Source organism: Tiliqua scincoides, chromosome 8 (genome assembly GCF_035046505.1).
Source record: "Tiliqua scincoides isolate rTilSci1 chromosome 8, rTilSci1.hap2, whole genome shotgun sequence".
In the NCBI taxonomy this organism is placed as follows: domain Eukaryota; kingdom Metazoa; phylum Chordata; class Lepidosauria; order Squamata; family Scincidae; genus Tiliqua; species Tiliqua scincoides.
In genome coordinates, this window is record NC_089828.1 from 58894538 (window position 1) to 59174264 (window position 279727).

The following is a 279727-nucleotide window of genomic DNA, read 5'->3' on the forward strand; positions in this document are numbered from 1 at the left end:
TCACAAACCACGTAGGGGCCGGAATGATAGTGCTCCAGCTCAGTGCTCCAACTCAGCTACATGGAGATGTCATTAGAAGCAAGGGAGGGAGTGGAGATCGAGGGCGAGTGAGGGCAATGCAGTGGAATAAGGAAGAGTCCTTGCAAGGAGTGCCAAAAAACAATGATAAAGGGAACTGTTTTGGCTGTGCTCTGGAATAGATTTGATGTGTTGGCCAGTACAAACTCAGATTGTTAATACTCATTTATTAGGTCACCCAGCACACTCACGCATTCCATACATTTGAGATGTTGTGTCCATTTCGTACGCAAGGAGGAGGACAGGAATCCTAAACTTCCTAAGGACGTTGAAAATTTTGCGGTAATCTGTGCTAAGCAGCTTTCTCACACGTGCATCCTGCTACAGCAGTGCAAGACTGCATAAGTGCTCACCGCCACATGGAGCAGGCCCATTGCAAACCATCATTACCATACACTTGGCACACCTGGGCATGTTTGGGGTGCTGGGGAGGCGCGCAGGACCTGCTTGAGGCCAGGCCTTTAAGCGTGTCGCCAGCACTGTGGGGATGAGCGCCTGGGGTGAAAGGTTCCCTGCATTGCTACATTCACATCTAAAAGGCATCTCAGACATGTCGTACACTTGGTCTCACACTCCCAGGGTGAGTGTGGGGTGCTCAGAGTTGTTGGTTCTGAACCCTAGAGCCCTCAAAGATCCCTGTTCGGTAGTACTGCCACCACCCTGTAAGAGCCAGTGCCTCGGTCCAGGGACACCGAGACCCTCTAGGCTTAACTATATCCCTTGTAGGCACTGAGCACTTCCTTTACTTAAAGTCTCAGTCCTCAAGTTACTAGTCCACAATGAGGATTTTTGGTAGCTTGCTGAATGGCTAGGCAGGATTCTGAACCTTTGTCCCCAACAGACAATGAACCAACATGGTAAAAGGATTTTTACTTTATTAAGTACATAGAGTTACAAAAAGTTACAAAAGGCAGAAAATGCTAGAGGCATAAAAACTTCTAGGAAACATATCAGAATAAAATAATAAAGCTAACTGGCTAGCTCTATTATTTCCTAACTCTCACCTGGGTCAGCTTCTTTTGTAGATCCTCAGGTCAGTTACCTAAGAGGCCACATGCTCCTGGCGGGGCAGGATGTGCACCCACCACCTATCTCACCTAGAGACAAAGACCAAAGACCCTGTCCTCTGGAAGTGGGGCTGGAAGCTCACCTCTCAGCTCTTCCCTCCCCCCTGGAGATCTACAGCTGCATTCCATCCTTGATGGGCATCTTTCTGGCTGCCTAGGTGCTACATAATCATCTTCCATTGAGTTGTAAATTCTTAGCAGCTAGGACTGCATGCCACTTCTGTGTTACTGTTTTAGCTTGGTACAGGCTTTACATGTTACTAGGCCTAAACTGTACATCTTCATGGCAAGACAGATGCCACCTCCACACTGGAAGCCCTCACTCCACGCCCTCTGGCCTCTCCCAATGACTTATCCAAGTCATCCAGTGGTGGGAAACACAGCAGCGCTGGCACAGACCCAGCCCTTCCTGCAGACGCTGCTGAGTTGCACACTGTCAGAGTGCCCGTTGCAACCGGTGCTGACTGCTTTACCCAACATTGGACCCAACATTGTGCAGATCACGGCAGTAAGTATAAGATGGGGCTGGAAGAGCTGAACACACGAATTACGCAGAGTAGGTTCATGAATGGAAAAGGCCTTTTTGCAGGTCAACGAGCTGACATAAAAGTGTCAATGTTAAACAAAGCAGAGTTACCCTGCCTCACGTTGGAGAAAGGAACAGAGGTGCATCTTTCCCTCTCCTGTACATCCATAATTCATATAAATGCCTCTTCCTTTTTTTTATTCCTTCCATTGTGTTTTTTCACAGTTTTTTCACATGGTCTTTTTCACAGTTGCTGAAAAATTTGGCATTAAAGAAAGATTGCACCCTAATCATCTCTTCTGGGTATCATTTTTTTTCCTTTTCAGGCTCGGCACAAGAAAATGTGCATCAGATATACTTGGACGTTTTTCCTCACATTTTAATAGATTGGATTTTTGAAACGGCAAAAACCCAGAACAAAACAAGCTTGCTCACCCTCCATGATAAATGCTCTCCACTGGGAGGTCTGCGGTGCATCTGCTGAGGATCCTTTTGTCTTCTCTGGAGCTGTTTAGAAGCTTAAGAAATTAGTTGTGGCCGTCAATAGGACTGAACAATGCGAAGAAGTTGGAAAGAAATTGACATTTTAGTGTGGGTATTAAAATTTCTGGTTGTGATCCAGAAAAACAAGAAGTAAAGAATAATGAGGGGGGGTGTTATTGTTTTAAATCAGATTTATCCTAGCGGGACATAGATTGACATGGAGAGACTGTGTTTCTGCACCCTCTCCAACATTCCCTTGTGTGGTGAAATATTATTCTGTCCTGCAAAGATATACCCAGGAGATGGAAAGTATCACGCAGAGATCAGGCAAAGAAGCATATTTCTGAAGGGAATGTGCTTGCTTAAAATACAGGAGAGACTTGTCTGCCTTGGGGCATTTTTTGCTGGCTCACTTTTGAACATGAGCCAGAGAAGAATCCAACCAGATTCTAAACTGCCACCCACTCACCTGGCTATTACTAGCAGGAGGTCAAAAGTGGAGGAATTTGCACAAGCGCTTGAAGAATCTCCTCCAGGCCTGGCCGCCGCAAACGCATCCAACAGATGGGAACATTTCAAGAATGCCGTTTACAACAACGCCTTGTCCATATTTGGCAAGAAGACCAACAAGACGGCAGACTGGTTTGAAGCCCACTCTGAGGAGTTGACACCAGTCATTGAGGAAAAGAGGAGAGCTCAAGCAGCATACAAGGCCTGTCCCAGTGAGCGCAACCTGCAGGTCCTCCGAGCTGCTCGCAGCAAAGTCCAGCAGACTGCCAGGAGATGTGCTAACGACTACTGGCTCCAGCTCTGCTCCCAGATACAAATAGCAGATGACACGGGCAACATCAAGGGGATGTATGATGGTATCAAGCAGGCCCTAGGTCCAACACAGAGGAAAATTGCCCCTCTGAAGTCTGCCACAGGCGAGGTCATCCAGAATCGGGCGCAGCAGATGGAACGCTGGGTGCAGCACTACTCTGAGCTATATTCCAGAGAAAATGTAGTCACCGAAGAGGCGCTGAACAACATTGAGTGCCTGACTGTGATGGAGGAGCTTGACAGTGAACCAATCCTAGAAGAACTTCACGTGGCCCTGGACTCCCTTGCCTTTGGCAAGGCACCTGGAAAAGACAGCATCCCTGCTGAAGTCCTAAAGTGCTGCAAAGAGATCATCGTCACTGAGCTGCATGAAATCCTCTGTCTCTGCTGGAGAGAAGGTGGAGTACCTCAAGACATGAGGGATGCAAACATCATCACGCTGTACAAGAACAAAGACGATGGGTGACTGCAACAACTACCATGGCATCTCTCTCCTTAGCGTTGTAGGAAAGTTGTTTGCCCAAGTTGCACTAAAGAGGCTCCAGTTACTTGCAGAGAGCTTTTATCCAGAATCACAGTGCAGATTCCGAGCCAACAGGTCTTCCACTGATATGGTATTCTCCCTTAGGCAACTGCAGGAGAAATGCAGGGAACAACGACAGCCACTCTTTATAGCCTTCATAGATCTCACGAAGGCTTTCGACCTGGCCTCTTCAAGATCCTCCCCAAAGTCGGATGTCCACCCAGGCTCCTCAGCATCATCAGATCCTTCCACAAGGACATGAAGGACACTGTTGTCTTCGATGGCTCCACATCAGACCCCTTTGACATCCGAAGCGGAGTGAAGCAGGGCTGTGTTCTTGCACCAACCTTGTTTGGGATTTTCTTCACTGTCCTGCTGAAGCATGCCTTTGGAACTGCAACAGAAGGCATCTATCTCCGGACCAGATCAGACGGAAAGCTCTTCAACCTCTCCAGACTGAGAGCAAAATCCAAAGTCCAGCTGAAATGTCTGCGTGACTTCCTCTTTGCCGACGATGCAGCTGTCACTACCCACTCTGCCAAAGATCTCCAGCAGCTCATGGATTGTTTTAGCAAGGCCTGCCAAGATTCTGGACTGATGATCAGCCTGAAGAAAACACAGGTCATGGTTCAGGATGTGGACTCACCTCCCTGCATTACAATCTCTGTGCATGAACTGGAGGTTGTCCATGACGTTGTGTACCTTGGCTCAACGATCTCCGACACTCTCTTGATACTGAGCTAAACAAACGCATCGGTAAAGCAGCTACCATGTTTTCCAGACTCACAAAGAGTCTGGTCCAACAAGAAGCTGATGGAACATACCAAGATTCAGGTCTACAGAGCTTGCGTCCTGAGTACACTTCTGTACTGCAGCAAGTCATGGACTCACCTGGTGGGCCCCTGTGAGATGCAGGAAGTTGGACTAAATGGGCCCCTTTTGGCCTGATCCAGCGGGGCTCTTCTGATGTTCTGATGTTCACATGCCTTGCATGCAGAGGATCCCAGATGCAATCTCAGGCAGCTCAAAGGAGCAGGGCTGGGGGAGCCCTCTCTTCACCTGGAGCCCTGGAGATCTATTCCCAATCAGTGGGGCTGACCCTGACTGACAAGGGCCAGTGGTCTGACTCAGGGTCGAGCAGTTCCAGGGATTCCCTCCCCTGTGCTCTGCTCAGCCCCTGAGGGCCAGGTTTGTGTGCTCCAGTTGATGGAAGAGCAGATGGTGGCCACAAGAGAAAGGACTTTCCCAGGGAAGGAGCTGCTGCTCTTGAATATTGTTCCTAAGGAGGCCTGCCTGGTCCCTTCCAAAGAGATACTTCGCCTGGGAGCTCCCTGCAGTGGGCAGCTGCTGCTACTTTGGTTTCCAAACTGGTCTTGATGCTGCTTGAAACCCATGGCTGGTGCTCCCTTTGCTGCTGCCAAGGAGTGAGGAATGGTGCGCTTTGTTGCTGCTGGTAATTCCTGCTTCTGTTATTGCAGTTTGTGCATCAATACTGACATGTTCTGCTCACAGCTTTGAGCTTCCTTTGAAGGAGAACCAAACAGAAGAAAAGGATGAGCCTTCTGTTTTTTCCCCACTTTCCCTTTTCTTCCCCTGAGCCCCCAAACTCTCAGGACCAGTGGTGGCAACCCATGTGCCAGCAGGAGATGAAAGTGGGCACTGGGGGGCCCAGTGCAGGATTTGGCCCTAAGACTCCAGCAACCTACAAGGCATGGGTTAGTCACATGCATGCATCACAAGGGTGCTCTCCTCTCTTTTGATGCTCTTGTCCGTGTCTTGAACATTGCATCAATGGCAGCACCCATTTTTTATTTTATTTTTTTGCTGCATTCAGCTTTCTGAAACAGCCCACTCATCTTTGCAGAGATTGACCAGACTGGGCACCACCAGTGGAGGGTTTGTGCCCACTAGAAGACCGCTGGCCCACTCTTGAATCCTCCAGTGCTAGTAGAAGCAGTGATGCAAGTTAGCCAAGAAACGCGCTCCCCCACTGCACCCAGATCCCACCCCCCCCCCACTAGTCCTTGCACCATTGTGGTCTCTAGAAGATGCTCTCTGGAGTGAGTGACTGTGCTCCATGATTGGAGACAGCATGGGGGCCAAACACACTAAGGGGGCCCATGCAGGGAATGCGGTAGGCCCTCCAGCAACTGCGCACCAACCCAGTGTGCAATGACTCATTCCCTCCTTGCTTCCTGAAAAACTGCTCATCTCCAAATGGACTGCAAATTACATAAGAATGAACCACTTGCCTCCTGGTGGGAAGGTCTCATGTACCATTTGAATGGCTAATAGCCACAGCTCTGGGCAGGGGCTGGGTACCAGATGCCTTTGTTAACTGCTGCAGAGCAGGTAATGGGTTTTTTGTCCTACTGAGAAGAGGAGTGTGGAGGTGAGGGTGGAAGATGAGGGCAGGTTTCTGTTTTCCATATTCAGATTGGTAATAAAAGCTGGTGTGATTACCCGGGGAAGTCGCCAATTAGTATTCTGAGGGCTGACTTCTGTTCATTACCACAAGGAGCGAGGGAACCGTTTCTCTAATGCATTTTCACTGCTGAAACTGCCCACACTTATTATAAAAATAAATATGTAGGAGGAAAAAAGATGCACAGGTTTTTGAAACAAATCCAAGGCTACAATGTCGTGGTCAAGTCCAACAAGTGAGCTGCGGGCGGCTTTTTGCTTCCCAGATCTCTCCGTTCCTCAGCATCTTGCTTGCAACTGGGCCCATTATCTAGTAAGCGGGTGACTAATGGGCAGCGCACATTCTCTGTTCTGGTCTCCAAGTTACGCAACCAGTTGCTGTTGAAGAGCACCACGTTCAGGGGCTGGGTGCCCTTTGAAAAGCACGAAGCCTTATCTTTTCAGACAGGCCATTTTGGGTATGCAATGTGCTTCTGTCATTTCTGAATGATCAGACCCCTCAAAATCCCATCATACTTTTGCAGATATTCACTTCTGAGCCCAGACACACATCTTTGCTGCTGCTTTGAAGGCATTTTTTGCGCTGGTTCACTCCTCAAGCGATCCCAGAAAATCAGGGATCACATACTCCATGTGATGATGTTGTGATGCTATGCAATCAGTCAGACCTTCTGATGTCAATAAAGGCAAATTAAATCCACTGAGTGTAAGGAAACGCAATGTGATCCAGCCCATTTAGGGATGACAATTAGGGAAAATCTGCACAGGCCTTTACAATACTCCCGGAAAACTCACTCACTTAACAAGGGGGTCTCTTAATTCTGATGAAGATTTCCATGAAATGGTGTTATTTTTACAATCCAATTCTAGTAAATAACACAAATATTCAATAACTTCAACACAATAATATCCAAAAATGCCTGAGCCCAGTCAATGCAACATGGGCTGCCAGAGAATTCAGGGCCTAATCAGAAGAAACCTTTAGCACAGATGTTTAGTTCCAACCTTAGTAATAACTCATGCCACTGCTCTCGCAATTCTCCTGTGTGAGCAGTGCATGTAACACATGCACACCAGAGCATGCATACAACCTATAATAAGAACAGCCCCACTGGATCAGGCCATAGGCCCATCTAGTCCAGCTTCCTGTATCTCACAGTGGCCCCACCAAATGCCCCAGGGAGCACATCTGATAACAAGAGACCTCATCCTGGTGCCCTCCTTTGCATCTGGCATTCTGACATAGCCCATTTCTAAAAACAGGTGGTTGCACATACACGTCATTGCTTGCAACCCATAATGGATTTTTCCTCCAGAAATTTGTCCAATCCCCTTTTAAAGGCATCCAGGCCAGACACATCACCACATCCTGTGGCAAGGAGTTCCACAGACCAGCCACACGCTGAGTAAAGAAATATTTTCTTTTGTCTGTTCTAACTCTCCCAACACTCAATTTTAGTGGATGTCCCCTGGTTCTGGTGTTATGTGAGAGCATACAGCGCATCTCTCTATCCACTCTGTCCATCCCCTGCATAATTTTGTATGTCTCAATCATGTCCCCCCTCAGGCATCTCTTTTCTAGGCTGACGAGGCCCAAATGCCGTAGCCTTTCCTCATAAGGAAGGTGCCCCAGCCCTGTAATCATCCTAGTTGCTCTCTTTTGCTCCTTTTCCATTTCCATGTTCAAATCTCAAAAAGTCCTTAGTATTTGCCTTGAACCCATATGAATATGGGTTCATATGGAGATTACATTTCACTCCCGTTGCTCACAGCCATCAATATACCTATCCTTCAAAAATCTGTCAAATTCATGTTAAAGTTGCCTAAGCTAAAGGTCTCCACCACATCATGTGGCAGTGAATTCCACTGGCTCGTTCTTCATTATGCAAAGTCCTTCCTTTTATCTGTCTTGAATCATTTTGACCAGTACCCGAAATTCACACAAAGTGATTAGCGCCAAAATTTCACGCAGACTGAAATTCAAGGTGAACTTTATCCCAAGGCAAAACATTTTAGCTCCGTTAAAAGCTAAACCAATTTCTAAAAACCATGTGAAATTTCTCTGGGAATTTCTGCATATCTCTAAAACTAATGAGGAAGGGATAAAAATGAACATCTTACCCACTTTCTCCCTACTGTTCATAAGTTTATGAAGTATTCATATATTTTTAAGTCTCCGTCTTGTCCCTCTCGAGTCAACATTTTTTCTCAACTAAAAAGACCAAAATGTTTTTGCATTTCTGGTTGAAGATGCTCGGTCCCCTTGATCATAAGTTGGGGTGGTGGGGGCTGGGAGGAGAGGGATGATTGAAAATGGCAACACTACCCTCCTGGGGCTTTTTTTACATGCCCCCCTCCCTAAACAAGCCAGCATGGCTTCTCTCCAAGGCACTTGAAGCAGCAGGCATTACTCTTTGAAAAGTTAACATCATTGCCTCTCTGTGTGTGTGTTGCAAATACAACCCTCCCCATCCCCAATTATTAATTATTTACTCTCCAGGAATTAATGACGCCTGCATAGAGCAGAGCAACCCAAAAACAGCCAGCCTTCAAAGGCACCTCCTGACAAGCCGGAAAGACTGACGACCGCCTCCCATGTGGTCCATCATCTTCAGCGCGATTGCCACATGGCGCAAGCCTGTGAGTCACTGTGTTGAGGCTGGTGTGGGTATGAAAAACTACAGTGGAACCACGAAAAAGCAGCGTAATTTGAGACAGCTTGCAGAATGCAGCAGCCTGGACTCTCAGCTTATGCTCAAAACGTGCCTTGTTTGACATTTGTGGCAGCAAAGCCTAACACCAACACCGTCTGAGGTCATGTGAGTGAACAGCAACACCTTGCAGTTTCATCTGGTTAGTGACCAGGCATAGTGTCCATAGCGGGAGGATGCCCCTCCCCAGGGTAGCAAGCGAGTGTGAGGGGCTTACCCGGTCCTTGAACGACGGTTGGCAGCGGATTAACGGATGGGTGGCAGGTATAGTTGCTGGACACAGGCGGTTTAATAGCATCAGCCGTTTTACATTCATTTGGACTGTTAAGTCACAGACCTACAGATATCATGCTGACTTGTGTTGCCGTCTTTGTCTGGCGGATTCTGGACCTGACCCTACCTGTTCCTGGGTGTTGTCAGCAACAGCCCTCCTTTCCCAATCCCTTGGCCCGGGGTCAAGGCTTTTGGATGTTGCCACCCTGGCAGTCGGGGTCAGGCTATCTGGCCTTAGGAGGGCCCCTGTTATCTCCGGTCTAGCTTCCCATCCAGCTGGCTCCCCTGGGGTATAGTTGGCTCCACTCCCCTGTCTCCATGACCCAGTCTCTCTAGGGGTCACCCTCTGGGTCCAGGCAGGTCTAGGGTCAAGGAAGTCCCCCCCCTCTCCACTCTCCAGGGTGGCCATCCTTTTCCTCCCTCTGGAGGCCTCTCCCTTAGGCAGGGATGCTCCTTTCCCTCTGGCTTTCCTTGAGCCTTACTCCCCTCTGGAGAGGAGCAACCTCCCTCTTCCCTCTCCAGGCTCCTTATGAGGCCTCTTCCCTCTTGGGCCAGCCCCACCCCTTCCAACCACTGCCTGCTGGGTGTTCCCAGCTGGTCCTTGTTCCTCCTCCCAGGTAGGTGCTCTGTAAGGGACCCCAGTCCTGTGAGTACTTGGGTATTACTCCCAAGGAGGCCTCTATCCTGGAGGAGGCCCCTGCTCCTAGGGAGCTCCTGGCCACCTGGGCTGGGCCCAGGTGACACCAGGGCATGGGTGAAAGCCAATGATCGATGCATGTCAAAGCAGAGCCTGAGCCTGCAAATGCATGTGAAACCTGAATAAAGAGAAACAGGGAAATGAACATAAAAGCATTGACAAGTGTCACGGAAGCCTGGATGAAATCGGACCAAAGAGGAAAACAGGTGGATGAAATATGAAATGCTGTTACAATTGAAAGCAGTTGAAAGAGCAAAGCGATGAAGGTCAAGTGGGTGAAAATTAAGGTATGCCTGTATAGAATACTCATAAATATTCTAACTTCCCGGGGAAGAGAGTGATCAACAACCAAGGAAACCTTGACTCCTTTAAATGGCTTTGATTCAGGTCTCCTCTCATGAATCTTCCCACCAGTGGCATAGCTGGCAGGGGTGCAAAGCACTAAGTTTTGCAGGGAGCCTCACTGCCACATGCAAGCAGACCCTCCCATTTGGAGCCATTCCAGGTTGGGGGAGCAAAAGAGAGACATATGCCTAACTTTTTGCTCCCCCTGCCCAGAACGTCTCCCTGCCAAACTTAGTGCTTTGCACCCCCGCCAGCTATGCCACTGTTTCCCACACACTTAGCTCAACAGCTGTGCCCCTGTTCTGTGTTTCTCCTCCTTCTGAGACCATCTAAGGAGGGGGACACATGACAAAAGCATTTCAATTGCAGCCCCCAGGTTGTGGAACTCACTCTCCTTTGAGACCTGTTGGTCCCTTCATTGTTCATTTCCCCTCATTTGGTTGAAATGCTTTTGTGCAGAGAAGCGCTTCACTGAGCATCAGACACTGAGCATCAGAGCAAATCAGAGTTGATTTGATTACTCCTGTGCTCTCCATCACTCAATTATTTTCATTGTCTGTTGATTATTTGGTCTTTGTTTTATTGTTGTTTTAAATGTATTGCATGAATATCATTGAATTATTTTGCTTTTAGTTATGAAAGCAACTTTTAGATGTCATGAGCTGTTTTGAAGGTCCCTTTGGGAATGGAAAGCTAGTGTTAAAAGAAAATAAGACATTAACAGCAAGTTTCTACAAGAAAGGACAATGATCACTTTGGCTGGGATTAAGGTTTCCCCAAGTCCTGAAGAAGATAAAATGGATGAGGAAGAGGTCTCAGAAACAAGGGAACCTTCAGAGCAGGGTGGTTGAGGTGGACATAGATTGCCATGAACTCTGTGACATCAGTGCATGGCCAATTCTGATTGCCTTCCTATCATCTTGACATCACCTTGCTCAGTGATCCTTTATTGGCTGGGATTGCCCATGTGACTAACCCAGGAAGACTCCAATTCAAAAAAATCGAGTTTAAATCTTATTTTTAAAATGGGGAAACAATAATAGGAACCAGGTCTGAAGCAGGTCAACACTCTTGGCATGGTGGAGGACTTTATTTGGCCTTCCAAGAGCACTAATTTTATACACACACACCCCATTGGGACAGGTAGACATTCGGTGGTGCTCTAGTCTTGATTGCAGAGCTGAGACCCCAACAAAGCAATATGTGGGTGTTAGAAGGAGCACCCAGGAGCTGAAAACATACGCACAGGTAGCAAATACTAGATTATTCTGTGATCCAGAAAAAGAACAAAGGAATAATTAAAAGGAAGAATGTAAGGGCATGGGTTTGTTGCAGCATAAAGAAAAAAGCACACATGGAGTATAAATTTAACCTTGTTTTGGTAAAAAGAGCATTTCACTAAGCTAATATTAGGATCAAATAGATAGAGCACCCCACCCACCCTCAATGAAGTCATTTAGAAAAACAAAACAATGAGATATTTTTAAGGAGACCAATTTAATGCAAAATACTCACATGGGGTGTATGTGTGCATTATGGCCTAATCCTATCAGGGACTTGCACTGCGGGATTGAGTGTTCTGGTGGCATAAGGTCCTGTATGGCTGTCACAAAACACAACATACCATTCAGCCTGGCCTGGCTGCTGCAGTAAGAGCCACACGAACCTGGTTGGAGGACACCTTCTGGCACCTGTAGGTCAGCTCAGAGGTGGAGGGGGGGTGGGAAGATGATGAGGTAGGAAGGAGGGTGGATTGAGGCTGGGGTCAGTATCTGTGGCGCCACCAATATTCTATCCCTCTTCCTGGCCTTGATGACCCAACCTCCATGCAGACTTACACCAGTAAAATTGCTGGCACAGACCCAAATAGACTCAGTGGGCCTGTATGGGTTTGCTCCATTGCAAGGGAACACCAGTTTCCTTACCCCAAGGAGGGCTCCAGGGCCTGACCTCCCTCCCCAGTGGAATACACTGAGCACCCATCATCATCCCCTGCATATGCCCGATCTCGTCTGATCTCGGAAGCTAAGCAGGGTCAGGCCTGGTTAGTACCTGGATGGGAGACCGCCTGGGAATACCGGGTGCTGTAGGCTTCTACCAGAGTCTTTCGAGACTGAAGGTTGCCAACCAACCATCATCATCACCACCACATGTAGAACTGGGCTGCCTGGCTGTGAGCATGACTTGGCTAAACCTTGAGGGAGTCAGGAGATAGGACTGTGGAGATAAATGGATCCCTGTCGCTGTTTTTCCCTGGTTGCCCCTGTTGGCTGGAACTCCTTCCCAGATCTACTGTAGGATGCCACCAGTCACACTTCCTGAAACTACTTCCTCCAAACCCTCTTTCCCCTGAAGCCTTTGGTATCCCCCCTCGTCCTCTTCCTTGCCTTCTTATAACGCCGTGTCAGTTCCTGCGCATGCCATTACCACAGAACCTTCCCTGCCTTCTCTAGCACGGGTCCTTTCCCTTTCTCTCCTTGGTGCACTTCTAGACTGTGAGCCCTTTGGAGCTCTTTGGAACAGGGTCTTGTCCTCTCTGCTCTTATACAACACCACGCGCCCTGATGACACCATAGTAATAATAATGATGATTCCACCACCCTCCCCCATAACTGGAGCACCCCTTCATCAGGAACAGAGAGGTGGAAGCCTTGGTCCCTTCGAGTTGCAATGGAGTGGCTCAGTCCAGTGGGTCAAATGATTTTGCCTGGCCCCGAACGCAGCCCGGCCCTCTTCCCCAGCACTGTGACCGCTGGCACCCAGCTGCAGCCTCCCCAAGCGACATCGGTGACAGGGGGAGAGAGGCCGCCAGGCACAGCGAGGAGGCGGCTTCCTGATAATTGTGGGCGATCAAGTCCTTTTAGCAGGGCTATTGATCAATGGCAGCTGCAGAGACAATGGGAGGCCGCATTGATTTTCCATTTGCCGGCCTCGCGGGCGGAGAGGCGCTCTGGCAGCTGCTTGTGGAGCGGAGCCGGGTACCTGACCGCTGGCGAGGGACCAGCAAGGGCTCGGGGTAGCACATCTCAACCACAACCTGACAAAAGTGATTAGCAACCGCAGCAAAGCCTTCTCTCTGAATTGCCCCAGTTGGGGAGGGCATAGCCGGAGCTCTGCCTGCGCAGAGGAATCCACTTCCTCCCGAATTCTGACCCTGCATCACTCTCACTCAGTACTGTCTACACAGACTGGCAGCAAGTCCACATGCCTCAGGGAGGGGCCTTTCTTAGGCATTTTCAAGGCCTTTCAGGGCATCTTCTGGAATGCCTCCGCTGGGAAGGCTTCCTGCACTGGCTGGGGCTCAATATTGGAAAGGGAGGGGCGTGGAGGGGGCACTCTGGGGAATGGCAATCGCAGGATGTAGGGAAGCACCACAGAGGCCAACGCTCTGGCCTCTCCTTGTAACAGGTCTCTCTGACATCTCAGGATGCCCAGCCATCCCTCACGCGTTCAGCATTAGAATCAAATGATAGTGGCGTTTGCCGACTCAAAGGACCTGTGAACAGGTGCAGTCCTGTTGGCCTTCTGAAAAGTGACTGGGGAGGGGCTGGTGGGCCACTGCTCTAGTTCCCCCAACAGTCATCCAAGGTTCCTACCAAGTCATGGACGGCGGGCTGGCCTCAGATGTTGGGGGTTGTAGGGCAGCTGCTGGGGGTCGAAGCCCTCCAACGGACTCGCTGCCAATCCCCGAGACCACAGGTGTGTCCAGAGCCTTCATGTGCTAGTGGTAGAGAGACCCTCCTGAGCTACAGCCTCTCCCCAGTTCTCCCCCCCCCCATATTAAATGTCAGATGGCAACCTCCACAAGGACACATCCAAGGATTGAATGCCTGCAAGGCTCAGCTCTGGCATCTCCAGGCAGGGCTACAAAAGGGGGGGGTCAAAGCCTGCCTGAAGCCCTGGGGAGCAGCAGCAGTGGGAATGACAATAAGGTCTGACCCCTGGAAGGACATTTCTCCCCCACCCACCCACTTTTCTGCAAATGGGTCATCAGCCATTGTCACAAGAAGGACAAGAAGTGTTTTGCACCTGAGTGGCATAAGGAAATTAGTAAATGGGGGAGATTAAATACATGCAAATTGAAGCCACTTTCCAGAGCAAGGTTTTGTTTTTTTTTTCCCCAAAAGTACTTCTAACTGGTACTTACTTCTTTGGCAATGTAACTGCCAGTGAGATCTTAATTCATTACCATTTGAAGGCCCTGTAAATTTGGAGTCCAATTAAATTTTCTCCTTTGCAAAAGAATGCTTTGACTTGCATGCATGACCTGGTTTTTACTGTTAGAAGTGCTGGGGCTTGATCCTGCAAAGGAGGGGCATCGCCTGAAGCAGCTCAGGAGGCATTTTCCTTCATTCCAGATATTCGGAGGTTGACTACAGTCCCTCACTGGTGAGGCACTGACACTCTGCACATGCTCCAAAGCGCTAACCCAAATAACTGTTGTATTCTAGTGCTGGTCAAACACTTGTCAACTCAACTCAGAATAAGCTCAGCCATTATCACTGAGTGTCTCTCAGAGAGCCCTGGGAGAAAAAGACCCTTGCTAGAGCTTGAAATTGCCTTGTAACTTCTTGCACATGTGCACTGCTTTTCTAACACTCATGTACATTCTTGCAATGCCACTTTTTGAATTGTAGTTCCTGCACATCTGAACATCAGAAGGGCCCCACTGAACGAGGGGGGAGGTTTTCCTACAGTATTCTTGGCTGGTAAGTTTGTCCTCAATGAATGCGTGTCAGACCTTTTTGACATCTGTGAGGGAATGAGCTGGCATCCCCTCCCCTCCCCTTCAGAGCCATTCCAGGTGGTGGAAGCAAAACCTTAATGCTATGACCAATTGATGGTCGGTATACATTTTGCTTCCCCCACCCAGAATGGCTCCCAAGGGGAAGGGCTGCTTGCACACTGTGGTGAGGCTCCCGGAAAAACTTAATGTTTTGCACACCTCTAGCTATGCCACTGGTCAGAGGCCTTCATTCCAAATGTGAGGAAGCCAAGCGAGTGATGGAAAAGCTTTGTGGTGACAGGGAGGGGCCTTTCTTAGGCATTTTCAAGGCATCTTCTGGAATGCCTCCGTTCTTTGAATCAATGGCTGTTTCTCCTTCAGCCTCAGGTTGGAAGTGGCTGGAGGGATTTGCAGTTGCAGCCTGGAATGGGACGTGCAGCAGAATGGAGGGGTGTGCAAGCCTCCCCTTTCAGCACCACTTGCATTGGGAGAAGAGGCATTTTCCTCTAGCAGCCTGAAACTCACATCTGCTTGCAGAATTCAAGCTGGTAATATATCTATTGCCCAAGAAATGCAATCACATAAACACGGAAACCATGGAGACTGGGGGCTAATGAAACCTTTTCCTGTCGCTCTCCCTGGGCACGCACTGTGGTGCCCCCCAAGGCACAAATGCTATTATTGGTTTCCTTGAATTCCTTGCGCAGCCTTGAAACACCACACGGGCTGGAGGTGGTCTAAATCTGGCGATTTCACGGCAGCAGAAGGCAGCAGGGGAAGGAGCGAGATGGGAGCGGGGAAGAGACCAGGGTTTCTGCCTGCCGCAGCAAAACCTCATGTCCAGGCACACTGGATAAAGAACCCGCCCAGGACCAGCAACCCCTGCCCAATACTGCTCCCTACCCTCCACCCCATGCTCAGTGATCTGCCAGCCTCTGCTGCCCCAATTCCCTAGACAGGAAAAGGAAGAGAGGAGGTGGGGTGGAAGAGGCAGTGGGGGGGAGAGGAGAGGGCTAACCACCTCTCTCTGGTTGTTTTCCTGCTGAAAGGAAAAGTTGGGGGTCCTGAGACTATTGAGCGAGTCCACCGAGGCCAGGACAACAGTCTGCTGATGGGGACAGCTGAGAGTCTTGCCTTGAGGGTTGAGTTGGGAGGAGCGGTGGACTAGTGAGGGGTGCCCACAGTCACTACCACTCCTGCCAGCCTCCTCTGGCCTGCTGCTGACAGAGCAGTCTCCATCAGCACTCCCAGCCTCCCCCTGCTTGCTGGGGGGGAGTACTGAGAAGATCAGGAAGCAGCAGCAGCCCACCTCTTCCTCTAGCATTGATGAAAGACAAAGTGGGCTGCTGCTGCCGCCGTTGCCTTATTTGCCCTGCCCACCCAGCTGCATAAGAAAGTCACCGGATGAGGTAAGAGGGTGTTTTGCCAGATACCAATGCCAAGCTTTGCCTAGAGAACCTACACCCACTTTGCGCTAATTAGCTCCCCTGTGTTCCCCAGCAATGGCCCTAGTTCTGCCCTGCAGCACTGCTGGACCCCACCACCAGGGTAGCTCACCTGGTCAACCTGCAGAGGTCTTCTCTCCTCCTCTCTCCTGCCAGCAGCTCCTCCTGTCCCTACAGCAGCACTTTGGTCTTCAGCAGTTTTTGGGCATGGCAGCCAAACACCAATCTCCAGCATCTCCAGCAGCCTCTGTTCCAGCAGTCTCCAGTCCAGTCGCCCATCAGCAGTTCCAGTATTCCATCAGCCATTAGTTCCTTAGTCCATAGGCCAGTCTCCTCCTTTCATCAGATGCTTTAATGCCTGAGGGCCCTATTGCCTTCAAGTGGCTGCAGCTGTACAGCACACCCTCTGCTGAATGCCCAGGCCTAAAAGGGGCCACCGCTGACACCACATCCTACCTCCTCGCCAGATCTTCCTGGATTTCAATACAGAGGGCAAGGAGAGGAGGAACTCAGTGATCCAGAGCCCTCCCCTCATCCTCTTACCATCCAGATTACTGCCTCCTTCCTCTGCGCCTACCCTGCTTAAAACAAGGAGGGAGAGCAGAGCATTCTGGGAGCTCTTTGTGATGTCAGCACTGGGCAACCAAAAGTGAGGACAAGAGGGGCAGCCAAAATGAACAGGGGAAGCTTTTTGCAGAGTGTGGCCAACATCATTTGAAGGGTCATTTCAGCTGAGCAGGCCCTAAGAATTATGGATTGCTTGTCAGATGCCCCTGTAATGGATCAATCAGAAGGATGAAATGCAGCCTGCCTTGGAAGGCTTCCGTTCCACCGTTTTCTCTGTTTCCTCCGCATTCCTTTCAGATTGTCTGTGGTGCTTTTAATTATCTGCCTGAGACTCCATTTCCCTACCAAGGATTGCCCACAGCACAGGAGGCTTGATTTGAAATAAAACAAAATTACCAGCTTGGCTTTCACAGTTAAAGAAATAGCTGTCCTGACCTCTGGGTAATTAAGTGTGTGGCTGGCAATCAGAAAAAGGGATTAGTCGGGAAAATGCCAATGCTGGGCTCGGGGCACAATATGCACAGAGCCTGGGTCTGCCACAGGTTGGCAACCATGATGCTCGTTCTCCTGAATGATCCCTGGAGGAAGGGAACATCTGGTCACACAATTCTCCCTTTCCTGAAAGCATTCAGAAAGAATGGCTGGAACACCCAGCTGGGGAAGGGGCACCAGCTCCATGACAAAGCACCTGCAGCAGAAGGTCCAGCTTCCACCTTTGCTACCTGCAGGGAGGGCTGGGAAGGCCTGAAGCCCTGGAGCGCCACTGCCAGTCAGCACAGACAATCTGAGCTCTTCCCTTAAAAGGCACCTACCCTATAAGGAAAGGCTACAGTGTCTGGGACTCTTCTGTCTAGAAAAAAGGTGCGGGGGGGACGACGACACATGGTTGAGATGTACAAAATTATTCAGGGCTTGGATAGTGTGGAGAGAGGGATGTTCTTTTACCTCTCACACAGCATCAGAACCAGAAACAGTCACTAAAACTGAGTGTGGGGAGAGTTAGGACAGACAAAAAATATTTCTCTACCCAGAGCGTCATTAGTCTGTGGAACTCCTTGCCACCGGATGTGGTGATGGCAACCGGCCTAGATGCTTTTAAAAGGGGATTGGACAGATTTCTAGAAGAAAAATCCATCACAGGTTACAAGCCAGGATGGGTAAATGCCACCTCCTGGTTTTCGAAGTAGGCTACCTCAAAATGGCAGTTGCAATTGAGTGGCAACAGGATGCGTGTTTCTTGTTGTCCTGGGTGCTCCGTTGAAGCATCTGGTGGGCCACTGTGGGCCAGGAAGCAGGATGGGGCCAGCAGGGCTCTTCTCATGTTCTTATGAGCTGGCTGGATCAATAGTACGACTCAGTAGGCAGCGGTTTCACGTGTTCACCTTTGTGGTGCCGTCTCTCTTTGTCCCCTCCAGCAATACGTGAGCTCCGCTTGACTTCACTCATAATTGGGTCCCAGGTTGTGAGTGTCACCATCAAGCACTTGAAAGGAAATCAGCTTTGAGCAGAGCATTCTAAATGGGCTCCTGCTTTGCCTGTGCGCCTGGCGAGCCCCAAAGTTGCACAGGGTTTGCCATTCAGGGGTGCAAGAAGGTGGCTTTTTCCCTGGATCAAGTTTTAAACTAGGAGTAGTTCAGGAGCTTGCCAGCCTCTCCGGCTCACCTCGGGCACAAGCAGGCAGGCAGGCATGAAACAAGCCAGAGTTTTCTCACTAAGCTCCACAGAAACCACAACAGCCAGAAGGGGAGAAGGTCTGGATCTGCTGCCTCCTCTCCCATCAGACATGGACAGTACATGACCTTTCCAAAACAACTGTCTGCCCAGGAGCCAAAGTCTTCTGCAAATAGATATTTCAAATTTGCAGTTTCCTTGGAGCAAAAGGAACAGGCGATGCTCTTACAGCAGCAGATCTTGTGATCCACCACTATACATCCCAGTGCAGTGCTGCAAGAGATGCACCACTGTGGTGCGCTACGGAGCCACTGGTGCAAACTGCCAGAGGTTCCCTGTGTGTGCCATTGGCTCCCGGACACTGCATCAGAGCAGGTAAGGGGGTGGGCTGGGGGTGGTTTGGGAGTGGATCAAGTCGGGGGGTGAGGGTCAAACTGAGTGCATTTCAGGGGCAGGAGTGGGAGGGTCTTAGAGGAAGTGGTGCGTGCCAAGATCCTCCTTTCCCTTCCCAGACCAAAGCTGCCCCAGGAATCTTCTTGGACTTATGCCAGCAAAAGAGCTGGAGGTCCAAGGAAACCCACAGTACACCAGGAGGCCTACAAGGAGGCAAGCAGGAAGGGTTTTCCTTCCCTCTCCCAAGCTGTCTAGTTGCACCACCCCACCAGAGCATGCATAGTACACGGCATGCTCTGGGCTGGTGGAAGACAGGACTGGGCGATAAAGTAATCAATTTTGGAACACGCACTATCCATGGTTATCACTATTGGACATCTACAACCCAATTCTATCTGGGTGCTGTGTTGACAGTGCATGGATGCAGTGGTGTAGCTGGAAGGCAGCCCGGAGCACCCAGAGGCGGGGAGGCTCAGCGGGGCAGGGCCCCTCCCTCCCGGCTGCTTGCCCGCCCTACTGAGCCTCCCCACCGGGCTGGGCACTCTGCCCCCTTCCAGCTACGCCACTGCAAGGATGCAACACCCATCCTGTCCTAAACCCATCTTGGCAATGCCACACTGATGGCACACAAACACTGGTGCGCCTTGAAGCCTAAGGATAACTCTGCACGGTTATTAATTACACCGCACACACACACACACACACACACGTACGCTATATATAAACACATATAGTGGTTGTCAGAATCTGACAAGCATTTGTGCCCTCACACCAGCGTACATATACTTTGGGAGAACCTGCCAAAATCCAGGGTGGCAACCACATCCTCACTTCTGTGTACTTATGGTTGTGTGCATGTCTGAACACCTGGTAGCTGCATATCCATGAGCAGAGTTGTTTTGGAGAGGGCAATCCAGAGCTGGGCAATCTGTGTACCCAGCATATGCCATTGATCGCTAGTGCTTCCTGCGTGACTTTTCCCTACCTCATCCCTGCTATGGTTACAGCTGGAGGAACATCTGAGAACTCAGCTACATCAACACTCCTAATTAGGCGGACTGAACGCAAGAGCAAATAAAATGAGTGTGTGTACACTGAACAGTGGGAAGCGTTCAATGCGTGTACAAACACTGTCTCCATGGCATTTCGTAAATGCTGCACCTAAACAGGGCTATGTATTCATTCACTTTCATTCTCCTTTGGCTAACTCTCTCCAACTTTCTGCTTCCAGAGCTTTCTATCCCCCATCATGGCTTACACCAGGGATTTTCAATGCTTTTCTTCTCATGGTACTCTGATCTCTAGGGTCTTCTCTAGGGTATTCTGCTCTTGTGATGCCACTTCTGGCTTCCGGGAGACTCTTCTGGGTTCTGCGGCTCTGTTGCGACAGCAATTCTCTGTAGTAACTAATTGTTACTCCAGAGGCTCTGCTGGTAGAGGAAGGGGGCAGACAATCCATTATTACAGACTGTTGCCCAGTGGCAGACTTGGCGCTGGGCAGACGGGGCAAGTGCCCTGGGCGCTGAGACAGCACGCCTCCAGGACCGCGTTGGAAGCCTCACCGAGGCTCCTGACGCAATCGGAAAGTTGGTTTTCCAGAAGTACAGTTTAAGACTGTGGGGAGGCCTTAGAATGCTTCCCCAGTTGGTCCTGGAGTTGTGTGAGGTTCCGTTTTGCTGGTAAGCATGGGGGGGTCAGCATGGCGCGGAGGGGGGGTGGCATCGCAGACCTTTGCCCCAGGGTGCCTCGAGGGCAGGTCCATTACTGCTGTTGCCCTAGAAACAGAGCCACAGAACCCAGGAGAGTTTTTCAGCAATTTTCAACCACTGTCTTCCAAACTCCCACGGCACACCTGAGGACCTTTCGTGGCACACTGGTGTGCCAAAGCACACTAGTGGAAAAATGCTGGGACTGTAAGGTATCAAGTACGTGTGGGAGGAGGCTGTCCATCAGGTTCCCAGAAACACATGCTGGTGATTCAGCACAGGGACAAAAGGACTCATTGCCACATTCTGAACCAGTTCGAAGAAACTTCCAAACTGTTTTCAAGGACAGCCCATCATAATTATCCAGGCGACAAGGCTGTGGTTCACTGTAGCCACACCTGCTTTCTTCAGGAACCAGCACAGCAGGCAAACCTGCCCAAGCAGGGCAAAAGCACTCCTGGCCAGTGCTGGACCCCTCTTCCAACTGGCAGTGGCACTCCAAGACCTCAGGCAGGGGCAATGCTTTCTGCCCTGCTACCTGAGAGCCTTGAACTGGTTGTTAAACCTGGGAACCTTCTGCCTGCAGAGCACCTGCCCACCCACTGAGCGATGGTCCCTGCCTAGTTGGCTTTTTCTCTCCCCTGTAACGCTGGGAAGCCGATGTCTCCGGATGGTCCCAAGGGCTGCCTCGAGCTGAAACCTGACGGTTCTAGATGAGTCTGTGAGGGCCATGAATGCATCTCCAGACCCCAAAGCCGAGAAGTGCCTGTTCTACTCCTCTACCGTTCGCATGGCTGAAAAGCATCATAGCAGCTCCCCAGACAAAAGGGACTGGGGCAACTCCTGTGGGCAAGAAGCACGTGTGAACACGAAATATACGCCCCGTCTTATTAGCAAAGGACATCTGAACCTCTAATTAAAATTTGCCTAATGACCCGGCTTCTTTGTCGTTTTCAGTATCGTAGACATTAATTTACACTGACAGGTACTTAGGGAAGGCAAAATTAATTTCACGTTTGGAAAAAGGAAAGAAACATTAAAGAGGCTGTACATCCATTTCACATGCAGTGCGGAAAGAGGAACATTTGCAAGGGAGTTTGGTCTGAGAAGGGCCCCTTGGCTGGTGTTCCGCCTCCTCCTACCCCCAGCCTGTTCAACGTCCATGGCTGGTGTGACTGCACAGAGGTTGCCTTGCAAGAAAGGCCATACTGGGAAAGAAGGCCCTGTCTTCCTAGTCAGGCTTCAGCCCTTCCTGGTGAAGGAGCAAGCCAGGATTTGATGGAACCGTGGAAGACTGCCGGGGGGGAGGGGGGGCTCAACCTGAGACACCCAGAAGTTGAGCTCCTCACAGGGCCACCTGTGTCTCCAGCCTTCTGCTTCCACAGCAAACCTGGAAGCTGAGCTCTGCACCTCAAGGGCCCCATCTTGGCTTCCTGAGTCAGCTAACTCAGATTCCTGCCTGCCAGGCTCAATAAAGCCCTGGACTTGTGGAGCTTGCCTCTCAGGCTCTGGGTCTCTGCTGGGGTCTCTGGGAGACGCTGGTCTCTGCCTCCGCGCTTTGAACATGGTTGCTGTCATTGATCTTGAACTCGGTCTCTGATCTTTGTTTGCTGCTCTAAAACTCTGGCCCAAGTGAACTGCGTTCCCCCTCTCCCCAAAGCCCAATGGCCTGGATTTGGACCCTTGCAGAGGCCTGAAGGAATGAAGAAAACCAGAACATGATTCTGAGCTGTGTCAGAGAGTGTGTGGCACTGATCCAATGTGGCCTAAGCGATGTGATTATAATCAGAGCCAGCAAACTCTTTATGAAGTTGTTGGCATCTTGTTGGAAGACTCTGGTATCGCGCTCTGAATGGTGGTTCTGGAACAGAGTGTCCTCTCCAGTGCGTGAAGCCTGGGGAAAGTAGATATGGAGGACAGACTGTTTCCCATGCAGCAAATCCCCCCTCTCCAAGTTGCTGGAATGGTCCAATGGAAAGGCAGAGACCAATACGGTTGGTTCCAGCGACGTAGCAGGAGTTGCCAGAACGTGACTGTGTACAGCCATGAACTGCCTCAGGGACTCCGGCTCCGGATTTGGCCTCGAGGTTGACTCCTGAAGCCTTTTTCACAACTGGATGTAGCCACAAGGCAGTGGAGGTTTGGGATCAGAGCTTTCCTTCTCTCAGATGAGCTGCCTTCCCAGGCTGACGAGTCCCATCTACCCGGTGGCTGTTTAGTCGCCTCTTACGACAAGTACAGCCAAACTGAGGGCCTGTTCTTATCCCCAGCACCCAGGGGAATTTATGAAGTATTTAGTAGAATATTGCACAAGCCTTTATTCTAAAGGTGAATTTGAGATCTGTGGCCGCCTCGAGTTTCCGCTCCCAGAAACACAATTTCTTCCTCCCCTGAATTCCAAGCTCGCTGAATGACATTTTGACCATATTTGATCACTGCGCCCTTGGAGCAGAGAAGCTGAGCTAGTGAGCTGAGACTCTCCCTGGGCTTTTGACAGTGACTTCTCGCAGTGTACATGTCACCACTTGGTAAACCAGTAATCGGTATCACCCTGCCAGGCGGTGCGAGTAATTTGACCACCCCAAAGGTCTTGTGTCAGTGGAGGAAATGAACTGCCTCCCTGCGCCTCTCTTCCCTCGCTGCCTGCTCTCGGGAGACAGGAAATTACCAGGTGGCTTTGAATCAGAACTTGTCGGAACAAAGTGAGCAGCTTGGGAACAGCAGGTGGAGGGCAGGAGGATGTGCTCAGATCAGCATGGAGGGTGCTTTGTGGAGCTGGGGGTCAGGGAGGGCCCCTGGAAGAGCTGTGAGGGGGTTCAGACAGAATGTCAGTGACACAGCCCCGTTTTCTGCTCAGCAGATGGAAGGTCACAGAACAGAGGTAAGGCTGGCACCTCCTTGGCAAGGAAGTTTGGGCAGAAGCAAAAAGTATCCCCTGTCCATGACATTATGGAAATCACGTCAAGAGATGTGTGAGAGGATGTGTGAAGCTGCCTGAGTTGACAGAGTCTTGTCTGCACTTGCGTGCCACAGCTTCTGGTTTCAGGCACAGAGGACCTTTCAGAGGACTGAATCAATCAGGGACCTTCAAACAGGGCCAAGGAGAGGTGGGAAAAGGCGGTAATTTGTACCCGGGCCCAGGGTCAAAAGGGGGGCCCAGGAGCCAAAGGAGGGGGCTCAGAAATTTCCTGGGACCTGACATTTCCCTATCTGCTGGGGACACTACCATGACTGGAGATGCTGGGGACACTACTGATGCCACATGGGTGGGTAGACCTGGGCTCCAAAGACTTTTCCAGCTGCCTCTACCCTCCCCTCACCCTGCTTTGCCCCTCCCCTCCCCAATTCCGCTTGCCCGTCACCACGCTCCCCTGCTGTTTCACCCCTCCCCCTTTGCAAAGGGGCCCAAAAGAAACTTTGGACCCCCCTGATAAAATTCCTCTCAGAGGTCCTGCCTTCAACATGTGTTACGGCCTGCCACTGTGTTACGGCCCCTCCCCAAAATGCGTTTACACATTCAAAGTGTGGGCCAGTGGCATAGCTGGAGGGGGGTGGAGCACTCAGCCGGGCAGGAAGCCTCAGCAAGGCGGGCAAGCGGCCCCTCCCTTCGGAGCCATTCCCAGCGGAGGGAGCAAAACGGAGCCGTATGGGAACGGCTCCGCTGGGGAATGGCTCTGAAGGGAGGGGCCGCTTGCCCGCCTTGCTGAAGCTCCCTGCCAGGCTGAATGTTCCTCCCCCCTCCAGCTACGCCACCGGTGTGTGCGATGCAATTTTAAGTCTTCCCACTGGTCTCAGCTGGCTTCCTTGTCCTTACTGATGTCATCAGATCAGCCGAGTGACATCATGACATCACCACTGAGATCATCTGTTACGGCCCTGCTCTGTGTCTCCACCAGTCACCAGCAAGAGCACCCCTCTGCGCTGCCCAACCCCCCTTGTCCTCACCCAGAGTGACACAGGGCACCTGGAAGTGGTTCAGTGGTGACATCATCACACACACTGCCAAACAGATTCCAGTGCAGCCATTTCTGGCCATTTGGAGCTGGGGGGGGGGCGTCTACTACCAAACACGGCATAGGCAGAGTGACCAGGTAGAAGAGGGAATTTTAGCAGGTGCAGTTTTTGAAACCCTTCCATGTTGAGCTGCACCTGCCAAAATTCCCTCCTCTATGCAATGGTTAAAGGTATAGGCACACTGTCCTCCATTGTATCTGGTCACCCTGGGCATGGGCTCCACTTGGCAGGGGCGCAGGTGGCATTCTCGTCACCCACCCAGGGTGTGACACCTGAGGAGGCCCACACCCACCCCACTTGCTATGCTACTGGTCCCCACCACTACCATGGGAAGTTCATGAGGGGTGGGAAGTACATGAGGCAAGGGCATTTCTTAGGGGTGACCATGAGACTCTAGGATGACTTGCCCAAGGCTATTCACCTGGCCCCCTCACTGCAGCCGTCATTGGTTGGTTGGCAACCTTCAGTCTCAAAAGACTATGGTATAAGCCTACGGCACCCGGTATTCCCAGGCGGTCTCCCATCCAAGTACTAACCAGGCCTGACCCTGCTTAGCTTCCGAGATCAGACGAGATCAGGCATGTGCAGGGTAACAGTTGCTGCTTTTTGAATGCAGCAAATTCCACAGATTTTTGCAGTGCAAAATCACTGCCACATGATGCGGTGATGACTTCCAGCCTAGACCTGCTTTGAACATGAGTTGGAGCAATTCCTGGAGGACGGGTCTATCACTGGTTACTGTTCATGAGGTCCTTGCGGTGGGGCAGTCCCAGACTGCTGAGGAGGCTTTGAACTGGCCTGGAAACCAACTGGAAAGCAGTACAGCAGTAACAAGGACAGATCTGCTCCACTCATGCAAAGCTTTGTCACAGACCGACTTGTATTTCTTGAGGGAGCCACTGCCTCTTGCTGGAGAAGGGGGGAAGCCCCTTCGCGGGCAGATGCGATGCACATCTCCCCAAGCCCAGAATCGCATTTTTGGTCTCATGTCCACCCAGCAACCGTGGAGTCCATCGGGAAGACGGCCAGCAGTGTTTCTGGGCACAAGGCCGAGTTGTACCTTTGAAGAAGTGATGTGTACTCTTTTTTGTGCTTATGGCTTATTATGGTAATGCCAGCCACACACTGGGTGCGTCATCCCTGAGAGCTCAGCCAAGCTGGGGCTGGCCGAAGAAAAGACGGTGCATTATTCATATTTATTTACAGAGATCTTCATGGGGCGCAGGCGGCGAGGAGCTCATAACCAACGTGGGCTCCTTCTCCTCTTGAATGAGAAAAGCAGAAAACATAAATAAGTACACACACGCACAGACCTTGCGCGCATGCACCCTCAGTTGAGATATGCACACCAGCAAATTCATTACAAACATCTAAAGAATTCTGTCCCTTCCTTGGCAGAGCAGCTGCATCTCATTTACACACGCAAGGATGAGAGTGGAAGGAGCCTGGCTGGAGGAGAAACGTCTTGGTCCGCTCCTCGGCCCTGGGCAGAGAAGAAGGCAAGATCTTGGTGGGACATCTTCAGCCCAGTCTCCTTGCTTGGCCCAGTTCAACCAAGTTGGGTGTTGAGCGTGATCTGGCAAGTGGGCTCCGTACGGGTTGCAATTCTGTAACCTCAGAGGTGGTAGAGGGGAGGCAGCAACTCCTGAAAATCTTTGCCTTTTAAAAAATGGCCATGTTGATAGTCCTCATGATTGTGTCAAAATTTCTGCCTGATTTTGATAGTTTTGGCTCATTCTCCAGAGTTGGGGTCTGCACTTCCCTAATAGCTAAGGCAAGATGTGAAGGGTTCTGAGGCAGGGTTCTACCCCAGCCCACCTATTCATTTAATTGTCACTCAATCCTTCCTCTCAAGAACTCAGGTTTGCAGGGTGGTGCAATAGAGAGAGATCTTTTCTGACCCTGTTGTCAGGCAACCTTGAACGAGAGATGCCAGGGCCTGAATTTTCCATGTGCAAAACCCTCGAGTGATGGTCCACCCACAAGGGGCATTTCCCATATGCACCACATCAGCTTCCTTTTCAGCTTGTCCTCTTGATGGCCATGAGTTTAGATGTCTTCCAAAGGAGACTAGACAAATTCATGGAGGTCAAGTCCACCACCAGCTTCCAGTCATGGTGGGATACATGCTACCTCCAGGTTCAGCAGCCCCTAAATACCACTTGCAGGGGAGAAATGGTTGAGAAGAGGGACGCCTCTTGCTTGTGAGCTTCCCAGAGGCAGCTGGCGGGCCACTATTGGAACAAGATGATAGCCTGGATGGTCCCCCCTCTGGCCTGATCCTGAGTGGATCTTCTTGTGTTTTCTTCTCTTGCATTCTGTGGCATTCACCCTTCTCACGGAGCTTTGGCTTTCCTAATTTTCTTTCTCCCTGCAGTGTCCTTCCCATTCTTCTCCCCCCTTCTCTTCCTTATTTTCCTTTGACCCTACACTGCAGTGACCTGTTCCCCAGGTGAATCGGGCTCAAATCATACAGCAGGGGGGTTTCGGTCCACGTCTCACTAAATGCAACCACTTGGGAAGCACATAAATCCAGACAAGCCATGAAAGGGGACCACAAAAGATTTATAAAGATTATGCAAAAGACATCCCAGTTCCTTTCTCCCTCCCTCGTTGGTCTGTGCAAATTACCCCATTATTCTCTTCCCTTAGGATGCCTGATTGTCCTTATTTCTTTTTTTGAGCTAAAACCATCCATGCATTAAATTAGTTCCCTTCTTCAAAATAGCTTGATTGCCTCCTCCAAGCAGCAGTTAATACAAGATTCCCAGAGAGTATCAGAAAATAAAGTTGGGGAAGGAGGTAGGGGCATGGGGCGGTGGGAAGGGAGGCAAGATAACCCCATCGAGAGGCATTTTGGGTTTCCTGGCTCAAGAGAAATTCATTCTAAAGAACAAGCCTTTTGCGTGTGGAAGCTGCTGGCACCACGGACAGCTCCAGAGGGGTGAAGACTTCCAGGGCTACCTCTGCACCACAGAGCCCAAGACAACTGAGCGGGACACAGGAAGGCACTTGCAGATGAATCTAATGCGCATGTATGGAGGAGAGAATAGATTGTTTATTCGGTTTGGCAGCTCTCCACATTCTCAGCTGGAAGAAAAGAAGAAAGAGCAGCATTTGGATGCTAGAACTGGATTTATTTCCAAATCCTAGTTGGGCTACTCACACACACATTCACAAGGAGTCCACTGATTAGAAAGCTAGCAGCATGGCCGCTTAGGCTAGTATGTGCTGACCAGTTACCAGGGGCTGCCTTGGTCCACTCAGCTCCTTCTCCACTCACTAGGCACTGCTGCTGATTGGTCTGTCCACCTGTCTTTTCTTTGTCTCTCCCCACCTGCCTGTTCCTCTGGTGCCCTTGGTCACTGGCTCTTTATTGTCCTTGATGCTTTCACTGGTATTTGCACATTACAGTCCGTTTGTGCACAGTCTGTGTGCCATGTGCACACAATGGCAGAACTACTTGCAGTTAAATATTGGCACATTTAACACAGCAGGATAGTCAGTTGCACCTTACACATTTTCTGAATGGTCCAGTTCCCCAGGTTGACTTTTAAAATGAGTGTGTATACTGTACAATGGTTCACATCAAAAAATGTATGTGAAAGATGCATGCACATAATGTGAAAAACCCTTCTTTCAGTGTAACACATGAAGCTACCTTCCACTAGGCTAGACCATTGGTCTGTGCAACACAGTCCTGCCTGCATGACTGGCAGCAGCTCTCCAGGGTTTCAGACAAGGGTTTTTTCCCAGGCCTACCAGAAGATGCTGCCAGTGATTGAAACAGAACTTCTGGGACCAAGGAAGGGTCAGCCTCTGACTGACCTCACCAAACACTGCTCTTTGAGGGTTTTCTTGCCCCATCACATCACATCGGCCTACCCCAAGCTGATGGCATCTCACCAAACCATAATATGCATGTGCAAATCCTATCTAGGGAAGTGCACAGCGACCCACTCACAGCCCCAGGCCAGGATTGGTAGTGCTCACACCTGATCTGCATGCCTGGTCTCGATTCTGCAGGAGATCCCTGCCCAAAAGTTGAACCTGAGTGGCTTTCTTGGATGTGTTTTGATGTGCTCATAGAAATAATGCACCTCTGAGCACTGGAGCACCCTTTTTATTATGACAATATGGAGTACTAGTTGCAATACATCTACAGCTGAAGGAAGGAGAAACAGACAACATTTGTTAGGAATTAGCAGCCGTTACAGAAATAAAAACCCGCTCTTGTATGTATTTATATCTTGCCTGCAGTTATTCCAGAAAGCACCCACAGAGTGCCAGGCAGCTGTCAGTCTTCCTCATCTCCAACTTGTCTTATTTGAACAATTAGGGATGGGAGGATTTCCACCATTCTGTTCCTTGTAATTGATTGTTTCCTCTGGGCAGCTCTGCCCTCCAGAACATTCCGTCTTAAGTAGGAGAATTTCTAAAGCTAATGGTGGAATTGAAACATATTCTCAGTTCCTTCCATTAATTTGCACCTCTCCCGCCTTGCCAAAGCACATCAAGACATTAAAAATGAGTGATTGTATGAACAGTTGCCTTAGGACTTTTGCGGGGCGGGGGGGGGATTACATGTGTGCATCTGCACTCTTCTGGACTGAGAAAATATCATCCCAAGCAAATCTTGATTGTCTACCTGGCTTCAAAGAACGGTGACATGAGTCTCTGCCAAGACCCTTTCCAATGGCCTGGACCAACTGATTCCCACCTGGCTTCTCCCCTGCAAGAACTCTGTATCCCTGTCATCATTTGCACCTGACTGCTGCAGGGAGAAAGGAGAGACAGCAAGATCCTCCCGCCGGCCTGGCCTCCCTTGCTCTCTACCCACCACGCTCTTCCTCTGGGATGGACTGTCTCAACCGCCAATCTGTGTTCTGGCCCAGCACTGTTTATTGGGACAGACAGGACCCACTAAGCCACAGGAGTGCCTCTCATGCTGCAGCTCCCCACATCTCTTGGTCATCAGCTTCCATTCAAGAACGGTCCCCGTCCGCTAGCAAGCCATTGACTTCAGGAAGAGGCAGCAACAGGGGTGTCATCAGACGCTGGAAGTGCAGGAGCAGGTAAGGACATCCCCTAGCCATGCCCCACGAAGATCTCCCCCAAAGATATATATTGTTCTATATTAAGAAGATTTACATGCCGCTCTTCAACAGAGTACTGTAGTTCAGTGCCATAGCTGGAGGGAGTGCAAAGCACAGAGTTTTGCAGGGAGCCTCCCTGAGGTGTGCAAGCAACCCCTCCCCTTCAGAGCCATTGTGGGGGGGTAGGAGCTGTGCCAGAGAAGACGCAGAGAAGAGGTGAATGCCTCCATTTCGCTCCGTCTGCTGAGCCATTGTGCTTGCACATTGTGGTGAGGCTCCTTACAAAACTTTGCATCCCCTCTAGCTACGCCTCTAGCTGTAGTTCACAAAGCAGTTACATAGAAATAAATCAGCCTATAGTTTCCTGTCCCCAAAAGGGCTCACATGCTAAATGCGCGCGCGCGCGCACGCACACACACAGAGAAACTATTTCTGCTTTGAAATGCATGATACTTTATGTAAGGATAGGGCTTGTTTCACTCCAAAAGTTTGAAATGGGTAGCAATAGTTTAAAAAAATGTATGCAAAAGGTGAGGGTAAAAAAATCTCAACTAAATATAAAATATAAAAGGTATATTAGCATGCAACTCTGTGCAAATTTACTCGGAAGTTAGTCCACACTGTGTTCAGTAGGGTTTACTCAAGTAAATCTGCACAGGAGTATAGTCTTACAGACAAATAATCACCCCCACCCCACCAGTGCAGCCCCACTAGCAGAGAATGTGCTGCATCCTGCAAGGGGCAGGCAGTCATGGAGGCATCTTTAAGGCATGGAAACATTTGTTCTCTTACCCTGGAGCAACCAGGGAGGCGAGTGAATGGAGAGTCCAGAAAAGGAGGGATAGAAACAAATCTCAACTTGGTGACAGTGCAATCCTATATGTGTCACCTGGGCCCGGCTCAGGTGGCCAGGAGTTCCCTGGACACAGGGGTCTCCTCAGGAGTCAAGGCCTACTCGGGAGTAAGCCCCCAGCAGGACTGGAGGCCCTGCAGGACACCTACACAGAAGTAGGGACAGGGGAGCAGGAAGACACGTGGGCCAGAAGGGTGGGGTTAGGCAGACCTGAGGTAAGCCTCATAAGGGAGCTGGAGAGGGAAGAGGGAGGTCGCTCCTCTCTAGAGGGGCGGAAGGCCAGAGGGAAGCCGGTGGGAGAAGGCAACCCAGGCCGAGGAGAGAGGCCTCCATAGGGAGGGGCCTGCAGTCAGCTCTAGAGGGAGGAGGCTGGGACAGAGACTTTCCTGACCCAGGGCCTGCCCAGATCCAGAGGGCGTACCCTGGAGAACCTTGGTGGTCGAGACGGTCGCTCGACACCAACTACAGCCCAAGAGGGAAGCTACTGCGGAGAAGGGAGCCAACACCAAGGGACCGGGGGCTCTCCCAAGGCCAACTAGCCTGACCCCAGCTGGCCAGGGCAGGGTCTTCCAGAACACAGGCACAGTGCAGAAGGCCTGGACTACAAGCTCCAAAGACCCCGAAGGACTGGGGCCGGAGCTGCACCAACGGCAACGACATCAGTCAGCCTAGACAGAAGGGGGTCGTGAAATAACGAGCCCCCATGAATGTAAAGAGGCTGACTCAAACAAACCATCTATGTAAAGCTGCCATACCTGCTTCCCGCTCGTTTGTTCACCGCCGGCCACCACGCCGAGACCGGGTAAGCCCCTCACACTCAGAATCGACCCCAGGGCAGGGGCCTCCTCCTGCCATGGACATTACAATATGCTTGTTCAAAAGTGAGTCCCACTGTCCTCAGTGGGGCTTACTCTAAGTGTTTGTGGCACTGCAGCCCTAAACCGACACATTCTTAACATCAGCAGTTGCAGCCCTGGGCTGTGGGCATCTTGAGGAGAGTTTGTGCTGGAACAAGAATTCCTATTTTTAATCGGGTGGAAGCTTGTTTGCCGACTTTGACAGACGGAGACGTGTGGGCGTGTTCCCAGTGTGGGCTTCTGCAACCTGCTCCATCTTCATGGATGCAGACTTGGGGGGTGGGGGAGTGCAGAGGCACCAGAGTGACTTGAGGACAAGCATGTGCTTGCTTTGAACGGACTGTGTGCAGTCTAGAAGATCAATGGTGGGGAAGTTCGCTTTCAGGTATTGCAGAGTTAGGAATATTTCTTTACTCAGCATGTGGTCGGTCTGTGGAACTCCTTGCCTCAGGATGTGGTGACGGCATCTGGCCTGGACGCCTTTAAAAGGGGATTGGACAAGTTTCTGGAGGAAAAATCCATTATGGGTTACAAGCCATGATGTGTATGTGCAACCTCCTGATTCTAGAAATGGGCTATGTCAGAATGCCAGATGCAAGGGAGGGCACCAGGATGCATTTGGTGGGCCGCTGTGAGGTACAGGAAGCTGGACTAGATGGGCCTATGGCCTGATCCAGTGGGGCTGTTCTTATGTTCTTAACTACAATTCCCAGAAAGCCTTGCAAGTCTCTTGTTATCTGGTGTGCTCCCTGGGGCATTTGGTGGGCCGCTGTGAGATACAGGAAGCTGGACTAGATGGGCCTATGGCCTGCTCCAGTGGGGCTGTTCTTATGTTCTTAACTACAATTCCCAGGAAGCCTTGCAGGTCTCTTGTTATCTGGTGTGCTCCCTGGGGCATTTGGTGGGCCGCTGTGAGATACAGGAAGCTGGACTAGATGGGCCTATGGCCTGACCCAGTGGGGCTGTTCTTATGTTCTTAACTACAATTCCCAGGAGGCCTTGCAGGTCTTCTTATTATCTGGTGTGCTCCCTGGGGCATTTGGTGGGCTGCTGTGAGATACAGGAAGCTGGACTAGATGGGCCTATGGGCTGATCCAGTGGGGCTGTTCTTATGTTTCTTATGAATTATCAGGTGGTTTTATGGCTGTGGTCCCTGTACCAAGCACAAAACTCAGTACATGTAAACCTTATGAAGCTCAATTTAAGATCGCGATGTGGTCCTCATTATTGTCAGAATTCCATGTGCAAGTTGATTTGGTTTGTTTACATGGAAGTAAATCCCACTGTGTTCAGCGGTACTTACCCCCCAAGAAAGAGCAAAGCGACGTTTGGATTGAACTACTGAGTATCTAGAAGGTGAGTGAAATTTCTCACAGGATTTCTGTGTGTGCCAGGGCCAATCCTTAAGCTCCTCAGCACTGGGTGTTGCAAACAGATCATAAAGCATGTCTACTGCTCCCAAGGAGAGCAGCCGCCAGCATAGCGCTGGCCAGCGGTAAGTAATTTTGGGGCAGGGAGGGAGGCAAGAAGTGAGTGAAGTGGGGCAAGGGGAGGGCAGGTGTGGGGAAAGGAACCGGGGCAGGATGTCCCCTTCCCCCAGGGAGACTCCCAGCAGCACTGCTGCTCCAGCAGGGGCCGGAAAGCTCAGAATTGGGCTGCCTGTTGGTACTAGAAGTTGGCACGAAATAAAATGTGAAGCAATTTCCGCGGTAATCCCCAATAGAAACCTGTGAGATTTTTAAAGAGATTTTTTTTAAGAGTTTCTATAAGACAAGTGCAAATTCTCCAGTGCTTTCATGTGGAAGAGGGATAAAGCTCAAACATTCTTAATATTCTCCAAATTCCAAATGCTGCCTGATTTAGTAACTAATTAAGGGGTCATTATGAATAATGTGATAACTCAGGTTCTCTGAGTCTGATTTGCATTTAATCAGGGGCTAATAAAATGTGCTGCATCACTGCAGCGTAATTTAATACACCGATACAATTTAAGAGTGCTGTACAGTACGTAAACATGGCAAGAGTTAAGAGTGTATATGAAAGTTCATCCAAAGTTCTGAAACACTTTGTCTGGCTCACTCCTTTGAATAACCAGGTACTGGAGGACCCAGAGCCCCAGGGGACTGACCCTCTCATGTCCCCTTTTGGGCTCCTTGAAGGCATCTGGTTGGCCACTGAGCGAAACAGGAAAAGGTTGGGGGGAGTGAATCTGTTCCAACAGATCCCTTTCACGTCCTTACAATGAAAGTGTCACCAGCAGGGGCTGGGACCAGAAAATTGGAACCAGCTCTGTTAAATACAGTGTACCCCCATTTTCTGCAGATCTGGCCATGGATACCAGAGGAAAGTTACTTCCAGTTTCCAATGAAGGCCTGTACAGGCCTCAGAACACCTCCAGACTCGTTCAGAAGACGCTTACGGTCATGTCTGAGGGTCATCTGTGGGCTGTCCGCAAATATCTGTGAAGCTAGTATCCATGGGGGTAGGGGGGGTAGGGCTGGGGGATAAGAATAGGCCCTCAGTTTGGCTGTACTTGTCGTAAGAGGCGACTGAACAGCCACCGGGTAGATGGGGCTCGTCAGCCTGGGAAGGCAGCTCATCTGAGAGAAGGAAAACTCTGATCCCCAACCTCCACTGCCTTGTGGCTACATCCAGTTATGGAAAAGGCTTCAGGAGTCAACCTCGAGGCAAAATCCGGAGCCGGAGTCCCCGAGGCAGTTCATGGCTGAACACAGTCACGTTCTGGCAACTCCTGCGACGCCGCTGGAACCAACCGTATTGGCTTCTGCCTTTCCAATGGACTATTTCAGTGACGTGGAGAGGGGGGATTTGCTGCATAGGTAACAGTCTCTCCTCCATACCTACTTTACCCAGGCTTCGTGCACTGGAGAGGACACTCTGTTCCAGAACCACCATTCAGAGCGCGATACCATAGTCTTCTGAGACTGAAGGATGCCAACAACGGGGGGGGAGGGTCCAGGAACAGATCCCACACAGATCCAACCTGTAGAGACGATTGGAGCACATTTGGCCCTGGCAAACCTTTGGCCATCAAGCAATCTCCTTTCTGCAAATCATGTCCCTTTTCCTCTCTTATTTTCAGTGCCTCTCCCTCTCTGGAGGCAGGGTGACCAGAACAGAGCAGGCTACTCAAGGCAGAACGAACCATCGATTTCATATAATGGCCAAATAAAATTTGCTGTATTACATTCGACCGGCAACTTAATACCTTCCCAGCGTTTTCTTTTAACATTGCTGACCAAGCTGGTGTCTGCATCAGGCTGTCCCCAGCAAAGGAAGGAGCTTTTCCCTGGGAGCTGGCAGCTAATGTTGAACCCATCAGAGTGCATTCAATTATTCCTTGAGTTACCGTGTTTCGATCAGCCCCAAGTACATGACTGCCCCCCCCCACAAGCCTTGGCATCTGTGTGAGATTTTGCTGCCATTTTTTAATGACGCCAAGGTCAATAATTTAGCATCATCCACTATTTTTGCTAGCTTGTCATTTGTCTCCATTTGCGCAAGATTAATCAAGGCCAAGGAAGGAATGTTGGGCAATTGTCAAATCGACCGCCCAGAGAGTGTCCTGATTGGAATCACGTGAAGTCTGCCTGCATGGGCCTTTGGTGATCAGCCTGCACTGTGGCCCACTTTTAATGCCAGTTTGTTTGGCAGGTACCATTCCAGAACAGGGCCTTCTCTGTAGCGGCACCACAGTTTTGGAAGGCTTTTCCTAGGGATAGTTGTTATTTTAAGAGATTTCCTCCATTGCCTTTATGGTTCAAGATGGCTGCACGACAATGTTAAATACTGTAAATGTACCATAAAAACCACAAGCCAGCAAAGTACATTTGAAAGTAACATGGGCTCAAGCAATATGTGGGTCTTCAAGGAAAGGTCTGGTCACAGGCCTCTTGTGTGCCCCACCTTCCTCCTGGGGCCTGAGAGTTGCCCGCTGGTGCTATGTCAAGCCCCCTTCCCATCAACAACCCAAGGAAGCTGTGCCAACCGGCACAAGCATTCTGAGCCGCTCCTTTCTCTTTCCCTACTTATTTACTTACTTACTTATTTATTTATTTCCCTCCTTTCCCCTCGAAGGGACCGAAGGTGACACTTTATATGATGAATCCAGCTAGCTCTAGTTTTGTCCCAATAAGGTCAGAGGCTCCTAGGTTAACCCCAAGCCTCTGAAACACCCCTTCCCCATTTTAATGTATATTAAATGTCCTGTTCCCCCCTTACTCCTGCCCTCTTCCTTTCTGCATGTTTACATGCACCCCTTCCTTCCCAGAATCTCCCTTTGTTCTTGCCCTGCCCAACCAATTCCACCCAGTACATAACAGCATGTGTGTATGGGTGTTGCATCACAAATTTCATGATTTCTCCCTTCCTTTTAATGTATGTTTATACCCCCCCCAATAAGATTGCATTGTGTTGCACCCGTATCTTTGTCACAAGTCATGGCCAGAATGTTCCGGGACGCATGTTTAAACCTCCTGCGTGTGCATTTTACAGTCATCTGAGAGCACACCCAGTAACAGGTCTACCCAGAAGCATAGGTAGAGGGAGTGCAAAGCAGTAAGTTTTGTAGGGAGCCTCACCATGCTGTGCGAGCGGCCTCTACCCTGCCCTTCGGAGCCATTCCAGGCTGCCAGAGCAAAATGAAGGGCAGAGTTGGAAGTGAGGCTCCCTGCAAAACATAGTGCTTTGCACCTCTCTAACTAGGCTACTGGATCTACCAGGTTTTAAATATTTTTGGATCTTCATTTTTGGCCCTGCACATATGCTCCACACATCATTTTTCAGATGTGCAACTGTTACTCCCACTTAGCTTCACGAAGGGCAGCACCTGTTTGGTGGTGCAGGTAAGTCATCTCGCAAGTCAAGGAAAAGCCTGTGAGATAAAAGAGGCTCTCTTTTTCTGCTCTTTCCTTTTTTTTAATTAAAAATAAAATGTCTCCACTAAAAAGTCATTAATTACTAATAACACAATTAGAAACGGTTACAAAGAGGGAGAAAACCCTCCAGGGGTTTGAAGAGAGAATCCTTTCTCCAACTCAGCATTCTTTCCCATTTATTCCCATTTACTGTGTCAAGGTGAGATTGCAGGAAGGAGGGGACATTGAGTCTCACAGGTCTGAGTTCCGATTCAGGTACAGCCCAACCTGACAGTTGCATTTTTTTTTCCCAATCTCAAAGGAAGGAAGGAAGGAAGGAAGGAAGGAAGGAAGGCCAATTCCAGATTGACTTCTGAAGCCCTTCATCTTCTCTGTCTAGGTACAACCTACAGCAGCTCTCCAGGCCTCCAGGCAGGGGACTTTCCCAGCCCTACCTGGACATTGAAACTACTGCATGCAAAGCAGGTTGTCTGCCACTGAGCTGTGGGGGCTCTCAGTGAAACTACTGCCTGCTTAGAGTCTGCCTTCCTAGCTCTGCTCTGCAAATGCTTTTTCATGACTGGGTGTTGGGCTGCGGCCTCCTGCACCCAAAGCAGATATTCTTCCACTGAGCCACAGCCCTTCCCCAAACTTCCAGAACCACCCTGGAAAAAACATACTAATGAGGGCTGAGCCTACATGAAGCCGCTCACTTTCACCACTCTGTTCCCAGGCTGCAAATTTAAGGCATTTTCCCCAAATACCCTTCCAAGTCCATCACATGTACTGGTGGTCCTGGTGTTGTCACTGATCACCCCACATAGTGCTGAGTGGGGGGGGGGGGGTGGGTCCCTGCCCCAGTTTTTCTTTTTACAGGCAAGTCTCAAGAATGATCTGACTTCATGACAGTGTGTTACTGTCCTGCTGTAGCCCATGAGATTTGGCTACCTGGCCTTTGATACTAAAGTATCGCCACAGATGGGGCACAATTCACATGAGGCCACTTTCACAAAACATGTCCCTCCATTTCAGCACCATCCTCATTTCAATGCCATTCAGGAGATTTCTCAGGGGAACGCCCCACACATCTGACTTTGGATCCCCCACGCACTGACAACAGCCAGATGTGAAAGGCCAGTGCTGCCCTGAATATGGCTTAACCCAAGGCCCAGTGAGAAGTTGGGAGTACTTCCTCCATGCACTAGAATCCTTTGATGGCTCCAGAAGCTTCTGGATTGTTCTTGAGCCGCCTTGGCCTTGCCACACTGAACCGGAATAATCTGCTGTGTTGGTGTGTGTCGATCCGGGTGGCAAACCGAGGAGCACACCGGAAGCCTCCGCCAATTGGATCTGGATTCCTTATTGACCTTCCTCTGACTTTCTTCTATGCCAGGGTTTCCTAACTGGTGGTACATGTGCCACCGGTGGTATGCAAAGTTCTGCCCCGGCAGCAAGATTGCAACACAACAGACACCACATTTGGCTCGGTAGGCAGAGTTCCAGCGCGTGGTTTTTTGTGCACTTGAAAAAGTCCTCCTACCCACCCTGAACCCCTGACCAGTGTCTGTCACACTGTAACATGGTCTCCCAACCTGAACATAACTGGCGGTATCACTGCCAATTACTTCTGGTGGTACTCCCTGTAGGTAGGCCACTGTAAGTGGTACATCAGGAGTCAAAGGTAGGGACACGCTGTTCTATGCTAAACATTCTGTGAAGTCCTTTGAAAAGGACTCCTGGAGGATTCTGGGAGAGCAGAGGGACTCCAGCAGGTGGTGAGGACCCCTTAGAGGAGGAGGTCATTACCTGAGTGGGATGCCAGTGGCAGACCATTCCCAGAAGCCCCTCCTTGGTAAGGCAGCTTCCCACTCGGGCCACTTGTGGTAATTAAGATCCTGTGTCACTGCGCGCGACCGAATCTTGGCCCAAGTCCAGCCAGCGTGATTATGCCGTCCTGCCTTCCCTCCAGCTGCTTTTTTTTATTTATGAGTTTATATTTAGCACAGTAATGAGTCTGACATACGGCACGTAATGGGAAGGACACGGAAACAAGCAAAAGATGGAAAACAAGAGGCAGGAGGTACCTTCCCTCCTGGCTTGAGGCGTCCCCCCTGAGGCTGCCTGTCTTGTGTGCCAGGAGATGGGCTCAGAATAAACGTGATTATCTTCAAGAAATTAAGGGGGGAATTGTTAATCACAAGGTCAGAGAGACACATTAATTAGTCCCCTGCAGGTTACATGAAAATGGATTTCCCCCCACACTGGAAATGCACCTGGAACAGGTTCTCCAGATCTGCAGGAGGAGCGGCAGAGTCACGTCGGACTTGTCTGCAACCAACATCAGGCCCTTGCTCTGCGTCAGGTGGGAGGGATATTCAGCCAGCGGTGGCTGTTCTAGCGGCAACCAAGCTGGTGGACAAAGGGTAAAGCTGGGCAGGATGATTCCCCTGGGCTGGGAGGAGTGGGGGGCCACTGGAGCTGGTTTTGCACTGCGGGTTAAAAAAAGAACTAAATCACCCTAAATCTCCCTGAAAGCGCTTTAAGTCGTAATTCGCCACTAAGCAGCCTTGATTGGGCTTAGGGTGAAAGATGTGGCTGCTCGCAGCTGGGAAAGAGAAGCCTCCCTGATTTCCCAGCAGGGCTCCCTGTCCAGCCCAAGCCCCTTGGCCTGCCTCCCAAGCCTGCCTTCCCTTCCTAGTCTGCTCCTCCAGCAATCCCACCCTCAGGCAGTCTCCTGCTCCCTGAAAGGGCTCCACCCTTCCTCCCTTGGGCCTGCCACAGCTGTCACCTACCCGACCGACCGTTTACTGTCCTTTGCACCCGAAACTGCCTCCCGCAAGGCCTCCATGACGCCACTTCTCCGTGTCTCTCTCTCTCTTCCTTCAAAGCTCTCCTCGAGACACATATTCTCCTTGAAGCCTCGAGCCTGAGCCCCTCACCTCCTCTAGCAAGTGAGCTTAACTCTGGGTCCCCACATCTGCGTGCCTCTTTTGCCTGCCATCCTTGTCTCGTCTTTCCTCTCCCTGCCACAATAAATTCGATCGGCTCTCAGTCTGCTGTTATTCTACAGCAGGGGTGTCCAAAGTTTTTGGCAGGAGGGCCACATCTTATCTCTGACACTGTGTCGGGGGCCGGGGAAAACAAGAATTAATTTACATTTAAAATTTGAATAAATTTACATAAGTTTACATAAATGAATATATTAAAGATAAACTTATATGAATGAATAAAGGTCTTGCAATAGCTCAAGGCCTATAAAAGGCCTTGCACAAAGCAAGGCTGGCCTTTCCTTTGCTGCCTCTGCTGCATCACAGACATGAAACTGCAAGCAATGGCAGGAGCCCTCATTCCTCTGCTTACCTCCCGCCCCCTGCACACACTTACCTGTGCTGGTGGGTGTGTGGTGTCCACAGCGCATTGCTTGTGGCAGCAGCCAAGCTGTGTGCTCCAGCATGCCACCTTTTGTGACCACTGGAAAGACTAGAGCCGCGAGAACACTTGTTCTCGCAGAACCCCTCTGAGGCACCGTGTGCTAGAAGGCCCAAGCAAAAGGGGCTGGAAGCCGCAGCTCAGTCACGGAGTGCCTGCTTTGCATGCAGAAGGTCCCATGTTTAATCCCCAGTCTCGCCACGCAGGGCAAGAAAAGTCGGTCCCTTCTCCAGATCCTTGGAGACCTGCTGCAGGTCAGGTTAGGCATCGCTAAGCAGGTGGACCAAAGGCCTGATCCAGTATGTCTTCCCCTGGTCCTCCACCACTGTGGGCTGCCTGATGAGAAGTCCTGTTGCGGGCCACTGAACAGAGAGCCGGTTTTGATTCTCTTGCAGTATTTTATTGTGTCACTTGATACTGACTTGTTTGTTTTTTAACATGGCTTTGCTGTTAACCGCTGGGAGTTTCCCTGCTTGGAACAAAAGAAATTCAAAACCAGTAAACAAAGAAAGCAAAGCATCATTGAAGGACTAGCCCAAGCCATGTGTCCCCATGCAAAATTCCTTCTTGATGTTTTCCTTTAGTCCCCAAGCCAATTCCTAAAGCAGGAGGAATGCCAAGCACAGCGATCAGCCTGGTGCAGCATTTGTTGTCCTTTCCTCTACAGTTTCTTGGCCAGGGGCATTTGGTTCACTTACCTGCAATTATGAAGTTTCAGGAACAGTTTCCTGTGGATAACAGAGTGGGATTGTTCAGGAGCTGGTCATTAACTGCTGAAAGTCAATGGCGCAGATTCCATGGCTGCCGCGGCGTCCCAAGAGAGGCTGTAAAACGCTGAAAAGGTCAGGTGTGGATGAATCTCTGGAAGGGAGAAATATCAGATGCAGTTGGCCTGAGGAGACGTGCGGCCACGATGAGTGCTTGATGGCTCTCCTAATGAGCGGAGTGATCTTTGGTTGGCTTCTGTGCGCACAGTCAATTGGCTCAGAATACAGATCCCCTGGTAGAGATGGAAGAGGACCAAGAGCCCCCATGGCTTCATCCTGTTGTGCCCTCCTCCTGTGCAGTTGTGCTTGGAGCAGAAACAATTTAAGGTCTCTCCCCCCCCACCCGCCCACCCCATATCAGTCTCCTAGGATTGCTGCCAGTTGGGTGAGCTACCAACTCATTTGGGTGGCAACACTTCAAGGTGCCAATGAAGTCGTAGATGTGTGCGCCAACATTTGCACTGGTTTGCACCTCTTGAACTGTGCCAATTCATGGGCAATGAAAAAAGGGGAGGCTGCACCCTATTTGGCACACCTATCCCCCCCCCAAGAAATCTACCTGCACAATCAAGATCACTGTGCCCAACTTGTAGTGAGAAGGTGCCCCGCAAAAGAGACACCAAGCAGAAAGTCTCAGAAACCTAAACTTTTATTGTTTAACAAGCATGTTTCTAGTCCCTGTTGCTGCACAGGTAAACTCAAAATCTGTGAGGGATCTGAAGGCCTTAGGAGTGGACCTCAATAGGTTGGAAACCCTGGCCTCTGAGCGGCCCGCTTGGAGGCAGGCTGTGCAGCATGGCCTCTTCCAGTTTGAAGAGACACTTTGCCAACAGTCTGAGGCAAAGAGGCAAAGAAGGAAGGCCTATAGCCAGGGAGACAGACCAGGGACAGACTGCACTTGCTCCCAGTGTGGAAGGGATTGTCACTCCCGAATCGGCCTTTTCAGCCACACTAGACGCTGTGCCAGAACCACCATTCAGAGCGCGATACCAGAGTCTTTCGAGACTGAAGGTTGCCAACAACAACAACTGTTTTAAAAGCATCAAGAAACCCCCATGGAAGACGTTTTGTGGCAAAAAATTATTTATAGAGATTAATGGCTAACGTGTTTGCTGCCTCCAGGAACTGGATCCCCATATGGTGGTTCTTCTCTCCAAATGCTTTTTTTCCTATGGATTTCCCCAGGTTCCCACTTCACCCCTCAGCTCCCACCACCCCAACAACTTCCTGCTTGTTATGTCTTCTGCATCTTTCCAAGATCTGCTCAGCTTCCCTTTTATACCCCTCTCGTCAAAATCTCTGGCAAAATGACAGAGCGGCTATTTCAGGTGCCGGAGAGAAGGGAGACTGAAGGGGCCAAAGGATGCTGTGGTTGTCATGGCAATTGCTGGTTCCAAGTTCTTTATGCTCACAAGAATGTGGTACTTCATCCTGTGCCACTAATACACCAAGGACACAGGTGCAGAGTCAGCGCTCAGGGTGAGGCTGTGCGTCGTGTTGGTTGTGAAGTAGAGAGCTGGTGGCTCAGAGGCCAGGCTGCAATCTAGGACGTCACGCTCATCTCTGCCAAGAAAACACTCAGTGGCCATAAGGAGGCCACTCCCTCTCAGCCTCATAGCCCAGTCCTAATGGGCTGCCCTGCCAGCAGAACATCAAGGTAAGAAATCTGGATCAGCAGTAACTATCAGTGTGAAGGCAGCTCCCATCCAGAAGGATTCCTGTAGGCTGCCACGTTTCCCATCACTTTCCAACAGCAGAATCTTCATTTATTCTGATCAGGAGCGCAAAAGACCTGACACCATGGAATGCAACAAACCAGAGTGCCCTTGAACATACACAGAGTGCCTGTCTGTGCAACCAGCCCACACACTTATTTGAGTCTACAGATAAGGACTTCCGCAGCAAAGGAAAGCCATTCTCAAGAAGCTTCTCGTTTGAAAACGAAACTCTGCCCCCAAGACTCAAGCTACCCTGAGACTCTGGAAGAGAGATGGTTTACCAGCGGGAGGTCACAAAAGCCCGGCTCCCTAGCAGGAAGTTTGAGAAAGCTGCATGGCTGGTTTTGGAGATATCAGTCACGTTTGGCGGGAACGTTTGTCAGGCCTCCACTTTCCCAGTTCCCAAACTCTCACATTTTACTAGACTGCAGAACACATATGTTTATAATCATTTTTGGTCTGGCACTTCAGGGAAGCTCCCAGCAAGGTCCCTCAAAGGTGTTTTCCTAATGGGGGAGTGGCAGAGAAACTCAGGACAGAAGTAGGAGAGAGAGAGAGAGAGAGAGAGAGAGAGAGAGAGACTCTCTTATGGGGCCATCAAGCCTAACAGTTCTTTCTTCTGAACCTGGTGTGCACTGCTGCTGCTGAGATCCACCCCGTTCTAGTCCTGAACCTTCCCTTGCCCAGCCCACTCCCTGCCCCAGTTCTCCCCCGAATCCTGAAACCTGACTCCATCGCCACTTTACCTGCTCCGATGCAGCCTTGATGGCCATTGGCACATTGACTGCAAGCAGTCCTGCAGCACTTGACAGCAACACACCTTCTGCTGCTCCAGCACTCATGGCTGCAGACCAGAAGACCCACTACCATAAGCACCCTTAAGTAGGACTGTGCTGTCAGTGGAGCTTACTCCTAGGTAACAGCGCAGAGCATTGTCTTTTTATCTGCTCCGCTTCTCTTCCTGAATCTTCCAGTTTCACTATGCATTGCTAAAATTATTTCTGGATTTGCAGCATGCCCAGTTGGCCACAAGTTTCAGTTTCTTCCATTCATTTACATCTCCCCCCCCCCAGCCTATGCTACTGATATGCACATTTGCATGGAGAAAACACTGAAAAAAGCCAGCTTGATGCGCTTGTATGTAAAATTGCATCAAGTGTCTTTTTTCTGCAGTGTTGTCCCAATACACAAATGCACAGCTGGACACCAACAGAAGTACAAAAACTCTTGAGACAGCAACATATAAGGTCATATAATGGCTGTTCTTTCTTTTTAGCAACACACACACACACACACACACACACACACACACACACGTGCCTAGAGAGGGGCAGGCTACAGGAAAAGCATGGAACCAGTAGGGTAGCTAGAGGGAGTGCAAAGCACTAACGTTTTGCAGGTGCCTGAATGCCCAGTGAAAGCAGCCCCTCCCCTTCAGAGCCACTCCAGGCGGTGTGTAGGGGGAGGGGCCACTTGCAGGGTGCATTCAGGCACCTGCCAAACAGTGCTTTGGAGCCCTCTAGCTACACCACTGCGTGGAACTTCCATTTTCAGGCGCAGTCTACCATGGAATCGGAGGTGCTGGGAGGGTGAAATAGAAGACTCTTGACCTTATGTTCTTCCTGTGAGCAATCAGAAGCATCTCACTGGAACCAAAATGCTAGACAAGGTGGACATTTGATGGGATGTTTTTCCGGGCTAATAATATACAGGTAGACCACAGCTGCGATACAAGGACATCTGCAAGAGGGATCTGAAGGCCTTGGGGATGGACCTCAACAAGTGGGAAGCCCTGGCCTCTGAGCGGCCCGCTTGGAGGCAGGCTGTGCAGCATGGCCTTTCCCAGTTTGAAGAAACACTTTGCCAACAGTCTGAGGCTAGGAGGCAGGGAAGGAAGGCCCATAGCCGGGGAGACAGACCAGGGACAGACTGCACTTGCTCCCGGTGTGGAAGGGATTGTCACTCCCGGATTGGCCTTTTCAGCCACACTAGACGCTGTGCCAGAACCACCTTTCAGAGCGCGATACCAGAGTCTTTCGAGACTGAAGGTTGCCAATACAAAATATCTGTGTTAGGCAGCCGCAGGCCTCATTCCAGCCAGGCCCCTCCATGCATTCAAAGATGGATTCAGCAAGACAGCCCAAATTCTTCACTTAGCTTTCAGTGCTCAAAAGCGGAGTGCAGGGTCATCTTTCCTGGGGACACACAAGAAATTCCAGCAGCTGGCCGGCCTTGGGTGCTACGTGGGTGGATTGATGGATTGCTTGCCACCGACCCCTGTACCTGTGTGTTCAATTTCTCTGTGTTGTCAGATTAAAGGATCTTAGCCAAGGTAACATCCTGCAGCTGCTATGTTGCTCCTGCATTATTGCATCTGTTTGCCTCTCATTTGTTTGGAAATAAGCGGATTAACCTGGAGACTTTTTGCTGAGATCTAAGAGGGTGTCCTCAGTGCCACAAATCTGACCCTACGTTTCCTCTTCATGATTAGATGAGTCAAGGGACCTGCTGACTGCCCTGGCCTTGCTCTTACATGCACCAAACTCCGGAGGGCTTCGTAATTTGCAGGAGAAAAGGGGTGGCTACAAGACCCAGTATCCTGGCTCCAATGGCCACAGCTAGCTGGATAAAGAGCACCTTATAAAACACTTCCTAGAGGGGACAAGAGGAACTGGCTCAGTCCTGGCTGGTTTTTTTCTCATGCAACTGTTTAAAAATGTATAGTGATGTTTCCTATGAAAAGTGTGGTCCTAAGAAGCCAAGGGAGCTGATTCCATCATCACAACCGCCCGAGGTTACCGCCCACGGGTTACAAGCCGTGATGTGTATGTGCAACCTCCTGATTTTAGAAATGGGCTATGTCAGAATGCCAATGCAAGGGAGGGCACCAGGATGAGGTCTCTTGTTATCTGGTGTGCTCCCTGGGGCATTTGATGGGCCGCTGTGAGATACAGGAAGCTGGACTAGATGGGCCTATGGCCTGATCCAGTGGGGCTGTTCTTAGGTTCTTATGTTCTAAGGCAGGGGTGTCCAAACATTTTGGCAGGAGGGCCACGTAATCTTTCTGACACTGTGTCGGGGGCCGGGAAGAAAAAGAATTAAATTACATTTAAAATTTGAATAAACTTACACAAATGAATATATTAGAGATGGAACTTATATGAATGAATGAAGGTTTTGCAGTAGCTCGAGGCCTATAAAAGGCCTTGCACAAAGCAAGGTCGGCCTTTCCTTTGCTGCCACTGCTGCATCACAGACGTGAAATAGCAAGTAGTCGAGGGAGCCCTCATCCCACAGCTCAGGTGAGAGGTTGAACAGTCATCCTCACACTGAGAGCAGTTGCATCGGCCAGCAAGGGCTCCAGCAAGTCTCTGGAGGGCCAGAGGCTCACTGGAGACTGGGGGCTCCCCGCGGGCTGGATTGGGAGCCCCTGAGGGCCGCAAGTGGCCCCCGGGCCGGGGTTTGGGCACCCCTGTTCTAAGGTGTCAGGCTCTCATGGGCTCCAATTTGAGAATTAATTTTTAAAATCCTTCCAGGGAAACCAGAATCCAGGAAGAACAAAATGCAAAGCGGAGCTGGAAAAAGCGCAGGAGAAGGGAGCCAAGGTGATCAGGAGAGAAAAGGCTGCTGTGCAGGGGACTTTTGGAAGAAAAAAGGGAGCAGAGAGAACCAAGATATCTCTCTCTCTCTCTCTCTCTCTCTCACACACACACACACACACACACACACACACACACACACACACACACCACTAGGCCCATGCTTGGGAATTCCCTGCCACAAGATGAGGCAACGGCCCCTCACATGGACAGAGGACTGGACAAATTCCTAGAGGAGGGGAGGCCCATGAATGGCTCTTTGTCCTGATAGCTGCGTGCTACCTGTGAGGTCATTTTCAGTTGCAGGGAAGCAGAGGTGGGAGGGAGGCTGGCTTCTTCACCTTCTTGTGGGCTTCCCCACTCGGTGGCCCACTGTAGGAAACAGGATGCTGGGCTAGATGGGTCTGTTCCAGCAGGCGTGCTCCAACAGGCACCAGATCTCTCCTGAGGAAGATCATCTGCAGTGTGACCTGTTTGTTTTCTGCTGGGTGTATATAATGGAGGAAAGTCCTTCTCTCCATGCAGGACACCTCTGGGTCAAACTGCTAGCAGCCACCGGCAGCTGGAAGGCTGGGGGAGAGGGTGGTGGAGTAGCACCCAAGATGCTCTGCTGTCCCTTTCCCCACAGCAACCGACACCTGCACCTACTCAAACACACACACAGGAACCATGTTATTTACAGTGGACCTACTGGTTGCTGCTTTCTCTTTTTTCTTTCTGTATGATTTATTAGCAGATGCGAAACTAATTATTGCTGAGAACAAGCCTGGTTCTAAACCACCTACGGAACAGGAGCGGAAAAACCAAAGGTGTCAGACAGAGAAGTCACCTAAACCGATGGCAGTCACATGGTCCAAGATGACAACCATCGAGCAGAACAAAAACAACAACCCAGCATTCAGCTTTGGAAGCAAAAACAGGGGGACTCGAACCCGGCTCCAGGAAGTACACCCCACCAAGTCCACGTTTTGCTTGCAAAAGAGAACACACACTGTTTTCTATTGAATTTTTAAAAGGCTGGTGAATTTTTAAAAGGCTTTTTGCAAACCAGGCATGGCTACGTGAGTGATTACTATCAAAACCAGTCCATTGGTTGTGGCGATCAAAGTAGTAGTAGTAGTAGTAGTAGTAGTAGTAGTAGTAGTAATAATAATAATAATAATAATAATAATAATAATAATAATAATAATAATACAGGTATTTATATACCGCCTTTCTTGGTCTTTATTCAAGACTTTATTCAAGGTGGGTTACATAGGAAGGCAAATTAAATCCCTGTAGGGATTTTTACAATTGAAAGAAGGTTCTATCTTTCAAGAAACAACAACATTCAGATGTTTCTTTCTGATCTGGTTTCACATTCTGGCCTCCACCCTCCCACGCTCACAGCAGATGGAATAGCTCGGCTTCAGCTTATCAGCTGCTTCACGGTCGCACGGTGCCGGTGGCCTAGAACTAGAGACCTTGTGGATGTTATCTTCAGGCAAATGGAGGCTCTACCCTCTAGACCAGACATCCAGTACCTGCACATCTGTGTATGTAGGTAGTTTATTGAAATATTTCAACCTTGTTCTCTGAGAAGTTCAAAGCAGTTGACAATAACAAAAAAGCCTTCACAAGAACCATAGAACAGTAACATCCCAATCCTGTCTAAATACCTTCTGCAGATGCAGGCACTACCAGAGCACATGCTGCATCCTGTGCACTGTGACTCCATAAGGTGGCTGGGTGAGACAGTCTCCCCATCCCTCTGCAGGCGGCAGGTCATAATTCACTCACAGGTTACTGCTGCAGGGGCAATCCGAAGGCCCATAAACCTAGAGGTCTTAAAGCACTTCCATTAAGGAGCCGCTCACCTTCAGCAGGATGTTGCCGGTGCCCTTCCAGATCCCTGCCATTAATCTGATGCCATCAGCCCAGCAGCTGCTGAGAACAGCCTCCCGGGGGCCTGCCTTGGCAGAGCCCAGGCAGCAGGGGAGCGACTGGGTGGCAGGAAGGGGTCCACGGCCAATCCGAGGTGGAGGAAGCTCCGCGTTCTGGGAAGCATCTTCTTTTTACATGCCATGTGATGAATGGTGATAGGAAACAGGCTGGCAGGGACTTTCCTCACACTCTCAATTATCGGTAATGCATTTTTCCCCATGCTGGTTTGCTTTCTGTAAGAGGCTTTGCCTTCCTAGGAGCAGCTGACTTTCTCAAGAGCAATCCAGTCCTCATTCTACACAACGATGGACCTGAAAGCATTACAATCCTAGGAAATCCAAACTGGATCAGATTTTCAGTGCCTGAGCGAGGCCACAGACAACTGCAACCGATCTATGTTGTGGGTGTCAAGAACATGAGAAGGACTCAACTGGATCCAACCAAAGGTTCATCTAGTCTGGGGTCCTGAGTCACACCAGCAGGTCACAAAGAGGCTGTGATCAGCCCTACCCTGCTGTGAGCACTCTGCCTCCAAACATGGAGGCTCAGTTTGGAACAAGCATGGCAAGTGACCTATAAAGCCCTACTGGCTCAGGTCAAGGATTCATATAATCTATTATAAGAACATAAGAACATAAGAACAGCCCCACTGGATCAGGCCATAGGCCCATCTAGTCCAGCTTCCTGTATCTCACAGCGGCCCACCAAATGCCCCAGGGAGCACACCAGATAACAAGAGACCTCATCCTGGTGCCCTCCCCTACATCTGGCATTCTGACTTAACCCATTTCTAAAATCAGGAGGTTGCTCATACACATCATGGCTTGTACCCCATAATGGATTTTTCCTCCAGAAACTCGTCCAATCCCCTTTTAAAGGCATCTAGGCTAGACGCCAGCACCACATCCTGTGGCAAGGAGTTCCACAGACCGACCACACGCTGAGTAAAGAAATATTTTCTTTTGTCTGTCCTAACCCGCCCAACACTCAATTTTAGTGGATGTCCCCTGGTTCTGGTATTATGTGAGAGTGTAAAGAGCATCTCCCTATCCACTCTGTCCATTCCCTGCATAATTTTGTATGTCTCAATCATGTCCCCCCTCAAGCGTCTCTTTTCTAGGCTGAAGAGGCCCAAACGCCGTAGCCTTTCCTCATAAGGAAGGTGCCCCAGCCCCGTAATCATCTTAGTCTCTCTCTTCTGCACTTTCTCCATTTCCACTATGTCTTTTTTGAGATGCGGCGACCAGAACTGGACACAATACTCCAGGTGTGGCCTTACCATCGATTTGTACAAAGGCATTATAATACTAGCCATTTTGTTCTCAATACCCTTCCTAATGATCCCAAGCATAGAATTGGCCTTCTTCACTGCCGCCGCATATCTTCCATTTTCCTGCAGGTCTCTGCCCTGAGGGTCTTACAGTCCAACATCTGACACAGGGAAGACAACAGGACAGAGGAAAGAGGTTCAATCACACATACTTTGGCTTACCCTGGCATGTGAGGACTAGGGGGCATCTCTCACTATCTCAGAAACAAGCCAAGAACACAATGCATTGTACAGCAACAATCAAATGAAAATAGCCTCAATGCAATTAAAAACCAATTCAATCAAGTATCCACATCACAGAAGAGACTGTGAGCTCATGATCAGAGAGAGCTTGGTGGAAAAACACACCTTCACTTCACACAGCTGGGGGGGGAGTAGGTCGTGTTTCACTTGCGAGTGAGAGAGCAGTGCGGTGGTGTCCACATTGCAGCTGAAAACAGCCTGTTCCCTGCTGAGGACAACCTCACTGTTGTGGCTCCTGGAGCAGAAATTTAGCAGTCGCTCTTGAGGAGATTCTGATGGGAAAAGGCAGAACTCCCAGTGGTCTCTGGGCCCAGGGTGTGGAGGGACTGGAAAGCCAAACTAGTTTGGAGTCCATCATTTCCTGCTTTGGAATATGGACCTCAGTCACGTGTGAGGCAGCTGGCCACGGAGCCCAGGGGAATGACACAGCTCTGTGAATTCTCCTCCTCTCCTGTTCTAGAAGTCTGTGGCATAACTAGAGGGGGTGCAAAGCACTAAGTTTTGCAGGTGCCTGAACACACCATGCAAGTTTCCCCTCCCTTTTGGAGCCATTCCAGGTGGTGGGAGCAAAATGGAGTTGTACGCCTGACTCTGGAGGGGCGGAGGAGGGGCCACTTGCACAACGCATTCAGGCGCCTGCAAAACTTAGTGTTTTGCACCCCCTCTAGCTATGCCACTTCCAGGAGTCACACCTCTGATTATCAGAAGAGGAGTTTGAGGACGCAGAGGATGGGGGAGAATGGGTGCAGGAACCCTTTCCTGAAAAAGCCTCAGAAGGCGCTACCTGGAGGGGGGGCTCCAGAAATTGGCACTGACACCCTACCTCTGGCTCTAGCAACAGGGACTCTGGGATGACAAATGTCCAAATGTGCGGCTTCAAGTATCTCACCCTGTCACCCGGTCTTCAGCCTCACCCCTGTGCTTAGCCCTGAATTTGTGAGCAAAATGCCAGTGTTGGTTCGGTATGGCCACATTGAGATACATATGCTGATGGTCACTACTAGGGCTGGTGACACCATGTGGCACCCTGGGAAAGTGCCAGGGCCCCACAGTCCCAAAAGGGGCCACTGAGGTTTGCACTGTACTTCCCCCCTTGATATCTTTCATTCTTTCTCAGTGCAACAGGAGGTGTTATTTAACCTCCCCCCCCCCCAAATGCTCCAGCCCAGTGGTTCTCACACATTTAGCACGGGGACCCACTTTTTAGAATGAGAATTGGTCAGGACCCACCAGAAATGATGTCATGAAACACAATTTTCAAGCAGGAAAATTTTTACCAACCCTAGGCTGCAATCCTACCCACACTTACCTAGGAGTAAGTCCCATTGAATATCATTATCAAAAGAACATACACAGTAGCTTGTTAAAAGTACAGATCTGTTACATTTCCCCAAATGCAGTCCCATACCACGGTACCATCAAGTCTAATATATTAAAAATAAAATATTGAAATGAATAGGGTCCCATCTGAAATTGGCTCGCAACCCACCTAGTGGGTCCTGACCCACAGTTTGAGAAACACTGCCCCAGCCCTCAACTCAGCATAGCTGCAGTGCATTGCTGCACTGGAGGCCAGGGCACTGTGAGGAAACTACATAGTGCTTCCAACACTATGAGAACAAAACAGCTAATATTATAATGCTGTTGTACAAATCGATGGTAAGGCCACACCTGGAGTATTGTGTTCAGTTCTGGTCGCCGCATCTCAAAAAGGACATAGTGGAGATGGAAAAGGTGCAAAAGAGAGCGACTAAGATGATTACGGGGCTGGGGCACCTTCCGTATGAGGAAAGGCTACAGCATTTGGGCCTCTTCAGCCTAGAAAATAGGCGCCTGAGGGGGGACATGATTGAGACATCCAAAATTATGCAGGGGATGGACAGAGTGGATAGGGAGATGCTCTTTACACTCTCACATAACACCAGAACCAGGGGACATCCACTAAAATTGAGTGCTGGGAGGGTTAGGACAAACAAAAGAAAATATTTCTTTACTCAGCGTGTGGTTGGTCTGTGGAACTCCTTGCCACAGGATGTGGTGATGGCATCTGGCCTGGATGCCTTTAAAAGGGGATTGGACAAGTTTCTGGAGGAAAAATCCATTATGGGGTACAAGCCATGAAGTGTATGCGCAACCTCCTGATTTTAGAAATGGGCTATGTCAGAATGCCAGATGCAATGGAGGGCACCAGGATGAGGTCTCTTGTTGTCTGGTGTGCTCCCTGGGGCATTTGGTAGGCCACTGTGAGATACAGGAAGCTGGACTAGATGGACCTATGGCCTGATCCAGTGGGGCTGTTCTTATGCTCTTAACTACAATTCCCAGGAAGCCTTGCAGGTCTCTTGCTATCTGGTGTGCTCCCTGGGGCATTTGGTGGGCCACTGTGAGATACAGGAAGCTGGACTAGATGGACCTATGGCCTGATCCAGTGGGGCTTTTCTTATGTTCTTATGTTCAACCATGGCAGTTCTGAGAGTAGAGCTACTGCCACTGAGGGGACCACCATTGTTCTTCGCTTGGGAAGCCCACCAGAGTCCACCCCAGAGAAGGGGGTCCTTGGAAGCACTTTGCCCCTAGATGACTCAGACCTGAAGCTGGCCTTGATCATCGCTTGCCTCTTTGAGGTTTTCTGTGTTTTTTTCTCATTCTGAACCTTTACATCCCAGCATCCGCAAATGCCATCTGTTTTTTTGCATTTTCCTGCAAGAAGGGATGTCTCAATATGCTTGGAAAAGAAAGAGGCGATGGGTGCTTTTCAGTGCTGTTCAGCCAAATCCAACCCACCCCCAAATGACAAGTCTGGTTCCTTATTCCAAGGCCTTCCCACCCTCCACATCCCCCTCAGCTCCTGCTGGCTCAGAGCGCCTTCCAACAGCAAATGCGGTTCCCTGTTTTTACAGAAAAACGGTGACAGAAGGGGGACTTCCTGAGCTCAGGAACCTTTTCCTGGCATTCTCTCTATTACAGCAAAATAAATTAAAAAGCAATTTGTCAACACATCATTCACAATCGTCCAACAAGGAGAAAAAACACAAGGCTTGATTTAAGATGAAATCACTCCAAAGCCAGCAGGGAAAACATTCCAGCTTCTTCCAGGCTCTTCAGTCCATGTTTTAATGCATAATGTGTTGGGTCCGTGCCTGCAGCTTCTCCTTTGGAGCAGGCAGAGTTGTTTATGCTTGTTCCGTTGTGACTCTGTGGTGGTGCTAGTTGAAAAGATGTCTCAGGCCCTTGGACAGAGAAAGAGGTTATCAAGGGTTACTCTTCCCATTGACCAACAGGAATCTGGGTTTGGGTCTCCTTAGGGGGAGAAAGGCAGGATAAAAATATGGGGAAATAAATTTTGAAATAGTGCTGAATTTCACATCGGGGTAACATTTCATGCTGGCTCTTCTTAATTTTAATTTTTCATGTTGTGAGCTGAGAGTCTGCTCTCAAGTTATTGTCAGTCAACTATTTCCCTCTCACTTGGAAACAGCGTGATTTATTCAGAACTTAATTTGGATCCTCTTACACCCCAGGAGTGTCATTGGCAGTGCGGTGGGGTCAAGTTTCTCCACCATCATGCATGAACCCACACACACACACACCCTATGTTTTCTTGCATCAACGACATTTTCCACCTCTCCTTTCAGCTAATGAATTTCCCAGCACACCTAGGAAAGGTAACTGTGTGTGCCAAAATCCAGAGATGGGAGAGACAGACCTCTGTCAACATGCCCCACCCCTGTCTGAAGCTTCCCCCAATGAGTCACTGCCCAAAACCTACTGCCCTACTTTAATTTACAGGAAGCTGGACCAAATGGGCCTATGGCCTGATCCAACTGGGCTGCTCTTATGTTCTTAATTTTACATCTCCAAGCAAAAGCATGATAGCATGATACATAGCAGTGATACACAGAGGTTAGTATAAATGTCATCCAAAGAGTTCAGTTGCTATGCTATGAGAGAGTGAAACCCCTGCTATTTTTCACCAACAGAGGTATTGCGGGTAAATGTCTTCCCAGCGACTGACCAAGTACAGACCCATTAATACTCCAAGGCAGAAATTTACAACCAGTATGCATGGCACATTGGTGTGCCATGAAAGGTCCACGGGTGCGCCATGGGGTTTTGAAGCACAGTAGTTGAAAATTGCTGAAAGACTCATTCACATTCTGTGGCTTTGTTTTGAGGACAACTGTATTTAGTAACCAATTGGTGAAGGAAGAGGGACAGACAATTTGTTGCTACAGACAGCCGCCCTAGAAACAGAGCCATAAAACCCTGAAGAGTCTCCCAGTACCTGGAAGTGACCTCACCAGAGATGAAGACCATAGAGGTCCATGTGCCAAGAGAAGACATGGAAAATTGCTGTTCCAAGGCAAAAAAGGAAGATGCTGGGCTGATGGGAGAATTGGCAACAGGGTCAGGCCTCTCTTATGTGTCATGGGGAAGACCAGAGACCAAGTCTTTCCTTGGTCCCACCCCCCAGGACTGCTATCAGCCAGATATACTGAGAACCAGAATACCAAATATCTACACTGCTGCTGCCAGGCCCCTCACGAGGAACCTGAAGCCCTCCAGACCCAAACAGGCACAACCACACAGGCTTCAGCTCTCCAGGGTTCCAGGACAGATTCTTTCTCAGCCCTAACTGGGAACTTTAACAGACAAAGCAGGTGTCCTACCACAGAGTGACACCTCCTTTCCCTCTGCCAGGAGACCTCAATTCCTAGACAGGGCTAGACAAACCAGGGACCATCGCTCAATCTTGTTCAAGCCTTTTCCAAACCGCAGGCAACCATTCTAGCTGAACTTCTGTTCTGGTGGGAAATGATCTCAAAGCATCCTGGAGAGAGTTGACCCTTGTGACTCTCCCTTTGAATGTCTGCCTTTCAATTATCCTTGAAATCTTTTCGACGGCCCCACTTTTGAAATCAAAGCTGAGTTTCTGAGCAATTTTCCACTTACATGTGGGCTGAATAGGCCTGTGGTCAGTGTTCCCAATTGCTGAAACATCACCTGCATCTCACTGGCACCACACAGGATGTGTATGTGCAACCTCCTGCCCCCCCCATCTTCTCACAGCGTTTCTCTTACACGACTTCTCGCACGATATTACATCTCTCGTTGCTGAATTCCTCACAAAGGTCCTTACTGCTAACAGTTCTAAGCAGCCCTGATTGGTGTACTTGTGGGTGCAATCTCCCTATGGTCTTTTATAATTAATTGATGTTTCGTATTGGTGTAGTTTATTTATTTATTTATTTAATTATGTATGTTGTATGTATGTTGTAGTTTTTTTTTCTTTTTTGCTATGCCATTAAAGATTGTTGAAATTGAAATTGAATTGTGCAACCTCCTGATTTTAGAAATGGGCTATGTCAGAATGCCAAATGCAAGGGAGGGCACCAGGATGAGGTCTCTTGTTATCTGGTGTGCTCCCTGGGGCATTTGGTGGGCCGCTGTGAGATACAGGAAGCTGGACCAGATGGGCCTATGGCCTGATCCAGTGGGGCTGTTCTTATGTTCTTAACTACAATTCCCAGGAAGCCTTGCAGGTCTCTTGTTGTCTGGTGTGCTCCCTGGGGCATTTGGTGGGCTCCTGTGAGATACAGGAAGCTGGACTAGATGGGCCTATGGCCTGATCCAGTGGGGCTGTTCTTATGTAAGCCAAGGGTTCCCTTCCATCTAGCTGGCCTCCACGTCCAGCTGTTCCAGGGATGGATCCTGTATCTTGACCCAATCAGCAGAAGGACAGTCGAAGTTGCCTGCTTTGAGCACGGTTCTCCCTTCGGCTGCCTACCTGGATGGAGCAGAGAGAGTGCTGACAGACTAGTTAACATCGGATATAACATTGCAAGATGAGTGACCCAAACCAGCTCTTGCAGCGCAGACATTGCCAGTCCACCTGACAATACCTTCAGAATCCTTGCAACTAGATCAAAAATTGTGCTCGTGTCGAACGTTCAATGCTTGGTTAAGGAAGAAAGAGGAGCAGCGCGGTTCTGCGCATGCACTGTTCCAACAGGTCCAAAGCCCTTCTCAGATCTCTGCAAACACACCCGAGAATTGTTCTCTGGCTCGTTCACAGCGCTCTTTCTTCCTGTTTGAGGAAAGATGAGAGCAGCAGGGCACGGCGGACAGAACCTTGAGAGTTTTGAAATCCCACCCCAAAAGGGGCCATTTCTATTCCCAGTTCCTCTAAAAAAAAGACACTGATGGGAAAGGTTAATAGTCAGTCACCCCTGCATGAGGCCACCTCCTCTGACACTCTGCCTTGGTACAGAACATCAAGAATCCTCAACAGCAAAGAGCCTACCGAATCTTTGCGGTTGTGTGTAGCAGCTGAGAGCAGTGAGTGTTCTGGATTCGAAGAACGGCGGGGCACACAGAGGCAGTCTCCCAGCTGAGCGACTGTCCTGTCCAAAATATTCCATCTCCCTTCCAATGCCCACTCTTTGGCTAATTAACACCTCCCTTTCTCCAGAAAGGGCAGCTGTGGTGTGTAAAGGAATTGCTGAACACCCTTATCAGTTTGAGCGATTAACAAAATTTATTGCTACACAAACACACCCTGCAATTCCTCTTATCCAGAGGCTTTCCCTTCTCCAAAACTTCACTTAGTAAAGTCTGCAGCAGCTTCCAAGCAAAGAATCTTCTCAGTCCAATCCAGCAGCATCTCCGCATCCTCCTCCTTGGATGGGTCTAATGCAGGTCTGTCAGACCCCTCCTCTGTGTCTCCTGAGCCTTCTAGGGTTGCTTTTCATTCCTGCAAATACTTGTTATCCTAATTAGGCTCAGGTGTGAGCAACCTCCTTAGTCCATGTCCATTTGCCTTAATTGATTCCAGCTGTGAAGCCAGCCCTGCCCTTCCCAGAGCTGTCAACCAGCCATCAAAACATGGGAATCGCTGTCAACACCACATTATCTGCCTGGTGATCTTCTGATCTTCCATTTCAGCTGCTTGAGGCAACACACAACCAGCCTTGGGACTCAACTTTGTAAGTTTCAGCTTACAGGACTCCCTGCCGCTGGCTTAGATGGCTTTCAATTCAGGATCCTGTCCCCAAAATCACTCTTCTCTATCATTGTTCCGTCAAACTGTTACTCGGCCTTCTCGAAAACATCTGCAATGTGCACATCAGGAAAACCAACTGTTTGCAGGGACTAAGAGCAGGGCCTCGTGCCACAACTCAGTGATGCAGTGCCTTGGGGCGTCATTCAGACACGCTGGCAGAGCGAGCCTGGCAGAAGCCTTTGCTGCTTCCAAGGAAGGACATAAGGTCAGACAGTCAAGGCTGCATTCCTGGGAGAAGCGTTCCTCGTGAGACAGCCCACAAGTGCTTGGGCTCACCGGGAGCTTGAGTTGTGGTTGGTGGCTGCGCTGGAGGGAAGAGTGCAGGGAGAGGAGGGAGAAAGGTCTGCAGGAAAAGAGAGCACTCCGATGGGCGACATTTGGCACAGTGGTTCTTGACGATGGTGCTTGAAGCAGCAGCAGCACTAAGTTGCTGAGCGATTCACAAACAGTGGGGACAGCAAGCAGGCAAACAACATATAGCACCCCCAAAGGGCCTGAGACCCAGGTTTGGATCAGCAGAATTCCCACAGGGTACAGGCTACCTGTGGTGTAGCCAGAGGGGGTGCAAAGCACAAAGTTTTGCAGGGAGCCTCACCGCAGCATGCAAGTGGCCCCTCCCTCTCCCCTTCTGAACCATTCCAGGTGGGGTGGAGCAAAACAGAGGCAAATGCAGGGAGGCCTCCATTTTGTTCTTCCCCCACCCAGAATGGCTCTGAAGGGGAGGGGCTGCTTGCACACTGCTCTGGGGCTCCCTGCAAAACTTTGCGCTTTGCACCCCCTCTAGCTACACCACTGCAGGCTACTGTTGGATGAGCCCTTAGGGTCCGTCCTTGGTCCCAGATGGATTCCTCCATGGTTCTGCAGCCTGCCGAAGGGGCACACAGGGCTCCTTGACTGCTCAGGAAGCCTGTGCCTTGATTATCATGCAACTCCTGTTGGAGTTTACACTGAAATTGGTGAGGGAAGCCAATGTTGAAGCCACCTCTTGTGTGTCACTAGTGACTTTGTTCACTTCAAAGTCAGGAAGCTTCTGGGATGTGGCTTGTTTACAGGTTTAAATCTGCTTTCCAAGCAAGGTGCAGAAAGTCATGGCATTTTTCCCAAAAGGTGAGGCGTTTCCTAAACCAGCCGGCTAGCTCTAGAGTCATGGTGTCTGCTCAGCTGAACCAGACTCCGACCTTTCCCCTAAGGCTGTGGAACCTGATGCTCCTTTGCCATTAGCCCAAACAAAATGCCATGAGACTGGTCTGGGCCATGCACCCAGTACCACGTTCATCTGCAGATCAACATGTCAAGCAGTAACTCAAAGTAAAAGGTGTCCACAGCACCATGCGACATCCCTCCATAAATTCCCACGCTGGCTTCCCATCCAAAATCCTAGACTTTCCTTTCAAAGCCCTCCATAGTCTTCCTCTGCCCTTATCTAGGTCTGCCTCCTTATCACACTGGATATATGATCGAGTGGTTCACAACTCTGAAATCCAGGGACAGCTTTGAAGAGTTTGGGAAGGGGACCTAATATTGTCATGTCAGATCAAGCCAGGAAGAGCACTGTGCCTGATCAGAGCATCCCTCCTTCCACCCCGTTCCCCAATTTGCCCAACCCCTTGCAGGAACAGCTGCCAGCTTCTGCCTGAGCGTCCCCCCAATTCCCTGGCATCTTTATGATGGTTCAGCACGGTGCTTCCCCCATCCTTCCTTCGCTTCGCCCGATGCAATTTCTGTGATCGCCGCCTAATTGCCTGACCCATTTCTGCGCAGTCCCTTTCTGTCAGCTTGGCTTTCAAGGCAGTGCTGAGCATCTCAGTCCATTTCGAAGTGCTGGGTGTTTCATCAGCATTGTTTGGTGAATGGCCTACATTTGGCAGCGAAGCGTCAGTCATCCCCCGGGACATCCATAGAAAATTTATCATTTCCTCTTAGCTAATTTCCATGCCTGGGCTTGACTCTTTGATGCATCTGGTTATTTCCTCTCTCTCTCTCTCTCTCTCTCTCTCTCTCTCTCTCTCTCTCTCTCTCTCTCTAGTAATCCCTCTGTCTCTTTCTTAACTCTCAAAGCCCCACTTGCTTGTGAAGTCGAGAGGTACTGGATCAGACCCAGGGCCCAGCATGAGGACTTGCCCAAGACCCTCGGGCACCTGGAGCATTATTATTATTATTATTATTATTATTATTATTATTATTATTAAATAACTGTATTTATATACCTCTTTTCAACTAAAAGTTCACAAAGCGGTTTACAGAGAAAAATCAAATAACTAAATAGCTCCCTGTCCCAAAAGGGCTCACAATCTAAAAAGATGCAAAGGAACACCAGCAGGCAGCCACTAGAACGGACACTGCTGGGGTGAGGTGGGCCAGTTACTCTCCCCCTGCTAAAAAAAGGAGCACCCACTTGAAAAAGTGCCTCTTACCCAATTAGCAGGGGGTACATGCTACATGCTAACTGTACCCCCTTCCTTGGTCTTGTACCAACTTCTGCTCCCTGGATTTAAAAAGAAGAAGATAGAGGTGGAACAGAAGAGGAGTTGCAGGGAAATTGTTGCTCTCTTTCAAGAACCAACAACATTTCAGATGGATCTTCCGGGTCTGATCTCACTTCTGGCCTCCAGTTCTCCCACACAGGCTGGCAAGCAGCTCCATCTCTCACATGGAGGGCAGCCAAGGCGCTTCTTCACTCAGAGCAGATGGAATAGCTCGGCTCAGCTTGTCAGCTGCTTCAAGGTCTCGCCGTTCAGTGAGCTGCCGGTGTTCTCGAACTGGCGACCTTCTGATGTTATCTTCGAGCTAACGGAGGCTCTACCCTCTGGACCAGACCTCCTGCCCTTTCCCCTTTCTCTCCAATCCAAGGAGCAGGAGGAGGAGGAACAGTGGAGGTGAGTGGCAAGCAGTGGTGGGTACCCCCACCGATTTGCTACGTGATTTGCAAGTACCTCCATTAGCTTCAGGGATGAGTCATCCCTGCCCAGAATGGCAACCAGATTCTTTTGGCAAATGCACAAGGACACAAGGAAGGCAAGAGCCTTGCCCTCTTGCTTGTCCCCAGATTCTGGCATTTAGGGACACACTTCCTCTGAACATGGAAGTTTCCTTCTCCATTGTGATCAACACCCACTAACAGAGTGTCTTGTGCTTGCAAGCATGTCTAATTCTTGATTTAAGCCATCTCAGCAAGCACCCTTGCCACATCTTGTCATTGTGAGCTCAGTAAGTCAATCGCACATGGTGTGAAGGAGTACAGTACTGGGTGACGAGGGGTCTTGAACTCTGGCTCTAGCTCTGGCTCTAGCCAGAATGCCCACCCCCATTTTGCCATCTGCAAATTGGCCACTTCTCTGATGAGGCACAACTTCCTTGGTGACCGTTTGGGCTCCTGTGCCAGCCCCAGACCTCAGCAGAATCACAGTTGGAATGCCCCAAGCAAGCTGGTGTGGGAACGGATGAATTTCCACCACCACACCCAGTGGAACTTCCTCGACTCCACCTCTGCTGTCAGCACCACCAACCTCCACATCACAGTGAGATGGCTACAGCCCTGGTCATTTCTGCATGTACCACTAATGGGCCCTTCCCTCTGGATGCACCATTGCAGAACTGAAAACTGACAGCCCTAACTCGATGTGACACTGCGAGCGCTGGACAAGGCGAAGAAATCTCCATGCTTAAGACAAATTGCTTTCAACAGAAAAAGGCCGCGGAGAGATTAAAGTTTCACAGCAAAATCCATCCCGTTTTCTTGCTTCTGAAAGTCTGTAATCAGTATTTTCCATTATGGGGTTTTAGGCTAAATATTTGCTCTTAGCAGGAAGAACCTGATAGTCAAAGGCTCAGCGCAGCCTCTGCTGGGGGGGGGGGGCAGAGATGTCAGTGGAAGTGTCTAGTAAAGGGATTCACATGCCCAACTAACACACAATTGGTTGATAGCTGCAAGACAAACACAGAACTGCATTTAAGGAAATGCAGCTCCACATCCCCCAAGTGAGCATAGACAAGGGGACGGCTTCCACCATTGGCAGGGGAGCCTCCAGCAAGAAAGGGCCAGTTCTCGGGGGGCTGGGGTGGATCCCTGGTCTCTTGGGAGGGTGATGCCTCTGGATTCCTACCCAAGGCAGAAAGAGGGCATACATATTATCCTGGAATCGGGAAGAGGCTGTTCCTTGGACATCATATGGTAGACAGCAACATGGACCCAAAAAGGGGCCTGTGAGCTCAGGCCAACAACCCACAGCGGCAAAACAACTCTCTGCAGCTGGCCCAGAAGCAGGAGGGCAACAGCCACACTCAGTGGCTACACCCAATGCCCCCCCCAAAGAAGATTTTTGGGTAGAAAGGGAGCGGCACAGCTGCCCCAATCCCAATGAGGACCCCTCCTCCCCTCCTGCCTCTAACATGGACAACTGGGCCTCTCCCTTCACAGTTACCCCTCCCAGCTCCTCTCCCAGCTGACACTCCTTTGACGGGGGGGGGGGGCAGTTTGACTGCAGAGTGAGAGAAGTACTGGCTGTTTCCAGGGAAGGCAAATGAGGCTTCTGTCTCTCCATGCAATCCAGGATCAACCCAAAGTGCATTCCCCTTCTCAGGAACAAGGAAGGTCCAAGCAGTTTCAGAACCACTGACTTCATGACTTCCTGCCTAACAAAAGCAAAAGCAAAACAAGCCAGCCATTCTGGCTGTGGGGGCCAAACCAGAGGGCAAAAGCAGTGCCCTCCAATCTGCCCCGACTCTGCAACAACCCAGAATAAAAGATGGGATCCTTTCCTCCCATTTTCAATCTCTGTTCGCAGCATTCATGTCTTATTTATGACTCGATTGAAGAGCAAGAAAGACGTGGAGAGAATAATGCAGACCCTGGTGTGAGAAAGAAAGAAAGAAATTGGCCAGAAGAAGTTCTGGAAAACGTTGGTGGAGACGCCAGAAAGGCCAGGAGGCGTCAGAAGAGGGCAGTATAGACTGGTCTGCCCCCCTTGGCTGGTCTTCTGGGGTGCTGTGTGATGTTCTCAGGGACTCTTCCTGCTTAGGGGAATCGGTCTGCTTTAGAATGCTGGCAAAAGCTGTCAGTTTGGTACAGTGGCATAGCTAGAGGGGGTGCAAAGCACTAAGTTTGGCAGGGAGCCTCACCTCATCATGCAACGGGCCCCTCCCGTTTGGAGCCAGGGGTTCACCTCCGATTTGCTCCCACTGCCCAGAATGGTTCCAGAGGAGGGGAGGAGGGGGCAGCTTGCACGCTGCGGTAAAGCTACCTGCAAAACTTAGTGCTTGGTGCACCCATCAGACAGGCTGCCAAAAGTTCTCCCCCCCCCCCAATTCATGCACCAAATGCAAACTTTTCTTGGACAACCAAAACATAAGGAATTGCCCCACCCACGAGGATCTTTTTGCATTAGCTCTGTCTTTGACTCTGGCCAAACAGCCTGAATCTGGCACTGGATGGATCTCCTTGAGGGACCTTCAAGTGGCAGCAGTGAAGGCTGATCTGAGCAGCATTTCTCGCACTCACATCGGGAACAGGGAGAGCTCTCTGGGGGGCGCAGCGGCTCCTGAGAGAGGCGCAGGAGGCCTTCTGCCAGGATTCCATTAGGGATTGCATTCTGGCAGCGTATGGGGAAGCCACGTCATCCATCATGCTGCCCCCCCCTTGCAACCAGGCTCACTTCATTTAGAAAGGGAAGAGAACCTTTCTGTGCTCTCTGATCAATGGGATTCTGACTCACTCCAATGCAAAAGGCACTGCTACCTAATTCAATTAAGTGGCTAATAATTTCAGAGCTGCCACCAAGGAAAGCTGTCTTGTGTGGTGATGGCTTGTCATGTAGCTGGGGTTGCAGAACGAGAAGTGTACAAGAGGGTGACGGTCTGTTGGGGGAGGAGACTGGCTTGCAGCAAGGCCTCTGCTCCGGCATTTGTTATCCATGCCAGGACCCTGTCCTCAAGCATCTGAAGTCATAAAAAGGCAAGTATCTCTGAGCATGTGCAGAGCACATTTTCACTGATAGCAAGCTGGAACAAAACTCAGAGATGCAGCTCTTACCTGTCCATCTGGTTTTGCCCTCAGCCTTCCTGCATGATGGGCTTTGTAGTGCAGGCTGCAGAAACATTCAAAAATCTCCTCTGTTTATTTCCTCTGGTTTTCCCTATGCCTGAAATTACCTCCCAGCCCAGGCATAGATGACACCTTTCTCCTCACCTACAAGAATGGGCCAAGACTCAGATGACTCTGACTCAGGTCATGAAAGTACACATACAGATTGGAGTCACACGTGTCAAGAACTTGGGCACTGACTTGGGACTTGGGGGGGTTTACCCTGAAAATGAAAAGACTTGAATAGACTCGAGCCAGGACTCACTTTTGTGTGTGCTTGCAACTCCGTTTTGTATGTATACTTTCTTGTTTGCTTTGGGGGGGGGGGGCTGACTTGCTTTTCAAAAAGACATGCTCGAGTCAAAATGATTTGAAAAACAGCTCTGCACAAGTCGTGACAGCTGCTGTTATGACTCATGAGCGACTCGTGTCAAGGGGCAGAGATTCGGGACTCGACTCAAATCTCAGCGCTGTGGTTTGGGCACATCCCTGGTGACCTGCCCCTACTCCCCCCCAATTCCTGAACTCCTGTGGTCATTTGAAGGAAAGGCACTTTTCACATACCCCATATTTGCCCTTCATTGTCTAACTATATATATCACCAGGATATACTGTAAAGAGCAGTTTTTCCTGGGCTCATGTTCATATATACATTTAGGATGAAAACATTTCTTTTCAGCAATCTAAGACATAAGAACAGCCCACTGGATCAGGCCATAGGCCCATCTAGTCCAGCTTCCTATATCTCACAGCAGCCCACCAAATGCCCCAGGGAGCACACATGACAGCGAGAGACCTGCAAGGCTTCCTGGGAATTGTAGTTAAGAACATAAGAACAGCCCCACTGGATCAGGCCATAGGCCCATCTAGTCCCGTTTCCTGTATCTCACAGCAGCCCACCAAATGCCCCAGGGAGCACACCAGATAACAAGAAGACCTGCAAGGCCTCCTGGGAATTGTAGTTTAAGAACATAAGAACAGCCCCACTGGAGCAGGCCATAGGCCCATCTAGTCCAGCTTCCTGTATCTCACAGTGGCCCACCAAATGCCCCAGGGAGCACATCAGATAACAAGAGAACTGCAAGGCTTCCTGGGAATTGTAGTTAAGAACATAAGAACAGCCCCACTGGATCAGGCCCAGGGCCCATCTAGTCCAGCTTCCTGTATGTCACAGCAGCCCACCAAATGCCCCAGGGAGCACACCAGATAACAAGAGACCTGCAAGGCTTCCTGGGAATTGTAGTTAAGAACATAAGAACAGCCCCACTGGCTCAGGCCATAGGCCCATCTAGTCCAGCTTCCTGTATCTCACAGCAGCCCACCAAATGCTCCAGGGAGCACACCAGATAACAAGAGACCTGCAAGGCTTCCTGGGAATTGTAGTTAAGAACAAAAGAACAGCCCCACTGGCTCAGGCCATAGGCCCATCTAGTCCAGCTTCCTGGATCTCACAGCTGCCCACCAAATGCCCCAGGGAGCACACCAGATAACAAGAGACCTCATCCTGGTGCCCTCCCTTGCATCTGGCATTCTGACAATCACAACACAACACAAATCATGCCTCCCCCCATTCTCTTTTCCCCCACTTTACCATTTTTTCTGGGGCTGCCCCCCTACCAGACCAAACTGGTGACCGCAATGTATTTTACTCAAAGTCCCCCACAATGGTGATACATGGTTAAGAGTGTTGCTCTGGGCGAGGCCTCTGGTCAGGGGTGGTGTCTACCTGGTTGGGCACTGGCTAAGAACCCACCCCATCAAGAGCCAAGTCAATGGGCCCAGTCAATCCCTGAACCTTCAGCACTGGTGTCGGGGAGAGTGTCCAAGGTTCCGTTGCAGCAGGCCATGTGGATGCCCAGGGCGACCCCAGCATCGAGGTGCCAGACCTGCTTCTGGCTCCTGCTGGGATGAACACAGATGTCACCTAGAGAGTTTGCTCCCACCTACATTTTGCTATCCCAAACTGAAGGGAGTTTTAGTCCACCCCCCATTTCCCAATTCCCTCCCCAACTTTGAGTCCTGGGACTGAGTAGATAATGCTAACAAGACAGGTTCCTCCCGAGTAGGTGGATCTACAAGCTGGGTCTCAGGAAGGAGTCTGAGATCCTTCTTTCAAGCAGGGGAATCTCCAGGGGAGGATTCTGAACTGCAGGATCCTCAAAGGAGGAAGCTCTTTGTGTTCTCTGTCCAGAAAAGTCAAAGGACTCCGGGCTTTGTGAAAACGGATTCTGCCGTTTCGTTGTAAAGCGACGGTGGTTGGCCACTGCCGATTTGCGCTATTAGCTCCAGCCTTTTGAACATCGTTCCATCCTTTCATTTCATCTTCAAAAATTTCTTAGAGAGAGGAAACCTTTTTAACGCCTTGCCCAGTCTCAGTAGTTTTTCCTGGGACAAAAAGAAGGCAGTTCGTGTTCTTTGGTTCCTTCTTCTTAACATAATGCCTGAAAAATCCACTCTTTCTTTCTCCACCCCCATCCCTTCCGCCTTGATAAGGTTAGTGGGAGGAGAAATACTCCCACTGATGGAGTAAGATGGAGATTGTCTCTCAAGCTAAAAAGAAAGAAGAATTTCCACTCTCTAAGTAGGTGGGTGGAACCTGGAAGGGGCAGGTTGGGCCTAAGGGCTGTTAAGGCCTTATGCTCTGGGCCTCTTTGGGGCAAGTTGCTCACTCAAAGATGCCTGAGGTTCTGCAACTCCATCTTGCCTTGCTGGGCCTCCCTGAAGTTCCTTTGTGCCTTGTAAGCTGACATTACTAATGGAAAATGAAGTCAATCCACAGAAAGGACATTTTAAAACACATTTAAAACAATCATGGAGGGGAGGGACTTGCCAGTGGGGACAGAAGTTTTCCAAGACTGTCAAAAAAAAGTTCACCGAAAAAGAACTTTTGACTCAACCTCACTTAAAAGACATGTGCTGCTGTTTGAAGTCCTGCCAAGGCTGATTAGGGGGCACTTCACTCTTTTGCCTACTGTGGTCACAGCAGAGAACGGAAAATTTCCTGGGGAGGCTCCAGATCGATCCAGGGAAGAAAAGGGTGGAATGGTTGATTGCTTGGTGCATTGCAGCTCCAGGACCCTACAATGCCTCCCCGAAACAAAAAGTGCCACCGAAAATCTAAAAGGTCATCTTGGCTCAGCGGAGATTTGCCACAATCAATGCCTGAGACTAAGAAGGCAGCCAGCCAAGACAAGCCGGCACCACTGGAAGCCGGTGGAGAAACTTTGGTCCTGCACAGCTCCTTCAGTCTGTCGCTCAGGCGCTAGCACAGTCCACAGATATAACCAGTGGCATACCAAGGTCATTTGGCATCCAAGGCCCATAAATTTTTGGCACCCCCACCCCACACCACCACCACCCAGAATGGCTCCAAAGGGGAGGGGGAGGGGCCACTTGCACGCTGCAGTGAGGCTCCCTGCAAAACTTAGTGCTTTGCACCCCCTCTAGCTATGCCACTGGCCTTGCCCATAGGCTCCCTGGAGGCATCTGGCTGGTTGCTCTTGAAAACTGAATGGACCCTTAGTCTAGCCCAGAAGAGGTCTTCTTCTGCAGGGATCAAGGACATCCTTATGCAAGCAAGGCTGACCTGATGGGCCCATTTAACCTGCTGGCGGCTGGTGTTCAGTGAGAACTGAGCTATCTTTCCAGATGGCAAGTCAACCCCCATTTCCGATGCTCCAATGGGACAGAGCCCTTTGGACTCCTTTGGATGCAAGTCAGCACTTCCTCCCACGTCTTGTCGCTGCAAATTACAGCCAGTCTCCCGTCAGTAATTTCCACACTGAAATGAGAACAAGGGCGTCTAGGCAATTGGTCACTCCTGTTCTGCATTAACTGGTTAGGATGTCTTAGGCTAAACTCAGCCATTGCTCAATGTACGCAGAGTGACAAGGCAAGGCCTTGCCCTGAGGGGCGTATAATGTTGACAGTCATGGGGGGGGGAGGCAGGGTCTGGACTGCCCCCCCCCCCAACAGCTCTGCCTGAAATCTCTCCCTGAACTGGCACTTTCCTCTGCACAGGCAGAAGCTGTGCTTGTGCACATCCCCCCTGGCTCCAAGGAGACTGGTAGGTTAGACCCGCAGGGCCCATCCAGCACTTGGCTGGCTGATCATGGGTTTGGTCTAAGGATCCCTGGAGCTGGCAGTCAGACAGGGCTGGGGGGAGGGGAGAGGCCCCTGCGTTGGACTCGGTGGCTTCTAATGGAGTTGGCATTTCCACAGTCACAGCCCAGCAGTGAGCCTGATTGAAGATGAGCTAATCAGCTATCATCATCTCTCAGCGTAATGAACAAATTAAAGGGAATGGAAGGAAGTTCAAGCCTCGGACTGGGGCGACTGTCTTGGCCTGTCACCCTGTGGAATCGATGGGAAAGCTGATCTGCAGTGGGAAGGGGGGGGGGAGAGGCACCTTCTCCAGACTGGCAGGACAAGGTTTGCCAAGTAGCCCATTCAGCCTGTCATTTCCTGGGCCGAGCAGTGGACTGGCCTGGCTGAACTGCACCGGTTTCTGGAGGAAGGTCAGAATGTTCTCCGAGAAGCCGGGGATTTCAGCAGAATCACCTGTGCTTATCCACCCTTCCTGGCTCTCAGGTGTGGGAGTCAAGCATTGGGGGGGGCCCTCAGGCAGGGCCAGTCCATCCGTGAGACCCCTTGAGGTAGTACCTCAGAGGTCGGTGGGGAAGGGGCAATCTTTCAGCTAGTCCTTCTGCCCACCCCCACTGTTCATTCTTCCTTTTCCAAGTCCCTGGATCTGAAAAGCAAGAGAGGGGCAGAGAGGGAGAGGCGGCGTGCAGAGATGGGAAGAGGAGAGTGGCAGGCTAGAGTGTCTTCCCTAGAGTGTCCACGCTCCCCCCCCCCAAATGGCTCCAAAGGAGAGGGGGAGGCTCCCTGCAAAACTTAGTGCTCCGCCCCCCTCTAGCTACACCACTGGTTCATGGCAGTGTGAGGATTTGAACCTGGGTCTCCTCAGGGTGTCTGGTACAGTCTCCTGATGCACTACTATGACTATGCCACACCAGGCCTCGCTCCAGCCTCATCTTCACAGAAGGCAGGAGTGACCAGAAGCTGCAGTAAACATTCCTAGTTTTACCCTTGGAGCCTTTCCCCTATTTTGGACCTTTCTAGGACTGTGGAGAACCTCTGATGCCTTTGAAGTCCACAGTCTGGTTTGCCCTGCTACATCATGGTTTATTTTTTTGAGCATCTTCTTCATCATCATCAAAGAACCAGAGAACAAAGGACCTGGCTTCAAACTGGGAAGCCCACCTGATTTCAACAGGTGGGCAGTTCAGGAGCTCAGGCAACTCCCTCCTGTCCCCCAGTATACAATCCCACAGGTGACACATAGTTAAAGCCCACAGGTTATTAAACATGGCGCTGTGAGAGAAGGGCTTGTGCAATGTTGAGAGTTGCACAGAGGAGGAACATTGCCAGGCACAGCTTGCAGGAGTGCCGCCCTCGCTAGTTACTAGATTCCTCTGGCTGAAAGACGATGAAGGGTCCAGCAGCCCCTTTATTCCCCGCCCAAGAGGCACGCCAGCACAGAAATGCCACACCGAATGATGTCTTTCCAGGCCCTTGCAAGAAAAGATTGTGCAGGCAGCACTGCGATCGGAGGCTCTTGGCAAACCTCTCCGCCATCCCAGCTGTGCGTGAAGGCAGGCTACAAGGATTAAGAGTCAACTTATCCTGCACAACAGATGTGGAACCCAACGCGGGGTGCAGCAACTGCGCATCTGCTTCCGAGCCCAAATCCCTCGCTAGCCAGCCACGCTCCGGTGCTCTCTGGTTGGAAATAATCCTCCTCCGGAGCAACAGCGAGGAGGCACCGAATCAGGAGCTTGCAGCCTCCCTGTCCAGAAGCAGCTCTGAGAAGTCAAAGGTTGAAACTGGGAATGAAAAATGATTTGAGCCACCTGGTAGTCCGTGCAAGACAAAGCTGTGGAGGTGTGAATTAAGAATGGAGTTCTCCCTACTGCTTCCTGAGCTGCTGTCAAAAGCGCCAGGTCAACGGTGCGCTTCCAGATTCCTCAAAGTCCAGTTTTGTGCTGGGGAAGAAAAGCATCTCAGATGTATGGCCCTCAGTCTTCAAATAGCACCATCAAAGTGCTTGGTGCTGTCCAACAGAGAGGAGGGCAGGCCCCTGACCCGAGGGCCTTGCCAGCTAGAAACAGATATTATTATTAGTTATTCTTTATTAGCTTTGTAATCCGCCTTTCTCCCCAAAGGGCACCCAAGACAGCTAACCACACTTAAAATACATACAAAATACAATAAAACAATAAAACCTGTAATAGAAACAAAAAGGCCAGCGATAAAACCAGCAGAATAGAACAATTATTAGAAAGCAGCCGTCATGAGCGCTATCAGGCATCAAAGGGTTTCTGGAATGAAAAGGTCTTGAGGTCTTGCCTGAAGATACTACTGAGGAAGGGAAGGAAGCTGGGGCCGGGGCAAATGGGGAAGACAAAGATGTGGTCCAGGCATAAGGCCAGGGGTGCATAGTCCATCAAGAGAAGGCTGAAGGTGGAAGGACGCAAGTTGCAGTCAGGCAGGGGGCAGCACTGTCTGGTTTGCTGGAAACTTCATGGATGGTATGTAGGAAGGGGAGTTGCCTTGGCAGGTCAGAGGGAGCCTCCTTGTAGACTCAGATACCTCCCCCTGTCCTAGCTTCTCTTAGACCAGGGGTCTCTAAACTTTTCGGCTGAAGGGCTGCATCAAATATCTGGCATAAAAGGGCCGGCATAAAAAAATTAAATATAAAATTTAAATAAATACATTAGAGATGGAACTTAGATGAATGAATGAATGAATGGGCTCCAATGTCCAGGATTTCTCCAAGCACCGACACAGTCCACGAAATAAAGCACACACTTAAATGGACCCCCATTCCCCCACCCCACAAGCACAACTCAGGTTGTGTTTGGTCAACTGGGCCAGAGGCTCTCAGGGGATCAGAGGCTGGCCACGGGCCAGACAGAAGCTCTCCGCAGGGTGCATCTGGCCCCCAGGCTGGGGTTTGGAGACCCCTGTCTTAGACATTCAAAGGCTGGACCTTTACTGCACATCCCTCCTCTTCTTCCTCCTTCCACTAGCGCATAACCCCTGTTTTCTCAGCCCCTGTTCTTCCTGGGGAGCCCTCCTGATTCCCCTTTGTTCTGCTCCCCCTTCTTCCTCTCCGCCTCCATTTTCACCTTCTCCTTGCACAGATTCCTCTTCTTGTTCCTTTCTACCCAGAAACCACAGGCATTTTGGGCCTAGCTGTGTGCGTGATGGTCTTGTCCATTGCACTGCATTTTATTTGTGATTCCTCTCTCCAATGCCTGTCCTCTTCCGTCTGCACTGAAAGCTCGTATTGTTGCCTCTTGAACCCAGCCTCCCTCCTCATGCTGTTCTATTGAGTTGGGCCACAAGGCCCTGCGCATGGTCCCTGCACACACAGTACATTTCCCCAATTTGCACATGCTACACCTATGTTTGAGAATGCTCAGGACAACTCCTGGTTCTTCCTGCGTTCAGAGCCGCATGGAGTTTGATGTCATCCAAAGAGATGGCGATTGCACATTGTCTGGCAGGTTGCACCATACCAGGGCATTGCACATCTGTGCAAAAGAACCTGTGCCCTCTGTGCTTCTGTTGGAAAGGGATGGAAGCATTTGCGCTCTGCCGGTGCCCAAGGAATATTGTCAGCCTGCTCAGGTTTTCTGTTGCTTCTGCCGGCAGTCGCCTTGGAATTGCTACCCTGCAATCGCATTTACAATCATTGATTTATCACGGAGTCCTCAATAAGCAATTTGGAGTGATTTAGGCTGTTATCGTGCGCCAGATCACAGCGGGACGGGGAGGGGAGGCTAATAGCGAGGACACGGCAAATCGAATGGGAACCCGCAGGAGGAAAGTGCCCCTGGGAGGAAGGCTCCAGCCAGCCACAGCACGGGCAGGACTCACAGCTGCTTTCAAAGCGGCAAAACCCCTGCAAAATGTCTGTGCACCACCTGAGCAGCTGATGTCAGCCTGCGGCTGGGCAGGCCTCGCTTTATTTTGTAATAGCTGCAGGTGACCCCTCAATTTTAGGGAACAGAGTCAAGAATTTAGCGGGGTGGGAGTGAGAATCAGGCTGGCCCTTCCAGGTGAACGCCTAAGCCAAGCTAGCAGAGAGGGCTGAGCTGCAGCGAATCTCGGCCTTATCCTCAGGCCCTCCTGGTGCCTTCCTGCCTTTCCTGCTGGGGCTCCTTCCTGAGTGGGATGGGGCTGCCATGTTTCCCAGAATGAAGTGATCCTGTGTGGTTCTGAAGGGGACTTCTGAGAAATGAAACTGGCAGTTGACCACAGCCACCCGCTGGGAGGAGTGTCATTTCACCTCCCCCTTGGAAATGGCCCCATTTCCATGCCAAAAGCCCCCTCCCAAACACAGCTTGCAAATGGGCCAGCAACATAAGAACATAAGAACATCCCCATCTAGTCCAGCTTCCTGTATCTCACAGTGGCCCACCAAATGCCCCAGGGAGCACACCAGATAACAAGAGACCTCATCCTGGTGCCCTCCCTTACACCTGGCATTCTGACATAGCCCATTTCTAAAATCAGGAGGTTGCACATGCACATCATGGCTTGTCACTCGTAATGGATTTTTCCTCCAGAAACTTGTCCAATCCCCTTTTAAAGGTGTCCAGGCTAGACGCCATCACCACATCCTGTGGCAAGGAGTTCCACAGACCGACCACACACTGAGTAAAGAAATATTTTCTTTTGTCTGTTGCACAACGTTCAGGGCAGCGTGCTTTACAAATAACAAATTATCATTTATTAAACTTGGGAGCTACTTTTCCATTTATGGCCCTCACAGAGAGTTCAAGGGAAGTGGAGAACCCAATAAATTAATTAAACAATGGGCTAATAAACAGGAAGAATAGCCTACAAAACAATAAACTCTAAAAACCCCTCAGTCAACTAATCATAACCGAAGGGTGTAAAACCCCTGGCGTGGTCCCAGGGCAATTAATTAAAATCTAGAAATCATAACTCACTAAGGACCATTATCCAGACCGCTCAGGCTCTGTGCAAAGAGGAGCGTCACCTGCTCCACTCCCAACTGTGAGGCTGCCATTTGCTGCACAGGAGCAGAGCCAGTTAAACAGGTGGCGACATCATTCACAGCAGGCATGCCTCCAATCACTAGGAGACAGAACTTCAGGAAGACTCCAGCTCTGAACACCTGGAATGAACTGAGTGGGAGATTTTAAGAACGGGCTGCATTTTGACACCAGCTCAAATGCCAGGCGCTCAGTCCCCTTTGTGCAAGGTGCGGCTTCTGCACCTTTCAGGTGTATGCAGTCCCGAGATCTTGTGCCCAAATGAGATGGGCTTGTGAACACACTGTCATCATAGCTGAACAATGTTGTGGGTGACATTTCCCTTCTGTGGGACTCAAGGAAGCCTCCATATAGCGGCAGCCTGTCTTCTGGGCCAACTTTGTTGCCCCCCTCCCTTTAAAGTGTAAAGGAGTAGCTGTGGGCCAAGGACAAGTGCTGGCTGATTCCAATATTTTGGGGTGCCTCCAGGTTAGGCTCCCTCATCAAACTCCCCTTAAAATCCAGAACAGGCAACTTTTGGCACATCCCTTACTGGCAACCTCCGGCTTTCCCGAGTGCCTGCAGGGAATGGGGGAAGTGTCTTGGTCCTCCTCCCAGATTGGCTGTAGGATGCCTTCTTCTTGCTCACTTCTTCCAAACCCCTTCTTCAAATCTACCTTTCTATGGAGACTTTCTTCCTACTTTCTTGTTCCCTTGTCCTTCTGCAACTAAGGGCACAATCCTAACCAGGTCTACTCAGAAGTAAGTCCTATTTTGTTCAATGGGGCTTACCCTCAGGACAGTGTGGTTAGGATTATGGTCTAAGTCTAGGGGCATGGAACTAAAACAAAGGCCTATTCCTGCGGACGTGCTGGAATCCCTAGTATGTATGCACTGCTGAAACAGAGACGCCTGCGTTGGCTCGGTCACGTTGTGAGAATGGATGATGACCGGATCCCAAAGGATCTCCTCTATGGAGAACTCGTGCAAGGAAAGCGCCCTACAGGTAGACCACACTGCGATACAAGGACATCTGTGAGAGGGATCTGAAGGCCTTAGGAGTGGACCTCAACAGGTGGGAAACCCTGGCCTCTGAGCGGCCCGCTTGGAGGCAGGCTGTGCAGCATGGCCTTTCCCGGTTTGAAGAGACACTTGGCCAACAGACTGAGGCAAAGAGGCAAAGAAGGAAGGCCCACAGCCAGGGAGACAGACCAGGGACAGACTGCACTTGCTCCCGGTGTGGAAGGGATTGTCACTCCCGAATTGGCCTTTTCAGCCACACTAGACGCTGTGCCAGAACCACATTTCAGAGTGCGATACCAGAGTCTTTCGAGACTGAAGGTTGCCAACAACAAAAAGAAAATTCCCGCCCCCATTTCCTCTGCTGTCCCCTTTGTTTCTCTGTTTAGATTGTGAGCCCCTTGGGGCAGGGAACTTGGTTCGCTATCAAACACCGCCAGCATGGATGGCACTGTACAAACAGGAATGCTGCTGGAGTGGTGGGCACATTTGCCAACAAATCCCCTGTCATGCCACACTCTGTAGCTGCCTGATAACATCATTCCCTTGGGAAGGGGCTGCAGCTTTGCGCAAGCAAAATGCAACACTTTCCAAATGTGAGCTCTTTTTGCCTGCAGTTCAGGATCTGGTATTTTATGGAGTCTGTGAGATCTTTGTGCTAGTACTGTATATCAAAATCTGCCAGGCCAGGACCCTTCCATGCGCACCACACAGCCCACCAGACTCCACTACCTGACACATTAAAGCTGCTGTCCTCCACACCCTCCCCCCCAGCCACCCAAACTCCCCAGGTTCCATTCCCAACCAGTCAGGCAAACTACAGATACTAGTTCAATCATAGTTTGGCTACTTGATAACTGATGGTGCAAAGGCCGCTGTGGGGCCTGAGACCTTCTCCGTTGCATTGGGGAGGCTGGGAGCCACAGGAGGTAGTGATGCACCCACGGTTACCACAAACTGCAGTGGAAGTGGATCGGTTCCCAAAGGCAATCTACGAGCCTTCAAGAGAGTGTTAACTTTTTGTTTTCTGTCATAGCTTTGGGGGGGAAAGTTCTCTCTTTATAAGGACACAATGTTCTGTTTTAACCACAGGGGTGCCAGAGGGCGAGATAAATTTGCTCTACAGGTTGAGTCAGGCTGACAGCTTGTGCTGTCGAGGCCTGTGCTGTCTTTCATTCTGTGCGGCTACATTGCACAGATGAAAACTGAGATCTGTTATGAAGATTCAGCAGTGTCCAAGCAAAGAAGCCTTACAGCTCCCCACCATACTGTCAGTGCCTGATTTTTGAGCGTCCTGAGGCAAAACCGCTGCTGACCCATCCCTGTCTGGTGCAGGCTGCCTCAGCAGTAGATTGCAAGGAGGTGGCAGATTCAGGGAGCCTCCCTCCAACCTGACGTTCTTGCAGCCCACACTGATCTGCTTCCCAAGCAAGAGGCAGACCCCCTCCTTACTGGGTTCCTCACATGCTGCTGTGAAACCCATCATGCAGGTGGCTAGCGCTGCCCCTGGAAAGGAAACCAGAAGTCCCACGCTTGCAAATTTCACTGCCAGTACTCATGTTTGCTAACCTCTGATGTCACCCCTCCCTTGAAACCATGGGAATGCTCCTCACTTGGGCATAAATTCCTATCATGAGCGTCCCTCTGAACAAGCAGAGACATTCTTGTCATCTCCAAGTCCGTTTGCCTTGCCCAAGCTCATTGATGTGTGCAGTCGGCACTCCCGGTAACACAGGATCAGGGAGGGGCCTGCACTTCATGTAGAAGAGTATCTGCTCTGCAGGCAGAAGGCTCCCAGTTCAAGTCCTGCCTGGACCCCAGGTAGGGCTAGGAAAGACCCCTCACTACATGAAATCCTGGAGAGTTGCTGCAAGAGACTGAGCAAGAGGTCAGAGAAAGGCATTCTGAGCTGAACTGATCAAAGGTTTGACTCAGTCAGTAGCAGCTCTGAACCAAAAGGAATTTCAAAAAAGTCTGAGGGGTTCTGGAAACCACCCAGCAGAGTCTTCAAGGGAAATGGTTCTTTTATGCGTTGCTGTGACCAGTGACTGGAACAAGTAAGCAGGGGACTTGATGCCTATTTTAAGATGACCGAATAGCTGTGTTTTATGCCGTGTTGCTAAACATGAAATGAGGGACTCATAAACATTCACAGAAGAAAAATCAGAGTCCATTTAAACACCAGACACTTAGCTGATGCTGAGTCATGTTTATGGCAGAAGGTTCCAAAGGCGGAGAGAAGGAAAGGTTGCAATCAACAGGATGGTTCAGTGCCTGCTGAAAACCAATACCACAGTTGCCAGGTGATAAACAAGCGGGTGAACTGCAGGCTTATGGCCTTTACTTCTGATCAGAGCCCTCATTTCTAATTGGTGACTAAACTGCTGCTTATTAGCGGTGTCAGGACTGGGCTGTGAGAAGTGGTCAGGGCTCAGCTGGGAGCTGGAGAACCAGGCAAGGAGAAGCAGGCAAGCAGGAAGTCTGACAAAGGTGCCCAGTGACCAGCCAGAGCGGACAGAGCCAGCCCAGGACCCGGGAGCCCTCCTTGTCCAGGAAGATGCTCCAGACTGGAATCCTTCTTGACTCATCGCAGTGGGCAGCCAGACCCAGATCACAGGTGTCAGATTAGTGGCGCATGACAAGAGAAGTGCCTGCAATTCTAATGCGCGGGTGCTTGGCTGTGAACACTCCTGGAGCTGCTGTCATCAGTGTTCACGTGTTGCACCTCTCCTGTGGGGCTCCAGATGGTGAGAGATGGGATAGGCTTGGATTTTCTCCCCTGTAAGTGAATGAAGGTTCCTTCCCATGCCTGTCAACTGGCCTGCTCCACCTCACATTTTGAGGGTGAATGCTTCCGTTTTGCTCACCCCACCTAGAATGGCTCCAAAGGGGCAGGGCAGGGGCTGCTTGCATGCCATGCTGAGGCTCCCTGCCAAACTTAGTGCTTTGCACCCCCTCTAGCTATGCCACCTCTCTTTCAGTAGTCTAGGAGGAAGAGAGATTATTGTTATTGTGTATTGGCTTGTTTTTGCCCCAAAATTCTCTACAAACATTCTGGAACCTGATCAACTCCAAGCAGGCTGCAGGTCTCCCTCCTCCTTGAGTTAGAACTTCACCCCTGAAGGGATACAAATGCCCTTCAATGGAGCACTCTGAGCATCTCCATTCACTGCGCCCAGCTCCCAAACGTGGACTTTTAAAAGCACTTTTAGAAGACAAAACCTAGCGCGCTCCACCAGTCCGCGAGGAACCGGTTAAAATCCAAGGCTGTTAAAATCTACATCCTCGCTTCCGAGCATCTGTGTCGCTCCCTCCGCCGTCCTGAGGCAAAATTCCCCATCAGCTTGACATTACAGCGAAGTCTACTTACCCAATTAACCGCCGTGCTCCCGTTGAGCCGGGCTTTGCCTAGCGAAGATTTACACAGATGCTGCCTTTATCTGGAAGGCTGCAGCAAGAAAGACCAGGTCAGCGGAGGGGATGTTCGTGGACGAATACAAAGGAAACCTATTAAACTGGCTCTTCTGAACAGGCTAGAGAGCTCAGGAGGCCATTTCCACCCACAGACGACTCCCTTCCAGGCCCGATTCTTACTTGCCAGACATCACTCGGTTCCCGTCCCTTTGGAGACCACTCTGCTGTAACGGAAGTTTCACTCACATCATATGGATTGCAAATGTATTATTATTATTATTATTATTATTATTATTATTATTACCTGAGTGAGAAGCTGATCAGTCCCACTCTGCTCCTTCTGCACTGCTGCTGTAAATAGCAGGGATGGGGGAGAGCCACTCTCAGTGCACTCTGCATTTACCGCCTTGTTTAATGAGTGAGGTCAGAGGGCATGTGGGTTTGGGGAGGACAGCAGCAGCAGCACAGAAGGCAGAAGTCTTGGACCTCTTCTGGCAGCCCAAGAGCTCCAGCCAGCTCTGCACGAGGATGTGGTTGTGAACCTCAGAAGGTGGCTGAAGGTGGTCTGACGCGGCCAAAGATCTCAGATCACTCCATGCTGACCAAAGCCTGCAGGCTGCCCTCCGGCTGTGGCAAACTGAGAACGGAGCACATGAGTCAGGGGGTGGCGCCAGACAGCAGAAGAAAAAGTGCCATCGACAGATTGCTCCGTCTGGCTGGGTTGAAAAAGGAAAGTGACCCTGAGCTGGTCGAGGCAGTGGCAAGGAGACGTGGCAGGATCACCGGACTGCGGAAGAAGCCTTCCAAGGAGGCCACAAGGTAGATACTGTGACCCAAGGCCAAGGCAGGACTCCGGCCTCAAAGACGGCGCTACGCTGGCATTGACCATTTCAGTTCCATGCCTGTGCAAATATGCTTGAATGGGGATAAATTAGCCAAGGAATGTCATGGATTCTCTGCCAGAAATCGGGGGGGAGGAATGTGCGCAGGATGCTGGTGCTCTGGGCCCCTGCCCCATGGCCGCTCGGCCTCCTCTCCACCCAGCTGCTTCCTGGAGCCCATCTCAGTCCAAGGAGGGCTACTGAGCGCATGGAATTTGCCTGGCCTCAGACATGACTGACAAGGGAAGATCGATCCCATCCGCGGAGGGATACAAAATCAATGGCGACGTCATTCGTGGAAGAGCTCAGCTTGCAACAGACACCGGGCGAGTGGATTAAGAAGAAGCCAGGCTCTCTGCCAGGCAGCCGTGGCTTCCTCTGTGGGGACAGAAAGAGCTGTGCGGGCAGCCTTTGGTTGGTGCTTCTGGCACTCTGGTCTCTTTTTCGGACTGGACTTCCTGAGCTCACCTGTCTCATCCCCCATTACCTTCCTTGCTGCTCTGAAAGTGGTAGAACAAGGAAGGGAGAAAGGCATTGCTTCTCTGATGCTTGCCCCACTGCAGTGTCGCGTGCCTGGAGCGCTGGGGAATTGATCTTTTTTTTTTTTTACATTTCTATACCACTTTCCACCAAGTAATACATAGTTCCCCCCCCCTTTTTATCCTCACCACAATGCTGTGAGGCAGGTGCGGCCAAGAATAGTGACTGGCCCAAGGTCACCCAGGCAGCTCCATAGCTGAGCAGGGATTTGAACCTGAATTTTCCAGGTCTACGTTCAACTCCTGAACAATGTCACACCTCCAGGTCTGCACATCCCTAATATGGGTGACCATTGCAATGTTGGAGGAAATCTTTAAAATTGGTTTCCTTTTTTGGGGGGAAGCAGAGTAGCTTCAGCAGCAGACCCCCCCCCCCTTGCTGGGAATCAACCCCAGGGAGCCTTCCACACCCTGCTGACTGCTAATTAATAAAAGACAATGGCTGGTTGAAGTTGCAAAAGAAAGTCATTTACTCACGGTTCCATAGAAGCATGCTTACAGCATCTGATTATGATCAGAGGTTTCACTAACTCGGATAACAAGGCCATAAAACTGCCTCGTCCTGCATGCCATGTGGTCAAGATGGCGGCGCCAGCAGAGCTCTGCTGAGTGCCATCCCAACGGGTCAGTGGTCAGTGTGAAAAAGAGGAAGAGAGCGGAGAAGAAGGGAAGGTTATAGTGCCTGGGCCACACCCCCCACAAAGGTCACAGAAGAGGACAGGTAATAAAGAGTCACTGGACCATGGCTTGACCCCTCTGGACAGCATCCTGCCACCTCTGGACAGCAGACGGAGTTGCTCCAAACTCCAACATGCAAGACCACTGAGGCTCACAGTTCAGAGTTTGGAAGCGCAATGTTGGAGAAGTCACTAAGATAACAAACTGCCTGGCAGGACTGGAATCCACAACCTTGAACTGTGGAGGCTTTGCTCTGAAACAGAATTTGCCTCGTTAATTCGGATAATAAGTTTGCTCCATCCAAATATTGAGAGGGACCACAGCTCAATGGTGGAGCAACCCCTGCATTGAATGAATAGGGTCTCTGGTTCAGTCCCCAAGAGCAAGTTCAGGAAGGGCTGGATTTAAGATGAGATTCTTCCAGTTGGCACAGAGCTAGAGGGGCCAAGCATCTGAGTCAGTATAGAACAGGGATGTTTTTCACTGTAATGGAGCAGGGCCATTCTCCCCTCCCCCCCAATTGATGATGACCCTTTTTACCTTCTCCCTCCAGCATCTGAGGCTGCTCCCATGGCTGTCAATATCAGGCCCCCCAGATCGTTTTGCCCATCTCTGAGTTCAATACAAAGTCAGCTCATAACTTGGCCTTCCAAGACATCAGATGAATGCTGGGCACTCCCTGGAGGCCACTGGTTCCATAAACCAATGATTGGATTACATGGATCCTCATCAGGTTGCTTTTTCACTGGTGACAGACACTGCCGCGATAGTATTCTTCATTTGCTAAGTGATCCTGGGTCAGGGCCAGCAGCAACTGGAAATACGGTCTGGTTGTCCTTACACGCGTCACTGCAGTGCAAAAAGGAGGCAGGGGAGGGAAGTCAGGTGGGTTCATGGGACCTGCCAACCTAGACAGAGGCCACCTTTGAAACCAAAAGAGGAGGCAATCCATAAGAGCTCGTATCATTTGCTTTGGATCAATCTCCCATCAACATTTGCTGGTTCAGCCGCCTCTTTCCACTGCCGAGCTCTGAACCCAGCTCTAATTGGATTCCTGGTTCTTATCCGACGACCCTCCTAAGCTGTTTATTGTTGTTTCAAGAAGGCCACAGAAAGGAACTCCGTACAGAAATCATACAGACCTGGGTCCTCCTAGCAGGAGACCTGGGTCCTCAATTGTCGGAGAAGGTTAGATCCCAGTCTCCATGGAAATCACGTCCTCTTACCTGGAAGACCCACCTCCTCATCCCAGATCCCAAGCGGCTGTCTGTACCAACTCAGGGACTATGCCCAGGAGCACTCTCAATTTCACCTACATTCAGAAGAGAGTACTTCTTTTTTACTTAGTACTTAGAGTACTTAGTACTCTAAGTACTTAGAGTACTTAGAGAGTACCACTAATCATCACCATTGATTGTGGCAGTGAGTTCCGTCAGCTAGTCATACATGGCATGAAGAAGTCCTTTCTCTCACCTCTTCTGCAATAAATGTCACTGGGTGACCTCCAGCCACCCAAGTTTTAGAGGGCAAAAGCGTTCTCCCTCTTCACCATGCATAATTTGGTAAACCTCTCCCACATCTCCCCTTAGTCATCTTTTTCCTAAACAAAAAAGCCCCAAAGGCAATTTGCCTTTCCTCATAAGGAAGATGTTTGTGTCCCTGATCATCTGGGCCGTCCTTTTCGCAGCTTTCCCAGGACCAGGATGACCTTTCTGAGCCTCAACAGCTCAGTGGCATTGCTAAGGGGGTACGGGCTGCACTGGGTGATGTGCACAGGGGGTGACACCACTACTGGCCCATCTTTTAAATCTTGGTGTTCTCAAATAATACCATCATCTTATATATCAATTGATGAGGAATTTCATGCATAATGCAATGAAACAATTCCATGCATAATGCAAAGAAATATCTCTATTCTATCAAAAGTTAGAGCCGAAAAACCAGCTGGGGTGGGGGCAATGGTATGCCACAATGCCCAGAGTGTTGTCCCACTCACTGCATGGGAGGATGCGTGTCTCCATTCCCTTGGGAGGACACCGGGGTGGCTGGACTGAAGAGCATCAAAGGTTTAAACAACTGATATTCTGCCACCCTGAGCAATGCAATATTTCAAAGTCCGTTGCTTCATAAGTGCCATCGCGTCCCCTAATGTCACACGTTCTCTTTCATTTCACTGAATTAGCAGCATAAGGAGAGAGCAGCGTGACCTGATAGTGAGCTCCTGGAGAACGGACTTCAGATGCCCCCAAATTGAGTTCCTGCAAACTGTGAAAAGCGAGGAGAAGAGTAATTGCCTGGGCCACTCATGTGGTACTTTCAGGCAGCTCGGCAAACTGGCCCTTTCATCCTGCGGACAAGAGGCAGTTCGCACTCTTCAAAATACAGTAGAACCTCCTAAGTTGACCACCTCTCTATAATGACCACCTCCTTAAGTTGACCTAATTTTCTAGAACCTTGGGTTTTTCTAGACCTTCTTTTCCATAGCCTTTTTTCCCATATGTTGACCAATTCCTCCAGTCCCTTGGGTGGTCAACTTAAAGAGGTTCTACTGTAGAGACACAGCAGAGCAGAAACTAGGATTGTGCTAAGAGCCACGGGGCGGGGGGGGGGACTTTCATGAACATTTTTGTCAGGGCAGAAAAGCACCCTCCCTTTCAGAGATATGGGGGGGAATTGTCTCTCCTGGTTATCCATTGAGATTCTGGGCAAGTCCTTCACGCAGTATGTCATTAAATTGTGGAACTCACTGCCACAAGATGTGGTGGTGGCTTGAACATTCCTGAAGGGGGAGGAGGAAGACTTCTGTCCAGGACCATCGGTCATGCTAACACCTCCATGTCCAGTGGCAAGCATAGCCCTGAAAACCAGATGCTGGGAGGTAGAAGAAAGCCTGCCTGCAGGCTTCCCAGAGACGCTTAGGTGCTGGCCAAGGTGGGTGTTTGGCCTGATCCAGCAGGGCTCTTAACACACACACACACACACACACACACACACACACACACACACACACAGCCCCTTTGGTTTGGACTACCCAGAAGCCCTGCTGTCCCACAGCTCCTTACCGCACCCCGTTCTCTGTCTTGAGTCTCCTCTGCAACGGATTGACTCCTCTGCCTCGGTCCCTTAACCCAGCCCTGTTCATAACAGTACCTTGTGAAAGCCGAAGGCCTGTCTTCCTGCACAGTGAGATACAGGCCTCCTGAGTCGTGTAGTGCCGTGTCAGAAGTCGTGTTCCGACACGGCTGGTGCCGGGACCGCCACTCCCATCAGCTCCCCTCCGCTGCCTCCGCCTAATGCACCTGGACAGCGGGAGCAGCAAAGTCAATTAGTGACACTCTCCAGTGACTTGTCTCTGGCTAATTACGCTTTTTTCCCAGCTCCCTTGATGCTGATGCAAAGTGCCACTGCCTGCAACAGAGTGCGCTGCCCGCAGGTATTTGCTCTAAATACCCATGACAGGCGGCACCTGTTCTCCGAGCCTCCCACCCACCAGGGACTGGTGCTCTGCCTGGCTGTCACGGTTGGTTCTTCTCCCAGGATGTGCTTCGCCATTCTCTAGCCCCCTCCCCGTCCTGTGATCCCTCGCCTTTCTGTGTTGGAGTTGGGAGGGGGCTTGAAACTGAGACGTGAGCCTCAGAAGACTTCCAGGTTAAGGACAAGTCCTAGAAATGGACAAGTGTCTCTGTTCCATGTAAGCTTTTCCCAGTTTCTTCCCATGTCTGTTCCAATCTCTCCTCTGGAAATATTAGAGCAACCCCTTAATTTCTGATATTATGGAAGAGGTTGAATTCTCCTGTTTCCATAAAGTAGATCCACTCCACAGATCCTTTCACGTGCCCGTTTCATCCTTGCTGCCAGTGTCATGGGCCTCAAGTTGGAGCCTTGCAGGCCAGACACAGGGTCTCTGCTACCACCACCACCAGGCAGAGATGAGAAATTCACAGAAGAGCCCAGAATCCTCTGGGCCTGGAAAATCAGATGACACTAGAGAGCCAGTGGTGTCTGGCTGAGAACGGCTCTGCTCTCTGCTGCCCACCTTCCATCTGGGCAGCTTATCATAGTCTTCTATACCAGGGGTGCCCAAACACCGGCCCTGGGGCCACATGCAGCCCTCAAGGCCCCTCAATACTGCCCTCAGGAAGCCCCCAGTCTCCAATGAGCCTCTGGCCCTCTGGAGATTTGTTGGAGCCCGCACTGGCCCGACGCAACTGCTCTCAGCGTGAGAGCGACTGTTTGACCTCTCATATGAGCTGTGGGATGAGGGCTCCCTCCACTGCTTGCTTTTTCATGTCTGTGATGCAGCAGCGGCAGCAAAGAAAAGGCCAGCCTTGCTTTGTGCAAGGCCTTTTATAGGCCTTGAGCTTTTGCAAGACCTTCATTCATTCATATAAGTTCGTCTTTAATAGATTCATTTATGTATACTTATGCAAATTTATTCAAATTTTAAATGTAAATTAATTCTTTTTTTCCCCAGCCCCCGACACAGTGTCAGAGAGATGATGTGGCCCTCCTGCCAAAAACTTGGGACACCCCTGTTCTATGCCAACAGACTCCTCTGCCTGAGTCTTTGGCAAGGCTATACATTGGACCAAGGCTACCTACCTGCTCCTGTGAATCTTGAGAATGTGGAATTTCAGGGCTTATGGTGGCAAAGGGCCCACTGAGTGAATTTTCCTGGGCAAAGGGGAGGGGTCACAAAGACAGAGAGAGGACTGTGAAGCAAGCCTTTAGCCCTGGAGGGAGTTGAGCTGCCTTAGGTTAGCTGAGCAGTTTGTGCTGACTCAACAGCTTTGGAAGACTCAGAGAGGTTGTTTACTTCATCACAGCCGATGCAGGGCTGGTTATAGTCTGTGATTTGGAATCTAGCCAAGACCCTGGGAATCACAGCGATATCTTGGTGGGATTCTTGGTTCTCCAAGCAACGTTGTGTCCTGGAGCTCGGCTGGTGTCATTTGCCGAAGGCCAAGAATGTTGAGGGCTGCAATCCTATGCACTCTTTCCTGGAAGTAAGTCCCATTGAACTAAATAGGTTGAATTTCTGAGTAAACATGCACAGAGTTGCACTGAAGGCAATTCTTTGGACTTCTCAGCGCTGCTCCAGGGCTCCAGTGACAACTGGCTCAATATTGACCTTCTTCTCCCAGAGACGCCCTTATGAATCAGGTGGATTGGGATTAATGCACTTCTGAACAAGCTCAAATGTGATAAACAGGACAAAGGAGGAATGGCAAAGGAAAAGTTGGAAGGAAAACAAGGTTGATTTATATCTCCTTGGAACACAAACCTGGATTATCCTGTTCAGCCACGTGTGGACGTTGTCTTTTTCTCCCTTCCGTAATGGCTTCCTCCTTTTCCTGAGCCGTCTCATTGAGTTCTGGGTGCCTGGCACTGGCCTCCCTCGTCTTGCTTCATTCTGCAGGAAATCAGTGGGGCTCTCCCAGTCTTGGCCCCCTTGTCTGGTCTCTGGTGGGATTCTGGGAGCCATTTCCGAGGAAGGTGGCAATTTCTCATGCCTAAATGGAGTCTTTAATACGCTCCTGTTCGGCTACAGACTCCTGCTGCGAAGTGCTGTTTCCAGACACTAATTAGCAATTTATCGATTTGCTGCAGTTGCTGTTTAATGTTTGGGCTCCAGCATTGAGGACACGCCGGCACAGCAGGAGTGCTTTCCAACCAGGGCCGCAGTCAGCTCGTCTCTGGTTCCCAAACATATGTCGAACACACAAACATCCTCCTATCAACAGTGATGTTCACACTTGAGCTTCACACACACAACCCCCCTGCAGGGGGACTCCTTTTCCCTGGGGGCACCCCAAAGTCTTAGCCTGAGTGCATTTCAGAATGAGGGTGAGTCCGTTTGTCCTTTGGACCCTGAGACTGGTTGCACTTCATTTCTCTCTGAGAACGGCCACCCTCCTTTTTCCATCAGTGAGATTCAAAATGGCTCACACAGTCAGAGACAACTTCATATCAAAAGATCTTAAACACAGCAGTAGTGCATAAGAACTGAGCTTTGGGGGCAAACGTTCAATGCAGCATGTTGCTAAATTGGGGTGGACTCCAAAGACTTTGCAAAGTAACTCTTGGCTTGAAGTGTGGGGAAGAGGGAAAAGGGTAGCCCCAAGTTGCCCCTGTTTATCCTGCTTCACTCCTCCAAATGAGGGTGTGCCTTGCCTTTGCTGATAGAGGTGCAGAAGCCAAAGGGAGACAGTGCACCCAGCAGCCAAGGAAGGCATGTCTCCGTGTTACTCCATAAAGGTGGAAGGGACAACTAATGACCCCGCCAGACCCCTTCCTTCCTCTTGTCCACCCACCTCCTTCCCAACCTCTCACCTGGCACTGTTCCAGTGGTGATGCAAAAGGGGGGGGTCTCTCTTTTCCTAAGAGACATGAGACAGTCCCCTGCTGAAGCTAAGCAGGTCTGGCTCTGGCCAGCATCTGTATGGGAGACCAACCATGATGGAAGGTGGGGTATAAATGGGTTGTTGTTAGAGGTGGATTTTATTCATTGATTTCAGTGTTTTTCAAAGTTATAAGTGCAGAAAGAAGAGCTCCGTGTTTTTATTCCAAGGGCTCATTCCTGTAAATTGAAATCATAAATTATAATTGCTTTAAAAGTATACCAGGCAGATGATAAAGGTGGCTTCGTGTCAGCCGCTGCAGCCGCAAGCATGTAGAGGTGTTAGAGAATGTTTAATTTTTTTGCAGATTCAGTTTGTGTGTGTGTGCTCTGGTGGTGAATTCTGGGTTTGGGGAGCAAAACGGAGGCATTCACTTTGACTGCCCAGGCGCTCCATCCTGCATTGGCCTCCATTTGCTCCAACTGTCTGGAATGGCTCTGAAAAGGAGGGGGAGGGGCCATTTGTACACTGCAAAGAGGCTCCCTGCAAAACTTAGTGCTTTACAACCCCTCTAGCTACGTCACTGTGTGTGTTTTACAAAAATTAGAAGCGCAGAAAGTGATTATTTCATTTATCACTAAAAATAACCACCTCTAGTTATTGTTAATTCCCCTTCCCCCTCCCCGCACACACACAGCCTAGCACATATATGACTGATTCACAGCCAGAGCAATGGGCCTACCCCCCTAAAAAGAAAGGGAGCGAGAAAAGACTTCCTCCATCTCAGTACAGCACCACAGAAATATGTGCATGGGAAGGAAGGGGGGGAGGATTTTGCTTCTTCAACTGGGATCAAGCAGGATCCAGGCTTCGGGAGAACTTTCCAGGCCACCGGAAATGTATACATATTTATCGTACCTGCGGTTCGTTGTTTTATTAGCTTGTTCTGTTTCAAACTGTGGTTTTATAGGCTGCTGTAATTGTGTGTTTTGTGAGCTGCTTCAGGTCCTGGGAGATGCAGCAGGTGAAAAGTGTTTTGAAAAAGGAAAAGACTCAATGGGCCCCTCCCATTTTTCCAGCTCTCAAAATGCAGCTACATCCGTGGCTGAACAGGGCCTCCTTCTGTCTCCCCGTCCCCCACCAGACATCAGTCACTGCTCGGAACAGCTCCTGTGCCTTAGATCAATTTTGCCAGATGTGGGCCCAACCCTATCCAATTTTCCAGGGCCAATGCAGCTGCAATGCAGCCCCAAGATAGGGGAACAAACATTCCATTACAGCAAGGAGACCTCTATTACTCTTCCCCCCCACCACCACCACTGCAAGATGGAGTATACACCCCATTGGTACAGCTGCATCAGCACTGGAAAGTTGGATGGGATGGGACCTGGAGTCCCCCTCCTTGGGCTCCAACTGGTGCAATGTGCAAGGGTGGGTGAGAAGCAGCCAGAAGACTGTCAAGGCCTGTGGAAGGGCCCCGGCACAGTCCTGACACCAGGCGTATGGGAGAGGGAGGATTTGCTTTCAAGGAGTGGAGATCACTGGTCTCTGGCAGGGCTGCGTTGCCTCCCCAACTTTGCTGTCCCACCCCTGACCACAGGCTGAGATCCAGGGAGCCGCACATGCTCCCTTGCCACCCTGAACCCATCACGCCTCTTAGCAGCTTCCACTGGGTGCCAGGCGGTTTCATCCACCCAGCTGATTTGGAGCCGGAGCCTGAACTGGTGCATCTGTAGGAAGCAGCTCAGAGGAGACCAAGATGCCCCACTGACAGTCAGGCTCATGGAAGTGCTCATCAATGGTTAATGTTCGGGCAAGGTGAGCTTCATGGGGGCACCTGCAGCAAAGGTGTGTGCACTGGGAGAAGATCCTGCAGGACCCCCTCCTTGCACCTTCTCATTCACACTCCCCCGCCTTATTCACCCACTTCCACCTGGTCCCACGAAAAGAATCCAGTACAGCAGCTTCCATTGGGGTTTGAGGGTGGGCAGACCTCGAAGCCAGAGCTGGTCAGGGATTGCAAGAGAAGTCCACTGCTTGGCCCAATGTTTGAGATCAGGGGAAGCGGACAAGCATAGGGGGCAACCTTAGACAGTGTCCATCAAGTCAGGCTACTCTTGCTGCTGGTGGAGACCCATCACCAGGGGGGCCTTCTCTGCCCTCCAAATACCTTTTAGCACCCATCGCTACACAGGATGCCACACACACACACAGACAGAGGCATAACTAGAAGCCCCGGCACCTGTGGTAGTGATGTCACAATGTCACATGACCTTGTGATGTCATTTCTTGGTTCTCCCTAGGGGAGGAGGTGCTGGGGGGGTTCACGACCCCCATTCCTTCTCATGGGGAGACTCCTGAGGAGAAGGAATGGGGGCGCAAACCCACCAGCACCTCCTCCAGCGAGAACCCAGAAGTGCCTGCCTTGCATGTTGCACTCCCCCCTCGGCATAGTGCCCAGGGCAGGTGCCCCTCAGGCTCCACCCTAGTTACACCTCTGCGCATGCAGAGAGAGAGAGAGAGAGAGAGAGAGAGAGCTTCCATCCCTTGAAGAATCATTTTCAAGTCAGGACCTCGGAGAGCTCCACACACAGCCCATCCCAGCGAACTGGCTGCCTTCATTCCTTCCATCCTCATCGAAGATATTGACCAGCAAGGAGCAATAAGGCAGCCACTGCAGTGTGTCCATATTTTTTAGTCACAGTCAAGTAGCTTTCATTGGAGGGAGGGGGAAGAAGAGAGAAAAGGAAGAAGAACCCGCCAAGCGTTCATGCTGAAGGCCGAGGAAAATATCCGCAAGGGAGCGAAAGTGACCGATGAGAAAACACGGCCTGTGCCTCGCAGGCCCTCCTTCCCCGCAGCATGAAAGCCAACAAGACTCCCCATGTCCAGGGAGTGTCCCTGCAGGAGGGTCAGGCTCCAGCACCCGGTGGGAAGCACTTTCATTTGGGTCTGCCTACAACCCCGGATAGCTGCCCCTCCTCTCTGCAGTTCGGCCTCTGTCCATGCATTTGATATGCACTCAACACGAGAACACAAGGTGCACCCTGCTGGAAGTGACCACAGGTCCCTCTAGTCTGGCATCCTGGGTCCTGCAGTGGCCAACCAGTTGCCCCAGCAGGGAGACCACAAGGAGGAGAGGGAGGCAACCACTGCCCTTGCACCTGGGACTCAGAGGCAGAGTGTCCCTGAAGCTGGAGGTTCTCATGGAGCCATCGGGGCAGTAGCAACATTGATCAACCTGCCCTCCATGCGCCTGCTTAATTCTCCTTTCAAGGCATCTCAGCTTGTGGCAGCAAAGTCCCCAGTTTCATGACGGGCTTCGTGGAGCAGCGTCTCCTTTTGTCCATCCTCAGTCTTGCTCCAGTCACATTCAGGGGGTGTCCTCTGGTTCTGGACTTACGTCTTTGAGGAATAAAAACTTTCTCCACGCCATGGATCATTTCAGGAGCGCCAGTCATGTCCTGCCTTAATCACCTTTTCTGCAAGCTAAAAGACCCCAAACCTTGTAGCCCAGTGGCGTAGCTAGAGGGGGCACAAAGCACTAAGTTTGGCAGGGAGCCTCACCACAGCCTGCAAGGGGCCCCTCCCCTTCAGAGCCATTCCAGGTGGGGGGAGCAAAAGAGGCGCCTGCTGGGTGGACACAACTTCTGACTCAGCGCAAGGCAGCTGTGGCTGTGGCCGTTTGGGGTCTGGAGTCTCGAGTTCCTGTTTCAGCCACTGATTCAGGGCTGTTTCTGGCTGCGCTAATCTTATTTGCTCCCTTTTCATCTCTCTCGCTGCTCCCTCTAAGCGCTCCGTCAAACTAAACATCCATCAGATCAGACACGCTGCCGTGCTGGGTCCCTCTGGGGAAGGCAGACTCCGTCTCTCCAAGGCTGGCTCAGGCAAGGGAGGTGTCAGAAACACCCGCATAGGAACCATGTGAATTTTCTCACCATTCCTTCACCTGGAAGGCTGGGCAGATGGGGTTGTGGGGAGGACAGGTGGCAGAAACAGACACGGGCAGTCATCCAGGGCGCAGCTGGGGCACTGCAAGAAAAACCACTTGTGCTTCTGATGTCAGGACTCTCCCCAAATTCTGCTCTTCCAAAGTGCCAAGCTACCGAGAGACCCTGGAGTATCAGGCCTGCAAGTGGTCCACTGGGGAGGCCAGAGGGTGTTCCGTTCAAGCCGCAGTATCCTGTTCAAACCACGAGGGTGTCGGGGGGGGCAGCCTCAGGTGCCAGGCTGCAGGGGGGGGATTTTCAAGACTCAGATTGGGGAGAAGACAGAGCTGACTGAAAGTCAACCAGTGAACATTTGGCTCTGTATGGGGGTGGAGCAATTAGCTGGGCAAGCAGGAAACAAACCTCTGTTGCTCTTTCTTCCACAGAGGCCAAGTACATATCTGCATCAGAAACATGCAGAGAAGTCATGTGGCTTTGTCAGTTGTTAAGTGATTTGGGCACAGATGAACAAAAGCCAATCCAAGTGTTTGAAGACAACCAGAGTTGTATCAGATTGGCACAGTCAGAAAGCCAAAATGCATGCACTAAGCACACAGATATCAGAAATCACTTTGTGTGTGACATGATCAAGAAGGGACTTGTCAGGATGGACGACTGTCCAACCCAGGAAATGAGAGCAGACATCCTGACTAAGCCACTAGCAAGAGATGAATTCCAGAGTCTACGAGAAAGTATGAATCTGCGAGACTTGTGCATCCGGAGTTGAGAAGGGGTGTTGGAGTTGGTGCAACTCCGTCTGCTCTCCAGAGGGGGCAGGATGCTGTCCAGAAGGGGTCAAGCTATGGCCCAGTGACTCTGACCTTTCTTTGCCTGTTCTCTCTGTGATCCTTGTGGGGTGTGGCCCTAACCCAGTGGTCGGGGAACAGGGGTAAATTACCCCAAATGGGGTAAAAGTGAAAATCTGGGGGTAATAAGGTTGCCTTACCTAACTGTGTGCAGGCGCCGGGCGGGGAGGTAGCGGAGGGAGTCAGCGCACCCGCTCTCCACCCGCTCCAGGGGGCCGGCAGCGGGCTGGTGCGCTGTGGGCACACCGCCCGCTGCCCTGCTCCCTTCCGCTCACCTTCAGATGCGGTGAGCGGAAGGGAGCAGGCGATACACTCAGGCTGTATCGCAGCCGCCCGCTCTCTCCGCTCTGTGCGGGAGACTGGAGCTGCCCGGCGCTGTAGTGATGATGTCATCACACAGCGCCGGGCCGTCAGTGTCTCCCGCCGAGCGGACAGAGCGGGAGGAAGAAGAAAAGCCGCGCCGACCGACGTGGGATCGAGGTAAGGTGAGTATTGTTTATTTATTTTTATTGTTTATTTATTTTATTTCCTTACTTTCAAATCAAGGGGGTAACGTCTGCGTTTATAAATTTTTTGGGGGGTAAGAGGTAAAAAAGTTCCCTGACCCCTGCCCTAACCCTTTATCCTTCCTTCTCCTCTGATCACTTCCTTTTGTCCTCTGACCACAAGCCTGTTAAGATGCGCACACCAGGGCCCTGATGCGCAGGCCATCTGGAGCACAAGGCATGCAGGGCAAGGCAGCTCCAGGGCCTTGCTATCTCTAAGTGTTAGCGGAACCTCTGATCCTAATCAGATGCTGTAAATATACACTCAGTGGAACTGAAAGTAAATAACTTCTTTTTTGCAACTTTAACAAGCCATTGCCTCATTGTCTTTTTATTGAATAGCAGTCAGCCGGGTGAGGGAGGTTCCCTGGGGTGATACCCAAAGGGGGGGGGTCTGCTGCTTAAGCTACTCTGCTGCCCCCCCAAAGAGGAAACTATTTTTTATTTCCTCCAACAGCCCCAAGACACTGGTGGCAGCAGGGGTGACCTGCAAGATATTGCAAGGCTCAGAACAGCCGGTCTGCCACCCTGAGAGGCTCAGGGACGCAGAGTTCGTGCCCCCTCCAGTCCTCCCATGAGACTTCCTGGTTCAAGCCTACTGACTGTGCCTCACGGGGGAGGGCAGGGCACAGAAGCCTGAATGGCTGCTGTAGTAACAAGGTGTTCACGCTGATGAAGCAAGCCTGAAGCAAGGGCAACACAGGCCACCAGCCCCCGTAGGCTCCCAAGTCAGCTGAGCCATTGAGCTGAAATACCATTTCTAGCCACAGTCTGGGTGGCGCTGCTGAGCAGCAAAGGCCAGACCAGTTGCTTTCTGTATAGGGAGAGTGAGAGACCTGGACATTCTCTGGGTCCCTGTTGTGGACCTTGCAGGTAGTGGCATCAGAGCATACGTACAGTAATCCTCTGTTGCGATGATGTGCTTCTTACATTTCCAGGTGTGGCATGTCTTTAATTTTTAAAATTGACACCCCTCCCCGCTGGCGTAGCTGGAGGGGGGCAGAGCAGCCAGTCCGGCGGGGAGGCTCAGCGGGTGGGCAAGCAGCCCCTCCCTTCGGAGCCATTCCCGGCAGGGGGAGAAAAATGGAGCCATACGGCTTTCCCCCTCCCTCCTCCCCCGTTTTGCTCCCCCCACAGGGAATGGCTCCAAAGCTCTGTGTAGGCCAGATGATCTTGGAGGCAGGCCAGATCCAGCCCGCAGGCTGTAAGGTGCTGACCCCTGCTGTATGGAGATTGTTGTCCCCATAGTGATGGCAGAGATGAGTCTGGGGGCAGGAAAGTCTTGATACCTTAGTCACAAAAACTCTTGATGTTTTATAAACAGGTTTTCAGCCATTTCACATATACCTGGGAGTGTATCGTATGTGGCCCTGAGAGGATTAATGAATTAAAACAGTGCAGGTAAGTTACCAAAACACTTTGCCATTGTTTGTGCTTTGAGTCTGATAATTAGAAGGATGTCTGGTGCATCCATAAGCCAGCCCGTTGCCTTCAGACATGGGCCACAAGCAGATGCAGAAGGCTGGTATGTACACATGCCTCCCTTGGCGGTGTCAGCTCAAGGGGGGCAGACACATGGCAGCCAGCCATCACACACAGTAGACAATGGACAGAGAGAGAGAGAGAGAGAGTTCTCTGGATCCTCGTGTCATCTCAACATGTCACTTTTCAGTGGTGTCAGTTCACACTTCAGCTGGCTGATGAACAGAAGGTTGAGGAAAACAAGCAGGTGTGAACTGGTTGGCAACCGTCAGTCTCGAAAGACTATGGTAGAAGCCTGCCTACAGCACCCGTTATTCCCAGGCAGTCTCCCATCCAAGTACTAACCAGGCCTGACCCTGCTTAGCTTCCGAGATCAGACAAGATCAGGAATGTGCAGGGTAACAGTTGCTGGTTGTGTGACTGGAGTAGAGTTAAAGGCACCTGTCTCTGAGATAAGGTGGAGTTTGGGAAAATCCCACTTCTGGAGGCACTTTAGCAGCCGTACTTCTAACAGGGCTTGTGGCTCTCTGTGCCTCCTCACATCATGGAAGCATCGACCTCGCCACTTGGACTCACTGACAACCCACAGGGGGTGCACCATGCACTAGAGCATCTTCTTGCAATCCTTTTATTCAGTGCCACTCTTGCTTTTGTGTTTGCTATCAGTATTCATATATGTTAATTGAATGCCATGTCAGTCTCATAAAGGAAATGAGACTGTATTACTTTACCTGCAGGGCTTTTCATTAGCTACTTGGCTGCACTGGGACTATTGCAGGTTTGGGCCTTGTTCACACAAGCAGCAGGTGAGTTGCCCTAAAAATGGGTCTGGGCCAATCTGGGCTTCAGATTGCAACCTCACGTAATGGAACCGTCTCCAGGAAAATGATATTCCCTGCAAATAGAAAGCCAGTATGTCTAGAAAAGAGCTAGGCTAGAACCCTTTCCCTGACACACTAGCTTTCCAGGTGCAGGGAATGTTTTAGAGGCCAAAGCATCCCATCACACAAGCTCCCACCTGCAGTCCATGTACAGGTTTGCCAGCTCACCTGCTGTGTGAGGACAGAGCAAAATACCAGGTGGTTTTGTTGCTGCTGTATGATGACCTGGGAAGGACAGCCAGCTGTTGCTCAGGCTCCTTGGAGGACTGCCCAAGTTTCTTCAGTGCGCAGCTGCTAAGAGTGTAAAAGTGGTCACATAAGAACTTCTCTACTGGGTCAGAGCCAAGATCCATCTAGTGGTGCCTCTTGCTTCCAAAACATGTCACCCAGAAACTGAGGGGCAGGGTATGCAGGCAACACCCTCCCCAGGTGGCTGTGCTCACCTTTCCAGGCTCATCCCATGACCTACCGGAACAATTGGAGACTTCATTTCACCACCATGTCCAACGGGGAGACGAAAGGCTGCTTGCCCATGAGCTTCTCCTTGGAAAGGTACCTACACCAGTGATCTGCCAGCGGCATAGCTTGAGGGGGTGCAAAGCACAAAGTTTTGCAGGGAGCCTCACGGGTGTGCAAGGGGCCCCTCCCACTTCCCTTTGGAGCCATTCTGGGAAGAAGAGCAAAACAGAGGCCTATGCTTGGCTCCAGAGGGGAGGAGCTGCTTGCACACTGCGGTGAGGATCCCTGCATAACTTTGTGCTTTGCACCCCCTCTAGCTAGCCAGCCCACACCTTCTGGTGGTGAACGATGCAACATTGGTTCTGCTTGACATTTTTCTTTTCATCAGTTCTGAACTGATACATCTGCTTCATGCAGTGGCCCCAACATCAACAGACCTTGCAGGGCTCTGGTGTGATGCTGATAAGACTCGGCCTGTGGGGGCTGTTTTGGGGTGCTGGGGCCACATCTCAGCTCAGCCATGAAGCTCACTGGGGATACTGACCAGTCACCAGCTCTCTGGCTTGCTGGGATGATGAGGCCAGAGCCATTGATGCTGCTAATACACTCTTTGGAGGAGAGACACAAATGTGAAAATGGATATAGATGCTAATTTAGAATGTCAGCATTTTCCTAATTTGTGCCGGCAAATCAATCCTTTGCACTCAAACACGGATATAGTTTAATCCAGTGTCTGTTTGGATTTTGTTTCTGGGGCTCTGAAGAGAACGACTTTGGCACTGCTGGTTCTTTGCGTGGCAAGCTGCTGAGACTGGGAGGTGTGCCATCCACTGCAGTCTCCCCCTCCCCCAAGGTGATCAAAAGCAATGCCACTTTTCGTCCTGCTTTCCGATGTCCCCGGGATAAGACACAGCAAGTCAACTGTCTTGTTTGTGGAATTGTTTGGCAGCTCTGACAGCAAGTTGGAGGATCCTGATCTCCCCGTTGCGGGTGCTAATCTGAACATCCTTAGATAAAGTGGATCTAGGCCAGACTGTCCTTTTCAGCTGTGCCTCAGAAGCATGAATGCAGCGGCAGTTTGGTGGATGGGCACAGCAAGGGCGTCAGGGCCGACCTGCAGTGACACAAGCCATGTCTGAAAGAGGGGCCCTTTTCAGAATTGTGTTCCAAAATGGATCTACCACAGAGATTAGAACTCAGGCGCCAGGAAAACTCCAAAGGGGCTGTGTGCAAATGTCTGCTGGCTCCAGGAGTTCCTCACAATGGGCACAGTGAGATGGGAGGAAACCACTTGGGGCTCAGTCACTGCCACAAGCAACCTTACCAAAGAGACGTCTGGGTGAAAATGCAAGCATTTTGCAGAAGGCCAACCTTCCCACGTGGCTTGGACAGAAGGGATCTAGCCTGGATACTGAAGTTTCCCTCCCAGCACAAACCTTCCAGGGAGAATTGGCTCCTTTTCTAAGGAAGGCAGTTTGATTTAGGGATGGAAAGTTTTGGATACTGTTGTGTTGAGCTGACCCATTAGGCTCACAATTGGACTCAAAAAACCAAATTATTCCCCGCCCCCAACTTGGAATAAAGTTGATTTTTGTGAGCCAATTACAGTAGGACTCCCTCATGCCCCCAATGACATCACTGCAGACACAACCTTACCAGTGAGCCACTGAGCCCCTCCCTCCCATCACACACACACACACACACACACACACAAACAGCCCGTCTTCATATCAGGTACAGGTAGAAATGTAGCTTCCCAAGGTCACTGCAATGTCAGTAGACCTTGGGAAAGCTATATTTCTAGGTCCACCAGCACCTGGCAGAGGACGAGGAAGCCCTCCTCTCACTGCTGCCACCACCACCATCAGATCTAACAGCCAGGGATGTGGGTGGGAAGGAAAGGTCCTAGAGAGGATCCAGCATAGGTGGGAGTTCAGGGGTTAAATTGGCACTAAATGGCTGCCAATGAGCCCTGACATCATCCTCAACTTTTTTTTTTTAAGACAGACCTTCTCCCCAAACCCAGCCCTGATACTTTATAGGGGTTCGGGGGGGGGGGGGGGGGTTTCCTGCTTGCCTCTGGTGCATCATTCCTCAAGGCTCATCACACAGGTTGCAAATTCCTCCTCCAAATAAGTGCTCAGCCAAAGCGTCAAGACTATCAAGTCTCCAAAAACTATGGTCAGCTGAGATCCGGGTGCCATCCAGATTCTGGCCTTTGCAAGGTCCATCTCTCCCCTCTCCATTTGTCTCTCTCTATTAAAAATGAACATGGGACAGACACAGAGGTGGACAAGTGCCGAGGAAGAGATTGCCTGTCAGTTGGCAGAACCCACCTCGACTCACATATCACCCGGCCCCGTCCCGCTCTTCAGCACAGTGAGCAGGGCTGAGAAGACCTGCATGCACTTATTTATTTATTTAGGCAAAATTTGCCCCGCCTTTCCCCTGTAATGCGGCCACCACTGGGTGAACGTGAGTCAGTTGCTGCCCTGACAGCCTTGCCTGCTGCCTCCCGTGAAACCACTTGAGATGACTCTCCCAACGAACTGAAACTTGCACTGGTGAGTCAGGAAGAATGAACGAGCACTGCAAGGTCTGGCACACGCGCATGTTCTGCCCAAATGGCCAAGGACGGAATCCCACTCAGAACCTCCCCCAATGACCAAATGGGCGCTCTCATCTACTGTCAATACTGAGAATCATTCTCAGGGTGAGGAGCAAGCAGATCAAATACAGCAGGAGACAGAAAAGAGAGAGAGCCGTGAATCCCACAGCCAAAGACTGGGCTGGGTGTTTTTTTAATCAAAATGTGAAATCCAGCCCTCCTCATACACACACCCAGAACCACACGTGGCCTTTGGTCCCCACACCCCCTTTTGATGATTTTACCCGCCATTCATTCTCTGGGTCTGCAGTTGGTTTCTCTTGAGCCAGCCCCGTTCTGTGCAGTGCACTCCCCCCCCCCATTCATTGACACTGGAGCATCTCAGCCAACAAAAGGGGAGTGGGGGAGAGTTCACAGAGGAGGAGCAGGCCCCATTTCCTTCTTCACATGGAAGATGTGTTCTCTCACACATGGGGGGGTGGAGTGGAGGCACTGATGAATGGGAAGGCCAGGGACCTGCTGGCCAGGGAGGGGGGCTGCTCTATCTGGTCTTCCTCCCAACCAGATTACATGTAAAAACTGAAGAAGGAGGGCAGGGAAGGGGAAACCTGACCCTCTTTCAGGAGGTGACCCGCTGCTCTTCCAACTAGCTGGTCCCTTCCAGGGGCTGTAAATCCACCTGCGCTCTGGACAGGGCTCCACTGCCCCCTTCCTGGCCTTTGATCCTCACACTCAGTCCCATCAGCTCTGACCTCTAGGATGCATATTGGGCAAATGGAGGGCATTGGGACCCAGAGTATGGGCAAAGCTGTGCAGGCACTAGAGAGGGCAGGTGCTGCTTGTAATCACACAGACGCACAGCCCCCACCCCCCCACCCCCGAAGTTACAACAGTGAGTTTATTAAACGGCCTTGCTTGGTCAGTGATGGCAGCCTGGAGAAGGCGGTTTGGGTCCTCTCCCCTCCCAGGCCCTGGCAGTGCTGGTCCACAAGGGTCCCACCAGGCTGGGCAGAATCCCTGAATGATGTTGTTTGTCCATCAACATTTATTGTGCAAGAACAGAAACGCCGAGAGGTGGAAGGGTCGCCTTTCAAAAGGGCGGCAAAGGCAACAGTGGATGCTGGGGAGGAAAGGCCCACATTCCCCCAGCCACCAGTCCACATTCCGGGTAATTCCACAGGGTGGTTTGGACCATCCTTTCCTCTCACCTGCCCGGATGGTCCCGTTCTCCCCCTTTCAACACTTGGCTCTGGCTGCTTGCGCAAGCACCGGCTGGCCAGCTGTGGCCAAGTCCCCTTGAGAGCCACAAGGCCTCACGCAGCCAGAATATGGCTGCTGTCCAAAGAGGCCACTCCCTCCAAGCCAAAGGACTTGCCCCATGCAATGGGGCAACTTCCTACTTCCCCCTGAACATGACCGGGACTGCCGGTGGATGTGTCCATGAAGGGTAGGCTCAGAGAGGAGCCCACCCAATGCTGGAGGGAGACAAGCAGCTCTATTGGCTCCAAGCCCAGAAGAAGGGCCCTGCACAGCGTCCCCCCTTCCGGGGTCCACCCACTATGCCATCTCCTTGATCCTGTGGATGTAGCTGTGCAACTCCTCGGGGTCCTGGAGACCCATGTCCTGGCAGACCCACTCCAGGTCCTCCTCGTCTGCAATGGGGATGGAGTTGTAGGCCAGCTCCTCCGAGGGCATGGTGGCAAAGGTGGTGAACTTCACCCGCTTGCGCTTGGAGGTGGGCGAGTTGAGCGGGTCCTCGCTCTGGTCCCTGGTGGAGCCCCCCGAGGAGCCGTCCCCCCGCCCGTGCACCTGGCTCTGCACGCTGGTCTGCGAGGAGCCGCTGCTGTGAGGGTCGCCGTGACAGCAGGTCTGGACACTCTCCAGTGGGTTGCCCGGGTTCTCGGGCTGGGGGGAGAGGTCGTTCTGAGCCCGCAAGGGCTGCCCATTGCCCAGGAAGACCCAGTGGTGAGAGTGGTCCATGTTGGTCTGGCCCTCCGGCGGAATCCGCTTGTGACGATACTTGAGGACAAAGACGATGCAGTTGATGAGGAAGACGAGGATGGCTAAGCAGAAGACCCCCAGGAGGGCATACATGCCGATCTCCAGGTCCGTCAGGCCCCGGGGGACCTGCACGTAGCCTGTGGGGATGGTGGGAAAGTCTTCAGTGGGGAGGATGGCGCTGGGCACACGACTCTCCTGGCTGGGCGCCAGGTGCCACTCGCCCTCCACCCGTGGCGTGGTGCCTGGAGTCCCCTTCTCCCGCCCAGGCCGGCTGGCGGTTTGCACAGGCTCATAGTCGTACGTGGGCTCCTCCTCGGAGCTGAAGTGCACTCGGACGCCGGCCAGAGCCGTGGCCAGCACACTCTTGCGCTTGGTCTTCTGGCAGCTCTCGCAGATCATCAGCTCGGCCTTCACCAGCTCGCCAAACCCCTCCCCCTCGGCCACCACCAGTGGAAATGCCCGGTCTGGCACCACTGACACCACCGCCTTGTCCTGGCTGCTCACCACCAGCGTGTAGTCCTTCGGGTCGTACAAGGAGAGGGGGGCCGTCGTACCATCGCTGTAGCAGACCCAGAGACTCAGCAGGGCTTCCTAAACAAGAAAAAGGCTATCAGGCGCTGCTCAAACTTTCACAGCCCCCCCCCCATGTGGCCTTTGGTGTCCCTGGCTTTGAAGCTTTCTGTTAGTGAATCCAGACACCCGGTTTCCAAATGCCTCCTTTCTTGTGATGGGCACTTGGTACACAGCTGGTCATAACACCCTGGCGTGGAAATGTTGTTCATGACTACTGGGGTGCCATTAAGACACACGGTGCTCAATACAGGGGGGAAGACAGTTCCCTTCCCCAAGGAGCTTACAATCTAAATACAGAAGCAAGGAAGACAAGGGAGGAAGGGAAGGGCTGCAGAGACAGGGCAAGAAGGGCGGTTGACTCAGCTCCACATGCTGAAATTTAGTTACTGTACGATTGATGGCCAGTGGTGGTATCAAAGGGTGGATGTACCCAGGCCTCTGCCAGGTTCTCACACCCTCCCGGGGCACTGTCAATCCACCCAGGGCTCCCACTGAACTTGCATTCCATCCTGGCTCTGCTGGAAGTCCTGCAGCAGCCAAAGTGGTATTCCCAGAGGTCCTCAAGGGTACTTGAGGTTTTGTGCCAAAGACTCCACAGAACAGCTGTTAGAATGGCCAATTCCATGCTGGAGGGCATTGAGAATTGTCGGGGCCCCTCCCAGATGCCCTGACCCCCGACTTACCCGGGAGCAGGCACCCCGTGCCCAGGGAGGGGAGGCTTCCCTGCCCTTGAAGGGGGCAAAGCAGGTTGGCTCACCCCAACCAGCCAGAGGGGGCTGGCAGGGCAAACAAGGTTCATTGCAGGAAACAAGCCAGGAACAGGAAAGGCCTTTTCTGCCCCACCTGGAGGAAGGGGCGGGGCCAAAGGGGGCGGGCTTGCTCCATAAAACAGGGAGGCCAGGGATGAGAGGCAGTCAGTGTGAAGCAGGGAGCTGTGAGGTCAACAGCTCCTGCTCCTAGGCCAGGTGTGGCAGCTCTGCTAGGGAGGAGGACAAGGGTGCTGGAACCCCCTCCCCTTCAGCCAATCTGAGGCCTCCCTGGGGAGGAACAAGCCTGCTCCAGGCCCCTCCAGGGCAGGGACCCTACAAGAATAAAGTGGCCAATATTATAATGCCGTTGTACAAATCGATGGTGAGGCCACATGTGGAGGCTATGGCTGCCACATCTCCAAAACCATACAGTGGAACTGGGAAAGGTGCAGAAGAGAGCAACCAAAATGATGACTGGGCTGGGGCACCTCACTTAGGAGGGAAGCCGACAACATTTGGGGCTCTTCAGTCTAGAAAAGGGGTCTGGATAGAGTAGATAGAGCGGTGCTCTTTTCACTTTCGCACAACAACAGAATCAGGGGGGCGTCCACTAAAATTGACTGGCAGGGGAGCGAGGACAAAGAAAAGGAAATATTTCTTTACCCGGCATGTAATTAATCCGTGGAGCTCCCTGCCACAGGATGACGTGATGGCACTTGGCCTAGATGCCCTTAAAAGGAGGTTGGGCAGATTTATGGAGGAAAAGTCCGTCGCAGGTTACAGGTCAGGATGGGCATATGCAACCTCCTGCTTTTAGAAGTAGGCTGTCTCTGAATGCCAGTTGCCAGGGAGTGGCACCAGGATGCAGGTACACTGTTGTCTTGTGTGTTCCCTGAGGCACGTCATGGTCTACTATGAGATGCAGGGAGCTGGATGAGATGGACCCTATATGTGCCCTGTACGTACCTTCTGCAGTACTGGACTGCCTTTCTACTCATATGTAACCTTAACCTTACATTCTAAAATGAATCAGAAGAATTGTTACCATTTAATAGCGTAAGAACAGGCAAAGGCGCAACTGGGGTTGCCGAAGGGCCCACTGGGGTTGTGAAAACCTTGGGTTCGGAGCACCCTGAGAAAATTTAAAGGTGACTAGATGCCCTCTTTGGTTTGAAGGGCTATTTAGTCTTGACACAAGGTTGGCAGCGATAGCAATTGAGTGCACCCTGTTCTTGAACATTGTGGCTACCAGTAGCATAGCAAAGCACTGAGTTTTGCAGGAAGTCTCACCACAGTGTGCAAGTGGCCCTTCTCCTTTCAAGCCATTCTGGACTGGGGGGGGGGGAGTAAAACAGGGGTGTTTGCCTCTATTTTGCTCTCTCAAAATAGCTCTGAAGGGGAGGGGAAGGGGTCTCTTGCATGCTGCGGTGAGGCTCCCTGCAAACTTAGTGCTTTGCACCCCCTAGCTATGCCACTCAAGGCTACATAAAAAGCTAAGGAGACAATACAGGTTTGCTTATTTTAAAATAACAAACACCACAATTCCTAAAACTAACTTAAGCTATCATTCACCAAGCACTTAAGCCATCACATCACTTCCAAGCTCACCAAGAGCAATTTCCCCAGACCTCTTCACATAACATAACCTCTTCTGAACCACAGAGACATAACCTCTTCTGAAGCAAGTACCCAGATTAGAATGAGGACAAAGTCTCCTCACACCCACTCAGTCTCATATACTTCAGACCAAACTCTCCACCAACCATAGAGCAGTTGCTCTCTCGCTGCTTAAAATCTCAGCTGATTCAACAAACAAACCTTGAAGCTCAAGCAAGACAAGCTTGTTCAGAATGAAATCAAGTTAAAGCCTCCGTTCCTCACACTACAGTCAAAAGGGGGATTTGGACTGCCCTGATGCCAAGAGAACCTGCCACCAGCACTGGCTTCCCACAGTTACCTGCTTGGAGAAGTTGAGGGTCTGCTGGGCCGTGGTCTTGGCGATGATAGTGTGGCTGCTCCCAGGGCTGGGGTGCAGGGAGAGGGAGAGGTTGGAGACCACCTGGGCCTTCATCTCAACAATGTTGACCTTCTCATCTGTCACCGTCACCAGGGTCTCTCCAAGGACAGCCTCCATGAGTGGAGACACCACCTGTGGGAGAAAAACCACATGCCCCAACTGGGTGAAGAGCATTCAGTGCAAGGGTGCACACAATCGATCAGATTTACGTTCATGCACAAGAGACATCAGCAGTTCTGGTTACAGATGGGGAGGGGCTCTGAGCCTTGCTTCATCACACCTCAAGCCCACCTAGTCCACAGTCTTACACGCACAGTGACCAGCCATGGGGGGCGGAAAGCTCACGGACAGGGCATGAAGGCCACAGCCCTCCCCTCTTGTTTGCCCTCAGCATCTGGTACTGTGAGGTAGACCTCCTCTGAACCTGGAGGTTCCATTTACCCATCGCTGACCCTCCACCCATTTGTCTACTATTGCTGGATCAGATTTAGATAGTTCAGGATCCTGTTTCTGACAGTATCCAGTCGGTCACATGCAAGGCATGATGGCAAAGAACCCTTCCCAGGAGCTGGAAAAGAGAGAGGAATGAGGCTGAACGGAAGGATCAAGAACTGAACGGGGAACTGGGAGCCTGGATTTCTGTCCCTCCTGACAACACCAAGAAACACGATCCAGAAGGCAGCACAGGAAGGCAGTCGTGCAAATTTATGCTGCTGCCACAATTTATTGGGGTCACCTTTTTTCCAACATTAAATTTGGGTTAACGGCATACACAAACAATGAGTTTTTTGAAAGCACAATATACATTTGAGCCCCCCCAAAAAAGGCCCAAAACTGCAATGTGTGGTGGGGTTTCCTGGCTGAAAAGCCTTGATTAAAAACATCCTGCTGAGGTCTCCAGCCACACAAAGTCTCTCTCCATCTCCCGAGATCCAGGCTTCAGGCACTTAATGAGCCAATCTGCACAGCAACACCCACTGTTGCCCCCCCCAATAGCATTCCCCAAAGCACATTTTGCCTGGGGAAGACAGGCCGACCTTGAGCTGCTTGGATCTCTCAAGACAGCATCTGGGAGCCTGGGAATTTTGCTTAGGAAGGCAATGCGATGCCAAGGCCTGGAACTAATTGTCCTTTGAGATGCCTGGCACAGACTCAATGCCGAGATGGAAATGCAAATGGGAGGGGGAAGGGAATGCATTCAAAGGCAAGAAAGCCCAGAAGTTGCAGCCTGGTTCTCACTGGGATGGTCAGCTGGCAGCAGGACTGAACCACTTTAGGCTGCGGGCAGAGGGTTCATATGAATGACTGATCCTCCAGACAAAAAGAACTCCCTTCATACAGAAAACAGTTTGCCAAGGAGGGATTATTGTCAGGGAGAAGACTTCCAAAATAATCTTCAGCCTGAGCTGCTATTTTACTACATGCAAGGAAGTCACACTTCCGGCACATGGAAAACATCTTTTGCAACCTTTAAGAACCAGTTCTGAACCCAATTTTGTATAAAGGTCCATTTGAGGCAACAACTATTCAGTGCAAAGTTCCCGCCTTGGAATGCCTGAGGCATGATTGTGATAAATATTGACGTGTTGCTTTTCAACACAGAACGCTCACAAAGCGATTTATGTAGCAAAAGAAATGAAATGATGTCCCAAAGGGGCTCACCACCCCAAGACAGAAACGGCAAACAGCCACCGGAAAAGAGGCTGTGCTGGAATGAAAAGGGGCTATTGCTCTTCCTTGATCAATATGACACACCGCTTAAAAGCTCTTTTTAACAGAGGGAAGTTGAAAAGGTCGGGCTGAAATCCCACCCCCGTGGCACCTGGGGACAAAAAATCTTTTGACAGCCCCCCCCCCCGTACCAGATGCCCAGAATACCCCCTGGGAATGTTCAGGAGGTGGTCTGTGGCACAAGGATGCCTACTTGGACCTCAGAAGGCATGCCAGATTCCTGAGAAAGGCACTTGTTTTAGCGATAACCAGAAATGCCTTTCTAAGGCCTCCAGCAGGCCTTCTGAGGCCTTCCAAGGCTGCCCAGGCCTCAGAAGGCCTCCAAAAGGCACTCCCCAAGACATGGTGCCCATGGCAATTTAACTCCGGCCCTCCTTAGCCCATCCCCTGCCCCTTTCACAAGCAGTGAAATGGAAAGAGCATTCCAATAATTTTTCAGGAGAGCAAAATGGGGCTTCACTTGTCCTTCTCTTGGCAAGAGGCTGATATTTCTTCCCCACAGGTCTTCCCCATTGCCAGAGGAATTGTGCAACTGCCAGCTGGGAGGAAAAGCACTGCTGCTGTTCCCACCAGCAGATTAAACACCACAAGGAAATCAAGGGGAAGTAGAATGAGGTGAGCCAGGGGGCAGCTTGGACCCCCTTCTCCCCCACAAGTTTCTCAAAATCGGAGAGAACTTTCTGCTCAACTGTGAATTAAAGGGCCTCTGGGCATGTGCAAAGTGTCCTTGAAACCTCTGCATCAAAGGGGGCTCATCAAGACTGTCAGGGGCAAGAAGGGTAAGTGTGGAGTCCCCTTTCCTAGCCATCACTCCTCCCCTGCAACTACTGCCGTTCGGCTGCAAAGCGACGTGCCTTCCTGTCTCCAGCTGCTTGGCGCTTACCTTAAAGAGGGTGGTGCCAGGCTCCCGTCCTGCCAGGATGTTCCTGCTCACCACATGCGCCACCCGGGGGTCATCCACCTTCATGAAGTCACTGACCAGGTCTGTGACCTCCACCATCCACTCAGGGCCCAGCATGGTGACCACCTGGTCTGTGCCCTCCGAGGAGGTGGTGTGGAACTGGGTGAAAACTTGCAGGGTGGCATGCTGGTACTGGAGGGTGCAGCCCCGGCTCTGCCGCCGCTCCTCCTCCTCCTCATCATCCTCACTCTCCCGAACTGACCTGTGGGCAGAAGAGGAACCGAAGCGTTTGGGTTGCATTTCAGCACCGGACCAAGCAGAGAGGTCGGCCTGCCGGTCAGAAGTTGCCTTCTGCGGAATGCATCCTGCGTTCACCTGTGCGCAGCGCTATCCACCCTGAGTAGCTGTGGCTCTCTGGGGTTTCCAGGTGGGGTGACCCAGCCCTACCTAGAGACGCTGTCAGGAATCAAACCTGAGGCCTTCTGAAAGCAAGGCAAAGCAAGGCCTCTCTCATTGAGCGCCAGTTCTTCCCCAGAAGGAGATTCCCTTCATTGGTAGCATTTCCATTCATCTGAATATGCAGTCAAGCAAGAATAGGGAAAACAGCAGGCACAGCCCAGCCCCCCAGCCCCCGTAGCTCATTAACAGACCATGACCAAGGGAATAAACACTGACCTTTCGCCACCCTCCAGAAGGTGCACAAATTGCCAGAGATCTCCTCCAGTCACGATCTCCAGATTGCAAATGTTCACATTAATGCCTCAACAAACTGTACTCAAGTCAATGAGAAAGGAAGGGTTCCTCCCTGGAATCTGCCTCCCCCCCCCCCATATGCAGGCTTAAAAAATGGGGGGGGCGATTGTGGGAATCTTCAGAAGCAGAGGCATAGCTGGCTTTCCAATGGCCATTGCGGTTTTTACCAACAGATGTGTCCAGCACTTCTCTTGACAGGTGTCAAGCCCTCTCTCTAGCAAACGTATTTGTTTGTAAATAAATGAGACACCGGGCGCAGTCCGGGCGCATGTTCTGTGCCACTCCATCCGAAAAGAGCAAGTCTGTGCTCTCCCCCAAGTCCTCCACCAACCTCCTTGCGGGAGCTTTCCGCGACTCTGCCCCTCCCTTGTCGCAGACAAGTCATCCATTTAAGGACCATGGAGTCGAAGTCCTGGTCCTGACCTTGAGTGACAGCCAAGTCTCGGGCTCAAAGGGGGAGGAGCCGGTCATAGCAGAACCAAAGCCAGGCAGTGGGGATCCCCAGGAACCTGAAAGCAAGCCCCACAGATGATCCCCCAAGCTAGACTCATCCAGGGGTTCAGAATCCCAACATGCTTGGAACCTTCCGCAAGCAAGACATCAGGTGAGAAGAGAGGCAGGGGAGCACTTGGCTCTGAGTCCAGAGGCTGCCCCTTCAAGGGTCCTGACTCCATACAGTGAGGGTGGAGCCTGGGGGGGGAGTCCAGACCAGGCCGCCTAAAGAGATCAACTGGACCTGGGGCTCCCTTCCTTGGAGACACTACAAGGCCCTGAAGCTCTGACTGCCTTGTCACAGCACAAGGCCCAAGTGGGACATACCTGTTGGCTCTCAGCACGTGCTCAGAACTGCACTCTTTCCACCACCACCCCCCGACTCACTTCTGGTTCTCCTCCCCCCCCCCAGCTTTCTTCATTTCAGCAGCTTCCTGTTTTGTTGTAAGGCAAGCAGAACGACCCAGAGTCCTCCCAACAGATTCTCGTCAACCGCCTGTTTCCCCGCGCACAGGCCTACCTCCTATCGGGCAGGATGGGGACCCTCCAGCCCTTCACCTGGCTGAGGCGCGCATCAGAGAGCTCAATGTGCAGGGGGAGTTTGGGCACCCAGACCGTCATCTCCAGGAGGGCGCTGAGGTGCTCGTAGCTGAAGGACACTCCGGCGTTCATGGAGCCCCTCGACTCCTTGCCACTCACAAAGACATAGTCACAGCTGCTGGACACCTGCAGAGAACAGGGCAGGGAGAGGAAATGGGGTGAGCAGGGGAAGGAAAGGGGGGCTTCATGGGACGGGGCGTGTGTCGACTCGCCTCTAGAACTGAGAAAGGGAGGGCTTTGAACCAAAATGTAATCCAGGCAAGATGAAAGTGACGACAGGGATAGAGCCCGTTCCAGACATTTTTTTATTGTGTTTGGAGAACATAAAATCATCAGAAGAGTCCTCTGGATCAGGCTGAAGGGATCTAGCCTGGTTCTAGCCCAGTATCCTAGGCCCCAATGGGGCCGGACAAGCCCCACTGCAGGAGAGGAAGGCACCCTGCTCTTCCCCACCCCACCCCCCACACCGCTTCTGCACTGGAATGGATTGAGAATGGATTTCAGAATGGATCTTCCTGGTTTGGCCTCACTTCTGGCCTCCAGTTCTCCCAGCAGGCTGACAAGCAGCTCCATCTCTCACATGGAGGGCAGCCAAGACGCTTCTTGCTCACACCCAGAGCAGGTGGAATCGCTCAGCTGGGCTTGTCAGCTGCTTCAAGGTCTCGCCATTCAAGGTGCCAGTGGCCTCAAACTGGCAACCTTCTGATGTTATCTTCGGGCTAACGGAGGCTCTGCCCTCTAGACCAGACCTCCTGCCCATAGGCAACATAGGCAGACCTGTCCTCCAGCCATGTGTTCCATCTCCTCTAAGCCAACAGCTGTCACCAGATCTTGTGGCAGGGAGTTCCACAGATTAATTATGTTCTCCGTGAAGAAATCCCTCCTTTTTTCAGTCCTGAATCCATTTTTCTGGACGCTCCCTCGTTGTAGAGTTGTAGGAGAGGGGAAGAAGCCCCTCTCTGTCCACTGTTGCCACACCACACATCATTAGAAGCCTCCATTATGTCTTCCCCCATCACACCATTTCTTAACTCAAGATTCCCAAACATTGCAGCTTTTCCTGCTGCGCCTTTTCCAGTTCTACAATATCTTTTTGGGGGAAATGAGGACCCCCTAGTCTAGTGCCTGGGATGCCTGGTGACTTCTCCCCGGTGCCAAGGTTGGTCCCAAAAGCCTGGACTCACTCCCTACGTATGGCAAGTCGAATGTGAGAGGACGCTAGCGGCTGAGCGCATGCGCCAGGAGATGCCTCAGCCAGGGTCTATTTCCTGTTATTCCCGCAGGAGTACTTAAGCTTGGCTTCGACATTGCAGAGACACAAGCTCAGCATGTCTGGGAAGACAATCTCTGCTCGGCATCGGAATAAGAATGAGCCCGGGAATGCATCTCTGTATATTGTCTCATTCATCAAAATGAAGACATGGCGACATCGTCCGCATCCCCCAGGCTGCTAATAACACCGTGGCCAGCGCAGGCCAGCGCCGACTCTCTGGGCCTCTCCAGGTTGACTAACAGCAAGAAGGCTGAGTTCAAAGGGCAACTCCCATCCCAAAGGTGCCAGGCCAGCCCGCACCAGGAACACATGCTGGGAAACCGGTCTTCACAGAGACCATGGAAGGAGGGGAGAAGTGGGGGGCAGGTCTGGACCTTTCCACGCTGCCCAGAGTTCTGAGCCGTCACCGACACATTCTACCGACAGGGAAGCTGAAGGCGAGTTTGGAGGGCGGTGGGGTCAGGAATTCTACTCAGGAATTCTGCAAAGGCGGTTAGGAATTCTTGTCACCTGCACCAGGGACCATGTTAGTGTCACACGCTGGGAGCCAGGCTGGGAGCTGTCCAAACAGGCAGTAAAGAATACAGCAGCAGCAGCAGCTCCCAGACTGGCTCCCAGCGTGTGACTGACGCAGACATTGTCCCTGTTGCCTGACCAGTCCTGCCCTGACACCTTCCATTGTGGAGCCTTCCTCAGAAGGGAGCAACTTTCTGCAGGCAAACAGTGCAGCTCTTCCCTGGAACACCCGAGTGGCCTTGTAGCGAGCCTGACTCTTATGGTTCTGTCAAGCTCAGTACTGTCTACAGCACCAACTGGCTTTTAGGTCTTCTTCCTAACTCCACCTGGAGATGCTGCAGCAGGGACTGAATTTGTGACTCTTTGTGTGCGAGGCGGGTGCCTCTCCCTGGAACTCCAGCATGGCAGCCTGGGATTGCAGTCCTTGTAGCTCACTCCTCGCACTGCCGGAGGCTGGTTCTTAGCATCCTTCAAGCCTGGAGATCAATAGAGCTACTCCTGTAGTTTATGCCCCCAATCTGCTCTACACACCCAGGAAGCGAGGAGACGGCCGCTCACGACGACGCCTGCTCTCCTTAATGCTGAATTATTTACAGGAGCAGATAGCAGGTTGCCTGATGGATGGGGCAGGTTTACAGTCCTGACAGAGCAATCGGCCTCCCTTCCATCTCTCCAGGTAAGCTGTGCTCCTGCCACACACCTCCCCACTGCACACGGGCAACATAACTTACATGTGCACGACGGAAGTGGAAGGGGGGAGAAGAGCTTAATGGAAAACAGGAGCCAGGGACGACCTCGGAACATGATTCATCCTGGCCTGCTCAGACCCCCCTTCCCCCCTCCCCAGATCTGGGGACAGCAGCCAAGGAGATGAATGAGCAGGAAAGCAAAGTTCATCAGCCCATCAAAGTGTCTCCAAGCCCCTCCCCCCTCCGAAGCACTTGATGGCTCCTGTGCTTGTTCAGCCTGCATGGTGGCACTGAGACATGCAGTGGCAAATCAAGGAGATGGTTTTATCCAGGCGGCCAGGGAGGCGCTTGACCAGAGGATGTATTGCCCAGCATGATCTCCTGTGCAGCAAATGAGTCTCGTTCACGTACTTGCAAAAAAAGACCTGGGAAAGCTGGGAAAGGTGCCCAGAGATTTGGAGTGCCTTTGGTGCAAGGAAGGGCCAAGGTGCGTGCTCTTTGGTTTCCAAGAGAGGTGCATCAATTACACATAGGGTAGAGATACTTTCTGCCCTTTCATAATGGAAGGCCTTGAAGTCACCCACTGAAATCAATGGGCAGCAGATTCCAGATGGACAAAAGGGGTACCTTTCTCCACACAGCACACCTGTAATTTGTCACACTCATAGCCGCAAGACATGATGACAGCCACTGGCCTGGATGACTTGAGAAGGGAATGGAACATTTGAGAAGGGAATAGCCGCCCTGGGTCCCTTTGGGGAGAAGGGCGGGATAAAAATAAAGTTTATTATTATTATTATTAACACAAGTATGGAGGAAGAGAAGCCTATCAATGGGCATTATAGTCATGGTGCTGCATCAAGATCTCTGTTAAGCATAATGGAGCTTCCATGTCCAGGGGCAGTCTACTACGGAACATTTTCGATCAGCCTGATTTATAGCCAAGGGGCATGGCTATAATGGTGATTGGGCAGCAGTGCTCCCCCCCCCAAGTAGCAGCCATTGATGCACATAGCCTAATCTGCCCTGTCAGTTTAGCGACCCAACAAAAATGAGTTCACTACCCATTACTGGGTTCTGGACCTAATGATTGGGAATTAGATGGTAGAGGAGAAACAATTAGGGTGGCCACTTTGAAATGGTTAGATGGTTTGGGCTAGCGGATCAGCCCTTGCCTGGTGAGATGCCCCCTTCCTCCCCCTCCCCATGTCCTCCGATGAGGTCAGTATTCTCCTCTTCCCCCACCCCATTCCCCTGACCTCAGCTCCCTCACCCACCTTGATGATGTCCTCATTGCTGGACTTGCACCCCACCATGGCCGAGACGTCTGTGATGACGCCCGCCATCTCGATGGCAATGACCTTCACGGGAATGGCGACTGTCCGACCGGTCAGGATGGCCGTGTTAATGATCTCTGTGTCCTGGAAGTCAGCAAGGAGGCTTGGTCAGATCACCCTGAAAGGCCTCTAATTCTGCTCCCTTCTGCTGCTCTGCTCACCTCCACAGGTGGCCATCAGGCAAGTCTCTCTGAGAGTCCTTTGGCACTGGTGAGCACAGTGGGGACTGCAATAGCCCCAAACATGCTCAAGGGGGCGCTGTTTTCTGGCGAGTGATGGATGCTGTCTCTCACTGAGCTTAAATCCTCCAAGACAAACAGTCTTGATTAGGTGCACCGGGGAATACTAGTGTGCTAGAAGAGGTCCTGAAGCGTGCCTTGGAAATCTAAGCCACCAAAGTGGTTACAACTATGCCCATTAGAGTGTGGTGAACTCATGCAGCACTGACCTTCCCCCCACCCCGACCTGGTCAATATGTGGTCAGTGGCATCATCATTCCAAGAGTGCACTGGGACCAGGAAGCTGCCTTGCAGTGAATAATCACAGTGCTGGTCTTTCTAGGATGGAACGGTGCACTCTGGCAGGCAGCAGTGCTCCCAGGTCTCAGGTAGGCAGAGGCCTTTCCCAGACCTGCTTCCTGAGTTGCCAGGGATCACAAGTGGGCCTGTCTGTGGGCCAAACACGTCCTCTGAGCCTGTGAGCCCTTCTCTATGAGCTCTCCCCAAAGACTGTGAAGCAGCCGTGCGTGCACCAGGAAGCCCTGATCCACCCTGGAGCCCCGCACAACTGGGCAAAGGGGAGGGTGGGAGATGACGAGGGTGAAGGAGTTAGATAGGGGTCTTTTTAATACCACAGTCAAGTGCACTTCCAGGTTTAATCTTGGGAAAAGACCGCGCTCCAAAGTTTGAGAAAGACTGGCTGATTCTTTGGGAGAATCATCTCATTCTTCTGTGCCTTTCTCATGGGGACACTGCCCAGGGCTCACTCACCATGGCCAAAGGGAGTATGGCACGGATGTCCTTCTGAATGACTGTCAGCTCCGTCACAGCCTTCTCCAGGTCAGGGGGTGGGTTGCGGCCCCGGTAGTCTATGTGCCACATGATGCGCCGGGTCACCGACTGACTGGTGAAGTTTTCCATCTCAAAGTCCAACTGCATGATCTCAAAGAAAGCCTCCTCATCCCTAAGGTGAAAGAGAGAGAAAGAGATTGAGAGAGAGCCCCAGAGCCAGGCACATGCACAGTGTGCCTCTAGAACTGTGCACACGATTCTGAGACAAGCTGCACAGCCAATCAACAAGAGTGGTGTTTTGATCCTGGTGCATGTCATGGGTCATTGATAGCTCACTGTGTTTCTCTAAGGAACGATGGCAACACTGTGCAACCCGCTCCCTCCAGAAAAGACAGGGTAGGACTTCCAAAAGGTTCAGACACACGTGTGTAGTATTGTGTAGTTCTTGTCATTAATGTCAGCCTTCACAGCTCAATAGAACCGTCACCCTTGCATGGTCTGTTTTTTCTCTGTTTCAGCCCAATGTAACGGGCCAGTCACAACAACAGATCAGACAATCCTCTTCTGTACGTGACCTCGTGACGGTGCAAACGTCACACCGCCGTTGTGTGCTACGGAGCCACCTGCAGAAACAGCCAGAGGTTCCGTGCAAGCACCAGAACTGCTCGGTGATGTGGCAGAGGGGGCGGTTTGGGGTGACCAGTGGGCCAGAGTCAAGTGAGAAGAAGGCCGGGCACCCACGCACTGCATTCCGCAGGTTGGAAGGCAGCAATCCTGCCCACCTGCCCAGCTCCTTTCTCCAGCACGTGGGTCCTTTCTTTAGAGAGAGGGGGAGGAAGTCGCAAAACCGCGTTTCTTTCTTCGAGTCAAGATCCTCGCCAGGCAAGGAGTGTGTGCCAGCCCAAAATCACACCCCCGCCCCGGCCAGCCCCAAATCTTCCACCAGCACTGCCTGCTCTCTCCCTCTTGCTACTGTGAAACCTGCTGGTGCTGCAACAAGGCACCCCAGTCCAGCCATCCTCCGAGGCCAGCCAGCACCCAGGGTCACAGAGGGGAGGGCAGTGCCATCTTCTCTGCTCCAAACAGTGTAAAACTGACTGGATGGTGAGATTCCTGATCTGGCTGCCTCGCCATACACAGAATGCCAAAACCATGGACTTCTGACTGCACAGTCTTACCGGCTGCAGCCTGCGTGGGACTGGCATCCGTAAAGAATCGCCCATTGATTGGGGGTGTTGTAAGCCATAAATATGTGAAAAATGCAAACCGGAAAGGCAGTGGGGTGAAAAGTCTTTGTTTTCTATTCCAGGTTTTGGTGGTTTCAAGTATCTAAGCCAGCCCGTCCTAAAGACATGGGCAAGGTTCAGATTTAAACAAAATGCACCAGTGAATCAGATCTCAGGCCTTACTCTCTCTGATGTGCTATAGATGTGCCCTGCAAGACTGCATGGCGTACATCGGAACTACAGACTAACTACTGAGGCAGGAGAGTTGTGTAGAGAGGTGTGCTGGCAAGAGGTGTAAGGAGTTGTGGTTCATCCAGCAGATCTGCACACAGCAGAAAAACCCATAGGAAGGAAGGAAGGTCTTCTGTACACAGTGCCATCCCAAACATGTCTACTCAGAACAAAAGACAAGCCCTGCTGAATGAGCCCAAAGGCCCATCTAGCCCCACTTCCTGTAGCTCACAGTGGCCCACCAGATGCCTCGGGGAGCACGCAAGACAACAAGATACCTGCATCCTGGGGCCCTCCCTTGCGTCTGGCATTCTGAGGTAGCCCACTTCTAAAACCAGTAGGTTGCACATACCCATCACAGCTTGTAGCCTGTGATGGACTTTTTTGCCAGGAATCTGTCCAATCCCCCTTTTAAGGGCATCTATGCTAGGTGCCATCACATCATCCTGTGGCAGGGAGCTCCACAGATTAATTACATGCTGGGTAAAGAAATATTTTCTTTTCTTTGTTCTAGCTCCCCTGCCAGTCAATGGATGCCAGTCCATCACCACATCCCCTGTGGCAAGGAGTTCCACAGATTGTCTCACAGAGTTCAAGGGAATTCGCTGCCAGGTCAACGTGCACAGGACTGCAGCCTAAGCTGTGGAATTCACTGTCACAAGGTAGAGGGGAGGTCACAGCTTTGAAAGGAGGCTGCACACATTGCTGGAGGGGATTTTTCATGAGCAGCAGCAGCAGCTGGAAACAGGAAGCTGGCCTAGATGAACCTTTCATGGAAGGGAGAAGGGCCGATCTTCCAGCTGTATTCAGCATGGAAGCTGGGAATGGGAGCCCCACCTGCAGAGGCAGGCATCTTTGGAGCCCGAGAGGCTCAGGGCCTGCAACAGAGGAGGAGAGCCCCAGCCTTCTGTGCTGCTGTGGGCCTCCTCGTTGAACAGGGACAGAAACTGTATGCTGGGCTGGGTGGCCCACTTTGGCCTGATCCAACCAAGCTCTTCTTAGAGAGTCCAGGAGCAAAAAGAGAGTAACGGGTGGGGTGGACAGCAGGGGGAGGCAGCTGAAGTAATGGGAGGAGCAGCAAAAGCTCTCTCTTGGCTCTCATGCCAAGAAAATGCCAGAGAAAACACCAGGTACAGAAGTGTCCCCCCATCAGAACATTTGGCGTTAGGCAGGGCAGGAAGTGACAGCTCCACCTGGGCATCAAGCAGCACAGCATGGGGGCCCTGAACACCCCCCCCACCACCACCACCAGAGGCAAAGGACTTGAAGCCACAATTCTAGGACACTCCTACCTCTTCCACCCCCACCTCTTTCGCCCCCACACAACTTCATCCCAAGCAAAATTGCCAGGAAATGCCGCACCAAATTACAGCCTTTGATGTCAAATCCCCACTCCAGAGCCGGTCGCTGCAGTCCTACTTGAGCGGGTGGCTTTCTCCAAAGGTGATTGTAATCACTCTGAAATGCATCAGCAGCCTCAACCTTTTCAAAGTGGGATTTAATCTGCAGCCGGAGAGCCAGCCAGCCAGCCCCTGGCTGGTCCCTTCCTCTCATGATACCCACAATCAGTGGCATAGCTAGAGGGAGTACAAAGCACTAAGTTCTGCAGTTGCCTGAACGCTCCATGCAAGTGACCCCTCCGGGCACGGGAGCAAAATGGAGGCAAATACCAGAGAAGACGCAGAGAAGAGGCAAATGCCCTTGTTTTGTTCCCACTGCCCGGAATGGCTCCAAATGGGAGGGGGAGGGGCTGCTTGCACGGCATGTACAGACATCTGCAAAACTTAGTGCTTTGCACCCCTTCTAGCTATGCCACTGTGAGCAATGGACGTCAATGGTAGGCTGTGGGTTTCTCAGGACACGTGCAGGTGGGGGAGGTCCAGGGAGGTCCTGGTTATGTTAGAGGGCCACTTATGGAAATGAAGCTGCAGGCTGAAGGAACGTGGCAGAAAGCAGGGGGCAAAATGCCAAGCAGGAAAGCTGGTGGGGCTCAGACAGGGGTCCCTGAAAAAAGCCCTGTTGTCATGCGAGAAAGGGTGGGGACAGGGATGGATCTGCAACATGGGACAGGCGGTGCACGCACATGGCCAAAAGAGCATCCCTTCGGCTCACAGAACATTCAGTCCAGACACTGCAGGTACAAGAAATGGGGCCAACTCAAGACCTTCCAGCCAAACATTGGCCCCACACCTTAGGATGTACCAGCCTCTACTCCTCCCACCTCCAGGGCTGGAAAAGGAAAAGGGAAGCAGAGCAGAAGCTGGGAGCAAAGAATAGTGGGCAGCTGGGCGTCCTGAGAGATGCTTCAGCCCAGACCTGTCCTTCCTTTTCCAGTGCAGTGGGTGGGCGGAGAGGATCAGCCCCTGCCAAGCTGCTGCCTGAGGCAACTGTTTCAGTTGGCCTCACAGGTGGGCCAGCCCTTGCAACCACTTCACATCGGGGGCTGCTCGCAGAAGCACCCGTGAGACCCCTCTGCAGCCGTCCCCTGGAGTTTCCCCCTCCCGTCGCCACTGACCAGTTTCCTTCTCCACTGATCTCCAAGAAGGAGAAATCGCTGCTCAGCATCTGGGCCTTGGCCTCCTTGAGGACGTGGGCTCCTTAAGCCCACTACAAAGGCTTATCGGGAGCTCCCCAGGAAGCTTCCGCAGGCAAGGGCCTTTGATCTGTGCCTTTGGTTTCACATTGCTGCAGAGATGCCTGCTCATTTTTGCAAAGAGCTGTCTGCCGGGGAGGGTCGTTCGCCTTCCCAGAAATCTCAGCCCCAGCGCCAAGCCTTGCACTGGTTGAGGTCCAAGGCCGTGATTCACCCACGGTGGTAAGCTTCTTCCTGGTGGGAAGCGAGGGAGGCAGAGACAGAGATTGGCCCCAAGGGCAGAACCCATTTAAAGGGATTCTTGCAAAGGGATGTTCTGTCTGTTCCCACTCCTTCCTCTTCTGTGCACTGGAAGCGACAGCATTAATGCTCCTGCTGGCCCCTGGAGGTCTGGGGGCAGGATCTGCTCTCATGACCACCTGACAGGGTAGGCCAGTGGTTTGCAAACTGTGTTTGGAGGAGTGCTGGGGTTCTTCCAAGGTTTATCATCTTAATGAGCCTATGGGATTCGGCTCCACAAGATGGGGTGATGGCCATTAACTTAGATGGCTTTTAAAAGGATTAGATAATTAATGGAGGAAGTGAGGTCTCTTCACAGCTATTAACCATAAGATCTAAATGAAACCCCCAGCTTCTCTATTTGGTCCCTATCACTTCCCCCAGTTTTGCTCCCCAGAAACTCATATCCTTTTGGATATGCAGGTTCCATTTAACTATCATAACTAATAGATATTGATGGACCTCTTCCTCTCCATGACATTGGATAATCTGCTTTCCAAAGCTATTGAAACTAGCAGTCACCGTCACATACTGTGGCAGTGAGTTCCATAAGAGGTTTCTACACATTGGTTATCATTGTTATTACTGCACCCGTTTTAGAGATGAGGAACCAGGGCTGAGAAGGGTTTGCCCAAGACCACACAGTGACTGCCACGCTGCAGCTCAGTTCTCTGCCTGATGAATGGGCTGAGAATAGTCACAGATCAGCGAGGCAGCCTTCCCAGAGGTGCAGCTGGCTCACCTCCCTAACGGAAGCCCACAGCATTTACCAACTGCGGGACAGGCAGAAGTGCAAAGGGGTTGGATACTTTCCCCCAGCACTGAAATGGAGCAATTCTAGCGTGCTGGGGGCTGAAGGAACCTCTGCAAGAAGGAACAGGCTTGTTTGGGGAGCTGTTCGCCCTGTCACGGTCCTCTGGCTTCATCCCATGTCCTGACTGTTCCTCCTACCTCCTGTCCTGGCATAGTCTCCCACCTGGAGTCCTGTGGGGCCCACATGATCCAGGCCTCACAGAAGGGACTGCCAGGTTTCCGAGCTCTGTGAAAAAGTCGCGCAACACACAGGTGGCCTGCTTGCTGGAGATAACCAGATTCCCTGCTGGGCTTTACTGAAACCTATTTAGGATGGGACTTGGCTTATCAGTGGAAGCCAGCACCACCACTGAATGGAGGCCCAGTCAGGCTGTGCCGAGGATGGATCTTGGGGAAAGGCGCCAACATCAAGGCACGCTTGGGTGGAAGCAGGAGAAGTGCTTAGGGTCTCTCCTGGCATTCCAAGGGCCTCTTGGGATGTCAGGAGAAAGGATGGCACCACATGGAGAAACTGGAGGAAGTGATAAATGAAGCCATAAAGGCAACAAGAGGCAAAAATCAAAACTTTAGATATAGGCTGATGGGTTCTGAGCTGTCTGTGACAGATCAGGAGAGAGATCTTGGGGTGGTGGTGGACAGGTCGATGAAAGTGTCGACCCAATGTGCGGCGGCAGTGAAGAAGGCCAATTCTATGCTTGGGATCATTAGGAAGGGTATTGAAAACAAAATGTTTAGTATTATAATGCCGTTGTACAAATCTATGGTAAGGCCTCACCTGGAGTATTGTGTCCAGTTCTGGTCGCCGCATCTCAAAAAAGACATAGTGGAAATGGAAAAGGTGCAAAAGAGAGCACCTAAGATGATTACTGGGCCGGGGCACCTTCCTTAAGAGGAAAGGCTACGGCGTTTGGGCCTCTTCAGCCTAGAAAAGAGACGCCCGAGGGGGGACACGATTGAGACATACAAAATTATGCAGGGGATGGACAGAGTGGATAGGGAGATGCTCTTTACACTCTCGCATAACACCAGAACCAGGGGACATCCACTAAAATTGAGTGTTGGGAGGGTTAGGACAGACAAAAGAAAATATTTATTTACTCAGCGTGTGGTCGGTCTGTGGAACTCCTTGCCACAGGATGTGCTGATGGCGTCTGGCCTGGACACCTTTAAAAGGGGATTGGACAAGTTTCTGGAGGAAAAATCCATTACGAGTTACCAGCCATGATGTGTATGTGCAACCTCCTGATTTTAGAAATGGGCTCTGTCAGATGCAAGGGAAGGCACCAGGATGCAGATCTCTTGTTGTCTTGTGTGCTCCCTGCGGCATTTGGTGGGCCGCTGTGAGATACAGGAAGCTGGACCAGATGGGCCTACGGCCTGATCCAGTGGGGCTGTTCTTATGTTAAGGCTGGGGCAGCAAAACACACCCTGCTGGATGAGGCCAAGGTTCCACCATGCCCAGCATTGTGAGTCTCCCAGTGGCTCACCAGGTGCTTCTGAGAAGCTCCCCGCCAGGGCACAAAGGCAGCAGACCTCCCATGCTGTCCTATGGGGCTATACTGCTCCTGAACATGGGTGCTCCACCCTCATCACTAACCACGACTGATAGAGCCCTCTAAGAAGAGAAGAGCCCTCCTGGATCCAGGCCTCCTAGTTCGCTTCCTGCTTCCAACAATGGCCAGCCAAATACTTCTGGAAAGCCCACAAGCCACAAGCATGGAGTCCATAACCTCTCCCCACACACACACTATTTGCCACTAGCACCCCATTTTCAGAGGTCAACTGCTTCTGAAAATGAAAGCTACTTTCCTCACAGTTATAGCTGCTGATCAACATCTCTTCCTCAACAACTCTGTATAATCCCCTTCCGAAGACGTCAAAACCCATCACCATCCCACATCCGTGGGCATGCATTCCACAGGTGAATGGAGCAGCCTATAAAGAGGCACATCCTTTTGTTGATCCTGAATCGAAGTGACATTCATTTCAGTAGGTTCCAGTGTTACAAGAAAAGTCTGCCTTGTGGCCAGTTTGGAGGAGGCACCTATGCCTGTCTGAATCTTCTCCTCCTTGCATTTATTTCCACACTACAAGTTGAGTCTTCTTCTGAAGCAGGGGTGCCCAAACCCCAGCCCGGGGGCCACTTGCGGCCCTCAGGGGCTCCCAATCAGGCCCTCGGGGAGCCCCCAGTCTCCAATGAGCCTCTGGCCCTCCAGAGACTTGATGGAGCCCATGCTGGCCCAATGCAACTGCTCTCAGTATGAGGATGACTGTTTGACTTCTCATCTGAGCTGTGGGACAAGGGCTCCCTCCACTACTTGCTGTTTCACAACTGTGATGCAGCAGTGGCAGAGAAGTAAAGGCTGGCCTTGCATTGTGCAAGGCCTTTTAGAGGCCTTGAGCTACTGCAAGACTTTAATTCACTCATATAAGTACCATCTCAAATAAATTCATTTATGTAAATTTATTCAAATTTGAAATGTAAATTAATTCTTCCCCCCCCCGGCCCCCAACACAGTGTCAGAGAGATGATGTGGCCCTCCTGCCAAAATGTTTGGACACCCCTGTTCTGAAGCAAAAGGCTAGGCCTCCTCTGCTGTGGCCCCAGTTTTGTTGGTTATACCCAACACTTCTGTCTTTTGCAAGGGAAAGATGCACCGGTCTGGTTAAGAAAGTTTTTTATTTACATGGATTTTGTGTCTAATATTTTTTTTCCCTTCCTTTCTTTCATGCTTCTTCTTAGACCTCAAGCCTGAGGCCAAGTTCTTCAACTTTTTTATCTGCTTTGTACAGCACCTTGTGATTTTAGGCAGTTGATAAATAATCAAGAAGGCTGCAGCCTCCAGGACTGGCTGGAGAGTTGAAGTCAATGCTTGAAACAATCTCAGCTCTTTGTCTCCATTGCAAGTTCCTTGAGTTTGAATTTGCTTGCTTTCTCTCAATCCAAAGTTGAGTCCACCAGTCCTTGGTCTGTGCTGTTCTAATCCTAGTTCCCAGGGTCCTAATATAGTCTAGCCCTAGTCCCCAGGGTCTCTGTGAGATTTCACAAAAACCAGAAAAAACCAAAAGCCAAACTGACACCTTTTGCTTCTCTCCAAAACTGGACTGCAAACAGTGGCATAGCTAGAGGGGATGCAAAGCACTAAGTTTTGCAGGGAGCCTCCTAGCAAGTGGAGTCAGGCATTTGCCTCTGTTTTGCTCCCAGAATGGCTCCAAAGGGGAGGGGCTCCCTGCAAAACTTAGTGCTTTGCATCCCCTCTAGCTATGTCACTGCAGGCAGGCAACTTTGTTCACTGAGCAGCTGGAATGTCTATGAACATCCCATGCCATTGCAATAGCCAAGCCAATCAGTGTGTGAGTATCTACCACCACCAGCTCAATAAATACAGGTTGAAGGAAATAATTGACATGTTTCTTTATTTAAGTGGGGAGGTTTAAGCAGTTTTCAGTTTAAATATGTTTTACTTTTAATCCTCTTCAGTTGCTTTGTCCTTGTGGAAACTGTCTTATGTTCACCTCAAAGTCCCCAAAATCGTTCTCAGCCCCTGGAGTGGTTTCATATAGATGAATAGCAGGAAGGGCAGAATGGAATCCTGTGGGACCCCATAGACTATCAGCCTGTTCCCCAGCATTGCCTTGTTGAAGTGACCCAACAGCTAACAGTTCAGCCCCACATCTCGTTTCTATTTGGCAGTAAGGATGCATTTCTTTGCCCAGCCCCTCGCATAGTCTGACTCTGACCTGCCTGCACTACTGAACCTGGGCTTCATAGATCCAATGTTAGCAACTGTTACCCTGCAGATGCCCGATCTCGTCTGATCTCAGAAGCTAAGCAGGGTCAGATCTGGTTAGTACTTGGATGGGAGACCGCCTGGGAATACCGGGTGCTGTAGGCTTAGACCATGATCTCGGAAGCTAAGCAGAGTCAGGCCTGGTTAGTACTTGCATGGGAGACCGCCTGGGAATACCGGGTGCTGTAGGCTTCTACCAGAGTCTTTCAAGACAAAGAAGGTTGCCAACCAGTACCAATCAAGAAGGGATGTCACATGCCTGTTGGAGCCACTGAGTGGCTGTCTACAAGCCATGGGACCCACTGCAAGGAGATCAAGACACGCTTTGCTGGCTGTGGAAGATTACAGATTACATCAACATGGCCAGAATCCAACTAACTCCCTCCTTGAAAAAGTGCCCCCTAGAGAGGCGAGAGGATGTCAGAAGAACCCTGCTGGATCAGACCCACATTCATCTAGCCCAGTATCCTTCTTCCCATGGGGGCCAGTCAAATGCTTGCAGGGCTTCAAGGCAACAGCTCTCCCCGTTAACCTTCAGCACTTTGCATGCAGGGGTGTACTGCTTCTATATACAGAAGCTCCACTTAGCTTTGATGGTCAAAAATTACTGATGGACTCTCCTTGTCCATGACTCTGTCTAATGCCCATATAAGGCCATGGATGCCAGCGGCTATCATCACACCTTGTGGTGAATTCCACAACGATTCTGCATAGTGTGAAGAAGACCTTTCTTTGGTACATCCTGAATCACCCACCCAACCATTTCATGGGCTAACCTGAGTTCAAGTTTTCATGTGCGAGAGAGGGACGGGGGTATCTCAGTCCACTTTCTCCGTGCTTCATACCACTTTGCACCCCCTGGGGTTATTTCTTTTTTCCCTTAATCTGCCCTCGCCCCAAAGGCAGTCCTACCTGGGCAGGGTGCCACCGATCCAGGTCACATCAACTGTCGACGTGGAGTGTTTGCTGCCCGTCTGGAGTTCCGAATTCACCAGCCACTGGGGGTTTCTGGATCTGGTGTTGAGGACATTCACCCCCTTCTTGGCCTTCACCCTGCCAGGCAACAAGAGAGCAAGAGAGAGGAGAGGAACACCCATTTCTCAAGGACCCAGAGCTCCGTTTGGTTGGGGGGGGGGGCTGCCCCTGACAACCTCCTTCCTTTCCCCAACTCAGCTGTTCTCCAGAATAAAACAGTCGGCAATAGCTGTCACCACCAAGGCAAGAACCAAACCAAGGAGGTTCTCCCTCCTTGAAGGTTCTCTTGAAGGTCCACTTGAAGGTTCTCCCTCCTAGTTGCACACTTCTTGGGGGTCCCCAGAATGCATGCCCCAGCTAAGGATTCATAGGCACAGGGGCAGGACAATCCATCCAGGCAGGAGAGGGACATTTATTCCAGTTGAGGGAGCTGTCCTTGTCATTCGACCACCCTCGCCTGACTCTGGGCCCTGGGATGTTGGACTACGGAACCCAGGCTGGATGCAGGCCAGGTCCAGTGGGAGTGGCACACTAGCCTGATGCCTTCTGAGATGAAGAAGCTTCATCCCTCAACAGCAGACCAGCTGTTGGCTCACAATGGCGGTGACGCTAGTATTTACCTGCTTGTTTTGGGACAGAGGAGAGGGGAAACTGGGGCTTCCCACACGCACTCAAACAGCTCCCCCCCCAACTGCTCCCTGTAGGTGGCTGGACCACCCCAGGCTCAGACAGCCAAATGAGAGCAGCGGTGAGAAACAGCCTCCTTGTGCGCGCTGGCAGGGACTGGGGCAACTTTGCTCTGGTGGGTATGTCAGTGACCATCACAGGGTCAGGCGCCTTCCTGTGCAGAACCTCAGTTGCAAAGCTGGGAAGCCTCTCAAGCACCTGAGACTCGGGGGACAACACTGGAGGGGGATATTTTGGTACTTCTCAGGGGACTGGAGGGGCTTTCGCCAGCAGCAGCCACTTCTCCCAGAAATCCTCTGGCCCTCCAAGTTTCACTGCACAGGAAGCCTTCAGCTGAATCAGATCATTGCCTCCTTTGCTCTGACCTACTGCAGCATCTCCAGGGCTTCAGCCTGGGGGAGCCTTTCCCAGACCAGGGGATGTCAGGGTGGAAGCCGGGCAGCCCTGTATACAGAGCAGGCACAGGTGAGCAGGACTCAAGGGTCAGCCTGCTGGGAAGGATGGAGAAGCAGCCCACCCCTCTCCAGGCACCCCCCTCTGCTTCCATCTCCAGCCACGGTCACATATGGCTTTGGTCTGTGCTTGGCTCTTGAGCAGCCAGGCCATTTCTCTCCACAGGCCCACGGTGGTGCTGCTTACCTGAGTGTAAAGTGTTCCACGGTCGAGTTGCCCATCAGGTACAAGACGATGCTCAGCACCTCCCCCGGCTTGAGGGGCTTCTCCGGGAGGCGGATGAAGAGATGGTCGTCCAAGCGTTGCTCCTGCAGGGGCTGGGCAGGCGGTGGCGGGACCAGCCTCAGACTGCCAATGCGCAGGAGCGGGTGCTGCGTGGGGCCTTCGGTCCGCGCCCCCGCCCCTCCCCTCCGCAGCACCGGGTCACCCCCGCACTCCCCCATCCCATCGGGCGCATGGAGCGTGTAATAAAGTTCCACCTGCTGGGCATCGCCAACTGGCTCCATTCCCTCGGGGGCTTTCCTGCGCCCCAAGGGCACGGCAGAAGGTCCAAACCAGGCCTGAGGCAGCTCCGCTTGGGCCAGGCAGGTGGCCAGGCTGCCTCGCAGGCGGCAAGAGGCCCGGAGCTCCCGGGACTCGCGGAAGGCGTGGAGCCGCACGCAGGGCAGCTGCTCAGTCACGTCAAAGTCATCCCAGTCGCGCCCAGCCACATAAAAGAGCACCTGGGCTGTGGGCTGGCTGGCCGGCACCCGCGTGCGGACAATGAAGGCGCGCACCTTCCAGTTCACCGTCAAGCGGGCCGGGATCTCCAGGGTGCTGGAGGGCTGCAGCAGTTCCTTGGGCAGTGCCAGACTCGCACTGAAGGGCCCCAGAGAGATGTTCAGGACTGGCAGCTCCTTGGTCTGGAACACAACGAAGGGCTCCGAGCGCGTCAGGCCAGCGCTGCCGTTCCAAACCGGTGCCAGCCGCATCTCCTTCAGGAAGAAGGCCAGGCGGGTGTTGGAGAGGCGATAGCTTACTGGGAGAACGGCAGCTGCCAAAGGCTGGGAGGTTTCTGGGGGCTCCGAGCTGGTGGGAGGGATCTTGGCTTGGGCTGGAAAAAAGGAGAGTGGAGAGAACGCAGTGAGTGACCAGTTAGCATTGCCCACCTCATCTTTTCTCTCTTATCCCCATCCCCTGGTTCAGTGCTACAACATCTGCCCAACATCTTGTCCAAGACCACTGAGCAACACAACTACTGAAGCTGCCATCTACTGAGTCAGTCAGCCTAGTTCAGGGTGACTGTTGACGCAGACTGTAGCCGCTCTCCAAGGTCTTTTCCAGACCTACCTGAGGCCCCAAGTTAGGACCTTCTGCAGTTGAGGCATGGCCACTTCCTCTAAACTGCAACCTGTCCTGAAAACAACTGGGCCTGCTCTGGGCCAGCAACTGGGCCTGCTCTGCCTCCAAACCATATCCAGACCCCACAGCTGATTGTGTCCACATGGATCTGGATGCTCTACCTTGGCATTCCCAGGAGTAGCCATGCGCGACAGGCCCCAGCTTGCCCAAACCGATCTCCCAACCTCAGAGGCAGCCTGAGAGACTATTAATCAGCAATCACCTTCATTAACCCTCCTAATTGCATGCAGATTGCGTCCTTCAATCAGTCGCTGCCAGTGTAACGGCGATGCCGTTTGGGTATTTATAGCTCATGGCCAACAGTCTTATCAAGAAGATGGGAACAGAGGAGGAATGTCGCTTGTGCCTGATGAGGGGCCGGGACGTCTTGACCCTCCAAATGAATCACGGAGTCTGAGAGGGAGTCCGACTGGCAAAAATTACTCAAAACATTTTGGTGCAGAAAAGTGTCAGAGCTCAATTCAAGGCTCCGGCTGCACAAAGGCGAGGGGTGAGGGGTTCCTCACCGGTGGCTGCCTCTTGGATACCCCACGATGCTGCTGCGGGAAGCCATTTCATCACCCAACATTTGAATTCTACAGGAGGGTTTTCCCCCCTACAGTGGACTGCCTCTGTGAGAGGCAAATCAAGGCCTCAGGATGAGAGCGAACGGGTGAGTGAACTGGGGAAACACTTGGAGAAGTCTGTGTGAGTGGCTGAGCCTCCGCAGCTTCCTGACGAAGGAAGGCTGCAAGCTCTGACCAGAACAATTCCTGGAGACTTTTTCCCCCCAACATGATGTCAGGCCATTAAGGAGGACCTGTGAAAATCTCCAGCAGGGACATGCAGTGAGTGGGGAGGCAGATGAGGCAGATGAGGCAGATTTCTCCCCACCAGAGTCTTTCAAAAAGCACTGCCACCGTGTGAGGTGTGCAAGCACTCACAGCCTCTGTACTGTGCACATGAAGCTTGCACACCTCACAAGGTGGCAGTGCTTTTTGAAAGACTCTGGTGGGGAGAAATCTGCCTCATCTGCCTCCCCACCCACTGCACATACCTGATCTCCAGCATCGCCTGCAGTCATCATCTGCAGGGTGAGGATGATTTCTGGAGTCCCCAGGACAACCCTGCAGTGTTGGCAACCCTCAGCTGAACAGCCCTGGGTCCAGGTCTGAAGCCAGTCCACAGATAAGCAATGCCTGGAGTTGGAGGTGTCCACCAATGTTTCATTCATGTGCCTTTGCAGTGAGTTGTGAGCAATGAACAGCTTTTAACTGTCAATCAAATCTTGAGGCTCACCTCTCAGGTCCTACACTGTGACCACTAGGCACAGCCAGGCCTCCTAGTTCAGCTGTTCCTGTGGCCTGGGAGGTCTAAACCATTTCAGACCCTTTCGGGAAAATGCAAACTGCAAAAAAGTCTCCAGGAATTGTTCCGGTCAGAGCTTGCAGCCTTCGTTCGTCAGGAAGTTGTGAGCTCAGACACTCACACAGGCTTCTGCAAGTGTTCCCCCAGTTCGCTCACCAGTTTGCAACACTGTCTGCTGAGAAAGCACCTTTTGCCTGCTAGAGATCTAGACAGCCCAACTGCTGAGTGCATAAGTCAGCCACAGCACTAGCAGAGCACTGCTCTGATGCAGTTTTTGGGACCCACTGTTTCCCCCAATAGCAACGGCAGGCATCTAGGTCCTGCTTGGGCAGGTCTATCAGCTGACGTCTGGGTGATTTGCAGGAGTTTAGCAAAACAACAACAAAAATATTCCCCCTCCCCCATCTTTCCAAATTAGGCTGCAGAAATTAAGAAATTTTGGAGAGGAAAAATAGGAGTAGATATTTGTGGGAAAGGACTGGGACCTGGTGGTGAAAAACAAATTCCTGCACTCCACACATGCTCAAAGTTACTCTTGTTCCTTAATACTATGTCTGCCGCTCCCCACCACTATTTTGCCCCTGGCTTCAGCTGGTGGACCTTGAAAGGTCCTAGTAGGTAAAAAGTCAATCTGACAAGCAGGACCCTCAGGGCCTCAGAATATCTGGCACTGGCATTCAGCTGGCAACTCCAAACCCCCAAGTGAAGCAGGAGCTGCTGCTGTGCCTCTTCTCTCCCTCAACAGGGGCAATCTGAGCAGCGCCTGAGCTGATCCAAGCAGCCGCTAGAGGTGTGTGCAAGCTGTCTTGCAATTAGCATTGGAAGCAAAGGCACAGCCACTCCCCAGCTTTGCCTGGTGTTAATAGGTAGGCAGCCTTGTTGGGGGGGAGGCAGCAGAGGCCAGGTCCGCAGAGAACTGGCTGCCAGCAAAGCCACAGAAGAGCATCTCAGAGGCCACAGAGGGCAGCTAGTGCAGGCCTCCAAGGGGCAAACAAAAACTCGCATGGATTTTGCAGGAAAGTTCTGAGCAGGGAGAAGCTGCGACTGCAGCAGGCGCTCACTGATGGGTCTTTCCTGGAAAGTCTCCAGGCTCTTCTGCAGCATTTCTGGGAAGATTCAAACCCAGAGTATACCTGCATAAGAAAAGGGCAGCTTGTCACCCTTGGACCTCAGAGTGTTCCTTGGGTGCTTAAGAGAACTAAATGGCCTCCCTGTTCCAAAGCAGAAGCAGGGTGAACCAGCAGTGGTTTTCATGTCTGCCTGTGAGCTTCCGAGAGACAGCTGGCTGACAGCCCAAACCTATGCACGTCTACTCTGAAGTAAGTTCCATTATAGTCCGTTGGGCTCACTTCCAGGTAAGTGTGATTAGGAATGGGTTGTCACTGCCTTTGGAAACAGAGCATTCGTACAGAGGGGAGCGGGCATCTGCCTGCAGAAATCTAGCACCACAAGGTGAAAGGCTCTGGCCCAGTCTGCCCTTGAAGCACTAGAGTTTTACTTGCAGGGCGGAACATTTCAAATTCTGATTATCAGAGCATAAAGGAAAGGAAACAGAGATTCTCCCATCTCTCATGTCCACTCTGAAGTGGTACAGTCCTTTACACCACTTCTGGACCCCACTGCCTTGGTGTCTACCCTGCTTGTGCCACCAAGTCCCCCCACATCTGTCCACTTTTCCTCAGGCAGGTTCGCCCAGCAAACACAGGCCTCTGCTCTGCATTCAGGGTACGTTTCCAGCCATGGCCATTTGTCTCCGCCTAATCTCTCAGCAGAGAGTCGTTGCTAATATCCCAACACTCTTGGCTTTTGCCAGAGCAAGCGTGGAGCCACTGACAACGCACCCTGCATACTGCGCTTGGCCACTGGTTTATTTCACATAGCACAGCAGACGGATGATCAGGAGATGTGCTGGCAAGGATGTGTGTGGTGTATGTGTGGGTGGAGTGGGAGCCGGTTACCATTAAACCTCAGAGTTAACTTGTAAAAGCCCCATCAGACCTGCCTGCCTTTGCTAGACTCAAATCCAGGAGACTATGAGAAAGACAGCATATAAATACTGTGATAAAGAAACAAACAAAGAAACAGGAAGGTGGGCAGCTGGAGGGGGCCGGAGAGTCAGGAGAGCCAGCAGTTCTCTGGCGGCAGCGGGGGGGGGGGAGGAATTCTTCCCTGGCACCAATTCCACTCCAAACTGGAGAAGAAATGAGAGTGTTGTGTCTATTTCCTGTTTGAGGCGAGCATTACGAGCCACTCACCCCCAGAAAAATGGCTGTCAGCCACGTCTAGCCAGGGCAGAAACGCTGCCCTTTGGCCATCCCACTCTCCGGGTCAGGGTCTTGCTGAAGAATCCACTGTTTCTGCCTCCGGTTTCTCCTCTGAGCATGTTTGTCTCTTGGGCATCTCTGCAGCCCTGCATCTCACCCAGAGGTAAGTCCTCCTCCTCTGGTATTGCACCAGGGGCACAAAATCCAGGGTGCATCTCAGCCTCTGACTTCTCCCTGCCACTGCCCAAACCCGCTTCCAGAGAAGCGACCTTACAAGGGAAAGAGCTGCCAGTCCACTGCCTGCTCTTCCCCACAGCCAGCTCCGGCTCCCGCACCTCATGCCCTGCGCTCAGGGAGCTGTCCATGATCTGCCACTTTCCTGACCTCTTAATCGGGATTATCTCATGACCTCCCAGCCACGTGCTGCTGACTCACTTCCACCAGAAGGTTCATGCTCTCTCTCTCTCTCTCTCTCTCTCTCTCTGTTTGTGTAGGGGCAGGGGGAGTCATTAGAAAAGGCACTGAGAACAAAATAGCTAATATTATAATGCCATTGTACAAATCAATGGTAAGGCCACACCTGGAGTATTATGTCCAGTTCTGGTCGCCGAATCTCAAAAAAGACGTGGTGGAAATGGAAAAGGTGCAAAAGAGAGCGACTGAGATGATTTCGGGGCTGGGGCACCTTCCTTATGAGGAAAGGCTATGGCGTTTGGGCCTCTTCAGCCTAGAAAAGAGACGCCTGATTGAGACATACAAAATTATGCAGGGGATGGACAGAGTGGATAGAAAGATTCTCTTTACACTCTCACGTAACACCAGAACCAGGGGACATCCACTAAAATTGAGTGTTGGGAGAGTTAGGACAGACAAAAGAAAATATTTCTTTACTCAGCGTGTGGTTGGTTTGTGGAACTCCTTGCCACAGGATGTGGTGATGGCATCTGGCCTGGATGCCTTTAGAAGGGGATTGGACAAGTTTCTGGAGGAAAAATCCATTATGGGGTACAAGCCATGTGTATGCGCAACCTCCTGATTTTAGAAATGGGCTATGTCAGAATGCCAGATGCAAGGGAGGGCACCAGGATGCAGGTCTCTTGCTATCTGGTGTGCTCCCTGGGGCATTTGGTGGGCCGCTGTGAGATACAGGAAGCTGGACTAGATGGGCCTATGGCCTGATCCAGTGGGGTTGTTCTTATGTTCTTATGGAGTCACTCATAATGACCCCAACTGCTGCTGGCACAGATGGTCCAAGGGCCCGATGGACATGGGTGCTCAGCCAGGCCCCAGCCTGACCCACTCTGACTCTTGAGGGTCAGCATTACATCTGTGGACAGACTGACCTCCCCCCGAAGCCATCAAAAGCCGTCTGCAACAGGGGTGCACTCAAGGAAGTTCCCCCAGGATGCCCAGGTGACTTCAGCTGCCAGGAGTGTCTTTCCCTGGCCTCAGTGGGTGCCTGCTGTGCCAGAGGAATAGGGCCTCCCCTTGGTCACCTCCAGGCTGACTACTGTCCATGCTGCATATGGGGCTGCCCTCGTAAACAGCTTGGAAATATCAGCTGGTGCGAGGTGACTACACTTGGACGCTGGGGGGGGCGCCTGGCAACATGAGAGTATCACCCCCATCCTATGCCAGCTACAGTGGCTTCCCATTTGTTTGCAGGTTCCATTCAAGGTGGAGGTTTTGGCACTTAATGCTGTACCTGCTACTTCAGGTCCATCTTTGCCCACGTGAGTTTGCCCTAATCTTGTGCTGAGCCTCACAAGTCCCGCTCTCTCGTCTACCACCACAGATGCATTCAGGGCAGGGCCTCATGTGTGGTGGTGCGATGTCTCTGGAACTCTCTCCCAGAAGAGGACCACCAGATGACCTTCCTGGAGGCTTTTCAACAGGTGGCAAAGACTTCTTGCTTCCACCTGACTGTTGTATGATTTTGTCTCCAATTCGATCTGCTTTTTTTTCCTTTGTCTTTTATTGTGATTTCAATTTGACTGATGTCCACCACCTTGGGAGGTTCTTAGCTCTGAAAGGCAGGTCTAAACCTTGACAAGCAATTCAGACATGGGATGCGTGTGGCATCTCCACAGCAAAAGGGCAAGACTCACCAAAATGTGTCTGGTTATGTTTCTCATCATATTCTCTGCTCTCTGGGGGTTACGCGAGGCGACACCAGCAAACACTTTTTCTCATCACGCCTGCTAATGTTTTCCTAACTCTGAGAACACAACCAGGGAGGGTCTCGGCAAGTGACAGAGCAGGAGAATGAGACAGGTGGCAAAGTGCACACACTCAGAGATAGAGGATTCTTATCGTGAGCACAGCTGTGTGATCTTCACTCAGGAGTGGGACTGCATGTACAGCACAATCCTACAGAAGCAGAGAAAAAGCCCCACAATCGTTGCATTGGGCACAAACTCCAGTTTCTCTGGGATCAAACCACTCAGAAGAAATATCAGCCCTGCTTCATCATACAGCAGCATAGCTATGCAATCTGGCACCTGGGGCACAAAATTTTTAAGCACCTCCTCCCGGACCTTAGAAAGACACTTCTGGTTTTCAGCAAAAACCGGAACTGCCTTTCTAAGGCCTCTGGCAGGCCTTATCAAGCCTTCTAAGGCTTGGGGAGGCCACACATGACCTCTCATGTGAGAACCCTGGGTGTGGGACCCAAGAAAATTGACCCCCTGTCCCGCTCTTCAATATGCCACTGGGATAAGATTACAGAGACAAAGGTCTGTGTAGTACCTCTTCCCACATAATCCTCAATGGGAAGTCTGAATGTAAGGCATGAAAGCAACAGTCTTCCCCAGCGGTATGTTCCCAGCATCTGGTCCTCTGAGGTTAGACTGACTCTGAACAAGAAGGTTCCCTTTAGCCATCATGGCCTATAGCTACTGGCAGGCCTTCCTCCTTCTGTGCATTTGTCTAATCCAGGGTGTCAAACAGAAGGCTTGTGGGTCGGATGCAGCCAACGGAAGCTCTTTCTCCAGCCTACATGGTAGTTGGGCTCTCCTACCACCACCATCAGCTTCTCTCAGCTACGGAGCTGTGCTGCCACTTATAAAGGGCAGCCTGCATGATAATTGGGCTCTCCCAAATATGATCAAGATTTGCATATTTTCTATCATTTTGAGTTTCTAAGTTGGAAGAAAGTGCTTATTCCTGGTCATCAGCTGCTTAATGACGTAACTTTCTGCTAAATGACATCACTTCCGACCCTCAGCAGGCATCATAAATGCTAATCAGCCTGCCGTACAAAACAAGTTTGACACCGCTGGTCTGATCCCTCTGCATGATGCTTGATCCATGACCAGAGAGGGATTCAGCTACAAATGCTTGACCTGCAGGGTTAACAGAGCTTTGGGAGGAGGTTTCGGTTTTGAGACAGTGTTGGGTAAACGGAGTGAAACTGTTCCCTTCCCCAACACCTGAGCTCATGTCAACCTTGGACACGGACACACATCAAGTCTAGTAAAGCCCAGTGAAGGGAAAAGTTAAGAGAGCACATCACAGATCTCCTGAGCCACATGGGGTTTGGCCTCAAGGATTTCTTCTTATTTTAACAAACGGAAGCAAGTGCCTTGTCTGTATAATTCTGGGAATGCACTCGACACAGTGGTGTAGCAAGAGGGAGTACAAAGCACTAAGTTTTGCAGGCGGCCTCAGTGCTGTGTAGAAACGGTCCCTCGCCCTCCCCTTCAAAGCCATTCTGGGCAGGGGGAGCAAAACAGAGGAGAATGCCAGAGAAGACTCTGAGAAGAGGTGTAGTCCTCCATTTTGCTCCCACCTTCTGCTTTTCACCCCCTCTAGCTACACCACTGACTCAACAGTATGCAGGCAGCCTGAAAAGCCAGATTGCTCCAGCGTCTGGGGTTAATGCTGGAGGATCTGATACACCCCAAGGCATCCACCATAACTAGCAGAACCACACACAAAAAATTACTTGTAGCAGAGAATGATGCAACATACAAGCAACCACATCTCGCTTCTTAATGTCTTGCTTATGCAGACCACAGAATTCAGTTTTTCTCACTGCAGGATTTTGATAATTTTGTCTACACAAAGTTTACACAGCCCTGGTTTTGTTAATCACAAAAAAAGGACCCACACATGGGACGTTCAGCATTCAAACAACTTTAGAACTGACATGGCATGTACTGAATTGTGTTAAAAATTGATTTTCCCTCTCACGTTTCTGCACTTTGTATATCAATTTATGCCAAAATGCTTTCCACAAAACCCTGGAAGAAGAGCAATAGTCCATTTGAGAGAGAATGGCTGAAAACAATTCCAAATCAATTTTCACTCATGAAATTAATACAATATTCAATACCTTGAGACATGCCGATCTAGAGAATCTGCTGCAGTTTATATTTTCACTTGGGGCCTAATGTCCAGTCCATCTCTTAAAGGGTTTAATGAAATGCAATTCCTCTTGCAAATAGTGTATACACAGTCCTGATTACTGGCTTCTTAGAAACAGGACGTCTTCCTTCCTGCTGACAAAGATCCTTACACTACCAAGTTAAATGCAGAGCCTTTGGGCAGCAGTCTGCAAACTGTATACCACAGCACCCCAGGGCACCGCAGCGAACTCACAGAGGCACTCTGGGAGGTCCCTGGCAGTCTCTTCTTACCACCTCTCCTGGCCGCCGCCACCTCTCCTGGCCAGGACAAGATCGCACTACATCATATACAACTGCCACTGTGTCAGGGCAGCATGAAAGAAGGGTGCCGTGATCATACTTGGGGGGCTCAGGCAGCAGCTCTTGGGTACCTTATTTCTTGTGCCACTGCGGCAGCTCCCAGGCAGAGAAGGGTATTGGCTTGATTTTTGCTGCTCCACAGGGCCACCCAGGGAATGATCACGGTGGGTAGTGCAGCTCATCAGCCCAGCCAGACCGTATGATCTGAGGAGCCAACAGGAACATGGCTAGCCTTATGAAACTGTTGCTTCAGGCTGGATTTCTCAGCCCGAGTGATTTGTGCTGAAAAAGTCACAGAGACTCCTGAATCTCACTGCCTTTTAGGACTGGACCACCTGTGTGACCTCGGTTAACTGCCTACCTTCCTCTGGCACTTTTAACATCTTGTTTGCTGCTCTGGACCTTGACTTGTGCCCAATCTGGACTCCCTAGTTGCACCCAGCCCTTCCAACCAACTGCTAGCCAACCTGACTGCACCCACTGAGAGGGCCAAGTCCTTCGGGGCCCCCAACACTCACACAACTTGCTGCAAAGAGCAGCCATTGGATAGAGGGAAGGAGCTGGCAGCTCCCCAGGTGCCCATGCTGGTCTTCAATCAAACCTGTTAAATACCCTGCAGCTCAAGAGTGTTTCATTATTCCCGAGAGCCTGCTAGTAATTCAATTAAAAGCTTCAGAAAAAAGCAGCCCTTGACGCTACCTGTTTATTTCGCAGCAAGAGGCCAGGAATTCTCAATAAACCATTTGAATACCCTTGAAATTTATAACCGTGATATATGGCGCCGGTAAAGACAGGGCAAAAACTATTTTGCTACGATTTGAATGCAGAAGGCTGCCCACTGCTGAGTCAGGCCACTGGCCCATCTGCCCTGGTGCTGCACTGACCTGCATCAGCCCTTCCAGGGAGATAACTTTCCCAACAATGCTAATTGTGATCCTTTTAAACAGAGCTTCTGGGGGTGGAATCACCTACATGCGCGGTACGTGACTGACCACTGAGCTTAGGGGCTTCCCCAGGGAGACTCTCAGCCTGGCGCTCCACCGAGTTCAGTATGGGCAACACTGCCTGGCAGCAGATTTGTAAGATTCCAGACAGTCTTACCCACCCTCGCCTGGAAATGCTGCCACGGCCCTTCTGCATACAAAGCAGTGCTCTACCCACTGACAGGTCTACAAAGCTTGTGTCCTGAGTACACTTCTGTACTGCAGCGAGTCATGGACTCTTCACTCACAACAGGAGAGGAAACTGAATGCTTTCCACATGCGCTGCCTCCGACGTATTCTCGGCATCACCTGGCAGGACAAAGTTCCAAACAAACACAGTCCTGGAACGTGCTGGAATCCCTAGCATGTATGCACTACTGAAACAGAGACGCCTGCGTTGGCTTGGTCATGTCGTGAGAATGGAAGATGGCCGGATCCCAAAGGATCTCCTCTATGGAGAACTCGTGCAAGGAAAGCACCCTACAGGTAGACCGCAGCTGCGATACAAGGACATCTGCAAGAGGGATCTGAAGGCCTTAGGTGTGGACCTCAACAAGTGGGAAACCCTGGCCTCTGAGCGGCCCGCTTGGAGGCAGGCTGTGCAGCATGGCCTTTCCCGGTTTGAAGAGACACTTGGCCAACAGAGACAAAGAGGCAAAGAAGGAAGGCCCACAGCCAGGGAGACAGACCAGGGACACACTACACTTGCTCCTGGTGTGGAAGGGATTGTCACTCCCTAATCGGCCTTTTCAGCCACACTAGACGCTGTTCCAGAACCACCTTTCAGAGCGCGATACCATAGTCTTTCGAGACTGAAGGTTGCCAACTGACCCACTGACAACCGTGTCCCAACAAAATGTCTCCCAGTCGCTGGCATCCACAAACATTTGAATCCATTCTTTTTGTGTCCTGGGCATTTGAGTGGGATGCAAATAACCGAGATGCAAAAACAAACAAAAAACAGACGAATGTCCAGGGATGTCCACGACCAGAACACAATTGTCTAGGGTGCAAATACCCTAGTACCCCCACTGACCTACAGATGCTCCTGAGAAACATCAGAAGCTGTTTTCTGCTGAGTCAGACCCTTGGTCTGTCTGCCCTAGATGCTCTCCAGGGGCTAGCAGCAGGAAGCTTCTCTCCCAAGAAATTGTAGTTGAGTTCCTTCAACTGGAGATACCAAAGGCTGAACCTGCCATCTTCTGGATGCGCTCAGCCTATGAACCATGGCATGGAGAAGAATCAAGTGCACCTTCTTTCCACAAGCTCAAGTTTCACAAGTTCCTTCACTGGTTAATTACCTGAGAGAAGCTATCGCAAGACTGGCAGGATGTACCGTCTGCAACCCCCCCATGTCTTTTAGCATGGTGGGTGTCACAGAGAAACAAAACGAGTCTCCTTCTCAAAGGACCTGCTCCAGTGCACACGTGCAGGCTCCATCCAGCATCAACAACAGCAGAAAAAATGCTGGAGGGTGGTCCAGAAGGGACATGTGGGGGGCATGAAACTGGCATCAACAGTGGTCCTCCCAGTAGCTATTTCTTGTGCACAATGACACTGCATCTCTCTGATGGGGCATCTATGAACAAAATCTCTGAGAGCTGCCAGTGCTACCGGGGGAGGGGGCAGCATTTTTCTACCCATAAGCCCCCATCACAGCAATATGTCATCATGTAGTGTTATCCTGTGGAACTTCTGTACCAAAAAAGAGCACACAATGTTTTGACTCCACACCCCCAGTTTTGCACTTCCAAAAAATCCCCTTTAAATTATCCTGGAATTTCATCAGGGGAGATTTCATCCAGCCCTGAATTTGAACCAATTTCCCCATCGACATCCCTCCCCAGATTGCCCCAGGGACTCAGGGAAGAATCCCTATCTCACTTCCAGAGCTGGTGTTCTGCATTCTGAAGGAGCCAGGCTGAGCTGGGGGCAGCATCTCCAGGCATGGCTCAGAAAGAGCCTTCTGTGAAACCCTGCAGAGCTGCTGCCAGTCTGCGTTGACAACATGGAGCCCTACGGATCAAACGCCCGACTCCACTGGAGGCAGTTCCTAGGTCTTGAGCAAGGCGTGGGCAGCTGGCACTCTAGCCCTCTCCTTAACGGACAAATGAATCCTAAAACGGGTGGGATCCATCCATTTAGACCACATGCAACCAAACTGCATTCTGCCTATGAATTATTTCTTTCCATTACACCCATTTTCCACTCACAGATGCAAGACTAAAGAGTCCTTTTTGATCTGCGATCTCCTCCTCCCACAGTGGGAAGAGGAGTCCTGGCTCATGTCCTGTTTGGCTTCCTTTTCACTTAGCCCAATCAATGGAATTCCCTCTGGAGTTTGTCAGTGAGATGCAGGAGGGGCCCTTCCAGAGGGGTGGTGGGTGGATAAAAATGGCCCAGCCACCTGGCTGCTTGAGAGTCACTCACAGGGAACAGAAAGCACAAGCTTGAGTTGTCACAGGGTTCTCGGACCGGCTCCAAACCAGCCAAGCAGAGCCTAAAAGCCAATTTGGGGCAAGGAGAAATAACTGGCCAAGAGTCCCCCGTCCCCCCCGCACATTTGCATGGATGGATGGAGCAGCTTCAGTTGAGCGTTTAAGGTTGAGCGATAAGCCCATTATGAGCAGGGCTAATGGCAGTGTGTGGGAACCCTTCGTGACACAGAGAGAGCAGAGTGATAATCAGATGCTTCACTCCAGCGCATGCCGAAGTCCATCCATCAGACAAACACTGCCTCACATCCCCTCCCTTGTGGCTCTGTGGAGAAGTGGTGCATAAGTGCAAAATCCAAGCACCCACCCATAACTCCTGCAGTTAGCACAGAGCACAGAATGGAACTCCCATTCCCCCCCGTCCCATTCCACCACCCCACATCCCATTGGTGACATCATAAAGGCAGGCACACCGTTGTACTTGCCTTGACGCCACCACAAAGGCTAGTTAGAATTGGGCCATTATCCTATATATCTATCTAGAAGAGAAAACTCTATATATCAGTCATCTGTATTCACAGATTTATAGGAATAAAAGCATAAGAAATTAGACTGTAAGCTGTTTGGAGCAGGGACCTTTGTTTCTGGTTATGAGACTACAGCACCACGTACAGGAATGAGTACTGGTTCTGTGGTGCTGATAATGATGACGAATTCTCATGACAAAACAGTTTTCCTTTGAAAAGATCTGACTTTCCCAAAGTCTTCCCAGCGCACTGCCTTTGGTGCCCCATTTGCTCCAGCACATTGCCCCTTCTGGCTACAATTTGAGCGCAGTTTCTTGGAGAGAGGGTGTTTCTTCTTGCCAGCTATGTGGACTAGCTGCCTGACCAAGAATCAAGAAGTCAGTCCCAAGCTGTCATAGCACCATGTAGCCAATCAGAATTAGCTGTGATAACATCACAAAGCCACATCGGAGTGAAGGCTTCTTGCCCTCACTCGGAATGGGAGGGCACCGTTGTCCATTCTGCAGGCCTCCATAAGAACTTAAGAACAGCCCCACTGGATCAGGCCATAGGCCCATCTAGTCCAGCTTCCTGTATCTCACAGTGGCCCCACCAAATGCCCCAGGGAGCACACCTGGTAACAAGAGAAATACTTTGTTAACCTGATAACTCTGCAAATACCTGCTGAAGGATGGGGAGGCAGTTCACAGGAAGCAAAGTCTTATTTTCAGAAACACATCCCATTTGGCATAACAATGCAAACCCAATCGGACAATGAGCCACTTTCCATTCCTAAATCAACCACTTGGACATGGGGAGAGGCCTTGAGGGAGGCTCCGAAACTAGTGCAAAACTACAGAGGATCCCCCCCCCCCCGGCCCTGGGCTATTTGTGAGCCTCCAGTGGCATCACCATGGCGACCCAGGCAAAAATGCAAAGCCTGCACTCAGGTGGAGGCTTGGCCCAGCTTCCTCCCTCAGGCTGGGTTCAGTGGACCATGAAATAGCTTCTCCTTCCCAGCACCCCCTGCCAGCCCCATCTTGGCCGAACCTGTTTTGCATCTTTCTCTAGTGCAGAAAACATCGTTAGCCAGGAATTAGGAGGCTGAGAGGAGGAAGACGGCAGGGAGGTGGCAGGGGAGCCATTGCAGAGAGATCCATGTGCCATTTCATGGGTTGCAAGAAGGGCAGGGAGATTTGGTCCCCTGGGTGGCTGGTGTCTGCAACAGGGCCAGCCCCAGACTTCCTGGCTCCTAAGGTGGTGTGCTAAATGCTGCCCCATTACTGGAGCTACTGTTTATCAAAGGGCTGAATCAGAGAGAGAGAGAGAGAGAGAGAGAGAGAGAGAGCTCTGCTGCCACCACTCAGAATGGCTCCGAAGGAGGGTTCACCTGCACACTGCAGTGAGACTCCCTGCAAAACTTAGTGCTTTGCACTCTCTCTCTAGCTACACTACTGGCCCCCAATACCAAGCCCCACACTGGTGTGAACCTGCAGAATGCAGTTACATCTATGGCTTGGGCGTCATCACCTGGATATACAGGGACAGACTTGGCTACTGGGGAAAAAGGAACAGGAACTCTGCTCAGATAAAACCCTCTGTTAGAACACCAAATATTCCAGGGCTGATTCCTGGTACAGAAAGAATTTCAGAACTAAATTCTGGTAGGAGCAGTGACCACCCAGTGACAAGCCTCTAAGAAACGTCACCCAAAATTGTGGGGTTTTTTTCCTGTTTTGTTTCCTGCGAAATCCTAGCAGAAGTTTCAGTTGTGCAGGATGTTCCACATTCAATGCTCAAACTCCAACACGGCTGAAAATAGCTGACAATATAGCGATGTGCAAAACACACACTTTCACCCCCCCAGCTCAGAAATGTTGCTAATCAACATTCTTTGAAGTCCCCTAAAAAAATCCTGGGCTCTTAAGCAAAATCCAGATCAGTGCCATTCCCAGCGTGGGGGGCAAAGCAGTAAGTTCCGCAGTGTGTCCTCAACACACTGGGTAAGCTGCCCCCCCTTGCTGTTGGAGTCATTCCAGGTGGCAAGAGCAACATGGAGGCGTCTCCTCCACATTGCGCTCCCTGCCTGGAATGGCTCTGACGGTTAGGGAGAAAAGCAGCTTAAACAGCCCATTGAGGATACTTAACGCTGTGCCCCCCTCTGGGAATGGCACTGATTCAGATGCAATCCCACACACCCACGCCTAAACTGAAGCATCTCCGCACACCATTCATGGATCATGAAATCCAGACATTTTGGAGAAATCAGAATAAGGAATCGGGTGCAAGTTTAGAGGGACTTGACATAACCCAGAATACCCCTGGCAGTGACCCAGAATACCGCTGGCAGTGACACTAGCCAGGTTTTGCCCAGCAGGGGAGAAGAGGGTGCCCTCACAGGTGCCAACTGCTCCCCTACAACAGTCTTGGCGAGGAGAGGAGGAGGAAAGTGAGATCCGTGTCTTTGGAACTCCAGGATTCGCAGAGCGCAATTTAAAACCACCGGCCTGTGGGAAGGAAGATGTTTGGAGGCTTCTAATTAATGCTCCTGATTTATGGCGCCTCCCAGGGCAGCCATTTTCCTGGTGCTTCTTTAAATGCTGACTTCACAGAAGTGCCAACAAAGCATGTTTATTCACAAGCTGCATAATGGACTAGATCATAAATACGCACCGGGGCTGCCCGACTCCCTCAGCACCTGGGAGGCGCCCATGAGAGAGACGGAGGCCGGGTGGCTGGAGGGGAGCTTTGGGGTGCCATCTTAGATCGTGCAGGGGGGCAGAGGAGCCATTTACAACTGAGGGTGCCAGTCTGCATGTGTGTACTGCATGTTTTTAAGGGGGAGTCTATCCAAGATGGCTTGGGAGAGAGCTTTGCTTAAGCAGAGGGGTGGTTGGTGTCTGAAGCAGTTATGGGTTGAGCCATTTTAATTGGATTTGAGCTGAAATTTAACGAGATATGTTATCTGTGCCTCTTAATCTATTGTTACCCACCATTTGCTTTCAAGTCAGGGCAGGCTATAACTTCACATTAACGGATAAATGAATATGCAAATGAATACGTTTTCCTTCCCCCCCCCCCCGCTGCGTCTATTCTCCCACTGCTGCTTATTCATGAAATACCGTCACACAGAACATATCGGCCAGTCCCCGGCGATGTGGCTGCAGCAGCCCTGTTAGAACATTAGAAAAGCCCCTCTAGTCCAGCATGCAGCTTCCCACAGCGGCCCACCAAAGACCTCCTCCTCTCCCAGTCGGCATGGCTAGTAGTCACCAAGAGACCTCTTCTCCACAAATGTGTGCAAGCCCCTTGGAAAGCCATCCAAGCTTAAGGCCCTCCCCACATGAATGATACTCTAGGATTCTACAGGAAGAAATTGTGGATTTTCAGGGAGTTCAGCAATGGAACAGATTGCTGGAGATCTCTTTCACTGGAGATCGTCAAACAGAGGCTTGAAAGCACCTGTTGGATATGCCCTGGGAGGATTTCTTGGTGGGGGCTGGTGATCTTGTGAGTACCTTCCAACTCTATGATTCTGTGAATCTTGTAGGCATGTGCTGTGTGAAACAGTCACTCCTTTTGCCCAACCTCAATCTCCCACCACTCACTTTCACTGGATGTCTTCTATTGCTAGAAGTGTGTGCGAGGAAAGGAACAACCTCTCACATGAAACTGTATAAAGTTCAATCAGGACCCTCTTAATGACTTTTTCCCACCCCTAACCTTTGTAGCCTTCCTGTGTAAGGCAGCAGTCCACCCCAACTTTTGCACCTTCTACAGTTCTCCAGTGTCCTTCTCTAAGTGTGGCAATAAGACTGTACTCAATAGTCTACATTTAGACACACTGTTGGCTTGTGTAAGAGCAATGTGGTGTGAGCAGCCCTATTCTTGATTCCTTCTCTTTGCATGGAATCTGCCTTCTTCCCACCCACTGGGTTAACCATTTCCGGGAGCTCTCCTACAGGGCCCCAGGATCTCTCTCCTGGGTCATCAGCAACGTGAATGGGCTGCGTCAGCCAATCAAAATCCACACAGAATGAGTCCACACAGTCCATGGAACAATGGAGCACCTTTCTTGAATTCAGCTGGCAAAGTTCTGACGATGTTCCTGAAATTCAAAATTAACTAGTATGGCATTCAAATCAGTTCAGCTAAGCTGGTCACACTCTGCTGTGCTCTGAGCAAAGTGTCACACACCCAGAAATTTGTCTCTGGCTTTCATGGGATTCCCTGTCCACGAGCTGCAACAGCTGGGTCTCATGCATCAGGGAACCAAGGAAATTGGTTTACGTATGGTTATATTTATCAAAAAATTATCCAGCTCATCTTGAAGGGGGGGGGGGGTCAAAGCCCAAAACTGTTCTGTTCTTAGTGTGAGCTTCACAGCAGTAGCAGAACTCCTGTGAGTGGTGGGTGATAGTGTCATTCCCAAGAACTTCTGGGGAAAAATGGCTATGTAGGTCATACCCAGAAAACATCTGGGGGGGGGGAAGTTATGGCTCTGTGGAACAGCACTACTGCCACAGGTAAGGCTCCCCAAAATGGCTGGATTGTGGTTCATTCCTTTTCCCAACTGGTCTTTCCACATCTGGACGCCATGCACAGACTAAGTCTGCAATCCTATGCACGCTTTACTGGGAGTAACCCCATGGAACCTAATGGAACTTACTTTTGAGCAGACCTGCTTAAGATTGGGCTCTGAGAGCGCTCCCTGAATGTGCTCAGACGCAGCCTGGTATCCTGAGACATCCTTAAACAAGTTCAGGAGCCAAGACTTCATGTAGCCTGGCTTAAAGTTAAGCCCTCTTAGCCTCTGACAAAGTTTAATGAACATCTGGCTGGACGAAAGGTTCCTCCCAATTTGGGAGTGATGGTTTAAACTCAATCTGTCTGCACAGCGGCCTGGAAAAAGATTCAAGGAAGGAGGAATGCCTGAATTTCAACCAATGTGATTCCTTACCCTCCTCACTGGGGGTGTCAGGCAGCCCCTGAACCCCCCCCCCCCAAATAGATCCAGCAGCAGCAGGGCCTGGATTACAGATCCAACCAAGATTAGTTGACCAAAAGCTGGCTCATGGAAACAAGCCGGGTTTGGCTTCCTTTTAAGACAAAAATGCATTTAAAAGAGACCGTAATCTCATGCCTGAAAGGGGGCAGCTGTCTGGGGTGGGGGAGGGGTAAAGCAACAGGGCTGGAGGGGGGCACCCTTCATCCATCTAATCCTCCAAGAGAGCTGCCTAATCTCCCCATGCTGAGTTGGGGGTGGAACAAACACCTGAACTGGAGCCCAGGGTCAAGGGGAGGGCTGAAAGTGGGATTTTGAGGCAGAAGAGTCCCTCTGCTGCAGAATGTGGCCAACCCCAGCACTGAAGAGGGGTTGGCAGCAAACCCACTTCCACTCGTGCACGGCCCTCCCCCAGTCTGCGACCCCGAAGAACACAGTAGCATCTTTGTGAAGCCATGCACAGCATCCTTTGCACACAGGGACAACGCACATCCTTTGCACACAGGGACAATTGGAAGGCAGCCTGCCAAGGAGGGCTCACAGCAGAAAACAGTTCACAATGTGGGGTCTCTCTCTCTCTCTCATTCTCTCTCTCTCTCTGTGCCAGACTTCATGTCTGCAAGAAGCAGTCAACCCCATGCACCATTGCAGCGCCTTCCTGAAATGGTCCCCATTTTCATCACCCAATTAGCAGGGGTGGAGGCAACCACAGAAATCTCAGAGAAGGGAACTGGGGCTTTGCCACAGCAGTGGGGGGTGGATTTTGCTAGGTAAGGAAAAATGGCAGAGGCTGCATAAAACCATCATGGCTTGTAACCTGTGATGAACTTTTCCTCCAGAAATCTGTCCAACTCCCTTTGAAAGGCATCTAGGCCAGATATCATCACCACTTCCTGTGGCAAAGAGTTCCACCTATCAATTACACATCGTTTTCTTTTGTCTGATCTAAAAGGAAACTTAAAATAACAGCAGAGTCACATATATTATCTTGTAATCTTTCCAGACACCCTGTTAGGTAAGCAGGCCTGCCCCCAGTAGTGTAATGGGGAGGGTGTGACACCACTGCTGGTCAAAAAAATTTTTAAATCTTGGTACTTTTGAATAATACCATCAAGTTATATTTTATTGGATGCATATGAAGCAAACTGCATTGAAATATCTCTGTTCTATCAAAGATTACAGCCAAAAGCCCAGTGGGGCGGGGCAATGGTGTGTCACCGCACCCACTGCCCATTGCACGGAAGGTGGTTCACCAAGGGGGTGATGCACTGACCTCCCACAGCGCGTGATGTAAACCCTACTGACACCACTGCCTGGCCCAAGGAGAAGTGGCCCCTGAAGGCACCCCTCCCCCATTTCCTCCCCTTCAATTTAGCAGCAGCGGAGCAACAGTGCCTCCTCAGCCCACCCACATTTCCTCTGCAAGTAGGGCAGAGGAGGGATGACAGCGGCCCTCTCGGCCTGCTGCACCCTCCCCAAGCGAGGAGAAGACGGTGGCAATGGGGACCTCTTCCCACTCAGGGGTCAGATTCAACTCCCCAGCCCACCTGCATCCTCCTCTCTGCTTCAAGGAGCATGGCAGAGCAGAGCAAGGAAAGGGGGCAATCCTTCTTCTGGCTTCCTCTCCCCTCACTACGCTCTTCCGAGCTCCGGAGTGGCAAAGTGAGAGGAGGAAGAGGTGACAGTCGACTGGGACTGGGTGAGGCAGCCCCAGAAGCAGCTGGTGGGCACAAGGTGCCTGCCTCGCCTCATCGCTGGGCCAACTCAGAAGGGAAGCCTCATCATCCCTAAGTCGTGATGGAGAGGACTGGGGCTGAGAAGGAGAAGCTGACTGATGCAGAGACAAGATGCAAGCAAGGACTTCTCCATTCGTAGCCCCAGCAAGTACACGACAGAGACGAGGTCTGGACGAGGGGCTTTGGGGTCAGCTAGCCCAGTTGCTTAGCTGGCAATTGCACGCAGACTGGATGAGGGAAGGGGGGAGAGCGAGTTGAAAATCTCGCGTCAGCAGCCAGGGGCCGAGGTGGGAAATGGAGAGATGATTCCAGGCCCTCCGAGTGAAATGTGTCACGCACCCTTAACAGCGCTCGCTCGGTTGCCCCTGGGGATGTGAGGGCTGAGAGCCCGTGTCACTGCCATTCAAGGAGGCCAAATCCAGGCATCCTCTGGCTAGTCCTGTCTCTGCTCCTCAAATCATCCACCGCAGTTCAGCTGCCAGAACTTGCTGCGTTGGTCCAAAGGAAGCTGGCAGCTGAGAGAACAGGAAGGGTAATAAGACGGGGGCTTCTTAAACTCTCCCCCTCCTCTGAATTTCTCCCCAAGTGGGGGGCGGGCTTCTTCATCACCTAACCCTCTTTGCCGAGTGGGGCAGGGAAATCCTCCACTGCCCCATTTCTTGCTTCAGACTTGCTCGGAATCTGTACGTCTCCATCCGTCGCACATTTTTCCTTACAGGTCACCAACGCTCACCAGTGCATATGTGCATTAATTGCTGCATGCAAAACAAAAGTGCCCTTATGTAAGATTCCTTCCTGCACGGCATGTTAGTCAATGTGCAGAGGGGCTTGTGCACATTCGTAACCAATCAGGTAAAGAAAACAGAGGTGAATTAAAAGCAGTGACAAGCAGCAATGACAACAATTCCAACATTAAAGTGCAAACACGGGCATGTATCTGCACAGAAGGAGGTCTGGATTTTTTCATTCAATCAGTAACCCTGCTTAGGAGCCCTGGCTAGGAGACCTTGTGCAAACAAAGATGGGGTGCCTGGAAGAGATGGGGAGAAGAGGCTGCTGGGGACATCCTGCGGCGTCCCTGTAAGTTCACAGGGTGCCCTCAGGCAGTGTGGCACACAGTTTGGGAACCAGTGGGTTAACCCCTAGGATTTCCATTTACCAGTTTGGTTGGAAAGACACAGAAACCCTGCTGGGGGAATCGGCGCCCTCACTGAGCAGGCATGTCCAACGCAGTTTGTAGTAAACAGGAGGTACTGAGGAAGCCAAGAAGCCAGTGTGATTTCTCAAGCCTCAAAACACCCGGCAGTGCTGAGCTGTGCGGTGCAACTTCCCATCTCACGCCTCTAGACTTGGTTTGTTCCAACGTCCAGCCAGGACAAGCCATGCAAAACATGCTGCCCTTCCTCCAGCCTGGCTCCCCCGCCTTGCACAGTCCCAGCCCACCCCATTCTGTACAGAGTGTTCCAGCTGCCTTCAAAGCAGCCCCTTTCAGCTCTGGGCTGCCTGAGTGGCGGCCTCGGCGCACCCAGCCTGCATGCCAATGCCCCTCGCTGTGTCGCTGGCAGCCAGGCTGGCCAGCTCTCCTCTAGCAAGTACCCCTCCTTCGCCTCATCCTTGCGCCTGCCTTGCATTTGTATCTTGTTTTGGAACCAGGATCCAGGGTGCACAACAAGAACAGACCTCGGAGTGTTCTGCAGGGCACTCACACTGAAGCTGAGAGTGTTTCATCAACCCAGAGACGCTCAAAAGCACAGCTGAGCCAAAGCGTTCTTGCTATTTTCCATTAACAGTTTCAGCAGTGCTGCAAAGCACCTCCCTTCCAGATATTTTTGGTGCCTGCTTTGAAGATATTCACCGATTCAGGAAACATCACCCTCATTCAGAACAGACTTCATTTGCCCCACATGATGCCATCACATAATCAAGCTGCGTCATGACATCATCTCTCTGACAGGATCCCTGATTGGCTGAGATACCCACATTCCATTGGGAAGCAACAGCAGTAATTAGAAGGGGGGATGAGTATGACGAAGCAACATCAGGGAGGGAAATGATTGCAGTGGAGAAAAAAGGCAAATTCTCAGAATGGAGGATTTTTAGAGAAATGCTTCTGTCCCACAAAACCACTACTTACTTTTGGCCCAAAAATCAAGTTGGGAGAATGTTTGATCTTCCCAGAGTCTCAAATGAGAGCCTTTCCCTGCCCTACCTGGAGATGCTGCCAGGGACTGAACATGATGCCAACTCTCTGCGTGCAAAGCACAGCCTGCCTCAATTATTGAGTGATAAACCCCCCTCCAGAGTTCCTTCCGTCACCATTATCGTACGCTCCTTGGGGCAAGGACCTGCCCAGGTGCTCAGATTCATCTATAAAGTTCTATGCACATCAGTGGCGTATATCTATCTACACAGGATAAAATGCTCCAGTCTTGTTCAAGTTCAATGGTATGACGGCTCTTGTTTGCTAAGCCTGGACTAGCATCCAGGCAACCAAGCTACGCTTCTGTTCTGCCTGTTGGACCGCACAAGCAACCATGTGACTTCAGGCTATCCCAGTGATATGTGAGCCGGCTCGACAGGATCAGACCAGCCAACGAGAATCTCCCAGAACTTACAAAATGTGCAGGCGAGGTCAGAGAAGGTGGACAGGGGAGAGTGGAGAACGCTGCAGAATCACCTCACCGCCCCCCCATACATCAGCCTCCTCTCAGGTATCCGAGGGCCTACCCCTACCCCATGACTGCCATGGCTAGGCTGCACTGGAGCAATTATTGGCAATTAAGCTGCGTCAGCTTCACACTCCCTTCTTGTCAGTTGTCGAAGCGCCCGGTTTTACATGCACGGCAATACAGATTAGCTGCCTGTGGATTCTGCAGACGCATCTCATTCCCCTTGCTGGGAAACACAAATGCTGGCTGGATTTAGAAACTCTCAGTGGGTCAGCAGGACCAGAATTGGCTTAGTGGGTTCGTGTGGAAGGCTGGGAGCAGAGACAAGGATGGGAGTGAGTAGAGGACATAGGGCCCATCCGAAGCTCGAACTGTCCTGTCTCTCTGGAGGGAAAAGCCTGGAACTGGAATCATATCATCAACTGCTACAGTGCAGAAGACTGCCAAGTGGACACCCCCCCCCCCCGAAGAAAAATATCTCTTATGTCTGAGATTATGTACAATCTTATTACAGGGAAGGCATGATATAGGGCACAAAACTCCTGCATGGTTTGAGTGGGCAGCTTTTTCATGCAAAATTTCATTGCTCTGATCCAGCAGGGTTCTTCTTAGGTGTTGCTGGGTCCTGTGCTCAGAACTTCACTCTGCAGCTTTTTTGCACTCAGTCAGAAGAACAGTTAACAAAACATCAGGCGCAAGGCTTTTCTGAATCTCCATGGCCCTAGGCCAGCGTGCTGGTTGCCTGGCAGATAAGCCTGGCTTGGTGCAGAAGGTGCCTGCCTCTTCTTGCCACTATAGAGAAATGGAAATGGGGGAAAGGACCACCCCCAGCCTGACAGGACCAAATTCCACCCACCCTTTGAAGGCTGGTCTCCAGGCAGATTCTCTTTGCAAGGTAATACAGCTTCACAACTACATTATCAATTCCAGATGTTTAATCTCTGATTTATGACCTCCCCCCCCCCCCCAAAGAAACACTCTTGGGCAGGGGGATTAAGAAGTGGCAACCTCAACAGATTGACTCTTATTGGCACCCCAGCAGACTTGGCCCCCCTAAACACCTGCCAGCCAGACAGCCCTCTCCATTACACCCCACAGGAAATCTGCTTAGCTGGCTACCCCCCAGACCTTCCCATGCCATACAATCTGCACTGGATTATCCGATTACGGGCAGTAACACTTTAAACACACACACACCAGTCAAAATAAACACCACTTGCCATCATAAGGTCCCCAGCTCTTGATACCACCAGAATGCTTTGCCAAGCTGGCATCCTCAAATTGCTACAGATTTGGGGACTACGGAAGTTATCTTGTAGGTTCATGCTGATGTTTTATGGACAAATGGTTTGTGGTTGCTAAGGGTCTATTTTGATTTTATGCAAGCTGCCCTGGGGGTCTAGATGAGTGGGGAAAATGTAGGGTTAAAATATATTAAATAAACAATTTTTACAATTTTTTAAATAAACAATTTTTACAAAAACAATTTTTGATGCTCCCCTTCAGAAAAAACTCACTTTTTCCCACCAGTTTACTTCTCCTCTCTTGGCACCATTTTTTCCCAACCAAAGCAAGCATGACGACATCATGTTACCATGATCATGTGCTAGCCAATTGCATTTGACTCTGTGGCCATGTAATAGTCAAACAAGAGTGAGGACTACGGCTGCAACGCTATGCATGCCTTCCTGTGAGTAAACCCTATTGAACACAATGGGACTTATTTCTGAGTAGACACACATAGGATTGTGCCCTACACTTCTTGCTCTCACTTGTCATCCCATTTCAAAACTATCACCAAAGCAGGAAGGGAGTATTTTGCAGAAGGAAAAGTTTTAGCAAAGTTCTAGTACTATTTTATGAATTATACAGGTTTGAGTGATGAGTTATAAATGACCTCTTCATAAATGACCTGGAGACAGGGTTGAGCAGTGAAGTGGCTAAGTTTGCAGACGACACCAAACTTTTCCGAGTGGTGAAGACCAGAAGTGATTGTGAGGAGCTCCAGAAGGATCTCTCCAGACTGGCAGAATGGGCAGCAAAATGCCAGATGCGCTTCAATGTCAGTAAGTGTAAAGTCATGCACATTGGGGCAAAAAATCAAAACTTTAGATATAGGCTGATGGGTTCTGAGCTGTCTGTGACAGATCAGGAGAGAGATCTTGGGGTGGTGGACAGGTCGATGAAAGTGTCGACCCAATGTGCGGCAGCAGTGAAGAAGGCCAATTCTATGCTTGGGATCATTAGGAAGGGTATTGAGAACAAAACGGCTAGTATTATAATGCCGTTGTACAAATCTATGATAAGGCCACACCTGGAGTATTGTGTCCAGTTCTGGTCGCCGCATCTCAAAAAAGACATAGTGGAAATGGAAAAGGTGCAAAAGAGAGCGACTAAGATGATTTCGGGGCTGGGGCACCTTCCTTATGAGGAAAGGCTGCGGTGTTTGGGCCTCTTCAGCCTAGTAAAGAGACGCTTGAGGGGGGACATGATTGAGACATACAAAATTATGCAGGGAATGGACAGAATGGATAGGGAGATGCTCTTTACACTCTCACATAATACCAGAACCAGGGGACATCCACTAAAATTGAGTGTTGGGCGGGTTAGGACAGACAAAAGAAAATATTTCTTTACTCAGCGTGTGGTCGGTCTGTGGAACTCCTTGCCACAGGATGTGGTGCTGGCGTCTAGCCTAGACGCCTTTAAAAGGGGATTGGACAAGTTTCTGGAGGAAAAATCCATTACGAGTTACCAGCCATGATGTGTATGTGCAACCTCCTGATTTTAGAAATGGGTTATGTCAGAATGCCAGATGCAAGGAAGGGCACCAGGATGAGGTCTCTTGTTATCTGGTGTGCTCCCTGGGGCATTTGGTGGGCCGCTGTGAGATACAGGAAGCTGGACTAGATGGGCCTATGGCCTGATCCAGTGGGGCTGTTCTTATGTTCTTATGAGTTCAGAGAAAGTCAGACTGTGGTCAACTCCATTACAGCCCAATTCTATCCACACTTTCCTGGGAGGAAGCCCCATTGACTCTAATAGGACTTACTTCTGAGTAGACATGCATAGGATTATTCCTGAGACTGAGAGGGGCACAGAAAATTTTCCAGTTGGGGTCTCCAAGTTGCCAGACCCTTTACCTATTTCTCAGTCCCCCTCAATGACTCCAAACTTGTGAAATGGATTGGAATGGGTCACTGGGGATCTTCTGACAGGGAGGTGGACCTGGGTGAAGGTTCTAGCATATGTCCTTTGCAAGAGGTCAGCTGTTCTCAGGGATGCCCACCTGACAATGGACAAAGGAGAGGGAGAAGAACATGAAGACAATCACTCACACCCAGGCAAATGCCAGACAAAGGGTTGAGGGAGATCCCTTTAATCCCTCTCAGTGGGGATAAGTCATCCCCCAAGTCGGTAGGAGTAAAGCAATCAATGTAGGGGGAAACATCTGGATGACAGAGAAAACTTTGTCTCTTGATTAATGTTGTCTGGATAATAGAGGGAAGGGTTTAATTCCTCAGGTCCCTCATGGCCTTAATCAAGATCTCTAGGGGAGAAGAGTGGCTGGGGGGAGGGGGGCTTGTCTTGATGGGGGGGGAGTAGATTCAGGCTGGGAACCCTCAGTAGATGAAGGCAAATGCCATAGGCACCTGGAGGAGGTTTCCAGGACTGAGAGTCAGCTGAGATGGGAAAGGGAGAGTTGTTTCGCTTCCACTTTACACTAGAACCTGGGGTCTTCCAGTGCAGCTGACTGGCAACAGATTTGGGACAGATGAAAGGAAGTCCTTCTTCACACTTCATCAAATGTGCTTATGGAACCAACTGCCACAAGTGTGGCAATGGCATTAAAGGGGAATGAGAGGAGAGGTCTTATCAGTCGCTGTTGACCATCACAGTTAAATGGAGCTTCCATACCCAGAGGGAATATACCTCTGAATATTGGGGGAGGGTGGGAACAGCAGAACAGGTCTATTGCCCTCTTGCCCTGACTGTTGGAAACAGGGTGCTGGGCTAGATGCAGGATCTTTGGTCTGATCCAGCAGGGCTCTGCCTGTGTTTCAATGCATTCTAATCACATGACATCAGATATCCTCACAGCAACCCAGTAAGGTAGGTCAGCGTTCCAACTGTCATATTGTGGGAGGGGGAAAGGGGGCTGAAAGGAGCCTGCATAGGGCCACCCAGTAAGTTCACAGCTGCGTATCATGACACACCAATAGCAAGGAGTCGCTCAGTGGGAGAGTCACCCTTTGGAGAAAGCTGCAGCAAGTTTTGAACTGTGGCAGAAATAAAAAGGGATGAAAAGAGATCCATCCTCCATCTGCATGACCTTCCAAGACAAGAGGCCCTCTGCCCATTTGTGCAAGGCTGGAGACAATTCACTGATATGCAGGAAGTGGAAAAGGAAAAGTGTCTCTCACACACCTAACTTGTGGAACTCACTGCCCCAAGAAATTATTGACATGGGTTTAAATTACTTCAGGAAGGAACTAGACACATTGGTGGAGAAGGAGAGACCTACCATGGCTATTAGACTCATGATGGCCATGCAATTCAGTGACTTAACCAACAAGGGCCCTTTGTCCAGAGCTTGTTCTAGAGTCTCCTCTTTTTAAAAAACTGAAAAATACACCTTTACAGAATTTTGCAAGCAGCTTTAAATTGGGAGGCAGGGAGAATCCTGGCTAAGCAAAATATGCGCTGTGACTAGATGTGTGAGTCAACCCAGCTGGCACCACCTCCTCCCTGCACTCGAGGAATGGAGGGGTGCCTGCCCCTAATATTCCAGTCCACAGCTGGAAAGAACATCTGTTCCCCTAATACGGCTCCCAGACGATTGCCTGCGGGAGCAGGGCCGGATCATTCCCTGGCAATCCCCAGGAATCAGATTGGAGTAATAATCCCCTTGTCAACGCAGCCCCAGGCATTAATCCAACCCCCAATCCAGGCTTTCCCAGTCCAGGCCTGGAAAGAAACAGCACTTCGGCATTCAGGGGGAAGTGCTGCAACCAGAGTGCTGATGGGAGCCCCCTCTTTGGTGCCTGCAACTCCAACATCTCTCTGTCTGCCCTGGCTCCTGATTCCCAACAGCACCCAGTTCAAAGGGCTGGGCAGCACCTGGAAGCTTGAGAGAGTCTAGGAGGAAAGTGTCCAAGGGGCTTCTAGTCCACTGAGGCCTCTGACAGAGACCCTGCCTCTCTGGCCGTCCATGTGCAGAAACATGGCTGGTGAGCACACACGTTGTGGCACTCAGCCCGTGGCACTCCCCAGCCCGAGGGCTCATTTGCCTCCCACCTTCCTGACCTCTCAGCAGTCAGTGAAGCAGCCACCTACTGAATCAGGTCCTCAACCCATCCATGGTAGGTCTCTCCTTCTCCACAAACATGTCTAGTTCCTTTCTGAAGCTAGCAGCTCTCTATCAGGCAGTTGGGGAGGGTTGGAGAGATGTTGAGGAGTGAATACCCACACACACACACACACACACACACACACACACACACACACACACACACACTAATGCCAGTTTTCAAGAGTCCAGCCAAGCAGTTTTGGGGTTGAGGCTGGTGCGTCTCCTCACTGCAGCTTTCCTCCCCAGAGGTTTCTGCTGCCCCAGAAGTAGGGGGAACCCTGTTGGGGTGGGCCGAGAAACCACTAGATAGCCAGCTGTGTCTTCTCCAAAGTCAGGATTCAAAACAAGCCACTCAAACGACTTTCTACCACTTGGTCTCTGGCCCATTTTTGGGCGGCAGAGGAGAAACACCAGCTGTAGAGCCTCCGGCCCCCTCGGTCCCAAGGCAGGTCAAAGCACTGGTGCGGAAGAGCCTGCCTGCCTGCCTGCCTGCCAAGCGCTCTTCTCCAGAAGCCATTAATTGGAGCCGGAGGGGACCTTCTGCACACCTGCCATGGGGTGGCCCGTCTGAGCCTCTGGCCAGGCAGCTGGCACTTCCTGCGCGATGCCAAGTCACTGCTCACCTCTGCACCAGCAGGGGGAAGGGCTGCAAAGCTGGAGGAGGTAAACAGAGTCAAATACAAGAAGGACTCCAAGTCACTCCACACCCAGCAGAGGAGGGGTGAGAAAGCAGCAGCGCAGGGGCCCCATCAAGCAGCTGCCACCTGCTGAGTCAGACCATCACTCCAGCCAGTGCTGTACATCTGCTCTGGCTGGGAGTAGCTTTCCAAGGTTTCAGCAGGTATCACTCCCTCTTTGCTCTACCACCAAACCTGGGCACTGGCATAGCGAGAAGGGGTGCAAAGCACTATGTAAGTTTTGCAGGGAGGCTCACCACCGAGTGCAAGCGGCTCCCCCTCCCCCTCCCCTTCAGACCCAGGCGTTCTGCCTCTGGGTTGCTCCCCCTTCCCAGGAGGGCTCCAAAGAGGTGGGGCCACGGGCACACTGCAGTGAAGCTCCCTACAAGACTTAGTGCTCTGCACGCCCTCTGTCTACTCCAGACCTTCCCCAGGCAAAGCAGGAGTCCCCTCACTGAGCTGAGACTCCGCCTCAGCCTCCCAAACCAGCAAGCAAAGCTAAGAGGGAGAGATGCAGAGAAATTGACCCAGCCCAAGAGACAGGCAGAGGCCTGCTTGCTGGCCCCGAGCCACGGCAGGCTTGACCCTGTGCACCAATGTGCCCAGCCACTGCAACTGGGAAGGGATAAGTGATGTGCCCTTAAAAAGTTTTATTTGCCTTTTATACGCCAGGATCATTCCAACTGCACAGAAGTGGCCAAGCACAATTCCCCAGTTTTACGAAGAGACTTAAATCAGAATCTTTCCGCCATACCAAACCAGCCCCGATTTTACGGCTCTGGTTACCGCAGGCAGTTCTCCGTACACAGATGGCTCGAGTTAGGAGCAAACACCTCCTCCCCGGGAGGCAGCGCAGAACACACACAGCCCTGCCCTCAAGAAGGAGAAGGCAGGGAGGGGAGCACAGCTGATCTCCCCCCACACCCTCTGCTACCCCTAGGCCTGCACACCTGTGTCCAGTCCTCATCCTTGCCTACTGCTTAGGAGCTGGACTCCTCTCTGTTTGGGCTCCTGAACTTGCTTCTGACCCACTTGGCTGGGCAGAGGGCAACCCCCTCCCAGAGCCTGACTGCTGATAGCACTGCCCCCCCCACCAGTTGCTCACGCTGGCCCTATTATAACAGAGCAGCAAGAGAAAACTCACAACTGCTATAGCTAGAGAGAGAGAGAGCAAAGCACAAAGTTTTGCAGGTGCCTGAACATGACATGCAAGCAGGCCTTCCCCTTCAGAGCCAGGCAAATGCCTCAATTTTGCCCCCACTGCCCAGAATCAGTCTGAAGGGGCAGGGCCGCTTGCACAGTGCATTCAGGCGCCTACAAAACTTAGTGCTTTGCACTCCCTCTAGCTACGCCACTGGAGTCCAGCACCTCCCCCCTCTCCCCTGTAGTCGCAGAGCTAGCAAGGAGCCTGAGTGGGATTTCTGGGATCAAAGCCCTCCTGAAGCTCCAAAGTGGCAGGGCCAGCAGTGAACCTGCTCAGTGGCTGCCTGGCTTGGTGACAGAATCACTGCACCCTGGACAACTGTGACCTGGTCAAATGTGTCACGATAGTGGATATTTGCGTCCCTTCTTTTTGTTTCCCAGATATTTGGGTCCCAGTGTATGCATACTTATATTAGATGTATTTTTTAAAAAAATGCACAGGTAGGGTTAGGGTTAAGGATGGGTTAAGAGGCTTAGGATATATGACGAAGGGTTTGTTGCCCAGTTATAGCAGGATACATGACCAGGACACAATCAAACCCAGACATGAATGCCCAGGGATGCCAACAATCAGGGCGCAGCTGTCCAGGACACCAATACCCTCGTACCATCTGGCTACTCCCTTAGCTCAGCTCTTTGTGTCTGACCCACAGGCTAGACGGCTCACCTGCCTGGATCAGCTCCCAGATAGCTCTCCAGTCTCACCTGTATGATGAGGAACAGAGTCAAACCTGACAGGTGTGGCAGAACTGGGACACGTGCAAAAAACCCACCCTATTGGCTAAAAACACAAGGCAGAGGCCTGGGCTCTTAGGGCCGATTTGGCACAAAGAGCAGAACTGAGGATTGGGGGGGATGACTCGTAGGGGTGAGGAGTCGGCATGGCAACACATTCAGGAACATCAGTGGAAACACTGAGATCCATTTCACTCCCCGGTCCATGGCCAAAGAGGTTGCATCAGAAGAGACCCGGCTGCTGAGTCAGGTCAAAGGGCTCCCATCTAGCCTGGCACCCCGTATTCCACACTGGCCCATTGGCTGCAGCCAGTGGGAATCCTGCAGGCAGGAAAGGAAGACAACGGTCTTCTCCACTACTGCTCCTCTGCACCTTCAGGGCACAGCCAGCCCATCCAGGAGGCCACCTGACATGGGTTGTATCCATGGCAGACTGCAAAGGGGCCAAGGGATTTAGGGTGCCTTTCACCAGAGTCTGCTGCCACCACCTTCCTCCAGCCTGCGGCCACGGCAGTGATCTGATTCATGCTCACTCAGACAAAAGGTGAATCAGTCCCATACTTATCGTGCTCTTTGTGCACTGCCATGAAGCACATTTGCGCTGACCGTGTAAATGAAACCGGAAGTCCCACACATCCATGTTTCATGGCAGCACACGAGGAACATATAGTAAGGGTTGCGGGTTTCTGTAGTGCAGAGGAAGAGGACCTGAGATGGCATCAGGTGGAGTTCTGAGTCACGCAACCCTGAGTCAGATGCCTAGTGCCTCTCAGTCTGGAGATTAAAAGTCATGTTCTCATTGCTCAGTTGCAACTGGGGTGTTATACAGGAGGTCCCTGAGGTGGTCTACAACACAAACACATTAAAATAATGCACAGGTTAAAAGCAAAAGATAAAGAAGACACCACCAGCCAAGAAGACCCCCCCCCCAATCTGCAGTAACATCCAGGCTAGCAAACAGAGAGACAGGAGCAGCCAAATAATTTGCAGGAAATATTTAATTTACTTGCTGCATTAAAAATAAAAGTCATTTTCATCCTGAAAAGAGATGAGAGACCAAGCCGAGTCCTCCGGCAAGCGGGAATTTCAAACACGCCCCCACAGAATTAAGGGCTGCTTTTGCTGAAGACAGCTGAGCATCCACAACTGATGGTAGCCAGAGCAGGATTTGGTCAGAAGACCTTAATGTCTGGCCAGGGAGGAGGGCTCAGGTGAGAGATGAACTCTGAAATTTTTGTTTGTTTATTCACATATTTATTCTACCCGTCTCCCAAGGAGCTCAGGGTGGTGAGCTCCTTGGAGCTCTCCCAAGGAGCTCACGATTCCTTCCCTCCTTGTGTCCTCACAACCCTGCGGCGCAGGTGAACTGAGAGACAGTGACTGGCCCAGGACGCTTCTACGCTGAGCATGGATTTGAACCTGGATCTTCACTCCATACACCATCTTGGCCTTCAACGCTACACCAGCTCTGCAGGTGTAGTCCATCCTTCACACAAAGGGTGACTGCAGGGCTGGCTTTACACCAACTGAACCAACTGCTCCTCACTGGGCCCCATACCTAAGGGGCTTCCGCACTAGGGTAATCTACTCTAGTCTTGTCAAATACACACAGCAACACATTGCAATGGACACCTAACACCACGTTGCAGGTTTTATAAAGAGCAACGGTGATTTTAATTTTCTTCTGAATTTCAAAGAAGCGGTTTTGTAACTATTTACTTTTCAAATCTACACGTTTTGTTTGCTTACTTGTAGACTTACATGAATGCAATTTTATATTAAAAGGTGCTTAGATCCACTTCGTCCATTAACTCACATGCACTTTTTAAGCATGCATTTTGAGTGCTCTCCATTCTACCATTGAGATTTAAAGTCTGTAAGAAATTTTATTTATACCTCTAAGATTCTGCAGACCTTGGCTGTGAACCTGGGACCCTGCAAGAAAATGTTCCCATTTTCCAGGGTCCTTCCCATTTTTCCCTGTAAAAATGTTTCCAGGGCCCTGCAGCTCCAAAGGCCAGCCCTGGGTGACTGTGCCCCCCCCACTGGCAAGTGTCAGTTTCAACTGTTCCCTCGGCTTTCCAGGCACTCAAACGGTCCTCAAACCATCTCCATCAATCTTCTGAGTCCCCCCTTTGCCAGCAAGATGCCCAGTCTCAGGGCTGCGGAGAGGCAGCTCTGCCATTCTCCCAGCACCGCACGACATGAGAGCATCAAGCGTCAGGGGAAATTGTACAGATAAAAAAACTTCTCCACCTATAAATTTCCAGGGCCACAAAGGAGAAATTGAACTGGCATCGGCAAGGCAACCCAGGCTGATGGATGGCCTCAATTTGTTCTCTCCTCCAAAGTAAATGTGCTTGATGGAGATGTCCAGGGCCCCCCCCCCCAAGACACTCTGCCACGATAGGTATTGTTTTCTCTGCAGTGCAGCACTGTGGCTCCCAGACAACCTTCACGCAGGGCTTTTATCAGCCCGTCAGTCTGGTGGTCGGGCATCTATCACCACTTTCTTCTCTGGGATTCTCTCGAGGTTCCCCCACCCACCCACTCAAATAAAGGCAGCAACCTCGATACCGCCTGTTGGGTTTCTTTTAATCTGAACCCCCGGGGGCAGATTCTGCCTCCATCAGAACAGCCTTTTAACATGTCATCTCTGCAAGCCACAGATCCCTCTCCGTCATGCCGGAATTTACCAGCGACAAATTGGAACGGAACTACCAGGCTTCTCCGCCAACAAGGACATCAGGAGCGAACGACTGACAGGCACAGTGACAGCCTTCTGCCTTGCAGGTGCAGTGGAGCATTTCAGCCTGGCACTTCTGAGTCTTCTGAAGGCCACGGTGCTCCCACGCTCAGACATCTCTGCACCATCTAACGCAGACACGGCAGAGGCCGAGAGAGAGACAACACCTTTTCCAGCCACGGGGGGGGGGGGGCTTCTGCCATTGCCAAGCATTTGCAGAGCACCCTCTCAGAGTGCCAACTGCTCTTCCTATATTATCCGGCTTTACTCCTCACAATAGCCCTGTAAGTATGTACGATTCTTCCCATGCTGCAGATGGGGAAGACTGAGGCACGATGCTGCGCAACACCAGCTCTCCCTGGCTGCCGAGTGCATCCCCACTAGCGACTGCCGCTCCCATTGGAAGCAGCTCCAGTCACCTGACACTCCCCTCTGCTCTTTAATGACTCCTCCCATTTCAACATAAACTCCCATCCAGAACTTTTTTTTTGGGGGGGGGGGGGAATCAAATCAGGTTAAAGTCAGCTCATCCCATTCAGCAGTTCGCTTCTGACATCAGCCGGCCACATGCCACTGGAGATGCAATACGCAGGGGACATTCACCCCCTATCGTGTCCCCACAACAGCCAGAACTCAGAGGCATAGTGCTCACGTACATGGGGGTTCCATCTGGCAGCAAGTCACCAACCACTGTCAGTGGACCATTCAGGAGCGCATTGGTCTACTCCTTTATAATGCCATTCCAGTGGGCAGCGGACATCAGCAAGCCTTGCCGGGTCAGACCAAAGACCCACCTAGCTCAGCATCCTGTTTTCAACAGCAGCCAGCCGGAGGCCTCTGGAAGCTCATGGCACGAAGGAGACAGACTTTCCCTGCTACTTGTTCCCAGCATACAGTATTCAGGGGTTCGCTGAAGCTGTTCATGGCAGTTCTACTCAGCTACGCAGTGCATTGTTGAGAACTCTCCTCCTGCATTAATCCGCCTAATGCTTTATCTTTTTTTTGCCATCCAAGTTAGCGCCTCTCCCTTCTCCTCCTCTCCTGTTATCTCCCACAGTGTCCCAGTTTAGACTGTAACCTCTTTAGGGCAGTCACCTGCCCTTTACTCACTGCAGAATAAAACATGTTTGAACAGCCCCCTTTACACAAATGCATGCCCCAGTGAAAGCAGAGGAGGGCACAGAAGTTCTGGACGACAATGCCTGGCCGGCAATGCCACCCACCACAGGGCTGGCCAGAGATACTTGGAAGACCTGCTCGGTGTTCTGAAGACAGGTCCTGCTGTCCACCAGGCTCCCTGCCATTTTGGCCACCCTTCTCTTTTGAACGAAGACACTTGCCAGCTAAACTCCGATGCCAGCTGTGGGGCTGGGCGGACTTTGCCATGAAAGCCGATAGCTGGGAGAAACCTGAGGCCAAATGATGAAGTAGGAGTGAGTGAGGCTTAAATGTCAGCCACAATGAAGTGGACCAAGGGTGGGGGGCATGACATTATGTGGAGACACAGTGTGGAGAGGATCTTTTCTCCCTCTCATAATACGTAGAATTCTGGACAGCGGAGCAAAAGAAAGGACTTCTGCACACAACACAAGGTTAGCGTATGGCCGTGGTTCCCAAACATTTTTGACTAGTGGCTCCCTTGACCTACTGGCCATGGCTCCCCATCAGAGTTACAACTGTATACACTGCATAGAATGGTGAGGTTTTCATGAGGATTCCACAGGTCCCTGGTTGAATTCTGTGCTTCCCACTCCTTCGAGAACCAGTGGCTTACGGAACTCATTGCCACAAAATATGGAGATGGCCTCAGACAGCTGGGAACTGGGCCAAAGCATAGGGGAGAGTCGGGGCCTTCAAAGCCAGTTTTCAGTTTGTGGAAGCCTAGAAATGGGACCAACTTGATCTTTGGTCTGATCTAGCAGGACTCTTATGCTCTTGTCAGGAATCATAATTTAGAACGGAATCTCCGTGTTCAGAGTCTACCCCAGAATAGACACTGGGGGCGAGACACAGGCTAGGCATGAAGGCATCTGGCCTGCCACTGTGTGAGGCAGGATGACAGACTCTGTGGGCTCAGGCCCGGTCTAGCAGGGCTCACCTTGGGGTCCTGTGCTCCCCACCATCTTGTTCCCCAGGGCAAGCCAAGCTCCTTCCCACTCTGGGCTGCGGCACGGAATTTAGAGGCGCAGCTCTAAATCAGTCGGGAACCAGCTGCTCCCAGGTGACGGATAATGAAGTAACTCCCTCCCCAGCCTGCTGTAGCTCTGCTTCTCCCTCCCTCGCTCTCCCAGCAGCCCCTTCCTGATGAATTTATTGGGGTTTTTCATCATCATGTCAGCTCCAGTAATTGCTTCACAGACAACTTTTACAACTTCTTCTAAGGGGACAGCTGTTGCCTGGGGGGGGGGGCAGAGAGAGAATTGTCCTTCAGGAACCACTGGTGGCTAGAAGGCTGGGGGTGGGATTCTTGGGCTCTCCTTCAGGAATCCTCCCTGCAGCCCCCACACCTACCTTCAATGCCAAACCAGCAAACTAGGCGCTGTCGGGCTTTCCTGGCCCAAGTGGAGGAAACGGCCCCCTGCTGAGTCAGGTCACTGCTCCCTCCAACTCACAGCAGTTGACCAGCAGCGGTTCTCCTGGAGCAAAGGAAGATGGCTTTAAACAAATCCTCTGAGTTAACTAGGGATCCCACGGCTGAACTGAGGAAGTGAACCTACTGTCAGTCTTCATCCTGGGTCAGGCCATCAGTCCACCAGCCCAGAGCTGTCAAGTCCACCTGGCAACTGCTCTGCAGCCCTTCAGAACGGTGAAGGTTCCTTCCCAGTTCTGCTACCTGGGATCCTCTCCACTTGTGGTGCTGTGCTGGGGTGGAGCTTGGCCTTCTGCACACACAGTCTTGTACTTTCCACTGTGACCAAGCCAGTCGGGGTCTGTGGGTTCTGACATCTTCTAAGTCCTGGCTGGCAACAACCTGGGCGAGGGGTCTTCTCAGTGGGGGCACCTGCCAAGGACCAACCCAGCCATGAAGCTGACCAGGGCAGTTGCTTCAGGCAGCAGAGCGGCAGAGGTGCCTACTTCCATCTGCTCACTCACCTCCCCTGCTGCTGCACCTTCCCACCCCCTGGACTGGAAAAAGAAGAGGGGGTGAAGCGGAAGCAGCAGGAGAGAAAGGGGGGAGTGAGAGCACCTCCTTCATTGGAAAACAAAGACCTAAAGAAAACATAAGAGCATAAGAAAAGCCCTACTGGATCAGGCCATAGGCCCATCTAGTCCAGCTTCCAGTATCTCACCGCGGCCCACCAAATGCCCCAGGGGTGTCCAGAGGAGTGCAGGTGGTCCCGCAGTGGTGTTGGTGACCTGCTGCCAGAACACCCCACTGGGCACCCAGTGCTTTGTGCCATTTTGCACCAGCCCCTAGCCTGGTCTGGCAGTCATCCATTTAAGAGAGCATCCATCTTGCCCCACGGCTGGCAAATGATTTAATTCCTCGAGTGGAGAAAGCAAGTGGAGTGGAATTGAGGGATGGTGTTGCCTCACTAACGGATATTAAGCACACCCTTGTCTACCCCTTGAGTGAGCCAATGTTCTATGAAATCAAAAAATCGCTTCATCGAAATGTTAAGAATCTCTGGTGGCAACGGAAGCCGTGCTCTCGTCCGTCCCCCCCGCCCAGCCCGACGAGCACAGCGCTTCGTCTTGTCAAACGGATCCGTTTCATGTCTCATCGGCTGCCCACATCTTTCATTAGGTTCCCTTCCCCGTCTTTTTGGGTTCATAATCAAGGAATAACTATATTTTTCATGCCAAAGGAACACAGCGTTCGCTTTCGCCCAGTTCAGAAGAACTCGAACATCTCACCAGGCGTCAGACAAAGGCAAGATCAGATCAGAGTCTCCAACTGACATCTTCCAGCCCCTCTGAGCTCCTTGAACACACACACACACACACACACACACACACACACACCCTGCTTAGCGCCTTCTATCTAGCAGACTCTATTTTTGCTTCTGTGAAGGATACCTATATTAATATGAGCCAAAAAGCCTAATCAGAACCCCTGCATTTAGAGGCTGTCTACCCAGTGGCACCACTAAGGAGGTGTGGTGGTGACACCATCATTAGGTGACACCATCAGGGAGGTTGATGGTGTCACCAAAGGTGGAGAACCAGAAATTTCCTGGTTGAGCCAAACCGGAGCCCAAGTCTACCAGGTGGGTAGACCTGGGCTCTGGAACCGCCTCTGCTGCAGCTGATAGCGGGGGGAGTCTTGGCATTAGGTACAGATGTCATGCCTGTGGGTGGGGGGAGTCCCCCAGATGTGTAGACCTGGCCCCACAGACAACTAGGCCTATTCTAAGCAAAGAGACCAGTTGTACCCAGCAGGTAGACCTGGGCTCTGGAGACTTTTCCAGCTGTTGCTGCCCTCCCCCTGTTCTGTCCTGCCCCCTCCCTACCCTGTCCTGTCTTCCCCCATCACCACCTGCCCTGCAATGGGCGACTCCAACTCCAGTCATGCCACCTTGTCTACCTCTGCATGTCAGTCACTGGAAGGTCAAAGAAAGAGAAAGATGTTGTCCTCATGCCTGGCTTGCAGGCATCCCCAAAGCACAGCCACTGTGGGAAGCAGACTGATGGGTTTCTGTGGTGTATTCAGAGGAGGTGCAAAGCACTAAGTTTTGCAGGGAGCCTCACCACGGCGTGCAAGTGCCCTCCTCCCCTTCAGAGCCATTCTGGATTGGGGGAGCAAAACACAGGCATTCGCCGCCCTGCTTCCTGCAATTGCCTCCATTTTGCTCCCCCACCCAAAATGGCTCAAAAGGGGAGGGGGAGGGGCCACTTGCACACTGTGATGATGCCCCCTGAAAAACTTAGTGCTTTGCACTCCCGCTGTCTATGCCACTATTGGGTTTGGTGGGCCTTTGGTATTATCTAGCAGAGCATCTCTTCTTATTAGCTACTACAGAAATGAAGCCTTCACGTAGCAAGGCAGTATACCACTGAATGCCAGTCACTGGGGAAGGCTGCTGCTATGTGGTCTTCTGGGAAGAAGCATCCAGTTGGCTGAAAAGAGGATGCTGGACTAAAGGAGCCCCCTTTGGTCAGAACCAGCAGGAATCTCCTTGTGCTTGACGCCTTCAAGTTGGTTCCGGCCCCTGCAACACATGCCAGCGAGGTGTGGCACTTCTTTGAGTGCCCTCAATAAAGAACTTGGATGCCACTGCTGAGAAAGCAGCTCTGGCACCGCGTGGAGGCCTGCAGCAAATGCTCATCCCCCACGAGCTAGTGCGTTTCAGCCAATGACCCAGCTTTGCCCTCAAGGCTGTTTGGCACATTTCAGCAGGAGCTTCGGCCCTGAGGAGGGATGGCAGGCATCGCACCTCCCTGTTGAGCAGGCAGTGTGCAAGTTGCCCACAGTTAGCACATTAGAGCACAGCAAATGGAGGGCAGAACTCACACAAGACAGTTCTTGGACACACTGGTTTACTAGCCAAGACGGCCATCGCGTCAGTAGAGCCGCTCACAGTGTGCTAAGGCAACGCAGACAAGTCTCTGCTCCCAAGGAGCTTATAGCATCAAGGAGACAACGGAGAGAGTATTGGAGGGAGGGAGAAACAAGGGTAAAGTAGGTAAGGTAAAAGTAAACGATCTTTCTTCCTCGGGCTGGTAGGTAGGACTGCTCTCCTCCATTGTACGTAAGGCAGGTTATGCAGAGAGAAGGTGACTGGCCAAGTCCCAAATGAGCTTCCTGACCAAACCACTACGGTCCTAGTCCGACACTCACCATCAACCACTAGGGCAAGTCCAAGACATTCCAGGTCACACAGGCGGAACGCATTGGTGGGAAAACAGATGTCCCTTTTTTGACTCAGACAATACCAGAGTCAGAAATTTCAGGTGCGACGAACAAGGTCGGGCCAAGACCTCCCAGCGCTGGAGACAGCCTGCCAAGGGCTGCCAAATTTCCCTGAGGATGTGTCAACTTTCCACTCCCTGGAGTGGAAAAGGAGGAAGGGGTGGAGCAGAAGAGCAAGTGAAGAGGGGAGAAGAGGGTGGGCTAGAGCTCTAGTGCCCCCCTTCATGTTTCCTGTTCCACTCCAGGGAGAAGGAAGAGGAGAAGCAGCAGTGCAGGCAAGTGGGCAGATGGAAGTGGGCATCCTCTGCCAACCTACTGCCTGAGGCAACTTGTCTCAACGAGCCTAATGGACCAGCTCTGTTCAGATTTGTAATTCACTTTTTTCAGATGAAAAGGAAACACCCACCTCTCTAACTCTCCAACGGGCAGCTCATTAGCATGCTAAAATCAGTATGCTTAACCATTTTCAATGTTTTAATTTATTTGCCTTAATTTAAACACCATACGGCAAGTGCGTGCCACGCAACTGTCAGGTCTTAAAATCCCGACTAGTATTCCAATCAAAAGACATTCCGAGCAAAGCTTCGGAATTGCTTCAACATCACATTTAACTGCCCCAAGTGTGCTTAACTGAGCTTTTTTCCTACTGAAGATACATTGCAGGGGTGGGAAACTCAGAGCCATTTCGCAAACCAATATGATGCCTGAGATCTCAGGATTCAGATTTTCTCATCACAACACCAAATACATCCCAGTACTGGACATTTGCATCCCTTCTTTTCATGTCCCAGATATGTGTGTCCCAACATACGTACATGTATACTAGATCTGCTTTTGTATTTTTAAAATACAAAAAAAAAAAAAATTAGGGTTAGGGCTGGGATAAGACATGGCGTTTGTTGACCAGTTATACTGGGATGCAAATGATCGACACACACGCACACAAAAAAAAATCAGACACGAATGTTCAGGGATGGCAATGACCAGGTCACAATCGCCCAGGATGCAAATACCCTAGTGACTTTTAAATTCATTTCAGCACAAGAAGCCCCAGCAGACAATGGCCTGATCCCTCCATGGCTGTCAGGTTCCCCTGTGCGATTGTTTCCTCCCTGATTTTGTCCACAGCGCACTCAAGTAGAGCTGCAAACAGCTGGTCAACTCAGGGCAGGCGCTCTTCGGCTGACTCAGCTGCCAGTCACTTGGCCTCGTTCCTAGGGCCCAGCAATTCCAACGGTGCCAAAAGCCCCAGGGACCCTGCATGTGGCGGTGGGGCTGTTGCAGAGAACGCTTTGCTGGGTTCGGAGCCGTGCAGCACTTCTGCAAATCGCCCTGTTTAGCGAGGTGCCTGAGTGGGCTGCCATGGTCGGGTCATGTGGCCTAGAGCCTTTAGACACAGCTTGTCTCATTTAGGAGGAGGTGACCATTGGAAATATTCCTGGAAATGAATTTGTGCAGAGGCCCAGGCAAAGAAGAGATGCTGGAAGCCACCCCTTATAGCCAAAAGTCTTTTATCGCACTAGACGCTGTTCCAGAACCACCATTCAGAGCGTGATACCAGAGTCTTTCGAGACTGAAGGTTGCCAACATGGAACTTTTATCACAGAAGCCTAGAGCGGGGGGATGTTCTAGGTCCTCTGGTCCAGTGTGTCCTCCATGCAGGAAATCCCTAGAGCAACTCCCTACAGGGGCTGCCTGCCTGAAGACCTGCAGCAGGGGACACACACTCACAGTAGCTGGAGCAGGTGCGAAGCACTAAGTTTTCCAGGAAGCCTCACCATGGCATGCAAGCAGCCCCTTCCCTTCAGAGCCAATCGGGGTGGTGGGTGCAACACGGTTCTGGAGGGGAGGGGACATTTGCACGCCACAGTGAGGCTCCCTGCAAAACTCAGTGCTTTGCACCCCCTCTAGCTGCGCCACTGCGCATGCACACAAACACACAGTCACTGGCCCTATGGTCAACCTGCTCATACCCTTATGAGGTTCCTCGACAGATCCACCAACATTTCCCCTCCTGCCACTGAATCTCCTTTGCTCTGCTCCTGCCCCTTGGCGCACCAGAGAACAAGCCTGTCCCCACTTCTGCACTGTAGCCCTTCAGGCATTTGAAGTGTAGCATCATATCTCACCCCACCCCAGTCTTCCCTAGACTGTGCACAGCCAGCTCCTGCAACCTTTTCCCCCCTTTCCTTCAACTTGTTTTCCAGACCCCTGATCATTTTTGTTGCCCTTCTTGCACTTAAAGCAGGAACCAGCACTGCTGGCGGAGTCCGACTGCTGCAGAATCAAGCAGGGCGATTCCTCCTTGCGACTTGCGCTTGATGGCTCTAGCAGCTTGGAGCAGCACTTGCCTTTTTTGCCGCTGCATCTCACTGCTGCCTTAGGTGCAGTTTGTGGTCGCCCGTGAGCAACATCTTCTGAGTCCAAACATGCAGGGGTGGCACTTGATTGCAAATGGATAAGGGAAAGGCAGTCTGCCTATGCTCAGGAGCACTCTGTTTTGCATCATTTCAGAGTACAGATGAAAATTGTTATTATTATTTTTAATTTAAAAAAAGGCCTCCTGAAATGAGCAGCAGCGGCTACGCTGCTTGTGGCAAGACTTTTACAATATATTGCCCTTCTGAGGAGGGTTTTAATCTGCTGCTGTTTCAAGCAAGGTTGTTTATTTTCTGGTTTTGAAGTCCTGTTTTCTTTAGAAACCTTTTTCGGTAAATCACCTTGCTGGATTATTCTCATTTACTTATGACTATAATTTCCATCCCGCTCTTTGATGACTGAATGGCACTCCAAGCAGCTAAGCATTCAAGGGAATATAACAGAAATTACAGATATAAGATGGAGACATTAAAACATTATGCTCTGCTCTTAGCCACGGAGCCTGGAACAGAGTAGCAGCAGCTACAGAGGGTTTGCACAGGGGAACAGGTTCAAGAGAAGGTCTGCTGGAACTGGCTGGTCTTTACTGCCTGCCCAAAAGGGACATGTTCCCAGTGTCATCACCAAGAAAGCCCTCTTTTCTTGTACTCATCCACCATGTCTGATGGAACGCCCTTGTGCAGACACAGGACACCTGCAAATTCCAAAAACTGGAGATAACTAACAGGGAAGGGTCATCACCTTCCTGCCCTGCTTTTGGGCTTTCTGAAAGCCTCTGATAGCCCACTGTTGGAAAGAGGATGCTAGACAGGTAGACCCTGTGGTCTGACCCAGCAGGGGTCAGGCAGTGAGACCCGTGATCAAACCCCGCTCACCCATGAAGCTCAGTGGGTAAACTTGGACCAGCTACTCTCCCAGCCTGATCTATTTCACATGATAGGGAGGATACAAGAAGGAAACATCCTTGCCCCGCTGAGCATCTTAAGAGGCAGAGCACAACTGAGAAATGAAATAAATGCAAATAAAAGAACGCTCTAGTGTCTCTCACAAACTCAGGAGGAAGGGAAAAGGCGCCCACCAAAACGGGTCTTAATTCAAGCCAGTATGTGCCCCTCCCACCATGAAATTACAAGAACCACGAGTGATTCGAAATAAATTGGGGCTGAAGAAGGAGCTTCCCACACAGTGCAAAATTAACTTACACAATGGCAGTAAAGTCAGCGATTGTTAAATTGCAACAATAAGCTGAAGTACCATTTTAAAAAAATCAGCTTGTAAGAGTTAAGTGAATTCCACTTCCCTCCCCAGTAACTCTTACTCCAACCTTGTCGCTCTTTAAAATACGGATAAAAAACAGAACTCCAACCGACACGGGCAGCTAATTGGCAGAGAAAATCACAAAGAGAACCGTCAGGTCGGCAACGATTCAGACATGCACCGCTGGCTCCACCAAGTCAGACCCTTCTCCATCTCGCTCAGCTTGCTCTACTCTTACTCTGACTGGCCGGGGCTCGCCAGGGTTTCACAGAGGTGCCTTTTCCTGACTCACCTGAAGGTGAGCTTGAACACGGGACCCTTGACATGCAAAGCAAAGGCTCTCCCACCACACAAAAGCCCTTCCCTGAGCCTGCACGGCTCTCCCTACTCCAGGGGACATTTTCAGGTGCTCCAAATGTGGACGTCCCCACCACACAGGACGGAGGTGGGTGTGTTTCTCTTTGGACCAGAGCCGACAAGCAATTCAGGATTGTTGGTGGATTCATCCTGTTCCGTTTAATAGGTTTGTCCAGCAGTTAGCAGATTAGCCAATCAATAAGGGTGTGTGTTTTGCCACCCATCAAAGGCCTTCAGCCAAAGATCTGACTGGTTAATTTGAACAGACCCAATAGCACTGAAATAGAGGAAGCAGCCGCAGATCAAGTCAGGCCACTGACACAGCTAACTCAAGACTGCCAGCCCAGACTGGCAATGGCTGTTACTGAACAAACTACAGCAGGGCTGAGGCCTTCGCATCCTGCTCACTGGCTTCCCAGAAGCCTCTGCCAGGACACTATTGGAAACAGGATGCAGCGAACACAATCCATGAACCAGACAAGCACAGTTCTCATGGTCTAAATATCAGACAACGGGCAGGAGGAGGAAGTGAGAGCTGGAAGGGGCTGTTTGCCGTGATAGCCATGCAGGAAGGGTACAGCAGCCTAGTGGTTCCTCAGCCTTTGCCATGAATGCCCCTCAGCCTCAGTCTTCTCCATCTGCAACATGGGTGCAACAACACTGGACTCCCCCGACAGGGGTGTTGTGCGGACAATGTCAAGCTAATACACGTGAAGGGTTCTGCAAGCTCAAAGTGCTACAAAAGCACTACATGTTCGAATAAAACCTCCAGGGTGCAGGCAGGACGCCTCTGAATGCGAGATGTTGCAGACAAACACCTGAGGAGGGTTGCTGCCTTCACCTCCTGCCTGTGGACTTCCCGCTGGGTATAGCTAAAGGGGGTACAAAGCACTAAGTTTTGCAGGGAGCCTCGCCGTGGCTTGCAAGTGGCCTCTCCTCCTCCCCTTCAGAGTCAGGGGAACTCTTCCATTTTGCCCACCACCCAGAATGACTTCAAAGGGAAGGGGGAGGTGCCACTTGCAGGCCACGGGGAGGCTCTCTGCAAAAGTTAGTGCTTGCACCCCCTCGAGATATTCCACTGCTGCTGGGCATCTGCTAGGAAGTGGGATGCTGAGTTGGATGGACCGTGATCGGAGCCATCTTGTGCTCCAGCCAAGCCCTCGGGGAAGAAAGACAGACTTGGGTCCCCTCCCTCCCCTCTGCCTCAGGTCCACCTGGAAGAAATCCACTTTGTCCCTCTTGTCCTAGTTGCTATCGCGGCTCCTCCTGAGGGAAACAACAGAGCCATTTTTTGCAAAGCAACTTCATTTTCTGTCATTCTGCACCCCTGAGGTGGCAGGGAGAGCGACAAAGGGGTTTTTTCCTCTTCTGTTCTTCTGCCTCCCTTCTTTGTCTGCTCCTCCTTTCAGGCTGGAGTGCACCTGAATCTCAACAATGGGCTCTGCTTTGAAGGTGGTAATTGGGGCAGCCCACTGCTGCCTTCCTTTGCCCCCTGATGCAAATACTGTATATTAAGTTCCAAGCACTGTCGCTGCCTCCGGAAACAAATGGGGATTCATGTTGAGGATGGAAAACTAATCATGACTTCAAAACCACCCAAGAGATGGAGTAGTAATTGAGGGGAAACTCTGGGACAGAACAGGCTGTGCTGTGCCAATTCTATTAATTTTCTGACCAGGTTACTGCAGGGCACCCCACCTGGGACTACCCTCGAAGGCATCTTCAAGGGTGCCCAACAAGGAGTGAAATCAGTGGCCTTTTAGCTCAGCAATGTCCACTATGCCAGCAGCTCTTCAAGGTCTCCAGCAAGGGTCTCTCTCCTCACCTGCCACCTCAAAGGGAGATACCAGTGATTGAACCTGGGAACGCCCTCCTTCCCTCCCCCACATGCAAAGCAGGAGTTCAGTCATTGAGTCATGGGCTTTCCCAGCCGCTACCACCTCCTCTGCGTCCACCAACAGAGAGATTCAGGAGTAGCCCCCCAAATGGTTGCAGGAGGGCACCTGAGTCAGAGAAAAGAGGCTTGTTTAAGGGCATCTGGTGGGGTTCATGTCCAGAGTGAAATCTAAACAGGGGACTCTCCTGCTTCCAACCTTAATCATCATGTGCCATCTGCTCCTGCATCAGGGGCATATTTTAAACACACATTGTTATCACTTGCTCTTCATAGCACAGGGGACACCCCCCATCTTTCCCCAGCACTCTCTCTGCACCGTGGGCGAGAGCAGCCAAGGCTTGTGCCTTTTGCAAGCTCACACGCTGACGGCTTCTTTCATATCAGGCTTCCTGTGGCGAAAACACCTTCCCAGCTTAAAATACACACATGACTGCTGAGCGCCTTTCAATCACATTTGTGAGTCTCCCTATTTAGAACATGGGCTCCCACCAGCCAGCCAGCCACACCCGCTCCCTTTGCCCTCCTGCACAGACAAAGAAATGCGGGTTTCAGCAACACATCAAAGACAGCCAGGCCTCTCCAGCAGAACCCGCCAGCTGCCCCAACTGGGGGTTCCAGGAGACCTCCTCCAAAGAGAAGACAGATACCACAGTGGCCACCAGCACCAATGGAGAACACAGGAAGGCAACACCCTCTGTGAGCTGCCAGGGGCTGCCTTTCCAATTGACTTCCTGCCTTAGGAGACTGCAATACCTGGGTAGTGCTCCCCACCTGCGACCCTCCTCACCCCTGGGATTTCAAGAGCAGCAGCATCAACAATTCCAAGTTGAAGCATCCCCAGCCCCAGGCTCTCTATGCCACTGCCCACACACTCCAGGGCAGGCCCTGGATAAGATCCACAAACTCCTCTGCAACCCAGCAGGCCTTAGATCAGTGGCTCTTTTTACATTTACAGATCCCCAGCGGATGGCCCAAGATGTCTCTAGACCCCCTTTGCCAGACTGTTGAAATCATCACCATCACCAATCCTATTATGACTTCGAAAGGTATCAATAGCTTGGTTTCACTTTACATATGGCTAGCTGGCCTCAAGCCATGTTGACAATGGTGATCGTGAATAATCTAATCCAGTGCTTCTCCAGCAGTGGTCTGGGGTGGTATGGTAGTGGTACTTGAGGTGGCTTATGGTGGTACTCATAGGACCCCTGGACACCTGCCGCTCGGCAGAGAGACCAGGAATGTGACACAACGAACAGTGGTAGGAGGCCCCAAAGCATGTTTCTCCATGCTCGAAAAGCCCTCTGAGCCTTTTATTGGTGTTTGTCGCATTGCATATAGCCTCCCAACCCGGAAATAACTGGTAATGATGTCATCACCAGTTACTTCCGGTGGTACTTAGAAAAGCGAAGTGGTAAGGTAGAGGACAAACATTGAGAAACACTGATCTAATCCAACAACAATTTTTTAAAAACTGTTCAGAGATGGAGTCCTATACCTCATAATTTGGTTCCCATACCACTTAAGGGGTATGGATTCCCCCAATTAAAAATCCCTGACTTAGAGGCTCAGGGCTGGTGCAACAGCCTTGAGGGGAAGGCCCTTGTTGGGCTTTGTGGAGCCAGCCCTGATGACTCGACATCTTCTAGGCAGCTCCACGCTGGCAGGCCTCCTGCCCCACCACTGCTCTCCTACTCTCCACTGCCCGCACCACCATGAAGGGGGCTGGAAAAGAATCGAACACCTCTGGCTCCCAGGCCAGGTCAGACACACAACAGGAATATAGAACGTGGAAAAGAGAAGCCACAGCCCTTCACCAGCCCCGGGCAGTAGCCGCAGAACTTCACCTCAGGTATGTTCTGGCTGAAGGCTGAGCAGAAGGCTGTCCAAAGAATGTTATGCAGGAGCGGTCCTGGTTGAATTTTGGATGGGAGACTGAAAGCTGATTAAGCTGCCAGCAGACAACAGAGCCAGGAGGAACAGCCATCTACAGCTTGGCCAGCCTGAAACTGCTCCTGCTAGAAGCTCGAAAGGCACGTCCAGATGCTAGATGTGAGGAACATGCCATTTGGAAGAAAAGGGCTCTAAGAGCTGCCCACAGAACAACTGTTGCACATACTCATTCGTACTCCACTCTGGAGCTTTGTAAGCCACCCTGGGCATTTGCTTCGGCATGGGAAAGGTGGGATATACATTTCTCAAATAAAATAAATAAATAACACAGGTATGCATGTGTTTTCCATGTGCTTTCCCTCTGTGAAGGAAGTCTGCATGACAGCCAACATCACAGGCTTGCATCACCAAAACCGACAAGGCAGCACTCTCTCCTCCGCTGTCGTGTCAGCAACAGATGGATCACAAGAAAGCAGGAGAGAGAGAGAGAGAAGTGCTCCTTGAAGCACTCGGTACACTCACAGGAACATCTGGGGAATTCCTTTGAACCCCTGTCAACGCCCACCCCCACTCCAAGCCGGAGCTGCCAAGTGCTCCCTGGAGTGAAGATTCCTCCTCTGGTGCAGCACTTCAAAGGAGACTCTGACACCCCCGGACCCCAGATAAACTTCTTCAATGCTGTTGGGAAGGAGCAGGGGGCTGGAGGGAGGGCAGAAACACTTCACCTCCCATTACAATGCCCTGTGTCCCTGCTGGCTGAAGCAGTGGAAACACCTTGATTCACTGTGTCAGGGGTCGAGCCCTTGTCCAACCCCTGCCTTACCTGGCTGCAGGCCAGGGGCAGAACTGCCCGGCCATAGAGCCGCCACCACCTCTCCAGCTGACCAGGAAAGACGTAGGGCAGCTGGGTGGGAGAGACGGTCCCCCCAGGGCTCACCTGACCTGAGCAGTGAGCAGGGCCGGGTCACCATTAACCACCAAAGAGGAGGGAAGCAGGCCAGGGTCAGGGCCCCTTTAAGCCTAGAGAGGGAGGAAGTGGAGCAGCCAAGCGTGTGGCTGGGGAGGATAAGAGCAGGGGGGGGCCTGTGATGACAGGCAGTTCTGGAGAGGGAAGGCAGGAGGCTGGAGCCGGAGCCCCTGCCTGAAGACCAAGGGCCTCAGGTTCTGCCTCCAGGGTGAACCCCCTCCCCCTGGCTTGGTCTGAGGCTTCCCCTGCAAGGAACCCCAGGGAGGTGGACACCCTACCCAGGGGTCCCATGAGACCATCCAGCTGACCCTCAGCACCCTGCCAGATGACACCCTGAGACACACCCCCCCTTTTCGGGGCACCTCACACACTGAATTCCAGATTCACTCCTGGAATCTGCCTAACAGAAGAGGATCAGTCAGCATTCAGAGCAGCACAGATCCAGCTACTAGGCTCACATAGAATCTGTGCTACCCAAACGGAACTATCTCCACGTCCTTCCCAGCATTCAACGCAGTGGTTCCATTCCTGGTCTTGCTCACCGAACACAAAGTGATTCTTCCATTGTACCAAGGGGACAAGGTTTCAGAAGAGAAGTTCTTGCAGCAGGTAGACACTAAACAGGGGTCACCCGCTGGTAGCTCCACGTGCCATTTTTATGTCCCCAAATTCCCCTTGGAATGAGACTGCCTCCTTCCTCAGCATCATTCCAAGGGGGGTTGAAAACTGGGGTCACCAGAGAAGCGCCAGTGTTTCATACCACCCTCCAAATTCACACGTACACACACACACTTTTGCAGCCTACTATACAGAACTGTGAAATGGGAGGCAAGGCATTTTGGCCCAGTGGTGAACTGCTTCACTACAGAAAACAAGATCCAGAAATCAGAAGATGCCCATTAAAAACAGAAAACCACATTTTCTGTTCGGATTATATTGATGTTATTGTCATGCTGTGTAGCTGCCTGAGCATCTGTCCCTGTGACAAAAAAGCAGGGGACATTTAAAAAAAAATAGTAAAACGAAGAAAACAAAACACATCCCAGATGCAGCTGGTTTGCTCTCAAGTTGCCTTTTTCCAGCACGGAATATGAAGCTTTTCCAAGAGGACAGGCTTGGAAACGAGCAGGGTGACAGGAGAGCGGGACTGGGCAAAGAAGCACACTGTCTCTCAAGGCTGCCAATATCAGAGGCCTCCCTGCCCTGTGATAAGGCCAGTGCCCCTGCCCAGGGACCCTCGAGGGACACAACACTCAAGGCCAACTGGGCTGTGGACAAGGATGAGCTGAGCGAGGCTGACGGAAGGAGCTGCTGAGTCCTTCAGTCATCCGTGGTCAGAGCAAACTGAGCTGCACACCTCCTCCTCGGCTGCTGGGGCACCCTGAGGGCTCCAGTACAAAAGCAGAGCAAGAACAGGCACAAGAAGAGGAGGAAGGAGTCCTGCTCTAAAGCAGAACAAGAGTCCACCTGGCCCAATATTGCCTCTCTTTGCTGAGAGCACCTTTCCAGTCAGCTGCACCATAGGAGAGCCTTTCACTCAGAGATGCTGTAGCTGAAGCTAGCACCTTCCACACACAAAGCACATGCGCACACAACACAACACCCCCCCGTAACAAAAACATAAAAGCTGAGTTCTGCATTCTGCAAGCTCTCTCAGTCTTTCCCAGCCCTGAAATCACTTTAAGTGGAAGAGCAGTTCTGTCCAGTTCTGGTCACCACATCTCAAAAAAGACATAGTAGAAATGGAAAAGGTGCAAAAGAGAGCGACTAAGATGATTACGGGGCTGGGGCACCTTCCTTATGAGGAAAGGCTACGGCGTTTGGGCCTCTTCAGCCTAGAAAAGAGATGCCTGAGGGGGGACATGATTGAGACATACAAAATTATGCAGGGGATGGACAGAGTGGATAGGGAGATGCTCTTTCCACTCTCACATAACACCAGAACCAGGGGACATCCACTAAAATTGAGTGTTGGGAGGGTTAGGACAGACAAAAGAAAATATTTCTTTACTCAGCGTGTGGTTGGTCTGTGGAACTCCTTGCCACAGGGTGTGGTGCTGGCGTCTGGCCTGGTCGCCTTTAAAAGGGGATTGGACAAGTTTCTGGAGGAAAAATCCATTACGGGTACGAGCCATGATGTGTATGCGCAACCTCCTGATTTTCGAAATGGGCTATGCCAGAATGCCAGATGCAAGGGAGGGCACCAGGATGAAGTCTCTTGTTATCTGGTGTGCTCTCTGGGGTATTTGGTGGGCTGCTATGAGATACAGGAAACTGGACTAGATGGGCCTATGGCCTGATCCAGTGGGGCTGTTCTTATGTAAAACAAACAAAAACCTTTGCATCTCAGGAAGGAAGGTTTGAGCCCAGCCCAGTCTCTGGATTCTAATTTTCTCCATGCAGCTTTAAAACATATCCCCTAGCAGTGGTTCCCAAAGAATTTAGCACCAGGACCCACTTTTTTCAAATGACACTTAACTGTTTCAGTTTCACAACTCACCACCAATCAGGTCACGGCCCGCAGTTTGAGAAACACTGCCCTATAGGATAACAGTCATAGATGCTACTCTGTCACCTTCCATCTGAAAGGGTCCAATCCACGTGCCTGCTCAGGTTTCTCCCACCCCTTCCTGCTGCACAGGCAGACAAGGCCCTTCTCACAGGAAGACCACTATGAATACAGACAAAACATAACCAACCTGGAGCCCTTCTCAGAACCTGCCGCAGTGCCCCTGAACAAGGGAACACGCGGATTACAGACGAGATAAAAAGGACAACAAGGCACGGCGCTGGCTTTGGTGTGCCAAAAGCCTACTCTGTAATTGGAACTCAATTAAGTGAATAATTGTTACAGATGTAATAATTACCTTCCACCAACGCGTGGAGAGGAGCTGCATTCCAGATGAGTCAGAGCGACACCCTGGATCCCGGGTGACACCCCCACCCCCCAGTCAGCAAGACGAGCAGCACAGCAGCAGCCGGGCGAACAAGAGGAGAATTCCTAACAGGGATCATCACCAGCTCAGCTTCGTGTCTTTCAAACAGGTGGGCCAAGGGGGAGGAGCCCGGCCCCGGCAAGCGTCAAAATATTGTCAGTCTGCGAACAGGGCGAGTCGTGCTTCCCGGCAAGAGAAGCAGCACGTTGTTTTCCAACTCCTGCCAACCCGGACTGCTCCTGCCGGCTCGGATTCCCCCTCCTGCTGGCGTGGGAGAGAACTGTCCAGCTGGGCCAGGAGCAGGACTGAGGCAAGGCTGCTGAAGCCGCAGGGAGCTGTCCAAGGAGCCAGAACTCACACACACGCCCAGGTGCTGCGCAAAGAAGAAGGAGTTGCACCAGCAACAGCCAGGCAGCAAGCAAGCGGACTTACAGCAGCCCCAGCCTTCCCTAGACCACCAGCAGGGTCCTGGCCCAGAATGAGTCGGTCTTGCATCTTCCTCTTGACAGGAAGGCTAGGGCCAAGGCTCGTCACTCTGAGTTTTGGCTAAGGCTTGTCGCCAGCTTTACTCCTGAAGCAATGGTGAAAGTCTGGCACTGGGGTGCGTGTGCAAACGGAGGGCATAGAGTCCCCTAATTCTGCAGGCTCCCAGAGTGGGGCATCTTCTAGAGGGACAGTCTCAGGGTTGTCAGTGCCCACCAGTCGTAGGATGTTCTGAGGCCAGCAGGGTAGTCCTCTACTCAGCAAGAGATCTCATCCAATTCCAAGCCCAGGCACTGGCTGTTCCTGACATCTAAGGAAAGATGACTGAATCCTTCTCAACCAAAAAGTAGAAGTGGTCAGGAGCCAATTCCCAGACCTCTCCAATGTCAACTGCTCCAACAAAAGCCTTCAGACAGGATCAATTTTCTAGAATGTCTCATCGCCAGAATCCAAGGACTTGGAAGCCAAGCAGAACTTCCACACTTACAGCACAACAAAGGGCATTATTGGAAGACCCCAAAGCTCGAGAAGGGCAGATTCCCCCCCCCCATTCTTTTCCTTTGTAATTCTGTGGGTTCACTTTGCTCTGCATTCCACTCGACTCCAGTTTAATACACAGAATTTCTAAAGTTATTCTGAAGTTGGAGCACACAGTTTCCCTCCGCTTTCTGTTTCTCCCACTCACTGGCATCTTCTCTTTTTCTTTCCATGTTACTGAAGTACATCTGTGCATTGCTTCTTTGCAATATTTTATCAACACTGGTGTGTTCACACATAGGATAACATCTATCCTTTTGGTGCAGTGTTTCACTAGTGTGAACATTTGTAAAACGCCACTCACAAATAATATTGACACACCCATATAGCCAATCACATCAAGATTGTTTTTTTACACTGCTTTACTAATGCACTATGGTTGGCAACCTTCACCTAACCTTGCGCCGCATTGGTGGTTCAGTGGTAGAATTATCGCCTGCCATGCAGGAGGCCCGGGTTTGATTCCCAGCCAATGCAACTCCCTTTAACCCCTGGGGGCTGGGGGATAAGAATAGGCCCTCAGTTTGGCTGTACCTGTCATAAGAGGCGACTAAACATCCACCGGGTATGTGGGACTCCTCAGCCTGGGAAGGCAGCTCATCTGAGAGAAGGAAAACTCTGATCCCAAACCTCCACTGCCTTGTGGCTACATCCAGTTATGGAAAAGGCTTCAGGAGTCAACCTCAAGGCAAAATCCGGAGCCGGAGTCCCTGAGGCAGTTCACGGCTGAACACAGTCACGTTCTGGCAACTCCTGCGACGCCGCTGGAACCAACCGTATTGGCCTCTGCCTTTCCATTGGACCATTTCAGCGACGTGGAGAGGGGGGATTTGCTGCATGGGTAACAGCCTATCTTCCATACCTACTTTACCCAGGCTTCGCACACTGGAGAGGACACTCTGTTCCAGAACCACCATTCAGAGCGCAATACCATAGTCCTCCGAGACTAGAGGATGCCGACAAGACTAATGCACATATGTGCACTGATAATGGAGAAAGAGGCAAAGCACCAATAAATTTAAGGGACAGAATATTGTCGCAAACCCTGAATGCGCAGGAAAAAATCTGGAAATTTAAAAAAACGGAACAATAGAGGATTCTGAATGTATCGGCTCCACTTCAGAAACTAGTTAGTTCAGAATTCCAACCTCCCGGGAGAAATCTGAATGAAGGAGAATGTCAGAAACATCTCTGTTGAAACCACCTGGAGCTCTGTACACACATGGAAGGCATGAGGAAGGCTGGATCTGCACATGGAATTGACAGGCATTAATGAGCAGATGACCCAGGATCTGGGGGTTGGAACGGAGGCACCCCATTCTTTCTGTGGTTTGTCAGAAGGGCACAGCATCCTCTGCCTCCTTTTGCAGCACCCCTCCCAGGATTTAATGCGTTGGCTGAGGGCTCTGATGCAGACGCCAGATTCCCTGGTGTGACTGAGCCACAGCTACACCTTGCCTGTCAGCCTGCATCAGCCAGCACCACCAGCACCTGCCGTAATTGGCACCTCCAATCAGAGCACAGATCCAAGGAGCTCCCTGGGGATGAAACAGGCAGGGCAGCTGACAAGCAGGATGCCCTGCCACGCAGCACTGCGTGGTGCATCTTTTGAACAAAGCCCAAGTGCGCCTGAAGCTTGCGTGACGCTCCTGTCCTCCCCGTAACTCTATAGCCACTGGCATCAGTAGCTCCCTTGGGAGGAAAAGAGCATTCATGGAGCTGAGGTCTGAAGCTTCAGGAGCTGCAAAGAAATCCTACCTGGTTTGATGGAAGACGGCGGCACCTGAAGGCAACTGGTTGACCACTGTGGGAAGCAGGATGCTGAGTTAGATGGGCTTTTGTTCTGACCCAGAAGGACCACCCTCCTTTGCTCTTAACGCATCCAACTCTCTCTTTCCTCTGCATGTTTAAATGTCCCCCCTTCTACCCTATGCTCCAGTCTTTTCCATCCCATGTTGATAGGAAGGCAGGTCCAAAACTTTTAGGACAGCTCAGAATTGGTTTGTGCAATCAGACTAAGGGACCTTCTAATCCAAGCATCCCACTTCTCACCAGAACTAAAACATCCAGCCGGTGTGGTCCTGAGCAGCTGAAATGCTTGCAAACATTCCGTTCCATTAGACCAGCTCTATAAGATCAGTGCGAGGTGCTCCACTGACAAAACAGCAATACAACAATAATCAGACCAGCCAATCTATACGAGAAGCTTCCACTGCAACCACTCCAAAACTGATGTAGCAATCCCTGGAGGTGCATGGACTGCTCCCCCCCCCCACACACACACACACCCCAGGCTTCAATTTGGAGCTTTCCTGCAACAAAACAGGCCTCCGGGATGGCCTCCTGAAGCAAGCTCTGGCAGGCAGCCTCAAATAGCAAAATACGACCGTAGCTTTGCTTGGATTCCCCGGGCTGCACCGCGTGCTCCCAGCAGTGCTTGGAGACTGGTTTTATTACAAATTAGTAGGAAAGCAGAGGGGGGGGCGGGGGGGAGGAAAAAAGGAAGAAGCAACACATTTTAGAAAAACCTCCAGCAAAAAATATATAAATCCCATTCATTGGCAAGGCTTTTATTTGTTAGCTACTTAGAGCAATTTACACAAATCATTTCGAGGACAAAAAAAAATTGCCTTTTTATAATGAGGGGGGAAAAAAACACAAAAGAGAGTCTGGGCTCCTATTAAAGCGAATCACTTGGTAAATGGGATATGCGCGGCAGTCTCACAAGAGGCTGGGGGGGTGCTGTTGCCCGCTCTGCGCAAAAAAACAGAGTGACAAATGTGGAAGGAAACTGCATTTCCCGCTGCCTGAAGCAAGACTGTGCCTCCAAGCCTGCTCTTCGTGTCAAAAGCTTCATTTTCACAACTGTGGCCCAGACCAGACCAGCCTGAGTCTTCTCTGCCTGCCCACAAGCAGGGCCCATTGATTTGCAAACCACAGACAAAGCCATGGTTTAACAAAAAAAAGATGCATCGTATCACATTTATCATCTTTTAAAGTATTTAAAACACGTCCACAGATTTTGCTTTTCCTCCACCACCGCTCTTACCTACCAAGTTTCTTCCAGTTATTTTCTAAAACAATCTGAAGAACCCTGCTGGATCAAGCCAAAGGCCCATCTAGCCCAGCTTCCTCTATCCCACAGATGCCTTAGGGAGCACACAAGACACCTGCATCCCGGTGCCCTCCCTCGCAGCTGGCATTCTGAGGCACGCACTTCTAAAACCGGGAGGTTGCACATTCCCATCACGGCTTATAACCTGGGATGGACTTTTCTTCTAGAAATCTATCCAGTCCCCTTTTAAAGGCTTCTAGGTCAGATGTCGCCACCACACCCTGTGGCAAGGAGTTCCACAGACTAAGGACACACTGGGTAAAGAAATATTTTCTTTTGTCTGTTCTAACTCTCCTGCCACTCAATTTTAGTGGATGTCCCCTGGTCCTGGTGTGCTGTGAGAGGGAAAAGGACATCCCTCTCTCCACTCCATCCATCCCCTGCATAACTTGCCCAAACAAATTTGTATTCTCCAATTGCCAACACAAAACAGATTGATTAGGATTGAAGAGAGGTTTTCATATGGCCAAGGAGCATCTTTCAAGGAACCGACATGCTGGATAACACCATTGTTAAAAATAATCATTCAGATAGCAAAATGGAACCTCCAGGAAGAGGAGCAGCATATCTGTGAACACCAGTTGTTCAGAAGCAATAGCAGGAGATGGATTTTGCATTCATGTCCTACTTGGCTGGTTTTGCCCCTGTGCAAAGTTGCAGCTGGACTCCATAGAACCACCCTGGCCTGATCCAGAGGGACCTTCTGGGGTCCCTCCAGCATGACCGATTCTGACTGGTAGTCGCTCTCTAGGGAATCTGGCAGGGATCAGACCCCACTGCACACAGTCCCACTTCAAATGCAGATATTAGGGGATGAACCCAAGGCCCGCCCACATGCAGAGCATGCATTCTACTCCGGAGGTGTGGGAATCATGCTTCGACATGCTGCCCAAATGTTTGTCCAACCCACGGTGATCAGGAGCAGCAGAAGACCGTGCAAGTATCAGTAGCCTTCCAATTTTCAGAGTGAGAGCCAGGGAGGTGTAGTGGTTTGGGAGGTGAACTTAGACCTGGAAGATCCAGGTTCAAATCCCCCCTCAGCCATGAAGCTTCCTGGGTGACCTTGGGCCAATCACTTTCTCTTAGCTTCACCTACCTCACAGGGTTGTTGTGAGGACAAAAAGGAGGGAAGCAGCTGTGTACACTGCCTTGAGCTCTTTGGAGGAAGGGCAGTAGAAAAATGTGAAATTAAATAAAATAAATTTCCAACTTTAACTCAGAGGTAGAATTGTTAATTTGTTTGCCTTAATTTCAATGGAATACAGGAGGCAGAGCACAGACTTCTCTCTTTCTCTCTCTCTCTCTCTCTCTCTCTCTCTCTCTCTCTCACACACACACACACACACACACACACACACACACACACACACACACACACCATGTTAAGTTGAACAAAGAACAGAGCGAGATATTTTTATTTCCTTGCTTTCTGTTGGGTTCCCCCCCTCTCGACTTTCTCTAGATCAGAGATCAAGTGGGCAACAAATCTAGGGAAAGGGGAAAGCAGCTAAAGTGCTAAAAAAAGACAAGAAAGAAAACTTAAAATTGAACAATCAGTATTAAAGAGAAACGACTGACAAGGGAAAGCTATAAAAACATACTCCGTTAGGTGGGAACAAGGCGAACAGCAAAGTACATAATCTACTACTGAGCTATGTGAACAGCCGGGGTCAATGTCAGAGGTCGGACACTGGCCAAGGTTCCTGGGTCCCCAACCAGGACCCAACCAGCTGACCTCAGTTTTTGGCTGCTTCTGGTTCTGACCCTGACACAACACGAGGCACAATTCCTCATCCCGAGTCTGGCACACCTTCCTTCTCACATCTCCTGGGGAAGACACAGCTCCACCTGGGTGCCGGGGAACTCACTCATCAACTCCACTAACAAGCCACGGATCAAGCACTCTGCCGAGAGACGGAGAGACAGCCCAGCGTGAGCACCCGGAGCGTGAAAAATAACCAGGCGGCACCGACTCCCACCTCCTCTGCAGAACCGGGAGTTGCAGCTAAGCAAATTCTCTTCAGGTCTGCTCATCCAGAGCACCAAAGAAAAAAATGAGCAAGAGAAAAGCTCTGCAGGGGGGAAGCCATAAGCTCAGATGAATCCAGCAAAAAGGAAAACCACATGCACTGCAAGGCAATCCACGCCCTCTCTTTCCTCCTGGATCTAAATGCGTTCAGAAACTCAGGCAATGAGAGGCGGTCATCTCCAAACCACTTGTGCAAGCAGGATGCTCGGGTACTGCAAGATGCACCAAGCAGAGACACCTGTCAGCCTGAAGTGCCCCCCCCCACATCCCAGAGCAAGCTGCCTGGTTTATCAATGCTTAGGAGTGCACCTGCATAGCATGAAGAAGCCCAGGGATGATGGGACTGTAGCTGGGTGGTACAGTCGTCCCTTTGCATGCAGAAGGCACAGTCGGCAGGGAGGCCAGGGTGGAGGCAACACGCGAGGGGGCCTTCTCAGTGGTGGTCCCCCTGCTGGGATGCCTCAACTTTTGATGCATGTTTGCCTCTCAGTAGAGATGGAAGCTTTGGTTTCCCCAGCTTTCTGTGGTCACCCTGAGTCCCTCCATCCAGCGGGGCACAAAATAGAAAGAAAGAGAGAGAGAAAGAGAGAAAGAGAGAAAGAGAGAGAGAAAGAAAGAAAGAAAGAAAGAAAGAAAGAAAGAAAGAAAGAAAGAAAGAAAGAAAGAAAGAAAGAAAGAAAGAAAGAAAGAAAGAAAGAAAGAAAGAAAGAAAGAAAGAAAGAAAGAAAGAAAGAAAGAAAGAAAGAAAGAAAGAAAGAAAGAAAGAAATCCAAGTCTCAAGAAATGACCCACTTCTTTCTGCTACCCAGAAATCAGACCTGACACCATAAAGGTTCTCAGAAGGGGGGGGGGAATGAAGAGAGTCATTATTTTGGGCCCCACACAGAAAGCAGACCACCTGGGCCCTGAGAGCTCCAATGGACTTGAGTACAACGGACTTGAAGGAGGATGTAGGTCTCCAGTGGATTTTCTGGCCCCAGGACTCTGAGCCTTAGAATAAGGAGTAATGGGGGGGGGGCATGCAAATGCAGCCTGAAACATTTTGCATTTCTCTGCCCCCACCACCACCACATGCCTTCCCAGAGACGGTTGCATTTCCGCAGCTTATATGCATGTTGACAGATTGTGGGGCCTGATCTGTAGAACAAAGAGCCTGGCTCCAAAAAGCAAATGAAATTTTTTCCAACCGGTTTGATGTTTCTGACACGCGCATCAGTGGGGCGGGACTGCGGACGGGGGGGGCACAAACCCTTGTAACAGTTTCCCCATCTTCCCAATTTCATGCTATTTTGGTGATGCGATTACAGGCGATGAAATCAGCTTACACCATGTAAACATCCCCAGCAAGGAAAGGATCCCCCAGCCATTCATCTCGTCATATTTAGCTGAAGACGTGGCGGGAAGAGGTGGCACCCCTTCTGTTCACCATTCATTTAATCCTATTGCAGATGTCAGCACTGCAAGCCAGGGAGGCAGGACGGGGCTTTCCAGAGAGGAAATGCTAACAGGGTTATCGCAACTGGCTGCAGCTTCGAGGCGAGTTGGCCTGTGGCACTCCCAGAAACTATGTTGCCCCCCCACACACACACACACACAGAAAAAAACACCGATCACTGGCGAACATATGAATTGAGGCAGACAGGAGGCAGAGGAAAAACCAGTACTGCGGAGAAAAAAGGGGGCTTTTCCAAGGAGATGCTGCATCAACAGAGGAGGAAGCCTCCGGGTCAGAAAAACATGCAAGCCATTTCCAGAATCCCAGCTGGATCCTGAGAGGGCAGGAGGGGATGACTGTACCACTTGCACAGGCAGTTGTTGTGGCAACCACTAGCTGGGGAACAGGCCTCCTCTGAGCCAAGATAAAAAGCAGTTCCTCGTAGCCAAGGCAGGAAAGCATCTTGCAAGAAGCAGACTGCAAAAGAAGAGAACGGACTTCCCACAGAAGGCAACTCCACTTCTTCAAAGGGGCCTATGCCAAGTTAGGCCACTGATCTGTTCGATGAGCAGCAGTTCTTTGGCAAGGGACTTGCCTGGTCCAGCTCCCAAATCAAACAGAGGACCAAGCAGGAACTCCACCACTCTGCAATGCCCCCCACCTCACAAAAACTGCAAGAGCCCAGCCAGCCCAGGGAGGCTGCAAAAGGTTGAAATGGAGGAGTGCTAAACACCCCACACATTGCGAGACCCCTGGAGGGCCTCCAGCAGCAGCATCAAAGGGGGTTGGGAGAGGGACAAATGTTTTTCTCCCCCCCCCCCCAACACAAGAACTTGAAGGTCTCCCAAAGAAAATGGCCTGAAACCTCGAACGGATTCCAGATCAGACAAAAAGAAAAGACTTGTGTGCGCAATGCCACGGGTAACTCACTGCCCAAGGGGGGGGGGGTGGCCTCTCGCTTAGAGAGCTGGAAAATCAGTTTAGAGAGAAGAGGATCATCAACGGCTATTAGCCTTATTAGCTAAGGAGGACCTCCATGTTCAGAAACAGTCTACCTCAAATCCTCAGGAACAAGTAACAGGGGAGCACTGGCCACCACTGGAAACAGGGTGATGCTGTGCTAGACGGCCCTTTCCTCTCTCATTGATCTCTGCACCTGCCACCCTGCCCCCTTCCACAAACCAGCTCTGTTCCTCCTTCCCCAAAAGGACTGCCCTCTGTCCGATGGAGGTGTCACAGCTGCAATCAACCACTTACACTATTTACCCTGGGGGGGAGAAAGCAAAGTTCCACAAGGCAGTGGGCTCCAGGGAGCGCCCTCCAAGCATAGCCTGGCATTATCTGTGAACTTCCAGGAAGCCAGGTACACAGAGAGCAGCGGCACAAGGCCACATAGGAGATGCTTTGCCATTCGTTCTTCCAGATCTTCTAATCCAAAGCTGCCACAGGAACAGCCCCATCATGTTGCCTCTCTTATCCTTCCCAGAGTCTTTCCTCAAAAGTTGCCATCACCCCTCTCTCCATTCTGTGACAGTCAGTTAACCAAAACCAACACCTGCACTGCCCCTATTTACCCCTGCCTCCATCCCCTTCCCTCTCTCTGTTGTTCCCTAGATGGTAAGCCCCTCAGGGCAGAGACCTGCCCCCTCACACTCACTTTAAAATGCAATGCACAGCCATGGCTCTACGCCAATAATAAAAATCAGCTTCAGGCGTTATGAAGGGCTGCGACAGTCTCCTTGCAACCTACAGCTAAAGTTCGCTGGAGCTTTCCAATGTCTTCTCACTCCGCCAGCCACCCACCCCCTCCGGCTCTCTGCCATGATGCACTCAGGTTCAGCAGAGGGTAACAAGACAAGAACTAGCTTGGCAAACCAAAGGTGAATTATTATTTATATTGCACCAAGGAAGTTCAGGACACTTTACAAAGTACAGGACGACAGAGCCCTGTCCCGAGGGGCTTACAATCTGAACAGGAGAGACCACAGAGGAGTGTGAGGGAAACATGCACTTCTTTCAGCTACCAGTCCTCTTACACATTTTTAATGAACAGTGATTTCTTTTCCTGGCTCACCTGGCCTATGGCATCACCAGCCATGGTAAAGATGGATGTGAGCCATTCTGGATGGATGCAGAGGCGGGGGAGGGGGAGGTGGTTTACCTGGAATTAGAATGAGAGGCTGGAATTCTGGCAGGAACACTTGCCTGCCCATCCGCCACTAGAGTTCATTTCTACCGCCTAGCAACAGGAAAAGCAAAAGCGAGAAGCCCCCTCCCCTCTTAAAAGAAGGCTGCTTGGTTCCCTGTGAGTTCTTGAGGCTGCAGCAGGCCCTTTGATTTCCTCCGAAGGAACAGTGTTCATGCTTGCATGTGGGATGCATTTTCCCCAAAAGGCTGGATCCCCAATGACCTAGCAGGGTGCATAACTCTCCCTCCCAGAAGGGGCTTAAGTAGGAGCCTTCAAAGGAAAGTGATGTAGCCACCAGAGCTTTGTGTACATTTCAAAGAGTGCAGGATTCTGTACTGGTCCCACACTAGAAGCAAGAGCAGGGAACTCAGAACACCAAAAACTGGGGGGAAATTGGGTGAGGTTCAGAAGTATTATCCCTATGCAGAAGTGTTTTTATTTGGGGGGATCTTGAAGGAAGATCAAGATGCAAGAGAAGACCCAATTTAAAATACAAAAGCAGCCACAAATTGTCAGAAGGGAAGGTTCTCTCTGATGAGTTTTGGGGGTTTTTTTTCCGTTTCCTATTACCGAAACCAAGCACTGGAACCAAAAGAGCTTGAGAGAAGAACAAACCGGCAGCTCTGTCAATTAAAGCTCATTCAAACTGCCCTCTCTAAATCCATTTAACCCCATAAATTAAACCAATGCAACTTTGAGTTGATTCATCTAAGAATGGAATGGCGAAATGGTGTTTTGCCACCCCTGCAAGAATTCAAGCCAGTGTGGTGGGGGGTCAGCGTTGAGCTAGGACACACCCAGTGGCATCACTAAGGTGTGCAGACTGCACCAGGTGACACCCTCAAGTGAAGTGAAACCACTAGCGGCCAAAATTGTGGAAACCTTTTGGAAAATGTGTATCTACGAATAATACCACCATGTTATATAGTATTGCAAAAGTACGTTCATGCAGAATGTAATGAAGTAAACCATGTTGAATTATCTGTATTCTATCAAAAGTTATGGCAAATTAACCAGAAAAGGAAAAGACAACTGCCTTATGTAACAAAAAGTAGATTTCTTTAACAATGACCAATGAGACTGATTGTTCTGAGAGTCAATGAGGTGTTATTATGATGCATCAGGGAACCAATGAGATGTCAGTATGAGTCCGCTCTCATCTGCATGTATCAAAGCCAATACCAGGACTCTTATTCAGCTGTGTGAGTGTCATCAAGCTGGCCACTGATTTTTTGTTGATGACTGATTTGTTGGGTGACTTGTACTACATCTAAATCAATAAAGTGACACTAACTCTAGCGCTGCCACTCCATTTAGGCTGTGCATATGATATTGTAATTTATTCTATATGGTCTGATATGGGAGGAGGTCCATTGTGGGCATGATGCAATGAACTCTAGTGACACCTCCGGACAAAGCTACACTCAGTTCTGAAACTCAGTGAATTGCCTTGGATGAGTCAGTCGGTCACTCTCTCAACCTAACCTACCTCAAGGGGATGTTGTGAGGACAAATGAGCCACATATGCAACGTTCAGTATGCTCTACTGGATCAGGTCAAAGGTCCCTCATCCTGTTTCCAGCAGGGGCCAACCAGAAGTTTCCAGAAAACCCTCCCACTGAGTCTGTGCACTGACTGGCTGCAGGGGCCCAGGCAAGGAGTCTCTCTCAGCCCTATCTAGAGAGACTATCAGGGGTTAAACTTGGGACCTTCTCCCTGCATAAAAGGTTGTTCTATCACTGAGCTAGGAGCCTTCACCAAATTCAAACAAGCAATGGATGGAGAGAGACGAGATCCTGCAGGACACAATAGTGCACAGCAAGCTGTGCAGACTCTTCACACAAGAGTGGCAAAGAGTGGCGGAGGGCAGAGAATCCCTGCTTTTCTGTTGCCTCCTGCCCAGGGGGCCGTTGAACTGCTGACCTGACACAGGAACTAAAATAAGCCTTTCTTAAAAGCCTGGTGCTCCCAGAGGGGCTGGCAGCATTAAGAAGGCACCCAAGGGTAGAAAAAAAAACCAGCCTCAAGCGTGGAGAAGAAAGGCAGGCAAGCAAGAAGCCTGCCGTGGGCAATGCTCGCAGCACCCACCTGGCTGGCAAGAAGGCAGACAACCTTCCCAACGCGACAGAGGGCCAGCTTCTGGTTGTCCTGGGAGTGTCCAGAGGCTGCTGTTGGAAACAGCATCCTGGGCATTTGGCCCAATCAGAAAAGGGACACACGCACCACCACCACACACTATGCACCTCAACACATGGGGGGTTCAGGACGAAAGCATCACATGGAGTTTAAGGACTGGAATGGCAACAGGCTTCGACCAGGAGTCTCGCAGGTCAAAGGCTGAGCACTCAGAAGGCAGAGAACCCAACTGTACATTGGAACTGCATAGAAGAACTTGAAAACAAAAATCAAAAACACAGCAATGACGGTTTATAGAATCCCATTCAAAGCATTTTCTGTACATCCTCTCAGTCATCCTTACGACAATCCTGCAGGGCAGGCTGCCATTATCCTTCCAGATCTTTGATTATGGCACTGAAGCTGCAAAAATGATCACCTGCATAAGCGCACCTCTGGAGCTTGCGAAAGAAGCAGGATCTATAGCCAGAGCTTCCCAGCTCGGGCACTTACAGACGCTCTCTGCAACCAAGAGCTGGTCAAGGATCCATTCAGCAGCCTGGGCTGGGCGGTAAGCAGGACCAGCACCCGACTTGGACAGCAAAGAGCTGTCCTCCCACCCATTGCTGCAGCTCCCTTGCAGAGCAGCTCAACCTTCCACTCAGCCAAGGGCATCTCTGAGCAGCCTTGCCAGCTGGCCAGGTGCCCAGCAATGGCAATCCCAGCTGGAATGGAAAACGCCATCAGAGAACTCCCAACCAGCTCCTGGGAGCAGCTGGCCCACCACAATCTGAGTGCCGAGAGCTGAAAGGCTGCCAGCGCCAGGGGGAGAGGTACCCCATTTGAAGGGGCCTGGCCAGGTGCCAAAGGGCAAGCAAAGTGCTGGTCCCTGCTAAGGGAAAGGCCTCCACTGTCCTCGCCTAAGACGGAGTTTCCCATAAACTGGCATGCATGGGGAAGCCACTCTGGGCTGGCATCTGTGCAGCCCCACATGGAGATTAACTTGTGCATGCCCAAGAAAGGCTTCTTGGGAGAAGCGGGGTGAGGGACAGGACAGAGGCCAATAAAGAAGTCATTCTCACAACCCTACCAGCCAGGCTCTGCTCGTGAAAATCACGGGCAGCAGATTACAGCTTGGGTTTTGTCATACAACATACAGCACTCCCTGCTACAAGATGCACCAATGGCTTTGATGGCTTCAGGAGAGAGAACGGCACTAATTCATGGGGGAGGAGAGATCTAGTATCAGCAGTGACGAGCCATGATGACTAAATGGAGCCTTCGTGTTCAGAGGCAGCCTACCTCGAAACACAAGCTGCGCAAACAAAACAACATGGAAAGGCTCATACCCTGCTCTGGACTTCCTAGCATCTAAGCAGCCTTTGTCGGAATGCTGAACCCAGAGGCATCAGGGTTTGAGTCCTCCTCCTCAGACCTTAATCTGAAACGCTTGTCAAGAGATCAGACCTGACCAGGGGACAGGGATCTGTCAGTGCCACGATCCAGGCGAGAGAAGGGGAGAAACAGCAAACCCCACAGCCAGCACCCAATCTCTCCATCCCGTTTAAGGAAGGGAGAGGCAGTAGCAGCATCTGCACTGTGAGCTTCCTCACCAGCTCCGCTCAGTGCGCAGAGGGCCAGGGAAGTGGGGAAGAGCATGGCTTTCTCCTCCAGATTGCTCCTACAAATAACATCCGTGCAATTACCTCTCCCCCTGCTCTAAATCAAGTCCTCCTCCACCTCCCCTTTCTCCCCCCCACCCCCGCACACGCAGGTGCACAAAAAGCTCCAGGCTGGCAAGGAGCGCCAGCAAAGGAAGTGAACAGATGTAATATTTTAGCAGCGCTCTCAGAGGGCCGGTGAAATACGGCCACAGCGATCTCATCAGAGGAGAGCGCTAGCTGGCAGGGCGCCGGTGCTTTATGATGCTCCCGCTTGATAAAGATGACAGGTCAGTCCATTTCCCCCACCAGCCATGCCAGACTCACACCTACGCAGTGGGGAAGGGGGAAGGGAGAGGGGGAGGGGAGGCGGAAAGGCTTTCCCGGCCGCTGGCAGAATCGAGCCTGGCATCACGCCTTCAGCCCTGCCTCTGAAATTTCATGCGTGAGGAAGGCAGGTTAAATCCTCCCCTCTGTACTGCCAGGATCTGACTTCACAGGAGCACTGCACAGAGGTTCCATCTACCCCTTATCAGAAGCCATCAAAGTCCACTAGCACATCAGAGAGAGAACTCACCGCTCTGGAACAGGGGTTAGAGCTCAGCGTTCAGAGGCCTCCAGTTCAGTCCCTGGCAACAGCACTTCCAGGCAGGCCTGGGGGAGGCCCTTGCCTGAAACCCTGGGAGAACTGCTGCCAGTCAGTGCGGACAATCCAGACATAGGCACACCCAAGGTCTGACCCAGCCGGTGGCAGCTTCAAATCTACGCAAAGCTGTTCATTATTGGGGACCTGGTTACTTGCAGGTCACCTTCTTCCACATAGACCTGCCTGAACAATTCGTGGTGTATTAGAGGCCCTTCTTCAGGTCCCTCCACTACTGACGCTGGGCGGGTGGCATTCAGAGAGAAGCCTTCTCAGTCATGCCCCCTCAGATACACAGAGCTGCATTCCTCTCCTAAGACCAATTCCAAAGGCTTTTGGACACCTGGCAAAGACAGCAGACTTCAGGAAGTCCTGGACCTTCAAGGGTTTGCCTTCTCAGCATTGCTGGATTGTAGCCTTTTGTCCTTGCTTCTGCAATTCAGTCGCAACAGCCCAGTTACTGAAGGGCAGCTCCATATTTTGCCACAAAAACAAGCATATTTTGTTTAAAGCATATTTTGTTTAAATATTTTGTTTAAACAAGCTTATTTTGTTAAGCTGTGGTGGTGCTTTTAAAAGAGAAAATTGCAAAAATATCACACACGCGCACACACACACACACTACAGCATGACATGAGACAGTCCAGGATTCTACTGCTGCATTCAGAACTCAACCCTAAACTGCAGCTGTGGCAACAAATCCCTAAGCCAGCTACGAATTGTGTGAAAAAGCCCTCTCTTTGATCCCGAATTTCCTACTAATCCGTTTCATTGGACATACCCCCTAAATTCTACTACTATGAATAAAGGAGACCTTTTCCTTCCTTTCCACACTGTTCCATAAGTGACAAACTGTCATCAACTGTGCTGCCCTCCCTTCACGCCAAATGATCTGTGCAGTTTCAGCTTCTTTACCCATTGCTTGGAAATCTTGTCCCGCGTTTTTGAATGTACATTCATAAAATGCACCTGTCTCACTTTAAGCATCATACCTCCATCCAGTGAGAAAAACACTCTTCTCCCTGCCTGAAGAGCCCTGCTGGGTCACGTCCAGGGCCCATCTACTCCAGCTTCCTGTATCTCACAGTGGCCCAATAGATCTCTCCGGGAGCACAGAAGATCACAAGAGACCTGTGTCCTTTTGCCACTCCCCTGCACCTGGCATTCTGTGACAGCCTACTTCCAGAACGCAGAGGCTTCATACATTCATCATGACTTGGAATCTATGGTGGACTTTTCCTTCATAAATCTCTCCAATACCCACTTAAGAATATTCAGGCCAGATGCCATCACAGCATCCTCTGGAATGGAGTTCCACAGATTAATTATGAGCTGGAAAAGAAATATTCTAAATGCAATCTCATCAGGCTGCGACTGGTGGTTGCCGGGTAGCCCTCCTTCTTGCATAATATTTTCCACTACCCCATACAGGTCCAGCCTATTTATACACGGATTTTTTATACACAGATTTGACTCAACACGAATGGCCCCTGCAAATGAGAAGGAATGTGCGGATCCCTGGAGAAGGGGAAAATGCACCCCTTTAAAATCAGTTTAAAAAACTGAACAGTCCTTTAACAACAGCCTCCGTAATGAGAGAGAGAGGGCAGCTGGCTGACAATCCATCAATCCTTCTCTCTCCAGCAGAGCCCTCCATTTCCCCTGAGCACGTGAAAGAAATGCCAGTTGTAGAGATGGTGATCGCTTTGCATTGGTGAAGGGAGAGGCTGAGTGAAGCTTTCTAAGCTCTTGGAGGGAGACTGGTTGATGGATTGTCTTCTTAATGACTCTTACCTTAGAGTCAAAAGGTCAGCAAGGCCGTTTTTAAATCACCGGAGCAAAGGAACTTTGTTTTTTAAATTGATTTGCTAAAGTGCGTTTTTGGCCATCCAGTAATGCTTGGAAGGGAACCCACGCGAATAATTAGTCTCAACCTGTATTTATGTCCTTTACGGTGTTGTGGTCCCCAGACTACAGGGACAAAACAGTGAAACTGGCAGAAATATCCACTACACACAGAGACAGACACTGGTCTCTGAAGAAACAAGCATGGAGAGACGCAGCAGTAAAGGCAAGTGCATGCCAATCTCCACCCACCTCTCAGACCTACTGGCAAGCCTAGTAACCTCATACAATTCGTAGATCAGTAGTTAATGAGATAATGAGGGATAAGGAGTAACACCTGATCAAGGGATATAAAGCCCAGGAGCAAGAATTGGTCAGGGATAGCTCTGGATTAATCACTTAGCAAAATAAGTACATGCTTAGGGCATCAAGGGAAGGGGGACACAGAGTTTTTTCCAGGGCTGGATTTACCATGAACCTTGTATTGGCAACCTTCAGTCTCGAAAGACTATGGTATCGCGCTCTGAAAGGTGGTTCTGGAACAGCGCCTAGTGTGGCTGAAAAGGCCGATTCGGGAGTGAGAATCCCTTCCACACCGGGAGCAAGTGCAGTCTGTCCCTGGTCTGTCTCCCTGGCTATGGGCCTTCCTTCTTTGCCTCTTTGCCTCAGACTGTTGGTAAAGTGTCTCTTCAAACTGGGAAAGGCCATGCTGCACAGCCTGCCTTCAAGGTCAGGGTTTCCCACTTGTTGCCTCAGAGGTCAGGGTTTCCCACTTGTTGAGGTCCATTCCTAAGGCCCTCAGATCCTTCTTGCAGATGTCCTTGTATCGCAGCTGTGGTCTACCTGTAGGGTGCTTTCCTTGCACGAGTTCTCCATAGAGGAGATCCTTTGGGATCCGCCCATCATCCATTCTCATGACATGACCGAGCCAACGCAGGCGTCTCTGTTTCAGCAATGCATACATGCTAGGGATTCCAGCACGTTCCAGGACTGTGTTGTTAGGAACTTTGTCTTGCCAGGAGATGCCGAGAATGCGTCGGAGGCAGCGCATGTGGAAAGCGTTCAGTTTCCTCTCCTGTTGTGAGTGGAGAGTCCATGACTCGCTGCAGTACAGAAGTGTACTCAGGACGCAAGCTCTATAGACCTGGATCTTGGTATGTTCCGTCAGCTTCTTGTTGGACCAGACTCTCTTTGTGAGTCTGGAAAACGTGGTAGCTGCTTTACCAAAGCGTTTGTTTAGCTCGGTATCGAGAGAAAGAGTGTCAGAGATCGTTGAGCCAAGGTACACAAAGTCATGGACAACCTCCAGTTCATGCGCAGAGATTGTAATGCAGGGAGGTGAGTCCACATCCTGAACCATGACCTGTGTTTTCTTTAGGCTGATCGTCAGTCCAAAATCTTGGCAGGCCTTGCTAAAACGATCCATGAGGTGCTGGAGATCTTTGGCAGAGTGGGTAGTGACAGCTGCATCATCGGCAAAGAGGAAGTCACGCAAAGAGGAACCACAGTGCAAAAAAACCCAGTTAACCCAAACAGAGTCTGGAAAAAGAAAGGAGGAATCACTGAACCCAAAATAGATTGATTCAAAATTTCAAATTTCGGACCCAATTTGGCACAGCTTCTGCGGCTGCTCAGGGCAGCTGTGCTAACCCTTTGCAACGCGGACTTCTTAACAGGCCTGAACATCTTGGCAGTTCAGCGCCCAAACTTTGTCCCTAAAATCTCTGTCTGATGAAGGACCATGTGAAACTGGCTGCAACTCTGTGCCCTGTTACTTGCAAGTCATGTTCTAAAATGCCATGCAGATGAATTCATCCTTGATCCTATCTAAGATTCCCGATTGCTGGCTTATCCATTTCAGAACCTTTATTGAACTGGTAGGCTAGAGGGTACTTCTGGGAGGTGGCAGCAGGCAGTAGTTGAGTTGTATAGCTCCAGAGACAGGAAAATTGCCTACTGGTGTTCCCTGTTCAAACCTTGGTATTTGTGATTTCTCAGGCAAGGTCTCAGGGCTGAAAAACATTTCACCTTTCTCCCTCAAAAGGGACATGTCTGCTATTCCAGAGGCATGAATGAAGGAACACCCACCCCCTTCTCCACTGAAGTATATTAAAAATTCCAACAACTATGTGACAAGACAGGCTGGATGCTGGCTAAGTATCGAGGTAGATTTGTTATGTCCAATCAGTTTTGAGGATATGATCAAAGACTTTGCCATTTAAATAAGTAGAAGAAAGCTTTCTGAAGGATAAGTAAAGTTGTAAGTAGGCAACAATAAACATTATTTTGCATCTTTGATTTGTATATGTTAAAATGCTATGTAACAGCTCAGTAGGCTTGAGTCCTTAATATCACTTTTTTTAATGCAATGAAATACTGGTGCTGTAGTGTTTACTGTAAATAAATCTTACTGTAAGTCTAGTTTCATTTTGAAAGATAAAATTTTATTTTACGGTTTAGTATTGTTCTTATTTTGAATTACTTATATATGGGGGCACCACAATCTTTTCAAGGCTTAGGGCCTGTAAAGGTTGAAATCCAGCCCTGGTCAGGGAAGTGAGGAATTGTTCAGTGGGGTACAGTATGTTGGTTTCCAAAGAAGCCTGCCACAGGCAAAATGTAATAATTATACTTGTTTATCAGCTGTTTAACCTGATAAATGTTGATTTAAAGTGATTTTTGTCTTGCAAAAGCAGCTGCTGGGCCACCTGATTTGGATTGGGGCTGTGGCACAGAGGGAAGGAGGTTCGGTTCCAATTCTCCTTCTCTTCCCTGCATTGTTTATCTCTGGCAGCTTCCTGGCACTGCCAAAAGACAAGCTTGATTATTTTTTCCAATCCTCTTGATAAATGACTGTTTTGTTAGAAAATAAGAGCAATATTGGCTACAGGAGCTACAGAGAGCGACACAACATTCGGTAGGCAGGAGGGTTCCATGAGATAGTTACCAACCTGTCAATCATCTGCGACAGTTTAACCAATTTTAACTGAATTTCTAGAGTGGTGGTTCTCAAATGTTTTAACACCAGGACCCACTTTTTAAAATGACATTCTATCAGGACCCACCTAGCTTTATGAGATTTTTAAAAGGGGAGGGATCTAGAAAGAAATAATATTTTTATTTATTTATTTATTTACAAGTAACGTTTTAATGTATGAACTCAGACTTTCATGGTTGGAGTTCACGTGTTTGTAATTACAAGCTTTCGAGGTTCGAGACCATGTTCCACAAAAGTTTGATCTCCCTGACATTTCACCCTCACTTGTGAAGGGCATTATCAAAGGCAAAGAGAAGAAAATAAATTAGAAGCTGATAAGAAGTTGCTAAAACCCACAGGACCTAAAACAAGCCCTAAAACAGAACATTTAAACCTACTAAATGACAGTTAAAAGCATGCTCCCCCTAAGATAGAAGACTTAAAACCTACAAAAATGAAGGTTAAAAGCCTACTCCTACATCCAAGAGACAAATGACCAGCCAGAGCTCCTAAGAAAGAAAAGAAGTAATGTTTTTTTATTTATTTGCAAAAAAAAGTGACCCATTTCTCACAATGAGGCAGCCCCAAGGTTTGAGGGGCTTAGTTCTGTGACCCAACCTTCACCTGCCACAACTACCTGTCATTGATGAACCCTGAAAAAAAATCACACCAGAAAAAAACCTCAAACATTTATCTCCCTATATTTACACAAGCTTGCAAACTGCAGGAGCTCAGCACTTTGCATGGCAGTTAGCAGTTGTCTGATTTTTGAATAGACTCAGGGCTCGAGGCACTTAGTTATCTAATCTTTCCATCACCCTGTTTTCATGGGAGGCTCTGTGGGACCCACCCAGAAACAGGGTCGCAACCCACTGTTACGCAGGACCAAAGAGACTACTGACACCAACGAAAGGTTTAATGCCTTTATTGTTCGGAATGGAACCTTAACCAAATGAAAACACAACCTAGTTCCAAATTCCCTGAGGACCTGAGGCAGGCAGGAGGCAGCAGGACTTGAGGCAAAGGGGCTGGGTGATTGCTCCCTGGTTCTCTGTGTGGCTCTTCCAGGGGCTCCTTGCTGCAACTCTCTCATCAGCTCAGGTTTCAGCTCTCAGCAGCCTGGTCTCTCCCAGCTCAGTCTTGAAGCTCCTCTCAGCAAGGCTTCCCTGGTGGTCTATTCAAGCCCAGTCTTGTGCAGCCCCTTTTATAGGCCTCTATCTTCCCTCCACTGGTACTGCAGCCTCCTCTCCTGCAGCAGTTTTCCCTCAGGTCCTCCTCAGTCAAACTCAACTTTTTTACACATAACACCACCAAGTGTGTCCCAACCCAAAGTACCCAAGATGTAATGCAAACGGAAGGATTGTTAGTGCAATCACCAGAGTTGTATTGATAGTTCCGGAGCTAGAAGGAAATATGTTAAGTGTTTCACAACATGATAACAAAGGCTACTCAGTTCTGTTCTCCAATCATAAATGTACTATAAGGAAGAAGAACCGATTGCTCAAGCCTACCAGCATGATGGTGTTTGTAATGAGATCTACTACATGATTTAGTGATGTCTACAAAGGATGACTGCAAGCAGGAGCATCTCAATCTTTGGCCTTGACGTCTCGAACATGGAGACACAAATGCTCACTTAGACATTCAGAGAAGGAAACTTGCAAAAAATGTGAAGATAAAACCATGTAAGTCTTGGAGACAGTTGCATGGATCGCATTTAAGGAAAGGGCACCAGACCGTCCTTCCCACAGAGGAATGAGCCACTCACCAATAAAACATTTCAACTAATTCACAGTGACCTTTGTGGGCCTTTCCAAGTGCCAACAATAGGGAAGAATAAGTATCTGCTGACTTTTATGGATGATTACTGGAGGTACACCATGATTTATTTATTGAAGAACAAAAATGAAACATATGACATGATCAAGAAGTATGTAGCTACTGTATGCAACAAGTCTGGGTGAGAGCCTAAGGCAGTGCATTCAGAGGTGGATATATGTCACACCTTACTCAGTTATATTTAGAGAACTGACAGCCCAATCCTATCCACACTTTCCTGGGAGTAAGCCCCATTGACGCTAATGGGACTTACTTCTGAGTAGACATGCATAGGATTGGGCTGTAAGGCACTACACATGGGTGCATAGGACCTTACACACCTGAGCAAAACAGTGTGTCAGAAAGAAAGGACAGGTCTATTGTATAGATCAGCCATTTTCAACCATTATGCCACGGCATACTGGTCTGCCGTGAATGGTCTGCAGGTGTGCCGCAGGAGTTTGGAGTAGGGTCTTTTATTAATAGGGCCATTGGGGGATGCGAGCACCCCCACCAACAGCATGGTGTGCCTTGTCTGTTGTCAAAAAACTGATGGTGTGCCTTGACCATTTTAGTCCTTTGTCTGTATGCCATGAGATGAAAAAGGTTGAAAATCACTGGTATAGATGATCAGGTGTAGGCTTATAAATGCAAAACTACCTTAGCAATTTTGGGGTAAAAGCAAAGTATGCGCAAAATGAGCTGCCTGTGAAAGGTGCAGCAAAGACTCCTTATGAAATGTGGCATGGAAGACCACCTAGAATGGAACCTTAGGGGGTGTTTGGTTGTGAGGTTTATAGTTATATTCCAAAGGAGAAGAGATCAAAGCTAAACTCCAAAGCAGAAGCAGGCATATTTGTGGGAGATGCTCCAAACACTGAAGGTTACAGAGTAATGGATCCATACACAGGAAAAGTGACAAGACGTGCATTATATTTCACAGTACATGAAAAAATTGACATGAGCCAAGGCTTCATTCCAGGATCATCAGAAACTGATGAAGGATTTGTACTAGTGCCAACTTCTTGTGACAGCATATCCAGACCTTCATCACCAGAACGAGGTCTGGAAGTCAGTTTACAAGCACAAGGAGAGCGTGCTGGGGAAGTTGAATGGGCAGGATCTCGTGTTATTGCTGCAGCGTAACAGACCAGATACCAGTGCATCAGTCCAGAAGATCATCCAGAGAAATAAAGGTGCGCCACCTTCGAAACCTGGAGTGACCCACCTCGCAAAGACTTCATCGCAAAACGAACCACAGCCATGGGAAGAAATCCAAGCGATGCCAAGAGCCGAGGCCAACAAATGGAAAAATGCAACACAAGAGGAAACGGAGTCTGCAAGAAGAACGAAATCCAGCGGACTCCTGCATCCGATGCTGAGAAGAGTGTGGGAAATAAGGGCACCATTAGCTACAGGAGCTGCAACAGCAGTGCAACATTCGGTGGGCAGGAGTGTTCCACGAGGCAGTTAACAACCTGTAAATCGTGTTGTGACAGTTTACCGGATCCAAACCGAACTTCTCGAGAGGTGGCTGCGCATGGCTGGACTCTCTCAGCAGTTAGTTCTTTCTGGTAACTCTCCAACCACAAGTAATTAGCAGGCTAGGTTATGTTTTACGTTTTCAAAGCCGTTAGAACCTCTGGTCTTAAAACAGATGTTAAATACAGTATTTAAGAACTGTAAGTAAGGCGCTTGTTTGAGCTTTAACCTCAGCCTCAGTGTTTGTTCCTTGTGGGCATCATTTTGTCTTAGCTGCAAGCAGCCTGGTGGTAGTAAGTCACTTCTGATCACAAGAGAAGTTTTCTTCTACTTGTGTCGCTGTGTTCTGCTTACCAACCACTCCAACATCTACACACACAGAGAGCACCGCCCCAGATCCAGATGTTATTTATGGCTCCCCATTCTGACAGCACTTCAGGCAGAGCACTTCTGATTACAAGTGACACACATAATGCAGAAAGGTTGAGCTGTGGTTGTAAATCCACCTTCCTGCATAGCCATTAATCGATTCAAAAACCTGCTATACAAATGCATTTAAAATTGCAGCCCTGCCTTTTGCACAGGTGCGCCAACAGCAGAAGAGAGACTTTAATGTGGATTTCACTCAATCCCTAGCTGGCCACCAAGCTCTCCAACAACAGCCAGTCAGACACCTCAAAGTATGTCAGAAGCAGGAAATGTCTCAGAAGAAGAGGGACACCAAGTCCTCAGGGTCTCTTCTAACTAGCTTTGCCAGTAACTTCTCTCTTTGGACCAAACCCTTTTTAGACACCACCTCTGAGTTGCATTTTTTTGCCAACAACCATAACAATGTTCTGCAGCAGACTTGTGCATTGAGAAATATTTCCTTTCCTTTCATCGAAGGGTCAGCCTAGATGTGCATGCAAAGCATATGCTGTTGAGGCACATTCTGTCCCGAGAGTGCTTCTTTTTCTTTAAAAACAGACATGGGGGGGGATGATTCTGGTCACAACAAGCACACAGGAAACAAGAGGTTAACTCTTTTTCCACTATATTCTCAACAATGTGGGTGGTTGTGTCTGCCCCCCTCCCTCCAGCTTGTGCAGAGAACTTCCCAAGAATCTGTGGCCCCCTGCCTGATTTGATCACACTCAGAAAACCCCAGAATCCAATACCTCACTTTCCTGCACTGGAAAGGGTATTCCCTAGCCTAATGGAATGAGTAAACAGGATGCTGCATTGATTCAGTTTAAGCCTGAAGGCAAATGCTTTGAGTTGCACAAGAGACAGGCAGACAGATTTCCAGGAACAAAAGGAAACCTTCTTTACTCACTACCAACCACCATGCAGAAAGCCACACTTGCGGAAAGAGAGAGCTCCCTGCAAGAAGGGTGGAAGACACATGCTCTCCAAAACCAAGACTGCTTCTGTGCAACCCTCACTGCCTTGCAAGACAGTCTGGGAAACTCGTCAATTTGGGGCCTGGTTTGCCACCTGCCCTCCCCTAGAGCTCCTCTGGGGTTCACTGTGCTCCAAAGGACTCTTGTTTTAGTGCTTTTGCAACAACCAAGTTCACTCAGCCCACATGGAGGTCACACCAAAGAGGGAACCGTTTCACGTCCTTCCGGCGGGAAGGTTCCTATGGCTCAGTTTGCTCCCACTGAGGGCAAGTCGTTCCGATAGACACAATCACTACAACATCAAGCAGGGACACACATGACAATTTCCACAAAAAGACCAACAGATGACCAAGAACTGATGGCACAGGTGGGATATCCCTAGTATCTCACCACACAAGACACCTCCATGAAGACCTGCACCAGTGTGACACACAGCAGCCCAGGACCACCACTCAACCACCATCACCACCCCCAGAATGACAAGGGGTACGAGCTGGAGGGGGGGGGCTGGATGCCTTTCACATTACTGAGCTATGGTTCACATGTGTCCAGTCATCCTTCCGTGGCTGTGGCACCAGATGATGATGGGGGGCATGTGTGCAACTGAGGACAGGGCATGTGTGCAACTGAGGACAGCTCTCTGTGGACAGGGCCTCTGAGAGGAATTCGGGGGGGGGGGCCACAAAGTTTCTTTTGAGGGAAGGGAGGGGTGTGGGGGCCGGCAGCAATGGGGGTGGGCAGGGCCTCTGAGGGGAATTTTATCAGGGATACAAAGTTTCTTTTGGGAGCAGGTCGAAACATTTGGGGGTGTGCAGCAATGGGGGGGTGGGCAGAACAGGATGGGGACAGCTAGAAAAGTCTTTGGAGCTCAGGTATACCAGGTTACACAATGCAGAGCCCAGGCCTACCCACCTAAACAGCATCGGCAGCTAGATACATTAATACACACCAAAGTCTCTCTAAAATCTTTTAAAGAAATCCACAAGCGGATCCAGAAAGCAGAGGGGAAGTTGAGACAAAGACAGGCAAAGTAATAGAAAAACCCTCTCACTCACCCAAATCATAGTTGGGGGATGGATGTTTCCAACCTAGCCTGTGGCACTCGGCAGGGCAAGTCTCCATGATAAAGTCTGGGTAGCAATTGACAAGGAATCCTGCAGAACCAAAGAAGCGAACTCCTCCCCACTGACTGAGGGAGACTTTCTAGGTAGACGGACTCACTCCTATCCCCTCCTAGCCTGACACTCACAGACGTTTAGAGTTCCCACTTGCTGGCTCAGCCTGAATGCCACATTCCCACTGTGCCTGCAGCGTGCCCACGACTCTGAATTTGTGCAGGACGCCTTCCTCACTGGTCTTGGCCACCTTTGCAGGGCGCAGCTTGAACTGGCTTTTTTCCACGACGGTCAGTTTGTCCCAGATACTGGATTCAGGCGCTGGTTTCACTCTTCCTGTGACATCCTGATGCTGAAATGAGGCAGGGGGCCTTCCCTGCTGCACTTGACCTTCAGCTGGTGGCGTAGCTGGAGGGGGGCAGAGCAGCCAATCTGACAAGGAGGCTCAGCGGGGCAGGCAAGCGGCCCCTCCCTTCAGAGCCATTCCTGGCAGGGGGGAGCAAAACGGAGCCATACGGCTCCGTTTTGCTCCCCCCTGCCAGGAATGGCTCCGAAGGGAGGGGCCGCTTGCCCGCCTCGCTGAGGCTCCCTGCCTGGTTGAGTGCTCCACCCCCCCTCCAGCTACGCCACTGCCTTCAGCTCTGCTTGCAGCTATGTGGTCAAGCAAGGACTGCCCAAGTCTGCCCCCAGGCCACTGTCCTCCTTCAGGGCTGAATAAGCTCCTCTAGGAATGGCAACACCTCCCAGACGCCCATCACTTGGCACTTCCGCACTGTAGAGACAGCTGCGCCCATCTCTCCTGGAGAAGCTGTGAGCCCCGAATGACAAAAGAATCCTGGTTGCTTGCTGGGTCCAGAACTGGTCCTGCTCCCCCACCTCCTCACATCATAAAGGGAGCAGGGGTGTGGCCATGGAGCAGGCTTTGCCCCTGCTGCCCAAGGGGCAGGGCCTGCCACCACCTCCTCAGCAGCCACTCCTCAGCCAGGCCTTGACCTCAGCCTAGGTGGAGAGCGGAAGTCTGTCTCCCAAGCCCCTCACGTGAGGCCAGGCAGCATCACCATGGCAACAAGTGCAGTGGAAGCCCAGCAAGCAGGCCTGGCAGGGCCTCTGCACCTCCCTGCAGGCAGAAATCCAGCCAGCAAGTCTGTGCACAGCAAGGAGAGCAGCAACGCGGGCAGCTTTCTTTGTCAGCTGCAGTGGTCACAGCGGTTTCCAGTTCAGGACAGGGCAAGCTTGAAGCATTCGTTATGGCGAGGCTGGTGCGCCAAGACTCTCCTCCAGTAGCCGTACTGGCAGGGACTGCAGGCCATTGAGGGTCTCGTGCTGCTCCAAGTTCTTGCCAGCCCTGGCTGGCCTTCACAGCCACCTTTGGACACTCTTGCAAGGGCTGAAAACCCCAAGCTTGCAGGGAAGGAGGGCAAACTGCACCAGGACTTGCAAGTCAGCCAGCAGAGCTGCCAACGGACCTGGTTATCAGTGCTGCAAACCGGAGGTTGGGTCAAGCCTGAAAATGCAGGGCAATGATGCCTTTGAGGCCCCCAGGCTGAAAGCAAAGAGTGTTTCGTAAGAGGAGAAGATGAACCCAAAGGAAGAAGAGGAGGAAGGAGCAGGGCTCCCTCTCTCTCTTTGGATTCTGTCCCCTTCTCCCCTCCCAACAGGTAGTGCCTGTGCTCCTCAAATGGCAACCCTGCAGGGCGAGCTGGGACACCAGAGTGGGTTGTCATGAGTGGTTGGTGACGGAGCATCTGTGGGGCTTCTTGTGTGTGAGTGGAAGAGGAAGGTCCATTGGTCCAATGGACAAACCCCTGGACTTCTGAGAAGGGGATCACCAATAAGCCCATCAAGTCTCAGGGGCACATCTCTGCAGAGCGTGTGGTGGTAACTTAAAGCCACAGGAGCAGAAGCTCAACAAGTAGAGAGGCCAGGCCTGGGCTGGTGGAAATGCTGCTTGGAACTGCTCAGGGTGAGGTGGCTGCCCTGGCATGCAGGTGCAAGTACACCTGTGCCAGCAGATGGGCACTGGGTCCGGACACAAGGCAATGAGAGGGCAACCTCAAAATCAGAACCAAGGCCTCTGAGAGGAATTTTACAGGGGGTGCAACGTTTCTTTTGGCCCCTTCTTAAAGAGAGAGAGGAGGGACAAAACAGTGGGGGGGGGGTCGGCAGAATGGGGCTGGGGCAGAGCGAAATAGAGGGGGGTAGAGTGGGGGCAGCCAGAAAAGTCTTTGGAGCTCAGGTGTACCAGGTTTCACAATACAGAGCCCAGGTCTACACAGCATTGGCAGTTAGATACATACAGTAATAAGAAAAAAAGCAAACACACTCCCGAGTCTTTCTAAAATCTTTTAAATATAGAAAATCCTTGCAGAAAGTGAGCATCAGTGTATTTAGGCTCACACCAGAATGGACAGTGTTCCATGTGCACCAAAACTTACTTCTGCAGTAGCTGTAGCCCCGCAGCTGTGTCCCTGGGCTTCTACACACTCCTTCCTGATCAGCAGATCCACAAGCCAAACAGCTACTGCCACAGGCCAGTTTCCTCCCATCTTTGACACTGCTGAGGAGTGTCACGTTTGGATTCCATGACCCAGCAGAGAAGGCTTGTGGCAGCCGCCGCCACAGCACACCTGCAATAGTGCCCCCAGGATCCTGCATGGGCAGCACATCCAAGTGAGACAGGAAAATTTAAGATCCCAAGAAATATCTGGGTGGTTCCTGGGGCCCCTTTTTTGACCCTGGGCCCGGTACAAATTACCCCCAGCATCCGCCCCATGGGCCCCGTCTGTGGGGATCTGAGGCAGCCAGAGTCAGAGTGGACCACCTCCAGCTGCAGACCCTGTTTCTCATGAGCAGCCAAGAGACCTCAGAAGGAGCACTGAAAACAGTTTGTTAAGGAACAGCGCATTCCAAGTCAAATAACTCTTCTTAACAGAGTTAGTCAAATTGGCTTCCGCGAAGGCAATTAAAAGCCCTTCTGCACACTACCTACCACTTTGATGTGCCCCAGAATCTGGCAGACTGCCTCCGAACACGAAGGTTCCATTTCGCTAACCGTGGCAATGTGCCATGGAGAGCCCCGTCCTCTTCCTTAAATGTGGCTACTGCTTGCTCTTTTCTTTTTTAAGCCCCTCTACCCGCCTCCCCGTCTTGTGACAGTGAATTCCATATTAAGCACAGCCTGAAATGCCACCTACAGTCAGGGTCCACGCAGGACACTCCGCTCTCCTGCCCACCACTGATGATCAATTCCAGTTTAGAAACCATTTTTTTTCCTTGTCACTATTTCTGCACTTTCGAGGGCTGTGATACAGATGAAATATGGATGATTCATTGGAAAGGCAAGAAGGAGCAGGGAAATTAAAAAAAAAAAACAGAAACATTTTAGCTCTGATTTCTAACTCCCTTGGTCCTCAAGCAATCAGAGCTAAAGACAATAAATATAGTGCCCCTTCCTCCCCCACCACCATCACAGGCCGCTCCAGTGTGCAGCCAGCTCTGGTCCCCTGTCATCCGGCCGCATCTGCCATCTGCTCATCCACGGAAGGGGGAGTGCAGAACGAGCGCCAGGCTACTCATAAACTTAAGCGCAGAGAAACGAAACGCAGCAGTAAAGCCAAGCGCTGCTACTCGGAGCCTTTTAATGCTTTGGCGTGATGTATTATTCATCATTTCTATAAGGCGATGCCGTAGATTGCCATCACTCCAGGCTCCATTCCAGTCCTGGGGAGGGCACAGCAAGATAACCCTCCACAGCGGAATTCAAGGCGGCAGCTGTGAAGACACACACACACAGAGCGCGCCACAGGGCTGCACAAGACACATGCTGTGGCCACAGCACAAAGATGGCTTTTTGGAAAGGCAAAGTTTCCACGGCTGGCTTGGCTCTCCTCCAGAAATCACACCACCAGGACCGGGAATGGTTTGGTTCCAGGACTGCAGAGAGAAGAGGAAAACAAAGACAGCCCCCCTGGAAGAGAGAGAGAGAGCCTCGTTCTTGCCTCACCCATGCAGTTTTCCCAGGCCAATGTGATAACCCAGATTTCCTCCTGGAATCTCACAGATAACAAACCAGAGCAAACACCCAAGTCTTCCCCACACACACAAATTCCAAACCCCCCCCCCACTCCCAAAGAGAGCTTCCTCTTTTCTTTCTTTCCCCTCCAATTCTCACAAATCTCCTCCTCTTCCCCCCCCCCCAAGCTTGGACAGGAGAATGCACCCAGACCTCCGTTTTTGAACCACATCCCGCTCCCTCCCTTGTTCACCCCATTCAAGACCAACTTTCTCACTGGAGAACAGCACAGACTCTGTTCTAAGCCACCGCACAAAAGAAACAGACATCCAATGCTTTGTCTTATTATGGCGGGGGGGGGGGAGAGGTGCTAAATTGTCCCACAATCACTGGTATGAGCATTGCTGCTTATAGCACATACCTCTAGTGGCTTCCAGAGCATCCCTGCAAAACAGGGGGGGGGGGAACACACTCACTCCACATCTCCAGAAATTCACAGCAAAGGTCTCTTGGTTCTACATCCAGCCCCCCACCCACCACAATGAAATGTTCCTGTGCATCACAAGTTGTGCCCCCTCCTCTTTGGCCCAATTTTCCCAAAAGTCCAGGGGACAAAAGGGGGGGGCTACAAAGGGGCAGCTGTGGCACACTGCAGTAAGACCAGAGACTCCTGCAGCCCTTAGAAGACCATAACAACGGCACCAGGATCGCTAGTGGTTAGTGGGGGGGTTGCATCCACAACTGGAGAGCAAAAGGAGACACAGGATTGTTGAGAAAACAGCCTCTGCTAAGAAAATGGCACATTGCAATAAGCAGAGCGGGTGCACACAGGGTAAGAAGGGGTCTTTAAATCCCACTGATTTGCATTTCCTTTCTCATAGTCCCCACCACTCAAAGCACCCAAAGAAGAAACAACCTCTACGCGAACGCAGCCAAACCACACAGCAATCCAGGTTAAAAGCAACTAACTGCAGTGCACAGTCAAAACCACGGTCTGTAAGTTAACTGAAAGCCCCATACCTCATCAAAGTGTCTCTGGGCATATGCAGAATGCATTTACTGCAACATAGAACCCTGCCTGCCTTCACATGCCTATGCATCATGGGTAGAGATTCCAGCAAGCTGAGTCCCTGTACCTATCCATTTCAAACTTCTCCACCACTTAGTGCATCAAGCCCCTTTCAGGCCACTTTCTCACAAAGAAACAGAAGTGGAATTCAGGGTCATCAATCTGGAGGCCAAGAGCATGGTCTTGGCTTCCTCATTCATGTCCTCCCCCAGGAAGCAGCCTGGCCCCACCCAGACCCTCTCTTCCCTCTTCCATTCAAAAGGGCCATTTGTCATTAGCTGAAGCCTGAAAGGAACACACCTCTCTTATGGGGGGTGGGAAATGGGAAGGCAAAAGGGGTCAGGATGAGACCACAAAGTCACCCCAGCGGTGAGGGATGCATGGGAGGCAGGAGATTGGCTGGTGTCAGAAACAGAAACTTCACATTCAGGAGCAGTCTACCTTTAAAAACCAGTAGCTGGGGATCTGCTGCAGAAGAGGGCTGCTGCCCCCATGCAGCAGGACTGGACTTCCCAGAGCCATTTTGGGAAGCCAAATGCTGAATTATTAGACAGGCCTTCAGTTGGACCCAGCGGGATTCTCCTGCTGTGCTCGGAAGCTACAAGGGTGCGGCAGCCTCAGCCTGAAGGCGATTCCCTGGCACCAAAAACATAGAGGCGGGATGGGCTGCAGGTGCTTAGAGCAGTCCAAGGACCCATCCCCAGTTCTCCTAATCTGACTGAAACCCCACAAGTCAGCAGCCACAAAAGAGTTTAGTCAGGCCTCAGGCTTGTAACCCTAGGCCTCTTGCTACACGGAAGCCCGGTGCCATCATTCCCAAGCTATGATGGGGGGTGGGGGCTAGCTGTAGTGAAAGCAAGGCACTCTGCACATGCTCTGCAGCACTCTCTTCCATAACTCCAGCAAGCCCCTGCTCAAATCACACTCTAGCTACTCTGAATGTTGTCCGGGTCACTTTTGCCATTTGCAGCTCATATTGCAGGTCTGAGCTGCAGCATTCGCACTCGGTTCTCAGGTTTGAGCTCCAGTTAAAATTAAGCACAGAGAGTCGCCACAGGCGCACATTCAACTGTTGGAGGTGCCAGAAGCGTGAGACGGTGGGTGTGAAGGAGAGCCTTCCCTGCTCCTGAAAAGGGGAGGCACTGTGGCCGCCCCTCACGCCCCACTGTGGTGGGATTCCATTTTGCTCTGCATGCTGACAATTAAAACGACTATAATTCTGAAAAATGCATTAAAAAAATGTGAGGCCCCTTCAATACGCCCCAAAGTGGTGGGGCCCCAACAGACGGACACAGAGGGGCACGCTTTTGTCACATGCTCAGACACCCTCATCAAGATTAGGTGAGAGTTTTCCGCTGCACTCTGCACATGCTCAGACACTCTTTGCCACGTTTCCAGTGCAGCATGAAAAAAAGAACAGTCAACAGGCTGGAATTCTCCCCAAGCCTTCAAGAGTTGTAGTTGAGTTGGGGGGGTGAATTCTGCACATGCTCAGAGACGCCCTCACCTGGATTCCTTGCTAGCCTTGGTGCCCGTTTGCAGGGCTTCGCTCTGACAGCGGGAAGAACGAGCCCAGCGGCCGGAGCTCCCCGGAGCCCTCCCCGAGCCTCGCCTGTGCAGCAGCGAGGCGCATCCCCGCCGACGGAGCCCCCCGCCCCGCCCCGCCCCGCGCGGGGCTCGCTCACCCTGGCTGAGCAGCGCCCCGATGCAGCAGAGGAGGGCGGCCGGTCCGGAGCGAGTCCTGCCGGCCGAGGCCATGGCCGGAGCCGGGGAGGCGAGGCGGGGCCCCGATCCAGGCGCGTGCGATCCGCGAGAGAGCCAAAGCGGCGGGCAGCCCCCGGGGCCGAGAGGGGCAGTCCCAGCCGCCGCGTCCGAGGGCCGCCCCAGATTTCCTCCGGGGGGCTGCCCAGCCCCAACCGCAGGCAGAGCAGAGCAGAGCAGAGCCGGGGGCCGAAGGGAGGCGACCCTACGTGCTGCGGCCGCCCCCAGGTCCAGCTGCGTCAAGGGGGCGCGGGGGGAGGGGGGCTGGCGGGGGCAGGCATGGCCGGGCGGGGGGCAGTCGCGGGAGCGGCACCTCCAAGGCGCCCCTCCCCGGAGAGCAGCGCGGCGGCCGGTCCGGGGCTCCTCCGCGGGCGGCGCAAGTTCGCGGGCCAGGGCGCGGCGGCTCCGCAGGCACGTCCAGCGCTCCGGCTGCCTCTCCGCCCGCCTCCGCGGCGAGGATGCTCGGCTGTGAGCTCCCGGCCGGAGCAGCTCCCTCCCACCCCGCCTCTCCCTCCGTCACGTGTCCTCCCCGGAGTTTCACACGCCCCCCAACACGCGGGCGGACGTGCCCGGGAAGGGGCCGCGGAGACCTCCGGGGGGGGGGGTCACGTCTCTGGGCTTGCGGCAGAGCCCGAAGGGGGGCTTTTCATTGCGTGGGGGCGCCCTCTTCCGCTGCACTGATTTTGGCGGGGGGGGAGCGTTGGCGTAGCTGGAGGGGGGCAAAGCACCGAGCTTGGCAGGGAGCCTCACTGCGGCTCGCCAGCGCCCCCCTTCGGTGCCATGCTGGGCGATGGGAGCAAAAGGAGGCATACCGTGCTTTGCCCCCCTCTAGCTACGCCACTGCGACCACTTCTCAGGCACCCCACAGCATCAGGCCTTGGGCAACACTTCTCAGGAGATCTCCAAACAAGGGGCTGGATGTGGATCCAGATCGTGGGGAGAAGGAATTCACTCCTCGGCCCGTGACATGAGTGAATCTGGTGTATGCCGAAGGGCCAAGCTCAGTCGTCCCCCCCTTCAGGTGGGCCTGGAAATCCACTGCCTTTCAGTGTGGGCAGGTACTCAGGTCTGTTGGCCAAGGGTCTGACTCAGCAGTAGGGATTGTGGCTACTCAGTGGGGAGGATACTGCTGGACTCTGCACATGCTCAGGGGTGCTCGTTACCAACAGTCAGCCCCACTACGCAGACAGCCCACAATATTGGGGAGAACATAAGAAGAGTCCAAGGCCCAGCTAGCCCAGCTTCCTGGATCTCACAGCAGCCCACCAGATGTCTCAGGGAGCACACAAGGCGACAAGAGACCTGCATCCTGCTGCCCTCCCTTGCGTCTGGAAGGGCCCATCAGGCTTTCAGACACAGGCAGGGGGTGCGCTTGATCCCTGCACTTCTCCTACTCCAGGGCTGCCACTGAAACATCCCCCCTTCGACATCCATCACCCGTGCCCTAAACCCCAATCTGGCACCAGCCTTGGAAAACTTGGAGACATCAGAGAGGCAGGCCCCACACTCCCAGTGACACGCTGCTATTCCACCCAAATCTCGTTAGGGTAATTGGATGGTTCCAGAATTAGAAGATTTCACAGTGCATTGGACGCATCCAACGTATTTGCTGGGTCTCTCAGCTCAGTGAAAACAACCCCTCCCCAGTAGCTGGGCGTAGAGCGGAGCCTTCCCTCACCTTTGCAGCGCAGTGGGCACCAGGCAGTTGTTCCCCCATGCCCAGCTCCCACACTGCACCACCCATGACATATGGGCATAATAACCCTGTTCATGTCCTGCTCTGAACTCCAGGCCAGGTGGCAGAACCTTGAAGGCTCCAAGGGAGCAAGTGGAGGCCACAACAAGAGGCAAAGAAGGAGCAGCTCCTGAGATAACCCAAAGCCCAGAGCACCCTGCTAGCGCCACCCCTCTGCCTGGGGGAGGGGGTGAGTCCTGCAAGGGGCAGACCCCCAGCCTGGAGTCTCCTGTTCCTCCTCTGATCTGTGGTGCCCCTCCTGGCCTGTTGCTGGAGGCGCAAGTTGCAAAGGATTGTGAGGCTCCACAGCCTGGTGAGGCCAGGTCCTTGAGGAGCTCTGGCTCTAGGTGGGTTGGCTGCAGGCTCTCCTGGGGACTTGGGGTCCTGTGCCTCTGACTCAGAGGTCTTCTGGCTTAGGCTTGGGCCCAGGCTCCAGAGTGGGGTTGGGGACCCAAGGCTGGTTCTTCTAACCCAGTTACTCCCCCTGCTCAGGACTGGCCTCTGAGCTCGAGGCAGGGCCATGATGCAACCCCACTGCACATGTCATGATCAGACTGTCCAAGCCACCTTGCATGCCTCTTCTCCAACATCCTGACATCAACTCTGTAAGGAAGGCCGTGCTGTTTTTGGCTGTGCTGCAAGTCCTCTGAGGAGAACTTGAATGGCTTAACATTGGCAAAGGGCAAGGAGGAAAAGTGGCCCCCCAGTCACCACAGTTGGCACAGTGAGTGGTTGTTAGTTGCCATAATGCCGTTTTCATTTCAGGAAGCTTCCAGGAAATGTCACTCTCCCCCAGTTGCAGAAGCAAGGTGAGCAAGCCTTGTCTGTTTCACATGCACGGATTTCCTTCCAGATCCCTCATTTTGTTGTGAAACTGACAGCTGGGAGAGGCCTGCTCAGTTGTGTTGATGTTTCCTTCACCTCCCAGTTCCCTCTGATCGGAAATGGGCAAAGACTCTCACAACTGTGACAATTTCAAAGGAAAGACCAGGGAAGGACAGAAGTTGCAGTGGGGCAGCCTTGAAGAATTGAGGCTGCACCCCAGTCTACCCGCATGGCAATATGGACCAGCCTCCATGCTAAATCACCAGGGTGGTGTCTTCTGCCTGATAGCATTTAAGACACAAAATGTATCTAAGTTGCAAAAGGCTGGCAGGAGAGGATTCCCAAGTGGATGATAGATTGCACTAAAATGCCCCTACAATTTCAGCCTGAGCACTATTTGCGTATTAAAATGGGGGGAGCTTGTCTCAGTTGCCACCTCCCCTCCCTGACACTGGTCCTTGGTAAGGCAGGGCATCAGCAAAAACCACACAAGGACAAAAGCCCAAGTCAGGATGGTGGCCTTCACACGAATAGAAAGAACTCCCATGGCTGAGCTTTCTGGTCTGCATCTCCTCCTGGATTTTGGCCAGGTGAGTAATGAAGTTGGAGCACTTGGGTTATGGGATCACTGGGGCCTGAACTTTACCCTCTTCAAGGATTATAAAAAATGATGCTGCACAAATATTAAGCTACAAAAATCCTCCACAGTCATTTGTCTAACATATTGGTCTCAGGACTCTAAATTGGGACATGCGCTGATGTAAGTTGAGCACATCAGCAGTACGTTTGTTTTGTTTTGTTTACTTGGTTTAAGAAAGAAAGAAAGATGCAAGTTGCCAGATGTGTGCAGACTGGTAATTACTCACCCATAAGAGAGAGTCACTTTGTGCATGCTCAGAGGTCCTCATTACTTCATTTATTCTAAGTTCAAATAAGCTCTACAGCTAAAGTTTGCACTTCCCAGTGTGTCTTGTTATATCAATTATAATCAACAGTGGCCTATTCCATTTATGACCCATCTTTCTTCCAGGATGGTTGGCACAGTGTACATCATGTGTTTTCTAATTTATGCTCACAGCAACCCTGTCAGGTAGGCAAGGCTGACAAAGAGAGAGTCCTCAACCCAAGGTCAATCAACAAGCACCACCCAAACAGATGATGAGCAGGAACCCAAACACAGAGCTTTCTCCTCCAAGTCCAATGTGCAATCTAGCACATCACACTGTCTCCAAGTGCTCCCCATAGATGTTCTGCTGTGACTTCATAGCTTGATTTGCCAACCAGGACACTGCCTGAAATTTCACCCCACTGGAGATTTCCAAATGTGCTGCTCGTTTCCAATTCTCCTCCTCTTCCCCGCATGTTTATCTTTGGCAGCTTCCTGGCATTGCCTAAAGGCGAGCTTGATTATTTTTCCAATCCTCTGATAAATGACTGTTTCTCACACACATGCACCGCCCCCAGATCCGGATGTTATTTATGGCTCCCATTCTGACAGCCGCTGGAACCGGACAAGACGACCACGGCAGCCCCACTGCTTTCTTGTGCATTGACTGAGATCTGTCAGTGGGGATTTATTGGGACTCTGCTCACAGTCTTTGGATTATATGGCCAGACTGGGAATTGCATCCACCATAAATGATGGAACTTATTTAAAAAATAAAAGGATGTATCCAAGGTCAGATTTCAGTGCTTTGAATGCCAGCTGCATTGTGCTTCCCTGGCAGTTAATGTGACTAGGAAGAGCCAGTGTGGGGTGGTGGCAAGAGTGTCAGCCATTTTGCCAATCCCTGCCCACCTCTCAGATCTACTGGCATGCCTCGCAGCCACCACAATCCATATTCTGTGGAAAGGGAGCACACACACTGATGGATACATAGGAAAAGGGCATGGTCTACTCTGCTTCACAGGCCTAGAAGCCAGGGATGAGTCAACCCAGTGACCAGAACAATCCCACACTAAGTCCAGAATTGAATCCAAACTGCAAGCGATTTGACTCCTGATTTAAATCCCCACATGAGCAAAAAATGTGCATGGTGACCCTGGCCCAAGCACTATCTCTTGTTCTAGCCTCTTGTCCAACAGGATTGTTGGGAGGGTAAAATAGGCTGGGGACTTGAGCTCCTTAAAGGAGGAAAACAGAGTTGTTATTGGGGATTAATCTGGACAGTTACCAGAATGGTAAGAGTTCGAGTGCACCACTTGGAGAACATGCCTGCATTTCAAATGATGTCCCTTCTTGGGAATACATCCTCCATTTCCAGCTCACAAGAGAGTTTTGCAAATCATGACATTAACAAAATTAGGCTTGGGGCACTTACTGCAATCCTGATGCCTGCGGGCCTTGGCAAGTCTTCGCTCATGAAGTCTCTCTTTCTCTCAGCAGCCCCGACTGCAGAACCTGAGACAGAGAGCTGAAGAAGCAAACATTTCTTGAGTTTTAGGAGAAAAAAGATGAAGAAATTGGCTCTGGTTAGCTTGAAGGAAAGAAAGGAAAAGAAAAATATATATAACAATTCCAATCTGCAAAAGGATATACAGTTGAGTGGGAAGGTCCTCTTTTCATAGAGGAACAGAGGAAATGGGTTTCAGTAATTCTGGGATGGATTTCAGGTGTACACTCATTCTCTGAGTAGAAAATGCTGGAAGGTGCTGTTGTCTTCTGGAGACTTCAGGTAGCAGATACAGCAGAGGTTAAAATTACAGACTATGGAGAGAGAAAAAATGCCTCTTCTTTTCTCATGACAATAGAACTTGGGTTCAGCCAAGGACACTGATGGGCAGCAGATGGCAGAATGGACAAAAGCCGGGATATATTGTTAGCACACGGAATCCACAACCAGAAGACACCATGATGGCCACCGAGTTAGACGGCAAACTGGAAACATTTGTGGTGGGTGGGGTCTGTCCACAGCAATCAACCCTCATGGCTCAATGGAGCCTCCAGGTACAGAGGGAGCATAGCTCCCCAATCAGGAGTGCTTGCCTGCTAAGTGGCAGGCTTAGCTACCCCAGCCTGAAGAAGGACCCAAATCCACACCCAGCTACCTGGGCAGGGCATTTTCCAACAAGGACGCCTGCAGGAGGATGTCCCAGCGCAGAAGATTCCAGGGAATTAGAAGTGTGCAAAGAGAAGGGGGGATTCAGGGCATTCACCACAGTGGGTTTCTTAGAAGAAAGGGGACTCGGACGCAGGTCTTCTAGGGTTTGGGTTCTGCTCCAGCACTCTAAGCACTGTATTCTACCAAGCTGTCCTTGGGTGCACTGTCTCGAGCTGAGTACAGCCAATACAAGAGGTTTGTCTTGCAACAGCTCTGGCAAAGCCCACTCTGGGCCCTTGCTGCCAGCGCGCCACTGCGGACATGTGCGGGGGTGCCATTTCCCTCCCCATCTCCCTCGCCGGGCACAGGACCCATCTGGTTAACGGTCAGATAATTTCTCCCTTCAGCCCCTTCACAGACAACTGTTTGCAGGCTGGGCTGCAGCGCAGCACCTCCCAGCCAGCGGATCAGCACTGCGCCCTCTGGTGCCCACTGGGCGCACTGCAAGAAAGAGAATTCCACAGTCTTACAGGATCAGCCCACGCTTCACCCAGACCAGCAGTCTGTGCCCTGCAGTGGTCAGATGCCTCGGGGAAGCACATAAGCAGTGGCCCTCCATCAGTGTCTGGTCCTGAGACAGCTTGCCTGGAAGGTGGTAAATATTTATTTACCCAGCATGTAATTAATCTATGGAACTCCTTGCCACAGGGTGTGGTGATGGCATCTGGCCCAGATGCCTTGAAAAGAGATTTCTGGTGGAAAAGTCCATCACAGGTTATAAGCAATGACAGGTATGTGCAACCTCCTGATTTTAGAAGTAGGCAACCTCAGAATGCCAGGTGCAAGGGAGTGGTACCAAGATGCAGGTCTCTTGCATCTTGTGTGCTCCCTGAGGCAACTGGTGGACCACTGTGAAGTATAAGAAGCTGGAGTAGATGGGCCTTGGCTTGATTCTAATCAGCAGGGCTCTTCTAATGTTCTTATGTTGAGGGTACATTGGACCTTCATGGCCCACAGTCCTGAAGCAACCTCTCCGCCTCCCTGACCTTGCTTAATCTCTTTGTAATCAGAACGGAAGGAGAGCCCTGCTGGATCTGACCCACAGTTCCTCTCTACTCTGTGCTCAGTGGAGCTGGCCTCTGATTAGCAAGTCCCGCTCATTCTCCCCTCTCACTTCCCTGCCTTAGAGGGCCAAATGGTGTCAGCCTGAAGCTCCATGGCTGGAACATTCAAAATGACTTTTGTCTTGCAAAAGCAGCTGTGGGACATCCTGATTTGGACTGGGGCTGTGGCACAGAGGGAAGGAGGACCCAACAAGTCCACCTCCCATCCCCGACACGTACACAGTGACAGGGGTCCAAATAGCTTCCCCAGAAACCACCTCTGGCCACAGCAAGGACATGTTTCAGGCACCACATGAAGTGCTTTGGGCTGCCATGCAAGCTGAAGATGCAGCCCAGGGAGATGGTTTCACACACACACACACACACACACCCCTCAATACAAACAGCCACATTATACACACAGCCGTTTTTTGAGAAGGAAAAGGATTGCAGGCTCTCCTGTCACAAAACTCGCATGTCACCACCAGCCAGTCCCCAAAGAGGCCTTGGCATGTCCTTTCTCTCTGACCTCACAGCACCAGGCCAGGATGCTTTGCTCACACTTCTGACTGTCTGGCGGTGCAGGCACTGGATTCACACTCAATAAGGCCCTGCCAAGCAAGACACCCCTTCCCTGTGAACATGGAAAAGGACTTAAAAGCTTCCACACACTGCCTGCCTTGGTTCCCTGGAGGCTCACAACTCAAGGCTCCTGTCAAAGGCAAGGAAGAACACAAGAAGGCCCTGGATGAAGCAGGCTGAACACTGTCCCCATTAAGTCCAGCACCCCATTTCTAGATGCCTCCAAGAGTTGGATGGGAGCAGATCTCCTGTGCTGTTTCCCCCACACAACACTCAGTGGTGTCCTGTCTGAATATTGTGGCTCCAGGCCTGTTGATCAGAGCTGTGACAGACTCCAGCCCTTCTGACTGCTGGACCAGACCATGGGGGCCCACTAGATCTCCCAGATCCACACCTGGGAGAGCTCCAAATGAGGAAGAGTGTTGACCCAGCAGAGTTCCGTCCTACTTGAGCTTTGCTGCCTCCCAGTGGGAGAATAGATCATGGGGGGGAGGGGAGGTTTAAAATGTTCCTGGACAAAGCAAATTCATTTTTATGTATCATTCCAGTGTTTTCTGCTCCACTTGACAGACACACAAAGTAATTTAGAACACACCATCATGTAGTAAAAATACACAAAACAAATATAAGGTAACTGAGAACGGAAGATAATAACTGGTGTGCTCCCTGGGGCATTTGGTGGGCCGCTGTGAGATACAGGAAGCTGGACAAGATGGGCCTATGGCCTGATCCAGCGGGGCTGTTCTTATGTTCTTAACTACAATTCCCAGAATGCCTTGCAGGTCTCTTGTTATCTGGTGTGCTCCCTGGGGCATTTGGTGGGCCGCTGTGAGATACAGGAAGCTGGACTAGATGGGCCTATGGCCTGATCCAGCGGGGCTGTTCTTATGTTCTTAACTACAATTCCCAGAATGCCTTGCAGGTCTCTTGTTATCTGGTGTGCTCCCTGGGGCATTTGGTGGGCCGCTGTGAGATACAGGAAGCTGGACTAGATGGGCCTATGGCCTGATCCAGCGGGGCTGTTCTTATGTTCTTAACTACAATTCCCAGAATGCCTTGCAGGTCTCTTGTTATCTGGTGTGCTCCCTGGGGCATTTGGTGGGCCGCTGTGAGATACAGGAAGCTGGACTAGATGGGCCTACGGCCTGATCCAGCGGGGCTGTTCTTATGTTCTTAACTACAATTCCCAGAAAGCCTTGCAGGTCTCTTGTTATCTGGTGTGCTCCCTGGGGCATTTGGTGGGCCGCTGTGAGATACAGGAAGCTGGACTAGATGGGCCTATGGCCTGATCCAGTGGGGCTTTTCTTATGTTCTTATAACAAAGTCTTCACAGAGCAGTAAGTGCGTGCTCAAATCTACCACAAGGATGGGAGAAATAAGGATGTTTTGACAGTTTGCTGAATTCTCGTTCAAGGAGGGAGCCAATCGGGCCTCTCTTGGGAGCAGTTCCACCACTTGGGTGCCTCAAGTGAATCTGCAGTGCCCTCCAAGGGCTCTGGACTGTATTGTCTCCTGTGTACACCATGTAGGCATAAGCCCCTCTCCATCCTCCCTGCTTCCCTTCCTGGAGTTGCTGTGTGAGCCCATGCCTCCTGCCAACGGTCCAGTTCAAGAGCCACAAGACTGGCCTGGGCCATGCGCACGTATGTGTGCAAACCAAGCACGAATAAGAAGCATGTCACATGGCACATCTCGCTCAGGCCGCTCTACACTGACTGGAAGCGTCAATGCTGGTTTTTGGACAGGGAAGCATCTGTCCCAGCCCCACCTCCAGATGCTGCCTTCTGCACGCAGAGCCCAATATTTGAGTGGCATCTGAACTTTTGGCAGGCAGCTGACCCCCTCCCCCCCATCCCCTTCAGAGAGGAGTTGCAGCCTCCTAGGAAGAGAGGCTTCTCCTGTTTGGAGGCCCCATCGGAGGGGACCAACGCCTGGATCATGGCACTAATGGCTGTGCCGCCCTTTGGTTCAGGGCCCTGCCAGTCTCATCCGGTGAGAGCAAGAGCCACGGAAATCCCTCACATCGCAGGAATCCCTGGGATTTGGGCTCCTTTGCGTATTCTAAGTGGATCCTGTTTGCAAATCCTCCTTTGATACTCCGAGGCTTTATCCCTTGTTATTCAGGGAGAGGGAGAGGGAGAGAGCGCGATGTCGCCTGGAGCTATTGATTGTTCTTCTCGTTGTCATCTCCTTTGATAGGGAGACCCAGAGACTTTGCGGCTTCCCTCTCCTGTGTGAGCGGCAGGGAGACTGAACTGCTGAAACAAGAGGGGCTCTTTGATCAGAGAAGCTCCCACTACTCACTGCAGACATTGCAGGGTCCACTTGTGGCCACTTTACAAAGAGGGAAATTCAGGGTTGGCTTGAGCCCCTCCCCCCCACCCGGCACCCAGGTCGACCAAATGCTGTCCCTGCTTATCTGATGAGGTTCCAGCCTCTGCTCCTTCCACTCCCTGGACTGGAAAAGGAAGAGGGGGGTGGAGCAGGAGAGGAAGTATAGAGGAGAAAAATGAAGGACGCTCTAGCCCACCACTCTCCTCTCCTCCCTACGTCCTCTTCCACTTCCTCCTCCTCTTCCTTTTTCTACCCAGGGAGTGGGAGGAGGCAGCAGTGGAGGTGGAAAGATTTCTGGATTTAGTCTCACCCTTAATTCAGGAGCTTATTATTTATTTCTTCATTTTTAAAACTTCTCCAGCCCTTCTCTCTCCAGGAGTCTCAAGGTGACTCACAATATTGTTTCAAACCAAGTCAATGCAAAAACACTGTTAACAAAAACAGCAGCAGCAGCAGCAATGAAAAATAATCCATGAAATCCAAACAAGAGCAGGCAGTTCGTCCCTAAAACAGCCTGGTAGTCAACGCAGCTGAAACGGGAAAAGTGAGACTTGGTTCCCCTGCCTCACTCCAGGAGCTTTTGCACCCGCTGATGTCTCCAAGGGCAGCCCCACATAGACCATATTGCAGTAATCTAGCTGTGAGGTGACTAAAGCAGGGGTCACCACAGTCAGTGGCCACTTGAGGCAGAACAAAGTGCAGGGCATTTTGGGGGCATGGTTTTCTCCTTTTACCAGTTCACATCCTCATCACTTTTGTAGCAAGCAGCATTCACATGGCAGTGCAGGGGAGGGCATGAACAGCAGGGTCTCCCTGCAGTAAATTACCACCTTGGACATCAACCAGACGCACCTCAGCTTAAACACTCTCTCTCTCTCTCTCTCTCTCTCTCTCTCTCCAGGATTGGACTGCCAAGCTGTGGTTCAGCCCCAAAGACAGAACATCCCCAGATTTATCTGCCTGACCAGAAGATGCACTGCAGACCTGCGACCTCCTGCCCCGCCGTCCACCTGCCTTCTGTCTCTGAGCCTCAGTAATCCCACAAACAGCAGCATTTGGGAAGGGGGATAAATTTGTAATTTCTGGCTGCCTCTAGAGAAACTGCACGGCAAGGACAGGCTTCCTGTTCTGAAGTGTTGTCAGGGCTATACCGGAGTTGCTGCGTCCTCACAGGCTGCGGGGTGGCTGAGGTCAAGCACTGGAGTCCTGTTGTGCTTCTGATAACACAATCCACAAAATGCCTCCATTTTCAGAAAATGCATCAATGGCAGCCTAAACCGAGCTCAAATGGAACTCATTCATCACTAAATACAGAGGTCATCAATTGTCTCACAAGATATTGTGACTGCAGGATCATTGAGTTTCCCCTTTTCTCTGCTCCACTAACACACTGTAAGGGGGGGTCCAGTTGAACTCAGGACTCACTGGATACAGCCCCTGAGCCCACTGGGACCACCAAGGCACATTCTGGGAAGGGGAGGAGGTGCGGCATGCATGACATGTACAAAGTACTTTCCCTCAGGTTGGACTAGCCGCAGGTATCTAGGACAAAGAAATGGCATCTCCATGTCCCACAGTTACCCTGCTACCTTCCATGTCATCAGAACCACCTGCAGTTGAGAATGTGAGCCTTCTCCAGGAAATGCCTCTGAAATCCAAGCAATTCATGTGCTTCTGGTTCCTCCTGAGCAACTGGAAGAGAAGCACTGCAGGGCATTTGCACTCCGGCCTGCTGAAAAATGCAGCGACAGTTTGCATCCTCCAGCACACAGGACGGGGCATGATGGCAACCAGAGCCTTTGCAGTATAAGTGCCTGGGGGGGGGGGGTTGCAATGAGGTGCCAGAGATTCTCACAGGCTCTTCTGGTACAAATGACACTCAGAAAGCGCCATGGGTCTCCAAAGACTTTCCCAAGCTTGCTCTGTGGCTAAAGCACAGTAAATAAAAAGCTCACGACTGAGAACGTACCGCCTGGGAGGAAGCAGAGTTAAGAGGCGTTAAAAGCCAAGCGTGAAAAATAGGATCAGATCCTCGGAAGCTCAAGATGAGACACGGAGTTGATTTTTAAGAAAAGAAAACTCAACTAGACAGATCCAAGCCTGGCACTTTGGAGTCCTGCTCTAGATGGCACCTGGTGCTAGGAATCCTCTGTCCAAATCATTTATGCTTTCAAAGAATCACCCTTCTCCAAGGAACTCCCCGCAACCTGTAACCCTTTTCTTCCTCTGACTATCTTCTTATGATCTCTCAACCTTTCCACAAGTCCTCATCGTTATTTGGAGCAAAATATGCATGCATTGCGGGACAGTGTGGCTTCAAGACTACAACATCCATGATGCAGCATAACCTCAAGTGAAACAAGCCTGAGATAATATTCAGGTTTGGTGGGCCGCTGTGAGATACAGGAAGCTGGACTAGATGGGCCTTTGGCCTGATCCAGTGGGGCTCTTCTTATGTTCTTACAGTCAACAGGGATGATGAGAGTCTGTCTGTCCAACAGCACCACCTTAAGCCAGCAGTTTTCAACCAGTGTGCCACAGCACATTGGTGTGCCATGAATGGTCTGCAAGTGAGCCACAGGAGTTTGGGGGAGGGTCATATATTAGTGGGGCCATTGGTAAATGGGAGTTCCTGACTGGCAGTGCGCTGTGCCTAGTCAATTGTCAAAAAAACCAATGGTTTGCCTTGACCATTTTAGCACCTTGTGATTGTGCCTTGTGAGTGTGCCATGGTATGACAAAGGTTGAAAATTGCTGGCTTAAGCTTTGCTGGCACTATTGGAAAGCTGAGAGGAAGAGGCTGGTCATAAACCGTATTCTGAGGATCTGCAGTTTTTCACCTAGAAAAGAATAATCCACCTTGCCCCTTCCCCTCAGGAAATTGCACAAGTTTCCTCTGCTTCAGGGGTTTGCCTTTGCAGTGTCAGGGGGCATTCCATCAATCCCCTCAGACCTATTTGCATGTCTAAGAACCAACGCACCTCACCCTAAGGGACTCACACTGCCTAAGTTAGCAGACATGGAAGCAAAAGAGACTCCGAACAAAGGCTGCCACACTCTGCAATGGTCGTTTTGTGTGTGTGGCATGCGAATGGTTAGAGACTTGAGCTAAGACTGGGGAGATCCTGAATTCTATTCTCTGCTCAGCCACGATGTCCACTTGGGCCAGTCGCTGTCTCTCAATCCAATCTATTTCACAGGGCTGTCATGAGGATAAAATGGAGAGGTGAGCACTATCTTTGCCTTCAGATGACAGGCCATAAATTAAGTAAACTAATCAACAGTACTAGGTGGACAGAGGACAGAGGTGTGACTCGGGCAGAGCCTGAGGGGCACTTGCCCCAGGTGCAACACTGGGGGGAGGGGCACAACACGCAAGGCAGTCACTTCCAGGTTCTCCCCAGAGAAGAAGGTGCTGTTGACTTCGTGCCCCCCTTCGTTCTCCTTTGTTCTCCCTTTGGGGAGCCTCCACGGGAGAAAGAACAGGCGGCACAAAGCTACCAGCACCTCCTTCTCTGGGGAGAACCTGGAAGTGACATCACAACATGGAAGTGACATCATGTGACATTGTGACATCACTGCCTGGGTGCTGGGGCTTCTAGTTACGTCTCTGCTGAGGGTGGGGGAACGGCAGCTCAAACTGACAATCGGCCAGGCAGATTTACTGGAGACCAGAGAATGCCCCAAGAACGCCTGCCTGTGCTGGTGTCACATGAAAATCCCCTTTTTCCTTTTAAGTTGTGATTTTATATCTGGTTATGTTATTATGGACTAAAATATCATACAGGCCAAACTTCCCATACAGGCCACAAAGGAGTCAAGTCAAGCTCATGGTGACAACATCCCCCTCCCTAGGGTTAACAAGTCTGGAAGAGCAAATCATTGTTTAAGTGTCTCCTTTTGTTTTAAGAACTTTATGCAAAAGTGTCTCCTAATCCAACCAGTGTTTATGCAAACACATTTAAATTTCTCACACAGGACACACTCAGGTAAAGTCACAAGTTTACACAACCTCCACCTCTTCATGCACAGAGCATGTGCAACAAAGTCTAAAGAGTAAATCGTTGCTTAAGTGTTCCTTTTGTTGTATTGTTTAACTTAATCACTGCTTATTGCGTAAGTTCCCCCAGCTAGGAAGCCAACCATTAGACACATTGAATTTCGCTGATAAGGGACATCTTGACCCCAAACACCCTGGTGGGTGGCAGTTTTCCCCCAGCTCAGCGCCCAGCCCAGCGCTGGGTCAGCAAAAACCCTTTTAAGAGAAGGCTGCCATATGCGCTCTCTCTCTCTCTCTCTCTCTGACTCTTCGCCCAAAGCAGAAGGTCCTTCTCCCAGGACTCTTCCCCCCCGCCATCCATCTGCTCCTCAGGACAGGAAACTATTTGCATTCTGGAACTCTTTCCCCTCTTTCTTTCCCACCTATTTCTCCCCTTCTCTCCCCATCTTTAGTTAGCAACGGGGTTTAGCAGACCAGGGACCCCTAAAATCCTTCCCTACAAATTTCCCTTTTCCTAGTTTCCTCAGATGCACCAAATACATGTCACATGCAACCACCATAAAGCTAGGTACACTTTTCAAGTACTAGAACCAAGAAATGTGCATTATGTTTTCCTCTGTGCTTTTGTAATAAAAATCTAATCTTGTATTAAAAAGTTATCTTTCTCCCAGTCTCCTCTTTAAGCTAAAAAGGGAATTTCTCTGCATTACGCTGTCTTGTTACCTAGCCTGCGATCCTGAAGTTCCAAAAAGGGTGGTGTACTAATTCCCCTAAACCAAAACAGCCCTTTTGGTAATGCTGGGCCTTAGGGGACAGCTGGAAGCACGAAGTGGAACCTACTCCCGCCAGCCAGGAGACTGAGGCATGGCTTGCCTTGCTCCAGTGTCATCTCACAGTTCTAGCAGGCTGCTCAATATCAGGTGCCAACTCCTGGCAAAGAAACCACAGAAGTCATGGCAGAGGAGGATCTCCTCAGGACCATGGACAGCAGCCAGGAAGCCACACTGCCCCTGCTCCGGTGTCTGCTCCATCAGTCACAGGCTGACCCTGTGTTCTCAGTGAGTGACAGAAGCCCGTTTTCCAAGACGGGCCTGTGCAGAGAGGGGGGAAGTAATCTAGGCTCTTTGCATGGTATCTTGGATACACTCAGAAGTGTCTGGGCAGATCTCCACAGTTTTGCATGAACAGCTGTCCCTGAGGGAACAGGACCCCTCAAAAATGCAGAGTACAAGTGGTGTGGGAGGCTGGGCACACAGACAAAGTGACAGTCCTGTGTATGCTGGGCCCAGGGTGACATCTGCCTTGAGCAGAAGACCGAGAGACTGGGGGACCTGGACATTCTCAGGGTGCTGATGTTGACGTGGGAGAACAGACAGTCCAGCAGCCTGGATCTCCACCCGAGTTTACCTCCTCAAAACTCTCCTCTTCAGAAATCCCTTGCCATTTCCCAGGAAAGCATCATCGGTGATGGATTCTGTGAAAAAGCAGCTCCCAGAGATCTCACACCTGGAAGTGCTCCCCCTGACCTCAAAAAGTAGGGGGCTCTGTGATTGTTCAGTGGTGTTTTTATTTTGCTGTTGTCCCCAACAGTCTTGCAATCTGGATCTTGACGCAAGGGACGGAGGCAGAGGAAAGAGAGGGAGCAGACCTGGCAGCTGTAGTGACTTGCATGGTCACAGCAGGGGACAAAGCAGGACACCAAAGGCTCCCCAGGAAAGGCAGGCGTGAGAAAGGGAGAGGAGGGGAGGCACCCTGGGAGGGAGTGCCAAAGACAAGGGACAGCTGGAGAGGAAGGGCAGAGTCACCTGAGGAAGCAGGAGCCTTTCCAGCCACAGTGGCAGAAGGAGTGTGGGGGGAGTGCCTTGTTCTGCTCAGAGGCACCTTCAGCGTTCATGTGATTCAAGCTGAAGCCCCAACACTGAGAACCAGTGTTTGCACCTGCTGCACACTGAGCCCTTGTGCTGTACGCAAGTCGTAGCATTTGCTCACATTCATCCCTTGTGTCTGTCCTTTCTCTGACTCACCCGACTGTGGACATTTCGATTGGGAACTCATTGTGGTAACCTGTTCCACGCTGTGCTCGTTTTCTACTTACAGGGAACTTTGTTGCATTTAAAAATGTGATTTCTCGGCAGGCGTGTGCATTCACGCACCTGGGACCTGGAGCGGTACAATCCACGCTGCCGCCTGCAGACTCCCCCACCCCACACACACCCCCAGTGTAGGCCTCTGGAGGAGTCACCAGATCACAGGGGGTGCCAAATGCCTGCACTGCAAGGAGCCTGCAAAGCAAATCGCAATTCTCTCCAGCCAGCTAAAAAGCCTCTCACTGCCAGCTTATATTATCCTATTTGTCCAAGTCTTCAAACAATCTTGAAGCCAGTTTTCCCCACTGGGTATTTAATTGGGATTCATTGCTGGCTCTTACTGAATGTTAAATAAATTCCCAGCGATTATTAAAACATGAAATTGTTGAGGTTTATCACAGCTGATAAGCCATCGCCCTTAAGAGGGCCACCAGAGACAGTGCCCGCCACCCCCCGCAGAGCTGCACCAAGGAGGCCTCCCACTCTCAATCACTGTGTCCTTTACGTAGAGTTGGAAATGTCACCAGGACCCCTAGCCTGCCTTGGGGGGTGGACGGATCTGGCTGCACCTCTCCCAGTTTTGTAAAAGGCACAAGACTGGTGGCTTGAGCCTCTGGTCAGGCAAGTGCTGGAGTTGGAACCGCTTAGTGGTCCATCTCCCCTCCCCCCTTTGTGCTTCTGTTTGTTGGGGATCATCAACCTCCCGCACACTCCTAACTAAGAGTTTATCTTAGGTTTATCTAGTCACCAAGGTTTGGGGTCAAGTGGGAGATGCTGACTCTCCAGCCTGATTGGCTGTTCCAAGGGGGATGTTTTGCCTACTCCATACTATAAAATGTGGCCTGCGCTCAGCAAGGGATTGGACTGGATAACCTCCAAGATCCCTTCCAAGATACTGTGAGAGGGTGGGTTTGTTAGTTGGTTACAGGTGGAAGGTGCAGCACAGGCTAAGGCCTGAGTTCTATAAGTGAAAGCAGTGAACACCTTGGAGTGTGGTATTTATCTACACAGGCACTGGGCTTGGCCTTAATATGTGGCAACATAGCAGACACATCAGCTATGCAATTGCCTGCATCTGCGCAGAGAGCACACTCTTTGCAGCCTTGGAAATCATGCTGAGTCTTTGCCCAGTGCCTGTAAACAAGAGGATGTTATAGAGAAGCAAGGCCTGCCAAGATTTTGGACTGACGATCAGCTTAAAGAAAACACAGGTCATGGTTCAGGATGTGGACTCACCTCCCAGCATTACAATCTCTGCGCATGAACTGGAGGTTGTCCATGACTTTGTGTACCTTGGCTCAACGATCTCCGACACTCTTTCTCTCGATACCGAGCTAAACAAAGGCGTCGGTAAAGCAGCTACCACGTTTTCCAGACTCACAAAGAGAGTCTGGTCCAACAAGAAGCTGACGGAACATACCAAGATCCAGGTCTACAGAGCTTGCGTCCTGAGTACACTTCTGTACTGCAGCAAGTCATGGACTCTCCGCTCACAACAGGAGAGGAAACTGAACGCTTTCCACATGCGCTGCCTCTGACGCATCCTCAGCATCACCTGGCAGGACAAAGTTCCAAACAACACAGTCCTGGAACGTGCTGGAATCCCTAGCATGTATGCACTGCTGAAACAGACGCCTGCGTTGGCTCGGTCATGTCGTGAGAATGGATGATGGCCGGATCCCAAAGGACCTCCTCTATGGCGAACTTGTGCAAGGAAAGCGCCCTACAGGTAGACCACAGCTGCGATACAAGGACATCTGCAAGAGGGATCTGAAGGCCTTAGGAGTGGACCTCAACAGGTGGGAAACCCTGGCCTCTGAGCGGCCCACTTGGAGGCAGGCTGTGCAACGTGGCCTTTCCCAGTTTGAAGAGACACTTGGCCAACAGTCTGAGGCAAAGAGGCAAAGAAGGAAGGCCCATAGCCAGGGAGACAGACCAGGGACAGACTGCACTTGCTCCTGGTGTGGAAGGGATTGTCACTCCCGGATTGGCCTTTTCAGCCACACTAGACGCTGTGCCAGAACCACCTTTCAGAGCGTGATACCAGAGTCTTTCCAGACTGAAGGTTACCAATATATATAATATATAGAGAAGCGCTTCTTATCTATGTTGTGGTTAGCTAGAGAGCCAGCTGGTTACAGCCAGCGTGAATCTCAGCAACCTTCAGTAATTTTCCCTATTGCATAGCTTTGCATCATGTGTTTTGAGAATGAATAAAAGTCTGAGGAGGCTGGCCGGGAGGGCGAACTTCTCTCTCGATCTCATCCCGTCCTACTTCCGGCTCAGCTCTCCCTGCATCAACCCTCTGAATGAATGTCTGCCGTCTCTTTCATTCCTCTGCCCCTCGCAGTTTCAGCTCCACTCTCAACCCTCAGAGTGCTTCTGCTTTTTGCACTCTCCCATCAAGCCACAAGGCCCTAAGCCTTGTGGGCTCCCCAAGCAGTGTCAAACTGCTACATCGGAGTAATTAGCAGGCCAAGACAGCTCCACTCTGACTGCTGGAGGCAAGTCAGCACAAAGCAGAGGCTCTGGCAACATGAGTCCTCTAAAGGTGGCACAGCATGGGATTGAAGCCACTCAGGTGCTTCTCCAGCCCTGTTTAGGGAATGTCCAATGCCGGTGCTATCATTTAGGTCAATTAGGCAGCTGCCTGGAGCACAGAACTAAGTGGGACACTGTTTTATACTTCTTATTCCAATGTAAAATAAATCCAGTAGTTTCAAGTTTTGTGCTTTTCATTTTTTTCTACATCTGTGTGTGTGTGTGTGTGTGTGTGTGTGTTTTAAGAGAAGTTGACAATGTTTTGGGGGGGGAAGTTCAAGTAGTTAACCTTGCCGAGAGCACAAAATAGCCTGGCATGAGCCCTGGCCGTGGCATGCAGCAGGGAGACAGGCAGAGTGCTCTCCGTTGCAGCCACCTGGAGTCCTTTTCAGGGCATGGGGACAGTGAGTACTGCATGAAGCTCAGTGCATGTGCCCAGCTTGCCAAGCAATGCTCAAGGCGCCCACATCTTTCTGAATACTGAAGGCGCAAAACTAGGACGTCCTCAAAACAAGAAGCAACTTGTACCTGCTCAAGGCCTGGAAGTGAAGTCCTGTGTTTCCCTTTTAAATGGGATCCCAGTAGATCAGTTGTCTATTGGGTAGCAAAGACAACTGCATGGTCAGGGGAAACACCAGTGCCTTGAGGTGGGGTCCAAAGGAAAAAGCCACCCAGACGAGTGTTTGTTTCTGGCGAGTAGGCAAAAAAAAGTGTTCTGGGAAAATCCACATTTATCCTGGCCTGGCCAAGAGATGCTTTTGGCCTTTTCAGCCTGTGCTGTGATACCTTTTTCATTCTGAAAAGAGCAATAGTGGAGAAAATGAAAAGCTCTCCTGGCCTAGCCTGGTGTTTGGTCTGAGTGCGTTTTCTGCTTGCTGTGTAGCCAAGCAGGGAGTCCCATGTGGGCAGGAAGGAGAGAGGAGAGCAGCACTCTCACCACCTCCGGAAGGGGAGGCACAATGGTCCAAAAACAGTGACTTCATTAGCCCCGGCTCTGAACAGACACGGCTGAAGTGACGCCATCCCAGCTGTTTCTTTGTCCCCTGAGGTAGACTGCCTCTGAAGATGGAGGTTATGGGTGACAGCCACAACAGACCTGCCCTCTTACATGGATGCCAAAAGCCATGCTGCCTTCGAAAGATGGATCATTTTAAAAGCAAATGTCACTCCCAGTCAGTGATTTTGGAAAGCTGAGCCGGCCTGCAATGGCTCCCCGTCAGCAGACTAAGATGCTGGGACAATTGGATTATCCCTTAATGGCTTTTCAATGTCTGCATCAGGTTCCCTGGCGCACCTCCAGAAGGCGGGGCTCAGATGGAGAGCGGCGGCAGCAGAAGTGCTGGAGCCCATTACCTCCTCTTCGGTAGGAACTCCAGCAATCAACAAAACAAGCAGCAAAACTGAAGTGTCTCCTGAGTCAGACCCCATCTGGCTGCAGGGGGGCCAATGGCCTGTTCTGACTTCTGCAGAGATGAATGAGACCTTTTTGTGTACATCCTCAGCCAACATTTGGCCAGGGTGGCACCTGCAGACACTCCAGGGGCTGGCACCCCATCTCTGCTCCTTCAGAAAACTCAGATCAGTGCAATCTGGGTTCCCATCTCCACTGGCTAAGTGAATGCACTCACTTGCAGCGCAAGCCTAGGCATGTCTACTCAGAAGTAAGCCCTGTTGATTCCAGTGGAACTTGCTCCCAGGAAAGTGTGTAAAGGATTGCAACCCAAGTAACCCTGGACCAGTTGTTCCCTCTTGATCTGTCTTGCATGAGCAGAAACAGGATGACACTGTGAAAAGAAGACACAGTTCCTTTGAGGAAGGAAGGAAGGAAGGAAGGGTGCAACAGAAAACAGGTGAATTCTATCTCCAGAGTGGGGGGGGGATCATCGTAGCCTGCCCTGATGGCAGCTACACAGTAGCCCTCCACACTTTCATTGGGAGCCATGATGCTCATCACCCAGAGAGCTTAGGCTATAGATGCAAGTGATTTCATATATTTACGTGTCTAAGACTATCTGAGAAGCCAGGAGAAAAGAGGGTCCACCTAGCCCAGCATTCTGTTGCCATTAACAGATCACCAGATGCCTCCAGGGAGCCCACCAGTGGGGCAGAAAAGCCACAGCCCACCTCCAACACATGGACCCCAACAACTGGTGCTCAGTGACATGTTGCCTGGGACCATAAAGTGTCCAGACAGCTGTGAAAAGGAAGCAGCAAAGCCTCTTCCAAGCACACCTGGAACACTAATCATCCCCCTCTAGTCTCAGCATGTGGCATGAACCCTCTTCCTGGCCCCCACCTCCCCCTGGGCTTACAGGCCCTTCTCTGCCCAACTGGCCAGCAGTGACTTCAGCCACCCAGGCGCACTCCCCCCTCCCCCACCCAGTGCTTCTTCCCCCATCAGCAGCTGCCAGGACTGAATAATTTATCGACTAATGAGCTTTTAGTCTCTCTCTATTTGTGTGTGTGTGATTCCCCCCCCCCGCTGCCGCTGCGCAGTCCTAACCCCCTCCCCAGAACCCACAACCTCTTGTCAATTATGCAGGAGCCGAGTTCATCCTTTGCAGAGGTGGGAGCCGGTCAGGTTACAGCCTCCCCCCCATCTTCAGACCCACATCCCCAACTAGGATAGCTCAAGAACCAGAGCTGGAGCCAGGCACACTCCAGCAAGAGTACCCACTAGGGGCCCTCCGGATCGGAGGCCCAAGGCTGCATCCACTGCCTGCCTTGTTTCAAGGGGTCTTTTTCCAGAGCCCAGGTTGGGGTCTCTGCAGGCAGCATGAAGCTGTCTTGGCTGCTCGCTCCCTTTCTGTAAAGTTTGACAAGGTGCAGGCTTAATACCACCTGGACTATGTGGACTGAGGGTGGACTTTTCCCTCTGGGTCCATTCAGTGAAATGGACCAGCAGCAGCCATTTCAGGACAGACAGTCCAAGTCCTTCTTCACACAGTGCATGGTTCTCATACGGAACTCACTGTCACGAGCTGTAGGGATGACTTTAAAAGGGATGGCTTTACAATGAATGTGCTTTTCAGCACATTAATGGAGAGGAAGGGTCTCCTACTATTGGCTACTAGCCATGTCAAGTGTATGAAACCTCCACATTCAGCTGCAATGTACCTCTGAGTACCCTGTGCTGGAGGGAATACAGGAAGGGCTGTTGCTTTTGTCTCCTGCTCCCCAGAGCAGCATTGGTTGGCTGACCACTGTTGGAAACAGGGTGCTGGGCTGGGTGGAGATTTGTGCCTAATCCAGCAGGGCTCTTGTACTGCATTTATAGTCCCAGCTCTGCCTACGATGGTCTCATCTGGCTAAAAGGACATCCACTGTCTGCTGTGTTAGCTATAGTTACATTTTTGTGAATGGAAAGTATTGAGTGAAGGCAGCTATGTAGCTGCGAGGATCTGGGGCAAAAACAAGGCCATCTGAGGGCATTAAAGGCAGCTCCTTTCTGAGGCATGGGCTGCAGCCTCCTTGCTGGTTTCTTACCTTGTACCCTGAAACTTAGCCTGTCCCCAAAGCTCTCCATTGCCCATGATGAGAAGTGACGTTTGTACAGCCAAGCTAATGCAAAACAGATGCATTTGGGCTTCCTGTTCCTTGCCCAGAACACGACTAGAGCAGCCAACACCATTTCCCTCCATTAGCATCCCATTAGCAGGGTGAAGCTCTCAGAGCAGAAAAGCGGCCCAGAACGTCAAGAGAGACTCAAAGCAAGCAGCCCGGCTCAACTCTGCCACCATAAACCTCACAAACTTCACACCAGACCTGTTTCCATCACACACATTTTGCAGCATCTTTATTGCAGATCAGGCAGTCAGAGGCATTTCACAGTGCATGATTTTGGAACTCCCCACCACAAGATGGCCATCTGTTTATATCAGGCACCTCAAAGGGCTCAAAATATGCCTGTGTTGCTCCTCCTGCATGCCTTCTTAAGATTCTCGTCAACTATTTACTTACTACTTTTTTATCCCACCTTTCTCCCCAAAGGGACCCAATGCAGCTTACAGCAATGAATAAAAAATACAAAGGCATAAAAACACAATTAAAAACGCATACGAAAACAATAAAAACCCTTCCCAATGAGTATATCTTAAAAATAAAAAAAACAGCAATCAGACACTAAATAGAATAAAAAGAGCAACAACAGGAGTTTTATCAAAGCCCCAAGCTTGTAAAAAACAGCCATTAGAGTAGTATGCTTATAATTCTCTTGGATCTCCCCTGCATCGTCTCTTTTTAGACTTGAAACCTGCTATAAACAATCCACTATAGAGTGGGAGGGGGCTTTTACATCATAGCATTGAAGTTCCTGAAGTCCTACTCAAGCACTGGGACCATGATAAGTATTTGCAGAGCAGGGTGAGTCCTCAATGGCCCCACATAGACTGCAGTGCCACCAGGAGCAAAGAGTTTTTACACTTTTGGGGGGGGGGGTGTCGTGCTGGCCTCCGGGAGTGTCCAGGAGGCTGGCAGCCCTCTCTGCGGGCCTGCCTACTGGTGCAAATAGCACTGATCAGGGCACCAATTTCTAGGCCACTCCCCCTAAGGGGGAATAGCCGTCTTCCGGTCACAGCCCACCAGTTTGGGAAACCCTGCCATAGCTAGCTTCTTCCCCCTTCCCTTTTTTTGTTTTACTATCTGCTGAAACAGAGACGCCTGCGTTGGCTCGGTCATGTCGTGAGAATGGATGATGGCCGGATCCCAAAGGATCTCCTCTATGGAGAACTCGTGCAAGGAAAGCGCCCTACAGGTAGACCACAGCTGCGATACAAGGACATCTGCAAGAGGGATCTGAAGGCCTTAGGAGTGGACCTCAACAAGTGGGAAACCCTGGCCTCTGAGCGGCCCACTTGGAGGCAGGCTGTGCAGCATGGCCTTTCCCAGTTTGAAGAGACACTTTGCCGTCAGTCTGAGGCTAAGAGGCAAAGAAGGAAGGCCCATAGCCAGGGAGACAGACCAGGGACAGACTGCACTTGCTCCTGGTGTGGAAGGGATTGTCACTCCCGAATTGGCCTTTTCAGCCACACTAGACGCTGTTCCAGAACCACCATTCGGAGCGCGATGCCATAGTCTTTCGAGACTGAAGGTTGCCAACACAAACATCTAGGCTGCCTGGGGAAGAGTTCTGGAGAACTTGTAAGCCTGCCAGCTTTGTGAAATTTCAAAAGTTCCAAATAATTATGCATTAATGGTACAGAGTCCCCAGCAACGAGGAACGGTGCAAGGAGAACTTTGACATTGACTGTTGAGATGAAAATGGAGGCGTTGCCCATATCTCTGTTTCCATCTGTGAGGGAGGTGAGGGTGTGGCTCTTGAGGACCAGCAAGGCCCAGCAGCCCCCTCCAATCCAACCAGAAAGGGTCGCCTGCTGTGAGGGTCCCACAATCCTGCTGCCCCATCTGCTCTTCAAGCCTAATGGCCGCCCCCCCCCATTACAAACTTCAGGAAGGCTCTCCACGCCCATGCATTTTTAACAAGCTCATTAAACTTTCAGCAAAACCATCACCTTTCTGGGCAATATTTGGCCTCTAGCTTGGAATTAGCCATTAGAGCATCTTGGAAAGATTGTGGGGAGGGGGGCTGTAGGAGCAAGGCTGCCAAGAGAAGAACAGAAAGGATCAGTCACTGAGGCTTACTACCAGTAAAACCATTGATCACTATTCCCATTTTTAAAAAAAATTATATATTGACAACATAAATTATCAACAAAAATGGCCACAAAGCAGCTTGCATACCAACATAAATGAAAACTATCTTAAATGACTCTACCCAGTCCTAGTACCATTGGTGTGGGGGGTACGTCACAGGCCACAGTCCCAAAGAGCAGGCAGTCAAAAGGCAGCAACATAGGGAGTCAACGGAGGACAAGAAGGAAATGGAGGCAGGGAAGAAGGTGCCTTGATTTCCACGGCAAGCACCGAGACAGCTGTTTTGGTGCCACCCTGCTTCCTGGGGGCATTCCGGAGTCCTCAAGCCAGTGCCCAGCATGGCTACGAAAGGCGGCGTCTGCTGTCAACAACTCAGGCCACAGAAAACTCCTTGATTAAGGTAAATTGTTGACTCCTTGGGGCAAGGCCCTGTGCCCGCCTGTACTTTGTAAACACTCATTGCTATATTCTCCTTTTCCTCTCAGGAGCTCAGTGCAGCAGGAAGCACAAGGAAGACGTCTTCACCCTGAGAGCGTTTGGAAGCCTCAGCTGATGCAAGACGTGGCCATGTGAGTCCTGGTCAGGGCTTGCGCTCGCAGCACACGCAGCTCCCACTTGGGATGACTGCTGGTTTCCAGGCTCACTTCAAGGCAGAGGTCATAACCCCTCGGGCCTGACTCTTGAAGGGACACTCTCTCCCTTTTTGTTCCGCCACTGAGGCCCTTCTCTGCGCTCCCCCTCCTTCTGAGATTCATTGGGGGAGATGCATGACAGGGTCTTCATTGTTGCAGCCCCCAGATGATGGGCCCTTGAGATGGACCCCTCAGTAGCACAGCTAGGGAGGGTGCAAAGCACTAAATTTTGCAGGGAAGCTCGCCGCAGCATGCACGCAGCCCCTCCCCCTTCAGAGTCATTCCAGCTCTGTTTTGTTCCCCACTTGGAATGACTTTGAGGGGCAGGGACTGCTTGCATGCTGTGGTTAGGCTCCCTGCAAAACCTAGTGCTTTGCACCCCCTCCAGCTATGCCACTGGGCCCCCTCACTGTTAGTTTTTCATCGCCTGGATAAAACTTCTTATTTATATCAACCATTTAGTTGAATTTCCTCCTGATTGTTTGATTGTCTCTATATCTATGTATACTCTATGTAGAGTATACTTTTTACTCTATGTTTCTTTTGTTGCTTCTTTTGTTGCTCAGTGCCACATATTGTTTGATGTTTTTATTGCATTAATTGTATTGCGTAAATTCTGTTGAAGTATTTTTGATATGTTGTAAGCTACATTGAGATCCCTTTGGTGGCGGAAAGGCAGGGTAGAAATCTCCTGATGATAGATTGGGTTAGATAGGATTGGATAGAATGGTGACTATTCCAAGGTCATCCTGTGTACATCCCAGTTGAGCCTGGCTTGCCTCACTCCTTTTCTGGGACTCTAACCACTATACCACATGGATAGCACAACAGGAATGTGAATATTCAGTGTGGTTTCAGCAGAGCAATTGGAGAAGCAGGATACAAACATGCAGGCAGGCAGGCGGACAGGCGGACAGGCAGACAGACAGACAGGCAGGCAGGCAGGCAGGCAGACAGGCAGACAGACAGACAGGCTTCAGGTAACCCATGCAGCAGAAGTATGATTCTGAAAAATTAAGACAGCTCATGCAAAGATTTTGCATGACATCACAGAGCAAAAAGTGGCAGCCGGTTAACAAGGATGGTATTAGAAAGGTCATCAAATAGGATTACCCTGGAGGCTTCAAATAGCCTTCATCTCTCTTTTGAAGTTGAAAATGCAATTCCAATAAAATGGGAAGCAATTAGGGGGGAAAGTCAGGAATGACCATAGGTGGGAAGAAAAACTATGGAGATGGAGAAGGGAGGCTCTGAAGAAGAAATGCCCAAGCATCACTACTGTCCCCAACTGCAGGAGAGCAGTGGACTGGACCAGCCTGGGGATTGTTCTTCTGGATCTGGGCAGCAGGAGCTCCACCTGACCCAGGGAGATGCTCTTCACCAGAGCCTGGCCATCAGGTACCAGGTGTGTGAGGTCATGCCACGGAGCTCTTGTCCCAGCAGCACTGCCTAAAAACTCTGGTGACAGGGCTGCCTGCTCCACTTCTGAACAGTGCCCTGATGCAGAGCAGGTGCCAGTCATTGCTGCCACCGTTCCTTCTCCTTCTGAGCAGGACTGGTGGAGGGAAAGCCTTGGGAGGCCATACAGGAGTCACACTGACTTCACTGAGGGCACAATCCTAACCCACTTTCCAGCACTGACATCAGGGCAATGCAGCTCTCAGGTAAGGGAACAAACATTCCCTTACATTGAGGAGGCCTCCGTGAGTGACACCCAACTGCAGGATGCAACACACGTCCCACTGGCACCGCTATGCCAGTGCTGGAAAGCACTGACATAAGGGGTTAGGACTGCACCCTGAGCCAGATCGTAGGATCCAGCAGGACAATTCTTGCAGTTGGCAGGACTCCTGTAGCAATGAGCTGTCAGACCCAGCTGGAGCCATAGCAGGAGAAAGGGTAAGGGTGCAATCCCAGGGCACAGAGAACGTTCCTGAGTGGGTTCACACATGAGAATTCAAAGTTTTATGAGCCAAGACCTGAACCAGTGGTGTAGCTAGAAGGGGTGCAAGGCACCAAGTTATGCAGGGAGCCTCATCATGGTGTGCCAACGGCATGGCATTTGCTGGAGTTCACCTTTCCTGCCCCTCTCCCAGCCAGAATGAAGACTGCAGGGCAGGGACTGGTCATGAGGCAATATGTGCATTGCTGGTGCTGTGCAAATCAAGAACAAGCAAGACTGGTGGCATCGGCTTCACACAGACTACTTCATTTTGGACCCCCAGACAGTGCTGATGGAGCCACACAAGGAGAAAGGGCACTTGCTAGTCTTGTGCCATTCAAGACCTTGAACGCCATTCAATTAGACGCAAACGGCTTGCGAAGGCTGGATTAGGGATGGGGCTCACAGGCAATTGACTCTTAATTATGGTACAAATTAATGGCCAGAAACCCAGAGTCTATTAACACCTGGTGACTGACAGCAGAAGACGCAGATTCCCACCTCTGCATACCGTAAGCTCACAACTGCTGAAAAATAAAGCAGAGGCGGGAGAGGCAGCAGCTGAGAAATTGTCCCAAAACTGCCTCTCCTCCCACCAGCACAGCTCCAGGCTTTGCAGCAAGCAAGGTCAGGCAAGGTGTATCTGGAGGCTGAGCTCCCCCCCTCCAACAGTTGTGTACAGGGGGGCAAGGACGCAAGCTCCGTGGGAGAGGATAAAGCACAAAGGAGACCAGGTGGCTGGGCTGGGAAATATTTTGGGCAGCTGAGAGGCAATTGTGGGTGTAACGGGCTGGTAGTCCAGCAGCTTCATGAGGAGGTTTGAGCTCAGTGGTGGAGCTGCAGAGGTTTGGCACGCAGAAGGCCCCAAGCTCCGATCCCATAAGAGGGGGGCAGCCCCTCCCACAGGCCCACTGCATCAGCGCAAGATGGAGCTCTGGTGTGGAGCAAGCCGTCTTCACCTAGTGCGACTCTTCCATTGGGGGTGGCTGGAGGAGACAGTAACATCTCACATGCATCGCATAAAGCGACTGCACAAAATCAGCAAAAAGATGTTCACAAAAATCACAAGAATCAACAGGGACACATGAAATCTAAGACAGCTGCCTCAGATCCATTCAAAGAACCTCCCCTCAGTCCAGTGAATAAGCAGGTATTTCTCCACTTCATCCAGCAAGCATCTCTGTTTACCAAGATAGGGGCTGAGAGGACCCAAGAGCAGCCAGTGAGGGGAGGATGGAGCAAACATCTGCTTCAGCTTGGTGGCTCTTATCAGCACAGAGACAGGCAGCTCTCCTCCTCCACCCGGCTCTCACAGCACATGGGGCTCAAGTTCACCCTGGTGCTCTTTCTTCCCTTAAGAGACTCTGACAATCCGTGACGAATTGAAATTTTCTCTGATTTGCATCCCAAAGTGAGAAGGTCCCTGGACAGGAAATGTCCCAGAATCCCACACCCTTCCTGGCAGAGGCTGGGAATTGCCATTGGGAGGAAGGGGGTTTATGTGTCTTCTGGAGCATAGCTTGGGGGTTCTTGGGAATCTTGCCTGCTCCTGGAGGGGCAAGTGGCTGCCACGGCCAGGACTGCTGCTGCCATCTCCGCTCAGTGAACCAACTCTGGCTGTTCCTGGAGAAAAGGGATTTCTTTCCGTAAATTCCTGTTCTAGAGAGAGGAAGGGGGGCATTCCTAATCCTTTGAGAATTCCTCGCCCTCCCACTCCCTGGTGAAGGAGGGGCGTTCCCAAAGGACGAGCAAAAACCCCCTTCCTCTACCAGAGAACGCAGATCTAGCCACAGGCCTTGGTAACCTTTCAATGGCACTGCAACATACTATCTGTGGGGCTGGCCTCAAAGAGTATTTGGCAAATGCAACCAGCGCAGAATGCTGTGGCCAGACTGCCGATGGGGGCAAACTGAGGGAGAAGAGGACTCCTACCTTGCAGGACCTCTGCTAGCTTCCCACTAGTTTCCAAGTCCAGTTCCATGCACTGGTGCTTGCCTTTAAAGCCCTTTCTCGTTTGGCCTCAAGTACCTTAAGGGCCACCTTCTACCATCTGAAACCGCTCACCCACCGAGATCTTCCTCCGGCACTTCGCTCTCTGTGCCATCACCAAACAAGGTGCAGCTGTGGAACAGGGCCTTCTCTGTGGTAGCCCCCAGGGTGTGGAACTCTCTTCCACTTGAGGTTCAGGAGACCCCCCTCTCTTCTGGTCTTTAAGAGGCTGTTAAAAACTTGCCTGTGTTATAAGGCATTTGAGGTCTGGAGGTTATTTGCTGCTATAGTTAATTGGTTTTTATTATTATTATTTGTTCATTTTACCAGTTTTATATGAATTATTTTTATATATCGTTTTAGTTGCCTTGAGACTGAGATGAAAGGTGGGTATGCATGGAAATTACAAATAAATACAGAAAGGACCCTAGAAATGTAGTCTGAAGATTACCCACTTGTGAAGTGCGCGCGCACACGCACACACACACACATAGTCTCCTCGCTCTACCTCTCAGGGCCTCCTTTGTCATGACACGTGTCTGACATTGAATGCAACAAGCTCCACATGCTTCTGCCAGCCAAAGTGAGCTTTGGGGGCTTTCATCTGGAGGCCCCCAATGCTCCAAAAAACAGAGGCAGGAACAAGGAAGCCAAGACTTAAAGGCCAGGCAGGAGAGGTGATTTTAGAGAAATCAGCACTGAAGCGTCTTGTGCCAATACTGTTTCCAAAAATAGAGGGAGGTTATTGCGAAGGTCCCTCCCCGCATTGCCACGTTCCGATAAGGCCCTGATGTCGAGAAATTTCAGCTGCTTCCCTCTTTGGTGGACGCAGCAGCCGCATATCTCTGATCAACACACCTGCAGAAAGAATCATCTCTATCAGATGCCGCCACCTCGACTCATTATTGCAGGAGACTTCTCTGAAATTAAATTATATTAAATTCTCTGTCTCATGGGAGCCGCCTTCCCCCCTCCTCCAATGTCCTTCTCCAAGTCCCACTGTGCGAGCTGCCCGATCTCCCTCAGGATCAAATCAACCTGAAGGGGTGAGCAGGGAAGGAAGTCTATTGCCTGTGCAACATTCAGGGGTACAGGTGTCAGGACTCAAGCAGAGCGAGTATCGACACAGCAGTCTTTATACGAGAGCACCCCAGGGGGGTGCTGGCCGTGGCAACCTGAAGCCGCTGGCCATGATGTCCAGGAGGCAGGCAGAGGGCTTCTGGCTGGCCATTGTTGGTGCTGGGGAGAGCCTGCAGAAGGGCGAGGCTGGCAGAAGGGCCAAGGGAGAAAAACGTAGGAGGCAAGGGGCTGAGGGGGCAGCAAGCTGCCTAGGAAAGTAGGTTTGGAAAAGGGCATCAAGATGGACCAGAAGAGGGTCTGAGAGAGAAGGCAAAACAAAGGAGGAAAGAAGCCAAGAGCAGAGAGTGCCAGTGGTGTAGCTGGGGGGGGGAGCACTCAGGCTGGCAGCAAGGCAGGCAAGTGGCCTCTCCCTTCGGTGCCACTCCTGGTGGGGGGAGTAAAACAGCTCCGTATGGCTCCGTTTTGCTCCCCCCACCGGGAATGGCTCTGAAGGGAGGGGCTGCTTGCCCGCCTCGCTGCCAGCTTGAGTGCTCCGCCCCCCTCCAGCTACGCCACTGGAGAGTGCGAGAAGAGCCACTCCGCCAAGACCCAGGCCTAGGTGGTCCTGGCACTGGGAGACACGTCTGCCTGTGAGATCCCAGTGCACTGCTGCCAGTCAGTGTAGAGGAGCACAGCGGGCCAAGGGCATGTGCTGTCTGGAAGAGGCACCCAGAGCTCAGTGCGAGAGGGCCTGTTCTGCAGGCAGAAGGCTCCAGGTTCAGTCACCTGGCCTCCCCACTGGAAGAATCCCAGGTAATGGGTGCCAGGAAAGTCTCTCCCTGCTCAAGACGTTGGAGAGCTGCTGCTGACGTTGGGTGGGCAGTAGCAGGGGTTGGTGGTCTGGTTCCTAGATGTGTGGTGTTGCCCTGCACAAGCCCCCGTGCAAATGAAGAGGAGGTGCGCAGGCAGGAGGACATTTCCCCTTGGCAAGGGATTGGCAGCCAGGGTGCTGCACAGCTCACACCTTCCCAGAAAGACCACAGGCTGCAACCAGAATTGCCTCTCCACCCTGAAACCAGGCCAGTCCCCTGTGGCTGAGTTTGTGGTCAGCCCCTGAGTGGCTCCATTTGTGTTGTTAAGTAGTTTTCCATGGCTCAGCCTCACCCCACTCTTGAAAAGCTTTAATGCATTGGGTTATTCTGTTGGGTTGGGGCAGCACAGCCTTTCCTGCACAGGAGCCGCTCACTGTTGAGGAGGAAGCTGGAGGCTGGGTGCCTCTGTCTTCGCTTCTGTTTCTCACCGGTCCTGGGTTGGGTGGGCTTACTGGTTAACAGCCCAAGCTGGCAGTGCTTTCTCAGTGGGAACTCATCAAAAACGGTCTCTCGATAGCTGGGAATCTCTGACATTCTGAATGAGAAGCCCGTCAGAGTGCGATGGCACAAGCACACTCTGGGCCCTACTCCTCATTAAACAGTTTTTAAACTGCCTGTTCAGAAGCAGCAGTCCTACTGAAGATCAAGCTTGCAGTCCTGCCCACGCTCACTTGGGTAAGTCTCCCTGGCATCAGGGGACCTGGCGCATCTTCCTTATGAGACGGGGCGAAAGTTCTTGGGACGCTAGCTTAGAAGAAAAAAACTGGGGATAGGAGTGTGCGTGGAGTGGCGAAAGTCCAGAGAGGCCTTGGAGTTGCCCAGAGAAGTGGATGGGCAGAAGGTTCCGTCAACGGAAAAAAAATCAGCTGCTTCTCAGCACAAGGCCTGTGTTTGCCTCCAGAAGTCACTACCCAAAGAGGCCAGCAGCATCAATGGCTCAAGCGGGGGATTGCGCACATGTGGGAGAAGGAGGACCACCTGTTTGTCATGATGGCTAATGACACTTCTGTTTTCAGAGGCGATATGAGGTTCAAAAACAGCTTTGGTGTCACTCAGCAGCTTCCTTCTTTGTTAAGTCTTTAGTAGAAGATGGTTTGACACATTCATGGAAGGAAGAGAGGTCTAGCAAGGGCCATCAGCCATGATGGCTGCATTAACCTTCTAGATTCTGAGGCAGTCAACCTTAAATACATAATACAGGTATTTCTATACCGCCTTTCTAGGTCCTCAGATTTCTCCTCAGATTTTATTCAAGGTGGTTTACATGGGCAGGCAATTTAAATCCCCGTAGGGATTTTTACAATTTGAAATCTTCTTGAAATCTTTCAAGAAACCACAACATTCAGATGTTTCTTTCTTGATCTGGCCGCACATTCTGGCCTCCATCCTCCCACACTCAGAGCAGATGGAATAGCTCGGCTCAGCTTGTCAGCTGCTTCAAGGTCTCGCCATTCACGGTGCCAGTGGCCTCGAACTGGCGACCTTCGGATGTTATCTTCAGGCAAATGGAGGCTCAACCCTCTAGACCAGACCTCCTGCCCTCCTTAACCACCAGATGTTGGGAGTCACAGCAGGAGAGGGCCATGGCCTTCCTGCCTTGCCAACGGGCTCCTCAAGGGTACCAAGCAAGATGACCCTTCTGTCTGATCCAACCCTTCTTGCTTTCTGAGCAAGCATGCATTGGACTGGACTGAAGCCTCTAACCAGAGTCCATTTGCTGATTTTTCTCTGCTTCTCTGCTGGGATTCAAGACTGAAGGGGAGTGGGAGAGAATGCAGTACCCCCCACCCGGCCCGGCCCCTCCCACATGACTCACTCAATCCATTAAGAGCTATAGCCTAGGAAAACTGGCCTGCTGCGATTGACACTCCTTTGTCAGGCATTTTAAATCCTGCCAGCCCCACTGAAACTGGAGGGCGGGGGGGGGGGGGGGTAGAGCAGTGGTCTCCAAATTGGTTCAGTTGTATGTTTAATATGCATCAGCCACGGGCTCTACTGCAGGGCAATAAACACTCACACAGAGCAGGCCCCGAAGATGTAAACCTGGCAGGTACAAAGATATACAAGGCAATAAACATCAGCAAAGATAAGGGGGGAGGGGCAGGGAGTTATTTTCTGAAGTTACAATGTTAAAGAAAAGAAAAGCACAATGATGGTTGTAAGATCTGTAATCCTAAAACCCTCTTGCGGTAGCATTCTGGGAGGGAAGAGCAAAACGGAGGCTTTCTGGAATGGCTCTGAAGGGGAGGGGACGCTTGCACACCTGCAAAACTTAGTGCTTTGCACCCCCTTTAGCTGTGCCACTGGCACAGGAGTTTTCTCAGTCAGTTTGGGTGACTTGATGTGGTTTCAGAGATAGGCGAGGTGGGAGGTGAAAGGGGCGTTGACTGCATGTAGCAGAGAAGCACAATTTTTGGAGTGCGCCTAGAGTGAGAAAAAGGAGACTGAAGTCTCTTTGCAGCTGGCGGAGGTGGATTTCAGGGTACGTTGCTTGCTTGGGGAGGTCTGACTATGCTCTAAAGCAGGTGTTGGCAGACGTCAGGTTTGAGGGATCTATTTTGCTTTTCGGTGAAAACCCCAAGGGGTCCACCTGCTGGAGTACACATGCAAAACAGTGGCTTGGGAGGGGGAGGCCAATGTAAGTTCTTACCACACCCTTGTAACAGTGACGTGCAGTGAGGTCTGGGCCTGGGGAGGCAACACACACTCACTCTCCTCACTCTCTACCTCCCTCCCTTAAGCTCAGTCTCTGGAACACACACTCTCTTCCCCCCTCCAGAAATAAATTTTAAAAAACCTCACCTCTCTTCCCCCACCTGGAGCAAAGAAGAGCTCAGCACAGGCCTCCTGAAGCAGCCGATAAGGTGCCTCTCCTGGTGCTATACAGAATGAGTGGTCCATTGCACAGGCTCCCCACCTTTTTCATGGTGTGTTTTTTTTTCAGACAGAAGGGAAGCAACTCTTCCCACTGCCTCCCCAGAGCTTACTGATGCAGGCCTCCTGCTATTTTTTGATTGGCTATCCAGTTGCCCTGCTTTTTTACATGATTGCAACCTAATTTGCTGGAGACAACTCTTCCTGCTGCCTCCCCAGAGACTGATGACACAAGCACTGTCTTTTTTATTGTTGGGCAAATAGAGGTAGCTCTCCCTGGTGGCTTTAATTGCACTTTCCTCCCTTGCAAGCCATCATGGCGACTGAGCTCATTGGCAGCTCTCCTTGTTCCCTCTGAGTTTGTGTGTGTGCTGTTTTAAAGGGGCAGAGCAGAGAGGACCTGGGGAAGTTGAAATATACTTTTTAACAACAACTTTTTGGTTCCTTTACTTCTCTTTTTTTTTGGGGGGGGGGAGTTTAGGTGAGGCTCTGCCAACCCTGCCTGACTACATGTCACTGCCTTGTAATGTAAGACATTATTTTCATGGTCAGGTTGCAGACAGAGAATGGCTGGCCTGGCACCTTCCCAACAGAGGCAAAATTTGAACTAGGGGCTTCCCAGCTCCCACCCCCAGCTCTTGGGAAGCAGCCTCTTAGAAGGCACTGCCTGCACCACTGTCATGCACCAATCATGTCACCCTTCTGACAGCCACAGAGGCATATGGACTGGCTACCCAGCCAGTCCGCCCCCCTCCTCCTTAATGGCTGATCAATCACTGGGGAGGGAATGTGAGACAGAGAAAAGCAACAGAGGAGCCATCTGCTCAGGGAGGGGTTGCACACCAGAATCGATATTGCAGTGGGCACCTGCCTCTTTCCCTCTCTCTCTCCTTTTGCAATCTGTTCTTTCTTTCCCCCAACATTTGCACCGAGGGGCATTTGTCACTTTTTTCCTAGGCAGATTATCACCATCTCCCAATACACAAAGTCCTCTGCACCGAGAACAACGTCAACCTCTTCTTCTCCCTTTCCCACAGTCAGAAACTTTCCATCAAGGCCCAGAATACATTGCGCAAGGTTTTTTGCACAGGAAGCCATCTTTCCCAGCCCTGCCAGGGTCAGCAAAACCTTTCCGTATCCTCAACATACCAGCAAGAACAAGGAGCTGCCTGGCAAGATCAGAAGCAAGGTTCATGGCCTGATTTGCAGAAGCAGCTGGGAAGCTGTCCAGCCAGGGGTCAGGGCCCAGGTGCAGGATTAGGGAGTGGGCAGAAGGAGGTGCTGCACCCACAAATGGGCAGTTTTTATAGATGCTTTCCAGTTTTATAGGTGCTTTCCTGGAGCACCAAGCAAGGGCCTGACCCATTCGTTCAGGAGTCCTCCTCTCCAGGGATGAAACCCTAACTCAGGAAAAGAGAAGACCCTGAGAAGCACTGCAGGCCAGAGGGTGTCACTGTTGCCTGCGCAGAACGAGGGCAGGCTCCCCGCTGCACGTGCAAGAATTCCCAGTGGTGACTGCCTGGGCATAATTGCTTACAGGCCCTTGCTCAGAATTAAACACCAAGGTGTTCTGGTTATTGCGGAGACTCCTCCAATCCATTAACAGCAAATGATTTATTAAATCAGTGGTCCTGAAACGAAGGGTCCGGGACCCACCAGTGACTTGCGACCCAGTTTTTGGTGGTTGATGAAACTGACAGGGCAGCTTAGGAGTTAAACCAGCTGCTACTTGGGGAGGGAAGCACTGCTGTTCAATCATCATTATAGCCACACCTGTTGGCATCTATAAATCAGGCAGCAGCCTAGTCTAGGGCCTCTAAAAGGTTTAAGAAAAACAGTACTAAATAAACTGAAATTTAATTTTTGAACTATTTCCGTTGTTGCTCTTGTTAGCCTACTCTACGCACTGGGATTCTGAGGCAAAAACAAGGAAGGCTGGACTGACCCAGGCCTGCCCTGAATCCCACTCCTGTCCTTCCCCAGGTAGGGTTCTTGGCAGAAGGTCCCAGGCCACAAGACAGGAGTCGCTCTTGCAGGGCTAGGCTTCAGCTGCCCAGCTTCTGTTGCCGTCTCTGCTACTAGGTGGGATTCTGCTACAGCTGGTGTCCTGGATCAGGAACCAGGTCCAGAATCTTCAGCCTCAACTGGGAAACCTTCCAAGGGCTGGTCTCCCTGGAGATGTCCGCATTCATCATCTGTCCTGAGACCAGTGATTGGATCCTCAGCCAGAAAGGACTCCCCCTGTTCTGGTTCTGGGCTGGCCCAGTCAGGAAGGTGGTGGGGTGTGACACCAACCAGCTGATAGTCTCCAGAAAGTCCTGAATGTGACCAAAAAAGCTCCAGGATGTGCCCCTCCCTGTTCAACGGGGACCGCCTGTCGCAGGCCTCTGCCATTTCACCCTCCTGCAAGGCATTTTTGCACCATGAATAAATTACAACTTGGACCGATTCAAGAGCCCTCACCAAGGAGCCTTCTCTGCGGAGTGAGCTAAGCGCTGAGTGCTCCTGAGCTTCTCCCTTTAATGCATTCAATAAAAGTTTATTAAGATATTAAGTGCTTATTAAATGGGAAAGCACTTGTAAGCATAATGGAAGGTACTTTGGGCTGAAAGGTGCCTGAGGCTGGGAGACACTTCCCGGCCTTGGTGCAGCGGGAGCTGCTGAAAGCAAATTTGGCAGCGCTGAAAGCATTGGAGGGGGGCTGAGGCAGAGGGGCACCCAGTCAAGGAAGGACCATGGCTCAGAGGAAGAGGAGGTTCGACCCCTGGGGGCAGCATCTCCAGGCAGGAAGGGGAGAGAGCCTTCCCCAAAGCCTTAGCACAATGCTGCCAGTCAGTCTCAACCACACTGTGCTTGGTGAACCAAGGGTCTGACTCTGCAACAGGCAGGCCCTCCCCCCATTCCTTTGATGCTGCTTCCGGTTCAGGGTTTTGCTCAAATGGCAGCCCCAACCCCAGAAAAGTCAGGCTGCAACGTCAGGGGCTGTGCTGCCTTCTTTCCACCAGCTTCCAGCAGTCTGGTTCAGTCTCACCAGAGGGAGGAGCTGTCCAGCAGGATACCGGCCCCTCAGCAAGGAAAGGGGGCTCAGTGAGGGAGCTGTGGAGGCCAGGAAGCATCCAGCGAGCAGATCTGTGGCAGGCACTGCTGCCCAACCCTTCCCCGGTCAAAAGAGTCGACAGGGAAGGGGCTTCGGCTCAGTGGTGGAGCCATCCCTGCTTTGTGTGCAGAAGGCCCCGGGTTCAATCCAGGCGGGGATGGGAAAGCCTGGAGCCCGGAGAGCTGCTGTCAGGCGATACAGTCAGTCCTGCCTTTGAGGGACTCGGGCCCTGCTCTTTCCGGTTCAGAACAGTTCACACTGACCGGCTGCAGCTCTCTGGGGTTCCAGGTGGAAGGTCTTGCTCAGAGCTGCCTGGAGATGTTGCTGGGGCTCGGATCTGGATTTCCTCCCTGCAAAGCCACAGCCACAGCCCCAGCGGCAACCATGAAGGGGGGCTGTGCATAGAGAAAGCCCCTGGCTCCACTCAAGAACCCCAGAGAGCAGACGACTGGCGAGACTCCTGCCTGGCAAGCGACTGCCAGTCAGTTCAGACAGTGCTGCGATGGGTGGGCCATGGAGCCTGACTCAGTTGGCAGGGAAGGGCAGTTGGCAGCAGCCGCGTGTGTGATCTTCCCCCCTCCCCCAATTTCAGGAAAAAGTGCCCCAAACTATGACATGGTCCAGTCTGAGTCTGCCAGTCCCTTCTGAAGAGCAGCCTCTCCAGGAAGGAAAGTGGCTCCCCACTCCCACCCATTTCTGCTCTTGGCTAAGAGGCAGAACTATGAATCAGGATGGCTTGTGAGGTCGCATCTCACCTCTGCCAGGATCTCCCAGAGTGGCCTTGGTCAAGCCACTCGTCTCTCAGCCGTAGTCCTGCTGCCTGCACTTTGGGAAGGGTGAGATGGACCTGCCAGGCTGTGGCAGGGATTGGGGGTGAAGCAGGCAAGAGGCTTTGGACTACATTTTCTGACTCCAGTTTCCAAGATCTCCCCCCTTCCTGGCTGTATTCTGACACTAAGCTGGAGCCCCAGGGGTGACACCAGACCCTGGCCGTGCTGAAGGTCGCAGGCGGCAGTGCTGAGCTCATTGGGCTCCGGGGAGGACTCTCCTTAGCAGGGATCATTTCCTGACAAGCACTGGCCATGCCAAGGAGGAACCTGAGCCACTGTGGAGAGGCCAGCCCAGTGCGCAGGCAGGAGCAGCGCAGCTCCCGGCACACATTAAGGAGATTAAATAATTCATTGCTGGGAAATCCTGGCAGGGAATCAAAATGTGGCAAATTGGATCAAGGTGGGGGGCCTGGTTCCTCCCCCCACCTCAAAGGAGGCATTGGGCAGCCTCTGCTGAGGTGGGAGGAGGAGCCAGGGCCCCCACCTCAGCAGGGCCTGCCCAATGTCTCCTTTGTGCAGTGGCAGGCAGGGCAAAGCAAGGGATGAAGGCAAAGCTGGTACCACTCGAGGTGAGCCTTGTGCATGTCTACTTGGGAGTAAGTTCAGTGAGATGTCCTTCCAGGTAGGCAGGCAGAAGGTGGCAGCTCCGGTGACTGGGATTTTGCAAGCAGATCTGCCCTAGAAGCTTCAGGGTGCCAGAAGGTATCAGTCAGCCCATGGAGGAGGCAGGGCGAAAGGTTCCTTCACCAGTCTCCTGCAGCATCTATGTCCCGAGGTAAATGGAGCACCCAAGCCGAGCTCCCTTGGGTTCCCGGGATGGCAGGATCAGGCCTCTGCACAGAAGCAAGTCTAGGACCTCCTGGATCAGACCTGAAAAGTCTCTTGAGTCCAGCATCCCATTTGCTGGCAGAGGGCTTCAGGGGTCTCATGAGCAGGAGAGAAGAGGCAATCGCCCTCCCCTGCTGTTGCCTCCTCAACAACTGGCATTCAGAGGTCGATTGCCTCTCAACATGAAGGCTCCATTTAGTGCACATGATGCACAACTAGTGACAGACCTCTGCTCCTCCACGATTCTGCCCAATCCCTTGGTGGTGAGAGGGCCACAGCCATGCCCACAGTGTGCCACGCTTCCCATGCACTCCTCAAGGACTCTTCAAGTCCAAGGAATGCCACCGCAGCCAGACCCAGCTGTCTCTGCTAGGTCCCAGCTTAAGCCAGGGTGGGTTTAGGGCTCGACTTCAAGCCTTTTCTATTTATGCGGCTTCTCTGGCTGGAGACGACAAAGGGACACCAACTAACCCAGTAGAGCTCTCTCTCTCTCTCTCTCTCTCTCTCTCTCTCACACACACACACACACACACACACACAGTCCCAGAGTTCTCCCCTGTCTCCAAGTAGTTTATTGGAGAGCAAAGAAGCAATTAGCTCTTAGTGCTTGTCCTTAAGCACACAGGCATGTTCTTTTACAATATAGGAAGGACAAGGAAAAAGAGGCAAAGGGGAAGAGGCAGAACCAAAGAAACAGGCACTAAGTAAACAGGCACTGGATGGAGCTGTTTGGGAGCAGTGCTCTAAACTGGTGGCATAAACAGGGTGTCATCCTCCTTCTCCGTCTCCTCTCACCATTACATAGAGCCTCTTTCCTCTCTCTTCTCCCCCCCCCCCAACAGCACACTCATTCTAGGTCACTGGGTTGCCACTTTTGTTCACAGAAGCCCCAGGATATGAAGCAAGGAGAGAGAAAAGCTCTCTCCTTCACTGAGAGGAAGGAGTTTCACTGAGGAAGTTCACTCAGGAGTTCACTGAGTTTTGAATAATGCTCCTTAACTTTCCAGAGAGAGAGAGAGAGAGAGAGAGAATAGCTGTTGCTTATTTGCATATGCTAATGCAATCAAAATATAAATGCCACATTTTCCATAGCCTATAGACAGGCAAGATTTAAGCTGGAGAAATTAGTGGACAAAATGACTGATGGTGAGAGGGTTTATCATCACCCGCTTTGTGATTTCTCCCTTCCCCAACCTCAGTGAGCCAGTCCTGTCCTATAAGATCCTTTATGTGGCTGTCTCTGGCCCACTCACAAGTAACTAGTTGGTTATTGCTGTCAACACATGTGAAACATGCCCCAACATAAGCAATATAAACCATTCTCATAATGCAAGAAGCAACATTTCTTGTTGTTAAGCATACTTATATACTGCTTTTCCACAAAGGTGGTTCCCACTTGTTTTACTTTGCTTTCAGAGTATCTACCAATTTGCCCCCTCCCCAATTCTCTGTAAATTCTTTTCTGTGAATTTGGTGGCCAAAATGATCTGGATATTCACAGGCTGCACGTGACAGCATGAGCCTTGGCAAATCCAAAGGAACCTTTTTGTAATGGGTGACATGCAACAAGCAGTGGTGTGGCTAGAGGGGGTGAAAAGCACTAAGTTTTGCAGGATGCCTCACCACAGTGTGCAGGGGGCCCCTCCCCTTTGGAGTCATTCCAGGCATACACCTGTTTTGCTCCCTCTTCTCTGGAATGGCTCCAAAGGGGAGGGGGAAGAGCCCCTTGAGGCTCCCTGCAAAACTTAGTGCTTTGCAACCCCTCTAGCTATTCCACTGTGCAGCAATCAGGCAGTATTGGGCAGTATCTGTCATGTCACAGTCAAAAACTGACAGTACCGAACAACTGATATGTGGACATCAATGTTGGACAATCTCCCAAGGGTGGATTTCAAATGTGGCTCACAAACCCATATAAGGAACCCTGCAGGAGGAAAGTGACCAAGCACGGAGGAAGGCAGTGGCATTTGCAGCAGAGAAGGTAAAAGGAGTTAAACAATCCAGTGCACACATCCACCCTTCCTGCTGCTGTTCCTTTTCTGCTTTCCATTGTCTCTTACCAAAGCAGTCTCTCTCTTTAGAAAGTGGCCACTGGGGTTTTGTTTGTGAACATGAAGTGGTCCTTGTGAACCATAAGAACTAACAGATTATGGTAATGAGCTAATGCCACAATCGTTCAACTAATCTTTAAGGGCTTCCTACAAACCCACATCTTAAGGTCCAGATTGAGCCTGGGTGGGAGACCACCTGGAAATCCACTTTGAGATGAAAGAAAAGCACGACAGGAGATAAATGGACCAAATAAATCAGTTGATTGTTAAGGTGCCAGCAGACACTTCACAGCGTTGGCAGTGCTATGGAACACACAGCACATGGCATGGCCCTTGCAGTGAGTCTCTGGTCTCTAGCTGCACCCTCCAATTCCAATTCTGTGGCAAACTTTCCTTCCAGTGGGGCCTCATTCAGTTCATGCCAACAAAGTCCCGGGGAGCCAACTAACATTCCTATTCCTGGCCGTAAGGAGAATCTACATGAAACCCCTTTCCCACAGTGTTGTTGGGCACAATGTCACTGTGGGCACAATCCTAACCAGGTCTCCTCAGAAGTAAGTCCTATTTTGTGCAGTGGGGCTTACTCTCAGGAAAGTGTGGTTAGGATTGCAGCCACAGTCTAAGTGCATGACACTTTACAGAGTGCAAGAGGAGAGGCCTCTGCCCCAGAGAGCTTACAACTTAAAAGTCAAACACAGGAGGGAAAACATAGGAAGGGAATGCAAATGAACAAAAGTGTCATGAACATCGATGAATTCTTTGTTCCTGGTTTGCTCTGCCAAGTCCTATTACCACCTATTATGTTTTGCTGAAATTCTTCACCTCCCACTTTCTCTGCCTCTGACAGACTTCTAAAGAGAGAAGGGCTCCCTTTCTATGCCCAGTGCTTCCAATCTCCCCTCTGCTCCTTATTAAATTGCCATCCAAGGCTGTGACTGCAAGGATTACGTGTTTCTTGATGGACTCCCTGCTCCCAGGGCCTTCCTACAGCTTTGCACAATCATTAAGATGTTAGCTGTTTGAATGTTGAATTAGGGACTCCATTAACTCCAAAAATAGCTGAGAATCTGCAGACATGAGAAGCTGAATTTAGTAATTTGAGTCCTCTGTGTATACATACATGAGTGTGTGCAGACACACTTCTCCCCACTGCCACTGTTGACAGTGGGGATCATGGAACCCTCTTAGCACTTTAGAACTACACAACAACACAATTACACACTCCCGTGCACACCTCCAACAGCATTCCTAATACTTGGCATCCTGCAAATCTCAGCTCTCTCTCCGCACCTGCCACGAGCCCTTGTTTCAGGAATAAATTTTAAATTGTCTGGGGCCTTGACAGAGCGGAGAAATTGGAGAAGGCCTCAGAAGGCAGTCCCTTTTAAAGAACTGTAGAGCAACCTGGAAAATCTGTGTGGAACCTTAACAAGAGAACTTGCATATGAGGGGCACTAACTCAGAGCAGCAACTCATTCAGAGGCACAACGGACTGACTCTTGTGAGTAATTTGGTGGTCTGTCTCACAAGTGGCTGACTGAACCAGCTGTCCAACAGGCTCCTTCCTTCCACCCAAAGGCAAAAACAACTCCAGTGTTCCTGCAACTGAGGAGCAGCAGCCAGGCTGTCCCTCGAGAAGAGTGGGGGGGGGGTGTGCAAGGCCTAGCAGGAATGGGGCTCCCCTGTGCATGCACGTGAGTCTGCAGGGCTGAATCTGCTTCCACTGGGAAGCCACGCTATGAGCAGTGCCTCTCAGTCAAGTCGCTCCCAGCCTTTAACATCCAGTGGGGCTGTGCCTTTGCTGCCAGGAGGAGGCTGAGGCTCCTTACAGTGGGGGGGGGGGGGTGTGTGTGTGAAAAGATCTAGCTCTGCCTCCACCAGGAGCCCTAAGGCTGCCAGGCATCACCCTGCATGACCTGCTGGGCCCAAAGTGCAGCCTCTGAGTTCACACCTTAAAAGCTGTCTTTGAGCCCCCTTACAACAACCCCGCAACCTGGCGCCCATGACCCAGCACCTAAAGAGGATTTTTGAGAACCACTGCCTTTGCACATTGGTTCCCAATCTGGAGGCTGTGACCCCAAAAAGGATGCCTGACAGGGGAGATTGCGCCCTCTCTTATTCAATGAAACTGAGGGGCAGTGGATTCAGAACTGGCAAAAGGAAACACCAAACAAGCACCGGGTCAGTCAATGGATTCCATGCTCTTAAGCTCAGAGGGCCTTAAAAGGGGACATCCTAACTAGAGGCCACTGTGCATCAAAGAGTCTTTCCGTCCTGAGCAGGGAAGCAACAGCCCTGGTTGCAAGTAAGAGATGAACTTGTTTTCTTAAAAGAAAACCCCAAACGCAAATCAGGGTAACAAAGGACACCAAACCAGGACACCAAATGGTTTCCCAAACAAACAGAAATGGGCCCACACAGACATAAGAAACAGAGCACTGAGAATAAACAGGACTCCAAAAATACTGAATGCCTCCTCCTTCCAAGCAGTTAGTTATTCCTCAATATAGATGCATGTGTGAAACTGCTCAGAGGGGTGCATGCAGTGACATAGCTAAGGGGGTAGCAGTTGCACCGGGCATCAAGCTTTAGGGGGGCAACAAGCTGAGCTTGACACTAGTGACCAAAATTGTGAAAATCTTGATATGAATGAATAATACCATCATGTTATATATCATCGGAAAGGTAATTTAATGCAGAGTACAATGAAGCAAACGGCACTGGAATATCTTTTTTCTATCAAGAGTTATGGCCAATTAACCAGAACATGAAAACACAAGTGACTTGTGGAACAAAAAGTGGATTTGTTTAACTCCAAACTGACCTATGAGACTGTTTGTTTTGAGTGCCAATGAGCTGTTATTATGATTCAGCAGGGAACCAATGACTTCTTATTTATTTACTTAATTAAATTTTAATTTGTTATGCAGGGGGGCTACAAAATCTTCTTGGTTGCAGATAGATGCCTTAGCTATGCCACTAACCGAGGGCAGGCAGCAGAGCAAGTGGGTGGTGAGCCGCTGGGGAGAGGACGTGGGTTCCTCCCAATTTGCACTTTTTATAAAGCCCGGGTGTGATGTCACTTCCGGTTGTGACATCACTTCCGGGACAACATTTTGAGCTTGGCACCGGGCTACACTATCATTAGCTACGCCACTGGGTGCATGGAATGCCACAGGTCCCCCAAGAATGGGTGCAGATTGCTGTATTGGAAGAGCAGGTGCAACTCCATAGTTTGCCCCCATCCGTCATGTATGCCGCAAGCATGAATGGAGGGGGGGGACACCTTGCCATGCTTTGAGTTCTTGATACCAGTGCAGTGTTATTCGCAGCAGCCCAGGGCTTGAGAATTACAGCCCTTCTTTTTTTTTCCAGCTTGCCGTCACTTTTCAAAGCGCACAGTGTCTCTCCTCTAGCATCAAAATGAGGCTGCATCTCCCTAGCATGGGAAAGGTAGTACTCTCTCCCTCACATCCTCCTTCCTTTAAGTTCTCCAAGCCTTGAACACATCTGTACTCTCTGCAGGGCTCAGGTCGCCACCAAGTCAACACAATCGAGGCAATGGCTGTCATATTTCAAAAAGCAATGAGCTGAAACTGCAGTTGGCTGGTTCTCAAGTGACAAGGAAGCAAGTCCCCTGCCAAGTGGGGCAAAGCTGTGGGTGCCCAGAGTGCAGCTCCCCTGAAATCAAGATCCTAGGAGATGTCCTCAGGTTTACAGACCACATTTTTATTTATTGTTTTAGTTCTAATCAGGCAGGAGGTCTGGCTCAGTTGGTAGAGCTGCCGCCTTGTATGCCTGAAGATCTGAGGCTGCCAGTTCGAAGCAACCGGAAGTACCTGAGAACTGAGGACACGCTGATATACTGATGAGCTGACCCTTGGTGGCAGAGAGGAGTTGCCGTCAAGTGGAGCGTGGGAGGCGAAGGGCCAGAGAGAGGCCAGGCCGGGAAGGAATCCAGCTGGAAGGAGGAGTTCTGTGAAAGACGAGAACTATTCAATTGCAAAAATCCCTACAGGGGTTTAGAATAGCCTGCCTATGGAAACCGCCTTGGATTAAAGTCCGAGGAGAAATCAAAGACCAAAGAAAGAAATACCTGTATAAATAAAATAAATAAAAATAATCAATCATGCACATCATGCTATCAACATTCATGGTGGTTCACACAGAACTATCAGGCTGGTTTCCGCCCTGAGGGCTTTCCCTGTAGAATATAGATGAAGCTATGGCTGCCCACTCAGATCCATTCTACTGAATGGCACCAAGGGGGTCTGCAAGCAGCAGGTATTTGGGGGCACGGGAGTCAGGTTCCACTGCCCCCCCTTCTGCATGGGAGTGCTTGTGTCTGCTGCAGGCCTAGCAGATTGAGTTCTGGGGCTCAAGGGCACCCCCTATGCTGCAGCACCAGCCCATTTGCGCCTTCAGTCAGCAGCCCACCAAGAGCCAATTGCTGCCCAGCCCCAGAAACGGTCCCTCAGTCTAAGCAACCGGACTCTGTGGCAGAAGCCGGGGCCAAGAGTGGTGTTGTGCTGATGAGATTTGCAGCAGTCAAGTGACACAAGAGAACTCGTGGCAAGGATTAAACAAGCTGCTACTTGGCAGGGAGCACTGCTGCCCAATCACTATTACAGCCACAGCCCTTGGCATTTAGAACTCGGGCACTAGCCTAGTCTAAGGCCTTCAAATGTCACTGGCTTAGAGTGTTCACAGTCCAGAATTCAAGACACATTCCAGATCAACCAAAACCTTCCACACTTCAGTTGAATAAAATACCTGCACACCTCGATCTGCCAGTCCAAATCATGGCGTGAAAGTCTCCAGAACACTTCTGCAGCCGGGTGGGGTAGCTATGGGGCCACAGCTCAGCACAGAGCCCCCTCACTGCAAGCAGAAGGTCTTGGTTTTAATCCCTGGCAGCATCCCCAGGGAGGCTGGGAAAGGCCCCTCTCTGTCTAAAATCCTGGAGCTGCTGCCAGTATGTGCCAAGCAATAGTGAGCGGGAGGCACCCAGAGCCTGACTCAGCACCAAGCAGCTTCCAAGGCACTCGCTCTGCCTGGGAGTCATGTCCGGACACACATGCCCGCTGCGCAATTATCCACCAGCTGTGCTGAGGGCGACAGATTGTGTCGAGATGGTTCTAGCAAACAAGAGCCAGTCATCATTATTAGAGCAGGATTATTTTAATTAAAAACTGTTTTGCATCCTTAACTCTTAATTTTTTAAGATGATTATAAATATTGTTATTAACAGGAGGAGGTGAAATCAGCCAAGCAGGCAGAGGCGGCAGGACAGATTGCTGAGTGTCTGCTGGCCCCTCCGAATAGAACAGGTGGCAGGAAAAGGGGGCGAGAAGACCACCCGTGGCCACATTCTGACAAGCACATGCCGGCATGAGACTGGACACCCCCTTGGCTTTTCCCCCACAGTAGGAGAAAGTCCAGCTCTTCTGCTCCTACTGTTGCTCCTCAGCTGGCCAATCTTATCTCCTTTGTTTAGCCCCCAAAGCACCAGCACTTCAAACCAGGGCTGCTTGTGCAGTCACATCATCCCCAATGGCACTACACACTCTGTTTTTCCAAAGAAAATTAATATTTTGCCTCTCTCCAGTTGCTCCTGCTAGATTTCCCTCCCCCCCCCCCCGTATTAATCCCCCCCTTAATAAGGCAGACAGCCCTTCTGCCATGGGTGCACCTCTGGGAAATGAGCAGTGCACCAGGGAAGGCTCCAAAACCATTTCTCTCGCCCTTCTCTGTGCAGAGCTGCATTGGACATTTTCAGGAGCCAAAGGCAGGAGAATGACGTCCTTATCAGGGATCACCACCAAGTAGATCATTACTAAATTAGAACAGATCCAGATGGTTGAAGGGAAGAACTTAACCCTTGTTGAGCCAGGAGGAGAGCAAAAATGAACCACTCTCATCCTAGTCACAGGAAGCTGACAGTTTCACAGAGGACCTGAGTATCCGTTCATTGAGAGAATCAACAGCAGAAGTGGGGAGGGGGCTTTATCTCCTGCATGCAAGCTTTCCAGAGGCAACTGCAGGGCCACTCTGAGAATGAGATTATGGACTTGATGGATCTTCTTTGTCTTGCTCCACAGACCATTCATCTGTTCTTAAAACTGGAGTGAGCCAGGACTAGATGTGTGTTTGGCCTAATGCCACATCCCTCCCTACTGATGGCGTCAATTTCTGCCCACTCACTTATAGGATGAGCCTTTGAATTCTATGCATGCCCCTCCCTGGCCACCAGGCTCTGTTCGAGTGACAGGTAATTCCATGCACCTTTCCCCCACCTGCAAGTAGCTGGAAATTCCCCAGGTGGCTTCTACAGGGCCTGTTTCCTTGGCAGGAGAGAGCCCTAAAGACCCCAACCTGCTTTTGTGATAATGATCTATTGACAAGTTTAGAATGCGAGTGGGGGGAGGGGAGAAGTATGAATCACAGACAGTGCACACCTTGAAGCCAGCAGCAGGTAGCACATCACATGCTTTTGAAGCCCCAGCCCTGGGCAACCAACTGCAAACCCTTCCTCTCCTTCAGGGCCTACACTCAAAACTGCCAAACTTTCTTCAGCCACTACTGAAGCAGGTGGGACTCTGTAGCAGGTAGCAGCCACCATAAGAACATAAGAACAGCCCCACTGGATCAGGCCATAGGCCCATCTAGTCCAGCTTCCTGTATCTCACAGCGGCCCACCAAATGCCCCAGGGAGCACACCAGATAGCAAGAGACCTGCAAGGCCTCCTGGGAATTGTAGTTAAGAACATAAGAACAGCCCCACTGGATCAGGCCATAGGCCCATCTAGTCCAGCTTCCTGTATCTCACAGTGGCTCACCAAATGCCCCAGGGAGCACACCTGATAAGAAGAGACCTGCAAGGCATTCTGGGAATTGTAGTTAAGAACATAAGAACAGCCCCACTGGATCAGGCCATAGGCCCATCTAGTCCAGCTTCCTGTATCTCACAGTGGCTCACCAAATGCCCCAGGGAGCACACCTGATAAGAAGAGACCTGCAAGGCCTCCTGGGAATTGTAGTTAAGAACATAAGAACAGCCCCACTGGATCAGGCCATAGGCCCATCTAGTCCAGCTTCCTGTATCTCACAGCGGCCCACCAAATGCCCCAGGGAGCACACCAGATAACAAGAGACCTGCAAGGCTTCCTGGGAATTGTAGTTAAGAACATAAGAGCAGCCCCACTGGATCAGGCCATAGGCCCATCTAGTCCAGCTTCCTGTATCTCACAGCGGCCCACCAAATGCCCCAGGGGGCACACCAGATAACAAGAGACCTGCATCCTGGTGCCCTCCCTTGCATCTGACATAACCCATTTCTGAAATCAGGAGGTTGCGCATACACATCATGGCTTGTACCCCATAATGGATTTTTCCTCCAGAAACTTGTCCAATCCCCTTTTAAAGGCGTCTAGGCTAGACGCCAGCACCCACCATCAGTCTTTTGTTTTCTTTTTAAATGAAGGAAAAAGCATCTTCAAGCCTGGATGCTCATTCAGATCTTTTACAAGGACACTTCTCTGCAGTCACTGAAGGTTGAATTGCATTTGGTTGGATGGCAGGATCAGACCTCCACCCTAGCTGCAGCCAGATTGTGGGACTCCTTCCTGTGGGAGACCAGTTCTGGCTACTGGTAGCAGCTCTGATTATTACGGGATGAATATTTATTCTGCCAATTGGGTTTTAACCTGATCTATTAATTGTGCATTGTTTTATTATTGTGATTTTAGTACCCGAGTGTATATCAGCAAAACAGGGATGAAATTTTTTTAAACAAACAGCCCCACTGAACATTCCTGCACAAGAGGTGTGTTGGGGGTGGAGTGGGAGATGAGCTGGAACTGTTCAATGAATTCTTCTGATTGAAGGCAAGAGATGCTTTTGAAATATTAAAAAAAAACACCCAGTGATGATGCAGATTTGTTCGATCTTCAAGCTACGAAGAGCATGGAGTAGAGATTTTATATATAAACATACCAATCTTGTAATGGAAACCTATTTTTTTAAAACGACTTTGACCCCAGAGGCTACAGGAACTTTGGTTGGCCGACAAAAGCACCACATCAAAGACCTCTCCTCCTCTAATAGGCAGATAAAACTCCCAGTCCCAAACGGTCCATGAATATTTTACTGCCATCTAAATTTAATTAGCAAGGAGGGAGTGTAAGGGAGAGAGATGAAAAAGCAAGACTCACAGATGCCGTGCCTCTTCGGAAGGGAAAAAAAGGCCTCTCTGGTTGCTGCCAGTGCAGACCATGCAGGAACTTTTAGGATGAGGAAGCTCTCCAAGGTTCATAGCTGGCATCTCCCAGGTCAGTCTCTGGCCTGGCAAGCCAAAGGACGTCAAACCTCCCCAAGATCAGATGTGCCGATCCAGCAGACAGGAGGTGCCCACATTTTTGATCACTTCAGCTATTTCCTTTCTGAACTTAACTGGATGCACACCAATGGCATAAACATGCGTGTTTAAGGATATGTGACTGTCCCCCTTGACAATAGCCCACTCCCTGCATTTCTGCTCTTCCTTGGAGGTAGGCAAGTCTAGATCAGCAAGTGACACACAGAGGTCACAGGCCTCTTCCTCAAAGTGCATTTCTAAGCAACTGAATGACCCACCTGCAATTGAAGCAGAGAAGCGGGAGAACTCACCCACCCTCCACAGAACTAAGTTACATCTTACCTGTGAATCATGCAGAGAGAGGCAGGCATGGGGTAGATATTTGGGCTCACAGATACCACAGATTTCCTTCCTCCTGGCACATGCAATTTTCCCCCAGTTCAGTAACAACTGGCCTAAGAGACCCACCCAGAAGCAGAGCCGCTTAGCTAGCATGAAAAGGTGAGATTTTTGGATATTTTCCATGGAGGCTAAATAGAGACACTAGATCCAGATGCAGCCTACCTTGGAGTCCCAGTTGCTGGGGAGGATGGCTGCCTTTCAGCCCAGTTGGAGGGCCTTCTGGTTGGCCACTGTAAGAACTGGCATGCTGGACCAGATGGCCCTGGACCCCAACTTATCCCACAGAGTTCAGACCAATCCTTGGGGCCTCCAGATCAGCACTCAGACTTCACTCAGGTCTTTCCCAGCCTGACTTGGTGATACCAGGGAGCAAACTTTACCGGAGACCTTCTGCCTGAAATGCAGGGCCCTCTTGTCAACATTATGAATGACAACATGTGGGCTGTTCTTGGGCAGCTTATTCACCTCTCAAAGCACAACCCAGAAAGCCCCTGGCTTGCTTCACAAGGTTTGCTTTGGAGCACTCAGACTTCCTTTTGCACCATGGCTTCAGTTACCTTCAAGGCCCCCCCCCCTTTGCTGGAAGATGGAGTCCAGCACCCATTCCTTTCCCTGCATCGCCATCTAGTGATTGAGGAAGAGAATGCCTGCAGAATTGAAACCCCTGCTGTCAGCAGGAATTGGAGGTGGGTGGGCAAGGAAAACGTTCTGCCCCCATCTCTCTGCATTCTTCTTCTGCCCCTTCTCCTGTCATGCTTATGTGGAGCACAATGCTGCATTGGATGCAAAATTCACTCACCAGGGCAGGGTGCAAGATTCAGCTGCTTGAAAACCCCCAACTTTGGGTTTGGGACGTTTCCTGCTCCAACTGGACCCAAGATAAACTTGAAACTAAGTGAGCAAGAACTGGCAAGAACTCAGCTGCAAGAAGAGGGGCAGGACAGTAGACGGGGCTTCCAAATAATGTCAGGAGATCCATTCGACCCATTTCCAGGCAGTGGCCAACCAGAGGCTCCTTGGAAGCTGCAGCCAGGGACTTCTTCCATCACCCACGTGGGCAGGGTTTTATGTGGAGGAAGTAGTACCACCCCCCACCCCCCAACAAGCTCTGCCCACAGATACAGAACTCACTCACATAGTTCTCCAGTGTGGAAGAAATAAAACTCTCCCTTCAGGCACACACCCCTCTCACATTCCTTCGTGGATCAGAGGGAACACACTCTGCTAGGCTCAAAGCTCAGCGCACCTTTGTTTACACAACAAGACATCAGTCACAGACATTTTTTCTAAAGCCAAACATTTTATATCAGCAGTTGTGTTGTACATGTTTTATTTGATTTGACAATTTAGTAACAGCAGCTACAATACATCTTTTAGGAGTGAAAATGTGTACCTGGAAATCAGAATTAGCACCCAAGGATCGCACAGAAAGAGATCGGGACAGGAAGCTCTGATCTAGGTGGCACCCTCTAGTGAGAGAGGCCGGTGACCAGGTCTCTCACCTGAGGCCAGAATTCTGCAGTTTAACTGGGGAGAAAATACTTACCTCCAGGACTACACAGGGAAGGTGGTTCAAAAGACTGAAAGTAAAAAGTTGCTTTTTAAAGCATATGGGACATAGGTGAGAATCAGAGTCTTGGTCTGAACTTATTGCAGGAAAATGAAAAAGCACCTGCACTGCAGAAATGGGATCATGAGCAGATGCTCTTTTCAGTGCTACTCAGAAATCCAGGCCTAAACAAGCTGCTGTGCTAATGGCGAGAGCATCACGGATGCAATGAGACTCAGCTAGACCACAGCAATTCCCGAAAACAAGATGCATGTGTTAAAATGATCGTTTTAAAAAGTGTTCCACTACAGGGTAAGCTACTAACACTGTCAAGACCCTTTAGGGTATCCTGGAGCGATTGGCCAGGGTGGAGTGCAAAACTTCACACAATTTAAATATTAACTTGGGTGTCTAGGCCATCAACTTGCTGATTTGGCACCCAAAATAGGAAGGTGCAGGTGCTTGGGAAGGGGACTTACAGTAGGGAAGAACCAAGCAGACACTTCCTTCTTCCAAAAGAAGCGTTAAAGAGTGACACCAATTCGTCACAAGAGGGCCAGAGAGCAGCACAAAGCCCTTGTTTGGACTCACAAGTGGCCACCCCTCTCCCCTGCAGTGTTTTTTAAACTCTTGTCCATCACCTGCACTGTCCTGGTTCTGCCAAGACTGCATAGGCATCAGAAAGAGCTGGTTCGACAGGCTGGTGGAGACTCGCACTTGCAAGGGCTTGTTGGTTCTCTGGCTGAGAGGAGAGGGATTCGGTGGGGTGGGCAAGGCAGGCTATGAGGGAAACGGAACCTCCATGAAGGGGAGAAGGCAGCCACCCCCAGCGATACAGGCTCCTTGAATGGGTCACTGGAGGGGTGAGAGTGACACCAAGACCCACAGACGTCAAATTCCAAGGACTATTCAAAAACACATCCAAAGGAAGAAGACCACCATATTGGGTAGGGTGACCAGATCTAGTTCCAATTTACCCAGCACAAGGCAGTATTGTCCCCAATCCACCACTAACCACTTCTCTGAATCCTTTGTATTGGTGAATAAAAAAAAAATTGAATTTCACTTTCATTTTAAAAAACCTTGAAGGACTGGCTTGGAGGACCAGATCAAGCAACCCTGTTGCCCCACATCACTGGGGGGGGGGCAGGCTGCTGGCTGTTCAGGCAGCACAAGTCGGTCCATGAGCTTCACATCCCCGAGGGCTGCATCCTCGTCAACAGACCCAGCAGAGATGCAGCTGCAGGTCGCCCCACAATCAGAAGAGTAACTTCAGAGGAGAAGATACTAGGAAGCATCTTCAGTCAAGTTAGAGGAAAAAATAAACGAACGGCTTCCTCCATTACTTGGGCAGTTTCCTTTCTTGCCTGCAACCAAACTACTGAGCATGTTTGCCCAGTAGAGTGAGAACATAAAAAACACTCCTCGTTGCTCACAAGATGCCGTGTGGATGACACACTTCTTTACAGTTTGCTTCAAATTTTTTACCACCCATTTTCTTCCCCTTTGAAAAGAGCACTCTGGTACCTTTTGATTTCCAACATGGTGTTTGTTGCAAAGTGCCATCATCTCTAGGTTTGGTTGTTTTTTTAAAGAAAAAATAAACTTCAACTGATTACTTAAAAAAACAGAAAACAAGTGCATGCCTGGAAGGAGTGAAAAAGTCTGTCCCCCCACAAGCGTTTCTTTAAAATTAAACTGATATTTGCATAAAAAGAAAGAAAAGAGTTTAGTTCCTCACCACACACACACAAAAAACCCCATTCAGCCTTCATGGTCATCTACTCCAGCTAAAATAAATATTGAACACACCTGCCAGCAAAATGGTACCTTTAAAATGTGCCTCTCTGAACTCATCTGATTGTTCCCACCCACCAACTTCACAGTAGCAGAGGGAAGGGCCCAGGAGCCCCCATCATCCAGCATAGACCTGGGGCTGCAAGGGAGGGGGCAGTTTGTCGTTCTCCACATTTTCTGAGTCAATGGCTGCCAAGGCTGGGTTGGGGGGCCTGATCTCCAAGGGATACTTCTCCACAATCTCCTGGACCTCCTTGGCCACCCCATCCTTCCAGTCAATGAGGTCCCTCTCCAGCTTCTTGGCCTCGCTCACGATCCTCTCCTGCCTCTTGTTTAGCTGGGAGAGGAGATCGAGGTTCCGGTACATCTGCCGGACCCCCAAGCAGACATCAGCTGGCCAGTTCTCAGACTCCTGCTTCTTGGGAGATGCCTGGCCGGACATGTAGCGGTCAAAGTCTTCCTGGCTGAGGTTCAGGGACTGGGCATCCAGCTTCTCTATAAAGGCCACAGCACAGCACTGCAAGAGGTGGGTTAATTAGGTAGGAACAACACATCACAACCCAGGCAGGCACTCAACCCACCAGCAGACACAAACTCGCCCCCTCCCTTGCAAATGGATACCCCAGCCTGGTTCCCAAATGTCTGGCAGGAAGCCAGTACATCCTCCGGGGTCCCCACTAAGAGCTAGAAACACAACTGTACATTTTAACTCAGTTAGCCCCATCGGTCACGGCAGTGAGAGTCAAGCTGGCACAGAAGACCCAGTAATGCAACATAGTAAGATCAGAACTGCACGTGTTAAGAAAAGCAGGCCTGCCTCTAGCCTGGTTAACTGGCAGCCATTTCCCCCCCCCCCCCGGGGCTATTCAGTCACTGCTCCTATTGCTGGAGGGGAGGGGGCAGCAGCAGCTTTCCAGGGCCCGGGAATCAACCTCCGCTGACCTCCTGGACAGAGCTCAAGATCAGGTGGTGTTCAGGACTGAGCTCTTCACGCGACATCATCTGGGTCTCACTATTATTTTTAGAGTGGGGGACCCTGGTGACAGCAGCATTAGGAAAAACGCTACAAGTTGCTCCCAGCCCAGGGGAGGGAGCAGAATATAAATCAGACAGACAAGCCAACACTCTGTGTATTGACCCAGCAGAGAAGAGCAGAGGGCGTCCCGGTGCGGGAAGCGCTCAGACCCATCCATTTGCATGCTATTTGCAGCTTCTGCAAGCACAGAGCAGAAGTCCTCGCCTGCTGAAAGGAGCAGGCAGCACTCATGAAACCGCAAAGCTCCTGCAGGAAGAACCAACGTGACAGACGCTCCGGGCTCAGAGGCAACGGCAGGAGGTGGATGTTTAAAGGCAAGATCATTTTCCAAGGTAAGAACAGGAATCGTTTAGCAGCTGCACCAAATGAAGAGATGTGGGGAGAAGGTGCGACTCCCGCCCCCCGGCAAAAGTTGGGCATGACAAGCGGGAAAATCAGAGAAGGGTTCCTGTGCTCAGAGCTCAGGCACACCTGCTTGGCTGGATCTGTTCAAAAGCCGGAGCACTGGAAGGGGAGGGGCTGGCCAGGCATTCCTGCAGGGAAGTCAGGCAGGCCACAGCACACAACTGTCTTAAGAGACGATGAGAGCAACTCTGAGAGAAACAAGACCCCAACCGCCCTTACCAGGTTGGTGAAGTAGTAGCCATCCTCCCCGGTCATCAGGCGGCTGGGGATGCAGAAGCGGGTGATGTACTGGATGTTGGACTGCAGGCGGGGTGGGTTGCCCTTCAGGACAATAAAGATGAGGGTGGGCAGGAAGTCGTCGGCTGAGGCGGGCTCGTTCTTCGTGGTCCGGATGGCGGTGAAGATGTGCTTGCTGCAGCTGGTGATGCAGGCCAGCTTGTCCCTGGGCACCCGCTTGGAGTCCATCTGGATGATATCTGGGAGGCAGAGAAACCACAGCCGGTGAAGCAGATGGCACTGGAAAGATACCATGTGAAGCTGCTTGGCCCTTAGCCAGAATGGGTGTTGGGTGCTCCCCAACCACCAAGCAGAAATCACAGGACAAGATTCTCCATGTGGGGAACGTGGCCGCCTGCGTGGCTCTAGGTGCAAGTCAAGGTGCTGCAATGACCTCGGAAGTCCTAAGCGCTTACAGCCAAGGTGCTTGTCAAACAGCCTGCCCCCACACGAGTCCAACTGTCCGGTGAGATCAGGGAGGACGGTCCTCTTGCACACTGGAGGCTAGGCTGGCAGCCTCTCCACTCCCTGCAGCACATGCCTGGTTCTCCACACAGGCCCTCCTGGAACATCACTATCCACTAGTCCCTCTGACCGTCTGCCCTTGCATGCTTGGCGGCTGTGTCTCCACCACAGTTCTGGTTTTACAGTTCTGTTGCACAGGCTGTTTTTCTTCACTACCCCCTGTATCCACGGATCTGGTACCCGTTGTTTTCTGTGCTCCCACTCCCGGTGCCCAATACCTTCCGTCTTTTTCATGAGCAAACAGGCATGTTTCTTACTTTTACAGAGGTTAGAATGGGAATGGGACAATCCAGCATGCTGTCTGCACACTAGAGGGACACAGACAGAATGCTCACAGGAAGCAGGACAGTTCCTGCTAAGTTGGTGTTCACTTTGTCTCCTCCCCCTCGTGTGCAGGCTTCCTGCCTGCAGGTCAAGCTCCTCTTGTAGCAAGTCTGTAATAGGAAGAAATATGCCTGCTTGTTAGTAAAGAAAACGGAAGGTAGTGGGCATTGGGAGTGCAGGAGAGCACAGAGTATTGTACTTTCAGGGTCCCCTCTTACCCATGAATTTTCCTATCCATGGGGGGGGGCATGGAACAGATCCCCCACAGATATGGGGGTGCCTGTAGTTAGAAACCTCCTTAAGTATCTCAAAAAGGCTCAAAGCTCCACACCTTTAGGCAAGCACTTCCAGCCGCTTCTCCTGGCAACCCTGGAAAGCAGGGTCACCTTCTCAGGTCTGCCCTGGGACCAAAAGCTGCCTGCAGACTGGGGAGACCTGGCTGCAACACATCCTGGGCCATTAAAGGCTGCTGGGGTGGCCCTGGATCAGTCGCTTTCCCTCAGCCAAGCCAAGTCCATCCCATTCTCACAGGGTTGTTTGTGAGGTGGCAAAGGGGTGAAGTGGGAGAACCAAGTGCATCACTCCAAGCTCCTAAATTTGGGGGAAGGAGAGAAAGACCAGCTTGCCTAAGGCAGCCTGACAAGTTCGTGACAGAGGCAAGAGTGAAACGAGGAGCCTCCTGGCTCAGTCTCAGCACTGTTGCCTGCCACAACAGCTGCCTGGTGAGAACGGAGAGACTGGAGCTGGGAGTTGGAAGAGCCGAGGTCTGAGGCCCCAAGTCTCCTCCCTGCCCTTCCCACTACACAGACGCAACCAGCAGCAGCAGGGGACAGGTGCAGGGAGGCCCGAATGCCAAAGAGCCTCCAGCACAAGCGCCCGGGTGCAGGCAGCCCTGCTCTGCTGGAACTCCTCCAACACTGGCGGGTCACTTCAGGCGAGGGGGTCCCAACAGATGCACTGCTCCCCCATGGGGGGGTCAGCCCATTGGTCCTGGGCATACCTGTGATTGCTTTCACCACCACGTCCGAGACTTCTTGGATTTCTTCATCGATGGGAACGCAAAGCATCTGGGGAGTGACCCAGTGCAGAGCCCTGCAGGTGGACAGAGAGAGGAACTGAAAGACCTGGCCAGACTGGGGACTTTGGAAGAGCCAGGCCAGGGTTAGCAATTGGTCGCCCAGGGCTGCCTGCCCTCCACTCAAGGAAGCCAGATGCTGCGCCCTGCAGGAAAGAGGGAGGCCGCACTGTGCAGCAAAGGGAGGCTCAGAAGGGCTGGGAGCGAACAGGTGCCTGCCTGCCTGCCTGCCACGAGTCCTGACCTGTGCCACAAGACTGGCTGGGGTCCTCTGCAGGACTCCTTCCGGGGCTGGGGACACAAGGCTGCAGGTTGCCACAGGTCCCGCGTGCACTTGCAGGTCTCCCCATCCGAAGGAACCCAGGCCGGTTCTGAAAAGGTCCCGTTCCACAGAATCCCGGCAGAAGAAAAATTGGCCCCTTGTTTGCCTGTTCACCTACCCCTCCCTTACAGAGGCTCCTGAAGGTGGGTCCCACATTGTAGGTCGGGTGGAGGGTGGTCCCAGCTCTTGATGGAAGTGGAAGATGACAGCCCTAACCTACCCAGCTCTCAGCTCCCCTAAGCCACAGCACCCCTTCCAGCCCCATAGGTAGCCCAGGGCAAGCATTTTGCTGGAGGCAGGAGGTGCACCAGAGTCCGTCAGAGCTCTAGCCCTTGCTTCCCCACCTCGCAAGGGACCCCTGCCTACAAAGACATACCTGATCCTCCTTTGGATGGCAAGATCCTTCTTCTCATCCTCAGTTGTTTCCGGGCAGAAGACGTATTTATACAACCGGGTCATGATGTACTTCTCAATGTGGTCCATGGCCTCCTCTTTTTCTGGAAACACTACAGAGGGACACACACAGGGTTGATTACATCAGACAGAAAGAGAGAGCAAACTCCAAAACCACCATTAGTTATACGCTTATTTTAAACGATCACTTTAAAGTGAACAAAACGCAACACACAGAATGCCTCCAACGCCACTTCCATCAACAGCACTGTCCACTTTCCAGCAGGAGTCAGAGTCCTTTTTGGAACCCAAGTCCACAGTGTGCCATTTTTCCTATTTCAACCACCAGGTAGCAATGGAGGACCTCCCCTCATCGGAAGTGCCCCTTTTCCACCGCTACACAGGCATTCCCTGCCCCCAGCTCCAATGCCCACTCACCAATACTGACTCAATTAACAAGCCAAGGCATCAACTGTGATTGCCACTACTCTACCCCTTGCCCACACCCTTGGGCACATGCAGAAAACTCTGGGAATGCTCTGGTGCAGCGATTTCGACCGAGGTGCTCAGCACTGTGGCTACCGCCTTCTGCAAAAGTCCAGCAAAAAGGGGGAGAAACTCCTACTCATCCCCAGGAAAAAAGGAAGGTGAGCTTCACTCTTTCAAGCTGGACTTTTGCAGAAAGAACCAGCTGCCAGTTCACCAGAGAAGTGTTGCTGGAAGCTAAAGGTGCCCCCGAGGCATGAGAAGCAGAACTGAGTCCTGGTTCCAACCTGCATGTCTTGCGGGGTAAGCAGAGGATCTCAGGAAAGAATCCCGCTTGTGTTTCTGCAGGGGCTTTTCTCATGCAGGAGCCTGTGCTCACAGCCCCTTTCCCCAAACCTCCTCCGGGGCAGCGGCTGCTTTCACCAAGCTGCTGTTCTGCACGTCTCCTCAAAAGCAGCAGGACATTACAAGACCTGCCACCAAAGTGAGGGTCTGCCTTCCCTCCCCCAATGCGAATGGTAAAAGGCAGCAGGAAAAATACCTTTCCAGCGCGTCTGCAGCTTGTCTGCCATGTTCTGGTAGAAGTCCTGCGCATTCTCAGACTGCTCCTCAATGCTCAGTTCCTGCAAGAGAACAACAGCCACACAGGTCAGAAATGGCAACACAACAGCTGCCGGGGGGGGGGGCGATACTAGTAAGGGACCTTTCAGGCAGGACTGTCTTCATCACAATATTGGGGTCTGCACATGCAAGGTCAGAAAGCTGACCAAAAAGGTCTTAAAAACCCCACCAGGTAACTTCAAGAGCAGCTGCTCTGCACTCCCTCTAGGCATACTTGTAAACTGGCTTAAAAACTCAAACCAGGCACGCTTGTCTTCTCCATGAGAGACCAAAGCCCACCACGATTACCCCAAGAACTGCCTTCCAGGTCCGTGAGTGGCTCAGGCCTTGGGTTTTGTTGGGCAAGTTAGTACTGACCGGGCTTCACTTTTCTCATGACCCTTGAAATAGTGATTGAGCCTAACACAGGAATCAAACCTACAAAGCCTCCATGGTCTGAATCTTGAACCAAGCCCAGAAACACAAAAAACAGCAACTGCTCCAAAATAAATGGTTTAACAATCCAACTCTCAGTTTTCCACCGTAAGATTCAAGGGGGTTCTCCTACTTTTTACTATTCTGCTATATTTTCTATGTATACAAATTTATTAAAAACTCATGTGGGTTTTTTATTTACTTTTTCCCCTCAAGTCAAATTTTATTTTGAAGAGTTAACACTGCAAGCAAATGCATGTTGTTATTCTGTACAAAGCATCCAAATTGAAGAGGTAAAAAAATGCCAATCACCTGGAACCAGAACAGACCTGCTTCCTGGTATAAGACCAGAGGACAGCCTCAGAGCCACCTGGCTCCGGCCTGGAGACGGACCTACCCGCTTGTGGTGCATGGCATCCAAAAACACCTTGCTCTGCTTGTAGATCTCCTGACCCGCCTTCTGGTAGGGCTTCAGGAACTCAATGAAGTCCCGGGATGCACGGTCTGTCTCTAGGCTGACCTGCCTGCTGATTGATGGGCTGGGGGCCTTGGCTTCCTGGACCTCTGCAGAGGAGAGGAAATGGTGCAGCTGTTAGCAACAGAGCCTCCCAAGCAGACTGGCCAGATCATGTTCTGCAGAACATGCAAAGGAGGATTCTGGAGACAGAGAACAGACGGGGGAGGGGGGCACGCTCTGCCAGCTGCAGCCCTTTCAGCACCTCTGGTTCAAAGGCTTCCAGAGAGCGGCAGGGCTGGGCAAGCCTTGGAACTGCTGCTGCCAATCCAAGGAGACCACGCTGGGACAAGAGTTCAGCTCTACGTAAGGCTGCTGTAGAAAGAGGGACCATGGCTCAACCCCCGACTACTGCAGACACCTGCCAGAGCAGGCAATGGGAAAGATCCGAAGAGACCACACAGGCTGGGGCCAGTCTATCAATTTTCTGCGAGGGCCTTTCAAACCTACCTGCAAGCCACTGTCAAGCCCCTGAGTGTTGGTGGGAGGGAAGGAGGCGCCTCTGGCAGGGAGCTTGGGGCTGTTCCCAGTTCCACGGCTCAGAGCCAAGTCAACAGAACAGAAGCAGCCCCCCACTTGCCACCTGCAGCTCACTCTCTCTTTCTCTGCTGGCTCCATTGCTACCCTACCCAATGGCAGACAGGCAGGGAAGGGAAGGCCTCCAGCTCGGTGGCACAACACGAGCTTTGCAAGCAGAAGGACCCGGGAACCGAACCTGGAGGAACCTCCAGTCAGGGCTAGGATAGACAAAGGCTCCCTCCTGGAATCCTTGGCAAGCAAGAGGGCTGAAGGCCCAGCTCAGTGGGGTCAGCTTCCTAGGTTCACATGGACACCAGCTTCATGCTCACTGCAGCCACCTGGGAACACCTCATCAATGGCAACTGGGGCCCTATGTTTGGCCCTGGCTCACCAGCCGACCCAGCCCCCCACCCTCATATCCCCCAGGAGGGGCCTTCCAACCATCAAGGCTGGTTTATACCCAAGATATCAGTCAGATACCTCTTGCTCAGTCAGACAACACACATGCACACACCCAAACACACACATGTGTTAGTTTTGTCTTAGAAAGCAAGCAGCGAATTACCCACCTCTCAGCTTGCTGGCCAGCACTGGGCAAAATGAAGGATGGAGGATGTGAGAGGGTGCAGATGAAGCAGGATGAAGCACGGGCAGCGATGAACAGACAGAGAGAGGGCACAAAACACAGCAGAAACATTCTCAGTTGACATCTCACAAATGCAACATCAAGCCGAGCAAGAAGCACCCAAGAGGACTGATGCAGGGAGACAAGAGGCAGGCTGAAGGCCCCGACCACTAAAATTGCAGCCAGGTGCACGTGGGGCTGAAATTTACAGGGCACCAACACTTCTGAAAGAAGTTCAGACCTCACTCTCAGAGGAAGAGAAGGAAGGAAGAAGGTGCCATCAGTTGCAATGGAGATGGAATGCCAGCTAATATCAGCTATGGGGAGAGGGGGCTCTTGTCTTCCTGCCCAGCTCAAGGCCTAGAGGCATCTGGATACCAGACAGGGGGCTGGCAGACCGCTGCCTCCAAGGCTCCGTTACTTTTCCTGCTCTCCTGCTTGTTCCAACTCTGCTCCAGAGCAAGACTCTCGTTTCTTGGCAAGCAGGCAGCTGGTAATAATGGCAGCGGACACACTGACAGAAGGGGACCCACACTGTAGACACTTAGCCCAAAGGACTCATGCGCCCCCAGCTTGGAGTTGGCACAGTGTCACACATGGTCACAACAGCAATTATGCGTGTCTAAAAATGAAGCCTAGAGGCAGACTACCTCTCATCAGGTTCTGGAGACAACCAGAGAGACATGCCATCCTCACGGTCTGCTTAAAAGCTTCTCCAAGCATGGCAGCCACTGTAGAAGACCAGGTGGTAGCCTGAGCAGGTCTTTGGTCAGACCTTGCAGGGCTCTTCTGATGTTCTTGGAGACCAGAACACTTGACGGCGATTGAGTGTTGCCTAAAAATGCTTAGTTCACAAGCACAACCCTAGACCAAGGGTGTCGAACTCATTTCATACAGCAGACCGGATAGCAGGCACAGCATCTGCTGATGGTCAGAAGTGATGCATTAAGTAGGAGGTGACTTCATTAAACAAATGATGGCCAGAAATGAGAACTTTTTTCTCACTTAGGAACTCATTAGCTGCAAACGACAGAAGAGTAAACTATGCACATTTTGATCGTATTTTAAGATACGGGAGAGCCCAATTATCACGCAGGCCACCCTTTCAAGCACTACTGCTTCTGCCAATGCTTCATTTGCAGTTTAGCAGCTGAGCATAGGTGATGGTGGTGCTGAAAGAGTCCAATTACCACAAGGGTTGGGCAGAGAGCTTCCACGGGCCTGATGTGCAATACCTCTGCCCAAGCTCTTTGCAAGCATTGACTGGTGCCCTGAAACATCCCCATTTCATGTGAGCCCTTGGATTCCCAATTCAAGTGAGCCCACATGGAGGTTCTGCATGTTATGTGTGCAAGCACACACACAGGCATGCCCTGGCGTGAACACAGGGTTCCTACACATAGAAAGGGTACCCCACCGTCTTCTGTACATGTCTAAGGTAGTTCTGCAGCCAGGTTTCAGGAGAAGGAGGTAAAGGAGAAGATGTTTCAGACCTTATTGATAAATTAAAGATCAGTAAGTCACCGGGCCCTGATGGCATCCACCCAAGAGTTATTAAGGAATTGAAGAGCGAAGTTGCTGAGGGCCAAGTTGCTTGACTAAAATATGCAACTTGTCCCTCAAAACGGCCACAGTGCCAGGGGATTGGAGGATAGCAAATGTCACACCAATCTTTAAAAAGAGAAAGAGAGGGGACCTGGGAAGGTATAGGCCGGTCAGCCTAACATCTATACCGGGTAAGATGGCGGAATGCCTCATCAAAGACAGAATCTCAAAACACATAGACGAACAAGCCTTGCTGAGGGAGAATCAGCCTGGTTTCTGTAAGGGTAAGTCGTGCCTCACAAACCTTTAGCATTCTTTGAAAAGGTCAACAGGCATGTGGATGCGGGAGAGCCTGTGGGCATCATATATCTGGACTTTAAGAAGGTGTTCGACATGGTCCCGCACCACAGGCTACTGAAAAAACTCCACAGTCAGGGAATTAGAGGGCAGGTCCTCTCCTGGATTGAAACCTGGTTGAAGACCAGGAAAAAGAGAGTGGGTGTCAATGGGCAATTTTCACAATGGAGAGAAGTGAAAAGCAGTGTGCCCCAAGGATCTGTCCTGGGACTGGTGCTTTTCAACCTCTTCATAAATGACCTGGAGATAGGGTTGAGCAGTGAGGTGGCTAAGTTTGCAGATGACACCAAACTTTTCTGAGTGGTGAAGACCAGAAGTGATTGTGAGGAGCTCCAGAAGGATCTCTCCAAACTGGCAGAATGGGCAGCAAAATGGCAGATGCGTTTCAATGTAAGTAAGTGTAAAGTCATGCACATTGGGGCAAAAAATCAAAACTTCACATATAGGCTAATGGGTTCTGAGCTGTCTGTGACAGATCAGTTGAGAGATCTTGGGGTGGTGGTGGACAGGTCGATGAAAGTGTCGACCCAATGTGCGGCGGCAGTGAAGAAGGCCAATTCTATGCTTGGGATCATTAGAAAAGGTATTGTGAACAAAACAGCTAATATTATAATGCCGTTGTACAAATTGATGGTAAGGCCACACCTGGAGTATTGTGTCCAGTTCTGGTCGCTGCATCTCAAAAAGGATATAGTGGAAATGAAAAAAGTGCAAAAGAGGGCAACTAAGATGACTGCTGGGCTGGTGCACCTTCCTTATGAGGAAAGGCTACGGCATTTGGGCCTCTTCAGCCTAGAAAAGAGACGCCTGAGGGGGGACATGATTGAGACATACAAAATTATGCCTGGGAAGGATAAAGTGGATAGAGAGATGCTCTTTTCCCTCCCACACAACACCAGAACCAGGGGACATCCACTAAAATTGAGTGTTGGGAGGGTTAGGACAGACAAAAGAAAATATTTCTTTACTCAGCGTGTGATCGGTCTGTGGAACTCCTTGCTGCACGATGGGGTGATGGCATCTGGCCTGGATGCCTTTAAAAGGGGATTGGACAAGTTTCTGGAGGAAAAATCCATCATGGGTTACAAGCCATGATATGTATGTGCAACCTCCTGATTTTAGAAATGGGCTATGTCAGATGCAAGGGAGGGAAGCAGGATGCAGGTCTCTTGTTATCAGGTGTGCTCCCTGGGGCATTTGGTGGGGCCGCTGTGAGTTACAGGAAGTTGGACTAGATGGGCCTATGGCCTGATCCAGTGGGGCTGTTCTTATGTTCTTTCAAGTATGGGGGCCCACTTGATGGCTCTGCACACCAAAGGACAGGAAGGACCTCTGAATGGGGGGAGGGGAACCAAAGAAGGGTCAAAGGTGACTGCAGGTCAAAGGAGGAGCCGCCACTGCAGGCATCTCAAACACCAACCAGCCCTTAAGTCCACCTGCAGCCAGCACTCCCCCCCCCCCCAGTCCTCTAGACCAGTGGTTCTCACACATTTAGCACTGGGACCCACATTTTAGTATGAGAATCTGTCAGGACCCACTGGAAGTGATGTCATGACTGGAAGCAACATCATCAAGCAGGAAAATTTTTAACAATCCTAGGCTGCAATCTTTCCCACACTGACCCAGGAGTAACCCCCATTTACTACCATTGTTATAATAAAATATATAGTAGCTTGTTAGAAGTACAGGTCTGTAACATTTCCCCAAATGCAGCCCCATACCATGATAGCATGGTCTAATATATTAAAAATAAAATATTGAAATGAATGGGGACCCACCTGAAATTGGTTCGCGACGCACCTAGTGGGTCCCGACCCACAGTTTGAGAAACACTGCTCTAGACATATTGCAGCCTTTCAATTGCTGATTAAGTTGCAAGCCACTTAGGGAGCCTGCACAGGCCAAGAAGCCCAGGAGTACAAGTCTATTCCGTAACCTGGATCAGCACCACAGGGCACACATGCACACTGAGCATGTTACCAGGAGGATGTGCTACAAACAGCAGGTGTCCACGGCACCATTCCTTGTGAGGGATTATCCAAGCTGGGTGTGTGCGGTCCTGGCATCACCACAGAACACAAAGAAGCACACGCTGCAGCTGCATCGTCTCTTCTCTTAGCTAGACTCCGTCTCTAAGGGACAGCACTACAGTCAAATCTTGAGAACCATATAGGAAGAACTTACAAAACCCCCAACCTGTGCAAATGGGGGCCCCTAAGGAATGCAGAGGCAACAGCACAAGACACAAACAGGGGGCTACAGACACAAGGATGTTTTCCAAAGGCAAACCAAAACACCAGTTCTTGTCAGAAAGGCAGGGCTGCTGGGACAGGCGGCTGCCTGAGGCTCACACCCTGGAAGGGGACCGTGCGTTCTGCTGCTCCCCATTCGCTCCTCCACTGCTCCGGTGGGGGTGAGCACAAGAGCAGTTTAAGGAAACAGCGAGTAGGGCAAGAGCCCAGTGACAAAAGGAGGTCCACCCTGAGGTGGGGCCCCACAACTCCTCCACATAAGATGCTGAAAAGAGCCATCAAAGGGTTCATACTCCAATTGTGTTGTTTTCTTTGTCCAGCAAGTGACAAAGTGGCAGCAGGAAGTCCCACTTTTGCCAGAACTACTGGAATCTTTAGGTTACTGTTTAGAAACATCCCTTTGGAATTCAAAAGCCTTAACCTCTCCCTGCAAGATGCTGCAAAATCTGCTGAAGACTTACTTATATGCCACTAACATTGAAGGTGCAACACCCTCCCCCCTCATTCATGACGTTTCTTATCAGTCTGGTTTAAGGAGAAAAACACTCTTAATTACCACTGCTGTGAGAAGTCTGCTTCTCCTGGGCGCAAGCAGGGCTGCTTACTTTCCATGTTCAAAGACTTGCTTACACTAACAGCTCAAAAACAACCCTCCTAGTTAACCTAAATAAGGTCTCCCCTCATCCCCAACACAGAGCCACAAAACGAACCACACGGGGTTCCTACTTTTGATGCCCACAGCCTGCGCCCTGGAGCAAAAGCTTTGCTCCAATTGCAGCTTTGGATTCAAGGCAGCTCTACCAAGACCTGCACTTTGAATGCTGGAAGTGAATATTCAGATAGATGCTGGATATATCTGGTATATCCAACATAACAGTACTTTGGTATATCCAGACATTCCAAGGACGATATCAGGATTCTTTGTTTTGTCTTCCTACCAATACACCCAAAAAGGATAATTAGACACCAAGGCTTTCCACTGGAACCTGGCACTTTTGTAACTCACATCTCCCATGGGATGAAGTTAGTGGAGAGACAAGAAGCAAAATGGAGAGCCTTGGAGAGAAGAACCTGGCTTTATCCCTCCCCCCCACAAGTGTGTCTCTGGAATGATGATCGCTGGTCCTGGGTTTGCCTCCTGGTTGCGCCACCTGACCATACCACAAGCTACTAATGGCACAGCCCTTGCTGCAGCACTGCAAAGCCACTACGAAGCAGACACGGCTTGCCTCCACTGTGCCACGTTACCTTCAGTGGGGGAAGCCAGCTCCCAGGGTGGAGTGAATAGCTCCCTCAAGTCCCTGAGAAGGTGATCAGTACTGCGCTCCTTCCCAGGCTGCCCAGGCTCACCACTGATGTCCTGGATGGCTGGAACACATGCAAAAGACCAAGCAGGGCACCCAAAGGTGACACAGAGAGGAGGAAAGGAGGCAACAGAGAGAAAAGGGGGGAGACAACAGATCTTACAGTTCCAGGTCTGGGAACAGAAGCACAGTTAGTGAGCAGGGGTAGCTGTGGCTCAGACAGCCAGTGATTGTGCACTGTGAGGCTGACAACACACCAAAGAAGGGGCAAGTGGATGGTAACTTTGTTTCCAAATACACAGAACATGCAGTTTGAGAACAGCAAAATGTTATTTTCTGGGACACAGGCAGCCAATCTGGGGCAACTCAGCCCTAGGAATTGCTCATGAGCTTAAGGAAGACAGGGCTGCACGTCAGCCAGCCAGAACTGGGGCACGAGCAGACAGTACAAGCAGCAGAGACAAGATGCTTGAGCACCAGCAGTAGAACAAACAAAGAGCTGATGAGGCTGACTGGTCAACAGGGAGCAGCAGGGCTTAAGGTGTGCAGTCAGTATCCAACCTGACTGGCACTTATGCTGTAAAGGGGCACCATTTAAACCATCTTGTTGGAAATCCCTGCTGGCTTTTCTCAAGGGGGAAGCAAGGCAGGAAAATTGCCCTGCAATGAACGATAGTGTGCAAAATGCCAAGTGGCACTTTGCAAACTGTGAGCAACACAAATACTGGTATAGAAGGCCTCAAGTTGCTGAGCTACATATGCTTTGCAACAGGCAGCAAGACAGTTATTTGCTATTTTAATGCAGAGGCACTTTCTAAATAGGCAAGAGGAACACGTTTAAATTGCCAGCGCTGCTGCGCATGTTAGTTTTGGCTTTATCAGAGGTGGCTCCCCCACTTCCACCCGGCATCCTCTTTGCCACTGCTAGCTGTTGTACAGGGGCAGTGGACAGATTTCAGAACTCCACCTTGTTCTATATTCCTTCCAGTAGGCACAGCAGCCTAGAGAGCTTCAGCAGCACTGAAGGGAATCTGGTAAGGTCAGCTAGATCAGGTTTCTCTGCTTCAAAGCAGCATCTCAGTCTCCTTAGCCCAGGACCAAAAGCGGGCACACTCAACTGCTCTCAAAAGCCTGAATTAAGAGCCCCGCCCGGGACTTCCCATGTTCCATTCACTCAACACTGCTTTTCACTAACGGCTTAAGTCAATTCTCAGAGGATCGTCCCAACAACAGAACAGTTCACCTGAACAGCTTTGGACCCCAAAGATCCTAGAAAAACCACCAGAATTCCAAAACCACTCCTTGAACTACTGACAGTCAGGTTGCATCATACAGTATGTGCACTTTACTTGTATGCAGTCAAATCTATACACTTGGCAAAAAAAGAGAAACACTTTGCAGTTTGCGAATCTGCCTGCCATTCCATTCATGGCGTGCATGCCCCAGTGCGACCCTGAGATCAGAGAATGAACTTGCAGCTCCTTCAGCCTCAGTTTCTGCGTGTCTCTTGGAGTGCGATTTTACTTTTTAAACACAGAGCATGTATTTTCTGAATTTGAAGCAACTGTCTATTATTAATGCCTTGTGTGCTGATTTCAGAACTGACCCTTGCACAAGGTGCAGACTGGTTGTGAGTGCTTCCAGCCTGGGAGACTGCAAGGATTTCAAAGCCAACAAGCAGGCACCCTCATGACCTGAGACAGAGAAAGGAACCTCCCCTCAGAGCCAAGGAACATGGGGCAGCAAACAGGACTTTTACCAACAGCACCACAACCAACAGGTGCAGCTAGTCAGGGCTGGCTCAAAGCAGCCCCCAGAATGAGCCACAGGAAATATTCAAGTCGCCAGGGTTCCAGAAAAAATATTGTCTTACTAAAGTGGAATATAGTCCAGACAACCAGCTCTAGGGACCAAGGCCTCCCCGTGCCCCCATGTTAAGGACAGGAGCTCCCCTCTTACCTTTCTTAGCTCCTGCCCGGGAAGAGGCCCCAAAGAATTTCTTCACCGTTGTCACTTTGCGCGACTTCTCATTGGTCTTCTTCTCCTCAAACTTGGTGAAGGTGAGCGACTGAGCCCCCTGAGTCTGCTGGCTGCTGGCGTAGGCCTCTTCCTCCTCCCGCTGGAGCCTGGCAGCCCGGGAAAGAAAGAAAAACGAGGTCCAGGTCAGCTCTGCTTAACCATGCCTGGTATGCCAGCGAGTTCTGCCTTTGCATCTGGGTCACTGCCCAACCTCAGTGTTGCAGCCCACATTTTCCTTGGAGGTTTGGGCCTGCTTGCTTGGAACACAGCTGGGATTACAGACCCTCAAGGAGACACACCCTGCTGTTGACTTTGACAAGGCTGCCTTGGCCGCTGTGGCCCTCCTGCAAGCATCTCTGGTCTTACTCTCCCTGCCATGGCACTGCCTCTGCTCTGTGCCTTGTCAGGCCTCCTTTCTCTCTCCCTCTGCCTTTCAAAACCAAGGGCACAGTTCTGAAACTGGAGACCTGGAAGAGTCACACTCATCAGAGGCCTACAGCACAGAGGGCATTGTCAGTGTTTACATGACTGCCTGATTCAGTGCAACATACCGTGAAAGAGGGATCTGAAGGCCTTAGGAGTGAACCTCAACAAGTGGGAAACCCTGGCCTCTGAGCGGCCCACTTGGAGGCAGGCTGTGGAGCATGGCCTTTCCCAGTTTGAAGAGACACTCGGCCAACAGTCTGAGGCAAAGAGGCAAAGAAGGAAGGCCCATAGCCAGGGAGACAGACCAGGGACAGACTGCACTTGCTCCCAGTGTGGAAGGGATTGTCACTCCCGAATCGGCCTCTTCAGCCACACTAGACGCTGTTCCAGAACCACCATTCAGAGCGCGATACCAGAGTCTTTCGAGACTGAAAGGTTGCCAACACTGTGAAAGCGGAGCCCAGGTGAGTGAGGTGGCAGGGTCATCACTCAGCAATGGCACAGGTGAAAAGGCACCTTTACAGGATACAGGGAGAAGGGCTGGAGAAGACACTTTGGAGATTTGAGCTTTCAAGCTGGACTGAAAACTGCAGACTATAAGACAATCTGCTACTGTTATTAGCAAAACCCAGAGAAGGCTGAAAGGACGCCAGTCTCCACATGTGCTGTGCCTTCCAGTTCCCAGATTACACACATTACTAGAGCTGCTGAACGACACACTATACAGTGCTGGTTTTGCTGCCGTTTAATCACCTTGCACCAAACAAGTATCATTTTAGTTTCACAGTGGTATACGATGCTGGACTATTCACATTTTACTATTTCATACTTAATTATTTTCACATTTTATATCACCTTTCCTCCAATGGGCTCAGGGTACTATATATAGTTCCTCCCCTCCTTTTGGCCTCACAACCATCCTGTGAGGTAGGTGAGGCTGAAAGAGTGACTAGCCCAATGTCACCCAGGACGCTTTGTGGCTGAGCAGGGATCTGAACCAGGATCTTCTAGGTATTAAGTCCAACACCTAACCACTGCACTGCGTGCCACTTCGGAAACTGGCCAAGTTGAAAAGCAGGATATAACATTTTGGAAATAAATACGTTGTATTATATCATGATTAGGACTCCACTGTCTAAATTGGTTAGCTTAATTGATTTAAAAAGAAACTTTTATTTGACCAAGAAGGAGCCCCCAATTCAAACAGGCAGATTAAAAAATATATATATACAAATTCCATGCAAATGCCTCTACAAGCTGTAGCTGGCCAGCTCCATTCAAGAGGCAACCCCCCCCCCCCAATTCTACCCCCTCACAGGCAGGTTGGAATGCCTCATCTGAGAGGATGACTGCCAGGGCACAAAGCAAGCAGGCTTCCAGAAGAAGTGTGGGTCGCAGTCTAGAGAGTGTAAGTTCCTTGGGGCAGAGACCTGTCCTATTGTGCTCTGTTCGGTGCCACATGCAAAGGAAGTCTCGGGCTTTCTGCTGCCACACAAAAGCCCTTAAGAGGTCCATATGGGTCTTCTACAACAAGAATTACAGGCCCTCTGAAGTTGCTCATGAAGCAAGTTCGTCATTGGGTTCCTCCCCCATTCAGCTGGGGTTTCTTCCCTGCCAAGCAGCTCTGGAGCATTTTTTTGGTCAGCAGCAGCGCCCCCCCCCCCCCGCCGCAGCACACCCACACTTGCAGACGGAGATGCCCCCTTACCGCTCAGCAAGCTCCCAGTCCTCCTGGATCTGCTTGTATTTGGCCTTCTGGTACTCCTCTCGCCAGCACTTGGAGCAGAAGCCCTGCCAGGCGGGGTTGCCATAGTAACCACATCCCTTCTTGCACAGCAGCTCCGACTGATCCACATGGATGCCTCGGCGCTCTGACTTCAGGCTCATCTTCCTCAATGGCTACAGAGACAGAGAGAGAGAGACAACCATATTGGGGTGGGGGGGCAGGGAAACAAATTGGGGTGGGGGAAAAAGACTATCAATATGAGGAAAGGCCAAAATGTACATTCCTCAGGAGGAAGGCACCACACTTCACACTGATCCTCAAAGGTTCAAATGAGGTCATCCGCAAAAGGGAAGAGGTTTCACCAGAAGCGCTCGTTATGTAACTCAGAAACACTGCAATTCATACTGATCAGCAGAGAAGACAGGAGGAGATGTGCACACCTGGATAACTAGCTGGACCCAGTGCAAGAGCCATATGCCCAGAAAACCAGATTTAAGAGTCAGGTAAGTGGCTCCTGGACAACGGCTCCCTGAACAGCATTCGGACCAGACAGAGCACCAGTTCCAAGGTCAGCCCCAGTTCTTTGTCAACCTAAACTCCAAGAGGCTGAATGGCACCGGGGGGAGGGGGGGAAGTGCTGCCCACCACTGCTCCTTCCTCACCTGAGTGAGGGCTGCTGCACAGGGAGGAAAATGAATTGGTTGCAATATTTTGCACTCACATGCCTTTTGCCAGTGCCACATCCAAGCATGCCAGGAACTAGTAATTAGGGCTCTGCAAAGCCTGAGATTCTGGAATCTCAGAACACTGGTGCATCCTCAGGCATTTTTGCAACAACCACTAAACTTAACCAACAGTATCAGAGTTATTATTCATTTCTTGGGTTTACATTCCACTTCAACCTTCCAGTTCTTAAAGCAGCTTACAATTGCAATACTTCTCACAGTTGCAGGTACTTCTCACACAGTTTCCAATACTATGGGTTAGGGCTCTTCTGCAGCCCAACTCTGCCCCCCCCCCCATCTAAGAAAACCCACCCCATGCTTTTCTCCATTCAGAATTGCTATTCCAAACTAAGCAGCAAGCTCCCACGGGTCAGGTCCCTCTTAACCCAAACACACAGAAACCATGCCTGGGGGGGTATTCAGGTCTTAGTCCCCTGCAAGGCAGCAGCTCATCTGGCACTTGTCAACTGGACTTATATATGCTCCCTTATCCTGTCCCACTCATAGTTATCATCAACACTACCAGTTAGGTCAAGAGTGTTAACTCCAAGGAGTTTTAACAGCCACTTCCTACAGGACACTGAACAATATTGCCTCTCAAGAGTCCCTAACGCCAAGAAACAGGGACTGTGCCACAGAGCCACAACTGATAGACACACTTATCAGCACCCAGGGAATCTCATGACCAAAGCCAGCTGTCAATTCAGTAGCAGAAGCACAAGGTGCAAGTCACTCCACCCTCTCTGAGTTGTATGACTAACTTTTATTGGGGCCGAGTTATATAAACTGACAACACCCAGGTGCAGCTTGCTGCCATGTCAATAGCTGGAAAGACATCCACAGGTTCAGTAGCCAACACCTGAATAAAATCAGCAGCAGCAAGGAAAGTCAACTGGAGGACATTCACACAAAGCTTAATCCCATCAAGCCAATATAGGGCGGAAATATTGCTCTTCTCTAGGTCCACGAATACAGTCAACTGTCACCAACGGAAAAGCAATGACCCTGGTGTAATTTCCCTTCAGAGATCACTTAAGCCAAGGGGAGCTTGTGAAAGAACATGCTTCACAGCAAGGCTTCACAACGAAAGAACATGCTTTCCACGCAGTAGGTACCAGGATAAGACCACTCGTCAGAATCCCTGGAGAGCAGCTGCCAGCCTGGGTACTGAGCAGTGAGCCACACTAACCAATGACCTGACTCAATATGCAGCAGCTTCATACACATGGCCCAAAGGTGAAGAAAAAAATGATATGCTTATCCATGCCTGCAAAACAGGAGTCAGCCTCTCCTTGCTTCTCAGAAGTAGCTGCTGCCCAGTGAGCCAAATAAGCCACTGCCACTCCCCTTCCTTTGGCTCAGAGTCAGGAGACTAATCTACCTAATGGCAAGACAACTCTGGAAAACTCCTTGACCCTTCAAGGACTCTGGAAAATGTGCTCTGCTGAGTCATGTGCTCCCACACAGGTCACCACTGAGGAATGTCTCTGGTATGTCACAGACCTCCCCCTCTTTCAGAGCAACTAAGATTATTACTGGGCTGGGGCACCTTCCTTATGAGGAAAGGCTACGGCGTTTGGGCCTAACCCTAAGGCGTTTGGGCCTCTTCAGCCTAGAAAAGAGACACCTCAGGGGGGACATGATTGAGACAGAAAATTATGCAGGGGAAGGATAAAGTGGATAGAGAGATGTTCTTTACACTCTCACATAACACCAGAACCAGGGGACATCCGCTAAAATTGAGCGTTGGGAGGGTTAGGACAGACAAAAGAAAATATTTCTTTACTCAGCATGTAGTCAGTCTGTGGAACTCCTTGCCATAGGATGTGGTGACAGCATCTGGCCTGGACGCCTTTAAAAGGGGATTGGACAAGTTTCTGGAGGAAAAATCCATTACGGGGTACAAGCCATGATGTGCATGTGCAACCTCCTGATTTTAGAAATGGGCTATGTCAGAATGCTAGATGCAAGGGAGGGCACCAGGATGAGGTCTCCTGTTATCTGGTGTGCTCCCTGGGGCATTTGGTGGGCCGCTGTGAGATACAGGAAGCTGGATTAGATGGGCCTATGGCCTGATCCAGTGGGGCTGTTCTTATGTTCTTAACTACAATTCCCAGGAAGCCTTGCAGGTCTCTTGTTATCTGGTGTGCTCCCTGGGGCATTTGGTGGGCCGCTGTGAGATACAGGAAGCTGGACTGGATGGGCCTCTGGCCTGATCTAGTGGGGCTGTTCTTATGTTCTTAACTACAATTCCCAGGAAGCCTTGCAGGTCTCTTGTTATCTGGTGTGCCCCCTGGGGCATTTGGTGGGCCGCTGTGAGATACAGGAAGCTGGACTGGATGGGCCTATGGCCTGATCCAGTGGGGCTGTTCTTATGTTCTTAACTACAATTCCCAGGAAGCCTTGCAGGTCTCTTGTTATCTGGTGTGCTCCCTGGGGCATTTGGTGGGCCGCTGTGAGATACAGGAAGCTGGACTAGATGGGCCTATGGCCTGATCCAGTGGGGCTGTTCTTATGTTCTTAACTACAATTCCCAGGAAGCCTTGCAGGTCTCTTGTTATCTGGTGTGCTCCCTGGGGCATTTGGTGGGCCGCTGTGAGATACAGGAAGCTGGACTAGATGGGCCTATGGCCTGATCCAGTGGGGCTGTTCTTATGTTCTTAACTACAATTCCCAGGAAGCCTTGCAGGTCTCTTGTTAGCTGGTGTGCTCCCTGGGGCATTTGGTGGGCCGCTGTGAAATACAGGAAGCTGGATTAGATGGGCCTATGGCCTGATCTAGTGGGGCTGTTCTTAGGTTCTTATGAACAGAAACAGAGCCAGCCTCACTACACTCCACAGAACCTTCCTCAGAAGGATGAGAGCGCAGGGCAGGCGTCTTCGTTCAGGGCTGAAGCGCTTGGCTTGCCCTTCACTTGTCCATCACATGTTGTCTTCCAGGACCCCAATACAAATCCTGCAACCCAGCCCAGCCCCAGATGGTGCTCTGCAGGCAGCACCTCCATCCCACCTGCAGACCCACTTTCCTGGGGGTCGTCGCTTCGAGCTAGGAAAGGCGCAGGAGGCAGAAGGAACGAGGACAGAGGAGCAGAGCGCCTTCCCTGCAAGGGGGCCACAGAATTTCAGGGTCCTGTGCTAGGAAGAGGGCAGAAGGGGGCCTGGGGGAGCCTTGCGAGGAGGCAGTGCGGAGAGGCCGCTTCCCTCCCGGCAGGAGAGTCAGCAGGGACCGGAAGGGCTTCCTCGCACCGGGCTGCGAGGTGGACAAGGGGCCAGCTGGGCAAGACCACGGCCAGCAGGTCTCGGCAGCGAGGCGCTGCCCTGCAGGCCCGGAGACAGCCACTCGAAGGAGTCTTTTCCTCCCGCTGGCGGGCAAAGGGCGACCACTGTGGGGAGCCACGACTGGGCCTGCTCCGCTCTGCACCGAAGGTTTCTCCCGCCGCCGTGGCCCGTCCACGGGCAGGGGCAGCAGCGACTGTTCCCAGCAGGGAAGAGGCTCAGGGTGACGTCAGCACACGACAGAGAGTGACGTCATCACGAGAGCAGCTCGGACGTCACCCGCAGGACCTCGCCACATGAGGGGGGCTGGACCCCCTGGCCCCCCCCCGGGCCTCACCTGTCGAGGCCGCGCGGCTCCCTCTTCGTCGCCGCCCGCCCAGGGGCGCCTCCTTCTCGCCTCCGCCTCACGGACTCCTCTCGCCCCACTTCCGGCCCTTTCCCTTCTAGCCCCGACCCTCCGCTCTGCGTGCTTATGCCACTTCCGCCACAGGAGGTGCCTTCGCACGGCACCAAAGAGTTAGACGCAGCGAGGGCCGAAGGCGCAACCCGCACTTCCGACTCCCTTTAGGCCTCTGCGCATGCGCAGAAGGGAGTCAGTGCAGCCCCAGAACAGCCGGGTTCTGGTGGAGGGCATCGATTGGTCCCATCCAGGCTGATCTATCAAGCGCAGCTTACATCGATTGCATTGCACTTTAATTATTGAAGTATGCAAGTTATAATAATTATAATATAAATAATATATAATATAATGTAAATTATAACAATTCATAATAATAAAATTAATAATTAAAAATAAATTCATTGGCGTGTATAATTATACAATTATTATAGCATGTAAATCAGTGTTTCTCAAACTGTGGGTCGGGACCCACTAGGTGGGTGGCGAGCCAATTTCAGGTGGGTCCCCATTCATTTCAATATTTTATTTTTAGTATATTCAACTTGATGCTACCCTGGTATGTGGCTGCGTTTGGGGAAATGTGACAGCTCTGTACTTTGAACAGGCTACTATGCAGTGGCATAGCTGGAGAGGGGGCAGAGTACTCAGACTGGCAGGGAGCCTCAGCGCGGCAAGCAAGCGGCCCCTCCCTTCAGAGCCATTCCCGGTGGGGGGAGCAAAACGGAGCCAAATGACTCGGTTTTGCTCCCCCCGCCAGGAATGGCTCCAAAGGGTTCGCTTGCCCGCTGCGCTGAGCCTCCCCGCCAGACTGGCTGCTCCACCCCCCTCCAGCTATGCCACCGCTACTATGTATATGCTTTTAACAATGATAGTCAATGGGACTGACTCCTGAGTAAGTGTGGTAGGGTTGCAGCCTAGGATTGTTAAAAATTTTCCTGCTAAATGATGTTGCTTCCGGTCATGACATCACTTCTGGTGGGTCCTGACAGATTCTCATTGTAAAAAGTGGGTCCCAGTGCTAAATGTGTGAGAACCACTGATGTAAATAATATAAAGTTTATAAGAGCGACTAAGATGATTACTGGGCTCGGGCACCTTCCTTATGAGGAAAGGTGCAAGCCATGATGTGCATATGCAACCTCCTGATTTTAGAAATGGGCTATGTCAGAATGCCAGATGCAAGGGAGGGCACCAGGATGAGGTCTCTTGTTATCTGGTGTGCTCCCTGGGGCATTTGGTGGGCCGCTGTGGGATACAGGAAGCTGGACTAGATGGGCCTATAGCCTGATCCAGTGAGGCCGTTCTTATGTACTTATCTATAACACATATATTAAATCACATTCTTTGAACATAAATTGTGTTTATTGCAACCTAATCAATATAGCAGGTAAATAAAATCCTTTCAGGCCACTGGGCTTCAGCTGCTCAGAGGAACTTTAGTTCTTTGCAATCAAGGACCGAATCTCAATATTGAAGGTGGGCGCCGGGACTATGGAACAACCTCACAATTGAGGACAAAGCAAGTGTTGGCCTTGGCCCTTCTTTTTAGCCATCAGCATAGACCTCCGTAAATCTGCCTAATCGGCTAACAAGCTGAGATTTAAGCCAGACAAGACAGACGTTCTCCTGGTTCAGAAATCCACGATACAGGCATTAGAGCAGCCATTTTCAACCCTTTACATGTCATGGCACACTGACGAGGCACTAAAATTTCAGGCCCTTTTTTGACAATTGACAAGACACAACATGCTGCTGGTAGGAGGCTCACAGCCCCCAATGGTCCTACTAATAAATGTCCCTCCACCAAACATCTGTGGCAAACCTGTGGACCATTCATGACCCACCAATGTGTTGCAGCACACTAGTTGAAAACTGCTGTGCTACAGTAGCGTTCCTCACTGAACGGAGTTGTGCTCCCTCTGAAGGGTCTGCAGCTTGGGGTTCACCTGGATTCACAGCTGCTTCTGGTGTCCCAGGTGACAGCTGCAGCCAGGGAGCATTTGCCCAGCACCAGCAAAGCCCCCGAATGTACTTTGGTTCGCCTTTGCATCAGCCACGACCATACTTGGATCATGCAGACCTGGCCACAGTGATTGATGCTACAGTGACAATATTAGATTACAGTAACATGCTCCACGTGGGGCTGCCCTTGAAGACGGTTCAGAAACTGCAATTAGTGCAGAATGTGGTAGCCCATGTGCTTGCTGGAGAGCAGAGGCTTGATGTAATGGGGCCACTGCTCTGGTGGCTGCACTGGTTGCCCATTCATCTTCGGCCCCAATTCAAGGTGCTTTTTTACCTTT

The 279727-nt window shown here is 51.0% G+C and overlaps 2 protein-coding genes, 1 non-coding gene and 3 pseudogenes across 4 annotated transcripts; 3 read left to right on the top strand and 3 right to left on the bottom strand.

The window, feature by feature from the left end:
- The first annotated feature begins 11926 nt into the window (after positions 1 to 11926).
- Positions 11927 to 12042, top strand: LOC136659641 (5S ribosomal RNA; annotated as a pseudogene).
- Positions 12043 to 24958: 12916 nt separating this feature from the next.
- On the bottom strand, positions 24959 to 25075 carry LOC136659740 (5S ribosomal RNA; annotated as a pseudogene).
- A 70112-nt stretch (positions 25076 to 95187) lies between these two features.
- On the bottom strand, positions 95188 to 204111 carry TMEM132E (transmembrane protein 132E). The gene is made up of 9 exons (XM_066636151.1): positions 203607 to 204111; positions 120896 to 121802; positions 119507 to 119647; positions 109641 to 109833; positions 108592 to 108735; positions 104757 to 104962; positions 102974 to 103253; positions 100300 to 100491; positions 95188 to 97611 (listed from the first exon to the last, which is right to left on the bottom strand). The coding sequence occupies exons 1-9, from the start codon at positions 203677 to 203679 to the stop codon at positions 96577 to 96579; spliced, it is 3171 nt and encodes a 1056-aa protein (XP_066492248.1). The 5' UTR covers positions 203680 to 204111; the 3' UTR covers positions 95188 to 96576.
- On the top strand, positions 118583 to 118699 carry LOC136659859 (5S ribosomal RNA; annotated as a pseudogene).
- TRNAG-GCC (transfer RNA glycine (anticodon GCC)) lies at positions 173442 to 173512 on the top strand. The gene has a single exon. It is a non-coding gene; the product is annotated as a tRNA-Gly (tRNA).
- A 49716-nt stretch (positions 204112 to 253827) lies between the features above and the next one.
- RABGEF1 (RAB guanine nucleotide exchange factor 1) lies at positions 253828 to 277445 on the bottom strand. 2 transcript variants are annotated; one of them, XM_066634903.1, is made up of 10 exons: positions 277362 to 277445; positions 273007 to 273197; positions 270813 to 270979; positions 263340 to 263360; positions 262135 to 262301; positions 261244 to 261325; positions 260200 to 260329; positions 259427 to 259518; positions 257521 to 257777; positions 253828 to 256377 (listed from the first exon to the last, which is right to left on the bottom strand). In XM_066634903.1, the coding sequence occupies exons 2-10, from the start codon at positions 273183 to 273185 to the stop codon at positions 255979 to 255981; spliced, it is 1494 nt and encodes a 497-aa protein (XP_066491000.1). In that variant the 5' UTR covers positions 273186 to 273197; positions 277362 to 277445; the 3' UTR covers positions 253828 to 255978. The 2 variants fall into 2 exon arrangements, with proteins under 2 accessions (XP_066491000.1, XP_066491001.1); XM_066634904.1 differs by lacking the exon at positions 263340 to 263360.
- Positions 277446 to 279727: the final 2282 nt, after the last annotated feature.

What these genes read in the sequence shown, in the direction of transcription:
- TMEM132E (XM_066636151.1), bottom strand. Translation starts at nt 203,679, where the DNA reads ATGGCCTCGGCCGGCAGGACTCGCTCCGGACCGGCCGCCCTCCTCTGC. An exon ending in CGGGGCGCTGCTCAGCCAGG is followed by an intron (nt 121,803 to 203,606) that starts GTGAGCGAGCCC and finishes CCTTTTTTCCAG; the next exon opens with CCCAAGCCAAGATCCCTCCC. An exon ending in CCATACTCCCTTTGGCCATG is followed by an intron (nt 108,736 to 109,640) that starts GTGAGTGAGCCC and finishes GCTGACTTCCAG; the next exon opens with GACACAGAGATCATTAACAC.
- RABGEF1 (XM_066634903.1), bottom strand. Translation starts at nt 273,185, where the DNA reads ATGAGCCTGAAGTCAGAGCGCCGAGGCATCCATGTGGATCAGTCGGAG. An exon ending in CCGGGCAGGAGCTAAGAAAG is followed by an intron (nt 263,361 to 270,812) that starts GTAAGAGGGGAG and finishes CATTTTGCCCAG; the next exon opens with TGCTGGCCAGCAAGCTGAGA. An exon ending in GCCATCCAAAGGAGGATCAG is followed by an intron (nt 259,519 to 260,199) that starts GTATGTCTTTGT and finishes GTCCACCTGCAG; the next exon opens with GGCTCTGCACTGGGTCACTC.